The following is a 251,585-nucleotide window of genomic DNA, read 5'->3' as shown; positions in this document are numbered from 1 at the left end:
ATTCAGCCATGTACATCAGCTGTTGCACCTCCAATTGATTTTTTGATTAAAAATGGAGGGAGGGGAGGGAGAAAGAAAAAAAAAAAAAAACCAACAACAAACCCATGATGCTTTGAACTATGAGAAATACACAGTAATACTTAAAAATGATTGTGACTATAGCCAGCCTACTATTACCTTTTCAGGTTAACCATAAGATTTCAGTGTCTGCCATGCAGACCAGGTGGGACAATTGAATTGACCTAGTGGGATTTTAGTCACCTGTTGGTTTTAAAGGCAATGACACAAAACTGTTGACTTCAGTGGTTTATTAAGTAAAGGATATATATAACAGGATAATGACAATAGGAACAAAGACTGTAAGATTTGTTGGGTTTAGTGATATCTTTCAAAACAAATGGGGGAGAAAGTGTTCTTTGTTTTAACAAAGAATAAATATGAATATAAGCAAAGTGCTTTTAAAAATAATTTGATAAGAACATTTCAGTGGATATTAAAAGCTGTTGTGTTTAAGTGCTGGTTTATAAAGTAATTTCTTATACAGGTAGGTATCTTTTGCTAGCTGAATGAAAAAGGATATATGGTTTTGGTTCTTCTTGAGAACATCGTCAATGAGATTGTAGTTTCTCAATGATTTCTATAAGCCTTAATTCTGGTGTTTAGGCCAGAATTCATCTGGCAGTTTAATTACTGGGTCACGTAAGATTTACAGCTGGTTTTGTTTGGGGTTTTTTAATCTTCTTAATACAACAGAAAATTCATATGTCTAGCACCTAAATGGCAAAAAAAAAAAAAAAAAAAAAAAAAAGAAGCTGCTCTTAAGTTTAATTCAGAAGGCTGCATCATTCAACTTTAAAAGGAGAGAATTAAACTTTTCTAACAAAGGACCATCAAATATAATAGCACCTAGAAATGAAGTTGTTTTCAATTGAGTACTTATAAAACTTCAAACATACTTATTTTAGCACCACTACTTAGGAAGCTCATGTTAGATCATTTAATAAAGTGAGAAAAAATTGTATAATTATCCTGAACAGAAAATTAATTTTCTGTGTAAGGAAAAAAAATGCAAAGAATTTTCTTTTATTTAGGGTAATAAAGAGTTAAAGTCCTGTTCACAAAGCAAATCCAGAAAGAACTTTGGTTGTGGAAAAAGCAGTGGGAGTCCCTTTTTCCTTTTAAGCATTTGGGAATAGACAGGGTTGTTGTTTTGTTGTGGTTTTTTGTTGGTGTTTTTTTTTTTAACTTGATGATGGTTGTATACCCACCGATGGAATAGGCACAAACACATAAATATAAACCGAATCAATAACAAACACAAATAAATGAAAGGGTTTTGTGTGTTTCGGTACATCTTGGAGTAATAGTTGTGTTTTCTAAATGGGAAATGTAGGGCTTTCACAGTGGAGAACATGCTGATTACTGTATTGTGAGTGGCTGGCTTTTGATTTTCCTAGATGGATTAATTCTCAGAACACAACAGCTTCCCTGTCCTCCCCCAGTGGAGTCCCAGTCTCCAATAGGCTTGTTTTATATGCTAGGGGATTAATACAGCACAGCAATCAGTCATAAAAAGCAAGCTTTATTGAGTTTGTAAAGGGGCAGAACAGTCAGATCAAGTCTTGTGACCATCTTATTGCTTTCGAGTGCTTTCAAACAATAGTGATCAGGTCTTTTTTTTTTTTTTTTTTTTTAAGGTCTATTTTTTATTAAAAGGGAATAGGGAGTTGTTTTTTTGTCGTAAGTGGATAGATTTTCAAAGAGCTTTCTTGCCAATTGTGAGAAATAGGCTTAAATGTTTGCAAAGCTCTGAATTTTTGCTGCTTCTAATAATTCAGTTTTATTTTGCTTAAAGCACTTCTAAAATACAGTTTTAAATGTAAAATCAAAATATAAAATCCTAGGGAGTTAATGCCATCGCCACAATTTTTATATAGTAGTTGGTTTTATATTTTGAAGTCAGTGTGCTTGCATAGTGAGACTCTGAAAAAAACCTTACCTTTATTTGCAAATGAGAAAGTAGTAAAAAATATGAGGCTGTACCCAAAATGACCTTAGATCTTGCCCAGCCCGATCCGTATCGTGGCTCTATGTTGGCTGAGAGTTTGCTGTTGTCTTACAGTGCTCCAAGTAGAACTTCTTCGTATTAAGTGTAGGGCGGGGGGGGGGGTAGGGGGTGGAATTTGTGTGTTGTGTGGAAGACCGCGTTTTCCCTTGCCTTTTCACTTCCTCCTTGAAATCCCAAGGACTTTCTCATGCAAGATGCACCCGCGGAGGTGCAAGGCGAGGTGCAAGGCGGGGTGGCGGGCCCGGGGCGGGCAGCGTGCCGCGGCGGTGGCGGCGGCGGTGGCGGCGGCGGCCGCGGCACTGTCCAAGGTGCTGACGAGGTGCCCGTGGCCCCGCGGGGGCAGAGCGCTGCGAGCCCGCCGGGCGCCTCCCGCCGAAAGCAATTTCATGGTTTTATTCCCAGTGTTCTCCTTGATTGCCTTTGGAGTTTCTCTGCAGGATGTTGAGGCCACAGCTGGGCAATACCGTGCATGCGTGTCCTGGTTTCAGCTGGGATGGAGTGAACTTTCTTCTTGGTAGCTGGTGCGGTGCTGTGTTTTAGCTCTGATGTAAGAACAATGTTGATAACCACGCTGATGGTTTTAATTGTTGCTGGGTGATTTTTATACTAAATCAAGGACTTTTCGGTTCCTTGGGCCCTGCCAGCAAGAAGGCTGGAGGGGCACAAGGAACTGGGAGGGGACACCGCCAGGACAGGTGACCTGAACTAGCCAAAGGGCTATTCCATACCATATGACATCATGCTGAGTATATAAGCTGGAGGAAGAAGAAGGAAGGGGGGGACATTTGACATTACGACATTTGTCTTCCGAAGTAACCATTACACGTGATGGAGCCCAGCTTTCCTGGAGATAGCCGAACACCAGCCTGCCGGTGGAAAGTAGTGAATGAATTTCCTTGCTTTGTTTTGCTTGTGCATGTGGCTTTTGCTTTCCCTATTAAATTGTTCTTATCTCAACCCTCAAGTTTTACATTCCTTTCCAATTCTCCTCCCCATCCCTCTGGGTGAGGGGGGTGAGCAAGTGGCTGCGTGGTGCTTGGTTGCCAGCCAGCTTTAAACCATGACGGTGCTGTTTTCAAAGTCTGCTTGAAGACAAGTATTCCTTACCTTGTTACATGGGGAAGATAATTAGGTCTTCGTTGTTCATGGGCAGACCTGTTAGCAGTGTCTCTGTTCAGGGTTAAATGATGATTTTCATATTAAGATCCAGCTCTGGTTGTGTGTAGCTTGGCCAAATTGTAACCATTCAAGTGGAATTTTTCTATGCTGCTTTAGGCTTAATTGGTTTCTTTACAGGAGCTTTCTCTCACAGTGATTTCTGACAAAATCCAGTAACTTGAGGATGAGGAACTGCCATTGGTTTTTGTACAGTTTAATAGTATCCTTAAAATGTTGGTTGGTTGTTGTTTTTTTTAATTCACAATATAAATGAGGGTTATGCACATTTCTTTATCATAATCTAGTCCAAATCTGGCCTTGTTGTAAACTCTGGAAGTCCTTAGTTTTTGCATTGTAAGTAGAGACTTGTGAGAGCTGAGCTACTAAATTTGCTTTTGCATTGTCTTTGTTCCAGTCATGAATCCAGGGTCTGTACAGGGTGTTTTCAACAGCTATTGCTCCTCGCTAGTGTGGTGCTGGTAAAAGAAATCAAGAGCTGAGAGATTCTCTGCACTTCCCTGAGAGCTGCATGGTGGTGTCCATCTAATGTGGAGTTAGGAGCTGCTTAGACTGGAGAAGGCAACAATAAATAAAAATGGATCTCAGAGGGTGAAAGAGGGGGTAGTTCAGGTCCAAGAGAGGACTACTGGAAGATGGAGAACATTTTTATCAGTCCATTTATAAAACAAATGAAGTGTGATTATTTTGCATCATTCCTCCTAGGCTCTGACCGTTGCAGAATTTTGCTGCCCAAAAGTTATCCTTTAGGAAGAGCCTCCCCTCTCCAGACTAAGATCAAAGCAATGTCTACTTTCACCCCAGTTTTATTCCCAGGATGATTGGCTCTGTACTGCTTTTAGTTGCTTATCAGAATCAAGGATACTCTACTGTCTGCCTCAGTATATTGTCCAGCCTGACAGCTTACTCTAAAACTAGCATGTAATTGAAAAAATACTGAAGTAGTTAAAATATTTTAATCAAAACCAGAACAAATTGGAGCATTCTGATTTTTCATATCTTGTTATAGGGAAGGAAAAAGCAGCTGGAGGTAAAGACAGATGGAAGTCCAGAGCTAATGCCTCACCAACAGTGATGCAGGGACATCACAAAAGCTCTGTTAATAAGATGCACTGTAATTTCTACTTGGTCTTGCTTAAACTTCAAGTGACATCCGTAACACATTTATACTAAAACTAGAAGTTTCCTATCATTTTTGAGTACAAGCAAACATAAGTTTAAAGACACAAGTGCACAAAAGGGTTTTCTGTTTGAATATTCACTTTGTCATTCCTGTCTGTCCATTTGTGGAGTTGTTATGGAATATCTTTAGTTTTGCTAGGGTGTTTTGTAATAATTCAAGAGTTCTCAGTACCTTCACACTTTTTGACATATGTTCATAGTCAGTATTTGTTACAAGACAAACAGTCCAATCTCTAATTTGTTCTCTGGTGGGGTTGTTCTTAAGATATTTTATTCTCAATGGGTTTTGAAAATGTGATCAAAGTAGGCACAAAACCTATGTTGCCTTAGGAAAATATCTGAAAAATTTATCTGAAGTGTGTGAACTGAACAGGCCTCTTAACAGTGGTCTAAAACGTAAGCATAGCAAATGTTGGTGATGATAACTATTTTACTGTTGACCTCTTTTTCAGAAATACCTGATTACATTGTATTCACAACACCGTAATAAGGAAACAAATATGGATTACATAATCTATCTTAAACACTAAGTCCCAGCTGTGGGTGTAGAGGGAATTTTCAAGTGTTAGCCTGGGAATTTTGGATTTTGAAATTGTGTTTACTGGAAGTTATTTTAATCATAGAATCGTTTAGATTGGAAAAGACCTTTAAGATCATCAAGTCCAGTCGTTAACCCAGCACTGCCCAGTCCACCACTAAACCATGTCCCTAAGTGCCGCTACATGCCTTTTAAATACCTCCAGGGATGGTGACTCAACCATTTTCCCGGGCAGCCTGGTCCAATACCTGACAACCCTTTTGGTGAAGAAGTATTTCCTAATATCCAATCTAAACCTCCTCTGGTGCAACTTGAGGCTGTTTTCTCTTGTCCTGTCACTTGTAACTTGGGAGAAGAGACCATCACCCACATCACTACAACTTTTTTCAGGTAGAGATCATTAAGGTCTTCACTCAGCCTCCTTTTCTCCACATTAAACAACCCCAGTTCCCTCAGCCACTCCTCATAAGGCTTGTTCTCTAGATCCTTCACCAACCTTATTGTCCTGCTTTGGACGTGCTCCAGCACTGCAGTGTCTGTCTTGTAGTGAAGGGCCCAAAACTGAACACAGAACTCCCCAGTACTGAGTACAGGGGGCCAATTGCTTCCTAAAATCTGTCCTTTGTGAGCTGTTTAATGAATGCTTATAAAAGCATTTTCTTGGGTTTTCGTGATAAATGCTTTATGTATTGCTTTTTTAAAATATATTTAAATAATTTTAATGAGAAATCAGTTTAACACTGAGCATTAGCATGTAATGTGTTGTTCGACACATTTCTCACTGAACCAATCATGAAACTCGTTTTTTGTTTCTTTTGTAAGGTAAACTGCTATGAGCAAATTGGGGAAAAAATAGGGAAGTAAGCATTCATGACAAAAGGACGTTTTTGTGGCTTATTACTTATATAATTCACAGCTTGACTAGCTAAATGGTAAGTGATGATCTCTTGCCAGTAATTCCTGAAAATATTTTGTTTACCGGAAATGGCAGGAAGTGATACTGCATTTGGATAGAGCAATGCCTAGGAAGAACAGTGGAAAGAGTGGTAAGAACCTGTCCTGTTCTGTCCGGAGTGCCTGAAGTTGTGGTCTTATGTTACAAGATCAGTGTGTTGCACTGGGCTTCGCAATGTATTTAATTTTTGTGGGGTTTCTTTGGGAAGTGGAGTGGAGAAGAATCCATTAGCTGCTTCAGGTTACCTATTCATTAACTGTGGATGAAGTTGCCTACGTTTGCTACAGAACTTTTTCAGCTGTTAATGCTATATGTAAGAATTAAAGTGGAAGAGGTGTAGAACATGCTGGAAGAATATATAGAACAAACTGACTAAAAATGATTAGACCTAGAAATACAGATCTAAACAGTCTAAGCTGTCTGTGTTTAAAAAAAAAAAAAAAAAAGAAAAATAGTTAAGGCAACCCTTGCAGATCAAAGCCCTTTGGAAGGGCAAAATAGCTTGTTATTTTGGGGGTGATGTTAAAAGAAAAAGAGAAACAAATTGTGACGTAGGATGTAGAGCAGGTGATATTTCTGGTCAGTTCCTTACCACTTTTATTCTGCATCATGCATTTCTTGTCTTCGGCACATCATAGACTATTCCTACTTTTGATTTAAAATGAGGTTCAGTAAGCTGTTTTACACAAACAAAGGAAAAAGAAAAAAAGGCAGGATTGCATGTGCACTAACAAATGGGAAAATGTTGGGCCACCAATATTAATGAAAAGAAGCATACAGCTGTCTTGTATTACCCCATATTTCCCTCCAAATTTCTGGGCCAGCCCTCCTGTTCTGCTTTTTACAGCCCATCATGATAGGTTCTGCCAGAAGGGTTAGTTTGTCAACAAGACTGAGCACTTTGCATCAAAGGCAGCCTTCCAGCCTCGCTCAGAAGACTTAAAAGATTTAAACCCAGCTTCCCTGTGAGATACGTATATTCCCCCTGCCAGTGGTTTCCCTCAATTCAAGATTTGTTTTCTCAAAATGTTTTGAGAAGTCTTGGCTAAAATGTCAACCACTTTATAAGGGAGTAATGGATGAAAATGTCTAGGTCCTTGCCAGGGAAAAAATAATCCTTACTGACCAATACCTGTGAGGAGTCTCGTGCTTAATGTCTTTTCAGCTGGACCAACAGGCTTCAGTACATCACTTTTACCACTCGCTGAGGGCAAAGTGCGTGCATAACACTGTTGGTATAATCCCTTGGTGATTTCTAATAGTGTCATTAAAATTCCAGCACATTCTTTGACATTCTAAACATTTGTGTAACATCCAAGTCTTTGCAGGGTGATTTCACTCTATTTTCCTTGCCTTGTAAACTTATGGTTGCAGGAGTTGTTTATTGCTGCATTTAGACAGACCTTGGCACCTACTTTCAACTGCTTTCTGGGCCACATTAAGTATTATTTAATAAACAGGGGGCTTTAGCCATATACTTTATAAAGTGGTGCACCTCCAATCTTTGGCCCAAGCCCCTGTCTATTTAATGATACCAAGATGTGTCGGAAGGGTGTCCTCATCAATTCTGTGCATTTTTCATTGTCAGTGCTTTATTCTGAACTGCAGCCATCCATTGTGAGCCTGCACTCCATGGGTTAAAGTGTATTTTGATATTAGAACAAGCGTCCATTATGCTTTCCCTCTTTCCCCCCTTCTCCCACCCCCCACAATTTGGAACTTTAAGCTTTCTAGTTAAGCTATTATGGTGGCCATAAACAGGTGCGTGCTTTATAGAGGGTCTCATTCTGTGGTTTCCACTGGTGTCCCTGGCCTTCTGAACTCCCCTTTGCTACCTCCTTCCCCCTCAATAATTTTTTATGAATGATAGCTTTTCAACACCCTGGGAACAGCTTGTTGGGAAAAACACTCTTCGTGGGGTGCAGTCAAATCCTACACATTTCTTCAAGGGACTTTTATGAAAGGAATGGTACTGTGTTGCAGGTATGACGTAGGCACGGACTCCCCCTCCCCACTCTTTCCCCCACCCCCTGCCTCTATGATTCTCTGTGATAAATTTGCTTTTTAATAATGCCAGTAGAGACTCTCACCACAGGTGCTTCTCAATTAAAATCCACTTTGTTTAAAAACTGGAGGCTTGTTTAACCGAGCCCCTGGTGAGAGTTGTCAAATTCCAGGATAGGTGACAAAAATAGATTGGTGGCCTCTGGAGCTGCATTGAAAATACCATATCCTGGGGTACCAGAGGGCAGCGTCGCTCTTAAAACAAATCTGCAAGTTTGAGAAGCCCTGTGTGGGATCCCTAGGACTTGTTTTCAACGTGGGGCTTTTTTTAATCCATCTTTCAGCATTTTTTTTTGTTCCTGCTACCCTTCTGGCGCTCCCCACCCTAAAGTACTTTTCCCTTCTTTCTACTGTTGATTTGGCTATTTAGAAAATACAAAGGTAAAAGGAATTTTGTGTGCATGTGTGTCCCCGAACAGTCCCTTTTTCTTTAGTATTCTAATGATATTTGCAAGAAATGAATTGGTATGGCAAAATGGGTGTGGGGGAAGGCTTTTTATATATTAAAAACAAACAAACAAACAAAAAACCAAAAAAACCCACAACCAAACAAAAAACCTCCCAAGCTTAAAGTGTTGGAATCGTGATTTTTCCTCCCCTTTTTTTCCTTTATTTTCTTTTTAAACAGCAAAGAAAATATCCTTTTGGGTGATCTGATCTTTTCTCTTCCCTTTTAGATGTGTATTTTTAGCATTTTGAACACATGTAATGTCCTCAGATATTGCTTACTAAAGCACTTTGAAAATAACTATAGAGGGTGGATGGGATGACTCAGGGGACTGGTAATTGAATACGGAGCCTTTTCACCTCGAAGTCACTAGTTTGAATCCAGCCCAAGTTGCTAGCGACCCAGTGGTTACCCTCAGATAGCTGTTTAGTGGCCTGTCTGAAGTGAGTTGGTGGTCTCAGTCCAGCTTTTCACAAACAGCTGTCCACATCACAGAAACCACCGTCACAGTTAGTACTAATTAGCAGCCTTGTTGGCAGTATCGGTAGGTGAGGCGAAGGACTGAATTAGCCATCAAGCTGTCTTCTGCTGTTAGAGGTGGTCTGTCCGAAGCAGAGCCAAGGCACCCTGCTCTTGGAGCCTTGCAGCAGCTGGGATTTGACGCTGCCTGGATTGTGTGTGCATGTGGATTTTCTCCCTCTGGGGAGACTGCAACTTTTCCTGCTCCCACAATATCAAGCTGTGAGCCATGTCCCCATTTTGGTTTGGTTTTGCTTTGTCCTCTGCAGTTGATTTCTGGGTTCAGGGGCATCTCTGTACCTGGACTTCCCCACGCACCCATTATCAGTCGGATTAATCCCCTAACATCTCTGCTAAATCTACCACAAATAAGATTCTTCACATTTCAGTCCATTTCTTTCACAACGGCAATTGCACCAGTGGTAGCTTGTCAGTTCCAAAAGTCTCCACAGTATCCCCATGATTTTGCAGTCCTCTTTCTGAAGTGTTTTTATATTTTATCTCTGCAAGAAGTTTTGTTCTTTTCTGAAGCTAAACCAAAATGTACTCATTTTGAAAGTGTGAGGATAAAATAGATAATTCTGACCTTTTTTTTTTTTTTTTCAGCTATAAGGTATTTTAAAAGAACCTTGGCAATAAATATATTGTATTTTGCGAGTTTTGGAGTATAAACCTTGTGTGTATTCTGAATGGTGCATTAATGCGTTCCAGAGCCCACAGAGGATCCCTCTGCTGGTAGTAAGATTTTGGGTCAATGCATATGTTTTTCTGTGGCAATCCATCTGCAAGACCATGACATTTTTTCACATGTAAAAACAGTTGAAGTAAACATGGTTTACACCATTTTAAACTGTAGGCAATTCAAGTACAAAATTAAAAAAAAAAAACAAACAAATGCAAAAGCCAAAATGGAAGGTTACAATAGTGACCTTGTAAGTTTTTGTTCTCTAACCGGAGAAATAACTAGAGCACAAATAGAAACAACATGGATTTTTAAGCTTTTGATTCCTGGTATTGGTAAAAGGGTAAGGAAGAATCTGCATAACAGGAGATTGATATATTGCCTTTTGAGGAGGACGACAAGGTTGCAGCTTTTGGAATCTGTGGTTTAGGTTACGGGTAGCATCATGGTGCACACTTTGAAGTAACTAGTTAGGCTGACTACTATTTCATCATTTCTCGTCATGCACTGATAGTTGATTAGGTCAGACTTTGCTGGGACAGAATGTATTTTGTGTGTCTCTGGAATATGGTTCTTTTTAGCCAGCAGGAGGGTACGAGGAGGCAGGTGGCAGAGCAGTACGCTAACTGGGAACAGCACAACTGGAGGCAAAGGGAAGCCTAGCTCAGGGTTTTCTCTTCTGTTTTAGGCAAGCTCAGGAAATTAGCTCTTTTGAGCTGATTGGAAAGGTCTACAAGGAGAATCCCAGACTGGTTATCTTGAGCAGTCCAGAAAAAAGCGGCAAAAGTGGTTGTTGTTTGCAAGTTGGAACCAGTGAATGAAGCCAAGAAGGTGTTTGGCGTGCCCTGCCTCAGTTGTGGAAACAGATGTATAACCAGTCAGGAGCTGGCAGTGGTAGAACATTCCCTTTTTAAAGCTCAGGCAGGAAGGAGGGCTGCACACAACGCTGCCCTGAAAACGTGTCTTTGAGTCAGTCAAAGTAGAAGTACTGGAAGTCTGGAGGAGATGAAGTCTTCTAAATAACGATGGTTTTATGGGGGAGGTCATGCTCTCCTCTCAGGAAGGAAGGAGATGGAAAGAACTGAAGTGGAAACAGTTAGCAAGGTCAGTGTGCCTTGTTGTCGCAAGAGTGGCAGGAAGGCCCCCAGACAAACCGAAGCCCCAGGAGTGAGGCAGTCGCTGTTTCTTCCTGCTCACGTCCAGCTCTTGTTCCAGCTCTTGTTCAAGGCGTTTCCAAATACGGGTCAGGAGCCGAGCACTGCAACCGCAAGATGACAGTGCAATGCCGTTAAAACCAAGACTCCTTTTTCCTTCTGCTTAAAATAATCTATGTCCAGCCATGAACCAGAGCGCCTACGTAACCTGCCGTGCTCTGAAATAGACTGACAGAAACATATACAAATCCTCCTGAAAAAATAAATGATGAAAAAAGCTTTAGCCGGCAGTTCCAGAGGAAGAATGATTAGCAAGTTGCACTGTTGAGTTAACGTGATTTTAATCGTGCTGCTTGTTGATCTCAAGGGGGAAAATGCCACAATGTGTCTCTTGTGTGAACACGAGGCACACAGAAATCACCCAGCAGAAGGCATTTTTGCATAATGGTACCAGTAAAAACAAAAAAGGAAAAGGGAACATGGAGCAGAATTTCCTGGCTAATACGAGTTAGCCTGAGATCAGTGGAGCTTTACTAATCTACCCCAGCAAAAGGCCTACCTTGTCACGCACACCCTCAAAGCCCCCTTCCCTTTAGCTTGCCAGTGTTACAGCAGCAGTGTGCCATGGAGATGCCTCATGGAAGGAAAAAGCAAACCAACGTGTGATAGTGAGGAAAAGAAGGAAAGAACAATTTTAGTGTATAAGGTTAAGGAAGTGCTGTCAGGGCGGGATCAGCTTTGAGTTTGCCGGTACATGGGCCCACTTCCACTTTGTATGAACTTTTAAATATTTGGTAAACCTTTCAGTGATGTTTTGATTTCAAAAGCTGTATGGTACCCTAAATGTCCATAGCCAACAATGAAACCAATAAATTCAGGGGTCAGTCTTTAAAGTTCTGAGCTTCAAACGCTACCACTAGTGCATTATTCATGGATTTGTTTTTTCCCTTTGATATCTCTCTATGGTGTGATCTATATAGCAGAAAATAACCCACATCTGTCTGTTTACACCACCCTGGAAATTACTGTGGGCAACCAAAAAAAGTCAACCACAAATAACTGCTGGGCTACCAGCAAACATAGTATCTGGAGCGCCTCCACCCACCTGCCATTGGGCAGATTTCTAAGTCTTACTTGAAAATGGGAAAAATCATATTGGAGTGAGGGGGAGAAATAGAGGGAGGTCTGGGGGAAAGGCCTAGTTTGAAAAACTAGTGTGAAATTAGCAAAACTAGTATAGGATATATATTTAAAAAACAAAAAATGGAGTAGGTTACATATGGGCCCTGAGATGAGCATTACATCATGACATGGTGTATCTCATTGAATCAGATCATTTGACTCCTTGTGGGGTTTGGGACTGAACCCTTTCGTGCTAAGAGTGGGCAGGTTCTTCTGAACTGCATCTGGAGAAAAGGTGGATGGAAAGTATCCTGTAAACCATTTTGAAAATTCAGGAAAAATTCTCCAATGGGATGCTGGGATAGGCTTTAAATCTTAGTTTTGTCCTAGCCAGCGGGGGCTGTGAGGTCATTCTTGCTCTAACTCTGGGGTCTCTTTACATTATCGTGGGTCTCCAAGAGTTACACTTGCCATTGGTTTGGAAAGCTCAACACATCCAATGATGGATTCCTAACCAAGGCCTTAATTTGCCCAGATTATTTGTTTTTTAATGCATGTTTCTGAACTAAAGCATTTGGGTAGCCTTCTCAAAATCAATGGAAGGAGTTATATACTTAAAAGTGGGCCTCCACCAAGCTGAATCTCATCCTATGACTCTCTGCCTCCTTGAGAAGTATTGAAAATTTTCTGATCTCTTAAGTTGATCCTGCATCGTGCTACTTGATATGCAACGTTCAGTGAGCTCTTCACTCTGCTTTGACTGTTACTTATCTTGCACTAGTATTCAATCAGATGTTGCACTTATACTTCATACATAAGTAAAAAAAATGTCATAGTGCAGATGGTACAGAGATTTAATTGTCTGTAAATAGTTTTTCAATCAGGTGTTGTGTCTATTTTTGAGCCTTTAATTCTTGGTGAGGTGATGTCTCCCTGATGCAGATCATCTTATGTACTGGAGTACACAGCACTCATATTTACTTGTCCCCTTGGAAGTTTGATACTCTTAACAGCTTTTCTTTCCTGCATCTGGATAACAGTTTTTCCCTTCTAGCTGTGTTCGATTTTCTGAGGAATACTACTTCTTTTTTTTTTTAAGTAGCATGTCATAATCATTTTTTATGAGGCGGCATTAACATCTGCTAGGATCTCATAGCTAGGTGGCAATACTCTCCACATCCTGGACCCCTTAAAAAATATAAATTAAGTTTATTGTAAAAGTTTTTTTTTTAATCTAATGGGTGTTTTTAATCTTTCTCTTAAATCAGAAACTTTAAAACTTTTTTCTTAAATCACTTAACTTCCAATTTATTCATGTAATCTGAAAGTCTAACAAAGTTTCGGATTTGGGGTGCCTTTTTGGCTCTTCCTGACTTTTTCTCTCATTCTGTTTATCCTTACAGCCACAATTCTTCCATTCCGTGCAAATTAGAGGTAGTGCTGGGGTCCCTGGCAAGTTCCCAATACAGGTCTCAGATGACTTAAACCCTTCCCATGGGTACATCGACACATTATTGAGCAATTAAATTCTCTTGTGGCAGTCATCTGTGGAATAAGTAAACTCCCTCTATTAGCCACACAATGATAACATGCACCATAAACGCATGCTTGGCCTCCATTGTGTCAACAAGTAGTTACATTCTCCAAGGAAGAAATGCGAATATAATTCTAAAACTACACTAATAAACAGGTTTGGTTTATTACTTGTTTCTACCTTGAATGGCAAGATTAAATTCAATTTAAAAGATTATCATAAAATGAGAAGGCATACAGGTAAGCATGAAGTTATTATTTATTCATAGTAAATATATTATTAATAATTTGGGGTTGGAAGGTGGAAAGGGAGGCCAAAAGAGGAGAGTGATTTACATTTAGATTTTTTTTTCCACTGACGACATAAAAGCTAGTTGTAAAGATAATTTTCTCATCAATAACTTCTGCAAGACTGTGACGTACATTACCAATCACTCGTGGAGCTGCTTGCACAAGCAGAATATTTATGCAACAAGACGTCAAGTAACACGCTCTTGAAAATCAGGAGATTTCTGATTATGCAGTGTAGTGTACAGTTAGTGTTGTAACTAGTGAGTTTGCTGTTTGGGTTCTTTTTGTCCTTTCCTCCTTTTCAAAAACATGTATGTAAATGTTTTGTAAAACTTTGAAAACTTCCAAGGGCAGAGTGTATCTAAAAAGGTGACCTAACTTTCTGAGTGCCCTTTAATCACATACACTAGCTATCATTAACCAGGTAGCCTGTGCTTGAATGCTTTCTTCAGCCTTCATGTGTCTGTGGGTCATTCAGTGATGTCATTGAGACTTATCACCCTCATGGATATGGTATTTTAATTTGCTACACTGTGAAACTCCTTCCAGTGATGCCTGCCTAATGCAAAGCCTGCCTTCCTATACACATTCAAGATGGGACAAGGTCAGCAAGCAAAAAAAAACAAACAAACAAAAAAAAAAAAACACCAAAAAAAAAAACCAACAGAAAGTGTTTTTACAAGGGAGGGAATTGGGAAGGTTTTAAAGCTTCATACTGTCCTCAGATAAATTTAATGGCCACCAGCTGGGTTGGGACCTCAGAAAGTGAGAAGCCAAACTCTTTCCTGCCTGGCTCACCCTGCAGATGGAGGTGGGCAGCACTGGGTGTCCTGCACGCAAGACCAGTCAGGGGTTGCTTCCCATGGATCTTACATTCTGGCTGGAGACAGAGCACAGATCCCCGTGTGCATTTCAAGGTTTTAAAACATTATTCAGTCTGGATGAATTGACTACCCTTTTCTTTGTCATCAGAGAATATTTATGACCATTGAAGCAAGGCTGAGTTCCTGGAGACGGGATAACGCGTGGCTTTATGCTGCCAGACAGAGAGTTCCTTTTGGTGGTCACACCAATGTTTTTTCATACTCCCACGGACACCGCAACTTTTTTGGATAAGGAAGAAGATGATGGAACACAGATGAGGGAAAGAAATGGCCTCAGAGAACTTGGATACGTGGGGGTATTTTTACCCTTTGGGGTTTTTTCTTCCTGAATTTCAATGAGTGACTTATTGGAAACTTGTTTGGGTTTGAAGTGTTTTGTTCTTGTTCCGCACACACAAAACTGTTTTGGGTTGTTTTGTTTGTCTTTGTTTATAATGCAGCTGAGATAGGGTGACTTGATATTTTTAAAATAGAAAACTGATGCCTTCTGAGGGAATGAGGGGAACAGAGGAGGACTTTACTAGCTGAAAACATGGGTCATGCCAAGGACAACTTGTTGCTGTGAAGGATGTGTTGGAGATGGGGCGGGAGCATTGTGTGGAAGCTGGTTATGGAGGGAAGAGTAGTGCTGCTTCTCCTTGAATGCACAATCCACTGAGTATTCTCCAAATGCTGGATCCCAAGGGTTCCTTCACCATGGTGACTTACCTAGTTTTATTTATTAATGTTTTTTCTCTCTTTTAAGGCAAATTCTAGATCAAACTGTTCCAGCCCACAACATTAGCAACTATCAGGCACCGAATGCCAAACAGATACCTTCTGTTTCATTCACTGCTGTCCTGCTGTCTCCTATCACTCCCTAAAAAAACCCAACCAAACAAAAAAACTTATAAAAATAATCCTGTCTTATTGCTGAGGTAACAAAGTTCATGAGATTACAAATCCAGTTTTTTGAATTTCTAAGCAGGAGAAGCCTCACAGAAAATGTTTAGCATCTTGTCCTTTCTCATTGTAATAATTACGAGAGCCTATGAGGAGCTATGAGTTTAGGGGTGTGCTCTTTTGGAGCCTGCTACACATGGGAGGCTGCCCAGTGCACCCAGGGGTAATAGCAAATTGTCAGAAATAAATTGTCAGATGTGCTGTGGAACAGGAGGATAATATGGTAATGACAGAGCGTCTTCCAGGGGTTACCAATCAAATTAACAGCATGAATCTCCACACGAGACCTGTTTGTTTCCATTTTACGTTTGTCAGGAAGATCACAGTCCTGTTTTCCATGTTGTGTAACTAAATTCATAGGTAGCACAAGTAAGGTATTCTATTTTTTCAAAGTGTTCACCTTTGGGATAACTCCATAGTTTGAAATGAATGTTTCCTGGGCATTTCTATATCTGTAATATAAAGAATATGGTGAATGCTATGATAGTGGAAGGCGTAGCTCAAATATTTGCAAATGATCACTGTAAGGTAAGTCTCTTTGATGATAATCCTCTTTTCCTTATCTGCTGTCGTTACCATTCCACAGCTTCCTCACATTTCTATGAAGGCTGATCAAACTGGAGGCAGGGACCAGAAATTATTTGTAGTATTTAAATAAACTCCATTGTTCCGAGGTTTCTGAGTAACAAAATTGCAATGGTGCTGGTGGGGTTCAAATACAGATTCAGATAGGCTTTGCCAGCTCCTGCTGGTGGACAGGGAGAGAAAGAAGATGGCATTGGTTTTGCCTATCTATTTTCAGCTAATTTTGATTTTGTTGTTCAGAAATAATTGAGATTTCACATAGTTTTAGAAGTTTAGCAAAGGTACACTTTGTGCAGATTCACTTCAAACATCAGCAGGCGCTGAGAAAGCGAAGCAATAATGTTGGACAGGGCAGTATTACAGTCATTCTTTCTACCACTTCCTTTTGACCTGATGTAAACAAATGCATGTTTTTATGTTCTTTCCCTTGGAAAATGGAGAACACTGAAGTCAAATGATCAATATGTGGTTTTTCCATGGTTACTTGGGAAACTTCATCCCAAAAGTCTTTTTTAATCACAAGTTGTCTGGCATCCATTGACAGGATCCAGCTTTTCCTTTTTGGTCCACTGTAAATTATGGAATCTGGATAACAGGAACAAATCTGGATGAACTGGTTTATGGAACAATAAATCCAGGTATGTGTCTTCGTGAAAACTAGGGAATTTTTAAAAGAGGAATCATTGCTGGTTTTAAAATGGTGATTAATTTTAAATTTTCTGTGCACTGTAGACTTCCATACAAATATTTTTCATGTTTGTTTCATTTTTTCTCTGAGTTGTTTTAGCAAATTTGTAGAAGCTGGATTTGATGGCTTCCAAACCACCATGGTTTCTTTTCACCTAGCAAGAACCTGAGGTAGTCCACACGTGAACACAAGGTGCAGCGAGCCAGTTTGTGGTGATTGGTGCCAGGACACAATGGTATGCAATTCCTGGATTGTATTTCTGGTGTGAGCTTTGCAGCTGTAGGCAAATCACATCAGAAAGGCTTTTGAAGACACGCGTCATATTTAATTCCCATTGACACGCAGTAACTTGAAGTGGTTAACAGCTGGTTGTATTTTTCTGAATCCCTCCCATAGAGTCTTACAGTTTCCATGTTCTCAGTTATCCCAAATAAAGGTAAACACTTTGGGATTTTCTTTCCTGGAATTTAAATTCTGCAGAAATGTATTTGTAGAAGTGACATTTACTGCATTGGTCCCTCCCAACAGCAGTGGCAGCTCAGAGCTGGCTGGATGAAGCTGCTGGGCACCAGGGTGAGCGTGGACCTCCCAGACCAGAAAGGGGCTTCTGAACCACAAGTACCTTCAAGACACTAATGAACAGAGACAACTCACGTACTACACTTGGCTCAGCAGCTCTGCTGCCGGATTTGCAGGTTTAGCAAATAGATTGTGAAGCAGATTGTGCTCAAGGGGGTGGGAGGAGGTGGGATGTCTGTGGCGGTGTGCTTCTGGGACTGTGAGGGGAGGGCTGTCAGTGCTGTGTGTCTGGGAACGATGGTGGAAGGAGCTCCTGGACCTCCATCCAGGTTTGAGGTGGGGGTAGGGCTTGTGAGACCGAACATGGGTGTTATTGAAGATAAGAGCTGGTGTTTCCTAATGGTTTCAAGAGCTCAGTTAACAGGTTGTGGTGAGGGCAAGCAATATGTACAGGTACAAAATAATAATACAAGTTGGAAGACACAAATGTCTTGTGGTTCAGACAACGGATAGGAATCAGGAGTTCTCGGATCAGGTTCTGACTTTGCCACAGATTTCCTGTGTTCCTTTCAGCCAGCCGCTTAATCTCTGCATCCACCATCTGTGAAACAGCAAGGCTTGGAACAGTTTGTGTCTCTGAAAGCATGTATCTAATTTAGCTGTTATTATGAAAGTTAAATATTAAGGAACTGTTACATTATTGTAGGATAAATGCCACATGTATTTTCACTGTGAACTTTGTTCTTTCACTCTTTACATTGTTTTTCAGGAAAAACGATGTTTTCACTACATAAAAGTAAGCAGAAAGTCATTATACATGCCATGAGAGCTATACTTGTAGATCTGATGTCTGAGACTAAAAGAAGAGATGCACATTAATTGTCACTGGAAAGATTTCAGAGCTGATGGTTCAGTAAAATGAAGCACAGGTCTGGACATTGAAAGTAAACAAATAACATCAGGTCTGTAGAGATCAGTATGCCAAAGCTGTTCGAAAAGTTGCATAGCTTGTGTCTAAATGTAGACACTCCTCATCCACTTGTCAACAGGCATGCTGCCCTGAATTCTTTGTTCAAATTTCCATTAATATTCTGTGTCAGAGAAGGGAAATAACTTAGATAAGATCAATTTTCAAACATGTTTCTTCAGGAAGGAACTAAAGAGCAATCCTGAAAACTACCTTCTGGAATGTAAAAATTCTGATCTTTGGGGAAATAAAGGATCTGCTGTGTGAGATGAAAAATGTCAATGCATTTGGAGGACAAGTGAGTTTGTTTGCCAAACTTGACTTATTTGCAAACTTCAAGTCTGTCTTTTAATGTGTGTAGTCGGTTTGTGAGGAGGTGCTTCCAGATGTGGGAAGCCTGGATAAATGCCAAAGCAATTTACACAATTCACATTACAAAACACGGAACCTTCCTGTGCTGGCTGGCAATTTGTCTGTGCAGGGGAGATGATGACAGACGCTTTTGAAAAGATCAGTATGGGTTTAATTCTATTTTTCAGTATTCATTAATGCTATGGGAAGTGGTAATTGCCTAGTTGAAGACTGGAGTAGTTTATCTACCCAGCAGAGCTGAAGGGACGTCTGTTGTACAATTACATATACCTAAGCTGGCAGGGAAGAAGGCGAATAGTGGCCATACACGTGCCATTCAAAACCAGCATTTTGACCAAGCCAACTCAATCAGTGTCTCTGTTCCAACCGATAAGAAATTTCACAGCATAAAGGCAGCCTCCAAGGGATGTAACCCAAAAGGCACGTCTCTACTCGCCTCCCTCTCCCAGCCCTAACCTAGCAGTGCAAGCTGGTAATAATGACCCGTAGCCTCTTACAGAATTTCAAATATTTTACCTGTGTTGTGTCTACATTGTCACATGCACTGATGTGTCATCCCTGAAGCATTTGTATTGCCATATTAGGTACCCTGTCTCAACTATCTCTGCTTGCTCTATGGAATTTTTTGCTGTGAAATACTCTTTAGAAAAAGGCATCACCTTTTTTTCTCCACTGAGTGTACACTATGGTCCACAGATTGTTTCAGACTGGTCATGAACAACTCCAGAGCAATGCTTTTGGGAGCTTTTGCTCCAAGATCTATCATGTATGTATCTTTCCAAAAACTCCAGAAAGCATGCCCAGAACCATTGAATCCGGGAGGTATTCAGTTGGAAAATCATTCACCTTTAGTGGAAAAAAATCATCCGTATTCTTTGGATGGCCTTTTGTAATGCAGGGACTGTTACAAACCTCAAAACCAGAAAGCTCCTTCAGCTTCTGAAACGGCTGCAGATTTGCACAGTTGTATTCTGGGATGGTTTGGCACAGCTTTAGCAATGCAGAGCCTTGCTCCAAGGCGTCTTTCTATCCCTGCCTTGCCCTGCTTGTCTGCTGGGATAGATATGTTTGGTGATGTCTTGAACCTACCATGAATTACTTGTGTGCTATGCTGCAGTAGAATCTTCCGCGACCTCTGTTACGTTACTTTTGATAATAGAGGTTATATTTTATATCACTGGCATCAAATCATAGCAGATCTGGCTGCTGCTTGTATCATTCTGTGCATACTTTAATCTCTGGTCTAAAATGCTTGGGATTTTTTCTCTTTGTTTCTGTGAAAACGTCAGGAAGAAAACGCTTCAAAAGGAGGCATAGTTTGAAACTAATTAAATTAAAAACTTCAGATGGAGGTCTGCTGCACCTCAGGTCTCCACTTGCAGTTGTGCAGTCAGAGCCTTTTAGCCACCCAGAGCCCTGTAACAGCAGATAGGGCATGGAGGTCCCCCCATGCAGGAATCCCATTGCCAGGAGCAACTTGCTTGGTGCAGTAACCTTCCAAAGAAGTAGCAAAAGCCACTGCTTGGAAGGGCTGACTAGACTTTATGCAGTAGTAGTGTAATACAGTTTGGGAAAACATGTTGTAACGGACCATGTATGATCTGATAGATCCTTTCTACCTGTTTTCTCTGATGTATATGCTGAACCTAAAGTACCGTATGACACTAAATCCACACTATAAGGCAAAAGGCTTCATTTTACGTTATACCCATTCAAAGATCAAACAAATTCTGTGCCTGATAGTGTCTCTGACAGTGGAAGGCAACAGAATATTTTAATTAAAAAGCTAAATCAAGGCACTAATAATACATGTTATCTCACCAAAACCACAGTCGTCTTCCCTGCAGCTACAGGATTTGCCAAAAAAAATAAAAATCCGTAGAATAATGGATTAAAGATGCTTTCCAGCCTGAAAGCTTTAGACAATACGTTACCAAAATATGATTCTCAACAGGAATATCGTGAGGAGCATCATCATTTAGAAACCTAGCCAGCAGGCATCAGATTAATCTTTTTGTTTTCCTTTTTTTTTTTTTTTTTTTTAAACATTGCAGGCTGGCAGTGCTATTCTCCAGATGTACCATTTGGCACATTAAGCAATTCTTTTCTTAGAAGGGGAACCTATGGTTTTGCCATGTAATGCAAAACACCAATGGAATCACTACATAAGCAAAATGCCAGTAATGGTATAGTGGTCCAGCCACAAACATTGGTATGTTAATTTTGTTTTATTTTTCCCAGTGTGTCATCTGTAGTACTGTATTTTGTATCAGGACTATGGCTGAGCTGTTTAGTATCAGATTTTAAAGTGTTTTCAGTGAGAGACTTAAGCTAGGAAACTAATGGGTTGGATGCTTTTTTTTTTAAAAAAAAAAAAAAAAGGGGGGGGGGGGGAGCTGGGGGGAAGCTGTACTTAATATGGATCTAACTATCATTTCAGCCTGATTTTAGAGACCAGGCCAGATTTTCCTCTCAATTATAGCTGTTTAACCTTTCAGCTGCTTGCATGCACTTTTGATAATGGTATGCAAGTACATTGGAAAGCAACTAGTTTACGCTGAGGCTGTGGCTTTAACTTGCCATTGCTTCCTAAAACTATGCCTTCAAATAAAATTCTGATTTTTTTGTAAGTAAGATGATGAAAATAATTATAGTATATTTAGTTTGTATATGGAAAGCAGTTACTGGCCTCTCAATCCTCTGTGCTGTATTGGTTCTCTAATGGATCATCAGATTGTATAGTCATTGCAAATGCAGCTTACTTTCTGAATGTATTCTACACTAGTGACGTTGTATGGAAAGGAAAAAAGCTGCAAAAAGTTATGTTTTCAGTTCCTTTGTTTTTCTGGCAGCAGTAGAAGTGGGGAGAGGTTACATACTGGTGGGGTTTTGTCTATCAATCCCTCTGTTTTTGCATCCAGAAGCAGAACACAAGTTGTTCCTTTTTTTGTTTAACTTTTCTAGATGAGAATGGAATTTAACCTACATTTTCCTCTGTAGACCATGTGGAGGGCCATCCAAGATGAGGGCTTGTTTGTGCTGAGTGCCGTTCATATGTGTTGCAAGGCAACCCTTGCCTAGGCGTGCTTCAGTCTTGAATGAGTAGGAGAAAAAGTTGACGGAAGGAGGACAAACAAAGGTAGGCACCCAAGGATGGTGATTTGCCCAGGACCACGAAGCAGATCAGCAGGAATATGATCTCTTTTTTTTTTCCTTTTTTCCCCCGTAATACTTAAGATTGCTGGAAGCTGAGAAGGAATATCTCAAGGAGGATTGTTTTATTCTTGCTGTGTTTCTCATACACCTACCCATGCTGCTCGATACCATCAGAGGCAGGATATCGGGTAGGCCAGTTGTTTGATCTAACCTGGCATGCTTTTATATAGTAGTTCCCTAAGATGGGATCTGTTTTCTCACCCACCTTATGTCAAGTAATCACGGAGCAAGTTCCCTTTTCCTATCGCCTTTGCCCTGCTGTAATGCTTCTGATGCCGTTAGTCTTGTTTACATGTCTTGTAAGAGAATTGGGCCGTGCTCTCTCACCAGCCAGCCACAAAACATGGCAGATGACAGGCTGAATTCCAAGAAGTGAGTGCATGCCCTGCACTCCTGTGGCGATCCTGCTTCTTGCCACATTAAACCAGTCCTGGGTGCCTGTGAAGGTTCTGAGTTCCCCAGCTGCTTCAGGTAAGGACCTTTGGGCTGGTCTTTAGGACGCACTCTCCAGATGATCATTTAGAGACTCAGGTTGGTAAGAAATGCTTTTTCACCTTGCGCAAATGGTGACAGCATGACTGTGATTTCTTTGTCTTGCAAGTGAAGGACAGCAAATGAGCAAGGACTCCTCGCTTCCCTCTGCTACTGCACACTGACTCTTTATGTGCAGTGCAGAGAATTTCTTCCCATTGATAGCCTTAGCCTTTGTCCTGTCTGAAGAATTTTGACGAATCTCTGCAGTTCACACAGAACATTTTATTTTCAGTTCCCTATATGAGGGGGGGCAGCACTTCCCATGGGACCGTAGCCACAAACAGCAGGACACCTTACCTTCCCCCAGCCTTGGGGCCAAGGGAGAAAAAGGAGACTGGCTACACAAATAACAAATTCTTCCGTGGCAGGGTTGATCCTTGCACTGGGGGAAAGGTTGTCCCCTTGGGGAGAGAGCTGCAACATTCTGCCCAGCCTGACTCCTGGCTTGGGTTCCCTAGTATGTTTCTGTTTGTTATAACAAATATCCTGTAATTCAAGCTCTCTGTAGGTGGGGTCAGACTCTGCTTTGCAGAGTTTCGGTAGATAGCAGGTATCTTTCTATTTAATATGACAGGTGTTTAGGTTGTAACTGGCTCCTGCCATTCACCGTAAATCTCACCTTTCCTCCTCCCAGGTTAAATATGTCCGTTCTGGCTCTTGCCTGTCCACGCAGCCTGAAAATGACGGCTCCTGACTACCCACACAGAAAAAGCAGTGGGAGATCAACAGTGAAACAGAGCGGGTTTTGTCCAAGTTTCTGCTTAGATTAGGTTGTGTGTCCTTTCCGGTTTGATTAACTACATAATTAATAATGGCCAGGTGTGGCAGGGTAGGCACTTTATTCTGGCTCTTTTTTCCTGTCCCATGAATGCTGGGAAAGAATGCAAGGAAGGCAGTACTTGGTTGTGAGAACGCTTTCCCTCTCCTGTTGGTTCCATTCCTAAAATCTCTCACGTTTTCAACCCTCAGGAAGAGGAACAAGCAAAATTCCATTGTTTCTCTTCAGGCCTGTGAAGGCTAAAGGCCAGAGGATTTCAGAAAGGAAGCTAATCCTCACTCCTGGTCAGCTGCAGGAATGAAAAGGACAATGCTAATGCTGTGCCCTGGTTTTGCTTTTTCTATTTCCTTTTTTTCTTTTCTCTTTGAAGCAAACGACCCAGGGCAAAACAGGGTTGTGAAGGTTTACAACTGCTTTTGGAGTTGAAGTGGAGAGAGTCACCACCGTGTTGCCGTGAGCTCTGCCACACTGATAGAGCATGGGGCAAATGGGATACGTGCTCAAGGTAAATGACTTTCTAAAAAGCTACTAGGTAAATGTTTCAGTTCATATGCAGGCTCTTCACACTCCCATTAATGTTGCAGGAAGTGATCCCCTCCCAAATGTAGAGTGCCTGTGGTGGGGGGATTAAGGTAGGTTGAGATATTACTATGGGTCTGTTTCTTCTTTGAAGCAAATATATTAAATAAAGTTAAAATTTGAATTGGCATGTGAATGTAACTCAAACCACTGGTGCTACTTTACTCACCAGAATGCTATGAGCAAGAGTGTGTTCATGAAAGAAATGTTGATTAGGCAATCAACCTGTGTAAGACTTTTCCCTGTGGCACACCATCTACTCTTCATATTTGCTGTATTTTCATAAGACTTAGGTAACTGAACTTGCATACTCTCCATTCCAAAATCCATTCCATCTTTTAAATACTTTTCAGTCAGAGGTGGCTTTTCATGCCTGGCTGTCATCCAAATTGCATGCTGAAGGCATTTTTGAGGAAACTTGAAGTTTTAGAGTGTTAATAAAGTGCTGTTGCCTGCTAAAATAAAACCAGAGTGGTTCAACATTAGTGCTAAAGAGTATGTAAACAGTAGAGGCTGAAATGTTTTAAAATTACTTTTATTTGTTTGGACATCACCTTGTGCTCAAGGTATGTTGGTTGATATTTCATGAGCTATTTTAGTAAAGACTATTAAAAATTATTCATTGCCATATGCTGAATATGTCAAGCTTCTCTTCTGCTGCTATTTGTATGTTAGAGGATTCTTCTATAGTCATACAAAATCATGTATTATGTTATTTTCCTTCAAAATCTTCCTTGAGCCTGCACTGCAAGAATGCCTAAAAAGAAAGTTTTGTCTACAGCTTGGTAGGTAGTACTACCTGAAGATACTTTCACAAGGCTGTTCTCTTCCTTTGTCCTTCTGCATCTTTTGTCCTTTACCTGTCTGCCTGAATCAAAATCTTCTCTCTTAACCTCTTTATTTGGAAATTCTCTGAGGCAAGAACTAAATTTATTTTCTAGGTGCATGCAGCACCTAGATCTTTGTCCATAATTAATGCTTACTCTATACATCCTACAGCATATGGTACTTCCTAAAAAGAACAAGTCCTTTCCTTAAGAGGAGTTAGGTTAGTCTTTTATAAGGTTAGTCTTTTAGGTTAGTAATTTATTTTCTGTTATAGCTTTGGCACCAAAGCAGTAGTCTCTTTATATGAGGTTTCACCTGGAAGAAGAGACGGCAAGCTGATTGACAGGACAGGGCTTTCCCCTTTACCGCTGCCCCACACTCTCCCACATGCTTTTGTCCAAAAAACCTTGGGGCTCTGGGTACAGTGTGCAAAATGAGGCCGTCGGTGCTTTGTCCTCCTGAGTTCACTGGGATTATGGTAGGCCATTTCATGGAGACTAGTACAGATCAAGAGGAAAATGATTCTGGGGCTGATGCCTGACCCACTCCAGTGGGTACATTTTAATTATCATTGCGTTCATAAACATTTCGGGTTTACATGATTCACTGACAAGTATTGTGCTAGTATGTTGTTGCTTTCCAGGAAACATGAGGAAGAACAACAAGAAGACTGGGAGAAGTGGTTGGACTCAATGTAAAGGGTCTTTTCCGACATTTCTATGCATGAAAACTTTAAAGGCTTTTCATGTATTAGCAAGGAAACTGGATTCCAATAACATCAAGACAACGCTTACCGCTTTGAAAAGATGCCTTGAAGAGCATGTAAAATTAAATTTTACATCAGTTTTAATATTCTTTCATACTACCAGCCTCCACTTTAATATCAAAAACAACTATTGAGTGAGGTTGGATTTGATGTAAAGAATAGCATTATGTCATCAGAAAGGAAGGTGCTGCTTAACCACTAAAATATTTTAAAAATATTTTTCTGAGTGGATTTATTACTAATTATACTATATAAATTTAAGAGTGGAAATTTGGTTTCTCCATCACCGTAACTTGCATGTCTAATATTTTGCAGTGAGCTTTGGAGTGCAGCCGAAGTGCAACTCTCCCTGGAAAATTGTTGTTAATATAATCCCATTTTCTAGTTAAACTTTTCAAATGAAATGTACTTAGCAAGAAAAAAAGGACTACTTTGTTTGGAGTACTCTATAGGCAGAAGATTGCCTGACGACTTCCTTATTGAATGTACCTTATCTTGCTGTGTATCCAGTAACAGAACGAGTTGGAGTGCAGAGTACCTCAAGCTCTGTTTGATTTTCTTCTTTCCCTCCCCCGCCCCCCCCGCCCCCCCCCCCCCCCCATCTCCAGCTACATGGATTAGAGCTATTAAGATGTTGGTCTAAGTCACAAGAGTTTTGGAGACCGGAAAGACTCGATTTCAGTAGTTAAGTTTAAAGTTATCTAAAGGTAAATATCTCTTATCTAGACAGTGTGTAAATTGTGTATTCATCTGATTTCCTTTCCTTACTAGATATCGTTTTCCCTTGGTGAGTGGTTCATTTAGCTTCCTAAGCAGAACTAGACAAACTCCCAAATCACTTCATGCTTTCAGTGAGCTGTGTCACCTTTCTCTTTTTTTATTTTCTTTAATCATTCTTTTCATGCTTCCAGAATGATTGAGTTGCAGTATTGCGAAAGTTTTTACTATCATCTTCTGCACGCTTGTCTCAGACTCATACCTTAAAATCAGTGTGTTTGATATTCATCTACCATCTCTCTAATAATGCATGCATTGGGATTTATGATTTCTAACGTGACTGCAAACATTACTTTTCTAATGATACCTCGTGTTGGATTAAAGGATGCAAACACTGGCATTGTGTTTATGTTATGTACCCTTACCAGTCTGGAGAGCCGTAACCTACTGCTATGAATTCTTATTCAGGCTTCCCAAAGGTAATACCTTGCCCAAATCCTTGATTGAAGGACTATTGTATATTGCTAAATAGTTTGTGTAGAGCCCAAAGCTGACTATATTCCAACTCTAGTCCAAGTTTTCAAAAAGGATGTGTGTGATGGATACTAGTTGTGTGGGCATTTTCACAGTACTGTGTGTGCTTACACATGTGTATTTGTTCTAATAGCAAGTAATTATCAGTAATATCAATAAGTATCAGTAATATATTAGTTAACCCAATGATTTCCAGAGGACATTTCTACTTTGAAAAGTTGTACTGAAAAAATTTCACCTTTCCTCCATACCATTATCACTTCATAACATACCATTATTGCTCCATTACACACCATTATCAGCAAATACCTGATAATATATCCCTATAAGCTTGCTGTTGTGAAAGAAAATAGTATTTACTACTTTTATTGCTGTAAGCATTGCTGAAGTGTGCAGCTGTCTCCGTTTTGGAATATGACTTGGCATTGTTAACTATTTTGTTACTGTGGATGTAAATCCTGCCTTTAATTTACCTCCGTTCTACCTTATTGGAAACACGGAGTTGTCCACATTGAGTTGCAGGCAGAATCTGGCTCCAGGAATCTGTTACTAGTGGTGCTACTAGCTTGACTTCAGTCAGCGTCCAGGCTAACTTTTCTCAGCTTAGCCACCATAAAAGTGCTGTGCTGCTCAATAAATTGGTGAGGAAGGATTGATGCACTGATGTTTCTAGGTTGGCTGTATACTTCATGGTCATACAATTAAAATTGCTTTAAAAAAGAAAATTTTCCCAGCAGCACTAACTGGATCTTCTTGTAGTCTTTACCCATTCTCTACATGTGCAAAGTTTTGGGTTCTGCATTGACTAGGGTAAGGGACATAGAAAGTACCACATGGAGACACTTGTTTCCATCACAATTCTTGACGCCCTTTCAGAACTGTAAAATTGAAAGGCTGTAAAATTAAAATGCCCTTTTGAAATCCCAGGTGAGGGATAGAGGTAGGAGGTGGCGGTTCAGTACTACCCACATACATCTCAAATCATTTAAAAGCAACAGGAATTTTGAAGGTATGTAGGAGCAAAGAATGTAGGCACAGTCTCAAAATCACATGAAGCTATTGCTGCTTTAAAGATCTGTCTTAAAACTCTGACTGTGCTGATGCATTAATTTACCAGCTGATGGATTTTGAAAAGCCTCGTTTCCAATGTCAGTCATATGGGAAAAAATGGGGTCAATGTTCCAGTTCTGTGGCCTTTTGTACTATTTTTTTCTACATGATGTAAGGGATGGTCTCCACTGCTGCGTGGCCTTCCTGAATAGAAATATTGATACATTTCCAGTCAGGCTGAGACAGTGATTCACTTTCTGGTGGCATTTCTGCAGTCTCCCCTGCCAAAGTTGTGCAGCTGCTTTGTATTTCATCTCGGGAGTAGCATTTCCTTGAAACCAGTCATCAGGAATCCAGTGTGTAACTTGGAGGGGGGGAGGGTATCCTCAATTTCATTAAAATCATATCCAGGACTTTAGTGGAGGAAAAGGCTTGAAGAAAGGGAAGAAACCAGTGTGCTGTTAATGAAAACATTAGGTTCCTTGCAGAACACCACTTCCCTTGCAAGGCAAACACCAAAAAAAGGAAGAAGTGATTCTTGGGTTTCTGATTTCTGTGGCCCTTTGAGCGGATTTGCAGCCGTGAGAAAGGTGCCAATATCTTTGTATTGTTTGGCAGGGAAGAGATTACCTTGTAACTCATCTTGTCTGGCTATGGCCTGGCACTGGATCATGACCAGGTCGATGGCAGCCTGACAGTTTTAAAAGAATATGTTGGCATTTTATGAAAAGGGAAGTTATTACACTTGAAAGGAAGTAAAAACAAAAACAGAAAACCTACGCTTGTCAGTTTTATGGCAGAGAGGCAGTAAAAATTCTGGCACGTTACTTCAGCCAATCCCTGCAACAAATTAGTGAACTAAATTGATTACAAAATCAAAGATGAATTTACGTAAGCATTTGTGTTTTAGTTACTCTGCTCCTACAGTGTGTCAGACACTCAAAAGAGTCAACCCTGTGCCCCTTACAGTTAAAATTAGTTTACAGCCTAAATTTAGATGTGTGACAGCAAGAAGGGAGCATGGAAAGAAAAGAAGAGCATGGGAAGGGATGGGACCTCCTGGGTCACTGGCTCCAGTCTTTCCCAGTCTCAGGAAACCACATTGTGTTACCCTCTTTCAGACTGTATTATGGTCTTCTGACATACCATTAGATGATACAAAAGATGGGGGTTTAAATTTACAGATTTGTCCCAGTTCAGTATAGTTTTCATCTGTCTCTGTTAGCTGTGGGATTGGAGCCTCGTAAGACTTATCACAAGTTTCTCCTGGTGTCTGTGTTTTACGATAAGGAGATGTGCCAGGAAGCCAGGGATGGTGGCAGGCAAAGGCAGTAACATTAGCAAGCAGAGCATGAAGAATGAGGAGGATTCAGGGTAGCTCTTCCAGTAGCCAGGAGGAGCATGAGGTCAGAAACTAAGGTTCCCAAACGTTATTTCTCTTTCTGTTCCCAAGCTTCTGTCGGAAGAGTGAAAGCAGTTCGCTGCCCTGAGTATGCCTACCCTGCAGTGCAGCCCAGGGTGAGCCAAGGAGGCTTGGGTGCTGGGAACAGGGTGAACGAGTGCCTGGGGAGCCCCATGCTGCACCAGCTGGGTGGCTTTCCATTCCCACGCTAGCTTGAGTATCCCTGTGTTGTGTGCTACGCTGCCCTTGGAAACCCTTTCTCACACCATCCTTCAAAACCCTTCTGCGAGTATCTTTACCTTCATGCTCGTGTGGGAGCTCAGGGTATGAATAAGGCATACAAAGAAGGGTTCCTTGGTGAGCGCCACGGCCTCAAAAGCGGTTGTGAATTATTTTGCTTTGTCAGTCAGAACTGTAAACTGCAACCGTATGGCTTTAGCTCCGGAGCGGGCTGTGTGGAGTTTCTAGCATTATAGTGTGTTTTTACTCAGGCGACATAGCCAAAGCAAACGATGAAACCAGACTTCTTCTTGTGGTCAGAAAGAAACAAACAATTTGTTTTGATTGAAGGCTCGGTGCTGTGGAGAGGCCTAGCAGCTGCATAGGAAGCGCAATGATATGGGCTGGTGGTTGCAAATGCAAGTTACATCCGTCGCAACCGGAGCTACGGCGCGATGCGTGGCCAGAGTGCTGAGAGAGGGCTGGCGGGCGAGAGAGAGATCTGTCACTTCTGGCAAGAGGGAGGACTTGGCCGCAATGATCTGCTTTTCTTAATGTCGATCAAGATTTTTGAATATTGAATGTAATTGCCTGAGTAGATGCGTATAATCTCCAGCCTGGTGGTTATTTTCTACAAGAGTTATGCCTCCTGCTTTGGGAAGGAGCAGCCCAATGGTGAGTTCATTGGGTCAGTAACACATGGTGTAACCTTCTTGTGGCCAGAGAATCGCTATTGCTTATGGCTCCATCCCTACAGGGCCTGCCTCCTCTGGATGATGGAGCCTTGCACTGTCTGAGGCTGGCAGCTTTTTATCCTTCTGCATGACAGGACTTTCTCTGTGCCTGAAGCTGCAGCTCAAAGCAGTTGTTGCCCCATCACAGTTATTCTGCCCAAACGGCACTGGTGTGTCTCGTTCAGATAAAACTGTGGCAGCTGTAACATACTTTTACATTTAAGAATAATTTTAGTTCAATTTAGAAGATTTACATAAGGCTGAGGTCATAGTGAAGGGGTAAACTTCAGCCTGCATGCATCAATCTGTTGTGTTAGCCCACTGGAGTTTTAGATGAGAGTTAACAGTATCTGGGCATAAAATTTTTATGGACATTTTCACAGATTTTGCAGTTTCCCAGCGTCAGATGTGAAAGCCATTCCTTAAATTGAAAGATGGACTATTCTAAAAGCAGTAGTTGTGACTACTACACCCCCAGAGTAATGCAACAGAAGGACATGGTGCAGTCATTCACAAACTGAATGTTGCTTTTCCCAATGTCAGGAGTCAATTGCATTGCATTTCACAGAAGATAATATGTTTGGGTTTTTCTACAAGGGGCAATAAAAAGCAGTGTTGTGGGGGATGGAGATTCCAGAGAGGTAACACAAAGCTTCTGTGAACCTCAGCGTAGCTTCACTGTTTCCAGCCTGTCCATTTATATTGCCTTCTCTGAACACACAGCCATTGATACTAGTTGTGGCAGTGTGTTGCATTTTTGCTGGTAGACCTGCCCAAAAGAAGAAAAGTGGCTACAAAACATGAAGGGAGGAACAGATTTCAGTTGCTTTCTGCTCTCCTGTAATATGCTATTGGACCCAGGTGGGAACATTTGTCCATCCTCTGTGAACCTTCTTTGCAAAGTTTTGCATGATAGTATAAACTGCAGTGAGTTGGGTGAACTGAGCTAAATACAATGCTGCAGTAGTAGCTGGGCCTCTGACACTGGAATGCACTTTGGCTCATCTTTTAATTCTTTAGTTCTCCTTTTGCTTGTTTATCATTACCTCTTTTGCAATATGAGCTTGAAATCAAAATGCTCTTGCAGTGGATTTCTGTTGTACTTGACAAGGGCATACTGAGCATACAAGTTCCTTAATGGCTAATAGTATAAGTGGAACCTGAAGATGTCAAGTGAATACTTAGTATAAGTGGAACCTGAAGATGTCAAGTGAATACTTCTTATTTATGGCATGTGTGCAGAAGGTAAATCTGTGATTTTAACACCTTCTATTTCAAATTCACTGGGAGTTATCCCCAAAAATAATTATCGGCTCAGGGCAGGTAGATGTGCCCTTCTGTATTGGTAATGTTCTGTGGGAAGGTCACCATTGTTCCTCCCAAATGCACCTTTGAGATTGGACTTTGATGCTTTGATGCTGTAATTACTTTGAATCCTGTCACATTTAGAAATCATCTCTGTTGTCATCTGTTTTGAGGATGGATTTCATCTAAGGCTTTATTCAGGTGATTCAAACTTAATAATTATCTATGGTTTCATTTTGCAGGGTGGACCAAATATGAATACGTTTTCTTTAGCTGCTAAAACCAAAGTCTGTTGTGTTTGATATTGAACTCCATTTAGGAAGCATGTTTTGGGTATGCTTAGATTCCTTAAGGGATTCTAAGCCTAAGGACTCCTCCTAGTATGTAATTCCCAAGCAGGCTTTTCTATGAGATAAGAATGAAGACTCTCTTTTCTGATTACAAGGTTGCAGTCCTCTGCAAGCATAGTGGAAAAACTTTAGGTACTTACATTTTATTGTAGGTTTGGAGTTTTTTTACTGATAAATGTTTTGCCAAGTCAGTGTGTTTGTGAAAGATGTGCTCAGTTATTGAGAGTCCAAATTTTTTCTCAACAGCATTAGATGCTTCTGTTTGGACTTTGGCTTTTATTGTGGGGTTGGTGAGGAGGGAGGGGAGTATCTTGTCCTTAATGTCTCTGACCAGTTTTCACAGATGGGAATTTAATAACACTTCTTAACCACTCACAGGTATCGTTAAGATAAATATTTGAGCAAACAAATAGCCCGGCAATACAGGAGTCACACATATGCTGGAATGCGGTGAGCACTCAAAGCTTCTGTCTGTCAGAATCTCTAGTTTCATGAAGGCATAGCTGAGTAGAAGAATCAGAGCTGACATTTAAAAATGAGATTTGCATGAAGCCGTGTTGAAATTGCTTCCTAGGAATTTCTGCAAAAGGCATTTCTGCAGAGTTTGTTGTTAAGAAGTCATGGTAGGAAATATGCTAATTTTTGCTTTGAAGCATTTAACAAGAACCAAAACACAAATAAATGACATTTAGAGTCTGAATTTACTTGCAAAGCTCTACCATCCACCAAGTATCTGTTGGTGAGTCAGCCAGCTGTTTGTCTGTCCCTGTAAATCTGTGTGATGAAATATGTCCAAGACCAGCAAGAGCCGTGTATCAGGATGAGAATTGTCTGGCATGCCACCTTGCTGCTCCAGAATACCATCAAGATGCTCAAATAAAAATGAGCTGGGACAATGTAACAGCTGGCCAAGACGAGCATGGGAACGAAGTGTGGTGACAGGAGATGCAGAAGTGACTCAGTATGTTGGCATTCCTTTCTTTTCAGGGGAAGGACATGTGAAAGGACTTGTCACCAACAGAAAGACCCTCTCATGTTCTATTGTGGTGAAACCTCCAGCCTCCAAATAATACCACAAGTTGTGTGCTTCCAGATGTAATTGGTGTATGCGCATTCTCACACTGCGGGAATTAGATTCAGTCTTCTCACCCCACAGCCCTGCTTATTTTTTATTTTCAAATGTAAGTTTCTGGTAAGTTGCTTTTCCTTTTGGCATTAAATTGTATGCAGGCTGAGATTCTCCTTTTGTGATTGATTAACTGAAACTCATTGATAAATCTTTAAAATGAGAAGGTCTTCTAATTTCCATAGATTGACTGCACTATGGGATTAAGAGACTCACCTTGCACCTCTAAGTGTCTAAGCTCAAGCTTTTAGTTTAGGGTAAGCAAAGCTAATTCCAGGGAAAAAGTGGAACAAAGGAAGAAAATAATAGTATTTCTAAGGGAAAAAAACTATAATATACAATAGGGGGGTTTATCCATCTGTATTTAACATGAAAGCCTGTGTTGATTAGGGGCTTTGTGAAAAGTTGATTTTCCAGTTCAGCAAAACTTTTAGAAAAAACACTTGTTTCAGGTCAACTGCAGCTAGTTTCCCTCCCTCTTGCTCATTAAAATGAAAAGCAAGTGTTCCCACTTCATTCAGCCTTGAATGACCTGTTTGATCTAAAGCAGAGCTTCTCGCAGAGCTAGGTCCTGGTCACCAGACTCAGAAGGATGCTTAATTTCTGTGGTTCGGATGGCTCTTTAGGTCACACGTAATTAGGCCCCAAACCAAGGAATAGAGTCTCGGTTCCCACCCCTAGATGGATGTCTAACCAATGCCATGTCGGGGAACGTGGAATAAGTTTTCATCAGCCTCTTCTGAGGAGCAGCTTCACTTTATATCAGGTATCTGTTGAGCCACGGAGTGAGATAGGATGTCCATCTGTAGCTGATGGAAAGGGAAGGTCAAGAAAAATCTTTCGCCGATTATATAAAGTAGAACATACAGCAACAGTATTACCTGAATGGGTAGAAAGGGTCACTAGGTTAGATTCACTGTGGAATAACTTTTCCAGGTGGTCATAAATTGATGGTTTAATGACAATGTTAAGGCAGGTTTCTTTTTTCAGTAATACTTTTGGTTAATTTTGTTATGTGTTTCACTTCTCAGTATAGTGATCTTCAATGCCAGTAGGGCAGCTTCAAAAATAGAAGGGAGAAGGGGCAGTGCATCAAGGAGTGTGTCTGACCCTTAGCCTTAAGAATAGTGTCATGGAGTCTCAGAGCTTACAGAGCAGGCCAGACAACATTTTTATGGTCTTTTATGAAAAACTTGCCTTCTGCAAGTTTGGAAAACAGATCTCTGCTCATCTTCATGATGAAGCAGTGGTGCTGAGGTGGTCTTGTCACATCCAGATCCTTTGCTCTGGATGCTTTGGGTGTGATCACATGGGTTTAATATTATGCCTGAGAAGGTATGAGATCATATTCTGATCTCATACCATCTGTTTAACAGATGGATTTGTATGGTAAGGGTAACGGTTAAAAACCTGGCTCCACTTAGGTCAGTGGTATCAAGATTTTACCCATGATTGGAGGGGAGGAGGAAAAAAAAATGTCCAAAGATAGGTTTCCTAAATCGCTGCTGGGAAAGCCTGTAGGCTTCAGAGCCTCACTTATTTACTGTTCTGTCATTTGGCTGATAGTTATTTGTGCTTGGCCCTTGGGCAGCGTATTTGATCTTTATGTCTAAATCTGTATGTTTATTGATGCAGACTGTTAAAATATGTAACTGTTGGAAGATATGGAGGAAATATTATTAACTTAGCTGGTATTGATCAGATTCTTGTTTGTACATATCTGTTCTGTAATGAATCTAGCACAAATATCAATTGCATTTCTTGATAAGTTTAGGTGTTCTATTCACTGGACTAGATCAAATGGTTAGATTGTTTTCTTGTCAGCTGAATTTGCCTGTTTTCTTTTCTCCTCTTTAAACTCCCAGCAACACATAAATCATCCCTGGATTTCTTTAACCCGCAGAATACAATTGTTCTACCCTCACTGAAATGTTAAAAGTAGTTTGTGGACTGGAACGTGGCTGGGTGGGGCACTATTCAGTTTCCAGCCTAAAATCCAGCAATGGCTTCTAAAATACAGTCCTCGATAGATTAAATCCAGCTGTTGCACAGGTGCACTGAGGCTCTGCAGCAAGAAAGTTTTCCCACTTATAAACTTTTGCCTATGTGCGTCATTAAACCAAGATATTTTTGGTTCTCAAATATATACTTTTTGTTTTTTTGATTAGGCAAGGCAAATGGTCTTCATTAAAGCCACAGACAGCAGAATGGTTTCATCTAAATTCATCCCTGCAATTGCAGAAAGACAAACCCAAGTATCATAACACTCTGATTCCTCCCTGTCCTGCTCATTTGACCGTTCTTATCATTGGGAGTGAAGCCTGCAAAATTTCAGTTGTTTGTCTAATTTGACACTTAACATCCAGTCTACACTGACATCGTTTATGTGGAGTTACATTTTACAGGTTTTTTGTCATTGGCTCTGCAAGAGCCATGATATCGCATTAGGAAATGGCCTAGGGAGTTGATTCAGTACAAAAATTGTTTTAAAGAAGTAGGACGGCATATTTATCTGAGTGGTTTTATGTGCAGAGCCAGGCTTCTCTTGCCTCTGAAGTTCAGTAAATGTGTACAATAAACAGAATTGCTTTATAGCCAGGAAATACTGACTACAGTGTATAACTTACACATGTTTACTGCACTTGTGACTGGAGTGCTTTTGTTAACCGTCATCTGTAATATGTGATTTTTCCAACACTGCAGAATGGCATGTCCTCCTCTGTAATGTAGTTGTTGCGAGATACACAGACATATCTTAATGCGCCTTGGAACAGAACATTACTGAATTTATCCTCCAGAAGATTCTGTCTGAAACTAAACTGATTAATCAGCACTGAGGTTGCTCTCTAACCTGTCCCGCATCCTGTGAATTTATCTCCTATCCTTCTGAGCAGTGAAAGAGGGGGCTGCTCGGGAAATCCAGGCAGTCGCAATCCCGTTTCTTCTTACTGACTCTAGCTGGAGGTGTGGCTGATAAACAAGGGGAAGGAAAAGCCAACGAGCTCCCCTACCTTTTCTCTGAAAGATAACTCTTCCAATGTATGTAGCAGCTGTGAAGTGTGCAGCCAGTAGTGGTGGGGGTAATTGGAAGCTTTGCCATAACCTTCCTGGCTTGAAGACAGAGCTTGTCATGTACAATGGCTCTTCCTTGGGTTGCACCTACAGTCTGGAGGCATAAATCTTAGCACTTCCATAATGACAGAGGATGAAGAGAGGTTGCAGCTACCTATTGCCATACCACTACTTACTGCCTTTCTGATTATTGGCTTGCCTTTGAACAGGATAGGAGGAAAAAGCACAAGCCTATGAACAGGGATCCCCTTGAAACTGCGTATTTTCCTTTAGATGCTTTCCTTGCTGCTTCTCTAAGGTTATTTAGAATCATAGAAACTTCAGACAGTTTGGGTTGGAAGGGAGCTTTAAAGGTCATCTAGTCCAACCCTCCTGCAATGACCAGGGACAACTTCCACTAGATCACATCGCTCAGAATTCTGTCCAGCCTGACCCTGAGCGTTTCCCGGGACGGGGGGCATCTACCACCTCTCTGGGAAACCTGTTCTAGTGTTTCGCCACCCTCACTGTAAAAAAATTCTTCCTTACATCTGGTCTAAATCTACCCTCCTTTAGTTTAAAATCATTATCCCTTGTCCTGTCACAACAGGCCCTGCTAAAAAGTTTGTCCCCATCTTTCGTCATAGGCACCCTTTAAGTACTGGCAGGCTGCTATAAAGTCTCCCTGGAGCCTTCCCTCTCCAGGCTGAGCAACCCCAACTCTCTCAGCCTCTCTTCATAGGACAGGTGATCCAGCCCTCTGACCATCTTTGTGGCCCTCCCGGGGACCTAATCCAACAGGTCCATGTCCTTCTTGTGTTGGGGGCCCCAGAGCTGCATGCAGCACTCCAGGTGGGATCTCACCAGAGCAGAGCAGAGGGGGCGAGTCACCTCCCCCAACCTGCTGGCCACGCTTTTGATGCAGCCCAGGATAGCGTTGGCCTTCTGGGCTGCAAGTGCACATTGTCGGTTCATGTCCAGCTGTTTGTTAATTTTGATTGACAGTATCTCATTGTATATATACTATACATACAAGGCACTCCCATAGGACAATCTGTGTTTCAGCTCTCATACTAGCCATAACGATTTCCATGCTGAGTCACACCAAATGTCCTCCTGGCGCAGCATTTTGTCTCCAGCATAGGCTTTAATGGGGGCCAGTTGTAGCGCTGTATTTTCCCACAACACCCTCCCAGGTTCCAGCTGTCGAGGACTTAGGTACTTTCTCAGTCAGAGGTTGTCTGCACTACTGTTTTTAATAGCTGCTGACAGATGTATTGTCCATGGATTTATTTGGAGTCCTTTTCCTTTTTTTTTTTCTTTTTTTTTTTTCCTGTAGTCTAAATCCCAAAACCCCAGATATTGGTGAGGTCCACAATTAAATTACGTGTTCTGTGAGAAAGTACTTCCTCTGTTTCTTAAACTTACTATCTGATCATTGCATTGGATATACATTTGTACTGTATTTGGAAGCAGGCTACTCTAGTAGCAGACTTTAATGGGATCCAAACAGAAGTAAGTTTACCATGCCGATTCAATTACAAGTCTAAGACCTATGTACTACAGATTGTTGAAGATCCTGAACATACTCCAAAACATTTTACAGTCACTGAAATTCATTTACTTCCGAGTTGAAAGTGACAGCATAGCAAGATGTTGGCAATCACAAAGATATATCAAACAAAAAGTGCATATAGGTCTTCATCAAGCTGTCATTGTCTGAATTGGAATTTGGTGCAGAAATTCCATCTGGTAATTTATATTCTTGCAGAAAATATCATTTTGAGGAATTTAATGCTCAAAAATAATCAAGGCTTCTGATTAATTTTCATCCAAAAATAAATGCTTTAAACAATATTATGAACTAGGGAACAGGAGCTTGCTAATGGGGCTGGTCCTCTCCTTGAAAGCATTACAGCGTAAGGCTTGCTTAGGTTCAGGTTCTTACATTGTGCTGACACTTTCTGAGGTGGACATGGAAACAGCAAACATGGAACTTAAACTATGTAGAACCTCTGCTCTTGTAGTGAAGAGGCTTTTCAGAGCCTTTTGTTTTAAGGACATTTTACTTGTTTACCTTGCTCTGCTTTCTTGTGTTCCCAGTTTCAAATAGAATAATATATGATTTTTAACTTTCGCTACATTTACATTGATTTTTATTTCACTGTTTGCATAAATTCATTAATCTTGTTGCTGAGAATGAACTGTTCTACCTTTCCTCAACTGATACATAGTTGGGTATCAGCAAAATTCAGTGTCAGAAACCTTACTGGGAAGTACATCTGTGACTTAATCACAAATAATTTATGGTCATCTGTTGTTCCCTACTAAAATAATCCTAAAATACAAATGGTTATCAGTAGCCATCTAACAATCCAATTTCTCACTCACAACATCAAACTAACTGGTTTTGTAGACTGAAAAAGAATCTGGCCTCTCACAAAAAGCTGAAGTCTCTGGGGAAATCTATGTAGGGCATCCCTTGAAGGTGCTAGGCCTTCAGATTTCTTATGTGAATCAACACTACCAACTCTTGTCTAAATGCCATTTTTCCAAGTACTCTCCAGTCCCCACGTATGTTTTGATTGACTTCTCCAAGTTAATCAAGCCCATGATTTGTTAGATCATTTTCAGAAAAAGTTACATCCTGGTGCCTGACCCTCATGAGTGGTGACAGCAAATCATGATGGATGTGAAAAGCTGGGCTAAACTGTGTTTGGTCCTATTCTGGGTTAAATTATTAAATTATAATAGTGTAATCTGTAAGTGACTCTATTACCTCATACTAATACTTTCCAGTTTGTGAGATGTCCCTATTCCCGGACGGATTCATAGGGTAGCTGTGCTTCAGTTGTCCTCTGACTGTCCCCTCGCCTATGGAAGTCAGGTGTGCTTTTTCTGTGTCCTTTTTCAGTGCAGATACCTTAAGGGTATTTCTTTATTTCTGATTTGTTTGCACCCTTTTATTTTCTAACTCTGGAAAAGTTGTTTTCCCATTGCAACGTACTAACCCACCTGTTCTAGGAACACTGGAGTAAAGATCCTCTGGGGCATTTTTCCTGGAAATGCTTGTAGGCTTTGAAAGGTTTCCCTTTTCTATCAGGTATTTTGTGTCTGTTATAGTATTTTCCTGTGATTTTAGCTTTGAGTAAATCCTTTAAATTTTTTTGCACCATCAAAACCATCACCCCCTTTATAAGGGGCTGGAGAGCTGGATTTTGATCCAGCTCCACAACTGACATTTTGCTGTAGGTTTTAGATATTAATATTGTGAAATTAAATGAGTAGATGAAAACTATTGTAGGAACGTGTTCTTTAGATTTCTGTATTATGCAATAGATTTCACCATATGAGAAAGCTGTCATCAAGGCATCATGTACATTGAACTTGAATTCTTCAGAAATCCATCTATAGAAAAAGCTGTGATAGCATCAGAGAAATAGATACCTTTAAATTTACATTTATGAATGAATGATAAAATCAGTGCCATAGTTCTCGTGTGGGCTGTTTCTTTGTTTTTATCACATTTTACTTGAGCATTGGAGTGGGGGCTTACTTTTTAAGATGATGTGGGTCACTCCATTGTCATCCTCCTCCTTCATTGCTGATATTCTGCTGAGATGCATGTGACATTTCACATGACTCCAGCCTTGCTTAAGGCAGACCACAAACTCAGGAAAACAAATTTTATATTCATTTATGTGGTCCTCCAAAATACAAGCCTTCTATTGCAGTTGTGGTAGAAGGAGGGGGGGGGGGGGGGGACGAGGAAAGAAGAAAAAAGGCGATTGTTCTGGTTTTATTTATTAAAAGCTGAGATTTTGTAACATCACCTGTAGCCAGTGATGAACCAGCAGCACAAATGATTGAATTCAAAGCATTCTGCCTGTAGCTGAAGTGACATCAGCTCTCACAGTGCAAAACTCTGTTCCTTCCCATTTAGTTTTGCCTCAGATTCTTATATGGGAGAAAAAAATCTAGTCTAAAACCATATGTGAACTTTTTTGGAAAGTTGGTGGAAAGTCCTCTTAGTTTCTTGTATTATGGGAAAGCACACTCTTTTGCTGTTGTAATCTGCAGCTTTGGGACACCTGAACAGAGAAACTTGTTCTTAAAATCTGTCTATACACGAGTGTTTCTACTTCATTTTGTGTCTCTATATTTTCAGAGCAGCTGAGAATGCAAGTTTTTGTGTGTATATCTAATCGAAGGAAAAAAGGGCAACAGAAGTGAAAGACCAGGAAGACATTATTTGCATTTTTTTTGTTTTACTTATGTCTTCTTTTTTTTTTTTAATATGGTAAATGTAAAATCTGTACTCTAATCTAAAACTCACCTTTATCTCTGACATGCCTTATTTTCTGTATTTCCCTTGAGGTCAACAGTATCAAACTTTTTAATATGCCTTCGTACAGAAATATTTTTGTACAACAGATCATTTTTGCTGAAGTGTTTGCTCAACCATTGGAACAGGCTGCCCAGGGAGATGGTGGGATCACCATCCCTGGAGGTGTTTAAAAGACACATAGATGCTGCGCTTAGCGGCATGGTTTAGTGATGGACTTGGCAGTCCTGGGTTAATGCTTGGACTTGATGATCACAAAGTTCTTTTCCAACCTAAATGATTCTATGATTTCTCTTAACAGCTATTTTCTGTGGGGATGATGGGAAATTATAATGCTAACCATTTAATTTGAAGTACTGTGTCTGAGATTGGTTCCTCTGTCATCGTTGCTCATTATGAGGTTCTCATCAGATTTTTGTAATAAGATGTGAAGTTGCTTGGTTCAAAAATGTGTGAGTTTGGACAAACAACAAATACATCCCTGTTAAGCTAGCAGTTAGTTTATATTGCTTGTCACTGGACTTCTTTGTGTCAGGTGCTGTTCAAAATTCTCCATGTAGCTGTAGTGTTACGCTTGTTATGGCCTCTGGTATTCCAGTCCAGGCTTTCTTTTAAGCAAAATTTCCAGTTCTGCAGGATTGTATGGTGGTTTCTCAATGTTGACAGAAGTCCACTAGGATGCAAACCGCTGAACTCATTTTCACTGTGACCTAAACCAGAATTTAAACTGAAGTCTCTGGAGGTGAAAAGTTAGACTACTAGCAAGTGATGGGCAAGCCTCTAATAGCTTGGTTCAGATAAGAATCTAAAAGTTTAACTTTTTTGAAACCATTCTGGTCCAGAAATCAGCCTCCTAGTCCTGTGAGAGTAGGCTGCTTTTTCTGATTTATTGCATAACCAGATTGAGACTGAATTTCTGAGACACCATAAATACAGCTTTTTTCATAATGCTTTGGACTAAAACCAGTAAGTGAAGATATGAATTAGAACAAAGCAAAAAAATAACTCATGTTTTGAAATCTTAAGTACTGGATTTGTTTTTCAGAAAAAAATCATGTTTCCTCTTATTCTTAATTTTGTTTTCCATAATAGTTAACCATGATATCAGAAAAAAAGAAAACACAAACAACTCTGGTCCTCACTCCAGTGGTGGTTGGGACAATAAGGACTGGGTTTAAATAGACATTAGAAAAATAAATTAATAGTAAGAATAGTGAATCACTGGGACAGGAGTGCCTGGGAAATCGGTGTAATTTCCATCACTGAAAATGAGAACTAGATAAAGGTTTTGAAGAACTGAAAAATGTAGGGCTGGTCCTGTCCTAGGATGGGAGTGTGCATTAAATGATGTATTCAGATGTCTTCCAGCTTTATGATTCTGTGATCACTTGTCTCATGCAACAAAACTCTCAGGTATATTAATATTCATGTGAAAATAACTCAGTGAAATTTGTCTCTTAAAGATCACTCATGATTTACTTTATTTGGAATAGTTTAGCAGACTTCTCCATCAAAAACATGGCAACCTTTGCTTGCTGGGTCTTCCCTTTGGTCTCCCACAGCACCTTTGCACAAAGCAGTTGGGAGACGTTAACTGACTAGTATTTATATCCTGCAACTACTATGCCGATTTTAACTCCAACATGGTGGTTTATTTCACATGTTAGAATACACAGGGTGCTCCCACTTCCCTTATTCTTGATACTTAGAAGCTGAAATATGTGTGGGAGAGACATGCAGAGGAAGAACTGATGATGTGAGAAGTACAAGATATGACTACTGGAAATGATGGTTCCAGTAGATGAGACCCACTCAGATAATAATGTGAGTCAGCTCTCACTCATGTGCTAACATGGTAAAAGTAAAATTTTCTCTGACCAACTGTTTTTGAATTTTCTACATAAACACCATGATGCATCAGGATATATCTAAAAATAATTTTTCCTCCCCCCAGCGGATATATCCACAAACCCTGAGCAAAACCACTCATGCTTCTCAAACACAACTACTCTGCTATGAAGCTGTGGGTAAGTGAATGGGCTTGGTTAAGACGAGTTTCAATCAAACTTCAGCTAAAGATGAGAAAAAAAAAAATTTATAGAGTGCTGGTTCCAAAAGGGAAGCTAAGAGCTGAATGTGCCACCATGACTCCTTCTCACTACCATTTAAATACAGTTTTGCCAAGCCTCACACTGTTCATCGATGAGATGTATTTCTCTGAGCTCCTCCTTTTTTTGCTGGTTGCTGCAAGTGCTGTACCTCTCTTAGTGCTGCTGTTTGGCTTTCCAAGAACTATTAAAACTGCTCCTCATCTGAGCCTGGTAGTTTCATACAAAGATTCCATTCAGCTGAATCAGCACCTAGCAATAAGGTCACAAGGGATGTTAGTTTTGCAGTGGTCAGCTCTAGTGGGAGCTAGGTGAAAGGAGACTGGTAGATAGTATTTGGAGCTGAGACTGGCAGAGGGAAAATGATGCCATGCTGGAAACCAGGACACAGGTTGGTTTTTACATTAGTGGTTTTGCTTTTTAGTAACCCACTTGTAAACTTGTATTGACCTAATATTGATCTATTATATTGATGTATTGCTGTTTAGTTCCCTGAGATAAAAGACATTCTGACTGTCCACTTCCCGCTGTCATGTTAGAGATGACTTGCAGTGCACATAGATGATGGTGCATCTACTGGGGGCCATATGGCTGGGGTTTTGGGGTTGACTGTGGAGCTGACTATACACAAGAGAAGGAGCAAGGATGGGGGGAGGATGAGACAGGGCAGCTTTGAAGTTTGTCATAGCATGGAAAGCCTGCTTTCTTTGAACCACTGAAGTCAGTGGCAGGCTTTGCACTGACCTCTGTAGGATGGGGACCATCAGGATGGCAAAATGTACGAGCTGGTCTTGAACAACATAACCTCTGCAGAGTTTACAGAGTGGTTTGTTTTAAGCTAGACATAAGCAGTTCAGCTGCCATAGCTTCACTGAAGAAACTGGTGCTGGTCCCTGTGGAGTCACGGTGTTATATGCCAGCTCACAACCTGTCATGTCATGCGAGCGGTACAGCACTGGGCATCTCTCCTCCTGCGGTCTCCCACGCCAAAACCTGGGTAAGAGCCCAGTAGTACTGGGGTTTTGTCAACCCAGGTGATAAAGTTGCCTCTTGCATTCTTCTTATGTCGTGAAAATCTGTATTTCAGAAGTTCATTACCCATTCAAAAATGAGCTATCATGACCTAAATGAGGTAATAGCAGGGATCAACTTGGGATTTTCAGAAGTCTTCTGTGATGACCTAATCCTGCTCACATTTAAGCCACCACGAGGTCTGAACTGAGTTAGTTAGATGCAATATTAAGTGCTTTCAGAAATGCCATCCTAAGTACAGAAGAGTTAGGGATATTGATGTGGTACATTCTTCAAAAGAAATAAAAAAACAACAAAAAACCGCATTTGACATATGACTTCGACTAATCTTGTCATTTTATGCAAACAGGCATTTCACAGATATGTACAGTTTCTACAAAGATAACTTCAACTTAAAACTTGAAAGATTAACAATAATCTTTAACCATTTAAAAAGTATATTTTTGCTGGCTGGGTTTTTCAAAGCAGTTTCTGAATTTTAAATATAAAATAGTAATTGTTGCATGGATTTTATTTTGCCTTAATCCTTGAGTGCATAATCCTGAAATAAATTATGAGCTAAATCCCCTGCGACCAGAAATATTCCTTTAAACTCTAGGGATTCAGCCAGCTATAGTTATATTTATGCCAACTAGCCAGATGTATTTAAAAGAAAGAAAATTATATTCTAAGTAAAATAAATTCAAAACTCTTTACCATAAAGTTTAAAAAATAAAGCTAAAAATCAACATAGACTTTTCCCACAACAGCACAGAATAAATATGAAAAAAATACGTGTCAGATGGGATCAGAACCAATGTTTGTGCATCGCAGGGTATTGCCTCAGCAAGGACCAGTGCAACGGCCTGGACTCACAGAGGAAGTGAATGGGTGCAGGCATTTTATGGTTGATGGAGGCATCTCCTCTCTCGTGCAACACTGAATGCTGTTTTGGTCAAGAAACTGCAATTTTTGCAACTTCCAGTGCTTGGCAGAGTTTCAGGAAGCTCTTGTTTGACCAAAAGCTCTAAATAACAAAGAAAAAAAAAAAAAAAAAAAGGAGCACAGGGCTTGACAAGGTCGATTCTGAGTGCAGTGAAGCTGGTGAGAGTCTCCCCCAATGTGGCTAGGCATGTAAGTACTGGGATCTACACACACAGCTGACTCCTAATAGTGATTTACAAACAGGGATTTAGAACTGTCCTGAAGTTACATCCTCATATACATGGTGGAACCCTAGTTTTCTATCCTTTTTCCTCTGCCATCGTTTCCTTGCATTATCTTTTCAATATGCCTCCGTTCCCCCTGCCCCTGCTGCCTTTTCCCCCTATCTGTTGCCATTTAGCATTACATCAGCAGAAAATCCCCGCTGGAGTGGCTTCCATAAAGCAGCAAGTAGACTCAAAATCAAGGAACAGTTTCAAAGATGGATTTGATGTGTTCCTGTGAATGTATCATAACGATAATGAGGGTTTGGAATACATCTATGCACACCATAGGGGTAACCTCATCATTACCCACCCATGGCAACTCAGATCTCGAGTGATCTCATTCCATATCCTCAGCACAGTTCTGGCATGTTCCCTCTGCATGGAGGGGGGGGGATAGAGAATGACCTCCCTTTGAAATCCTAGATGTATTTACATGAGAACATGCCAAATGCATTAACAAGTGGTGGAGTGAAACCCCGCGTGAGTAAACATGGTCAACCTAAACACGTGTAAATAAATCTAAAATTTCGGAGGATGTCATGCCTGCTTTGATTTACACCACGAACAATAGAAGGAAACGTCAGGCCAACGAGAATCTGTTCTATTCATTTCTTTTTAATTGGTGTTTTGTCACAGCATAGCACACAAAGCTCTTGGGGGACTATTTTGTCTCCTCTTTGCAAAGTAAATTTAGTTCAGGTGACAACCCTGTTTCATTAGGACTAATGCGATATTTCCTTGCACATAGTAACAGCTTCTGGCAGTGGCTGTTTAGGATGTTGAGCTTTCTGTCTGCTTATCTCTCTCCTCATCTGCTGCACTGTTGCTCAGGGAAAAAGAGAAGGCTGCTGCTACTAAGCTGGAAGCAGATATTTGGCTGAGTGCTTCCCTGGTTTTGGATGGGTGTTCCTACTTTTAGCAGCATGCCTAGACTTTGAGAGGTACCTTATGATGAGTGAACAGCTATATGAGGAACTTTCAAACTTTAAATCGTATCCAAGGAACCTCCGGTAATAAGGGCTTCAGCTTATACCCACAAGTGGTCCTGCGGGAAAACTGGTCTTTGGCTTTTATTTCCTGAAAGGAAGGATTGTATGGCAGTGTTGGGGCTTCGGGGTCTGTATAATCAAGGCTCGGCATGATGAATTTGATGTACTGGCATCTGTTCTGTATGCTTTGTAAGACTTCCAATAAAATATGAATAAAAAAGAAATATGCTTCATATGTCTATATAGGACATATGGCAGTTAAAGCTTTTGATATGGCATTTTTGTTGAGTTAAGAGGGATATGTTAGAACACACATAAGTGGCATGGTTCTTCCAAAAACAAAAAAGGCCAGGGAAAATTTAGGAAGGCAATCAGGGTGGGTCCGACCTTTTTTAGGATGTTTTGGGGGACAAGGGGTTGCTTCAAGCTTGAATGCACCTTTGAAGAATCTGAAGCTCCAGGCAGCATCATGTTACTGTATATAACCCTTTAAAGAGGGCAAGGTGTGAAAACAAGCCAATAAATGTGTGAGGGGTGAAGGAAGATTTTTACAGATGAGAGTCAAGGTTGCCAGCTTTTCCCTACCACAAAACCCCAACGTCCCTCTCCAGGAACTCGACCCAGAATATTATTTTTGGATAACTGCCTCTGCAAATCAGTACAGTGCAGATGAGGGCCCTCCCCCACAATCCACTTCCAGCCCCCCTATGAGTGCAGAAATGGCAAAAATAAAGGACGAGGCTGGAGTCTGGGCAATTTTGGCCTGTGATGGATTTTCCAGCGCTATCAATGTGCCCTGTCTTTCCATAATGAAAAATAAAAGCATCATTAGGTAAATCAAGTGTTTCCTATCTTGCTTGTGCTTTCTCTTAGAGCAAAACCGAACGGTAGCTTTTTCTTGCTCATGCTTTTTGTGCAGCTGCTTCCCTGGATGCTTCTTGGGGCTTGCCTGCCGGTGCTGCAGGCCAGCTCTGGTGTGGGGCAGACCCCAGGGAAAGAGCCATGGTGGGAGCTTTGCCAGGAGCCTCCCCTGATGCTCAGAGGTTGCATCTCAGCCCAGACCTCACCCTTGGTCCTGCAGCTGCAGGCACTGGTATGTATGTTACTGCATGATGCACAGAGCCCTGTCTGGAAACAGAGGGAGTTTGGGTGACCCCTCAGAGGAGAAAGCCCTTTGAAATCTTGGGGTTACACCCATAAAGCAAAGGGTTGTTACAGTTTTCTGCACAGGAACTCTCGAGATGTCATTTGTAGGTTTCTGAAGGAGTTAACAGACAGAATTGAAAGAGAGAGCTCTTTCCCCTGGAGGTGGTCCAAGGAAATATTTGTGGAAGATACTTCACAAGCAATGGGTAGCTTATGAATCCCCTGCCTCAAATTTAAGAGACATGAATTGAACAGAAGATGAAATGCTTTGTAACATGATTTGGTTTCAGTCATTCAAGCTGATCATGAGCTACCCACTGTTCAGAACGGCTGCTTGTGAGAGCAGAACAGTACCCTTGAAGAGTACTTATTCAGTGCATGGGCCTGGAAGAAACAGGCTTATCAGCAACCTGCACCTTCCCATTGGAGAGCATCCTGTGGACCCAGAACCATGACATCCCTTCCACATGGTGTGTGTGTTTCTGCTCCTGCTGAATCCTCCAAGCCTGTGAAACATCTGAGTTCATTTTGCTTTTCTTCTGGCCCAGAAGTGTCCTCTCCTGCACCACAGCTAGGATTTAACTCACTGTAACAGCACCAGCCCAAGTTCCACAATTACAAACCTTCTCCTAAGGACAAAGACTAACGGCTGCTCCTACTTCCCAGTCCTCTTCAGTGTACTGGTGGGCTGGAGCCAGAACCCTTTGAGGGAGAGGAACAGAAATTTCATTTCTCGTTCAGAGTAGAAAAAGAAAGAAATCATAACTAATTTCTAATGGTGCAGTACAGCTAAAGGAGGAAATTTTGTGCAGTTTGGACTCTGCTTGGAAAAGGCAGTTGTTTTCTGGGACCCATCTAAGGATCCCTCTTCCTGGGAAACCCATCAGAGCCACCAGCCTGTGTGGACTGCTGTGGTGAAAGGGGTAGTGAGATGAATTATTTTCAAGAGAAAGGGAGACATAAGGTGCTCAGCTGATGCAGAGCAGTACAACTGGTTTGGCAACCTAAGTTATGTCAGCTCTAAGACCTTTTATTGATGGAAGCAGACACTTCCACAAGCAGGTGAAAAACTGTGCGAGGTGAGAGAATCCTGCATGAAAGAGATGGAAAGGGACATAGAAAATGTTTCACAGTATTTCATATTGAGGCAGAAACCACCAACTCATGGTACCTGTTGGGGTAATAGATTCTTAATGCCTGGTCAGAGGCCTCTGGATGTCACAGTGCACATGCACTCACCATCCATTCCTGGGACAACTCTCCTCCCTACAACCATCTTCCAAGAGGCTTTGGTAGCGATGACTCCTGGCTTTGCTGGTGACAGCTCAGTATCACATATATACGATCCCATGAAACCAAAACATACTCTCAAAGAGCTCTTTTACTCCAGGGCTTCCACTTCAGGAAGGATATTAGATTTCAAAGCATATTTACATATTTACTATAACTTCCAAGAGCAGGCTTTTTAAAAGGTTATAGCAACATCTGTGTGCCTTTGATGGGGACAATTCCCCTCATTTACGTTCCCTAGACTGTTGAACTCCTGAATCTTACAGAAATTTTAAGCATTTTAAATTTACTAAGGGTTTTATATTTTTTTGGCGTAAGAGGTTAGAAACCAATTGGCTGCAGAGTATTCATAGATGAAACTAATGGTAGAGCAGTGCATTCTAAAGACCTCAAAGTTATGCTTCTCAATGTGTTTGGTAAAGTTAAAGAAAAAAAAAGAAGTCTGACTATATCTGTGGTTCATACTGCATTGTGTGTGGTACACAACAACACAAAGGACAAAGTTTTCTGGTTACTCCATAGCAATGAAGCGGCAGAAAGATGTGGAAGAAATTCCATAGTCAAGTAGCTTTGTGAGTCCTTTGTGGGATCTTATGTGTTCAGGAATTGTGATTCTAATAATAATATGATTGGATTAAAAATTTGAAATCCAAAGTATGAAACTGGGAGAGTTGAACCTTGGAAACAAACAGAGATTATACTTTCTAGCTATTTTTTGCAGCCATCTAGGTCAGTAATGTGTTTTTCTTTAAAAGTTAAAACCCCTTATTCTTAGTGGCTGTAAAATTTATCATCATCAAATACTATGAAAGATATCAATGCAACTCAATAGAAACAGAGTAATGCCAGGAAACCTTGCTTGTTTCACTGTCAGCTGTGTAGTCCATGTCCATCTGAATGTAGAAAAGCATTTTATAAGAATTTATTGGAGTATGCTAATGTGACAGTATTTCTGTGTGATTTGAAGAGTTACAGTAATATTACCCTCTCAAAAAAATGAATTATTTTGAAGTCTGTTAATGAAAAGTGACTGCATTAGTCTTATCTTCAGCTCAGCTGCTGTCAATTTGTTGTTGGTAGCTTAGCATAAACTTTGGGAAAGCTAGTGTTAATGTTGCTTCCACACTTGCCAATTCATGTGCTCCTTGGAAACTCTGGCTTTCAGCATGATATGGCAGAAGACCAGGATATTATTTTGGGAATTACAGAGGGACAGAGTAAATAAAGCTGGACAAGTTAGGTTCAGCAGTGAAAGGCAAAAAATAGCCTGGGTCAGCTTTTTTGAGGTTTCACCATCCCTTTTCAGTGTTCACATCTGAAGCTCCCCGAGACAACTCATTTTCAGCCAGCCTGCTTAACCCCAGAGACACAGGTATGGCTCACAGCTCCCAACAGACATGGGAGATTTGTGATCCTCCAACCTAAATCCAGTTTCACTGGCACTGAAGGGGGATTGATGCTTAATTTATAGATAAGGACACTATCCAGACTCTTGATCTCTCTTCTGTCCCTTAGGGGTCTGGTCTTCTTAAAGCCATGAAATGGAAAACCCTCAGCTTTTCTTTTACCCCATCACCCCTGCCAGCCCACCCTGGCGCTCAGCTGGCACATACCATGAGGGCACCATATGGACCCACATTCCCAGTGAATCTTAGCTGTCCAGCCTTATATGAGGATTGTTTTAAGTTAGCACAGTATAGACAGCAAGAAAGATGCTAGTCCCTATGTGCTGGCCTTAGCTGGTGGTAAGATTGTATTGGATGGTGCTGAGTGCCGTGCAGCACACAGTCTTGCATCTATGTCTATTTTATCTTTTTCCATATTTTCCTCAAATAGGTATGCAGAAGAACTCAATTGATTCAGACCACTTGGCATCTGTCAAACTGCACACAAGCTTTCCAAGTTGGGCTTGAAGGGTCTTTAGGGTGGGGAAGAGAGACAGGGCTGGAGGGTCCATGAGCTTTGGGAAGGTATCTGATCTTACAGCAAATGCGCAGCTCGTAAGACAGTTGTGCTTTGATGTCGAGGAGCAGCAAGAGCAAGAATTGGAGAAATGTGAATCCTAGTCCTGGTTCTGAAGCTAACTGCAAATGCTCGGAGGATGGATTAGGTCTCTGCTCCTCACTTTGAACAAGAAAACCATGACATAAAAGTATCATTTAGATTCAGGTTTCCTAGACCTGTCCCACCTTTAAAAAATATATGGCTACCAGACCTCACGACTTCTCCTAGTTTGATCTTCAGGGAAGTGAAAAAAGACTTGAATATTTTGTTTATTTGTTTGACAAATTCTTTTAGTGAACATGGACAAATATAGATATCTAAACAATGCAGGAAGTCAAGTTAAATCCTCCTAAATATTAACCTGCTAGAGAAATTGCAAATATGTTGGGTTTATGTTGATATGCATTAAAGCAAAAGCAGAGATAAAAGTGGGGAGGAGAACCATAGTTCTTAGGTTTTAGGTCTACTTCTAAAATATGTTTTCAAGTGGCAGTTCAGAGCAAATGTTTATGTTTAATTAAAGATGTCTTATACATTGGAGTATTATATCTACCACACATAGAGCATCTTCCCAGTTCTAATGGCATAGCTGGATAGTTGTGGAGTTAGAGCATTAGGTATCAGCAGAAGACAAGCCTGCTCTCAGAAGACATGCAGAGGGCTATTAATAACTTGTCTGGGGAGGAGGAGGATGTTCTCCTTTCACTCATGCAAGGCATCTCTTTTTGTCCCTTCCAGTACCTTTGAAAGGAGCACAGGTAATCCTGTGTCTTGCAAAGATCCGAAATATTCAACAACTGAGATTTTCTAGTCTACTTTTTCTTGTAATCACCTTTTTATTCTAAAAAGATCGAAGAGGAGAAGCAATTTTTGTAATATCTGAACAAAGATTGTTTGTTTGGTACAGCTAGAGTTCTTTATCCCACAGCTGCAATTCTTTTAAATAAACAAAACCTTGTGTTTCTGTCCCGTAGAAAGAACCTCTATCATTTTCTGTAGGCTAAAGCATCTCATTTGAATTATGTTGGGGATTAGCCTGGGAAACATTGTGCAAATGACTGAATTTTTTTAATTTTATTTTAACAGATCAAAACGCCTTTTCAGTTTATGAAAGCCTTTTTCCCATAATTGATATTATTCCTTCCTTTGCTTTTAAGTCCTTAGAGGATTACGAATGTCAGTATTAGAATAAAAGGAAGATTGCTTTAGATAATTTTATGTGCAGGGCTTCGTTCCAAAGGAACCAAACTCTGATGGGGATCTTTGAGAACACTGGTAAAGCGACATGATAAAAATAAGGTGGGGGTGAAGAAGACCAAAATGGGGGAGGGGAAGGAAGAAAAATCTACAATTCAGATTCAGCAGAGTTTTCCAATATAGCTGACATTCCGCACTTTGGGGCATTACAATCCATCTGGAATGTTTTGATGCTGTAGCATAACATTGTTTCAAGATTGTTTTCACTTTACACTGGTGATTTTTTTTTCCTGACTTCTCTGAAGCTTTCCAGTAATTGGAGTAACACAATGTTATCCTAGATTAACACAGGACATGACTGCAGGGAACCGAAGGCAAAGAGACTACATCCCTAAGACTGTAATGTTGAATGCCACAGTTGTTTCCTGACTCAGAAATGGAAGGCAAAACTTTGAAGGACAATTATTAGCTTATAAAATCATATTACGTCAGTCCCACGAGAGAAGATGTTATTCCATATCACGGAAAGTTCATGCTTAGCAAACCCCACCTACAGCTAGAACAGGAGCGAGCCATGGCTGTTTTAAAAGTGGTTCTTCTTGACCTCAATTTATGTCCATCTTGATGGCTGCCCTTTAGTACTTCTCAAAGACAGCATCTGAAGAATGTTTCCTCTCATCTCCACTACCTGTGCCTGGCAAAGCAATGTCTGAAAAGACTAACCATACCGAAGCACTGCTGTGTGACAAAGCAGGGTCTGAGGGTGATGAAGAGCATCACATGGCACAGAAATATTTTTTATATGACCAATCCAACTGCAGAGAGGACACAAATACATTTAGCCTTCTCCCAGTGGTAAATCTTCATGCTTCTTCTAAAATGCTGTTATTTCATTATAAGTAGAAAGGGTCATTTCCATGCAACTTCTCTCTCTCTGTGGTGTTGCCAGTGCGAAAAAGACTTATTTAGCAAGTGGAAATGAGTATTATAGTGCCTTGTTCATCAGATACCTAAAATAAAACATAAGAATAAACATGCTTTCCTCTTTTCTGTGATGTAAACGTTTAGTAATTCTTTTGAGATGAAATGCAATATAGTTTGAAATCACACTTCCCATTAAAAAACTACAGTGAAAAAGCTTGTAGGACACCTTTTGCCATTAATGTGAGCATACATATAGGAAATATCCTAAACTTGTACCAGTCAGCCTACAGGATTTTGTTGGCAGGCAGTGATCAAGATTAGTTTTCCTCCAACATTTTACTGCTGGCTAAGAGTAACAAGGGGAGAGGCCAGGATGTGAAGGAAATCTTATCAGCATAATGCAGCTTCCTAACAGCGTACATCCTCCTGAATGTCCTGAATGATAAGGCTACTCCAAAGCATAGATCTTTGGGGATATTTACGTTTCCACTTTTCATGGGGGACTTCTGTCAGGTTATGTCTAGCCCATCCAAGCCAGTCCAAGTCTGAGTGACAACAGTAGCATAAAAAGAGCAAGTTAAGATTCTGTTGGCCTTTGTATAGCCTTTGGCTGCTATTGTGTCTTGCGCACACATCAGTGTTAAGGAGCCCGATGGAGAGGAGCATAGTTTGTCTTGTGGGGACATTGCTGTGCAGATCTTGTCCACTGTCCTGGAGACTTAATGATGGTCAAGGTGCTGCCAGTGTCAAGCAATGTCGACAAGTCAGCCAGCCCCCACGCAGTGCAGCCCCTTTGAGGTGGGAGTGGGTCAGTCACAGCAGTTGTTAGACTTGGTAGAAATGCTCCTTGTTTCCCTGGTAGAAGTTATCCGGTAGGACCATGGGGAGGCCAGGCCTCTGTTTGGAGTCCAGTTACCAACTGAGAGTGTTGAGAGTTCAGCTCGGTTACCATTCTTGGGAAGTTTCTGCCTGACAGCTTAGTTGTCCCGAAGCTGCAATTTCCAATTAAAAGAAGTGGTGCTGTGCAGTGATTGTTTTGAGGGGGAGTAGATCAGAAGTCAGGACGCTCATTAAGAAGTGAAATAGCTGGTTTCCAATCTCAGCTTCATTAGAAATTTTTTTTGTAACCATAAAGGTCATTTTCAAGGTATAGTGGTCAAGACAGCAAAGTTAGCCTAGGAAATTTATCCTTAAATTAACGTAGCCCCAGTAGGAGAATTTGCACAGCAAAGCTTTTATCCATGCATGTTATTCCTACACTACTGTATGGGTAGGTACTGGGCCATATTTTATTTTCCCTTGGGCTGAGGTGCTTTTTCCTGAATATTGGTAGAGAAAATTGTGGCTAAATAATGCCCCTTCACTTATTTAGCCACTTCAGGTGTTGATACCGTTAAATTTGCAGAATGTTGTTGGGTTTAGCAGCTGAAGAAGTGTCAGTCTAAACTCCAGAAAAGCAATGGGATTTACTCTACAGTAAGTGTAATAATCCAGGCTAACTTTAAAAGTTAGTGTCTCACAGAGTTAAGGTTAAATATATGATATATTTTAAAATAGGTCATTATGATGGTAGAACATACATATATTAAATGGAAGTTTGGAATCCCATTCTGAAGTAATATGCTACAGTCCAGAAATACTTAGAAAATTGATGAAGTTATGGAACTGTGATGTGGCACACACCTACTTCTGGTATCATTTAGAGGTCTTGTAAGTATTTCCATTAGACCTAGCTTTGTACCGTGCAGACATCTCTTAACATTTTGATTCTGTGCCATCTGGTTTTACCCAGCTACTTGCTTCCCAATGAGCAAATTGTGTGACTGGTGGAGATTTAAACTGTTCATGACAACTTGAGCAATTGCTGCCAAATGATGTGGAGTTATAATCCAGTGGATAGGCATTCTTGTCAAGATCTTTAAGCCCACAAATGAAAACCTGTAATTCTAATTTGCTATTTAGGAACATGAAAACAAGATCTATGTTTTCCATAAAGCTGTGCCTGCACCTGATATCTCCTGTCAGAAGATGCCTTATACTCCAAGTCTTAGAAAACCAAAGCCAATTACCAAAGTGCTCAAATAAGGGTTTAGGAATGGAAAAGAAGGCACCGCTTTGGGAAATTTCATCTCTGGACAGAAGGAGCCTAGCATAAAACCACCCTGACGATGAAACAGTGCAGTCTTCCCCAGAAGAAGTGAAAGATGGCATGGAAGCTGGCCAGCATGAGATCAAAGCAGTCATAGCAAGGCTGGAGAGAAGTCAGCTGCAGATGAAAAGCAGAGATAAAAAACTGCATATTTTTCTCTGAAGCCCTGTGAGCTTGTATTCATGTGGGTAAGTATCACTGATTTTCTAATGAGTCACTGGAGCAGCTGAAGCAAATGATTAAATCAAGAGTAATTACATGTTGCAACAAAACACTAAAGGAAGTAGGGTGTCCTCAGTCTCCCAATGTCTTCAGACAAAGCCCCTTCCGCAAGGTAAGCACTAACAAGACAAAAGCTACCAGCTCTGGTCCTAGGGTAGTTGGGGGGTATTTGCTGGTTTTACAGGTTTTACAGGGGACATCCTTCTGGCCTTAGGACCTGGTGGTCTCTGCACTGAAGAAGTGACTTGAGTGCATGGTTATGGCCCAACGTTAAACCTTCTTTTATTCCTGTGCTGCCTAGTAGGAGTGGGGAGCAGAAGCCAGGTCAGTAAGAGCAACAGCAAGAAGAATCATTTGGATATGTGTCTCTGATGACTGGCTGTGGAACTGAGGAGCTGTTAAACCCCCCTACAGCCAAATAAGCAATACAAGGGGTGAACTTTTGTCTCACTGGCCTTGTCTATTAACACTTTCACAAGTTTTAATGTGAAGTGTTTCTTCACATTAAAGAAGAAATGTGAAGAAATTAAAGAGTTTAACACTTTCACAAGTTTTCTGGTCATAGAATAAGCTTGGATAGATTGTTACAACCACAAAGTGGATGTTTTCCAAAGCCATCATTGGGCTAAAGTTCTCCAGGAATCGCCCAGGTTGTGGATGCCCTCTAAGGCTCCTACCTTTTCCATGGCTAATGATGACTCAGATGAACTCTGTTCGTCTCTCTTGCATCAGAGAGTTGTTTCCACGCTCACCTGCTTTGCTGGATCAGAGCATAAGTGACTTCCCCTGCAAATCTGTCAGAAGACAGTGCACAAAATTTGGAGTACCTCGCACTCTGCACTTCCCACACCCCACTGGCAAAATTGTTTCCCATTTTGCTGAATCACTTTATGTCATTTACTTCAAAGTAGTTTTGCAGCAGTTACACTGGTCTGCACTTCAGTATATGCCTTTCATTGGTAAGAAGGAATGCAGTTCTAAGTAGCATCGATCACAGTAACTGTAGTTTTATGCTTAATAATTTACAGTTGCTTCATGGCTGCAGCTTAACATGCAAGAAGGACTGGATATAGGGTTCTGGGTGGGAGGTTGTTTTATTTTGTGTGCAGCTTTCAACAAATTAGAAATGCAATTCCTTGGGGACTTCTTCTCTTTTCTTTGAAAGGTGAGGTTCATTTCAGCAACTGGAAAAACTTAGATTCAGTGCCATCATGTAGAGTTTCAGTTGAACAAAATGATGCCGTTGCCTTGTATATAATTATAAAAAGACCACATCAACCTATGCAAGTGTCCTGTAATGTCATGATTACAGTGTTAGACTCATACCAACTGAAAAATACGACTAATTGAATATTAGAATATTCCTTCAACTATATGTTTGGCTGTCCACATAGATACAGGCAGTCTGTTAAAATGCTATGTCAATTTGTACTATGGCAAGCTTGGAAGTTTTCCTGAGAAGGAAAGGGGAGGCTGAAAGTGCAGCCTTTAGCATGTGCTGTGGTATCACCTAATCCTGCGATCTCATCAGAGCCTGCTCGTGGGAGAAGCAATGGGAAAGAGAACCCCAAAGGAACACCCAGGCAGCACAGGAAGGTGCTGCTGGTAATCAGGGCAAGGGCCACTTTTCCAGCCCAAGCCCATGCCTTGCTCTGGCATGAAGTGTCATCTTGTGGCAAGAGGAGGTCTGTTTTGGGTGGTGGGAGAAACAGAGGTGCCGGTTGTCAGGGCACAGCTTCTGTAAGTGTCTTTTTGCAACACCTTGTAGAACTTGAGAGCCATAGAATCATGTAGGTTGGAAAAGACTTTTAAGATCATAGAGTCCAACCATTAACTTCCAAGTCCACCACTAAACCATGTCCCTGAGTGCCATGTCTACATGTTTTTTCAAATACCTCCAGGGATGGTGATTCCAGCACCTCCCTAGGCAGCCTGTTCCAATGTCTGACAACCCTTTCAGTGAAAAAATTTCTCCTAATATCCGATCTAAACCTCCCCTGGTGTAACTTGAGGCTGTTTCCTCTTGTCCTATCACTTGTTACTTGGGAGAAGGGACCGACACCCACCTCAATATAAGCTCCTTTCAGGTAGTTGTAGAGATCAATAAGGTCACCACTCAGGCTCCATTTCTCCATGCTGAGCAACCCCAGTTCTGTCAGCTGCTCCTCATAAAGCTTGTTCTCTAGACTCTTCACCAGCTTCACTGTCCTGCGTTAGACATGCTCCAGCACCTCAGTGTCTTTATTGAAGTGTGGGGCCCAAAACTGAACACAGCATTTGAGGTATAGCCTCCCCAGTGCCCAGTACAGGAGGACGATCACTCCCCTTGACCTGCTGGCCACACTGTTTCAGATACAAGCCAGGATGCTGTTGGCCGCCTTGGCCATCTGGGCACACAGGTGGCTCACGTTCAGCCAGGTGTCAGCCAGTACCCCCAGGTCCTTTTCCCACCAGGCAGCTTTCCAGCCACTTTTCCCCCAGCCTGCAGCACTGCATGGGGTTGTTGCAACCCAAGTGCATGATCCGGCACTTCTCCTTGTTTAACCTCATACAACTGGCCTCAGCCCAGCGGTCCAGCCTGTCCAGACCCCTCTGCAGAGCCTTCCTATGCTCAAGCAGATCAACACTCCCAGCTCAACTTGGTGCCATCTGCAAACTTACTGAGGGTGCACTCAATGCCCTCGTCCAGATCATTGACAAAGATACTAAACAGCACTGAGCCCTGGGGAACGCCACTTGTGACCGGCCACCAGCTGGATGTAACTTCATTCACCACCACAATTTGGGCCCAGCCATCCAGCCAGCTTTTTACTCAGCATAGAGTACGCCTGCCCAAGCCCTGAGCAGCCAGTTTCTCCAGGAGAATGCTGTGGGAAGTGGTATCAAAGGCTTTACTAAGGTCCAGGTAAACAACATCCACAGCCTTTCCCTGATCCACTAACCGGATTACCTTCTAAGAAAAGGAGATCAGGTTAGCCAAGTGGGACCTGCCTTTCATAACCTGCTGACTGGGCCTGATCACCTAGTTGTCCTGCACATGCTGCGTGACGGAACTCAGGATGATCTGCTCCATAACCTTCCCTGGCACTAAGGACAGAATGACAGGCCTGTAGTTCCCTGGATCCTCCATCCAGCCCTTCTTCTAGATGTACATCATTGTACATATTACATTGTACGAGATGCCATTCTTGTAGATGGGCATCATATTTGCTAACTTCCAGTCAACTGGGACCTCCCCAGTTAGACAGGACTGCTGATAAATGATTAAAAGTGGCTTGGTAAGCACTTTCGCCAGCTCCCTTAGTGCCTTTGGGTGGATCTAATCTGGCCCCATAGACTTGAAGCATTTTTTGGAAGAACCTGATTTGTATTGCCAAATTACAGCCCCTGTAATTATATCCTGGCTGCCTCAAGTACTCCTGCAGTTCCAATTGAATGCACGAATAAATAATAAATACATAACGTGTTTTAAAAATGCTAACTGGGCAGAATGGCAAAAGACCTAGGGGTGCGGCCATACGGGTTGAAAAAGCATGCTTTATTTTTTGATAGTTTTGCCTGAAATAGCCTTATATTTTCAGGTCACCTTATGGCCAAGAAAAACATAAATCAAACCAAAGCCCACAGGAAACCAAAACAGCCCTAAGAAAGGCCAGCGAATGAAGGGTGTAGAAAAATCACTGTGAATGATATCATTGACCACTGGCAGTGGGAAACTCTGAGGACTTGTAGCTGTTCATGAAGAGGGGTTGGGGAAATAAAATGTTAAAATATTCTGGATTTTTATTTATTTGTCTTCTGTTTTCTAAGAATCCTGGGAAAAACAGCTTTGTTATGATTGCCACCCATTGCTTTCTGACTTTTAAGGTCCCATGGATGCAATTTATGCCTCTGAGTTGCTATAGATACAGAGGATGAAATCTGTTCCTGGCCTTGGCAAAGTTGCTGGGAGTTTTGCCATTCAGTAAGGGACAGATTTCACCATAGATTTTCAGTGGCACAATCTTAGCTCCTAACACAGACAGAATAAGTCAAAATGCTGCCACTTCAAAAAGAAACACTTTGCAAAGGAAAGGAGCCCCCATTTAACTGTTTGTGGCTGAGAATAGCTTCTGTTACTTTATCAGCATTGTGTATGCTAGCACAGTGTGAAATAAGTGCATGGGATAAGAATTTGCCTGTTTAATTAGAAGCAGCTTTCTCTCAGATGTTGATGTGGACCTAAGTGAGGAAGCATAGAAGCAAATTGAGAGTGCTTCAGGTGGATATTGAGCTGGACTTATTAGATCACAATCATCTTCTGATGATACAAAAGGGCTTTGTGTTCAAGTATTTTTTCTTACATCTGGCCATGATCTTTTGTTAGTGCATCTGAATGCAATGGTTTGTGGACTGGGGTTGTATTGCTCTCATCCGCTATCTTTCAGAGACTTGATTTCATGCGTGTGGTAGACTACATTTTAACACAAAGCTGGTATCACAGATCACCTTTCCTGCTGTTTCTGAGCACAGATTGTGCTTCTGTAGTATCTGTTGCAATGATTTTAATTGAAATCTGATACTGGGGAGGCCAAAAAGATATTGTATATCATCAGTTTATGTTTCCACTGCTCAAAAGTCAAGGAGCAAATGCTATGTGGTCTGCTGAGATTTGCTTCATCACAATCTGGGGAATGTGGAGTGTAGCTGCACTACCCCAGTACTTTCCCAGTGGGAGAGTGGGGGCTGCTGGCTTCTGAGCTCTTTCTGTGCTTCAGTGTGTAGGCAACCTCTGGCCAGTAGTTCACAGTGCAGCCTCTTTGGTGTGTTCCTACTGCTGCTTGGATTTGGTACTGGAGCACACAAGGAACCCAGCTTGCCCACAGTTGCAGATATTTCTACAAAAGCATGTTGCAACATTACTAAAGCTAAAATTGAAACAGAGGCAAAGCGAACCAAGTTCACAAGTTGGTGAACTCGGGACAAATCTACAGCTCTGCAGTCTAACATCCAGTCCACCAAACTTGGTGGATTGGCATGCGGTGCTCCTTTCCCAGCTTCAGCATCTGGCTGACACCGGAATGAGTTGGATAAAGTTCAGTCCAAACAAACAGAAGGTGACTTAGGTAGGTGTTGGTGTGGTTCATCTTATAGAGATGGTGAAGGAACTGTTAAATATCACCGTTTTCTCAGTATCATCATTCCCCAATGAGTCACAAAATGCTTTACAATGTTAAATTATCTGTATTAAAACAGTCTCTCCTATTTAACTGGAGACCACCCAGAACTGATCCTAGATACAGCAGCATCCTCTCCAAGGAGACAGGCTGAAATTATTTGGAGTTCACTGCCCATAAGGCATTTTCTGGGCTGCATACGTGCACAGAGGCAGTGCTCAGGGGACCTGTGTCAGAGCACTCTGTTTCTGGTGTGCTTTGTTTGCATTTGTGTAATGGAACCATTTAAAAAATAAATAACAGTTTAAAAATAAATGAGTGATCTTTGTATTTAACGTTTATCTAGGATAACTGGCATTCATGTCCAAGCTAAAGAACCTTTACTGGCTTTATGAATCTGTTTATTCAAGTATCTGTATTTTGAGGAGGCTTATAATATTTGCATGTGAAGTAGCACACAATTTCTTTTACCAAGAAAGTTTCTTCCCTGTATTATTCTATGCTGAAAAATGATTGTTATGCTTTATAAGAAAGCTTTCAACTAATGTGTCAGAGTCTCAGTAGCACAAGTAGCTCCTGTGTAGTTTTGTTTTGCCTTAGAGTCTTTCATCATAGACTCCAAACTTGGTGTAAGATCAAATCAAGAAGCTGGCTGGTTGAAATAATTATTATTTTGTTCAGCTGTACCTGGAAAAAAAAAAAGTGTATACTGGTGTCACCAGAGGACTTTAGAAAGAGTTTTCTGTGTGGTTTTTAAATGAAAGACAACTGACTTATCAGGAAATGATTCTGTATGTACAGTCTTCACATATGGTCAGAGGCAATGTGGATTATTAGAGGAAGGTTAATAACAAATTGAGATCAGAAAATCTAAGACACACACTTTTATCACCCACTCCTTTTGGATGTCTCTGTGCGGATTGTCCCTTGATTTTATATTAGGCATTTGACAAATTGACCGTATTATCCCAAATGTTCACTTCCTCCATGGAAGTGGCTGCATCCAAGTCCCCTTTTGGACAGTGAGCGTTAAATGTCCTTATGCTGAAACAGTCCTGATGATAACTCGTTTCACCCGTGTAGGAAAGTTAGCTGGTGTCCATGGTGCTAATATGAAATACAACAACACAAGTGATGTAATGTAGTTATCTAAAGCCATTTTGAAAAAATTTGGATCTTTCTTAACCGGCCCTAGTGTAAGTTACACAGGAGTGAGCTTACTGTGGGGATTTGAAAGACAGTCGCAGGGATCAGACACCGAGAGTTCATACCCGTACGAAAGGAACAGAAGAATTACAATGCTCTGCGGAGCTTTGATTAACTGTCTCCAGAGTAAATACAACCTCTGGAAACAAAAGCTTTCTCTCGCACCAGGCCCCAGAATTGGCAACTTTAGCACATTCTCTTTGTTCACCTCCAGGATGGCTGGCAGGTTCAGCCAAAGGAGAGAGACTGTAAATTACAACAAAAAGGGAATTAGAAGATGTTATTTTAATCAGACTACTGAATGACTTCATCGCCGAGCTAGTGCACGGTGCGCACAGTAATCAGACTTCTGTAGACCCAGCGCGGTAGCTTTCACTGGGGGGTTGTGCCGGAGGAGGCTCAGAAAGAAATCTTTCAGCACACCCTTATGGTTGAACGATCAGGGAAGCACTGTATCCCTTCCCTCGAACTTCTGTTGTATCTACTTCAGATCACTCTTTGCATAAGCAAAAAGGCTGAATTCTTTTAGCCGGGACATCAGACAGCAATTTTGCAAAAACGTGATCTACTCATGTAGACCCGAGTGCCCACAGAGAGTCCAGCATCATTCCAAAAGAGGATCAGGGGATCCTTGCTCGGAGCTGCTGTTGAATGATTAACTTCCACCCAAGTTCCCTGCAGTATTTTAAACTCTGCTCTCATTCTTATAAGGAATTGCAAAATATTGGAAAGTTCCTTGTGTTGTGCTATGTTTTATGTTGTCAGAGCTAAAATCTCACTGTTAATTACTGGGTTTAGTTTCCTGCTCTTCCATAGCCCTCCCATGCAGGCAAGCTGAATTTCCTTGCAGTATTTCAAGTGAGACATTTACTGCTGGTGTTAACCAAAGAAAGGATTTTTAAATGCTCCCTTATTTTGAATTATTTTCCCTGTTGATTGTATGCTTTTCACACTCACTTTTCCTAGGCTTTATACATCTCTCAGAAAAAGCAACCTGACTTTCCCACAGTGAGGTTCAAGAGCTGTTCCCCAGAGTCTGTTCCTGAGAGTCGGTATGCATGAAGCAAAACCCAATTGCAGGATTCCATTTTTTCAAGGGAACATACCTGCCATTATTTAAAATAAAAGAATGTTTTCTATTGAACATTGCCATCACATAGGTGACTGAACAAGCAGCAGCAGGGCTAACAGACTGTAACATAATTTGAAACTTAATGAATAAAACTACTAGTTTTGAATCTATTTAACAGCGTAGTTTACAAAAGAACGTTAGTCTTCTGGGTGTTTCTGTGTAGCTCAGTGGAGTGGATGTCATGACTATTCAAACCTTTTACATGGGGAGGAGAAACTGGTGGCACAAGTCAGGAATATTCTTTAGAGCAAGGCTGTTGTGGAGCCCTGTTTTCCAGGTGAAGCTGCACACCACCGTCACCAGAGGAGGTCTGCATTGCCTCACTCCATTTTCTAAAAGCTCTGGCTCAGGTCTGCTCAGGGCAATCTCCAAGTTTGTACCTTCTGTTTTCCAATCCCTTTTCCTAATACCACTGACAATATGCGTGCTAAATTCACCATGTCCAGTACCTCTTTGTGTCAGCAGGCAAGGAGACCTTCACTCCCCAAAATCCAGCTTCTGAGTCAACCTTGTCATACAGCATGCTGCTTTGCAGATTTATTTGTATTTATTCCATTAGGCAAGTGGCTAAATCGTGCTTTTTATTGATTTTTGTTAAGCTAGTTGGCCTTTAATTTCTAATGAAGACTATGATTATTCTGTACTGTTACCTCCAAATATTGTGAATCATCTTTTGCAACAATATAGCAGGTTTCCCCCTTTTTTAATCCTTTCCATGAAATTCCCAGTCAATTAGTCTGTGTTCTGTGAAGTCCTAAGTGCCAGTCAAGAGGCAGAAAAAGGAGAACCGGGCAGGGAGCTTGTATACCAGCAGGGAGTAGGTGACTTCTGAGAAGAGGAAGGGGCAGATGCGTGCTGAGGGACTTCAAGATGTGCTGAGACTGTTGTAAGCCACATAGGTCCTACCTCACTCTAAGCAGAATTAGGGATGGTGAAAAGCAAGCAAGCCTCAAAAGATCACCCTGCAACAACACAGGGATCAGGTGGGGAAACAGTTACTTTTAATCTATTTATTGTTCTGTCTCACTTTGAGGGCTTTTTCGGGGTTTGGCAAGTGGAGGAGATGTACCTAGCATTGAGTTTAAAAGCCTTGTAAGTATTTTTAGGATGCTTAAGATAAGAGCCTGCGCAGACCCATCTCAGTGTCATGCTTCTCTAGTTAATGCCTCAATATCTGGTATCACTTTTGTAGTTTGTCATCACTAGAATTTTTAAACTCTGCCACTGTGTGTGACTGATATTACCAAAGTCATATTAGTGTAAGGTGTAACAACAGTATTGAACCTCAGTTTGCAGTGGGGATCCATCTAGAGAGTAGGTGCTAAAAAACCCCACAACTCAGCCCCCTGTGTACACACACCACCACCCACCCACCCCAACCCCAAGGACAGATTCATTTAACCTGAAAAGCAGTGGTGCCTACTGTTGCATGGGGCACGTGGTACAGCTGAAGACATCTCTTTGTGAAATGCTCATCTATTATAGAGAGTTTCCACACAGCCTGTTTATCCTAAGCCTCCCATAGGCCTGCTTTTGAGAGTCTGAGATTGTTTGTTTCCTTCAGACTGCTTTCCAGGAGTATAAATAAGCCCAGACTGCTGTCAGGAGAGAAGATGTCCTAACCTGGACAACCCCAGCGGAGGGAAAAGGGAGTGCTGCAGAGGCACATGCAAATAGCCTTTGTGATAAACTGCTCTCAGAACATGAATATAGATAGCTACATGGCTGCTAAAGGTTAAAGGTAAAGCAATTTTCTGTGGTGGTTGTGTGGAGTTTTGAATGTCCTTTCCTCATACAGTGCTGCCCCATGGTGGTGTCCACAGAGCTCCTAGTGACTTGTCTTGGGAGCAGCCGTGAGTGCAACACACAACCCTCTGGTGTGCTTGCCTGCAGAAAGCCTTTCCAGTCACACCTGGCAACATAACAAGCCACTTTGTCTCCTCGGGTATGTGGGGTCCCCTTTGTCATGGGGGGACAACGTGGGGCCACACACTCACAGATGTGTGGTGCGCCTGGGCAGCAAATTGGGTCTTGGCAGCAGCACCGGCTTGCTTCTCCAAACACAGCATGAATGTTTCCCCTGCGTGGTCTTTCACGGGTGTCTAGAGAAACTCTTGAAAAGTCCTAATAGTTTTGTTGGACTGTGCTTAATCCACTGACTGATGAAGGCTAGGACGGATTGGCCTCCACCTTGGTTTGTCTTTCAGCGCCTTGGAGCCAGGCCACCCCTTTAGCAGGGCAGGGGTCTGAAGCATTAGGAACTTTTGTTTTACCACTTCATTACTTACCTGAACAGCCGTCTCTTGCAGCATATGGTTTGCTATTGCTGGCATCATATTAGAATAAAAAATACTAAAAGAAAAATAAAAAATGCCCACATAAATAGAAAAGCCAAACCCAAACCAGAATTCAAGGTTGCTCCTTAAATTTGGGACTTTCTGTTACTTATATGAGAGAAATGAGGGACTTAGGTTTGTTCCCTCCCCCTTAGCCCTTCTTCCATTTTCTAATTTCTTCTGGTTACATTCAGTTTCTTTCCCAGTTGCAGTTCTCTCATCTTAAGCCTGCACTAAGTCATGAGCCAGGGGTGCGTGTTGTTCATCACACCATGAGGACCTCGCTAGCCGTACATCTTGATGCAGTTTTGTTATGGCTGATTGCAGAGTTTGCAGATCCTTTTCCCCCTCCCTCGTAGCTGTTTGTGAGGTTTTGAGCCCTTTTCTTCTGTGAGCTTTGCTGCCATGGTTTTCTTTTCAGTGGTTTGGATCCTGAGGCTAACATTAGCGCTAGTGCCATATTGCTTGTTTTCAGCAGCACTGCTGGACTATTTCACTTTTTTCCTTGCTCGGATCTAATCTCACGGTTTGGTTATCTATACTGTTTGAAGTCTGCCTCCAGCAATCCTGGAGAAGCTTTGGGGTCCTGTGGGTACTGGACTGCTACTCATTACCAGCTTCACTGGTGACTTCCTATGTGCTCTTGGAGAAGTTATTTTGGATGCAGTTTTCCAAAGCAGTGTTGAAAGTAAGTGAGACTTCTGCCTCTAAGCTACTTCAGCCTTTCAGAGCGTTGTTCTGTGTCTTTGTCATCTGTTTGTCTTCCCATCTGTCCTCCCAATGGCTTGTTCAGGCTACCAGCTCTTTGGAGCGCTGCTGCTTCTTGCTGCTGTTTCCATGTACGTGCCTTTGGCCTAACGCAGTGGGTTCCTGCTCTCAGCTAATAATGACAGCATCTTGGGGCAAACAAATGCAGGACTGAACTGGAGCTCACTTTGAATGAATCTGAAATCTAGGCTGGAATGGCCTGACTAGGGGATGCTGATATTAAACGTTCTTTTCTGTTAATCAGTTACATATGGTGGCCTGAATAAATAGGTGTATACAGGGCTGGGCACAGCCCTGGTTAACATTCAGCAGCTTGTATCTGCAGGCCTGGGTCACAAACGGTGAGTGTGGAGGACCCAGGGTCCTTTAGTGAGCCCACGAGTGGTGGTTGTATCCCACCCACTGAGGCAGGGCAGCAGCTCCTCGTCAGGGCTCGCAGATGCCTGACATGTGATTGCACCTAATGCCCTGATCCGGCCAGGCAGCAGTCCGAGAGCCAAAGCAATGCTCTGCCACAGCTGCTGCAAGTGGAAGAAGGAGACAGTAAAGACCCATTAGCCACCCTTAATAAGTCTGTCCCCAGCTGTGACAAAAAGAAAGGTGCTGGAGGTGCAGGTGGGACTGTGGGCTAGTGCAGATTCTTTTTTTTTAATCTCATTGTGGTTGAGGAAATAGAACACACTGCTATGTAATATATGACAAAATATATTATTTGGGCTTTTTTAAAAGGTAAATATTGCCAAGGAGTTTATTCTTCCAGCATTTCCACGTACATGTTAAGATATTTGGATCAACCTTTTAAGAAGAGGAATTTAAAGCAGAAAACCCGATACATGAGTTTACCTGAAGGAGTGATGAGTATGCATCAGTTGTGTCAGAGGCTGATCTGAGGTGCACAGGAGATGGTACCGGGTAGTGTGAGTTGTTGCTCTTTTTGCTGTTTCTTTGCAAGTGGGAAATTGGGGTCTTAACTTTATGGCTCTGTTTTGTAAATCTGGTATAGCATTGCTCACTGGAAAATGTTGTAATTGATACAAAACTGTAAGCATTCTGTGCTACAAGCCTCACATTTTTATCACTTGACTATTACACCACCTGTATGTAATCAGCAACTGGACATCAGATGATAAATAGAAAGTTACTTTAAAATGGAAAACTTAGGCAACCTGATTTTCTAGTTTCATTTTAGATGGACAAGAACAGACACCACAATGCATACTAGTCCCTTCTGTGGACATACTCTCTCAAACAATTCTTAGAGACTTTACTCTTAACTAAGGACATGACTGGCTGAATGCGTATCAAACACGTTGTTATTCATGCTAATATTTTCAAATTAGAAGCTATCTGTGGTATATTTTACAGAAACTGCCTCACTGCTAGCCAAAACCTGAAAGCTGCAGTTACTGAAGGTCTGGCAAGACAGAAATCTAATGTTGGTTTGAAGGAGCAATGTGCTGTGAGTGCCTGACTTGCCTTCAGGAGCAGTTGTGACAGACGGAAGGTTTTAAGTGTACTAACATTTTAAGTCAGGCATATGGTTTAGTGCCTGTGTTGCCCATGCTGAATGAATGTAAAACTGTCCCAGAAAGGCTGAGCTGAGGCAGAAGGTCTGCTCAGAGCAGGAAACAACAGGGGCATCTCTGTGTCATCGCGCCTGGGTACCATCTTCATTTGCAGAGGTGCCCAGGGGAGCATGGCACCTGAATCCCATTGCCTTGCCTGCCTAAATGGCAACCAAAAAATGTGAGTGCCAGCCCTGAAGCGCGCACACACACAGTTTTATGATCCTCCCACCACGTCCTTTCCCCAGGACTATAGCTTCTCTGCCGCCAGACTGCATTCAGCACAGCACAACCACATGAAACCCGTCTGGCCGACTGTGAGGTTTCTGGTTACAGAGCCAGCTTTGGAGTGAGCTTGGCCCCTGCTGCAGTTAATTGGAAATATTTGTCCAGCGAACTTGCCTGGTGGATTTTGTATGCTGTTTGATTTCCTCATTCTTGGTGTTTAATCTGTCATATCAGAACTTGTGGCTTAGTACAGTCGGTTGGTACCGTCTAGAGGAGTGGGGTGGATGGCAGGCGAAGCCAGCAGACAGCGCAGCCCCCAGTGAGGCAAGTCCCATGGATCCCCACCCACTGGGAGGCCTGACGGGGACAAGGGGCACCAGGTTTCGGCTGGAGATTTTGAAGGAGGAGGGCTGATGGACGGCTGCCTGCTGATAGTGGGCGCTGGTTGGATCACTGGCATTCAGTACAATGCTTCCTTTGGGTAAAAGTGATAGAAGTAGGATATCTCTGTGCAGGATCATTGGCTGATTACCCCAGTGTAATTGCCAAGCAATCCTAATTGTGTTTGCTCTTTAGTTCAAAATGTTCTTAACCAAGTCATCTGAACTCTTTAAAGTAAAAGTATTTGTTTCATTGCTGCCTCTAAAAAATATGTAAATCTCTTCTTCCTTGCTTTTTAAACTCGTTGAGCAATACCTTGACTTTGTTTTAAAGCCCTTTTGCCAAGCTTTTGTCTTAAGCACCAGTGACAAGACTATGAAAGGAATTAGAAAATTATTATCGGATTAAGACAGAATCTTGCTCATACACAAAAGACATGTTGATTCCTTGTCCTCCAAAGAGAGCAGTATAGGTTCTGCAATTAAATCTGGTGTAGCCAAATACAAAAGGAGCTTATATGTGCAGTAATGTATGTGGTAGGTAGGAAAGTAATGCATGGAACAAGCTTTGATTTAAAAAAAAATCAACACCCACCCCCAAACAGTTTTTAAAGGAATAGCCAACAATCTCTTTTAATTTTCAGTGAACTAAAGAAATATTATTCTTTACATACAATGGTTATTTCTCTCCATGGTAAAGAGCCAAACTGGGTACTCTTGTGGCTTACTGATTTTATAATGTGTTCTTTCTACCTGTCTCTTACTGATTTTATAACATGTTGTTTCTGCCTCTCTCATCAGCAAAGAGATGCTTTGCTGCATGGGTGGAAATTTTTCTAATTCCATAATAATTTCCTATATAGATAAAATTAGATGGGATACGAAATAATTTATTTGATACTTCTTTGAAAGTTGTCCTCCACATCTAATTTTCAGCAAACAGAAATGCCGTCCTCCATATCCTCTTCCTTGTAACCACAGATACATCCACAGTTTTCATAACAATGCTATGCATATGAGAAGGAAACTTTTTTTTTGTGGAAAATTACATACAGCGCTCTGGATTCCTGTTTGTTACAAAATCTGACCAAAAAATAATCACTTTAAAACTCTACTGAGTGGACTTTCAGCTATTTGAAACTCCCAGCTAACTGATGGTCAGTCTTAAACCATGAGCTCAGTCCTTGCAAACCATAAAGTTAGTGTCAACTGGAATCTTGCATCAGTGAGGACTTCAGGATGTGGCCGTGTGCATTACTCTGTTGCTTATTCCAGTTCCTGTTTTCTTCTCCTTTTGAAAACCCCGTTTGAAGTTGCTTCTTAATCTCCTAAGTTGACTTGAAAGTGCATATCGACCCTTTTAAGTATGAGTCACACCAGCCCTCAGTCATCACTATTGTCCAGAAATGTAATGTTTCCCTTCTCATCTTTTCTTACCCCCTTAACCAAGGGCAGCTATGATTCATACTGTAAAAGGGCTTGATTTGCGTTTGATATGAGTCAACAACTAATTCAAGATCAAGAAACAGCATCAAACAGGCCTTACAAAATGGGAAGGAAGCTTTCTTGTTTACTGTGAGTGAATCAAAAGTAGAAGCACAGACATTATACTTGAAAAATCAAAAGGTAGATTACACTATCTTGAAAACTCCTTTGCACAGATACTAGAAAGATTTGAAAAAAATAGTACATGTTAAAATATACTACGTTCCAAGCAAATCAATATGTTGTTTCTTTCTTAAACATCCCTGCTAAGGAAACAGTTCTGCTTTGATTTCTTTACAGAAATCTTTCTGTTAGACTCTTTACAGGTGAGCAAAACAAGATGAAAAAATCTCCCATAAGAAATCCTTTTAGGAATGCACTTAAAGTGTACAAATCTCATCTTTATTTTAGACATAAGTAATTATGTGCTTACCTGCTATTGATGTCTGTAGGCTTTAATCACCTCTTTAAAGTTAAGTACATTTATAAGTTATTTTCCTCCACTGAGGTCTAAATTAACAAAGTCGGACCTAAGGAGGGGTCAAGACAGGCCAAAAAGTTGTAATAAATCCATAGGTCCCTCCCTGCTAATCTAGAAATTTACTTCAGGGATCTTCAACTAATACCATTGATTAATTCTGGATGAGTAATACAGCTGAGCAGGAGCAGACGTTGCAGGATGATTGTACCTCCTAGTCTTGGGACAATTTTCCTTGGAACAAATTAATATACACACTATAAATCTTGCCTGTCTTTTACATGTTTTTTTTTCAAAACCCACTTTGGCGAGAAGATGACCTGTTTCTTTAAATTGTCTTGAAAGCGGGTACCAGAGGAGATGGAAAGGGTAAATTCTGATAACATAGTAAAGGATTTAGTATCTCTGTTTTCCTTCTGCTTATGTCTTAATATTCAGCTTCTCTTGCTTTCCTTTTCCCATCTGCCACCATCATGGTTGTCTAACTTACTGTACGTTCTGTGAGGCTTGCCTTGTGTCTTTAGGTGGTGGCCAGCAAATCACTTGGCTTTTTCAATGTAAGCCAATGACTGCTCAGAGGAAGAGTTTGGGATAAAGGGAGATGGATCCCTACTCAAAGTCAGGCTGCTTACATTAATACCTGTAAACTAAGAAGGCAAAATAAGGTGTTGGACCTCACCAAGGACTTTCATTTGTCCATGAAGGAGGGGAAAAAATGTAAGTGACGATGCAGCAAATTCTGCATAGCTCTCCATCAGGTTCTGAGCTAGTGCTTTGCTTGTAGCTCTCCACGATGTTTTGTTCAGTCACTTAAACCCATCCTGACTGATCACCTCTGTCTTTTCTAGTCTGTTCTGGTTTTGATCTTGGAGCCTCAGGATGTTTGTCTTTCCTCTTTCTTTTGTGCAGGTTTAAGGTGGGCACTATTTGTGCAGACTGTCTTAGTAATTTTCAGAGAAATCAATAAACTTGTTTTACAGGAAACAAGTGATTTTTATAACTGCATTTGCTGTCAAATACCTTGTGTGCGCTATTTTGTGACTACAAAATCATGTGGTATACTGTCACAGTATATCTTCTGCTTCGATTTGTTTCAATTTATTTATAAAAATATACACAAATGCATTAATGCATCATTCTTTTGATTTTCCTTGGTTTTCCAAGGCAGGTAACTTCTATGCAAACAGAGATTTTATTTTATATGTAAGATCACATATTTCATGGGTGCATACCCTAATGGTGGTATTTCTAGAAATTAGGAATAATAATCCATAACCAAAACATGAACAGTTATTCATCTATGTATGTAAGCCTATATACACCAAATGTGGCCTATAGGACTAACCTTGTTTAAAATTACAGTCAGAGTTTCTTTTCTCCCCCCACAGTTTCTGAATATTCCTAGTTTTGACATCTATTGTTGTGGTGTTGGGGTTTTTTTCCCCCCCTATATCTGCATTAATTTTGAGGCGAGTACCATGTGGTTTTAGCCATTTTTCTCCACTTCTGGTGTCCACAGACCTTTAATAGACTCACTTTTGTATTACCTATGTTAAAATTTTACACACCACTGATCTACAATCTTTGAGTAAAGTACCATCTGCAACATAAATTTATCCTCCAAAGCTGTTAAAAGGAGTAGGTTTACATTCGGAAGGCCAGCCAGCCTTAATCACTGGTATTACCTTTTGCAGAGTCTCAGTTTTGCACTATGGTCTCTTGCAGTGACAGACTGCATCCTGTCTGAGACCAAGAAAATTTTCTCAAATCTATTTACATGAACAGCATCAGACTCTGGTGTTTGTACTACCTCTTTTTTATTGAAAGCTCAGACAGAGTGTCTGCTGACAAAAGGTCTTTTCCAGGTTTATATCTTAGCTATAAATCATCCATCTGCAATTGAAAAAATAACCTTCTCAAGGAAGCTGTGTTTGTGAAACCCTTTTCTCCACCATTGCCATAAGCAGTTTGCAGTCTGCTTCTGCAAGTGAGGAACTGGGGGGGTTGTGCATGCATAAGGGACAAAGACTTTTCATTTTCCTGTTCATATTCACTGCCATTCAGCTGAAATTAGGTTTCCTGCAGCATTAACTAGAGTCTCTGGCAATGCCCATCGTTGCAAAAATGTTGTTGCAAGGCCTCACATAGCAGGCTTGACTGACAATTTTCTATCTCAATTACCATCAGAAAATCAAAGGAAGGGCATCTTCTTCATAAATTGTTCTTACGGTAATTGTTATGATTAGTGTCTTTCATACACTATATATTTTTTGCAGATTAAAGTGTTTAGGTCAACAGTTATGGCAGCCAGTTTGGATAGAATTTTTTCAGACAAATTTATCACTCCTGTGTACTTTCCTTCTCTGTAAGTAGGGAAATATTGATAACCATCTATAACCCCCCAAGGCCTAGCAAGGCCCCTAGATGAGTCCTGGTTTTCCTACCTAAGTTAATTATTCACCCCTACATTTACATTGCCGTCTCTACAGTTCCAGGCTTACACCACTGGCTCCATAACCGTGATACTGTTCCATTCTTTATACTTGCAGCAGAATACCATCGGTAAACTTCAGTACCTTCCCATGCTTGGATATCCTTTTGTGAAACAATACAGGTGCAGAGCATAGCCTGACAGTGACAGCAGAGCACTGTGGTCAGGGGGGGTCAGTTAAAATTTCACAGACATGAACTCTCTAAAGAAATGTTCCACGACCTGATTGAAGTACTTTAGGGTGAGATGAGAGGGGGAGGGGCAAAATACATTTATTAAGAAATGCCTTTCCTGGTAGATATGTGGAGTTCTGTACACAGGCATCAGCTTGGCCCCTTAGAAGGTAGGTATAGGTAAAGAGTTTCCCCTTTCTCTTCTGGAGCTAGAGAAGAAAGACTTCTTCTAAAGGTGTATCAGTTACTCTCTGCTAGATTCAGAGCAATAAGTCTAATTTCTTCCTGAAGTTTTTGTCCAAGTACACTTCTAAGTATGTGTTGGCGCACATATAACAAAGAAATTGAGTTCTGTTAAGTTTATTTTGTATTCCACTGATAGCTTTTTTATTCCATCAAAAAGAGCTGAGCATATGTTTCTATCTTTTAATGGCTTCTGTCCTCCTACTGTATTCACGTTCTTAACAACCTACTATCTGGCATTTTTACCTTTTGAGTAAGTACTCCCTTTCCTGAAAACATTTTATAAGAAAACAATTATAAATGTTATTTCTTCAAGATTTTGTTATACTTTCACATGGAGTGAAAGCATATATCCACACAGTATCGATATGGAGTATGCATCTGCATCCACACATAACAGCTTGATTTCACTCTAGTGTCATCAAAAAAAGCATTTATCAATTCTTTTTCCTATAAATAGGTTTTCTTTTCAAAAGCATTTCTGTAACTTCAGCTAACTAGTAGCCTGTACATGCTCTTTGGGTGAGAATAACTTATGCACTGAAGTCTAACCTATAAAAACATGGTATTTCAGTAACAGGTTGTAGCTATATATGAAAACAGTCCCCCAACATTTTCCTCTCTTTTCCTTTTCACAGCATGGGCACGCACATTCTGTTTATTTTTGTCCTGGGGTTTGACTATGTCAAAGCCTTGCTAAAGCCAAGGTATACAACTTGCATTGCCTTCCCCACTGCCTTTGTCTACAGGGATGGTCACCTTGCCGGAGAAGGCAGTGAGGCTAGTCATCATCCCCTGCCCTTGGTAAACCTGTGTTGACTGCTCACAGTCACTTCCTTGCCCTTCTCATGCCTGGAAATGGTTTCTATGAGGATTTGCTCCATAACCTTCCCAGGGACCGAGGTGAGGCTGATTGACCAGGACCCTCCTCCTTGCTGTCTTCTTGCAGAGCTGTGTGGTATTTGTCTTTCTCCAGTGTTCAGGAATTTCCACAACTGTCATGACCTTTTGAAAAGGACGGAGAGCAGCCTCACAATGATGCCAAGCTGCTCCTTTAGCACCCTCAGACCCATCCACTCTGGTCCATGAAGTTCTGTACATCCAGGTGGGTTAAGTGATCCCTAACATCATCTTCCTCTGCTGTGGGTACTGCTTCATGCCCGTGGACTCTACTAGGAGGCTCGGGGACCTGGGAGGTCCAGAGACAAAGCCTACCAGTGAAAACTCAGGCAAAAAGGCATCATGTAACTTAGCCTTTTAGATGTCCTTTGTCACTAGATCCTAATGAGCAACGGGCCCGTGCTGTTCTTAGCCTTCCTTTTGCTGTCAATGTACTTAGAAAAATCCCTTCTTATATTTCACATCCCTTGCTAGTGCCAGGTCCAACTGAGTTTTGGTTTTCCCAGCACCATCCCTGCCAGCTCAAGCAGTGTCTCTTTTACTCCTGTGTAGCTCATCCGTGCTTCCACCTTCTATGGGCTTCCTTTTGGTATCTAAATCAGATCGCTCTTCCTCTTCAGTTTTGGTTCTGTGCACCACAGAACCCCTTTACTTCAAGTTCTAGAGTCTGCCTCCAAATTTATGGTACCAGATAATGCTCATTAGTGATCATCACTCCAGTGAGAATTTTGTGTTGGAATTTACAAGCTATAACGAGTCTTTTCTAGAATAAGCAAACAGTGAAAAGAGGGAATTAGAGGGCTCTCCACAAAGTTAGCTAAATCTAAGGACAGGATAAAATTAAAATGCTCTGTGCCTTTTAGAGGGCTAGTTCTCTTGCAGTATGTGTCTTCTTTTGCTCTAACCCACAAAAACGTTGCCATCTTTCCTGCAGGAGCAATAATCTGGGCTTCTTTTTAATCATGTTCCAGTTACTCTTGTGCTTGATCTGGAAAGGAAAATACATGAGGCCAATACTTGGCAAAATTTTTGTATAGAATTTAAGAATAAATAGATATACCAGTGAGCTAATAATCAGCAAAAATTCATATCCAAAGCTGATTGTGAAAAATATGTATTTGCTTTTTGAAAATGTTTCCAAACTTACATGCATTCCACAAAGAAACTGTTAATTCTGATTTCCCCAGTTTTCTGTGTGAACCACCTTCCTCGCTGAATAGTCCACAGACATTCACTGAAAGTACTGATACTTAAGATGATGTTCTACTCTTTGTCAAAGACCGCTGCTTTAATAGGATTATTTACATTGCATAGATTATATTTTTAATGGTTTGGGGGTATATATTTTCAAAATTATTTTATTCCGGCATTCAAGCTTTTGGGAATTCACCTCATCCCAGTATGCTTTGAACTGCTCAAATATTAGTTGAAGAACAAGAATAAATCATAAACAGGATTGAGTAAAACTTAATTTTGCATTTCTAATGAGTTGTTTACTGATCATCTCACCCATTTGTGCAGTAGAGAATTGGGGAGGCGCTTTACAGCTAAAAGCTGAGTGCCTGTAAACTCATTTTTATTTGTATGGGATAATGCCAACTCTGATACAGATTCAGAGGAATGACAAAGAATGTTTTTTATATATTTGTCTTTTATATGTAGCATAGGTTGTAGACCCAGATGGATTTTAATTAAAATAAATACAAAGGAAAACAGGTTGAAAAAAGTGATCAGCAAAACATGAAAAGTTTTCTGCTTCAGAGCATGATTCAGATTGCTGCTCTGATGGCTACAGAGTCATATTTACGCATTGCCCATGATCTGTTTGGGTTTTGCATTTTCACTTTAAAGAAGTTTACCACAAAGTTTTGATTTATTAAAGTACTCAGAAATTAAATAATAGCTTGAAGAATGTCAGGTTAAATGGCATCTTTCAGTGTTCACAGCTGATTTTCCTGCATTTTGGCACAACGTAACTCTAAGCCAGTGTGTCACAGTACATGAAGTTCCTGTGAAAATCGGTCAGGATATATCCTGTAGGATTGTTATGGAGCATGCAACCACAAAATATGGATCAGAAATGTAAAAATGGACCCAGAAATCTGCAACTGGTTAGGGCTGTGCAAGATGTCCACAATGAAAACAGAAACTGCATGAGATTTGTTTAGTTTGAGGAATTGTTTAGAAATTCAGAATAAAAACTGCGTTTGTCCAAAGGTTTGCTCAAGTTCACTAATTCACCTACTGACTCCAAATTAATTTTCAGATAAACCTGGGTTGATTTATAAACCAGTATCAAAATCATGCTAACTTTGTGGTTTCGTACAGTTTAAACTGGCCATGCTACTAATCCAGGTAGCACTCGGTGGTTTTGGCTGGGTTTTGACTGGCTATTTCAAGTTCATTAGAGCCCAAGCTCAAGGTGGGAAGCCTGGAGCTCCAAGCCTGCCCCATGCCCTCCCCGGGAGCCTTTGGCAGGGCTGCAGGAGCCGCGCAGGGGAGCCGGGTCAGCTTCTGCAAGGGCAGGACTATAACTGAAGGAATCCGTCTTTCTCTCGGGAGTAGAGGCATTTCTCTGTTTAGTTGCAGAAGAAAGCGCGTGTGTGTGTGCCTGTAAAAAGCTGAAAAGCTGATTTGGGGAGTATGCATTCAGGCAGAGGAGTAACTGCTGCAAGTTCAAGAGCTATTTATCCAGTTGTGAGTTGAGAGTGTTTCTACTTGCGTTATTATGTCTACTAGTATTAACCTCTTTCTTCAACTTATGCCAGATTTTATCAGCAATACATGTTTTGAGAGATGAGTAACTATTTTTGGAACAGTGCTTGTGTTTCCGTGACTGTTTCTTCTGCATCTGTCTTTGGTGATTCGGAAGCAAATTCATGCACTTGTCTTCTCTGAAGTATAACCCGCCGTGCTTCTCCTGTTATGTGCATAATTCCACATATTAAATTTATTTCTTGTGCTGTATTTATTTTCAGTCACATGTCTCTGTGTGCATTTAAAAGGAGCCACAAATATTTACGAGGCAATTTTAACACTTGCCACTTACTTTTGTGGGGCTTGGTATTAGAGTAGGTACTTTACTAGCTGTGGCTGTACCAACCTTGGCTGATATTTCCTAATTATTCATATCTAGAAGTGTTATCAGCCATCACAGAGTGTTACCAGCATCATTTTAAGCTCTCTTCACCTTCTTCAGTCTGGGTTTTATTTGAAAAGCAGACATGCAGTCCCCAGCGAGAATTAAAGTAGAAGCATTAGCTTGCAAAATATATGCCAATGACCTAATGATTCTGACATTTCCACAATACAAGCTTTACAAGAAGGCATGCAGACAGCAAAGTCTGTTTTTCTATCTCATATTTTTTTAATGGCTAAATGTTTGGAGGAAACAAAATGGATTTATTCTGCTCAATCCAGGGTATAATATCAGGACTTATCCGGTTCCGGGCCCCAGGGCTTCAGACAACTAACAAAACACATCTTACTTCTGCTCTGCTAGTTCTCTGTTATGCTTTTCACATGCAGGAAGAAAGAGTAAAAGCATAACCCAATTGAATAAAGCAGCATGGCCTGCTATTCTTTGCTTATGAAGCATCACATGATAGACACCAAATTAAGAAGAACCCCCCACCTGTGGTTAAGTATGTATGCAACTGTCAAGCCATTTTATATAATACAGAGGGAATTTCACCATCCCTTTCACTGCCAGAGTGCGGGAATATGTTAAAAATGTTCATGTATTACCAAAGCATGCTTCATTATTTTTTAATAAGCCAGTGATTTTATGTCATTTAAATAAAAACAAAGATCCTGCTCCCTGATCTATTTTGAAATGCTCCAGTCTTTCAAATCTTTTGCTCTGATATATGGAACAAAAGCTAATCTGAGGTTCTCCTTGTAGAGTTTTAGTTGCAATTTGTTTTTTGGCTATTCAGTCGCTGTTTGTATAAGGATGTATTGGGATAGGGCTGTCTGCCATGATATGGAAAAAAAAATCATTTCTTATAAAAATAAGATGCTATTTAAACAAGAGGTTAAAGTGAATCTATCCTCTCCATTGACCTTTTAGACTGCGGTAAGCAAAGAACATACACTGCCAATTTTATGACACAGCCACGTCAAATATATTGTATGTGATATACTTTAGTTGTGATTTCAAAGAAGGTTTTGATGTATGAGTTAGAAGGGAAAACTCAGTTAAATGTGTTCCTGTTACTTTTTGTACAGTAACTTCATGGACCAACCACCTAATGCCTAAAATACGCCATATGCAAGAACTTTCCCTTAACCACAGGGTTTTCTGGTTCATTTGCTTGAAGTACTCCAAATTTTTCCCATTGCTATGAGAAGTCACAAGCAACTCTGATGGGTATGTCAAAGTCTTGGAGGCGTCAGGCTTTTTTTCAGATACTGGGCTGGGAATTTTTTCTTTTGTGTTTTTCCTTCCTCTCCCTTTTTTGCAGCCTTTATCTACTTAGGTGATGAGCCAGTTGCAGTGATTTCTTTTTTACCTACATATGTTGGGGTCCTTGCAGCAAAAGGGCTTAAATTTCAGAGGTGGCCTGTGTACATTAAAACCCTGTAAATCTGAATTGCTTTCTTGTGATACAGTGTTCAGGAAATCAGCAATGAAGGAATCACTTTGAATTCATTAGAAGGATCTGTACCACAGTTGTGGGTTGCTGACTTCTCTGACAGAAATATTTCAAATACCTGGCTAGAGCCCAAGGAAATGCAAGCTTTAAAAGTGGCTCGTCGCTGTGTGTGAAAACCCAGTCCTTGCTAAGTGTAAGAATCATTAGTTGCTTTGGGGGATTTAGCCTGGAATTAACATCACTCCTTTTCTTTTAGATTTTCTTCCCTGCAGTTGCTGTTTCTCTCTGTGCATACAGAGGAAAAGCGTTGCTGGTGCCATTGCTAGTGCACAGCGTCTTTCTTTTATTTTTAACATGGGCTTCTACTAGCCGCAGAGGTGAAAGCTGTGGAAGCCTTCTGCCTTTGAAGAACTACTTAAGATGAAATGGTTCTGAAGTGCATTTAAGGGTGTTTACTTTAGGCACTTTATTTTTTTCTTTATTTTTATTCCTATTGGAATTGTCTAATGTTATTCATTAAACTAACAATTTCTCCCCTGCCTGTTCTTAAGTGTGACTTGTGACCTTGCAATCTGTGTATTTTGTCATCACAATGTGTTACCATGGAACTGATTTTGATGTCATGAATAAGGGCATTGTGAGTTTCCACGTTCCCAAGCATATTTGAGACACAGGTTTGGAAACAAAAATGACTTCACCAGTTAAATATTGTTAGATCCTATAGTATATCAAAGGTAAGAACACTTGTGCCCTATATTCCTTTACATAGAAGAATCTAAGGTTAGGAATTTCAAAGCAGGTATATACAAGAATGACACTACAAATAACATTTCACAAGATTAAATATTTTGTGAGAGCATTGAACTCTAACCCCTTTGTGTTACTGTAGACAAAAATCTTTCATATTATTCATGGAGACTTCTCAGACTATCCAATATGGAGCCTATATAAAGAGGAAGAAACACAGTGTGCATAACAGCACTGGGATGCTGCTGGGGCTTAACTCCTTCAAGACAATAGTGGCCGAAGGGAATTTTCCGCCTGAGATTGCTCACAGGCAGACAGAGGGCAATGTAACATTGCTGGTTTTGAAGCTGGGAGTAATATTTGGGCATTTTTCAGAAGAGAGCCTCACACAATGCACAAAGGAAAAATATACTTTTGTCGGGCAGCAGAGCGCATGTATTGTGTGCCTTAAATTAAAAGGAAAGCAAGTTCCCTCGGTGATCTACCTACCAACTTGAGGTTAAAAGAGTTCAGTTGAATCTCTTGTCACACTGTTCCCCAGGGTGTTTAATTCATCTCAGTTAAAGCGTTGATAAAACTCTGTAATAATGAAAAATTCGTTTGAAAAGCTTCAGGTGAGGTTAAAATCCCGGGTTGCATAAAAAGTGTTAGTGTAACAGTGACCTCAGATACATTTCTGTTTATTTGCTTTGCTTTTTGTTTTTTTCCCCCTCCAAATGAGGTTTACCCATCCTTTGCATTTTACACTCCAGCTCAGTACCATTTTGCTCCTGGCACCAGGCAAATATGTCCTCATTAAGTAAAATTTATGCTAATACCATTCTGATTAGCCAGCAGTCATTGATATTCACTCTCATTAGCTAAATTGGTTCGCTGGAAGACATCCCACTGAGGATTTTTTTTTTTTTTCTGTTTTAAGTGGAATATAAAATGTATGGATTCACAGAGATGACAGATGATGATAATTATACCCTGTGTTTACTTGAGCAAGTTTTTTTTTATCCTAAAGGCTCCCAAAGTACTTTGCAGCATTTACATCTGCAAGGAGAGAGAAGACTTCTTTTTTTTTCCCCTTCTGAAAAAGAGCCTCTGTCAGAAATACAGAAGCCATTCTGGTTTCACTGTTATTAGGACAGATTGCACAAAGGAATCTTCCATTCTGAATTCAGGAGCACTTTTTAATGAGACAGAATGCAGGTCAGTTCATAGGAAATCTAGCTGGGGAATAAACTCAATTCACACAGTAATGGGTCTTCCTATATACAATCTTTCTGGGGTAACCTTGCAACTCTGACTTAACATCTCTGAGAGTTTTGCCTGCAGTAATATTACGAAATTAACCTCAGTGTGAACCTTTCATCAAAATTACAAGGATTGTGTAAGCTCATCCATACCATCTTGGTTGAGAGGGCTGATAATTTCAGCTGAGAATTTTATTATGTTTTCTTGTACTAAAACACACATGATTAATTCAAGCCATGATTTAATATAGTCTGGTATGATGCTGTGAAGAGTTATCATCCATTTTCTCTTATCTGTCTTAAAGGGCTCTTGTTATACAGGGATGACCAAGTAGGAAGCTGTTATTGCCAAGGTGTGATAATCTTGTCATTAACACGGTTAGGGCTAAGAATATGTTCCTTTGTATCATAGTCTCCTTCTCAAATGCAAGATGGAAAGCAGTGGTCTTAATGCCTTACATTCTTATTTACATTAAAAAAACCCTTTCAGTAGATGTCTGTCTGTATGCAGGCGTATCTGTCCTTTAGAAACTCTGCCTCTATATTCTTCTGATAAAGCTCTGTTTACCTTTAAATACTGGTACTGCATACCCTCTCTTTTCTTTAAAGAAGAGAAACAGTTCTCCAGTCCATTCAATTCTTGACCTTGCTAGAAGGTTTATAAACAAGGATGTCTCTTCATACTAATGTTTTACCTTTTGAATCTGTAATCAATACTACTTCATTTAGGCTGCCAGGCAGCAAGCAGATGGCAGCAACCATTGACCATCAGCAATAGCAAGGTGCGAGACCCTGGCCCACAATGACCTTCAGCTGGGCTTGTAATTCCTCAGTTTGTCTTTGAATCCCCATCGTTGAATAGTTCACATCACTCCTGTAAAATAATTGCAGTGTTTGTACATGTGCTCTTCTGTTTCAAATTGTCTCGCTCTTATATTGATCTAATCTTTTCTTCAGTAATCAAAACTAATTTTACATCTAAAAGATGCTTTGGAGGGGAGATCTGTGACCACAAACAGTAACGTGAAACCACCCAGATGCAGATAAATTGCCATTCTCCCTCACTGCACAGAGAAATTGCGTCCTAATGGTATAGCAATTACTTTGTTTCCATGGTGACGTGTGTGTGTGTGAGAGTGCTATAAATAATGTTTGATGTTTATAAACAATTCGGTTTATACTGAATTATACATACTATTTGTATGCTAATATCTGGAATGCACTGCTAGTTATTTCACAGCAATAGAACAGTGAACAGAAAGCTGAAAGTTTTGGGAGCGCTGCAGTGAAACATGTGATTTTACTTTTTTTTCCACTTTTACATCCAAAGGAAAAACTACATGAGCTGAATCTATTTCCTTGTCGTAATGTATATGCTTAACAACTGAAAAAAATACTAGAAATAAAAACTCACTGAATTAACAGGTTTTTTTGCTACCCATCATCATTACTATACTGGGGGTTTGTCCCAGAAGGTAAAAACCATTTAGGTTACAATTTAGCAGCAAACTATTTCTGTGCATCCTCATTTTTAAGCCTGTATACTGAAAAAATATCTTAGTTCAATGTTTTAAAATTACTTTCCCCCCCCCTTATTATTGTGTAATAGCAAAATATTTTCTGTTTTTGTTTAGGCACTGAATTTTCACTAATACTGCAAAACCAACAAAGAGCCATCAGCATTTCCAATCAAGTAATAAATTCAGTTCAGTAGCACCTTGTTTGCTAGTCACATGTGACTGTCAGGGGAAAAAAAATAGGGCTATAACTACTGTTTAATACAGTTGCAAGACTGGGTGCTGTGACAGCAAATTTTGGGAAGAGGCATGTGAATATCCACCGGCAGGTAGAAATGTGCGGACAAGGGCGCAGCTCCGCAGTGAAGGAGCACTGATAGCAACACGTTAGGGAATTCCTCCTCCTTCCTCCTCCATGGCTAGGGAAACACAGTTCACTTCTGCAGCTCCTTGGCCCCTGGCCAGCGTGATTAAAACGCTGCACCCCACCTCGGCGTGCTTTAATTGCTGCCTACACACTTTGCGAGCAGTGTTTGTACTTGTTTAGCTTTGGACCTTTGATAGGCTTAGCAGCCGAGCTGGAAGAGGGAAGCAAACACAAGCGAACAAATTTATGTTAACAGACGGTAAGTGTTCGTACTGCATAACACCTGTGGGCAGACACGTAGACAGCGGTGGGTATGCCCTTTAAACAGCAAGAGAGTGCCATTTGCCCATTGTTTAGGAGTAAATGAAATACATTGCATTAAATTTGTTCCTTGGCAGTCATCCCAGTCAAACTGCCACGCTGGTTAGCTGTGGACGCCCCTGTATTTACATTAAAATAGTTTGGAAAATTTTGCTTTTATTCATGCCCTGAGTATGCAAACATGATCTCTTCAGCGCGAGCTGCAAGCGCGGCAGCGAGGTGTGCTGGGGGCTGGGCTCATGCCTCTCCAGCTCCTCGGTTGCACCGGGGCTGTTTGCGGGCAGCAGGGCAGCAATCCCAGTCTGGTCCCCTGAGTCGATGGGGTCCCCTATGCCTTGGATTTCTTGACACAGCCACTGCCAAAATGACACAAATGGAATATTTGCTTCATCAGCTGGTGGGGGGGATGTTGGTTGGTTTGCCTTATCCACACTTGGAGTGACTCTGCAACCTGTGCTGAAGATGTTTTACAGCACACTCTCATGGCAGGATGGCTGTTTTGCCCTGGTTTGTCACTGGTCTTGAGAAGAAAGACACTTGCTGTCAGCTTTTAGGAAAGCATCAAGAAAACAAGGCTTTCCAAATAATAGCAGCTAAATGCTGTGGGATTCAGTAGGGTGCTGTTAGCATTGCGACAGGGCTGCAGTGTCACTTGAGAAGAGCTCTGCACTTGACCACCAACTGCACCTCACTCCTTTCTCTCTCTTAAATAATTTCTCTGTGGCTCGCCACCACACTGATGCCAGAGTGCTGGTTTTCCAGCAGTTTGCCTGTAGCTCTCAAAATGAAGTCACGGAGCCTTCCTTCTTGCCCTCTTCTCCCTCAGAGGATGCAGAAGCAGTCACCATCCGATGGTGTGGAGAAGTCAAACACTTTTCATGGCTGAATATAACTCTAGCCATAAGTTGCCTATGGCACGGCGGTTGGTATGAGTATTTTTGTGTTTTACAGATGGCTGCCGTGATGTTAAAACAGCTTGCTAAATCTGTGCAGTGCTACACCTGGCATGTGCTCCCTGGATTCCCAGGTCTGATTTGGTCTTCCTGACCTCTGCTACACCCGACCTCGGGACTGAGTTTTGCCAGGGTTTTCTGAATGAAGGAAAAGGGGAAACTATCTAGCTGTTGGGCAATATTTCACAAATGAGATCTCAAGTCTGGCCAGTAAGCTCATATTTAAACACTTGTGTTTATTTTAAAACTGAGATAATATGACAGCCTGGCTTTGTTTCAATATTAGGTTTCTACTACTTAAATGTTGTTTTCTGTAGTGTTTTTTTTCTTTATATTCCCCCTACCTTTTAAAAAAGATACTTTTAACACATTTTGGCTTTATATATTTATCTAAGATGAATTTATCTAAGAAACAGTTTTGTTTGTCTTGGGTGTCTGCATTTGGAAGAATGACATAATATATAGTATATGTCTGAGAAGGCTTAGAGGGAATAAAAAAAGAGTTGTCTTCTTTTGGAACTTAAATATGAAATGCCACCACTGTCACATGGTCAGTTTTTTTTTACCAAAGTAGGAAGAAAGAAAGAATATGGGCTCTATTTGAACAGAAAGGTTCAAAAAGATAGCATCCTCCTTAAGCTAGGAGTAAAATTATTTTCCCATCACATATACACACAAGAAAAGTATCCTGAAAAGTACTCTCTTTCCAGGGGAGCACAGAAGTTTGTAGCTCCTTGGACCCAAGATAGGGTCTGGTTTGGACCAGCCAACTCTTTCTGTATCTTCTTCCCTCTCTTTTTTGAGCTTTTAGCTTAAATTTAATAAAATAGATAATTAAAATGAAACAAAAATTAAGACTTTGAGGAAGCCTACTCTAAAAAGTTTTCTCACTTGTTAGTCTCCCATTTCTATGGCCAACTTGAGCGCTGCATCCCAACTCTTCCTTATTTTGGTCTTGATTAACCTTTCCTTTTTCATCAAAGAAATTTTTTTGCAAAGTTCTCTCACAACTCTGGGGTTTTTTTCCAACCAATGTAAGTGTGTGAACATGTTATAGGACAGACAAAATGTGCACAACTGTGTCAGCCTCGTAACTGTTGCAATTATATACTGAGTAGGCTCTGTGCTAACATTACTGCTCTGCACAGACTCCATCTTTTCAGTAGGTTCAATTTTTGATCTTCATGAGACTGCTTTTATCATATTTTTTTTTCTGGTGTTTCTGTTGTGTGTGTGAGCGACATTATCATTTTGAGACAAATCCTGAAAATCCCTTGTTGAGAGGTCTTTTTTCAATAGCCGAAGTACTGAAGTGTTAGTAAAACATAGGAATTATCCTAAAAACAAAGCTTTTAAACAAAAAGTGTTTCAAAATTTTCAAAGCTGAAATGGAATATTTAGGATGAGGTGTTCAAAAGTCAGTCAGAGGGTTTTAATCACTTTTGAAGCCAGACTTAGACAACCCTCTCATTTAAGTCACAGCATCCTCTAGTCCAGCTTTGCTGGATGTAAAGTCAGAGCTGAATTTGGTGAAAACCATCACCTTTGGCAAGTTTCAGGTCAGGAGCTTGAGCAGGCTCTGATTTGATTTCTTGCCCCTTAAACTGATGCATCTTACCTTGCAGTCATCTGCAGCTGAAGGGTAAGATCAGTTCCCTCCTCTTTCAGCTAGAGAGGACGGGAGCAGGCAAACACTTCACTGCTCTGAAGTGCCAGCAGAAAGTCTTTCGGAACTGTGGCCGACTCCCTCTACAAGTACTTTTTGGATCTGTCTCAGCTTGAGTAGAGACATTTGAACGGGCATCAGATTATGAGGGAGTGTAGCTAACTAAAAAGCTGGAGTGGAAAAAGGAGCTCAAGTGAGCCCATCTAGAGAAAAGGGGCATCTATTGAATGCAAAATGTTTTAAACAGAAACTGAGATAATTTTCTAAAGGGAAAGGAAATGCAGGTCCTTGGAAAAGCATGCGTTTGTCTGTTTTGTTTTTTTTTTAATATTTCTGTTTGTTCTCTTTGCTGGTGGATAGTTAGGGATGGGGAGAAAATTTCAGGAACACCTGAAAACACAAATGGTCAGTGCTGGTGCTTTCACTAAATGTGTTTTAAGTATATATGACTTATACAGAGTCAAAAAACTACAAAAAATGGTTCAAATACTAGTAGAGGACATTGGACTTATCAAATCTTAATTTCCATTTCAGGAAACCATCACCAAAAGCTCATATGACCTCTTACTATCTGCTTGTAAAAATGCATTGAATGAAAACAAGTGCTGCCCCTCGTTTTAAATAGTAATATGTTTTGTAAAATATGCCCTGATCAAAAATCAGTATTTTCCATATTTACATTATCTTTTTATTCTTGGTTACAAATACAGTCAAATCATACAGTAGCACTACCAGGGAGTGTTTATGGCTCATTGCTTCCTGTTTTGGATCTTTGGGACTGAAACTTGGTATTTACAGATAGCTCTAAAATGAGATTATCTCTAGATGAGCTAATGGGAACATTACATGCACTCAGGAGTTGCTGTTTTATGAACCTGAAGACTAGAAAAGATGAGTATGGGGAAAGTCATTGGGAACAAGGAAATTCGGTGTTCTGATGCCTGTGTCCTTGTGCTATTACTTTTTCCTTTTATAAAATCAGTTTGATAATCCCTGATATCTAATAAAATTATTTCTATTTCATGGAAACTTTTCAGCACAGAATATACAGTGTAGTGCAAAGGATTTGGAGATTAAGAGTGCTAGGAGTATAATTAGTTAAAATTAGCGTGGGTGAAAAAAATCCAGGATGTTCAACTTCTGTAAAAAGGCCTTCAATCAGAATAAAAGAATCTTGTTCAGAGGCATATAACAAGAATAAAATGTATTATTAATGCCTAGGAGTGGCTCTGTTTGACTAAGAAAATGCCATTAGAACCAAGTATTTATGACTAAACACACTTGAATAGAAAACATGCAGAGAAAACTCTTGGTAGTTCATTTGTCAAAAGCTGGCTGAACTGTAGCCCTGTAATAATTATGTACTGGAGATCACGGGCAGAGAAGCTGGTGACCGCAAACTGACTTCCTCATTCCTTCTCCTTCCTCCAGGAGTGGTTTGGATTAGGTAGTTCAGCTGAAACTTCCAAAGCACGTATTTCTTTACCATGCTGCTGCAACCCATCTCCAGGTATTTCTTGCTTAGATTCACACTAAATGCTTTTCCCTGCACACACCCCGTTTGCCCATGAAATTAAAAGTTTAATGCTTTGACTTAGTTAAATGCTTCCCAAGTCCCCCTGCACGTGCACGCACGCACAAATGCCCAGGGAGGCAAGCAATCTATGCACTGATACAAAGGACAACTGGGCATTGCTGAACGTAACCCAACAACTCTCTCTCTCTCTGGTTCCTTGTCCTGAATAACAGATATTCTGTATCGCCTAATATTAACAAACAAAAGGCTTTTTCCCACGCCATTATATATTTACATTAGCCTACTGTTCAGGCTTGGCATGTTGGCTTCCTATGAGTATTTGATCCTAGTTGCAGCTCTGTGCCAGAATTGCTGGAACAAAATGCAGTGGGTGGACAAACCTGTCCCGCTGCATTGCTTCTAGCCTTTTAAAAACAGACAGCATTTATCTGACTCATTACTGTAAATGTACTAACAGAGCATACCGGTGATGATTTTCTGACTGAAAGTGCCTGCATCTGTTCGAAAGGTTAACACGGGTGCAGAGTAAGTGCGTATCATGACACATTTGTTGATACCAGCCAGGGGCAAATATTAAGTGGCTTATCTTTTAAAGAGAGAGATAAGGAGGAAGGGTTGTGAGGTGCTTGCCAATAAATGTATATTCATCACAACTGACGCTCCTGTGCACTGCAGTAACCGTGGCAGGTACGGCTGGTAATTGGAGCCCCAGACCGAAAAGCAGCAGGTCTGAGTTGTAGCCCTGACTCTTGGCTTTTGCTGGGGGCTTTGGCAAGTGATTTAGAGCCAAGTGAGGCTGCTTCCCATTCCTGCCTGGATGAAGTGGGGGGAGATTTCACACATCTCCACTTTCTCCAACTGCAAAATGAGAGCTTTCTTTTGCTTTTCTTTGAGACCTCCAAACAAAAAGACCTACAAATGAAAGAAAGAGGTGTTACCAGGTGTTATTATGGTGCTGATGACACGGCACATCTGGAAAGAAATGTAGAAAAGTCGTATCCCTGTATTTCAGTAAGAGGCCACAAAATCCACTCCCCTTAAAAGAGGGAAAATTGAGAAAGGATCTTAGAAAAATTGCTCTGAATATCTGCAGCATGTATTTTTCACATATGCACACACATATATGTATGTATATTTTAATGTATTTGCATATATTGTATGTGTGTGGGCAAATACATATATGTTGTGTGTGCGTTTTAGGCTTTTTATTTGGGATATATGATGCAATTTGAGGAGTGCCTTTTTTCCTTACTCTGGGTATGCTAATTCTTTCAAGTACCGCTATGTATATATTTGTTTGTCTTTAAAAGATAAAATACTTGCCTCCAAAAGATGTTGACACAAGTTACCATATTGTGTGTGATATCTAGCACTACTGAAAATCCATGACTGCTAAATTTCACTGCCTTTTTAACCAGCCTAACCTGTAGCCTGAACTCGGCTTCAATGGGAGGGTGTAATCCATGCAGGTAATTGGGATGCAGCTGCTGCGTGTGGCCTGATGTGCTCAAGAACAGCAGCCTGGATGCAATCCGATGAAATAAGCGGGAGAGCATTGCCATGCACACCCGTTAGGTTAGGCTCCTTCACAACCTGTATCATAGAACTGTTAAACAGTCACCCCTTGGACTGAAGTTCCCTGCACAGCACATATGTTAAAAGGAAGTCAAAATCATAAATGGGCTGCTTTGTAGGAAACTACTTCATCAAATCACTGGATAATAGTCTGGCTTTTACAATTCTCTTTGAAATAATTTCTGCAGGAAAATAGTTCATGCATAAAATCAGGGGTCGGAGATTGGTTGGAAGAGACAAGAACAGGGTGGCAGTAAAAAGGAAAGGCAAAACCAATTTCACTGACATAATAGAGTATCTATTCCACAACACATGAAATAATAAAGCTTGCAGTTTAAAAAAAAAACTAAGGAAAATATAATTAGTGCCCAAGAGCAGCTGAGGCAAATGGTAGAGGGGAAATCAGAGTTCATTCACATGACACAATTTTTGGTGCTTAATTTCAGCTGATAAATTATGCCGCATGTCTCCCTGGGGTTTTTCTCCAGTTGAGGAGGAGAGGGTCTGTCAGAGCTGAACTAACACCTCCCCTGGAGCAAGTTTGCTCTCCCTATTGTAGAGGGAGTCCAGAGAGGCTGTCAGCTCACTTAGCCCAGTCTTTTAGTCTTTTAAGTTGAGTGGTGTGAATAGTCTTCAAAATGCCTTTGGGTTTCCCTTTACCCAAAGATTGAGGGAATGCTCCTTTTCATTCTCAGCCACAGGAATTAAACAATAAGATCAAAATCTTGTAATCTCCTTGGGAATTCCTTTTAGTTGTATGGGATCTAAAATGCTGGTTTTCCCCTAAATTGCTGGGCAAATGAAGGCAGAGGCTAATCATACAGCTGGCTTTCAATGCAAACATTTCCAATGTCTGCTGCAGTGCCATTTGTTAGGAATCACCTATGAAAAAAATATCTGAATCATTTTTAATGCCTATGCACAAGTTGAAATACCATTGAGCTGGTTCATTATTGATTTTATGGTCTGTTTACAGCGAAAACCCAGAATCAAAGTAAACTTTATTGTTCCCGTTGTTCTGGTCTTTCATAGTACCAGTTTATGAAAAGGACCGTCCTATGAAACAGAATTGCCCTAGGGTCTCCAAACAGGTAATATTTAGTGTATTGCTTTCAGTAAAAAGAGCACAAGTAAAGATTTTTAATTTACAGCAGTATTATTCCCTCTGCCTCAGCATTCTGTGGAAAACGTTACAAACAACAAACATGTATTATGTGAAAACTGCTATCTTTATTCTTCACCAAACAAAACTTCTAAATCACATATACCTGTACTGCAGGACTACGCCTGGGAAAAACCCTAGATCTTAATTTAAAAGATGAGATACAAATTTAAAATTTGCAAGTGTGTGTCCTCTGTCAGAAAATGATCCCCTAAAATTTCCTAGTAGCAGGTAAAAAGCACCAAAAGGAAAATACTTGCCAGCCTTTGGGTGTACTTATGCTTCAGTGAAACAGTCTGCATGTGCAGAGATGCAGATGGGGACTTTGGATTCAAGGGGAAAAATGTTTGTGGGTGAAGTCCAGCCTACAACACGGTTTGTTTTGTGTGCAGGAGGTTTCTTACAGTATCAGTATCACAAACTGAAATTGCTTACAACTTCCCCTGCCTTTCCAACTTTGATGTGTTTTTTTCCCCTTAGACGTAGTTTTAGTTGTGTATATCCCACATCTTGTTGTGGCTGTCACTTGGAGAGAAGAATGTTGGGTCTTTACTGTACCACTTACTGTACTGCCTTCGCTGTGGGAACTGTCATTGCAACAAAAGGTCTGAAGGATTGGAAAGGAAACGTGCAGTCATTCTGTCCAGTTATGAAAATTGCTATGAATGCAAATTATCTCTAGCTTTATAGAAAGCATTTTCTGTTGAACACCAATTGTGCCTTCAATAGTGAAAGGCATATCAAGTTATTCACATGGGAAAGCTGGTGTAAAAGAAGGTCTTCATTTGTTACGTTCAGTACCACTTTGGCTTTTAACGTTAAACTAAGAAAGAAATCCATGGAAATATGTTTGAAACTAAGTGACCTACTCACAACATGCTTCAGATTTGTTAAAAGATTTGCGAACTTTTGATGAGTTTCATCTACTTTCCAGATGTCATTGTAGAAACGAATGTAATATTACCGTTTGCTATAAAAACTTCCTGCAACTCTATTAACAAGTTTCCCATGATGTAATTAGAAAAAAGGTGCAGTGGGTTTTTTTTGCATCTGTGGGTAAAATGTTGTGATACTTATGCTGTTATAAACCCAGGACAACTCAGCTCATTTTAATGAAATTATTTTGGACTTAGCTCTTGCGCAATTTGGCTATACCTTTATCTATAGCTGGGTATCTTCCCCAAGGGGCAAACACAAAAAATGTTCTACGTTGTCTTTAGATTTCGTATAGGAAGACACTATTCTCAGTATCAGGGTTGTTGCTACTATTCTGACCAAGATAAATGCTGTAAAACCTTTTAGGTCCAGATTCAGGTAGGGTTTTCAGATGCGTCCATAACTTGCTTGAATCAGCTGGAGCATATGCAAGTGCTGAAGCCAGGGCCTTCAAGACTCTCCTCTGTGCCTCTTATTCCTCTCTGCTAGTCTGTGATGTGAGGTTCATGATCAAGAACCATTTTGGAGCCAAATGACACATTTCTATCACAAAACATTTATCGTCTCCTCATTTGTGCTGACCAAAGTCTCCAGCAGCAGCAAGGCTGGTGCTTGTGCCAGTTTCTCTGTACCACTGGCATAGGTAGATGACTTTGGACTGTGATACCGAACACAGGCATGTTCATTACTTTTTCTCAAAAAACACAAAAACATTGGTGTTGGAATCTGCCCATCATTTCTCACCCAGAGAAGCCTGTACACAAATGACCTTTGCATAAAGCCTTCTTGCCTTCTTTCTTTTTCCTAAATGAGTAACAAACAAAAAGAAAGGGAACTAGAAGGGGGAAAATTTTTTAATGGAAACACATTTCATCTTTTGTTTTCTGCTTGCCATAAAACATTCACATAGTAAACAAATTTATCTTTGCTCTTAAATTCTTTAATAGCATACAGTATTTTGAGTTTTGCCAAGGCTAAGGTATGGTTAAACCACATTGTGTTCCTGGTCACATTCAAACTTCTGTTGTCACAGTCCTTTGACATCAAACTACATTTTTTAAAATAAAAGTTGTGGGTAGCCCACTTCTGTTCATAGACACCTTCATTAAAAGGTTGCCATTTTGGGGGGATGTTTCAGTACATAAGTGGTAATGGTGTTTTCTGACCAAAACTGCTTTTTCTTGGGACATAGTTCAAAGTCCATGCATTCCCATGGTCAGCCCCTGCTTTGTACTGTTCAGTACATTTCTGAATGCTGCAACCCCACATGAGCAAAACTTTTATAGGATGCTCTGAAACGTTATATTCTAGACAGCTAATCCAATCGTAGGACTGCTACTGTGGTATTACAATAGCTGACAGAGCTATTTGAAATAGGGGTATGTAAAAAAAAGAGAGAAAGTGTCACTTTGGTCCACTTTTCAGAGTGGCTGGTGTTATAATATATAACCTTTTTTTCTTTTTTAATGCAGTGTAGTTCACAATAATTTAAAATATTCTATAGACATTTAAACGATATACAATAATATAACTTAATTGGATTCCTCAATTGTACTTAACAAATACTATTCTAATATATTTACAGTATCTAGTACCATAAGACTGTGCATTACTGTGTGTGGGAGCTTTATTTGCTTCCTGTCAAGAATGTAGTGAAGATACAGTATATCACTATTATTCAACAACAATACCCATGAATCAAAGAGACTTCAAATATGGAGTGACTCTAGCATTTTTGAGGGCCCCTGCTGACTTCTTTGAAGGTGCACTCGTTCACACCAAGGCTGGTATTTAGAAACCAACAGCAACAATGGAAAAAATGAGCTCTTCAGTTTTGGATTGCTCTGTGGCAGACTCAAGAAAGGGGTCTGATTTTCAGAGGGTAAGTGCTTGGGATCAGAAAGGCAGGTCCTCATGAGCATTCAAACGAAGGTCCCCAAGTGAGTAGCTACTTTTGATAATACAGGTCCAAAAATTATGGAGGCAATCCTGGCTCGTTCACATATCCAGCATGGGAGTTGGCAGAGTGGTAGCTCTGCCAGCCCCTTGCCCAAAGAGCATCATGTGGTGTGGCAAGTGCTCCCGTATCAGGTGGGGAGGGCTCATGGCTTGCAGCCCTTCAATAAAAGTAATCGAATGAGGCAAAAGCTAGTAATGCAGATATGCAGACATTAGGAAGTTTTTAATCCACGTTTTCAGAAAATCAGGTAGCGACCTTTGCTACAAGCAAACATTTGTCACTCAGTGTGCTGCATTATAAGTGGGCATATCTGGCTCTCGGGGCTAAAAGCACTAGATTTTACAGTAGTAAAATATCCGAGGATTTTTTTAAAATCTCTCATAGGGAAAAGGTGTATGAGTTAGAATTGAGCGCTGGTGTAAAGTCAGCTTCTTTCTTAACATTCATATATTTACCGGGAGGTACATTATTGCCAACCTTAGAATAACAACGATGCAAACTAACCCAAATTTTAGCTTTCTTATGCTTGTGAAGCCACAACAGCTCACAGGTTGCAGCAACCTAGAGCTCAGCTACCATATTTTTATTAACATCTCAGTTCATACTGAGCATAAGTTATTTAAAACTATTGGTAATATTAACTTTCAACCATTAAAAGCAAAATGCAATGCTTGGAAGATCCTGCCAGTGCATTTGACGGCAAAGCAAAACCTTTGATATTTGTCGAAGCATGTCTTTGTATCATAAAACTCCCTACAGGGAGCTGAAAGCAGGTGCTCCATGCCTCAAGCCTGAGTCTAAAGAGTCATTCTTATTCAGGAGGCAAGCAGGAAAAGTCTTTATCAAGCATTTGTAACCACAGTTTCACATGATCTTTTTGCTTAGTTCTGGTAATTGCTTAAGGCCTACAGTAATTGAACTCTAATAGTGGAGTGACAACATATCAGTAGCATTGAAGAACTTAGGGAGAACCAAATACAAAAGTCATAAAGTCAGAATTCCAATAAGTTTACATTTAGTACAGAATTAAGACATAGCTACCCGTTAGTGCTTAGATTTTTTTATACTATTAAAAACATAAATAATTTTTTTTTAATGTTCATTCAAAGAGTTCCAGTGTCACTGGCAGCTGATGTAATTTTGTGAACATTATTTTTTTCCAAACTGATAGTGGAGTATTTCCACCAGAGGTTTTGTCTCCCTACCAGTTGTTTTCTCTCTACCTGCTTTCTTAGAAATTTAGGTTTTTGCAGGAAGACTGCTGTGTTCTAGTCAGTGAAGATTTCGTTTCCTTAAAAAAAAGTCTTTATTTGCACAGGGCTCGGTGGTTTTGTTGTTGCAAAATAGGAGAAAGTGTCTTTTTCTTTTAAGTTTCATGGGACCTGCAATGCAATCAGCTTCTCTGATATGTATAACTTACAACACTAAGAGAACTCTACGACACCCAGATTGTTGTAAAAAAAAAAAAGGGGGGGGGGGGGGGCTCGGGAAGAGAGAGACAGAGGAAGTTTCATGTGGTTGTCAACATCACCTTAATCCTATTGCCCTTGTTTCCAAAGCAGTTACAACAGCCAGCCAGCCAAAATGCACCATCCTTAGAAGTGTAAGTAGTGGGGAGGGAGTGGTTGTTGTGGTGTTGGTTGGTTGTTTGGTTTTTTTTTTTCCCAAAGAAGATTAGATGTGCAAAATGATGCTGTCGTTGTTTGTTGTACTCCACTTTCTTCACTCATGGTGATTTGTTCTGTTCATTTGCACGATGCCGTTATTTGCAGGTGAACACCTCTGTCCGCTCACTACATGTGTTGCACTTCACAAAGCAGCACCAGTGGAATTTGCAATTACACTGCCACACCTTGGTGTACTGGTGTGTGTTGTACCCTCTTCCACAGCACATCATGTCACACCCATCAGCGTTGGGAGAGGTACGGTTGCAGAGTCGTCCCTGGGTACCGACACTCCCCGTGGAAGCATCTTCCTCACAGTAGTTGGGTGACTTTTCGATATACACTAAATCCGTTTCCATGGGTTTCTGGTAACTCTTAATCTGCTTGATCTTCAGGAAGGTTGGCTGTCTTAGTCTACTGGCTCGTACCACCTCCACTTGCACTGCAGCATTGTATTTCTCTTTCAAAATATATCCAATTTCTCTGAATTTAGGAAGCGTTGTCCAGCAGGTCTTAGTTGTACAGGACCCTGAAACTCCATGACACTTGCACTCCAATTTCATCCTCTCTTCAAGAACCTATGTGTACAGACATTTGCATATTGTTACTGCAGGAAAACAGTATTGCAAGCTTGCTAAATCTCAATCTGTTTACTTCATATGAATATTCATTACTGCTGGTTGAATTTTACGAATGCATGCTTATAAATCTTCTCACCTCCCAGCAGAATGCTTATAACACATTTTGTTTTACATGGCATCTAGCTGGAAATGCAGTGTTTTGTCATTTTGTTAAAGAACATTTGCATTCTGTCTCCAAATATTGGAAACTATTTACTTAAATTTCACAAGACATGTCTTTAGAGCCAAAGTAATTCATGGGACTCCACTGACTTAAAAAAAATTATTCAAACCATTTTCTTTTTGAAAATTGAAAAAAAAATATTTTTAGTCTTGTAAGATTCAGAATATTTAATCTTAACTACTCTAAGTAGTGTTCAAAGAATGTTTAAAATTTTTTGACCAGCTTTAATATCACAGAACAATATATACTGTGTGGCTGGTTGGAAAAGCAGCCACATGTTTTCACATAAATTCATGTTTACTGCATAATTAAAAAATTATCCTGTACCAGCAGTGGCAACAGTAGCACACCTATTACCTATTCAAACCACAGAGCATACCATCCCCTTTAAAAGCAGCGCTCCTTACACTATTTAGCCCAACTATCAAGCAAATGTTCAGCAACAAATATATCTGTTGCACCAGGGCAACAATTACAATTGTTAGAGGAAATAAAATGCACTGAAGGGTCCTGTCAGCTGTGAGCCAAAGAGAAAGGGGAGCTTTTATTATTGCTATTGCTGGAGGAGGTTAAGCTAGAGGAGATTAATCCAGCATCAGATGGTCCCTAGAAGGGACCCAAACTGGTGGGTGCTCAGGCTCACGCTCTGCTCCCAGCCTCCCACCTCCACTGGCACATCCCTCCTTCTCCAGTCGTGGGTGTATGCCTGGGGGGAAGGCAAGCAGATGCCATCCCGCTCCGTGTGCATGGCGGAGGAGAAACCAGCCTCACGGAAGCGCCTCTCTGATTTTCTGCCCTTGCGCTACCACTTAAGCCTGACCACAATTACACCCACAGCCATCATTAGCTTATGAAAATCAAGGCCTAAGAACAAAGCAAACTGATCTTTCCCATTCGCCATGGGATGCTAACAAAGAAATATGAGCTACCGAGCTTGTCTTAAAGCATTACTGATGCTGCAGACCATCTCCTGTAGTGGTTTTGTTGCAGATCCCAGAACATGACTGAAATGGGCAAAGGATAAAAGGGCCGAAATCCGAGTACAATGGCATAATGAAGTAGAAGGGAGTAAAAAATGCTTACTGCTTAAGAAACTGGCCTTAAAATAAAAGCTGTAGGGATCTGCTTATCCCTGCAAATAGAGGGCACCCTCCTGAGTTGTTCGAGTTTCACTTAAATTGTATGTTTTGTTTATTTCCAGATTTCTGGGGTTTCAATATTGAAAAGAATATTTGGTTTTGATTCTGCCTTGCCAACACACAGTAGCAAGTACAAGATAGCTGAGCATCCTATTGAAGAATACCTTAGACCTCCTGGAACTACAGGCTTTGCCCAGGTCAAGGTCAAGTTAGCCTAGCAGAGGCAGAAGTGATATCCAGGAAGGGTTAGCGGGAAGAAGTTCCTATAGGTGTGACTACTATAAAAAAGAAAATCAGAAAGGCTACGATGAACTGTTTTTTTGTGGACACTGGAAAGGCCACTGACAAATGGTATCACCTTCCTGTATTCCCTATCGAAAAAAGAGAAAACTTGCCACCGTCTGCTGCAGTGGCAGCATTTCAGTGGTGGTGAGTAGGGGAATGCCTTATGAAATACTCCAGGGTTTTTCAGGGGTCTCCACTGTCTCCACTTCGTGCCTGGGCAGAAGGACATGATTTTTCAAAGACCCCAAGCACAATTGCAACCCTATTCCGCAAATCTGAGTTAGAATAATCTATTGGTGTTTAGATATGCATGTAAATATGTATAAAAGCGCTTACAAGATTTGGTTGATATTGCTGAAATGTGCACGTTTTTTGAAACTAGCCCATTTCTACAGCTTTCTCAGCCACTGGTCAACACGCAGCTGCAGCTACAAGAACTGCAGCAAAATCCATGAAAAAATGATGGGTGGAAGGAACCTTTTCTACACCTTCACCAAAAACCCCGAAGATCTAAGGACTTCCAGGAAAGCATTACCAATGGGATGGATCTGCCACACCTGATCCACTCCGTAAGTAGTAAATCTTGATGAAGAATACATGTTTTTTCATGTTCTGCACGTGTTTCTGTTGTCTGGTGTTTGGTTGAAAAGGCCAAGTCAGTGACTCGCTCAGAGTGGGAGGAGGTGAAGCTTGTGAGGCTCCTTATTCTCAACACCCTGGACACTTCCAAGGAGCTTCTGTCTCTGTCATTGATGTGCTTCCCTGATACAACAGAAAGTGTCATTGTTCCTGAAAGACAAAGATATCACCATTTCTGGTGTCCTAGGTGATATCTTTGTAGATGTATATTTATATATGGATATGTGTATATATAAATGTTTGCCTGTGGGTTTGTGTATTCATTGAGATGCTGCCATTTATACGCAGCACTGTCTGGCGCAGTCTGTCATACAACCTCCATCTTTATCCTAAGTCTTGATTTCTTTTTTTGTTGTCTTTCTGAAGGTCCAGTTTTATGAGTCATTTTGCTGTACAGAAATCTGATTTCACTGCTCTATTTTTTCAATGGTTCCCACTGTTTATTGTGCTGGAAGAACTTGCAAATATAAGCTGCCACGCAAGCTCAAAAACCCAGAAGTTTCAAAAAGTATTAATTCATGATTCTGAAGCCAATCTTACAGGTTTTTTATTTTTTTGGAGGCTTCTCTCATGAATGTGGAATGCTTGGGGTTACAACACTGAGCGCAGGCCCAATCATCAGGTAGTTAAATTCCTGAATGCTATAATTTGTGTGCCCACAGTCAGCTGTGGGTATAAAATTGTGCCCAAAAACTTGGAGGTCAGGGAATACAGGGCCCAAACTAAGCAGATTCTAAGCAACATTTTTTTCCTTCTTTCCACCCAGATGGTGTGGAGTGTTCCTCTTTGCTGACCAGCCAGCGTGCTCCATCTTTCCTGGAGGTATGTCCGTCTGCATGGTGTTTCAAGCAGCTTCCCACTTGCCAGCAAGGTGCCACTGGCAAAAGGTGGCAGGATTTGACCCTGTTCATTCAATGCTGTGGATGAAGAGTGACTAACGTTTTTCTTCCTAAATCTCCCTCCAGCTCGGTTTTCCTCAGCAAAATTCCCATCAGAGCTTTGACCCTGAGCCTTAAAGGTACTTATTTACTCAAATGTAATACACTGTGCCAAGCTAGGTGCCTGATTAAAGATTGAAAATCATTAGCTCGTACAACCCACTCTCTCAGCAGTTTCATTTGTCATATGTCAGTGCCTTGTATCTAATCTTGAATGGTTTACAGCAAGATCTACCTCCCAGAGCAAATTCCCATCGTTGAACTGTGCTGCCTCAGACTAATCATAGGAACATTCCTTAGGTCCCTTTTCCACATACAGACCCACTCCCACCCCAGTATGATCTTGCCAAGTAAAATTTTCTAACTACTGCTACTTTGTTAAATGAATTGTGAAATATAATGTTTAAGCTTTCTTATCCCACATTTTTGTACCTATATAAATCATATGCTGAAAATGCAATTTGAAGGTTGTCCGCTGCCAGTTAAGTAGAAAACGACTCATGAAGAATGAAATAAAACAAAATGATACGCATGAAAAGAAATTATTTTTTTCAAGTTCCATATCTAGACCCAACTGCATAACATCAGATACAGTTTCTGTACATATTAAAAATCCTATCTGAATAAAATATGTAAAAACAATAGTAACATTTTGTGTGTGTTTGTTTTGGCTTGCCTGTTCTGGTTTGTGTTTTCCTTAGTGGAAATGCACATTTTTGGACCAGATGTTGAATGTAACAAAATCCATATTACTTTTTGACTACAGTATCAAAAAGAAATAGAAGACCTTAGGAGTCTTCCCCCATCAAATATGCAAGTTATCAATTTTTGTTCTGGGTAATAACAGTACCAAAAGAGATGTATCCTGGTCGCAAGATGTCAGCACCCCTTTGGATACTTGCAGCTGCAGCCACAGGAGCTGATGGCTTGCTGATGGTGTGTGGGCACTGGCTAACCTTAGTCTCAGTGCAGCCTGGGGTCCACCACTGCTGACAAAACGCTGATCTCATGGACCCATCTGGGAAACAAAGTTGAGTTGGTTTGGGTTTGGTTTTTTAACGTGGATAGCTAGGGGTATAACTAACATTAGTAGGGTGTAATGCTACTTCTCTAATACAAATGTCCTGAAAATATCCTTCATTAATAGCAGATCACAGAGCCCAAAATTGAGCAGTTCATGCCATGTCTCCTCGGGTAGTGCCAAGCCCTGAAGACATGGAGCCAGCAGGAGAGGAATATGGGTGCTTCAGCTGCATATTTTTCTTTTTGCTCCTCTGTGAAGCTGTTCCATCAAGCATCAAAACACTATTTATACTCTGTGGGATGGAAGATGAGGAACTGAATCACTGTGCTTACCCCTTCTCTTGTCACATCCCTATTTTTCCTTTTGTTTAATTTGATGAGAGCAGGGGGCCACTGCTTTGCAGCGGGTCAGTATCCAGCCACAGCGTGAGATGGTTTTTCCCTGACACTGGCCAGAGCTCAGAAGGGCTGGGGACCCTCTGAAGTACCAAGAGGCACCAACTGACCTTCTGCCCTTCACCTGCCTCCTTAGGTAAGGTATGCTCTCCCATAATATCTCCACTGAATGTATTAAAAAAACTGAAAGCCCACTGCTTTCTTTACCCAAGTTCTCTTGGCTAACGGGAAAATAAGCCTGGGATTCTGGGACCTCCTGCCCATCAGATGAAATTCCCTACTTTAATGAGGATGAGCTATAGAGCCTAACCATCTGTGCCTCTTCTCTACCTTCTAGAAGAAGAGAAAAAAGCCACTAAGTTTGAGCAATAAACCGCTGCAATTGGTTAAAACTTCCTGAATTTTATTTTTACAGTGAAGTGTTGCAAAAAGCAAAAATCTTGAGAAGCACCCTTCAAATCATCCTCAAACCAAGTGTGATTGCAGTATTTCACACTCTCTTCTATGAAATTTGCTGTAAAGCTTGAAGGTAAAATTTTAAGTTTCATCTTAAAGGGTTAAAAATATTCCATTGCTGGTTTTGTTCTGTAAGGCTATATAGAGATGTCAGGTTTGAGGAGGTGCAGTAATATTTTACTAGATGGATGATATCTGTCTTGCATACATAGAATGATATGCATGAGCATGTGCATTTCTAGAATAAATCCATTTAGCAAGTCCTAAAATATTTGGCTATTCCCCCCCTCTAATTTTAAAGCAAAATGTTCAAAAGTAGGATAGTACCAGATGTAGCTTCTGGCAGTCAATATTAAGGGTGTGTTTCTGGAAGAAAAAAATAGGCTAGTAAATCCAGCCCGACTGGAAGCAGGAGAACTATCCTCATGAGCTTTTGAGCCAAAGCTTGAATATTCAGGACATATGGATAAGCATTAGTTATCCATCTAACCCACCCAAGCTGTAACACCAAACTTTTTGAAATTGGATTTATATCTGTCTGCAAATCAATTTAAGTGGGAAAGTGAAAATTATGCCATGAAGCACAACTATCGAAAGCTTTTCTTTCATGAGTGTTCTCACAAGGGATGTGCAGTGAAATAGTTTGTCTCTTTTAGAGAAAGAAACTTTCAGCAAATGATGGACTTAGGGCTGTAAAACCTGGAAAGTCGCATTCTTTAAATCACTGAAATTACTTAGGAAACAAAGTCACATTTTAAAGAATATTTTAGGCTTATAAAAACATAAAATTAGTTGGCTTTCACTTTTGAAACTGGGATTCAGCCTGCACTAGGACTTTGAACCGTTTCATCCAGAGTCGTTTTCTGGGCATTGCTTCTAACCTTTATGTCCTGTTAGGTGACAGTGAGGGCAGCCTGCAACGTATTACAACATGCTGTGCATCTTGCAGAAGTGAACTTACTAATTTAAATATTTCATGTGAGGTGAAGTGAGCTAACACTTCCTTACATATTTTGTGCACAAACATAGAAATGTTTTTAAAATCCATAAAAATGTACACACACACACACTCTACATGTGTGTGTGTGTGTGTGTGTATGTATATATATAAAGCATGGTGACCAACAAATCACCTCATTAGCTGTTCTACAGCCAAGGCATGTCAGCAAAAAAACCCTTCCCAGTACCACAGTCCTGTGGCGCCAGGAACTGTGAGAACAAGCCATGGCTTAGATGGAAATGTTGTCCCAAGTAATTTAATAATCTCTTCTGAAGAGAGTCTGAATTATTTTTTTTTTTGTCCCCACACTCTTATTGTTTCAAATGCAAAATAAGATGTTGTCATCTTCCAGGCATTCAAAAAAACCAAGAAGAAAAACCCATAGACATTACAAAGGAATAAATATTGGGATGGTACCAGGCTGAGTTGCTGGCAGTCAGCGTGATGGGTGTGTTTCTGGAAGGGAAAGAAATAGGCCAGCTTTTTCTCCGCATAACCACAGTCATTGTCTATCGTAAGAGCCTAATTGATTGATAAACTGTTAGAAACATTTGTTTTCTTCTTTTTGGTAAAAGCTGTGATCTGCTACCAATTTGTCAGCTTGTTCTTTTAGTTCCCCCCTTAAAAACAAACAAACAGAAAACCCCATTTTTATAATTGAGATTCCCCATGAGAGCGGTCATTGTTTTGAAGCTTTCAACAAAAAGTTAAGATTAATGGTGTGCATTCCCAGATGTTACTCTTTCTAAGTTCATTTATTCCAGAATAAGGATACTTGTTTCTAAAAATACATGGCAGAAAGCTATCTCATAAAACAGCATCAAAGCTTACTTGGTTTTGTTGGTATTTAATTTTTCATTACTCTATCAAATTTTTGCCCACAGATCTCTCTGCAATCATTCAGATTTACAACAAACCATTCTTTCAGTAACATTTGCATTAGACTTACACCAGTCTTCCTTTGGGGGCTTGTTTTCATTTACCACACTTGTACTTTCCACCCTGAATCATAGCGGCCATTTGAAAACTGATGGTGAAGTTAACTGCTTTGCTCTTTTACACAGCACGGCGCTGTTTTGCCACAAAGCATAAATCTTCCATCAGTAGCATCTCATGTCACCAGGAATCCCTAAGCATTTATTTCTTCCAAATGGCACCAATGGCAAGTCCATTATTTTGTCACTGTTGCTATTCATTATAAATTTATTAGAAACTTCACAAACTTGCCATTAGCTGAAACAGTTCTTAGAAATGAAATGCAGAGCCATTAGGGGAGGCAACATGGGGCAATCAGGGGATTCATTCTTTCCACTGTCATCAGAAAGCCCCTGAAAAACCTAAATAAATTTATTCCAGGGAATTACTTTATCAGAGTGTTGTGCTAAGCATCCCAGCCCCAGACTCAGGTTAAAGAGCCCCCGGAACTATTTCCCCCCTTCATCTGTTTGCAAAATTTTTGCAATTATTTATACAGCGTGCTGTTTTTTCCTCAAAGAGAAATTCCTCAGGACTCTATTTTTACCAACAGTGAAATACCAGCAGGCCAGCTTTTGAGAACATCCCTATGAGAGCAAAACATTATAGTCACTGATATAATTACAAAAGCCTCCAGCTTCCAGGCATGTCTGGGACAAGTGCTGGGAGAGACTGAGGGTGGGCAAGACTCCTGCCCCGGCATATGAAAAAATCCATGTGATGGTATAGGAAAGCATCCAAATATTTGCTCTGGGGGAAAAACTGGTGGTCAGAGTCCTGGATAGTGATCCTAGCAGTGATCTTCTGGCCACCTGTTAGAGATCTAGTGACGTTATCAAGTGCTTTCCACTGACTTCAGAGCAAGCTGAAAATAACTGTAGGTAGGGTTGGGAGCTCTCTGCATCCTTTTTTCCTGTTTCTGCCTTAGGAGCCTATGGGATTTAAGGAGAAGACTAAAAGGAAGATAACAGATTTATTGGCTAAATACCATTAATCTTTACCTAACTCAAAAAGCCAGTTTGGTGTGACTAAAAAAGAACTGTGAGCCTTACAATTAGAGTTGTAAATGTTGGGGGGTGAGGGTGAGTGGGTGCGGGATGTTAAATAGTGAAAGTGCTGTAAAATCTCTGTAGGAAACTACAAAAGCATATATATTTCCTTTACTGTCTTGGCATTCCCACTCTAAGGTTGAAAAGATTATTTGAGAAATTCAGAAGCAACAAAGAAGTAAAAAAATAATCTGAGTTGCCTGTGATCTCCTTCTTACCTTTTATTCCTATTCATAAGAAGGGGGAAATAACCTTGCTTTGGTCCCTAATAATAACAGTCATGAACAGAAGCTTGGTTCCAAACTGTTTCCGAATTTTAAGATTAGTCACATGCTGACAGAGTCTTGCTCAGAGAGGTACGAGCTTTTCCCAGTTGTGTTGTGAGATTTTTGGAAGGTGAAATGAGGAAGATGGAGGCTCAGTGTTGTGCTTCTCACAAATGTCCAGACGTAAATGCAGTTGTTTCTGACTTGAGTGTCAGTAAGGACCATGTGGAATGTGTCGGAATGACATCCACACATAAGCAAAATCTCCTGGTTTCAGATTTTGTGTCAAGCTCACAATGCAACCCAGGTTTACCCAGGACCCCCGTAACTGCCAAATTTCAGGTGAGTGTAGGTCAGATTTCAAGTCTGCCTGGATTCTCAGAAGGGACTTGTGATTTCACATTGAAATTGCACAAAATTCTGTGGCTGCTTTTGTAATGGCCCAACCTCAAAACAAAGAAAACAGCCTAGTTTCCAGAATTTTGTCCTAAATTTAGTTTCAGTTACTCTCGAATTCATAATGTCTAAATTATACAAATAGTAGATGATCTCAGATGAACCAAAATCACTAAGTATTATATACTGTACACCTTTGCATATCCATTTCATGGGAATGTATGTCATCACACCAACATTAATTCTAAACATGACCCCAGCAATATTTTATATGAGCACATTCCTTGGGATTTGATGGATTGTACTTAAAAACAAAAACAAAAAGCTACACCAAATCCTTTCAGTCATCCTTAGCTTTTAAAAGCGATACAATACATTAATGATTATAATGAATATATGTGGGTATAAATAACTACTGAAAATGCCAACAACAAAAAAAAGTGGCTAAATTCCAAAATACTGTTTATAAAAAAAATATGTTTGGGAAAATATATTGTCAGTATCTATAGGCCTTTTTGTTACTGTCTCAAAAACATGAAAGTGAGTGTTATCCTTTGTTTTCACAAGAACATTTGCAAAAAAAAATTAAGTTTTAGAAAGGTTAAGAGAAATGCATTTGCATGGATGCTGCTACCCTGGTATGTGTAAAAACACACACTTTGGTTTGTTTATGTCCCCTGCTTATGAAATTCTGATAAAGAGTACAAATGCAATTTGCTTAATAAGAATCAGCAACGTGGCCTAGTGGTTACTGGTTATTGGGTTATACTGGGTGATCTGGGATCAGTGCCTGGCTCAGATACTGAGCTGTCTTCTGTCCTTGGGCAAGGGACCTCACTGTTTTCTATCCATGCATCCGCTTTTGCTCTTTTGTCCCTCTTTCACATCTAGACTCTTTCACATCCCCATGTTCAAAATGGGACATGCATCAGCATCTCTGTGGCGGTGACACAGTGCCCACCACAGAGGATCGCCACTTTAAGCAGGGATGATAATGCACCTAGCAGTAATAAAATGCTCCCTTGCAAGTTTAACAGGTGGCTTCCATCTTCTTTTGCATCTGAACATAATGTATGATGCTGAGGTGAAACGCCCAGGCTAAGAGAAGTGGTGAGACCTGGAGTGGGTCTTGCAAGCTTCTGTTTTACCAAGAGAAGAACAGAACTTCTGTTCTTACACCTCTTAAGGATGCTGTTCTGTCTGGCTTTTCAGTCAGCTCTCTCCTTCACCTCTCAAGACCTCAGTGTCAACCATCATTCAAGTATCGATCCTGTCTCTTCATTTGAGATTATGCCCCATAATTGGTCTTTGCATCACATTGAATCTATACAGTACTTTCATGCCAGTGGATAACTGCTCGTACTTCAGTTTCAGTGCACAGCCAGCTGCAATCCCCAGGAGTTTTTGTTGCATGAACTGAGTGTTAATAAGGAAAATACAGGCAGTAAGGTAATTGTACTGCTTCTGTCACTGCCAATTCTGCCACCTCTGCCCACCGCAGCGGCCAGTGCTCAGTGTAGGACTGAAAGCACACACTATTTTAAAGGAGAAAATTTCAGTCTAACTTTGGGGGCTGGTTGTGGAGGACTGGTATACTGGAGTCTTCTACAACACCGGAGGGCAGAAGCAGCATGTTTTTAACCCTGCGGAAAAACTTGGAAGGGTATAGTAAAATCTCACCTGAGGTAGTTATACACTACGCAGAAAGATTTGTTATACTTTTTCAAGGGCAAGATTTGAGACCTATGAGGACTGTTATTCAATGGACGTATATTGGCATAGCTCTGTGATGTTTATTGTTTCCATTGAAAGCAACGTATTAGTTGTTGTAGACATTAAAATTTCTTCTTCCAAAGTGATTCTTTCGCAGCTGCTTGTAGCCCGCCGCTGAGAAATGGACAGTTGTGCATTTGCTATGAAATATTTCATTAGAGCTGTTGTCAAAGAAGTATTTTGGTTTGGAATGGAATAAATAGCTACAAATGCAATGCAGACACTCAGTCCTGTCCCATCATGGGCCCCAACATCTCTTGCTAGATTTTTGCGAAGGAGATGAAAAGCAAAAATTTATCGTTATGCCAAACAGCTCCACCAAAACCCTCTATGTTACCAGCGGGCCTGAAAAGAAGACAGGAAGCAGAAACGTTTAGGGGAGCAGCTACAATACATGGTCATCTCTGAATAAAAAGAAACACCAACAAAATATAAACATTAGATGCCATCAGGTAACTTGATGAGTGAGTGTGGGATAACAGCAGAGAGGGGTAAATTCTCGGGATGGCCTCCTGCCACCAAGCCAGCCTCCCCCCGTCCTCCAGTGCACACATTTCCCCATCCCTCATCCTTTCTGGAATACCTTTCTTCCAGCCTCATTGTTGTGCAAGTTCATCAGCCTCCGTGCATTCTTTTTGATTTCTCGGGCATCAACAAATCTCCGGGAGAACTCAATGCCGTATCTGATATCCGCAGAGCAGCCTCCCCACTTCCAGCCCTCCTCCTGGTTGTAGTAGCCCTGTTTCTCTCGGTCACAGCCACAATTGCTGAGGTTGCCCTGGCTGCAGGCGGCCGTGACAGCGTGTGCAACCCCGGCAGCAGTAATGGCATAGGTGAACGCAGCTTCCCTGCTTCCTGTGGAGAGAAGCCAAAAGCTGATGGGTTGGCAGAAAGGCAGCACTTACTAAAGAAAGTACACACATTTTCTACAGGAACGGTGTCAGGCAGCAATGTGAGGAGGGCATTAGTACTACGTGTGTATTTCTTATTCCTACAGAATTAGATATGTAATTAAAATGCTTGGCTCAACCAGGGCATATTACCCCAGGTAAGCACCAGCCATATGGTAGTCCCACCTAAACCCATTCACCAGGGGGCAATTTGGCAATGATTCTGGACAGTGGTGAGGTGAGGCAACTTGATTTGTTTTTACACTGTCTAGTCAGGTTTGCAAGCTGAACTTTATCTATTTCAGATGAATAATAAGCGAGTCACTGCCGGCAATGCTTACTGGAAAACGACAGTTACCTCTAACCGTTGGCACTGCATGGAAAAAGAAAAGCATTCAGACAACGTAAAAAATACCAGACCCTTTCAGACATGTGAGAGGACTACAACACAAATGAGGAAGATTACTAATCCACCTTTATAAATGCTCCAGCAGCTTCCGTTAGTGATGCTGAAAGTATTGCAAGAGAGGACTATAGAGACAAGAGCTGGGTAGGTTTTGTTTTATTTCTAGGTAAAGTAGAAGCTACCCCTTTCCCTAGCTGACTTCTCTGCGATATTAATTTTGCTGTAATGACCTTTTTCCACTCCCACTCTGACTCAGACCTCTGCATTACCTTGGCTATTGAGCATACAAGGGGTATGGAAGTGCTGTGGCAGCATTATTTCCTCTCCAAAACAAGTGAGATACTGTTATGGAAGTACAGCCTTGTTCAGAAAAAAGTCTGTTTAGAAAGTTCCTTTTTTTTTTTTCTGTGAAGCCACTGCTTGCCAAGGTTCCTCATTCCCAGTTCCATGTTACAGCTGTTGCTATTGACTATATGAAGAGAGGTAAATAATCCCCTTTCTTTACTGTACCCTGGTTGGCCGAGTTGCCTGTGGGGTGCACATAAGCAAGGAGATACAGGGGCAGAACAAAAGGGATGCTACAGCCCATTCCTGCTCTCACATGAGACCACACTGTCACTGACCTTCAGCAGGGCTGCATCACAGCCCTTGGCTTTTTGCTGTTCTGATCTATAACATTTCCCTACAAGTTCCCTTCTCAGCGCTATCATCGTTTTCCTCTGCATGTTTATCTGGTGATAAACAGGCAATCTTGTAATACTGCAGCCAAAGAATAACTGTAAAGAATTTGCAGAAAGTTGCTGAAATGCTTTAATGACCACACACAGAGCTTTAACATCGTTAACAGATTTGTAAAGGAAAAAAAAAGAATAAATTTTCCAGAGGAGAAAAAAACCAAAAAACCTTAGACGGTATTTTTAATCTTTTATTTTAGGATTCATATGTATCATAACTATTCTTGAATGACCAGTGCACACTATGGGGCTTTTTGTGTTTTATATTTCTTATTTTCACAGATAGCTTCCTGAAAGGTTACACCACTGCCGGATACGAGAAAGATCCTACAAGAAAAAATCATAAACTGGTTTTTGGCACCCTTTACTTGTTTCTCCAAAGCAATAAAAAAGAAACTTAAGGTAAGAGAAAAACAAAAGGGTGCTGTGTTCTTCAGGTACCAAGAAGGTTAAACTGACTTGTGTATTATTTGAGTACATCAAGCAATGGAAGCACTGACTTTGCTTTCAGACACAGGATTGTTTTGTTGGGGTGTACGATGTGTGTAGTCTGGTTCAGTGGTTCCCAAACCGTGGTCTGCAGAACACTGGTGGTCCAGGAGGCCACGGTAAAGGGTTCGCAGCTAATCCACAGAGCCATATTAAACACTGTTTTTAATAGTGTTTTCAATTAAAAGTTTGATGATAACGATGCCTGGTGGTCTGCAAGAAATTCTGAGGGTTGATAGCAATCCAAAAAAGTTTGGGAACCACTGTTTTAGTTCCTAGTGTGTTCTCTAAAAATGCATATCAATATTCATTCCTCTCTTCTTCACCCACCAGCTGAAGTCAAATCCGGGACCCGTGTTTTAAAATGTATCTTGTTGACTTTGTTCTTCTAAAAAAAAATTTATTCTTAACTATAAATTAAATGACTGGAAATACCAGATGTAATAGGAATTACATATATAGATAACTTTTTCTTTTCTTCAGGATGGGGGTAAATAAGAATGCATAATCAGACCCAGGAAAAATTTTTGTTCAGACACCTTTGAAACACATGTAGAAATGCTTATAAACAAGCAGAAACATATTCCTGTCAGGCAATATAGCAGCTGTGACCCACAGTTCAGTAGATTTACTCAGAGATTAACCAGAGAGGTTGCTTATGTTTTATGTTGAAGCTCAATACATGCCAAATGTATCCAGAGTAGAAGGCAAGCCATTTTATCACAGCCACTGTGTCTGTGACCTGTCTGTGAGTTTTCACATGGTGCTTTCCTCAGTCAGTTTTGTAAAACTGAAGAATATCCTGTCTTTACCTTTTTTTCACTCCCCCTCATCCCCGTTATACCCCTGATTACTTATTATCTTCAGGAAAAGAGGAAAACATCTTTTCTTCACCCACATGAGAGCTATAGCAGTGATGGAATTCTCTCAAGTAATGGAGTAATACCAAATGCAAACCATACTGACTCTCCGAAGAGATCACTCTTCTGTTTCAATGCAGCTCTAAAGTAAGAAGGGCTCAGAAATAAATCTGGTTTGAAAATCCTATTCCTTTTGCAAGATCTCCTGCTAAGAAATAAGAATTTTTTAGGTTTAGGTTTCTTTAAGTAGAGGATGTTCCAAAACTTGCCTTGAACTTTAGTGTAAGCATTACTTCAGCAGTTCTTTAAAGTCCTAGGATCAGTAGAGTCCATCAGAAAATGCTGATGGGGGGAGGGAGGGGAACCTCTGTGCTCAAATAATGTGTCTGCTGTACACAAAGCTTTCCATTAGCATGTCATCACTTGGAATCAGTTCTAAGCAAGTCTTTGTTGGGCAGCTAAAAATATTTAAGTAATGATTCCTGTGATACCTGAATGGAGAACAGTAATCTCATTTTATGGAATTTTTTGAGATTTCAAAAATATTTTTGTTCTGCAATGAAACAGAGACAAGTCTTTCCAGAAATGTTCATGACATTAAGAAATAATTATAAATAGCAGTAGATAGGGAATTCAACCCAACTCTGAAGCTAGTTTTTTTTCTTTTTCCAGTGAATATCCTGGTCATCTGGTTATTTGGTGCTGCATATGCTCAGTATCTGTGTCTCAGAAGTAAAAATCTTGTTTGACTTCTTCAAGTTTTCTGTCACATAGATCAGAATAATTCTGTCAAGTTTTTATTTTGGTGGAAAAGACACTGTTTTGGCTTTTATTGTGACCCTTGGATTCATCCATTTCTCTGTTAGAAATGCCTGCTTTGGGGTCAAAGAAGACAGATCTGATTTAATTCCCAAAACAGAATGAATATTTACATGAGTAACATGAACGTTACTCTGTCTGATGTAATAATTGTCTGATCTGATAACTGCCTCATCTAAAAACTCCAACAGGAGATGACTACCAGTACTAACTGAAATGAAGCCTTTTGTCTTTGGTGAAAGCGCTGAAGGTCACTTCTTGCAATCTGCCATGCCATGAGAGAAGACTTGTCTGTGGTCTGCTGGTCTGAGTTACTGCCATTTACTTGAGTTCATTTGCATTCTGACTGAGGGCTGTATTTTAAAAGCACTCCAGTACCCACCAATGCAGGCAGCTGCTGCTCAGCCAGACAGATATTGGATCATTGCTTCTTCACATGAGTGATTTCTGGCAGATAGGGTGAGAGGAGCCTATTTATCCATTGTTGGAGTTGCGGAGCAGCCTATACCCCTAATTTAGATGTCATCTCTGACTAAGTTTTAGACTGGTAACTGAGCAGTCTAAACTTAGTACAGTCTGATGTGGAAATTATTACAAGTTCCATAATTGCTGTAGTTTACTACAGTCAAACATGCATATATTCAGCAGCATATTTTTGGCATGTAACCACAATCAGCTGAGAGTCATATACACTAAATACATTTTTTGGTCATTCAGCTGTGAGTGCAGGATTAAAGATTTAACTGTTTCATAGTTATTAGCAAGGCATCTCTTTTTCTGAGGAGCTAGACGAGAATATTTTGCTATTCCACACATCATTCTGAAATGGCTTATGTCAGCAGCTAGATGAATAAGACTGCCACTGAATGTCAGCTATTAGAACTGTAAATTCACTTGTAATACAAAACTGTAGAATACATGCTATTTAGCCAGTAATTTGCTAAATCTTTCTATCAACAATGATAGAAAAAAAATACTACACGCTACTGTTAAACAAAATAAATTCCTCATGTATTTACACAAGACACCAGATTGATTATATGACACAATACAATATAGGTCAGTGGTAACAAGAAATGAACCATGGCAGAAGTTTGATTTTTCTGCCAAACCTATCCTTTTCAACAAGTCTTCTTTTGCAAGTGAAAGCTGAGGACACATTCAGTCATTTTTAATGGGTAAAAGACAATAGGCACAGCTAGATGAGTAAACTAAAATGCAAACAGCACCCTAAGTAGGGCTGGATGAAGACTTTTGCAGACAAGTTTAGTTCCTTTGTAATTCTGTATTTTATTCAACACACTATTTAGCAATTCTCAAGGAAAATAGTACAGGCTCTTCTGTTTGGGTTCAGTCCAAGGGCAATACAAGCCAGCGAGAGTTTTCTCACTGTCTGGAGCAGATCCTTTCTCTATTTGCATTTTCAGTGTAATTGGTTTTGGGATTCTTGGTTTATAATCTAAAAGCAGGGATTGGTTTAATTCCACTATCCCTCTAATTTACTATATCCACTGCTGCATATCAGCACTATAGACTACTGAAATCAGTTTGTCCAAGCAGAAAAAATCACCACAGAAAAACAGGGCTGGCAGGACCCTCAGAAGGGTTTCTAGTCTGACCCTTAACCCTATCATAGGCTAATAATGTCCTTCACAACAGCTTTTTATTTCTCCTGTTCTTAAATGTCTTCAGTAGTGGAGGTTCCACAGTCATTCCAGTGCCTCAGGATGCCTGCTGGTACATGTTTTACTAATTACTAATATTAACCTGAAACTGTCTTTCTGAACACAAAACCACCGCTGCTTTCTCCACAGATGCTAAGAACAAATTACTCCTTCCTTCTAGCAGCAGGAGCCTAGATGTGTTCCATCATCAGACCTCGCAGAGCATTTCCAAGAGCCCTGCTCTCCTGGCCGGCTGGCCTGGGCCTTGCAGTGTAGTGCCAGAGATGCGACAGCTGAGGTCTTGCCTGCTTGGGGTTAGAGCAGAAGGAGCACTTCACGTCTCACATGCTACATTCCTGTTTACTCATGCCAGCATGGTGTTTTCACAGCAGCAGGACACTTTTGACTCTTACTCAATTTGCAGTAGTCTTCTGTGCAGCTGCTCTCACACCAGATGTTTCACATCTTGCATTTGAGCAGCTGGTTATTCCCACGTACAGATCTTTGTATTTCTTTTTCTGATTTGCCTCTGCTTTATTTTCTTTTTTTCTTCTTTTCTGAACCATTTCTCCATGGTCATTTTCAATTTGACCCAAACTTCCTCCAACTTCCTTGCAGTCCTTCCCAGCCTGACATCCGTGGTCATGTCCAGCATGTAAATCAGTATTAGATCCAGCACAGATCACCAGAAAACCTAGTTATCACATCTTTCCATTTTGGTGACTACCCTCCAAGTTCAATTTCCAGATGGTATGTACCTGCTTGGTGTTTCCTTAGTTTTCTTATGAGAACATCACAGAAAGCAATGTCAAAACCTTCATTTAAGTCCAAGATATATAGTATAAACTGCTTCTTCTCTGCCTCTGAGGCCCTGGGTGGCAAAAGAAGGAAATTAGATTGGTTTAACACCATTTGTTCTTGACAGATACTTGTTGACTGTTACTCATCTCCATGTTCTCAGTTATGAGCTTACAAATGAGGTTTTGTTCCCATATTTTTTCATTTACTGAAGTTAAGCTGATTGGTCCTATAATTCCTTTCTATTTTTCTTTTAGACAAAGGCACTACATTTGTCTTTTCAATTCTTCTTAATTAAGAGTTCTCCACAAGTTTTCAGCGCTAATAGCTGTCAGGACTAACAGCTGTAAAATGGCTTCATTAAATGTTCCAAGGTAAGTGACAGCTAACTGGAAATCATTCAACCTGGACAAATGCTTACTTCTGTCTGGTGCCACGGTGGTATTCCTCTGTCAATTATATTAGTTCTATAACCACTCTGCTCACCATTGACCTTTCTAGCAAAGGCTGATGCAAGAAGCATTTGGCTTTCTTGACATTAACCTTGGTTTACACTCCCCCCAGGGGTCCACTCCACTGAGTAGTAGACCAGATTTTTTTCTTCATCTTCCACTCACTGATGAAGCACCAACTGAATGATTACTGTGTAGCCTGTCATCAAAAAAACAGATATAACTATCCATGCTCGTGAGGTTCCTCTTGTAGCACCAGTGCTCAGAAGTGCTTCTGAATGATGAGCCTGGTGCAGATTAAATATCTGTTACTCTAGTAGGACTTTCAGGTCAAATCTGATGGAGTCTTCTGATGGTCATGTTGGGTGATGTTCTCCTTACAATATTTATTTGTTTCCCATTTCCTCCCTAAAACCCTTATCTTCTACTACAGTCTAATTAAAATAGTCTTGTTTAATTTTGTTTCATCCAGATAGGTCTTTTTAGTCAGACTAGAGCCAGAGCAGGACTTGCACATGATTTCAGCATCTTCTTCCTAGACAGCTCATGTTGTCTAGTTCTGGTTTCATGTGGTTGGGACAGAGAACATTGCAGATTTCAAAGCTGAGAATGTGTAGTGCTATGACATAATGGTTTATTTACAGATTCTTCTCTATTTAGCATTTTTCATCTCTATACTCCCACTGTTTTTATGGTTGGAGGTGCCAAAATTTTGGCCATCAGTTTAGAATCACTCTGTCAACTGGATTGTTTTCTGTTGCTCATGTGGGTTTGTCAAATTTTCTTTTAGAATGGGCTGTATAGGAGCCAGATGTATTTCACACTTGCCGTTTTGCAGCTCCTTGCTGTCACTATTTATATACTTTTGGAAACATGTCTATTAAAAAGAGCTATTTACTATGCCTCTGCTTTTCACATTTTTTCAAGCATTTTTCTAATTTCTTGGTTATTTTCTAAAGGCTTGGTGGTACTTTCCACCATGATTTCTGTAAGGAGGCTTCCAACAAGTTACAGGGGAGGTTTATTTAATTTACCCCCAAAACATATTCAGCTAATTCCTGGCAACTGTAAACAATAGTCAGCATTTCTGTTCCAAAGTGAGCATAATTTTGTTGTGGTTTTGACTGTCTTTTGGCAGCATGTCCCTTAGTGAAGTTTTCTGGGACAGCTCCTGTGAGGTAAGTTAGCTGTGATCTTTGAAAGGGTGTTTAGAAGTGCCCAGAGAAATATGAAATTTTGGGGCTGTAAAACTGTATTTGTTGCAGCAAATATTTCTTACTAACTCAGCCCTAACAAACAATCTGTATCTCATTCTTACAGAAACTGGGGACATTGAGTTTTGATCCAAAAGCACCACTGCTTGTTTTTGTCAAAGCTTAATCAGAACATGGTGTTAAGCACACATTTAAAGAATGCACAAGAGCATGGCCTGAGAAATACGCAGTGCACAAAGCGTGAGGGGGTAGTTCCCAGATACACTGCACCATTGAGAAAAGCCTGTGCAGTGTCACAGCCGGCTGTGTTTTCACAATGCTACTGCTAATACTATCGAAGTACTATGTGGGAAGCAATAGCTGGAGCAGAGAAATTGTCTCCTGCCTGCGTTCTTTTCTGGACCTACTGACGTCCCATTGTGGGACTTAATGATTCCCTGCTGAATGTTTGGTGCTTTTTCTTTTCAATGATAACTAGTGGTTTGATATATCATAATATATGAAAGCTCAGATGGAGACATCTTGCAGCGTACTGGGGTTTTAAAAAGTTCTTTGCAAGCCTTGTCAGAAAGCATGGACTCCTGAAGGCATCTCAAAGAAACTGGGTCCTCAAGTATGCTGACATCCTTAAATTAAACGGGGCTGTGAGGAACCAGATGTTGTTATATACTCTGTTCTATTCTATTCCATGCTAATAATTCAACCACATCAATCTATTCACAGTCACAGTTCTTATCTGTAGGATTTGCCACTGCATTATGGTCTCTTTTATTAAGTGCATTTCACAGGGAGAAATAAAAACGGTATTTAAGAAAAAGGTAAGGGAATCTATAGATATATGGGCACATATTTTTCTTTTTTTTTTTTAGGTTTGCTCTTGATAGTGCTCTTGCTTGAGACCTGTTAAGTATGGTTTAAATATGACCTGTTAAAGGCTTCTGAGATACCTGTGTGGTGCTCAGCAAGGGAAATGTTGTCCACTCTGATTTAAGAAATAGAAAATATGCTTTATGCTTACTACATCATCAAAAGAAAACCCCGACAGAAAAGAAACCACCACTCTGAACCTGTCAGGGAAATGGAGGACAGTACTACCACATTTTTAAAGTAAATTTCTTTTCAAGTCAATTTTCTTGCTCAGTTTAGTAGGGTACAACAGCAGGGCATGTTGTTACCAAACCATTTTAGTCACTGAAATTTTCATGTGCAGGGATTTTATAGGCTTGAGCCTTTAGTGAGTGAATCAGTCCAGAATGGATGTTCTCCTTGGCTGTCAATAGCAGATATTTCCAACCTAAATCATTCTATGATTCTGTGCTTGTATTTGACTTTGCTACAGACCTAATTTCACAAATACTCTGTCATCCCTACTACTACCCTCATAAATATTAAGAAATCATCGCCTTGCAGAATCAGACTTTCTCAGTGGGCTTTCTACTGGTTCATTATTTTAATTAACTCATTTCAATCATTTCAGTAGCCTGACATACGAATATTGTGTTGCAGAACATCTCTTTAAAAATAAATCTGCACTGCCATTTGCATGAAGTCATCTTCTGCTGTATTATCTTGTGTCACTTCTAACCTAGATAACAAACCCCTGAGGGCAGTGATCATGTCTGTATTCTTTTGTAAATCACTGTGCACACCTGTGCTTTGCTGTAGAAACATGTTAAATAATAACACCTTTTAAAGGGTTCACTGAATTATGAGTAGTTGTAAGCACTAAGTTCCTATACCTGTGCATGCCAGAGTGCCTGTGGGTGGGTGTCTGTGTGTGCGAACGTCTGTGTATGTTGCAGATGAAATTTCATCTCTTGCTTCAGAATTTCTTGAGGCAGTTTAGTTAAATCATGAATGTTACCTCAATATATTGTGCAGAACCTATTAGTGGGCCAGTAGCACTTTGCTATAATTATTGAATTATAGATATACTAAGTGAAACCCAGCTGAAATTGGTGTTAGATGCAAATGTTTATGCAAGAGGTAGTCCTTGCCTTAAGAAGCTGCATCTTTTAGCTGAGGAGGACAGCAGAAGAGAGCTACTATTGCCTCTTTTTCACAAGAGCAGAAGGAGGTTAAGGCATTTATCCATACGGCAGAAGAACCTGTAAGAGAACAAGCTGTCCTCTTGTTGGATTCCCCTTGTGCAGAGGAATTTAACTGTAGGCTTCTCAGCTGACAACTGAAACACAAATTCAACCCCATTCTCTGGGAGGATGTCTCAGTGGGATAGGAGAGCTCCAAGAAAGAAGCAGCAGCTCCTGAAGCTGGGACTTCTCTGCTCTCCTGTTCCACATACTGTTCTTGGCATAGTACTGAACTGGTCATCTACTGCCAGAGCCATAAAGGGATTTGGACACAGCAATGCTCAGCATCACCATGCCTGCCAGAGAAGTACACTGCTAACATTCTGTACTCATACCTCCTCACATGCCATACCTGCACAGTATGAGATCCACATCCTTCCTTTACTTTTCACTTGAAAAAAGTAACTAATTTAAGTGTCTTCGTGGAGTTTTGGTGAGGTTGCATTTGCTTCTGTCCCTGTTTGGAGTTGATGATGTTTCTTGACTACTAGTAAGATGTGCAACTTTAAGCAGGATCTTAAAAGCTGGCTTCTTCTATTTGTCAGCATACTTTTTTCTCATACTCACTTCTTATGTTAGCCAACACCATTGTTTGATATATATATGTGTGTGTATTAATCTAGAAACACACACAAAGCAATAGCAGTAGCAAACAAGCCTAGACCAAGATGTTTCGTAGGTATGAGGTACTGTTTTCAAATTAGATGCCAATGTTTACAGTATACAAAATTAATTGAATCTATAGGACAAGAGCTAGGCACCTAAAATTAAATCTGCGAAGGGGTGTTGGCTCTAAAGTTTGTCTTTTAGATGTTCTTCCACCTAGTATTTTGCATGTGGCCTGGATAGGAATCCAGCCTTACCAATCACTGAGAGAGTTAAACACCAAAAAATCAAGACTTCCAGAAGCTATCAAACTGCATGGGGAAGCCCCAAAGCTGGGAGCAGAAAATGCGAAGAAAGAGAGAGAATCTAAAGTTATCCCATCGGAGAGTAAAGCCAGATCTCCCTGCACAGTGAGCTTTTCCAGCTATGTTGGCAGCAGTCATCTAAGTGTAATTACTGAGGGTATATGGTGGTTTTAGCAAAGGAGATCCCACCCTTGAAATATTCCACTATCAATCCATTATCCTGTTTTATATTCTGAATGGAGAAAAAAGATTTCATTACATTAAAAGCCAGAACTTGTCTTTGTTGGTTTCACTGATTAGGATAAAAATATTCTACTGATAACTTCTACTAGTGTATTTTTCTAGGTTTTTTCAGCATATCATTTAACTTGATTCTATCAAGTACAGAATTAGGATGATTTTATATAAAGTACTAATTCTACTTAGTCATGATGTTTTTAAAATAAGGCTTATGAAGAGTAGCAGTATCTTTTTTTAAAGTGAATCACATACACTAAGCATCTACTTGGTCTGGCCAGGATCTGATAAATCTTTATTTAAATTGTTTGTCAGATTTCCAATCTAAATCCAGAGAAATATTATAAAATAGCATAACTATCCATCATTTTGTAGCTTTCACTGCAACAGCAACACAAGAAGAGCATTATGTCAAATGACCATGAAATAATGCCATCTAGAAATACCTTGATCTACATACCCTTTTGTGGCAATAGCAATGAGTATGGAGGAAGTACTGCCCAGCCTCAGAAGTAGTGACAGCCAGGCTGGGGGCCCTGAAAAGCAATTTGTGTAAATAGTGTACCAGAATGTTGCCTTTTTTCTGTAAAATTCTGCACAGGAGTGTAGCAGAGAGGTTCTCGTTGCATTTTCTAGGAATTGCTGTTAGATTGTCTCCTGGAGGATAATTCTGCATATTGTTCATTGAGGTTGTCCTACAAATCTGTTTCTTACATAAATTCCTGGCATGGTTTCTGATGCCTGGCAGGACAACTTAGAGGACCAATTCAAGATGTCAAATTTTGCAAGTAAATCTATAACGTGAGCACTATGGCTGGTGACTCACCACTCATCCTTTAGGTGTGGGGGCTTTAACGTGTTTCTCTGGTGCATTCTTGGCAAGGTAGGGTTTCACAGTTGAGACGCAGTGAGTCTTGATCTGGTAGTTTAGGATGTTACCACTCCCTTGATATCTCCCATGGTAGCAGAAGAACTGTGCCTCGTTGGCTTTAGCTTATAGTCCAGCCCAAACCAGCCCCTCCCTGGTGGTTGCAGCAGAGAGGCTGGGTTTGCAGGTCATCAGTATGAGCCTGTGTTCTGCTCTGCTAATTCTGCTGCAGAGATCACATCTTCTAGGCATAGGACAAACAACTGGGCAGTAACCCTTTAAGTCACTGGCATCCCCTGTCAGAGCTCAGGTTTTGTGGAAAGCAAATTAGAAAGATCTGGTGAAAAGGCTGGGTTTAAAGCTGCTTTCAAATTTGCTTAAATATTTTCCAAATGCTCTTACACTGCTTGTGTGGCTGCATTCACATTTCTGATACATTTGACTTCCCTGACAATCTTTCTGGGAGGAGACCTAGGTTCAAGTAACGATGTCTACGCTTCTTGGTGTTTAAAGGGTTTCGCCTGGTAGTCAAGTTTGTAACCCCAGTGAACAAGACATGGCACAAATCACACATATGAAAGAGATTTAAGAGTAAAGAGCTCAGACGGTTTTGGATAAATACACAAAGTTTAGATTCTGGTCCAAACCTCTCTGGTTTGCAAAATGAGTCTGGAAGCATCACAAGAGCAAAGTCTTTTTTTTTTTTTTTTCAGCTCTGGAGTTTCTGGTCCTGACAGGAGTTGGAAAGCGACAAGATTCACATAAACAAGGAAGAATTATATGAATCTTCTCAGGACTCATGAAAGATACTGAATCAATGTTTAATCTGAACCTGTCCAGATAACCCTACCAGTCATGTTATCTTACCCAGTAGACTAGTGCCTGTTATTTGTTATTTGTCTTGTGTTAAGCTTGTGTTTTGCCAGGTGCTGAGCAAGCTCACCCTAAAATGCTGATCCATACCTGCAAGAACTTGACAAATGAGTAGATGCCGGCCCTGTGAGTTAGCTGTCCCTTCAGCTGAAAAAAATAAACGTTATAAGGATAAAAAGATCAATTTTCTAGCCCACAAGGAGCTTCTTCCATTGTTTTTAAATGCAATAGGCTAGAACCGAAGGATGAGTTTTAAACAAAGATCAGAAGCAAAATCAGTAGGTTTTGTAGGTACTCCAGCTTCAGACCAGGCTTTGTGACCAGGCAAGGAGGGACAAGTCCCTTTCTGCAGTATAAATACAAGAGTATTGAACCAGATAGATTGGTATTAATACCAGTCTTTGAGATGCTGATTACATAAAAGTACTTTTTAAAAAATGCTAGCAAATGTCCCTACTGCAAATCCACCACTAAAACAAGATATGGGTCTCATTAAATAATCTTTTTAGCCCCCCGCTTTGCAGCAGCCTGTTCCCACATCTGAACTTTGAAGCTGACCCCATCTTTGTGATGGGCCAAACCAAAAGCCAGATCTGAACACCACTGAACTCTGGGAAAGTTCAAATCTATCGTTTGTGGTTCAGGTTGAGCTCTAATTAAAACAGACCAGTTAGAAAGGCAAATGTCTTAAAACCAAAACAAAACAAATGTTTCACGTGAAAAGTCTTGGATTAGGCTATATGGTACCAAGTAGTGTTTTTGTCTATCACATGATGTCATGTTCCTCTGGCTATCAACGAACTGACAGCACGCACATGCTGCTGTAGGAGATATTCCATGCAGACACTTTGAACTTAACTTTGAGCAGGACACAGTATTCACAGAAATACTTTGTGCTGTGCAAAAACCCATCAGCAATCTTACTGCCACTAAGATTTGAGGGTAGTCTGCCACCTTTCAAACTTTCCGTGCCCATCCCTAGGAGCACAATAGTCCAAGGTCTTTTAAAAATCAGTGTCTTGCCTTCTTTGAGCGAAGCTTATGCCTCATTATGTCAGCAGTATGTGGAATATTGCCACTAATCCCTGAAAACAAACAAGAAAGCAGTGCTGAAGAAATGTTGGTTGTGTAAGAGGGCAGGGAAATCCCAGTTAACTCTCCTGCTATGGGCTTCTGTTTATACTGTAGTTAATACTACAGTGTCTGTAATAAAGCAACATGGTTGATCAATGGACGAAGGCAAAGCAAACAAAAAGCAAGGGAACTTGGTTTCACATTATTGAACTGCTGAAGTAAAAGAAAACGGGAGACAGCAAGGAGAAAAAGAAAGAGAAGGAGGCAAAAAGCACTCAAGCCCTATCGCTGGTGTCAGGATGTCACTGTGCACCGGTAGCTAGAAAAAGAGGGTGTCAGGAAGATTTACTTGGAGAATCACAGCAGATATACAGTGAGCGTACGGTAAGTAACCAGTAGTCTCTCTGCCTGTGGGCTTTGTTCTCTCTTTTTTATGTTACATGTAAGTACTGAACATGTAAGTATTTTCTCTTCTTGAAATTTGAGTTTAGGCTCTTTGTGGACAACTGCCTGAAGTTTCCAAACTACCTTCTTATGCAAACTAAGGTAATAAACTTACCAGGCCTGTTCTACTGAGGTTTTTCAGCATGGTCTTTTTTCCAGGCCTGGACTTTCTTTCTAGAAGACCAAATCCCTCCATGACATTTCTGTCCTTTGCTTCCTGTTTGGATAAGAAGACTTCAACAGCAACCATTTCTGTTTGAGGAGCCCAGAGTATTTCACAAATGTTTAAGTGAAGGTTAGTCCACGTTATTTAAGCCTTTCCATTCCCGGCTGAAATTAGATACCTTTAGTCTCCAGACAGTGAGGTATGAAGTGACCTGCCCAAGATCACAGGTGTATGGCACAGCTGGGAACAGGGTCCAAGTCTCCATTGCCTTCCTGGTCCGTGCTTTAACCATAAAATGATAATTCTCACACTGAACTAGGAGCCGCAGGGTATGTGAAAAATGTGAAAGGAAGGGAAATTGTATTGAGCATCTTGAGGTGACACCTTCCTCTCAGCTTGGACAAAGAGAATGAAAAGTTATTTTATCCATCCTGAATGAATACTTCTCAGGTCAAAGAATATTCAAATATTTTCACTTTTTGCTCAGAGGAAATTTTCAGTTCAGATGCTTGACCAAGTCATAATTAAAAAAGCAACCTTTCTAATCAATCATTCTCTAGCAATATATTAAATTCTATTTATGGCATCCTTTAAAACATACCAAAACAATAGAAAGCAGTAAAGGACCCACCTTTGCAAAGGAAGGAAAGACTCACAGTATTTTCTTCTGCATCAATTGTTCATGAAAAAAGATTGCAGGAACCTGGACATTACTTTAGAATTTTCTTTAAGGCAAGAAGTAGAGTAGAATGGAAAGAGCGACCTACTTGTGTCCTACACATGATTTACAGCAAATCTAGTTGAAAGAATCGCATGTTCTTGTGACATTGTGAGAAACGCAGCAGAAAATATATGTTTATCAACTTGCACTAATCTTTCTCTGAGTATGGAGTGCCACAAGTGCTTAGGAATGAGAAGAAGTTTGAGAACAAAAGCCACTTCATATTTTAGGAAAGTTCACCACCTTTGCTATGCAGTTAATAAAATACCCCATGTGTTTTCACCTGGGATACCAGCATTGGTAGTTTTCCAAAATACTGACTTAGACATCAGGACTATCCTTCAGAAATGCACTGACCTCAACCTTCTCCCAGCTACCTACCGTTAACAGCCAGAACTAACCCAGCTTAATGAACAGCAATGCACAGATGCTCTGCGGACTTCTAATTTTGGAGTCTGCTCATTGCCGTTCACCATTACCAATTTTTCTTGCTCCTGGCTCATCTCTTTTTCTTTCCTTCTCTCTTTCAATGCGTTTGTAGAACTGCTCCGCTCTTTCCCACATCCTCATGTCCCTGGCCAGGCAGTTAAAAGGCTTCCATCACAGAGATTGAAAACATACTCCATATTAAATGTAACAGAATAGTATGACCAGCAAGTCTATGCTTCAAACACATTTGATTTATATCACAGCTGAGAATAAACAGCAGGGGAAGCAACTTGATGGGTTGCTAGAGGCTGTGGCTGCCCTTTCTTGTGGAACATGTCTCTGTCACTTGCTAAATAGGTGCACCATCTGGTGGTAATTTTGGACTCCCACTTGTTCTTAAATTTCCAAATAGCAGTGGTGGAGTTCTGCCTGTGGTTGCAGCATACTTTATTTTATTTCCTTGCCACTATCTGTCTGAAAGTCATCAGCTAAGTCAACTTTTGCAGGTATTCCTGGTGAATGAGTACCAAAGAATAACTAGGACTTCAAATGAAGATCAAGTTCCTATGTCTGCTGTGTGGGGCAAGTGGGTATGACTTTATGAGAGGACCACATGCTCCCCTGAGAAACGTACATGGAGAGGCAGAAAAATTTCATAGATATTAACAAGCTTGATACATAATTAGGTAGTCTAAGCTCCCAGGATAGTCAACAGGGACAGTCATGCAGTCAAATTAAGATCCAAATCACCCTCTGGAAGTGCTTCTCTCTCTTCTTTGACCATACAAGGAATACAGGCTGATAGGTTTCTATCTTAGACATCTTGTGCAAATGCCTGGAGCAATGTGGTATGAAACTGGGCCAAAGGAAAGAAGTGAGGAAAGGACTCCTCATTTCTCTGCTTTTGTTGTCTGAAGCCTTTAGTTCAGCAACACAGACAGAAACCATAGCTACCTCTTCATGCCATTCCCCTCAGAAGGTGCAAGGTTGCACTGATCATGTCCAACGGGACTTTGCATGGAGACCTCTTCTGAACCAGATGGATGGAGGCTGAATCAGACAGAGAACAAGTTTCCATGTTGTCATGAAGAAATGAGTGAACAGGTAAAAATAAATCATGATCCATGAGTAAACTTTTTTTGTTTGAGCAACTTGAATAGAACTTTCCAGTCTACAGCAATTCAGTTCATGTCTGTTGAGCTTCTATCTAGAGATAGAAATGTCCTCTTCTTGAGTATAGCTTTCTGGCATGAGCAGACTACTTAAAGACTCCTCAGCAATGCAAGTCCACTTTTCGCACTGACACTTAACCAGAGATTGAACCTCTGCAGTGGAGAGAGTATTATAGACAGCAACAGATTACACTTGCAGCTAAAAGGTGTCTCCTAGAGCCACTTCAATCCTAAACCCAAATCTGATCAAAACTGGATAGGTGTGACAGTTTTTACTAGCTGAAGGACCCGTCATCAGCTTGATCTTGCATGTTGGCTTTCACTATGACTACTGTATTCTGTAAGCCACTCAGGCATGCATTTAAAGTGAAACACTTTCAAACCTCTTTAACAGGACTTACAACGGAGAGTTTAAAGTTAGGCATGTACTGGGTTAACAGAGCACAACTAAAGTTGTTGGCCAGTTCGAATCCTGAGAGAACAGTTACCTCAGCACTACCATGCTACATTCATTTTTTCAAGCTTCCAAATGATAGATAATACAGTCCTTTTACTTCCTTGCTTTATTTCTTTCATTTTAATCTGACTCTTATATCAGTAACAGTTATGGATATGCAATATGTCAGTAAGAAATAAACTACAGTCATGGGTAATTTAATCCAATGCTAAAAAGACATGCATGATACTCAAGAAGGAAATTCTGTCAATTAGAAAATAAAGTATTTGTCAGATGTAATATTCTTGAATACACCAGCCACTTCATAACAAAAGGAAATTGTTCGTGACTGAAGGCAAGACAGCAAAGTGCATGGATTGGTGATCTAAGCCTGAATGCTAAAACATTTGTTTGCAAATCAAAATTTATAGATCAACGAATGCTGTGTGTTTTGTAATGTTTGTAAATGCCTCTCTGTGCATTTCAAGTTTTTCAATTTAGAAACAGATGGTTTACCAAACAGAACATAACCCAAAGAACAGAGGAAAGGGAGGGATGCTTGCTACAAATGTAACTCAGAAGTCTAATGTTATGTTTAGCCTGTCCTGCTTGATGTAGAGGTTGTACTAGATGACCAAGCCTATCATCTGTAATTCTAGGGAAGAGATTTTGACAACATAGTTAACCACAGTAGTAAAGCTCAAGGAATCTCCAAAGTCATTAGAACCCCAAGTTATTACAGGATCACATACTGGCAGGTTAGCTGCCATGCCATGCTACCTGTCATCTTAGGTAAAGAGCTTCCCTTGCAGTGGCAAGTTTTGGCAGCACCTGCCTGTTCACAAAATTGCTCTGTACTTAAAAAATCAAATATTGTATAGTTGATTTCCATTTAACTTCCATTTAATTAGGTTTTAGCTGAGTCCTTGCTATGAAATTCACCTCCACTTGGAACTTCTGCCCATACCCAAAAGCCAAGAGCCTTTTTAGTGGCTGTAAAACCCTGGGTCTGGTGAAAGCAGTAGTAAAATTTCTACTGACAGCAATAGGACCAGATTCTGGCCCCTGTCATTTTGGATTAAGCCCAGCACCACTCTATTTAACTTTAAATGTTATTTGCCTTTCTGTTTTAAGAGTACATGACATTGTAAGTCACTGACCAATAGGACTGGGACACTGGAAGTGACTAATTGAGTCAACATGCTATGGATCATTTGTAGCCAGCAATTTTATTACAAAGTGACATGAAAAAAAATTACATTAAAGAACATTAGCATTCCAAGTGAGGCACTTGGAAGTAAGAAAATGTCAGACTTAATGTTGCTGCACAGTTAGCCCTGTTGTGTCCAAATTTTGGTACAGTATTCAATTAAATAATAGCCTAGAATTTGCAAACTACCTTTTCCGCAGGACGTCTGACTCACTCATCCCAAGACAGACTAGAAAAGTAACATGGAAAATTTCATCCTGAGTAGCTAAGCACAAGGTTAAAAACAAGAGAAAAGGAGGATTTTTGTTATGGACAATGTTGAGCAGGACATAGAGTTGCAGGTCATTACAGACTGCCTGTAAGGCCACAATATACATAACAGTACCTTTTTCCACTACAGCTAAGTACATATTTATTACAGAATAATATTACAGAATCAGGGTTGGAAGGCACCTTTAGAGACCATCTAGTCCAACCCCCTGCTAGAGCAGGTTCACCCAGAGCAAGCTGCACAGAGTCATCCCAGAGGGTTTTGAGTGCCTCCACAGGAGACTCCACAGCCTCTCTGGGCAGCCTGTTCCACTGGTCTGTCACCCTCGAAGTAAGGAAGTTTTTCCTCATATTCAGTTGGAACCTCCTGTGTTGCAGTTTGTTCCCCTTGCCCCTTGTCCTGTCACTGGCCACTACCGAAAAGAACCTGGGACCACACTCTTGACACTCAATCTTAATGTATTTCTAGACATTAGTAAAATTCTCCTCTCCATCTTCTCCAGGATAAACATGCCCAGCTCTCCCAGACTTTCCTCATACAGGAGATGCTCCAGTACCCTCATCATCTTCATGGCCCTCCACCGGACCCTCTCCAGTCATTCCCTGTCTCCCTTGAACCAGGGAGCCCAAAACTAGACAAAGCACTCCAGATGGGGCCTCACCAGGGCAGAATCCCTCCACCTGCCGGCCACCCTTCTCCTAATGCACCCCAGGATCCCATTGGCCTTCTTGGCCACATGGGCACACTGCTGGCTCGTGGGCAACTTGCTGCCCACCAGGACTCCCAGGTCCTTCTCTGCAGAACTGTTTTCCAGCAGGTCAGGCCCCAGCCTGTACTGGTGCATGGGGTTGTTCCTCTCGAGGTGCAGGACCCTACACTTGCCTTTGTTGAACTTCATTAGGTTCCTCTCCATCCAACTCTCAGGCCTGTCCAGGTCTGGCTGAATGGCAGCCCAGCCTTCTGGTGTACCAGCCACTCCTCCCAGTTTGGTGTCGTCAGCAAACTTGCTGAGGGTACGCTCTGTCCCTTCATTCAGGTCATTGATGAATAAGTTGAACAAGACTGGGCCCCATACTGACCCCTGGGAACACTTTAGGCCTCCAGCTCGACTCCATGCCATCGATCCCAACCCTCTGAGCTCTGCTGTTCAGCCAGTTCTCAATCCACCTCACTGTCCACTCATCTAACCCGTATTTCCTGAGCTTACCTATGAGGAAGTTATGGGAGACACGAGGTCAAAGTAGACAACATCTACCTACCTCCCTTCATCTACCCAGCCAGTCATCCATCACAGAAGGCTGTTGGGTTGAGCAGGCATGATTCCCCCTTGCTGAATCCATGCTGACTACTCCTAGGATGATCACAGAATATAAAAAAACCTACCTCACTCCCTTCCCCCAAAAAATGTTTCTTTTCCATACTGACACTTAAATGGAGCTATTCCATTTAATAAAAACCAGGTACATTTGGTTTTGAACCATTGAAACAAAGCCTTACACTGCATCCCCACATCAGTCCACTGTTTTCTGGGAGACCTGAGGTTTAAGGTCGCAAGAAGGCAATGTGTCATGCTATGTGATGTCTGTTACCAAGCTATGCCGTATGCTGTGGAACCCTATAGCTTAGAATACATACAGAAGCATGTGAGAGCAGAGCTCATGAGATACAGAGACTTGAGTCTCTGCAGTGACAGTTCCCTTCATCAATTTACATTAATGCACTTAACTAATTTAAACTACAAACCAAAATGGAGTTAGTTATTCACAGTCAGGTATATCAGTGTATCTTAGTTTGAAAACATCTGCAGAAAAACCTCAATTCCAAGAAAATCGTTATTTTTATAAGTGAAATGAAACAGAAGTTTAAAAAGTTAGCACTTCCCTCAGGATGGAAATTCCAGATTTCATTGAGGTCAACATCTACCATTTCTCATCCAGCTGCAAGCCACACAGAGTTCATGAAGTAATTGTGTTAACATATTAGTGCTATGTTTAGAATAAGGATGTCTGCCTTCTAAAGCAAGCCTGCTGCCAAAGAGGTAAATATTTAAATGGCAACAATAACATTTTACTTGAAGATAACTTGTACTTCAAACTTGTGACCCTTGAGTGAAAAGAAAACACGATTGAGCTACATTTGAACTAGACGGTAGTACCTTACAAAAGGACTAGGGAATAGACAATACAAATTGGGAAATATAGATCTATTTGGGAAATATAAATCTATTCATGGCTGGAAAGTATCATATGCTACAGATTATATATGCTAGACATTTCTTTTGTAGGGAGACGAAGAAAAAGAGATAGAGATAATAAAATTAATGCAGAAAAATGGCATTTTTTTCTAGTAAAGTCAAAAAAAATTTATTACTGTCAAGTCATAATTTACAAATGGTACTGTCCATTCATGTTTATCTTTTCAGCTATGATTTACATTGTGTTTTGAAAACATTACTAAAGTTTCACTGGATCATTATGAGGTTCTGGCATCTAAAATTTTTAAAGCACAGAAAAATTATCACCCACAAATTTTCAAATTGATTCACTAACTGGGAATCCTCCGTCCTCTCAAAATAGGATGTTTCTTTAATACAATAGTACTTCCTTAGAATAGAAAGATATATTTAGTTTTCTAAAAACCTCCAAGTGACAGAAACCTACTAAAATGAAGTCTGAACCTACCACTCTCATAATAGGCTGTCTCCCCAGTTAAAATAATATAAATTCTTAGCACAGTAGCTGTTTCATAACTTTTTTACCAATCCTTCCCAACCTCAGCTACCACCAGCTGGGAGGTTTATTTTCTTATTCTGGTTTGGGTTACTGTCTTGCTTTGCTGCTTGTGATAGCAAAAAGCTTATCCACCCTTCTACAGTCAGAAAGTATGAACTGAATCAACTTCATTTCCTCCAAAGATGATAATGCAAAGTAAAATAGACCTCTTACTTTAGTTTGTAACTGCTAGATTTTTTTCACAGCTTTTTTTCCACTGTTTTGCTTTCCATCAAGATTAATTGCACTGAAAAAAACTGTCCTTGTAAGGCATCTTACATGCCTTATAGCTTACCTTACTGCCTGTAGGGTAACTAGGTGCACAGGTCTTTAGGTGGAATAGCCCAGCTTTGCTCCAACATGGCCTTACTACCTTTGTAAGGCAAGTTGTGAGATAGTCACTGACATAACTTAAATCTTTCTGCAATAATATATATCTAATAAGCTAGAACAAATATACAGGATATCCTTAAGCTTAAGGATATTTTTATTTCTCCTTCCAGCAACAACATGTCAGTTGTGAAAAGAAATGCGCTGTTTGAGACATTTTAAGAGACGGCTTTGCAATGAATGTTTGCAGTGTGATAAATCTTTCCTGCAAAATGAGCACGCTGAGGCCATCCTGAAATTCTGGAGTCTTTTTTCTCTTTACCAGCTGCCTCTGCCTGCCTGCCTGTAAGTTAGCCAGCCGGTATGGGTTGTGGTTCACTATGTGTGTCTTCTTGGGTTTTTTTAATTCAGCCTAGTAATGAGCAAACGTTCTCTCTAAATAACCAGGATTTATACATCTTATTATACACCACTGTGCTTCTGTTAAAAGCTATCCTTAGATAAGCTACAGCTCATTAAATTTGCCATGGTATTTATATCATCTACTAGTTTAACTAAATCACACTTGCAAATGCAATGGCTCTGTACAACATTTTGTGGAATGGACATCAGCAGACACTCCGAAGTAGCCATGTGAATAAGAAAGATGCAGTTTCTATTGGTCCTATGTGGACTTCTGTAAGTTGCATACATTCCTAGAACAGATTTCAGCTGATTGAATACATCCTATGCACCTCTTTCCTGGCATCCCAGGCATGCTGCTGCACTAGGAGATGAAAGCTGATGCCATCCCCTGAGAAGTCACTTCTCACACTGCAATGTTTTTTACTATAGCCTAGCACCAACACAAATATCCAGTTCAAATTACTAGAAACAAGTTTCTTTCTGATCAGTTGCTTGGATCCTTATTGTTGTCTGGGACCATGTTATATGACAAAACAAAAACCCAGAAATTTTTCCACATTAGGTCCAAAAGCCACCGTGCAATTGAGGTTCACAATAACTGACAAATGCCTAAACCAATCATAGCACCTACTGCTATGACAAAGATAATTACTGCCTTTCCACCAGTGAAGTGTGTACCCTGCTCTGTATCATATTTAAAATAATCTAATTCCAACTCATTTTCCCCCTCCAAATTGTTTCCAGCTGTACTGTTCCTTTCTTTCCCCCATATTGTTTTTATTGGATATAACGCAAGTCTGTAAAGATAGATTTTCCCATAATAAATACACAGATGTTAGAATAACAAACATACAGTCAACCTGATATATGAATATTACTAAGCATTAATAAATATATAACTAACAACATAAATCGATTAAAAAACTGGAAAATGAGAACATAAAGTAATAGAGAAAGAAATGACAGGAGGAAAGAAAGGCAAAAAGTGAGAGAAATGTACTTACTTTAGGCAAACTATCTGGATTCATTTATGGTTCCCTTTACTGATTTTTTGATAGCACTACAGCACAAGTATGGTTGTAAAGCATTCCTAAGAATGTCGCCTATCTTCATGTATTGGAAGTTTTCTGCTCATACTGAAAGTCAAGCTTTCCAAGTTGGCCAACTCATACCATACTAGACACTACTGTGCTAGATTAATGTATCTGCTTGGACACAAATTTCCATTTTTGGAGAATAATGAGTCTCTCTACTCCTCCCATTTTTGGTAGGAAGTTTTTATGAACATTTGGCATCTCGGTTAAACCACCATCATAGCCCAGAATAAAAATGACTGAATTCATATGCGAGTCTGAATCCAAATTTAATTAAGCCTATATATGGCCTGAACCAAAAATAATTTACTGACTGACACCCCCTCAGCATGTATGATAAGATGCCAACCATTTCTCCATGACACCATCACTTACATATCTTTCATGCCCAATTCCCATATTCTTTCAGGACTGCAGCTAAAACACTGGGATCCAATGTGGACTTAGTTACCTGTTTCCAGTACAAACATAGAAAGAATCATTTTTTTAATGAGGATCTTTCCTTCAGAAGATGTTCCCTCCCTTTCTTAGTCTTTCTTCTGTTTGGAATTATGCTGTCTTCTTAGAAGTTTTTGTGTGCATGTGTATGAGTGCATGCTTGTATATAACTCTGACATTCAACTTTATTTTCTGATTGTGTTTCTCAAAATAACTTGTAAAGTCTTCTTCACCTGTGAGTTAACAAAATCCATGCACAGATTTGTCTTTAGAACTGTAGTTTTCTCTCCCATCCCTCCCCCTTTCTGCCTGGAGAGTGGACCAGAAGCTCAGCAAATGCGTGGTAACAGTGAGCTTCTTAAGATGATGTTTTTCTCCTAAACATCCCATGGCAAGCAGGGTTTTAACCTCACTTCAGATGCATCCTTTCAACATGCCAGAAAACCACAGAACAATACAAAAGGTCAGAGATTTTTTAAAAACTTCAGAACTCCCTTGTTTTTTGCCTATTCATTGATTCTTCCCTGTCAGTGGCCCAGATCAATGATTTGCCAAATCATTGTAACAACAACACAACCAAATGAATACTAAATCATGATCATTTTCCACATCATGAGTCTGAGAAAGGAGACATCTACAGATTGCTTTTGATATCTGGACAGCTATATTTTTCAAAACACCTTATTTTTGCCCTGAATTTAACACTTGCAAGAGCAGTCTGTTTATAAGCACTTCAATTTGGAGAACTCCAGCAGAAATGGTCAATGCACAAATAATTAGCCAGAATCATCCACTGTCAAAGAACAACAGTGGATTTCACTTTCATTATTGATTCTGACTCCATACTCAGAGGCTGCACTATTTACTTTGTTGTGTGGAGTTATTTGCTTCTGAACATTATTAGTGATCTGTAACTTTTAAAGGTACCTACATAACAGAATGTTCCAACCATCATTTAGAGGACAAGAGACCAGTCCCTCATGCTGGGGCTCTTTTGCATCAATAACCTGATAGGACCACAGGCTTTACTTTTCCAGATCACTGTCCTTGCCCTCAGAAAGTTAGGTCAATTCTCTTTAAACAATGGTTATCAATAACAATATCATTAACCAATTAATTTTTGGATCCATCTGTTAAAGAGGTAATCTTTGAAGAGGCAATATGTTGATGAAGCTTGCAACAAGAGGAATGAGTGGAGAGTGCAAAAGATGACTTTATGTGAGAAGGTGGCATGAAAACCAGGGATGAGTGCAGGAAGCTGACAAATATAAGTATGTGCAGAGACAGGATGAGTGAAGTGAGTGCAGTAGTGATTTTTCTTTGGGGATGGCATGACTATGGAAAAGTTCCCAGATATAAATATACCAAAAAAAGCTATGCACAATGCTTGGCTAATTCATCCCATGCTACATCCTTTGTTCATGCTATTAATTTGGAACTCTCCATCACTTTTTATCTCTGGCTGCTATAAATCTTTCACACCAACATGAACGCCCCATGCCTAACATAATTTCTACAGTTGTTACACTGTCCTCTAAGCTATTTCAGTTGTTTTTAATACAGACTCCCACGTATTATATAGGTGGTACAGCCCTCATTCACTGAAGAAACTCTTTGAAAAAACGGCTCAGCACCAATCCACCTTAGCTAACTTACTGGGGATTCCCTTGGCACAGTAGGATCCCCAGAAGCCACATGAGTGGACATTTGCTCCTGTGCCATGCCTTCTGGCTGCTGCTTGGTTGTGGCTGGAAGACATGCATAGTTGGAACATAATGGCACCCAAGAGATGTTGTTGTCAACAGGTGCACAGATGTTGGAGAAACCCCATGTTGGGTGAGTCTGGGGATTTGTTATGAGTTTTGATGGGGAGTGTTGCATCAGGGTACGAATTACCATAAACATAAATCTGCACCTGTCAGTGTTAGTGGTAGAGTCTTGGCCCAGAGGCTAAAGAGTGGGTCCTTTCTTTCCCATACAGAGAAAAAGCAACTAATTTCATGCTATCACAGCTTACTCACCCTCTCCACGCTGTTACCTGAATAACTTGCCTTGATTGTTCATCTCCCTAAGCAGTTCTGGGAAGAAGCTAGATGAGCTTTCCTTTGGGGTGAAGTGAAAAACATGCCTATCTTTTTTAGTCTTAATTCTTTCTTCAGTCTCTTCAGGCAGAACCAAATGTCTGGTTCGGTGTTGCCATGTGTGTCAGATACAGACGTGTTTTGTTACACATAAGAATATTTATGCTTACAAGTATTTTGTACTTTTAAGTAGGGTTTCTTTAAGCTTCGTCCTTTTTTACTTTTTTTACATTTCCCCCCCTACATATTACTAGTGTAATAACACCACTTACTAAACCCTCTCCTTTTCCTAGATACTGACCACATCATCTCTGGGTGCTACTCCACTAATAAAACAAATAAAGACATGTGGATCATGGGATCCTTTATAGACCTGCATGGAACTCATCTGGCTTAGCTGGCAGGGTCATGTAAACCTTCTCCATCCGTTACAGTTTGTGTGGTTTCACACCCAACAAATGTCAAAGCAGAACTCAGCTGCAACTGCCAAGTTTTGTCTGTGTTTGGGTTAAGCCATAAAAGAACCCACCAAATTCCACATCAGTCATTTCAGAGTTGCAAGAAACCACCCAGGTTCGGTGAAGAGGTCAGGAATCTGGGAAACATTTTGGCAAATATGGCTTGACCAGTGGCTCAAGAAAACCTTGGGTTTTTCAGACTTTGCAGTCTGACTAACCTAATAGCTGGTCTATCTTGATGCCAAACAATTTTTGTTCCCTGTAGCTTTTATTTTGTATAAAAACGTTCAGAATGAAAGCAGAGGCATGACTTGTAGTCCTCTTTAGGCATTTTGGCTGTGCTCACTTGCAAGGTTTCTGAGGATGAAAGGAGTCTCTCTGGTGAAAAGGATTATTACTCATGAGTACAAGGATGGAGCTGATGATGTGCCACAAGATTCTCGCCTTAAAGAGGAGAGCAGAACTGGTGAAAACCTTTTCACCGGGAAGCTTAGTGATGACACTAATTTTGGTACAACCTTCCAGAGCGTGCCTCTTCAAGGACAGATGTTAAGAGGGCTTGACTAAGGGTCAGAGCATGCCTGCAAGCTTTGGCAGATCAACACAATACTGCATGAAGAAGTACATCAGTGGTATGTTTGGCAGTTCTGTATTTTCTGGCAGCAACATAATTTTGGACATCAACTTAAGATAAATAAGCATAAGCCTGACCAAGGAGGACCAGACCTGTGTGTCTAATAGTCAAGACATGTGGCTAGATGTTTTTCTAGTTCATTTAAAGTTGAAGGTAAAAGTCAAATGTCAGGTTATTGCCTGTATATGGTGTCTTGAGAATATTTAATGCCTTCCACTTACACTCTTTTAGACACAAAGCTAGGCAAGAAGTATTACCTAAAAAGAATTAGCCAATAGGACAAATGTGGGAAGAGACACTGATGAGCAAATGTCTCACCACCAGGTTTTCAGCATCAAAACAAAATTCTACCAAGCTTTTTTTGGAAGTTCGAAAGGTCAGACTTCTTTTGCCATTGATTTGGCTTACTGGGTCTTTTTATTATTAGTTTTAGACCTCTCCACTTCTGTGATTTGGTGTGGAGTAACGCTCACAGAATATGACAGATTCTCTGTGGGTGTAGCTGAGCTCAGTTCCCCTGATGCCAATGGATTTATTCAATTACAACACTTTATAGCTGGGCCACTGTGCCCTTTAAAAATGCCCAAACCTCAGCCAGACTCTCAGACTTGCATGTCCTTTGAAAAAATATTCAGTTCCACCATTGACTTAAGCGTACCTCAGCTTTTGGCATTCACTTCACAAGGTTGCTGGGGAAAAAAAATGAAAGCCTTGATCTCCAGTAACAACCAAAGCACCATGGAAGTAATTTCTTCTTTGCAGGTGGGGTGAAATGTTATGCCTTTTTTTCACACAACTTTAACGAGATCTTATGTATGACCATGTTCAGTTGTGTTGGAGGCACAAGACTTACCCAAACCATTGAATTCAAAAAAGAGGTGTTACCCAAGGAAGAATCAAGCACTAGAAGAACAGGATACAACCCCACTGAGAAGACAGATGTTATCACTCTGAGCACCCTGTGAGAGCCACATACTAAACAATGTTATCCCAACACTGAGCAGCAGACAGTATGGGGGGTGGTAAGTGGGCAGCCCTTTGGGGAGAGAGGAAAGGTCAGGGATAGGCTTAGGATACTCAGCTAGGCAATGACGAAAATTATGATCTCAGTGCTGGAAAAAAATTGCATAATCTCCCCTATGAAATAATGTCAAACATAGGGTAAATGGAAAGTGATCAATTTAACCTCTGCCAGCTAACAGCTTGTCAGGCCAAGGTCCTGTATTATTTTCTTTGAATAGGTTTCCTGCCTCAAATCACTTGCAGTATTTTCTTTGCAGTATGATAGCAACACTAAAAAGGATGTGTACCGCTGCTTTATATCAGAAGGCCAGCGTTGTATGCACTGTACTTCCATCAGTTAATTGGGACTGTCCCATTACCTAAGCTGTTGGGAAGTCTGCAGAGGGATTTTTTAGAGCTGATTTTACTTCCCTTTTGACTGGCCGTAACATTCACCACAGTTATTATGGCAACCTCTAACAGGACAACAGTTGGAAATATTTTTTCACAGGGTGTGATGATGCACAGGGTGCAGGCATCTGGGTCATTGCTGGGTATGAAGTTGCACAGATATGAATGACTTCATCTACAGATCACTAGAGATTTCATGTCTCTTGCCAGTTACTTTTCAATGAGTGGAAACACACAGACCACAGTTGTTCTTGGAGCATCACTGTTGAGCCCCAGTAGGCAAATACCAGAGGGTCATAAACCTTTGCAGGATGAGAATGAGAAAGCTAAAAGAACACCAGCCCCAATGCATCACTTCAGCACTGTATTAGAGATACCCTTACCTACTCGAAGCTCTTGTCCAAAGACTGTTTTCTCTCCCAACGCAGAGCAGTTCCACCTTCCGTACCGAAACTGGTACTGGCACTCATTGATTCCCATTTGTGCCCCTTCCCCGATCACAATGATGGCATCAGGGCGGCTCTGGCAGATTGCTCGCTGCCGAGGGGCCAGGCCTGGGATTTTATTGCAGATGATATTAGCTCCTAAAGCCACCACAGAAGACAAAGCTCTGAAGAAAAAAAAAAAAAAAAAAAAAAAAAAAAAAAGCAGAAAGACAGGTTACAACCAAATTGAGGCCATTAATTGCTTTTGCCATGTGCTGCCATGCGGCAGGCAAGGCGCTGGGCAAAGGGGAGTGGTAGGAGTTTGGATTCCTATAATTATGCCAACTTATCCCAGCCTCTCTGATCTGTCAAGAGAGTCTGGAAATCTTGCAGTAAATCCTGATCTGATTTGTGCCAGAAACAGCAAAGAAACGGAATTTTGGCACTTTTGGTTCCAGTCCTACACAGAGCCATCAGCTGATGAGATGTGGGAAGCAAGACATATTTAAAAGCCAAAAACAGTGATAATTGATTGTCCACAAATTGCTGAAACTCATGTCTGCTTTGAACGGCCTTACATAGATTCAGGCTCGGTGTTTTAGTTACTGCAGCCAGTTCATCCATCCTTCATTTGAAAGTGTTAGGCACAATTTAGAGAATGACGACGCTACCAACCGTCTTGCCCATTGTTACACTCAGGGTATTAAGTGATTAATGAAAGTTCACCAGCATGACTGTGCTTTTAGATCTGGCAAATATCACAGAGCCCATAAGAGTAATCCTTAGTATGTGCCATCCAGACTAGAAATATTCTCATTCTTCAAGTATATTTTCAGAATTCATTATGAAGTTTGCATATAACTTGCACCTGCCATATGTTTTCACTTTAGTACATTTATTTTTCATTTTTCCGCTCACTTTTCAACATCTTTAGAAGCTACATTTTAGTGGTAATATTTTGAAAAAATAAGACAGCAGGGGTACACGTTCAGTGATGCCTCAGATCACATCTGCCAAGTACCAGCCAGGCCCATGCTGGGATGCTTCAACTGACTCTGGACAAGTCAGCAGGAGCAAAGAGACCAGTGTAGCTGCATTAGCAAAACAGGCCTTGCTCAGCATGTTGTGATGGACCCTGAGACAGCTACACAACCAGTCTGGCAAAGCACCTGCCATGCTGCCCAGCAGGCTTTCCTGCTCCTCAGCTGGCAAACCAGGGCACCAAGAGCACTGCTGCTTCTTGGCACCTGCAAGGATGCCTCTCCACAAACCCTCTCCCTTCTTTAGCTTGTCCCAGCTGGTATTGTATCACGTGGGTAATTTCATTTTCCCATCAAATTCTGTTGTTGACTGCCTCTGTAAGGTAAAGGTGATTATCCAGATCATGCTGCAGCACCTCGGGCTTGAGTGGAGTTCCACAGTAACAGGTCACAATATATAAACAGGTTAGTAGCAGGATACAAACTAACTTCCCCATTACCTTCCTCTCCATCGTGAACACTGACAAGCCTTTCTTCTGAGTATTAAAAATTTCCCACTGGAAATGTTGCTTTTGGAAAATACTGACTAAACAAAATTGAAGAATTTTATAGGAATTTATCTTCATCAAAAAGGTAACTGCGAAATTACATAAATGTTACATTTCAACTTCATTTCAGAGTGTTTCATTTTGCCATTTCAATAAACTACAGTAAAGCCAGAGCAAAAAGGGTGAAATGGAGAACTCCACCCTGGCCAAAATGAAATACCACTTTTACTGTGAAATGGAAATTCCATGATGATTCACTCTGCCTTCAATAGGTATTTGTGCATCTTTACCGAAGTTAACAATCCATGAGATATTCACTGTGTTTTTTCATTTATGGCTTGGGAGGGGTTTATAGATACAGAGACAAGGTATTGCAAACACAGAGCATGCATGCCATGTGGTATGACCTATTACACAAAAATAAGAACAAAATGCAGTTGCAGCTTCCACCACTCACAGTCTTTGAAGCAGGAGCACTCAGATCTGTGGCTTTAATTCATGTTCCTCTGGGTACTGAGCAACAAAGCTGAAGCATCAATTAGACCCAGTGAGTCCTCAAGACTCATGCAGGTTTTGAGCTAACGTTTTGTTTCTGGCCCATCTCTATTTAAACAACTGAATCAAATATTTAAATTACAACATCTTTAAATGATGACTTTCCAAGAGATATGATAATCTTATAAAAAAAAAACTATGAGTCTGATGTAGAGATCAGTTTCTCTGACCTTTACAATGGTACTTAATATATTAACTTATGGCTTCAAAAGTTGATGAAAATCACAGGGGCAAGTATCAATATCTGGCTTTTTAAAAATCAAGCACTTCCTGAAACAGACAAATGAAGGTGTTGTTTTCTTTCATACCTGACCTCTCTGACTTCAGCAACTTTCCACATCAAGTAGGATGTACATTCTGAAAATGTTGCAGTAAAATGCAAAGAAAAGCATTTTTCCTTTATAGCTGATATGTCGTGTCCAGGAACTCTTTGATGACCATAAAATGCCAGGACCCTTTCTCAAATCATGTTAGGATCCACATCTGGCCCTTCCATGGTTTTCAAGTTATGACAAGGGAAAGGTATCTTGTATAGAGTAAGTAACCTGAAGATGCCGCAGGGACTGGGGACCCTGCCATTACAGTTTAGTCGGTGGTTCTTCTCCCTGAGGGAGGCTGAAGGGAACCCAGGTCAGCCACTCACTCTCTACCGGGATGCACAGGCAGTGATTCAGCTGAGGAAAAGGTGGATTTCTACAGCTGTTCTTCAGAGCAGAGCAACAGCCAGGGCTCCCTGTCACCAACACCTCCCTGGCTCAGCATATGCAGCAGTTCTCTGGGTGCCTCTCAGGCTCTGCCCCATCCTTACCCCATCCCCTCCACCTGGCTTGGCATGGTTCTCTGGGACAGAGCAGGTGCCCAGGCATCCTGCAAGACCTCCCCATCTGGTAACCCATCTTTCTTGCAACAGCAGCTGCTACAGACACTGACCTTTTTACCCTTCTAGGAAAACCTAATCCTGCAGGTATCTGGGGTTGGGCCCTAAGAACAGACCTGCACATTCAAAATTTAACTTCATACTCAACACACACGCACAAGACATGCAGTTCTGGTCCCTTGGCTGCCTGATGGTCATTGACTTACTGAGGCCACACAAGCAACTTACTAATAAAAATTGTATATAAAAATTATTTGTATATGATATAAATATTTTTTTAAAATAAAAAACTGATAAAAGCTATAAGATAGCTTTCTGGCATAATTTTTTTAGAAGTGCTGAGTGCCCACAGTTTTCACTATTTTCTCAAGTTGAGCAGCAAAAACTTATGACGTTCAAACCAAGGAAAGCAAGAAAGAGTTGGCCACAGTATCTACCCCATGTGTAATTTCCAGTTTAGTTGCTTCCTCCATACATATTGCTACTGTCACATAATTAGGTTAAAGAGTGTATTTTTTGGTCCCCCATTGTTTTCGGAGTGGGCTTTGGTCAAAGTATTTTAATATAGCGGGTCAATTTATCCATCCAGAAAATAAGTATGACCATATCTGCCTTAAAAGGTGTTGTGAAGATATCATAATTATTATGTTTGTAAAGTGCTTTAAGATATTCCTCGTGAAAATAATTAAACTGCAAATATTGGGTGTGGAGTGGGTCTTAGTTTTGTTATTATTACTTGCAGGGACTTCCCCTTTTCTGGCCTGAACTTACCAGCATATTCCCTCAGATTTGTTTAGCCTACTTTTGAATTGTTACTATAATTTTACTGCCAAAAGAAATGCTGAATCATGAAACTGAGGTTTTGGAAAACTTTATTTATATTAAAGAAATGCACCCAACAGCATTTCAAGCTTCCTCTCTGTTATTTCTTGTGGCATGCCTCAGTTCGTGCATCTGTCACACACTCAGGGGGGTTGTGCCATGCTCCTTCCCCTTGGCAGGTTGAAGGCTGCATTATTTTTTTTACTAGATGGAGAATGTTTCACTTTATAACTGTCAAAAGGCAGATGCCCATGCCATATTTTGGCATCTCTTCCCATCTAATCTTTCCCTGTGGTGCAACTTCCTTGATTCTTATCACAAGGAAATCCTGAGTGCAGCATTTTTGTGAAGATTTCTGGTACAGTTTACAGTAATTGTAACCATCCGGCACTGCGACAGCCCATGCACACTTCAGAATTTGATGCTGCATCGTCCACATGGGTTATCCAATTAAAGGTCATCCACGTGGGTTATCCAACTGAAGAGCATTAATGGAATAATGTCACATGTATTAAGCAATTAACAGTAGAGACTGGCATATAAAGAGTTTTTACCTTTCTTCATCACTTAGTCATTAATCCAAGGGAAAGTTCAGCACTGAGATTGAGCAATAGTTATAAACAGTTACATCCAAATTAAAAAAAAACACTGATCTGGGCTTGGATAGGACTTTACAGTTCAAACTTCCAACAAACTAAACCTGAGGAGCAATGTTTTGGAAGGCCTGGCTGCTGCATCAGAATCCTGAAACATCCATTTTTTAATTCTTTGAAAAAATTACTATGACTGCAGTCATAGCAAGCAAAAGTTCATGGCAGTGGGAGACAAATTTCACCCTATTTTCAGAATTAATGCTTGTTTAATTATGCAAAGATAGATGACTACTGTCACAAAAAAATGAAAATTGTCCCCAAAAATGTATTTCTTGTTATGGTTCTGTCTTTTTTCTGGGACTGAACAACTACAGCTTTCCTTTTCACAAAGTTATGTGGAAAAATTGAAAGATCACAACGATGAAAATTACCATCTATTCCAAGCAATTCATAAAGGTAAAGGTCTTTGAACTACACTTCAGAAATTAAACGTGAAGGCCTAAAATCATGTGAGTTTTAAGAACATAAAATGTAATGCAGTGTTGCTTATCAAAAAAGTGTAGTCTTCATATATGATTTACTTTCTTGAGTCTCTATTTTACATTTGCAAATATAGGCATTTGCTTAACTTAAGCACATTAGTAATTTCATTGATTTCAAATGTTGTTACGTTTTTGCAATTTCAGATGAATTTCACACATAGGAAGGTCGTGACGAACTGTAGCCTATAGAGGGTCTCAGAGTGTTTGCACAAGTGGAAAATACATAAATATAAAGTAAATCCTTATAACGAACAGTTGTACAACCACATGCACTACATGAGGACAATTTTTTCTTTTTTTTCTGGTTTAGAAGAATCCAAACTTTGACAAAATTATGAAGTAGAACTGTCTACGTATAGATAAACAGCAGTAACTAACCAGTTTTCAGTTGTCCCCAGGCTCCTGTACAGGCACAGGTGTGTACTGAGATTTCTCCAAGGTGCTTAAAATTCAGTTCCAACAAATATAGAACAAAAGAAGACGTAAAATAGAGAAACCAAACCAAGAACACATTTCATACAGATGAAGCACTTAACCAAGTTAGTTTTAACCTTCTGATTAAAAAATAATAATGTCCGAAAAATTCCTCTTAGCAATCCTTGCTCCCTGGGCAAATCACATATTATTGCAGGCCAGAAGGAGCTTCAGAAGCTACACCTTCTCCTCCAACACCCTCGCTTGTATTCCTGGCTGCACAGCAGCACAGAGCACATTTCCCCCTGACCCGCTGCGCCAGCCTTACTACCAGCCCTTCGAACAGGCACCTGCAGGGTCACTGTCATCTCACCCCTAACCTCGCTACTCGATATTCACCTGAAGCTGCTGTTGGGGGGGGGGGGGTCATTTTCCTCAACGAATGAAGGGATTTAGCCACACAAACCCCATTAACAGCAGATGAGCTGCATGGCTTAAACCTTGGCACACTGTGCTGAAAACTTACCCCACCATAGCTGATAAAAATTTCCAATAATGGATTCTTTGTTAGAAGGAACCACCAAGATACTTTGTGGTGACACTGTGACACATCTGAAACAGTACACCACTACCGAATGGTTTACTTAATTAAGAATTCCTAAGTAAATATTTTGAGCGTGTATCAGTTGCAGAAATTGGCAGGAGCATCCCAGGCTCTGAATGCCATCTGCATATGTTTAGGCTTTCAATTGTGTTTTCCACCACTGACTTTGGGGAATCCTTGTTCAACACACGTGTTATTGAAATGGAAATCCAGTAGGGCCACATGGTGCTGTCCTGCAGCGCACCCTTCTCTGCCAGAGCTCCGAGCAGAGCCTTCGGACCCGCGGGCTGTAGGCAGCAACGTGTTCAGTCCCATCAAATGAAGGGCAGAGGTTTCTTTGAGGAGCTCACCCAGAAAAAGAGCCTGCTAGGTTATAGAGTACAATTGCTTGCACGGTCAAGAATGAAAGTGGTGGGCTAAGTTGAGGTTTGATTCACACAAGGGCAGTGTGCGCCTCGGGCTAAATGCCTGCCTTAGAGAAGAGTGGGAACAAGGACCCCATCCCTATATGCAGTAGTGACGCGGAGAGCATCAGCAAAACTTTGGATTTGTGTCCTCCCCTACCTGCCAGCTGGGAGGCACAGGGTGGCTGCTACGGAGCCAGCAGCAAATGATTAGGCTTCAGGAGGAAGGAGTGGGACATTGCCTAGCAGAGAGATGCCCGCAGGTCACGGCGCCGGTGCAGCGGCGGCCTGCGTGCTGCCCCTAGGACCCCATGCTCACAGGCTGCACTGCAGCAGCAAGCATGGGCTTGCACCCACATCAGGCACCCTGACAAAGGGTGGCCTCAGGGCCCACGTGTTTTCCACTCCTCAGAGATGACACCTTTATGCAGTCCCTGCTGATGTGGCATTTACCTGCTGGTTTTCTGGAGAAAAGCTTACACGAAGCACCAGAAGCAGCAGTGCAGGTGTGAACATTATGAGCCAGAATGGAGATGGTAAAAGCCCTGTTACCCAACAGAGCACCTCCCACTACAAAAAGGGTTTGTAGCTCTTAGTTATTGTGGAAAACCATAGGAATACCAGTGGTCCTGAGCCTGAAATGGAGGATAGCTAGGGAGTGGCTATCACTTTGGTTTCCTAACAGAAGACAGCTTGAAGCTCCAACCAAGAGCCCAGGAGCTATTCCTCATCTAAATAGCATTATACCATGGTAAGAAGACTGGGAGTGGTTAGGAACAAAATTTGGCCATCCTACTCACCAGCTGTCACAGATTCCATCAGTGCTTGGTACTGGCCTTTCACTAATTCTTACTGTTCATGCCAAAGCAAGAGAAAGCAAAAGCATCTATGGCTCAGGAACATTTCTGGGATGGTGCCACCTGAGGATTATGCCAAAAATGACAATCCAGTCTGATTTTAAGTTCACCTATTTCTTACTTGGTTTATGGCTGGTCCACCGCAGTAATTTTTGTTAATCAGTCAGGGAGGCAACACAAGGTAAGTAACAGTAGGATATCCTGAAGACCTGTTACATCTCTAGTTTACCTGTACACAATTTTTTTACACCAAGGGAAGACTCATGGAAAACAGAAATGCCTCACATGCCCTGTTGTATAGACCACACTGTCAAATTGGACATTTACATTGGACATTTACTGTCTTACAGGAAGCATTCTGAATTTTCATGGCAAACTACTATATAAGAAGGGGTTTTTTTCTTGTCTCCAATCACATTATTCTAGGGGCATCTTGCTATAGGGTGGAAAGCATTCACATCTTGTATATATAAAAATTAATAAAAGTAAAATAGGATGTTAAAATATCTGAGGTGTTGAAAAAATCGATTCCAAAGCAATTTGGGTTTCAAGAAGCGTTCAGTCTGCTAAACCAGAGTAAACTGATAGGCCTGTGTTGGAAGCTGCAGGAAGGCAACAGCTCTCCCGGTGTGCATGGGGTTATTTGTGAAAAGCTGGCATATTTCTGCTTTGGTCTTGCCAGCAATGAGGGTGGTGACACCATAGCATAATTGAACTTATCTGAGTAAGTCTAATGAAAAATGGTGTTGATATAAACTTATTTGATTTCTTTTAAAAACTCAGGACTTTGTCAGATTTAGAAGTGAAACTGAAACACTTCTGTTCCATATATTTTTTTTCTTACGGTTATATAAACACAGTTAACAGGACCTACCATTTCAGTTCTGCAAGCATCCACACACGGGTGTTATGCCCAGCAAAGTAGCAAGAAACCTCCAGCACCAGTAGCAAAAATGTCCATCGTGAATGCCAAGATCCTGCTGAGTCCTTGCAGTTGGTATTGATGTCTAGCACTGTTATTTGCCTTCCACCCCATTTCTGTTTTCCTTTAGCACTAGAAAAAGTCATGCTGATACCTAACAGAAAGTTACAGAGTTGTTTGCTGAATAGTGATCCACCGCAGTGGAACGCAAAATTACCTTGCAGAATAACTGTGGTGGGATATTGCAGTTCCCTGGTGGGGCAATACAACTTTGAAATACCAAAATGACTGGAGGAGGTAAGCCACAGATTTTCTGTGTCTACACAAAAATAATTCAATATCATGGAGAAGAAAAAATTTCACACTTCACATGTAAAATCCATGCTTTTGTTACGTTTTTCATATATCAAATAAGGATGAATAAACTCTTTCCATTGTGCATCACATATGCATAGATATGGGCATTTTCCAAACTTTATCAATTCCAAGCCTTAATTAAGCATACCTGGAGAGCATATTTTGGCTTTGTCCAAAGTTTAGCAGTCTGCTCTCTCTTGTGGAAAGGTTAAAAGTGGAAAAGAAAAATGAAGTTAATAGCAGGTGTGCATCGTGAGTTTGAAATCTTATAGATGTTCTGCTGGTGGAATCTATTTTAAGATATATGCTTTGTTATATTTTCCATTTAAGTATATGAAATATCTTAAATTTGGGGCTTTGCATGCACAGGATTTCCATGGATATGATACAAAAAATTGAAAGGGGAAAACATGTCATAGTGGGTCTAGAGGAAAGGAAGATAGCTGCTTCCCAAAAGGAGATCATCTGGCTTTACTAGTAGCTCTGGCAGTTCAGGTAGGAATGCATTTTAGCCAAAATGTGAGCAATGAGAATAAATTCTGAAAATCTACTAACGAGCCATTATGTTGGAAAATTTAGTCTTTTGTGTTAATATTAACAGCCACTACAGTGAAGTCTTAAACATGAGGATGAACGCATGTATGCGGCTTTAAGCTACACCTGAAAAGCTGTACAAAGCAATCTCAGAGGTCCTTTCAAGTGAGGAAGGTAGAGAGGCCATATTGACCCCACAGACGATGTGCAGTTTGGACTAAATGACCACTGGAGGTTGCTATTTGTGCACAGATATATGACCACAAATCATCAAGCTTTCTGACTGGTCTTGAATTAGCAGCAGAAGAGAAAAAATTAAATTCACTTTGTCAGTGACATTGAATTTTTATATACTGAATACACCAATGTATTGTGAGTCATGATTTGTTTCTTCCTTTCCTTATCACTATTTTCATGGTGGCAAATCTTTGCTAAGGCCATGAGATATTGGGATATGAAATTAAATAACATCCGCCAACAAAATTAAAACCAAAAACCCATAGGCTTGTTGCTGCCAGGTTTACTTACTGGCCTGTTTCTACATCTGGAGTGGGCGCACTGCTCAAACCAGTGGCAGCTCTCGTTGTCCCCATCTGTTCTAATCCTCCCACTTAAGACAAGATCAATGTCTGCCAACACAGGGGATGGAGACCACAAGGTCTTCCCTTGATTTTTCTCTGTAATTGATGAAGCTTTAGGATGACACACTGCCAGGGTAAGGGCAGCCTCTCCTGCACAGGTGTGCAGGAGGTAAGGAAGTGAGTGTGAGGACGGGGCACATCCTTGGCAGAGCCCAAGTGTACCATGCAGATCATTGGTTCTTTTGGTTGCAGAGCCTTGAGCCCCAGACTTCTTCCATATCAATGGCCCACTTTCACCTTTCCCTCAAATTACAGTCGTTGGTGTGCACTCATTTTTAATGAGCACACTTGCATTGTTTCTAATATGTGGGAAAACTGGGAAACACGAAGTCCCAGAAGCAGAAACGGTTGACTTCTCCAGGTCTGGCATGAATGCAGGTATTCTTTCCTTTTTCAGCCCAACAAATTACATCATGGTTTCTCCCAGGTGATTTGCTTTTGGAATCAAGGTATTTTGTCTCTTCTAATATTTTTCTATTGATTTAGAGAACTCACACCCATTCTGCATGTGCTACCAGTAAGCAATATGCCATGTCACATCAGTCAGTGGCAGGCTGGCATGACCAGAAAGAGTGTCCACAGAAAATTACACAGGCACAAGCTAATGGACGCAGCAGGGAAGCATCTGATCAATTTTAGGTGACGTGGCAGGTACAGCCTCCCTCCTGTCCTTGGTATTGGAGATGCAGAGCAGTTGGACAGTCAACCCACATCTCAGACCAGGGTACTTCTGCACCATCAACCCACTGTGAGTTCAGCCTCACACAAACATACCCAGACCAGCTTTAGGTGACCTGCCAGAAGTTGCAGTGTAACCACCATAAATGTGAGATCAGGGGCTGGTTGCCTGGGTACTTGTCCTACTCCTGGGACAGGTTTGGCAACCAGGAGGTTGTGCTGTTAGATGGGTAGCTTTAAATGAGTTCAATAGACTGGCTGCAACTGGAGCATGCTCCTCAAACAGAAGTGCCCTGAAAGTCCCCTTCAGCCTGAACAGCTCAAGCAAGATCTTGCAAAGCCTTGATTTAAAGAGGGAAAATGCTGTTAGGACCAGCATATTAAATACAAGACATATATGACAGATTTCAATATTCTAGATGCATATTTGACACCCGTTCTGCCTTCCTGGTCATGTAGCCCTATTTGCTTCAGTGGAAGATTTCCTACTAAGCTGCCAGTCACCCTAGGTAAATGTATCAGAATATGTCCCTGCAAGAAGACTTCATAGTAAACATCAAATCCCATCATCAAAATGAATCAAAGATCAAAGAGGTAGAAGCTTTGCCCTGAGGCAGGTAGCTAAGAAATACAAAGTGCAGAAATGCTGCATTTAATAGTTTTTATATACTTTTAATAAATATTTGTCTAAAAGCAAAAGAAAGAAAAAGCAGCATGTTTTTGAGCAAATAGCAAACTGAGGTGCGCTTGTAAAAATATTTTTTTAATAGCCTGTTAGTGTATTAACTAATCTTGCCTTTTCTCTTCAGAATCTGTTTGGTGACCTTTATTTCCCAGTAAGAAAATTATTTGCAGCCTTTCTGCACCATCATAACCAACTGTAAGCAAAACTGCTTGCCACTTTTATGGAGCAGGCCTGCATTCCTTGCACCCAGCAGAACTCCCACTGCAGAAAGAAATTCTGATCCATTGGATAGATAATTTATGCTTAACTCCCTTACATGAACTATCCCATTGAAGTTGTGAGGCAGTTTCTCTACATGAGGATATTCGTGTCAGTAAGAGAAGGAAAGAGGATTTGGTAGTACACTGAGATTCATCAGACCTTCAAATCTGTTCCCAGAAGTTGGACGTTATTATAAAATGGCTGCAGTCTGAGAAAGCCTTGAGAGTAAAGAAGAGGGAACCCTCCAGAAACAGTAGAATATAAAAAAATATATGTATTTCCTATGCAGTTTTCCAAACATTCAAAGCGCTATTGTATTCAGCATGTGGGCTTCCTGCAAACAGAAACACAGTGTTTTATAACCTGAACTGTCAACACTGGCGCAAAACAATGTAACACCCAACAGGGCTATCCATGAATTTCTAAGGTTTCTTTCAGCCACTTATTTCAAAATTTTAATTTTGAGTGATATAAGAGCCATGGTAAACCACACAGTAACTTTTCTAGTTCCCTGGCTTGTTGAGTTTATTCCAGGTGTTCACAAGGATTAGCAAAAGCCATTTTGAGTAGTTTTTCCAGAGGGCGTTTCTAAATTTGGTAGGCAGCCATAAAAATCGTGCATCTGTGTTATTATCCCAGTGCCCCGTGCTGGGTGTGTCCCTGGCTTTTTGAAAATTGCTATAAGCTTGTGAAAGCAGCTGGATTAAATACTTCTAAAATCTCTCAAAAGATCACACATACACTGACAATCATACAGATGCAAGCGTCTACCTGCATTTTTGTTATGTTGACCCCAATTTAGCTCCTTCTTGCCTTCAAACTGAAGATGCTGTTGGCTATGGGCATCTTGCATACCTGTTTTCCTCCAGTTCGCTTTCTAAACCTAATTTTGAAGAAGTCTCTTTATGGCCACGTAATCCAAAGAGTCAACATATTTGAAGGGGTGATAATAAAAGTTTGGGATTCACAGCTGAGTCAGCAGAGGCAGTACTAAAACAGCTACATAAAAATGAGTTGTATGAAATCTATAGAGTATATGGGCAGATGGTGTGGCGCATACAGTGTCAGTCAGTGAGCACCCAGGGCAGGTTAAGGATGGCTGAACAGCTACACCTGAGCCACACTTTTGTCTTCATCTGTCTGCCAGCCTCACACTCAAAGATAAACCTTCCTTCACTGATAACAAATACTTACTCTGTTTTTTTCCCCAATGCTGTCATTCTTTGGCCACTGATTTTTTTTTTAACCTTTTTACTCTTAAGAGCAGTAGAAATTGATAAAGTGTAACCTTTCTGTCAGAATTACATTTAACCATTCTAAAGAAGAAAAACTTAAGCTAACAACAGCATCGTAGACTATAATTAAGTCTTGAAACTACCAAATTTTCCTAAAAACCTAGAACTTCAATATCATTAAACCCTAAGGCATCTACCCTCTACTCAGAAAGTGAGGTTAGTTAGAAAGGATTGTGATTACAGCCAAGGATAGTCCTGGACATGCTCCACGGTGTGAAATCTGCAACCTATATCCTTCAATTCTCCCGGTGGTTACCCAGATGATATGACCCGCCTCTGCATATGGTATTAAGGCAACCCTGGCAAAACAAAGCACATGCCTGTCTTGAAGTATACCAGCAGAATGTGTGCATCAAAGGATCTATAAGTACATGCCAAAGCACTCTGTTGGACTGGCATCTGTATGCACAACAGTGTGCAGAACTGGCGGCTGTATGCTTACATTGAAAGGCTCCCATTAGGGTGTTACAAGACCACAAATGCTGGAGTCTGAATGAGTTGCATTCCCCAGAGAGAGTTTTATGAGAAAGAAACGTGGTAAACAATTCTGCCTGCATGGTGATGGGAAGGCACAGTATTAACAGAAGGGAGTGAATAAGACGGAAAATAACCCTGAGGAGACAGTAGTCCTTCCACCTTCCTAAGGCAGGATCAGGTACATCTTCCTCACTCCTGACAGATACTTTGCACTATTTATAAAAACACCCTAACTTAATTTTCCCTAAATTTCTGCAATTAAAGCTCAGTGTTTCTTTTCTAATGCCCAATGGAAAGAGAATATTTTATCCCCAGAAGCCTTGCACTGTCTTCTTTTTTTTTTTCATAGATCTGCAAAGCAAAGAAGTCTTCATTCAACTTTTAGTCTCAGGCATGAGATCTTTGATCATTTCTATCACTCTTATCAATGTTCCTTCCCACTGGTCCATGTTTTTCTGCACAGCAAGATAAATATCATTACTAGCACTGAAGGAAATACACTCCCCTCTCCTCCTCACAGAGATGCAATAATAAGACAACTGTCTTTGCTACCCCACACGTTTAGTGCCATTCTGGATGCTGCCTGCCACCCACTGGTCCTGGGCTGCCCTTAGCTCTAATGTGGGCAACATCTCAGTACAGCTATGATCAGTGGGTATCTTCCACTCTTACCTTTCCTTAATCACCATCCTTATGTCCCAAACCAAACCCCAAAGTGTCCCTCCTTCCTTCATATCACAGTCTGAAAAAGCACGTAGCAGAAAAGACAGGTGTGCTGCTCCTCTGAGGCTTGGTCCGGTGCACAGCTGTCCTATATAAGGGGAATGACCGGTTCCACTGACCTAATTAAGGACCAGAGACCTCAGGCTGCCTGCAACACTGGGGGTCCCTGACTACCCATGTTAGATTAACCACTGCAATAGCTGTAGGTGAGAGGGAAGGAGTTGGTTGGAGAAATCACTGTAATCATATTAAGAGGCAAATTTAATATATTGAGTGTATCAAAATAAACACTCAACACTGAGGTCTTCTTTTGTAGCCTTCAGAGTGGTATAGGAGGAAGATGAAGCAAAACACTACCAAATCTAAAAATAGGTACATGTGGAGGGAGGAGAACTGAGGTAAAGTAATCTTTAGTCCTCATTTCACAGTGAATTTCTGTTGTTTCTGACTTCTTCAGTTCCTGTATGGACCCAGTGCTAAAGCTATCTTGCAGCTGTGTCAAATGGGTCCTGCAAAAATGGTCTGACCTTGGAACTTGTGCCTCATCCCCTCATTAGTGGAACAGCAACACTTGTGCAATCAGTGTCCAGTCAACAGTCCTTTGATGTGCATATAAGGGGAGTTGTAGCATCTGACTTTGAAAACATGGGACAGATGGAAGGGAAGTATGGTAAAAAGTGTAGAAACACAAATTTGTATAGATTATGCTTGATATTTACATTAAAAGTTTTAGTGTCTGGGACATGGTAAACTCTGGCAAGTAAAAGTATTCTCACTAAATACCTAGAATACAAAAAAGTCATGATTTAAAAAGATCTATTCTAAGAGTCTTGAAAGCATTGCATATGTTGGCCCCCACCGGTACACAGTCTGAATAAATCTAAACCAAGTTTTGGTGCAGTATCGAGTGGAATTTCAGCAGAGGAAATGAGTTTCCCGGTAAACCACAGCCAAAGTAGGCTTGAGCTGCTTTGCTTTCATTGCACTTCTGAGAACTGGAACAACTGCTCAGGAGAATTACTGTAATCAGAGATCTGTGAACTGGCCAAGAGAAGTGAGGTGGCATCACTTCCAGCCTTACTGGGTCATTCTCTTACCTCTCAAAACAAAGCCAAAGAAGTTTTTGTTGTAATGTGTTGGTGAAAAAGTGTCTTTCAGTTGCAGGCTGAAATGCAGTTTCTATTTGTTTGGTTTCTAGGCCAGCCTGCATGCTCAAGGGACCCTAGGAGTTAAGATTGACTCTAAACTGTTAGATGCTTCTGAATTTGCTATAATTAATGGATTTTCTATAGACTATGGTATAAAACTTTGTATGCAATACACTTTAAGTAAACAGCTCTAGAATTATGCCAATGTCTTGGGGGTTTTTCAGCTTCTGAGTATTTCATCACTAGTAAAAATCAAAGTGCCTGATTCTACTGGATTACCATTGCATTATTCTGTCACAGTGAATCCTTAAACTCCGGTTTCTCTAGCTCACACACAAATTACTTGTGCCATATCTTCAAGCATTCCTAGCTTAGCCTATAGGATACAGGATGAAAGTTTACTGTCATGGCAAAACAAACACTTAGTATGGGGAAGGCATCACTGTAATATAAAATTGGAAGCTGAAAGCCCAAAGTAACTTTGGGAGCTGGGTTGTGGTTTCTTTGGATCTTTAATCCCCAGAATGGCTCAATTTTTTTGTCCAAATTGTTCACCCAGGTCTAATGACCATTGAACAGTGTAGCAGGCACTACACATGAGATAGGATTAGAAGGTCATGGGATCAGTCCATAAGTAAGACCACTCACCCCTGTCACAAATCTACTCAGTTGACAGACAATTCTTTGTGATGAGTTGGCCACCCATTTGAAGGGTCAACAGAAATCTCACTTATTTTGAAAATTTGACCATGAGACACAAGCTGCCTTTCTGTGTGGGGAAGGCCACCCCACAGATGCCCAGAAAAAAAAAATCACAGTTCATGCTGTTCAAAATCTGTCCTCCCAAGGCTCTTCCTGTGGTGGCTAGTGTTTTCCAAGCTGAGTGCTTTTACTCTGACTTTTGATGTGCTCTAAAAAACACTTGCATAATGTTGTTAAAATCTTTATTTTAAAGGAAGAACTAGTTGCAGTGAATAAACACCATATGTATTTGTTCAATAACATTAATAAAAAGCACATTTTGAATGCTTTCACAAAAAAAGGTATTATAAAATAATACCTTAATGCTATGTCTTAAAGTATACTTTAGACATCTCAAACATCTTGTTTGTTATGCTTCAAAACTTTCTGTCACCAGAAAGAGATAAAAAAAAAATCCACAACATTCTTTCTGCCTTACAGAAGTACAAGAGTAAGAAAATCACCCCTTTGGGGTTTTTTGTTTAGTGTTTGGAAAACTATAGCTTCATGAAGGATCCGATAACTAACCCATATGGTGCAGATCCTGATAATACAATCCAAACATCACAAACCAACTCCCAAAAGGCAACAAAAATCAGCGTCTTTGTTGTAGAATATAACAATGCAATCTCATACCAACCCAAAATCCAGTTCCTCTGGAGATACCAGATGCCTAGTTCACAATGGTGATAGATGATGACGCATGTCCTGCAGTTTGACGTTGGCTACTAGAGATGAAACAGAGGGCTTGATCTCTTGTGGTATTAAAAAAACCTCTGGCATTTTTTGGAATCAGAGAACTGATGGAAGATCAGATAATTATACTTGCCTGTGTAAAATTCCTGTAAGTATGAACTATATATTGTATTCTTTTCTTTCTGTTTAAACAGTTTTTCTGCATTTGTCTGTACAATGACCATTCTAGCTTTTTTCTGGTAAAGCTGGGGGCAAGAAACCTGCTGATTACTTGAGCAAATTTGATAGTTTCCTGCTAAATGGTTGATATTTTCCAGTTCAGAACTGAATGATTCTGCCTAGGAATTCAGACATGGTTTGATATTGAACTCTATGGCCCAGTGAATGTAAAATTGCACCCACATGTCAGAAGCCTGCAACTGTTTTGGTACTCCAGAAGGGACAGAAATATCATATATTCATGACTTAGTTGTACACAGCACATACAAAGCGTAGATGGATGGGTCTTTAACTCAGAAAGAAAAGGTGTACAATTTTGTGTGTTTGTTAGGATGCTCTCTGGCTGGAGAAGTGAAGTGATGCCAGGATGGATTTTGGCCATAACCTACCACAGAGGAATTGTGGGTGGCAAAAGAGACAGACTTATGAAATGGGCTTACTACTTTTGAATTTAAATCATGTACTTTGAGGATCTAGAAATGGTAATGAATTAATCCACAATGCATGGAAGAGGATGATCATTGTTGTTTTGCTAATTGAGGAAAATGTGATTCACAGAACTGGAGACTTCAAACAGGAAGCTTGATGTTATAAAGATTTTTATTCCATAGATCCTTTTTTAACCATAAATATCATGATCACTTCTCTAGCCAGTTTGGTTATTTAGCTCAAAACCACCATTGTTCTATTTCAGTGAAAGACATAAACATTGACAGTTTCTTGGTGAAGGTGTTATTCTCAGTTCTGCCAAATGTTCAGCACAGCATATCCTCCACCTCTTCACAATATCACTGCATAAAACCCTAACAGCGCGGAAAGTTCATCAGGAATGATAAATGTTTCCCATGACAAAAGACCTGTCACTCAGAAGGAAAATGTAATCCCAAAAGAGAAATAAAATAACTTGTGGTATAAGATCCTAACACATTGCAGCCCACTTAAGTCACTTCTACTGACTGAAGTCTACAGCAAGATCTGACTGAAATGTTAATAACTTCCAGGAATAAAATAGGAAAGACCAGAGAAAACTGGAAAGCTTGGGAGAAAGAGACCTCACAGACCATACCCGCTGTCCTCCATTGCTAGAGTGTCACCTATGTCCGTAATGTGGTCACAATTGTGACAGCAACATAAGAAGACCTATGCAAAAGACTGAGCAATGTGAAGGAGGCAGAAGGGAATACAGTCTGGTCTAAAGAAGCTGTGTCTGTGCTTCATAGGGTTGTTAGTCCACGCCAAGCACCACCCTGTGCTACTGGTGGTACCCAAGCTAAACAGGACACCAACAGCTGCACTGTGCAAACCTGGTGATAGTGATCCCAGAGAAGATGTGCACTATGGCAGAGATGATTGAGCTGCTTGACCTTAGATGATTTGATGTGACAAATACAGGAACTGCTAAGGAAATTAGACTCTACATAGCCTGGATTAAAAAAAAAATAGAAAAAGCTGATAATTCAATAGTGGGGGGTTTTCCAAATCATGGCTTTTTTTCCAGTTATAGAAGAGATTCACATCTAGCTCTTCCAAGATATAGTTTGTGTATTTTAAAATGTAAGAATAAGAGGAGAAAAAATGTTCTGGCACATTTTGGGGGGTAGGTTTCTAGAAACTGATGTGCTCCCTTATTTCCCTTTCCACACTCAATGACTGCAGTATTCAGTGCTGAACTGGAAAAATCTCTGAGGGTGAGGAGGTAGTTCTATTTCTGTAACTATTAAGTCCTTGAATTCTGTGTAGAAACTTTCAATGAGGCAATGGCAGATAATGGCAGTTGTGTTGTTCTGGGCTGCTGAAAATTATCCCAAGGCTGGGCAAACTCACATCATTCAAAACTACTAATTTCATCATGATCTGAATCAATGATGTGAAACTAAGAAGCTGTATTGTATTTGCCTACAGCAAGTTGTCTCCTTGGTCACTGATTCTTTGTGACATCCTTGTATCTTCATGGGTTTAAAATTCTGCACAAAATACCACAGATTCCACCAATATCACCTGTGCTTCACTTAATTCTGTCAGCTCACACAGAAGCTAATATTTTCAAATCATTGTTACTTCAAGCTAGAGGGAACGGAATTAAATATCCCTTACTGCAAAGCATGGTAAACTATTGGGTAGCTTTTACTTTTTTTTTTACTTTTTTTTTTTTTTTTTTTTTTGTCTTATTGACAGACTGTCTTCCTGGTGGCTGAGATCCTTGGGTTTGATTGCAAGCTGTTGACTTGCAAGCTTACAGCTGGCCTGGCCTGTGTTAAGTCATAAGGAAAGTTGTGTAGAAAGCAGCCAAATTGTAACCTGACACTGGAATAGATGACTAAAAAGAAAACATGAAGCAGTAGATCCCTGCGAAGATCTTGTGAGTTACTGCAGCCAGGAATCGAAGCCAGACTTCTGCAATTTCTGTACAGCAACTTTATCAAGGAATTAAGTGTTGCTGCAGCAACTCTATACTTATCCTTGCTACAATGAGTTCGTTTCCATTATTTTTTCTTAATTAGCATCAGCTGTCAGTGGGATCCAACACATTCTGAACCTTCCTCTGAGCATGGGGAGACACTGTGCAGGCCAACCAAATAATTTTCAAACCTGCCCTGTGTGAAATAATGAAAAGCCTAGTGTCTTAAAACATGGGAGATTGAAAATTCCTAGCAATAGCAATAGATGAGAAGTGGTACTGTTAGAAGTGTGAATACTGAGGAACAGAAATATGCAAAAAACTGCTTGCTTTGAATTTGAATGTGGCAATTAATCCAGAACATCTTCTGCTTCACAAAGCTTTTAATGAACTTTAATGAAAAAGCTGGAGAATATCTTAAATGGCTCCCTACCATCTTAACTCGGTGAAATTTTTCACACGCCGTATGTTTGCCAAGCAAATCTTCCTCAGCTCCTCAGTGCTTATTGAAGCCTGCAGAATTATCCATTCCCTTTTGGGGTTAGATGCCTCCAACTACTATAGCACAACGTAAAAGGGATCAAAACCCCACACAGGAGTTTGTAGAAAACTGTTAGCTATGATTTTGTATAGATGGACATCTTCAGATAGGATCAAAAGCAAGCAGTTTTGATCTTGCTGGACACTAGGTTAAGTTTTTCTAGGTTTAGTTGGCTGCCTCAATATCCTCCACATTTTAGAGGCTTACAGCTTCTAAATGGCATGGGACACCTCGCTGACATATATTTAGTGTGGTATTTTACCATGTTTAGCTTCCTATTGTCTTTCTGAATGAGAAACCTTAGCACTAGAATGTTGGGGAGGTGATAGGCCAGATCATCCCATGTGTTTAGAATTTGAGATGGAGATCTGAGAAATTGTCCTCTGGAGTCACAGACTCATCGAAAATCAGGCAACCTGACTCCAGACTCATGTGGCTCTGTTCATATGTAGGGTATCAGTTCAATTCCTGTGTTCACAGCCTGCGTCGTGTGAGGGATGCATCAGATAGGTGCAGGATATCAGGAGTCTCCTGGTCCTGAAGAGCAGCCTACACTTGCTCTCCTTGCTTACCTGTTCTTCCAGGAGGTCCATAGACAACAGGCAGAGAACCACTTCTCCAGTGGCCTGGATACTGGATCAAAATAACAAGATCTGGTCCTAGTCTTGGGTCTAATTCGCTGTGTATCTTTGGCCAAGCTGCTTCATAGCCTTGGACTTCTTTCCTGCTTCCTTGCATTCATCTGTTTTACCTTCCTAGACAGTATGTGGGGCCAGGACAGTGACTTGCCCGTTCTTGTAATCTCTTCCAAGGCACAGACTCAGTGCTACACATTAATTTAGTTGACAAATTAATCAGAAGGCACATACCAACTGATTCTCACATAGGTACTGTCATTTTTAGTGCTTCCCTCTGCCACCCAGATTATCCTTTTCAGACTCTTTTAAATGATCCTGATCATTTTCGCTGCTACTTCTGTTATTCATTTGCATGGAAGAAAGATGTTGGGTTGGGATTCTGTTTTGTCTTTCTAGCTGCCCATAGTTTTTTTTTTCCTAGCTAGGCTGATGTTGTTGCCAAAGTAGTAATTCTAAAACAAACCACAAACCATCCTATTCACTTTTGCCAAACATACATCAGTTTTTTCCAGCTCCAAAGAAGGTACATGAGTGTAGGTATAACAAATCTTAAATGTCTCCTTCAGGTGGCTCAGCAGTACCATCTTAAGGACCATTTTCAAATTCAGCTATGTTAAACAGACTAACTAACTACAGTGTTAGTTACATGCCTAAAATGTTAATGTTGGTTTGTATATCAATTACCTCCCACTAAAAACAAGGAGGACACACTGAATATATTATATTTCAAATTCTTACCATAAATACAGCCCAAGTAAAAATAAAGCAAAAGTTTTGTGAATTCATAAATTCTATTTAGACTCCCCAGTTGGCAATAACACACCTCTTCCCTGCTTCACTGTCCTTTCCTTCCTTGCTTGCTGCACATTCCCCTTGGTCTGGAGAAGCTGAGCTCCCAACAAACTGAAGGTCCTGCACTCTGCCTTGGCTGGTGCAACCACGGGACACCCAAACCTGTGCTGCCTCCCACTCTTACATCGTGGAGGAGCCAAGTGGCTGCATGCTGTCATCTAAAACTTTGTAACATCACCCAAGTCCTCTTTTGACCCCTAAAGAGGTCATGAATTTCTTATCTGAGAAAACCTGAAGTAAAGCACATGCCAGAAAGGATCCAGAGTTTATCTGAGCACTTCCCAAGGTGAACAGCCCACCAGTCCCGTTAGTGGTTTGCTGTAGCGACTCCTGCTGTAATGTTTGCTGCCATAAAAATCTGAATGATTCTGTTTTCAGCTCCCAGTCATTGACTCAGACACTAACGCTTGCCACAGCAAAGCAAACAACAGACAAAAAGAAAACTGAAACCTCTGCAGTGCGAGGTTTCTGACAGCAGCATCCTAAAATATCATTGCTTTCTCTTTCTTCACTAACCAATCTCATGGCTTTTCCTCAGGGTAGTTAAATGGTGAGAGAGTAAATTTAACCCATTGCTGCTTGTGACTTAGTTTCTTCCCAGCTGCCCACTCTCTTTGGGTGTTAAAGTCCAGACGATACTACATTGCTCACTCTACAAGTTTAGCCACAACCTAGTGACCTCTCAGAGGGAGAGTCTCACCTCTCCAGGCCTGTCTCTTGGCCTTGGAGCTAACACTGGATATAGGGGAGTTAGTTACTGCTAGTTACAGACGTGGCTTCATGGGACCCATGGGGGAGCTGCTGCCAAGCCACAACATCCCTTTACTGCTCAACCACCCAGCAGCCATGGTGTGATGATGTCTTCCAACTAATGCTGCTCTGACAGAATTTGGGCTGATTACCATGCAGATGGGAGATCTCCGTTCCGTGAGCTTTAGTCAGCCTCAGGCCACCATTCTTCTGTTCAGATGTGTTCTATTATATCCTGCTTCTACTACCACCCTTCCTCATTTACCCTGGCCTAACACAGCCAAGCTGGTTTGCAGGATGCACCTTTTAAAAGTTGGTTTTTTTCTTAAAAAAAAAAAAAAAAAAGTAAAACCAGAAACTTCCAGGGTTGATTTTTTCTTTCAAGCAGTAGTTAACTCCACCCTTGTTACAGATACCTACACACACACATGCACATATACACACATACCTATGCTCACACACAACCCAACCTTGCTTTCCTTCTCTAGCAAAGTGTAATCAGTTGTAGAAATTACAGCGTGCTCTAACATCTTTATCTAAAAATACGCTTAGTTTTAATAAGACCTAGAGTTTAAGAGTGAGGATGGATTTAACCAAAAGCTTGTAAGCGAGGGTATAGTCTTCAGCAAACTGCCCTGTGAAATTACCACTGAGCGGTTTTCTTTCAGCTATGTGGCAAAGTTTTAATTTGCCTTGTGAACGCTTCTGTTTCTTTGGCAAGACACAATGTAGTTCTTTTTTTTTGCCCTGCAAAGGCATCCAAATATGTCTCTTCATTTACTGAATTGTTGACACAAAGGAGTCCAGTGTAACAGGCCAAGTCAATGTATCTCTTCATTGTGAGTAAGGCTAGCAGGATTAACCTTCCAAAATGAAAGGGGTGCAATAAGCCAAATACCAAAGTCATTAGAGTAATATGAGGGATGAATTTGGGCAATGCCTCTAAAATCCCAAACCATTAAATTCTAGGATTTAACAGGCTTCAATTAAGTTGTTAATTTAAAAGTGAGTGATCTAGTATATTGTGATATGTCATATAGGAAGCCTCAGAAAATCAAGTATGGAAAGAATTGTTCCCTAAAATTTAAAAAAAAAAAAATAAAAAAAAAAAGATAGACTATTTACATCAGGGTTTCATGTCCTTCCATTTAAACCACTGTAAGCATACATAATATTAACTGATAGAAAGTAACTCTGCACTAACAGTTTAAGGTCATGAGGTCAAGCACTTGTAAGTTAGGAAATGCCAGAATGAGGACTGACAGTGAAGCTGCAATTCATCTCCTTCTGTGTGTGCATAGTTCAAAAGCAACACAATGTTTTTTTTCCACAGGACCCTGTCCTCCACTTAGGGCACAGGATGGATGCGCTCCCTTGACAAGGGACTGCTCTGTCTTGCTTTCTCTTTGTTCATCGTGCAAGCCCCAGGCTTTAGTAGCGCTTCAGACTTCATTTTATTGATGAATTCTGAGCTTGACCTTGGCTTTTGTATAGTGCTGATCAACACAATCTGTGAGAGAATGACAGAAACATCATTTCATAACACCTCTTTGAGGAGAGGAGACATGATTCCTCCCACATTAGAAATTTAGCAAGATGTAGCTATGAAGTATTCACCAATCCAAGGAGCTCAGCTTGACAATGCTTAGGACACCAACCTTCAAAATATTTTTTTTGTTTGAAACACTGATCCTTCTGACTGCTGCTGCAGCTGGGATTGCTCCCCACTTCAGCAAGTCACATCCTGGGAACACTAATCAAGCCATCAAATACAGGGAACAGGTACTACTAGCTTTAAAAAAATAAAGAAAAAGAAAGTTTAAATGGCTCAGCTGGCAATACACAGGCAGTCAGGCCAGGGGAAAGACCAGGATGTAGTTCCCAATTGCAACATTCAAATGCCTGGACCCACAGGAGCCTCCCGCTCTCCCGGACAGCCTGTGCTCAATCACAGCCCCTGGAGGAAAGCCTACTGACCCAAAGTCACTCCAAGTGCCCCGGAGTGTGCACTCCTGAGGCAGGGATCCTGTGGAAAAATGTGACTGTGAATTAAAGATCAGATACTAATGCACACTTAGGTAGGAGCCACACTCAGGATCTATTGGCAGTTCTCAGGAAAAAAAGAAATAACTTCTCAACTGAAATTGAGAAGTTCTTAACTCTTGAGAATTCTTAACCCAAACTTCAAATGCCAGATTTGTACACAGCTCTGACACCAATTGCAAATTCCTGTTCAAGAGCTCTTGAGATTATGAGAGAAATGGTCACGAAGGTCAGGGCAGTGTCCCTTTCTGTAGGGTCCTTCTAGGAGATTTCTAAACTGTCTTGTCTGAAATTACTAGAGGCAGTCACAGAACAGGAAAAGTCTCAACACCAAATTAAATGCATAATGACCCCTCCTATAATTTCATATAAAAATTCTCCCTCCCTGCCTTGGCTTGTATGTATAGTCCTAATTTATATCAGCTGTGGCCCTGTTTCTCATCCTTATAACCATTCTGAATAATGCTCTACTCAACCTGTAGATGGAATCACCTGAGAAGGTTGAGAGTCCAGCATAGACGATAATATTTAAAATTCACTACAATCTGTCTTTCAGAAAAGGGAGGGGGGGTGGGGGGGTGGAAATCACTTCTGCATGTTGGGATTGCCCAAAGTTTAGGCTTTATTTTATAACGTTCTAAAAGGATCAGAGAAAGCTCTGTATTGTCCTAGGTGTTGTACTTACCTTCAAAGATGTACTTTTATGGGTTTTTTTCACGATATCTCTTTTGTTATTAAAATTAAAAAGCTATGTAAGAAAATTGTTATAATGCTTATCATTTCCTTCACCCTTCAGTACATTTTCTGAAGGAAGAAGAGAAATGAATCATTGAGAGGTTATTGCACTCCACAGGGCAGGTCCTTGTGAGAGAGAATGTTGTGAAGAAAAAAGGAATAAACAGTGGTCTCCACATCAGCAGGGCTCCCCAAAAGAAACTTTCAGAGTTAAAAATATTTCTGCATAGACTGTAAGCCTCACATTCAGCACCATCTGAAAACCCAGGCAAGCAAGACACATCAAGCCTAAATGAAGTAACAGTTTAAAAAAAAAATCTTGCTTTATGGGCAAAACTTACGGAGTTATGGAAAGAAAAGCCACTAGAATAAGAAGGGGTTTTCTTGCATTCTTCATGCATCCTAGCACCCTTTTAATAAGAGTTTACTGGGAAAAGCAACACAGCATCTTTCTGGAAAAGCTAAACATCTGATCTTGTTGCCCATGCCACATAATTGCTGCTAATCCATATTCCATTATGTCATACTCCGCAATACCTCTTCCCTTGCATGCACAATCCTGTTATCTCTTTTTCCTCCACTCACATCTTCCTCTCTGGTCCTTCAAACCACAGGGAACAGTTTTCATTTACTACTTTCTGAGAGTTCGTTGTTGCTAAAACCTCTCTGGTATTTATGATAAATATTACTATCTATAAGATTCAAACGACTTACACAGCAGCCCTCTGCTCTTTCACGGTATTTGTGTTCCACCCACACTCTCTACCTTCCCAGATCTGAATTCTCTCTCTGTCCCTCCTTGTGACTCACTCTCGCTGCTGGAAGTCCCAAGCACACTCTGGTAGCTCTAGAGATTGTGCCACCTCTCCCCAAACTGCTGCTGAACCTCTTTCTTGAATTAGAAAAGAGCTCTGCTGTGCCTTCTCCTCACCTGCACAGCGACCATGGCAAAGGCTAAGAAGTTGTTTTGCTTCAGGAACAGCAGTGGGTTGGTATAAACAGGTCTTCACTATCCCACCTTCAAAGAGATGTTGCTACCTATCAGTGCCATCACCCTACTCAGTCCAACAGCCTAAAGGAGGATGCCACTGCTGCAGCACCTCTGGACTATTTTAACTTAGCGAGGGAGTTACAGCCCAAATTCATCAATCCAAACATCCATGCAGCACAAAGACTGTCAGTGCACATTTTCCCTTACACTGCCTGGGATCCACATGTATCATGTGATCATGGAAACAGCGCAGTTTGGTCCTCAGCCCTTTTAGCATCTCACTTGCTCCTTTCTAAGTCTCCTGCATCTCAGCATTCAGGCAGCCAGGCTAGGCCTAATCCATTTTAAAGGGAATTAAACAAAGATGTTTGGTAGTCTTCTTCACTTCTTTTCTGTGCCATACACAGTGCTGCCAGAGGTGCCCGGGTTAGGTAACTGGATGCCCCAGGTTCCCTCTACCATCAAGGAAATAGCCAGCCACCTCCCAGGATGATTCAGAATGGAGGTGGATTGAATTACCACATGGACCTGCCTGTTTCTCCATTAACTATAGGAGGCACCCAGGGAGACCAGACTCCTAACTTGAGAGCCTCTCCTCATTGCCTAAATTTGGTTGTATGAATCCACCTCTGCATGTTGCTGCAGATAAACATTCAAATGGATTGCAACACACCACTGCCTTTCATGGCTCCTTTTGTTCTTTCCTTTGTTTACCTCTTATCATGGAGCAATTGTGGTTTCTGCATATTGACTTTTTCAAAGGAAAAATCCTACACACAAATGTATATCCCAGATGACTTTGAAAAAAACTCTGGATATTAACGCCAGGGCCAATTTTCTGCCACTCCACAGCACGTGATCTATGAGGAGCCACCCTGGTATGCCTTGGCTTTACCAGGACCTACCAAATATGAGTAGAAGCTGCGATATCTGCCATCCTTCTGGGCCATGTTAATGCTTGATGTGCATTATCAGCCACTTCTGGGCTCGATCCAAAGCCTATAGAAAACAGCGGGAGTCTTTTCACTAGATTAATTGGACTGGGAAGTCAGTTCTCATATCAAAAAGAGTACTTTGCATGTTCGTTGGTAATGACAAACAGTTGAGTTTCAGATGTTTCATGAGAAAGGGGTCTGAGCTGCAAGTGGATTGAGGTGCCAGTTCTCCAAAGATCAGGGTACATTTGGGTCCGCTGTTAAGTTTCCAGTATCTATACTGTTTAACGCTGCTGGTGGTGCACTAATCTTCATTTGTTAGGCTGGGGATGACTTGTCATAACACATGAGTGGTTTAACAAGTGAAGATAAGAGCCTTTTCTAACACTAAGCTCTTCTGTATCTGCTTCATACAGCATTCTGCATTTGAATAACAGGGCTGTCTCAGTAATCTCTGACTTGCACTACCATTTATGGCTTAGCTTTTAACTTTTATGCAATTAGCAGAAGTGGTAGCATTTATTTGCTTTCAAAGGAGACTATTCCCTCTTTCTCCCTCCCACTGCAACCTCCACACCCTCCCCTTCAATCAGCTGTGTCTCAAACTGGGAGGGAACTGGAGTAATTTGACGCATCCTATTAAAGCAAATGATTGTATCAAACAAAGATGGCTTGAGCAAAAGTCCGTCAAGAGACTCTAGAGTCTACAAGAGTCTCTAGGGACTCCAGAGAAATTACTGTCCTCACTGGCAATATGTATATAGGAAACCAGGGTCAGTATCAGCACTCATTATTGTCGCCTTAGCGTTCCTGTCCTGTGCAAGACTTTGCCTGTTCCTAAGGTTTTCCGTTTCCTTCCCTGCTAGACCAGGGGATGGGTGGTAGGTGATGAACTCCACTGGTGCTAGTGATTGGCCCTGCTAGAAGTTACTTGGTACGGGCAACTGTAGAGCAAAGCTCCAGCTTAAAAATAAATAAACAGCAAATGTTGGAATGGCAATGAACAGGAAAAGACAATGCTGTGGGAGGAGTGACCAAAACTGAAGGGTTATGCCGTGTCTCTGTGCCTGGGGTGGTGAGGCAGCTTAGGTGCAGCTCTGTGAGAAGAGGCACCAAGAAGGGAGGCAGTGCTATATGCATAGCCAGGGACTGTGTGCATCTGCAGCTGAATGTACAGACAATAGCAGACATGTGTGAGTGAAAGAATGTTCTCCAGGCTTTCAGGGAAGGTGATTACCCTCAGTAAGCTTTTAACAGTGTTAGGGCTGACGGCAGAGACAGATAACTAAAAGGAAGTCTGTCCAGCACCCAGATTTTTCCAAAGAACTGGAAGCCAGATTTCCAGCACAGGAGCAGTCTGATTTCCTAAAGAGCTCATATCTCCTTTAGGCATCTACGTGATGTTACACATTTAGCATGTTCCATATGCAGATTCGTCCCTTTCAATTTTGGTGATTGCAGTCAGATTTCCCAAAGAGGTTTGAGCTCCTGCATTAAAGACAGCTCTTAAAAAGCAATGCAAACTGTCCAAGCAAAGATCTGAGAGCAAAGGGATAAACTAAACAACCCTGGTCAGGAAAAAAATGTAACTGAAAACAGTCTGGTGAAGCAACCACCCACCCGAGGGAGCATGCTGTGACTGAAGCACACACGTCACCGGTGGCTGCTGACGACACGCAGCCTGTCTGTGTTTGCCCCACGGAGCACACCAGGCATGGGCTGTAGACATGCTCTTAAGAGCGTGTGGAAAGTTTTTAACACACATATGTTCCCACTGACTTCGAACCAGAGCCAGTGGGATACTCCCAGGCTTAACTGCTTTGGTGAAATTAGGCCACAAAACGTCAGCCTCTTGCTGAACTGGGCTAGGCAAGGAACCCGATACAACACATTGCTTTGTTCAGCACATGCACTGATATCGCTTACGTTGTGGTGGTATCAGCTGGTAAGCTGTGGCAATGCCTCCTATGTTACTTATCCTGCACCTCTCATACTCTCAGTCCATTAACCCAGCCTTGCTGGAGCCACTTCTGAAGCTCCAAACCTAAAGCAGCGGTTACAAACCACTAGCATATAAATAAACATATTTCCCCTCAGAATTGGTATTTCCTACATCAGAGATGCAACAGTCAGCCTTGGATGACTGACAGGCTTCACCACTGAGGAGCTAGGAATGGTCTTCTGTGTATTTCTAGGCCCTATACATTCATACTTACTGAATCTGAGGCAACACACTATCCACTCTTATGTAGACAGTGGCCTCAGGTTGCCTAAAAAGCATTCCTGTTATGACATGTTCTCATTCACCCTATGGCCTGTAGATTAGGAGGCTTTTCACACTTTAAAAAATGCAATTGCATTTTCTCCTGATTGCAAATATCTACACTAGATAACAAAATATCCCATCCAGTATTGGGACCAAAGCCAAAGGACACATTGCTGAACCTCAGTTTCTGTATCTACACCAGCTGCTAAGTCATTAGGGCAGTGTCAGCTGAAGGGATTTTGCACAACTGAACACTTTCACACCTGGACACTTTCACAGCTCCACAATGCTGCTGCTGTATTATAGACAAGTCCTTGAACTTTCAGTATTAAAAACACCTGGCTCTAAAGGAAGATGGGCATGACCAGTAGTAAAAATAACATGTTTCATAACTCCCTCAGGTATTTCTAGGGTAAATCTTTTTTTCTGTACAGGGCATCACACAAGAACATAGGAGGCAGGCACTGCCGGGCATCACTCTGTGCACCATCTAGCTGCGATCACATCCCAGCATACAGGAGCACCCACAGAGTCTGCTTGTGCCGTGGGGCTCCAGGAAAGCCATCCCTGGAACACATGATGACAGAGGCAACAAGGCTTTGCTGGCAGTTTACATACATGCAGCAACACGTTGCATATATATTGGCAGGCTCTCGCACAGACAGTAATTGGGACCAACTACATTGACATGTCCTCCCTCACTATTTGGAAGCTGCAGGGACCATTCTGATCCTGAGTATTTTCTTAACTAGTGCCTTAGCCCTCCAACATATAAATTACTGTAACCTTGCTGCTCCCCTCAGTCTGCAAGGAGTCTGAAACTATAGCTCTGAGAGAAATGTGAGCTGCGCAGCTCATGCTACAAATTTGCTTTTCCTGAAATCTGCCAAAAATGGCAATTAGTGTGCTTAACCGTTTCACTCCTAATAATGTAACCAAAAGCTTTTAGGCAGTGTGCTCATGGATGACTTTGTTGAGGTAACAGCTAAAAGGGATGCAGTGTGGAGAGGGTTCCTCAGAGCCAGTGGTGCTGGTGGAACTTAAGGAAGGAATTCAAGCTCTGCACTTTTGCATAACAGCCTTGCTTTACCTCCTGTCTAGAAGGTGTCCCAAGGGTTCAAGCCACCTAAAATGTTTCCTGTGGAAGCTTGCCAAGCTCCAGAAGTACCAGCTCCCGGATTCTTGTGTCCAAATCTCTACTTCTTCTCCAACAACCTCCTGAATTAAGGAGGCATGGGGAAAGGATTAATGTTGCATAATTAAAATCTGGAACAACACAAAATGCCGTGTAATTTATATTATAATATATAAATGCACAAAATAAGTCTTTTAACTGCACAAGAGGTCATGCCCAACCAGATGTCTCATGTGACTTCAGAGGTACAATTTAACTGCAATGTTACTGTGACACATGTTGCTGGTGCAGGTACAGGCCAGATGAGCACAGCTTCATTTATTTTCTCTCATAAAATTCAAACTTGTTTACAAAGCCACAGCTGTAGTGAGATTAGAGATTTTGATGAACAGTGTGTGTTAGACCTTGGAGCTAATCCAGCTATAGAGGTGGTGCAATACAGAGGAGGAGAGCAAGCAGACATAAAAATGCTAATGAGAATGCACGTAGGATCTTAAAAGAAGAGGTGTAGACGAGTATCATTCTGATATTAGTTTTACCCCTGTGCTCTGCAGGTTAGTTGGCAGCAAAGTCCAACATTTTTCTATCCAGTCTGAACCATGCCAGCATAATGCCAGACAATTTTTGAGAATTCCCTGCTCCTCAGTAGTTAAATTTTGTTCTTTGCAATTTTCAGATTTCTGACAGAACTGCTGGTGACAGTTGTAATAATATTCTGTAAAATGTTGTGGTGGTGATTCTTTGAATGCCTTTGTGGTTTGCTGTCCAGAGTTATAATAACCTATGTTTGCCCAGATATGTGTTCTCAACTTGGAAGCACTGGAGCTAGCATTTACTCTTCTGCCTGGGTGATTGCACGTGTATGCCAGCATGTGTTGCTGAACATGTGAGCGAGACTCTCTCCGGTGTCTTCCCAGTGCTTCCCAGTCCCTGGGAAGCATATTTTTGTGTTCACATCCCAGGGAAAGTGAGCAATGAGGTTTATTCCAATGAGCAGAATCCACTGATGGGGATCATAGGTGATTTCTGAGCCTCCTTTCAGCTTCATGTGTTTCTCTATTAGTTATCTCCTTAATCATTTTATTTTAGAAACAATAATGGAGGGAATAGAGGACAGGGAGAAAAAGAAAAATACAGCTCCATGATTGTATGACAAGAGTGAAACCAGCACAGCCACAATGACATTAGTTTCAGTAAGACAGTTTACTTCAGATGACAGTCTTGCTCTGTTCGTCTCAAGGAGTTGAATTTGGGCTCCTCAGAAGGATGAGATACTATGACCAGCTTATGTTAACATTTGCCTGGTCTTAGGTCTGCACATATATGTCCTTAGTGAAAACTGCTGAGTGAAACTTTGAGAATCAGGATTGTGGGACATAGGTTACATAGGTTGAAATCATAAACGTGTGTATGAGGCAACAATTTCAACTAAAACTGCATGCAACTTTGGAAAGAGAACTCTAAACAAAGCTAAAAAGAAGATCCCCAAACCACTCATAGTCAGTCATAAAGGACCCTCTCCTGAGTCCTATATCTCGTAAACCCTCTATATATATTTGTGCTGATGAAGAAAACAACATAAAAGAAGAGAGAGATGTGAAATATGCATGGTACTGGATTTAGTTTTATATAAACAAAAATATATCCCAAAAATACTTTACAAAGTAATAAGCCAGACCCTGGTAGCGCGTGGATGCTATAAAAGCCAAGGTCTCTAGTCTGTGCCAAGCAATAGCTCCTATATATATTTTTACAACTGGATCCCAGTCAGCTGAAATATTGAAAAGAGTTAGCTAGTTAGCTCTAGAGATCGGAAGAAAAGAGGTGAATTTAATTTGAGAAGAAAATCTTTCATGGTTTGGCTGCACACAAACAATGCTATACCCCCTGAAAGCTTGGCTTTTGAAACAAATTCATGCTCTAGAGGAAGGAAAAGCTGAGCATCCCCTCGGTAGTGCCTGGCCCAGTTCAGCCTTGCGCACCAGTATTACACAGTGTTTGCTGTGACTGAAAAATTGTAATATTATGTGTTGCCATTACGCTCTCCAGTTGTGGACTCTCAGGCCAAAGAGTACATTTACCCCAATACTCACAAATTAAATGCTGCAAAGAGCCTTTAATCCACGTCCTTTCTAACCATTAGTATCACAGCATTTCTGAATCTCTAAACCTAAAAGTGCACCCACGTAAGGCTTTAGGTTTCATTGATGGTAGCATATTGGGATGCTAAACAGTAAAACTGTCCTTAGGAGTTCAAGAGCCTCATCAGAGATCCCAAAATCCTGCAACTAAGCTTAGAGCTAAGCACAATTTATGTGGAGCAGCCATGCAGAAAATCTTCTTCCAAAGCCAAATTCTCTTATTGATGTAAACTGCGCTTTGTCTCTTACCTCTTTTACATTCCCTCTCCTGCACCTCTCCCCCTGCCCTCTCCTCAAAAGGGGGATCATCCTCTTCTAGCTGAAATTAGCCAGCTATGAGTTGTGCTCTGTCCTTTGTTGTCTCTCTTCCTGACCAGCGATGGTCAGTCACATCCTTTCTGAGGACAAATGAGCCTCAGCAGCACAGCGGGTGTCTCCGGGCTGGGGTCAGTTTCCTGAGCTGCTCCGCTCACACTTTCTGATCATGCTTCCTAACACCACGCTTGCCTCCTGGTTCCAGGCTATGCTCCTCTCCAGACTCTGGTCCTCACACTGAATTGCAAAAAAGCTGCTCTCAGGTGATTAAATTTCTGACCAACAGACGAGGTCATGACTAGGACCAAGAAAACAGGCTGAACGATGATTCAGCTAAATGCTGAACCTCCCAAGAACTGCCTCCCTCTCTGGCAATCATCCTAAAGCCTGTTTCATTCTCCAGCTCCAACTTTTCTCTTTTCCATGCTCCCCTAACTTCTCACTTTCTCCTTTCTAGCTGCTGGGCTCCTTCCCCTTTTCTCTTCCCAGTCCTCTCACTGTCCTTCCCACTGGGTTTTCCACCCCACACTTCTCTCCATTCCCTTCTCCCTGGAGCACACGCAGGCCCTGCCCTGACTGCCCCTCCCTGGCTGCCTATCACTCCCCATCACCTTTCATCTCAAAAATCCTGAGGTGGTAAGTTTGGTCCTCAAACACAGCCAGCAGGCTGAAAGGGAAAATCTGACTTACTGATATAAACTCATATGTCCCAAGCTGAGATTTCACTGTCACTCTGACACTGTACATTTTCAGCTCATTTTTCATGGCTTTGCTAGTGAAAAAGCAAAATTGACAGCTATCACCCAAATTTAAAGCTTGATTTAGAAAAGAGTTAAACATGTGTTGGAGTCCTTTTATTACTTGTGGAACATACAAGGGTGCTAGGGACTGTATATGTCCTGTGTTTTCCATGTTTGGGACACAGTTGGCTTAAATACATGCATGTAACTACAAGCTTTTTTAAGCCAGTATGCCTACATTTCTTCTCCATGTGTTTTCTTGAATTTAAACCTCAGCTGCTATTGAAAGGGAAGCTTCTATTCTGGAAAGAGAAACTATACATAAAAGAGCAAATTATTCCAAATAAACAGGGAAACTTTTTTAAAAGAGAGAGAGAGCGCTTTGTAGTGAGGCATTTATTTTTTTAAGAATTCAAGAATTATGACTTCTATACATATCTATATGACTGTATATCATCTGTCAAACACAATTTTCCCCTACTCTTTCCATCTTCTTCTATTTCTCTTAACAGAAACAATTTTTCACAGTGGAAGGATACACTGAATAAAATAATCTATTGTTTATTATTTTAAACAAAATAAAAGGAAATCCAAAATATGTGTTTCACAGTCTAATACCAATAAACCACTGTGAGATGTCTACTGGTAAGATGCTCCTGACACTTTTGTGTGATACAAAGCAGATTCTACCAGAGCCTAATAATACCACCCACTTAATACCAACACTTTTTCCTCTATCTGTTGCTTCTGAACTTCCATAGCTGTAATGGATCTGCTCAGAACTTTCTATCATCTTAACAGTCACTTCTTTAATATCACAGCATGCTTCACTTCCACATGTAATAGAGAAGCAGCTAGGTGACTCACTGTTCTGAGAAGCTAATGCAAGCAAAGTAGTGCCTTTGTGCTAGCGTAAATGTAAATTACCCCCAAGAAAAAAAAAAACGCAGCCACCTCTTGGGATTTGCTTCAGCTCAGTGGAGAGCTGGTGGCAATATTGCACAGCTTTGTATTATCCAAGAAAGGCTGGAAAGACATCCCTTCAGCATGCTGGCAACATGCTTCTCATCCCAGGTGTCCTCTGAGACTGGGTCTCTTCTGGGCCAGAGACACAGCCATAAGAAGCCGTATTATTCATTGCCAACTAAACTAAGAATTTCAGCTGGCCTTAGCTTCCCTCTCAGGTGTGCTGAAGAGGACTGCTAATGGTTTGGGAGCTAAGCTGAGATTCAGAAAAGCTCCACTCCACTTCCCTGCCCTGCTAGGCTGTGTCATTTGAGCCAAATAATTCAGCCCCTACCTCCTGCAGTTCTGCAGCATCTGTGAAATATCTCCTGACAACATGGGGTGCTAGTGGGCATACACAAAAGTTTGTAGCAGCTTCAGCAGGGACCACTGACAACATAATTAGCTGCTGGAAGAGCTACCAGCAAAGCTGATTGATGCCACAGATCTGACACAGATCTAGGTATCTCCAAAAGAACAAGAGCAAAAGAAGCAATGTGATCTTCTCTTTAATGGCAGTTTCCCTGCTGAGGGACTGTGTGATAAGTTTGAATGTGTAAGGCAGTTGTAGATCCAAATATAAGACCAGCTGAGGTGCCAGAGTGTGTAACCGCTGTCTCTGAGAGCTCATTTTGGATCATGCCACATGGATCTGCCACCTGCCATCTTCCAAAATCTTTCCCAGCACCTGAACCCTCTACAATCAAGTAATGAAAATTATGTACCTTAAAGGGCCAATATGCACACTAAAAATCTGAAGATCAGAGTAGAATCTAGGACAATAAATAATGTTTTCCTTCTTTAAAAAAATTATTCCGGGAAACTGTATGGCTCAGGGGATTGGTATTGGGATACGGAGCCTTTCATTGCTGATCCAAACATGACCCAAGTCAGTAGTGACCAAAAAAATGGTTACCGTTTGGCAGATGCTTTGTGGCCTAGAGTATATAAAATGAGTTGATGGTCTTAATCCAGTTCCCAGTGGATGACTATCCACATCACAGAAACCACTACCACAATTGGCACCCTTATTGGCAGCCCTAGCAGGTTGGCCAAGGATTAAATAAGTACAGAGACTGAGCCACCCGCTTATGCCTAGCTGGAGGTTGCCCCTCTAGGTCATGGATGAGACACAAGGATGGGGTGGAGTGGAGAAGCTCACACACCCTCTGCTTGTGCTGTGCTGGTTTTGTGGGTAAGGAGAGGAATCCATTTTCCAGGGCTGTGATTCAGGCACCCTTCATAAGCAGTACATTCATGTACATGCATTTAAGCATGAATTTAAAAAGGAGTCAGAAACTGAGAGAATTTCGGAGCTTGCTCTCAAAGAATAAGGCACCATTTCTGAGGAATTCATCAAAGTCACAGTAGTTATACCAGGGCTGCATTTAACAAAATGCATACAAGCAACCTGTAAAGCGGCTCTAGTTTGAGAAACATTCCTTTTGCTGTGCTATGTTGTCAGTCATCGCTTTAATTATCTCACAAGATATCTTAGAGTGAACATAATCCGTGCCAGCTATTGTCAGAAAGCTCAAGCTGATTTCTAATTAGGTATACAATGGCAACAATCATGTAAGCAAAGATCTGATGCACCTCCAAAAACATATCTGTGCAATACGAAGAAAAGCAGGACTTTTGCTAGTACTGAAAGTGTTTTTCATTTTTGGAGAGGTAAAATACACCAGCCCCTCTTTCCAATAAACAGCACTATCCTAACAGAGTACAACATGAGAGCTAAATCCTGCAGTTATTCAGGCAACATTTGGATGGAGCCAAAATTTAAACTTAACGTTTAAATTAGACAGCACCTAGGCTGGCTGAGCAAAGGGCAAATAGCACAAGTTCTGCATGTGCTTTCCTGTGTGAAGGCGCAGAGAGATCTTCCCCTGCTTGCAGCCCAAGCAGGCGATGCTGGAAGAGGTACCACAGCATGCAGGCAGGAAAGGCTTCCGCAAAGTCACACCAAGGCCTTGGCAACACTTGAAGTCACTTCTGTGCTGTTTCATTTTATACCTCTTACAGCATTGCAGCAGACATGGCAAGCAATGACAGCTCTGCCCAAGTAAAGATGTGGGGAATTAATTCTGCAAACAGCTGGATTAATAAGCCCCTTTCTTATTCACCTCTGTGATAGCCAGAGTGCCTCATAGTCTGTTGGACCTTATTACACCAAGTCTTTGACAAGAAGGTAGTATCTGAGTTTGTGAGTATCTGACTGGTATTTTTCACTACCAGACTGATTTAACACCTAGCTTCCATACCTATAGTAAGACCAGCCTGTGAAAGCAGGGCATTTTCAACCTGCCTAAATGGCAGAAGAAACTGTCATTTGATCTTTGCTGCAGTACGGCCCACACGTGTTTTAGTTTTGAAAGCACTTCTTGCAAAATGGAAATCCCAGGAAGCAAAAGTGTCAAACTCTTACAACAAGGTTCCTTGTCTGTGACACATCAGAAATGGAGTGTCTTGTCCAAGGGAGCCGTTTCCATTTGGTTTTATTTGCACCTGAATTAATGCTCAGATCATTGTGAAGGGTCTTTGTGAAGGGAAGGTCCAGGTTCGGAAATAAGCAGAGTGCAAAGTGATAGGAAGTAGGATTTCTTCCCTATCAGCTGCAGAAGCACCACTCAGCACAGTGCATTGCCTGACCCTGGACATCCACATGCTCCTGCCATGCCAACACATGTTAGATGTGAAGAGCACCCTAACAGAAGTACTTGACCTAAACCGAACAAATTTCCTAATTGCAGTAAGACAACACTTGAGGGTGTGGTTACCACAGAAAATCACACCCATGGACAGATTAGGAGCACCTGGCTGCACCTCATGCCTCCTAATGTCCCAGGGGCATGATTATCTCATCAGGTGCCACCTGCCAAGTCTTGTTGCGGAGGAGCTGGCTTTGGCACGCTGTGCAGCTGGGGTGGGGAGAGGAGAGGAGCACACAGGGGCAGGCACACATGCTTGTCTCGAGTTCATTCCTTAAAAGTGAGTATTTACAGCAAGAGGATGCCTTGGTTCTGCTCAGAAACATGTCTGCATTTGGGGTTGCAAAGGAGCAAGCCGCTGCTGTTTCTAGATTCTGTCTGGCACCCCCACACGCTCAGTCCTGCTTGCATGGTGTGCTACTGGCTAAAGGATGCCCCTGAACTTGCCAGTCTCCAGCCACAGCTTTTCCAACCACTCAGCGCAGTCTACAAGAGACCCAAACAGGTGGATATGCCTGGAAAATTGCTTGGCTGGCAATTTGCAAAATCATTTGCCCGTTTTCTCTCAGAAATGCTTTGACCATGAAAACAGCATACCAACTTCCAAATAGATAGCATGTGTCCAGGTGAAGTTATGCTGTGCACATTGCCTCTGCGTGCAAGTCCTTCTCGCCTCTCCTATTCTCTTTCATCCCCAGTTCAAGGTGTGAAACCTAATCTCCGCATGGCAATTAGTGGATCATGGCCCAGCAAGAGAAGACAGACCAACCTCTGCCTCTGCCAGGGCTGTTGAGCTCCTCTGGAACAATGAAGATCACAAAACACAAGACAAAGCTCTGAGCCCAGAGGTAAGTTACTCTCGGTCGAAAGGATCTGTCTAGGGAACAAACTTTCAGAGATTAGACTAATCCTGAGTCTGATGACCTTTAGGTCATAGTGCAAGAACTTCCTCTTTGATACATCTTTTACAACATAACCAGAGTGACATTAACAACAATAAACTGACCCCATCCCTCCCCTCAGAAGCACCTACCCTAGGCAGAGCTCCCCAGAGACAGAGAAGGGAGAAGAACAAAAGACTCCAGGAAGTCTGCTAGGGATGTGCCAATCTAATTATTATGTGCAGTGCTCAGATACTGTGATGAGAGGTGCCAATAAATGAAAACAACCAAAAACTGTAAAACTAGGTGATGTACCCTTTAGGCCATGGGAGTGGAGAAAAAGGAATTTACCATGAATCAGATGAAGCCATATTTATTTGCACTCCCACCCTCAGCCCTTTTGTAACATCATAGTCCACTGGATTTGAGGCTACCCTGACAGATTTAGCAGTAGTCCACAGCAGTAGGGAATAGATTTAAGCCCTGTCCTTTGCTCCTTGCTCACTGTGCTACCCAGCAGTGCTGTTCTCCATCCAGCAAAATCTTCCTCTCCTTTAAGGCTCAGCACAACAGGTCTGATTCAGAAATGTTCCCCTTCCTCTTCATTCCCCTTGAATTTCTCACTCTGAGTCATTGGACTACAATATAACTTTAATGTGGAAAGTTTTGTGGGTACGTTTTGTTTTCTTTTAACTTCAGAAAAGAAAAGGTACAACCAGAGGGGGAAAAAAAAGTGTCTCATGGTTGAGAGGACTCTTTTAACCAAGGAGTCACATGGCTCCCTGGCAAGCAGCCAAAGGAGTCATGAGAGATGCTGCCATTCCCCTCAGCACTCCCTTAACCATGTCCTGCCTGCTACCCAGCCTGCCACCAGCCACCTCGCACCCTGAGGCCAGCGGCTGTCCTTGGCCAAGCCTTGCTTCGCTGTGCCTATGGTGGCTGCCTGGCTCCCACGGAAGGAGGAAGCACTGTCAGAAGTGATGCTCATAACTTTGGTAAGCAGCATTTTCCCTCTGCCCTCTCCCCGAGACTGCACTGGACGTGGGGGTGAAGTAGGTGATAGCAATGCCATGTTTCAGATGAGATGTAATCATGCTGTCTTTGCTGCTTGTGGTTGGAAAAGAGTCACTGAAAGTAATGATGTGGCACTTACGCCGTGTTTTCCATTTTCAAAGTGCTGTGGCAGCTTTCTCTCTCCTGCCCCTCCCCTACTTCCAAGCCATGCCAGCATTGTTATTGCCCTATTAAAGCTGTGGGAAACTGAGGCAGGCAGAAGTCAGGATACTGCTATTCAGCATCCCAGGCGTTGGTCCAGTCTCAGACTTTGTCTTCACTGCAGAGTGAAAGCCACCATGGAAAAGCATCATCTTTAGAGGGGCTATCCTACTGCCCTCGCCAGGGTCCAGATTAATTAGAGATGCACTTGGGTTTTTTCAGATGCTTTCTTGCCTTGCTGCCAGGGATGTCAGGACTGGCGCTGGTCCTACATGTCCATACAGCTCTGCTGGGCGCTACATAGCAGCTGCTGCATTCCACCCAAGTGGTAAGTGAAATGATCCTTGCCCAATTCACCTGAATACTGGAGGATTAGTTCACTTATGATCCCTGAATGAAAGAAACTATTATTAAATAGTAGTCACATTTCATAATTATGTCTCACTTCAGTCAGATTAGGAGAGTGGATATGATATCCAGTCCCAGTACTTCAGCACTTGAACAATTCCAAATAAAACACACCTCAAATTGTTTTCCAGGCCCTACTTGCAGGAAGATAGTGGTTTATATCTTTATGGGCTTACACTTACTTCCAGCTCTGAAAGCTGGGCTGCCCCACAATGCGTAATGAGCAAATGCTGCAGTGCTTTTGAAGTGCTTCTCCCCTCAAAAAATAAATAAGGTTTTGTTTCTATGTCAGCTCTTACTTTCACCAGAGGCCATAATGATTCTTTCAGTAGCCCATAGAACTGATTTTGGGTTTTGTCTGACATGGCCTCCTATTAATATTTCTTTTGCTGTATGTTCTCGGAAACTATGGCCACATTCCCTTTAAATTGCATAATATGGCAGCCTGGGCCAAGGCTGTACTCAAACGGATACTGGAAGAACAAGGCTTGTGCTGACTTTTTGTTCTCCTGTCACTGGCACCAGTGTCACTCCACTGAGAGCAGCAGCATCGCTCCCGCTTTATTAACTTGCTGAGCTGTGGACGTAACCCCAACGGAGAGAAGCCTTAGGCCCTCAGGGATGAAAAGACAAGATATAAGAGCTTCCCAAAATGCTACACAGATCTACAGTGATGGCTGTCCAGAAGAAAATATTTTTGAATGCCTGCCTTGGGCATTCCAGGTATGTGCTGGTAGAAGATGCAACTCATCATCATTATCTTTGCACCACAAATCTGCCGGGAAAGTCCCTAGAGTTCAATCCATTTTGAAAGTGATGCCACTGATTTGCAAAAGGGTGGCTCTACTTCAAATTAAAAAATTGGGATATGCAGTAGGGCGGCCAGTGGACTTGGTGCCACTTCACAGAGAAAAATTATTCTGCAACATGTTAAACATCTGAGGCTAGCTTTTGCCCTCATTTGCACACTTGCAATACCACTGGATGTCCTGTTTTTTCTTATTACTCAGGAACTCTGGGTGAAATTTGACCTTGAACAAAGAGCTGGAACAAAGACTATTTCACCATGATGATTAAGTGGGATTTTTGCATAAACGTGAATTTTATCCTTTGTGGGTTCCTGCCACGAGGGAAATACGATCCGCAAGCATAGGCTGAAAAGAAAATAAATCTTCAAAACTGTAACTATGACATGGGTACAAACCATATGCATTATTAAAACTATTTCTAGAAAAAGATACAATAACTTTCTAATTTAACCTGTCTTTAGATTTTCTAAAGAAGATATGATTTTCTGTAAAATAATTATATGTGATAATCGTTTTGCTATCAGGTCCTAGTGGAAGAAAGATTTTTTTTTTTATGATGAAAGCAATTATTTGGCCTTAAATATCTTAACTTTAGAAAAGATGCCTATACTCTCTTAGAACTGAATGAGGCATCTAACTTTCAGCTCCATGACACTGTCAAGAAAACTGCCTTTTAGAAGGAAGTCTGAGGGAAAAGTGTGGAAAAGACAACTCAGTGGTTTATCTAAGGGTTTGTCTTAGCAACATTTAGGCAGTAACAGAAGAGAGAAGTCACAGAAATATATTGCATATGGGCAGAAAAATTCACTGAGAAAACACTTCTAAGTCTCTGTATCTTCAAGTTTGCTCTAGTTGAAGTATTTGCAACACTCCTTATGCATGTGCTGTGGCAAAAGCAAACACATAGGAGTTGTCTTGACAAGAAGTAGCCAGCAAGTCCTATGCAACTCTCCACAGTGGGGGGAAACTGTATCCTTTTACCTTTGGGGGAGGATTGAAGGGAAAGTAAAAGAGGAGAGGATGCTAAGAACCTTTAAAGGACTGAAAGGCATTCTCCAGGAACCTGCCTTCCTTGGCTTTTCTTCCAGGGCGCTCCTGTGTCTGATCTCCTGGTCTGTCTTAGCCTCCCAAGTAATTCTGGGCTTCTAAATCCAAAGCTTTTGGTGACAAGTTGGTTCAGCTTATTGCCAGGGTATTCACATGTGCATGGCACAGTCTCAGAACCCAGAAGTCGTGGAGATTCTGCTTTCATGTGTAGATATTTTGGTCATGGTTCTCATGACTGGTCCTCATACAACTCTTCTATGTAGAGTGCTGCTGTAATGCTATAGAAGTTATATACCTGGGGCAGGTTGGGGTAATGCTGTACAGGAAGGCAGTGAAGCATCAAGGAGGAAAGACCAAAAACAATGAGAAGAATCAAGCAGGCAGGTGAACCTGGAGTTGCAAAAAGCCATCTGACAGGTAGCTAGCAGGTAGAGGTGTTATGCCATCATGCATGAAAGACACCAATGAGAGTCCATTGAGGGTAAAATGACATGCAAAGGTTACAGGCTGAAGAAATCAGGCTTGCAACATTAACCAGTTCTGTAACGCATGGTGTCAGCACATCTGCAGATCTCCTTTGGTCTGTAGCTGGTCCCAGCTTTCTGATGCTTGTGGTAACTTGGGAGGAGTAGAGGGTTAAACTGTATTTTGGAGGTTAGGAATCTCTCTGACAGCATTTTGGTCCAAATTACACAGTCCCATGCACTAAGAAAACACCTGGCACCATTCTACCTTTAGCATGCCACATTGCCAGGTACACGTGGTGCATTTTTTCCATTGCATAAAATGTGTTTATCAGTCTTAACTGTATAATTGCAGCTTGCTTTGTTTAGCTCTTTAACACCTCCTTTGAAAGATTGTCTTCTGAGGGATTAGCCTTGTTCTTTGTTTAATATGCAAGCATATCTGCATTTAATCTTACCTACTCATCTGAATATTTCATGTTGCTTTATACCCACTTGTTACATTATGTTAGTAATGCAACACATGTAATAATTCCATACTGTCATCCTACAAATTCTAGATGCTTCCATCTTTCCTTATAATTACTGAAGTCATTACTTTTTTTCCATTTGAAAGCATGCTGGACATCTAATTGCCAGAACCTGTTTGCCACAAAGGATTAAGAGAGTTGCCTACATCCAAATGCATTTGGATTCAAGCATATTCAGAACTTGAATGCTTGGCCTAGCTCATGGCAGGGAGCAGGGTGGCCAGTCACAGATACACCAAAGCTCTGTGGTTTCAGACAGGGAATTTTAGTCTGGGTCTCTCCAAGAAATGGTGTACTCTATCTTCTAGAGCTACCAAGAAGTCATATCACAATCACTCTCCCATCTTTGTGTGGCTGCTTCAGTATAGGAAAATAGCCTGTATCAGGCAGGTAAGCCAAGCTCACAGTGATTTTGGCAGCCCAGCATGAAAATGTTCTTTATCTTCCTTGTTTCTGCTGAGCAAAAGCATTAGCTTTAGGTGATCCTGAGAACAATCAATACCTTTTGGAGGTTCATCTGTTCTGTTTCTAAGCCAACACATCACTGGGGCACAGTAAAGTTGAAGTTCCGTTCCAAATCCTCTTATAGACTACTATTATTACAATACCATGTAAAAGGAGTAGCTAAGGATCTCCACAGAGCTCGCCTCGGGCATGGGACAGTACACAAATAGAAGCTGAGAGAGCAAACCCACCCTAAAGGGTACAGAGTCTCAGTTGTAAGATGAACAAGGTGCAAAAGCAGGGAAATGATGGATTTACATCACAGTCCAGTGACTGAGCCAGAGACAATCCTGTTCCCACAGCAAACAGTTCTATCACAGAGGTCAATACAGCCTCGATCTAATGGGGATGGGAAGAGTGGACCAACCAGTGTAGCTCTGACTGTATCAGCTAATGTGGGAGCATCAGTCACTCTGGTTGATATGAACAGCAAAGCTGTGCCTGCCCTTCCCTTGAAGGCTCTGCACTGCAGAGCAGGTTGGCTGTGTTCTGCTTCTGCAGCTCCCTCCTGCACTACACACGTCAGGAGACAAACTCTGGGGACTGTCACCAGCAGTCCTAATCTTTAGGGATTTAGGCATGAGTACTCCCCTGTAGGCATATGAAAAATACGTGTTTCTTCTAACCCGCTCCCCTTGAGTGTGGGGAAGCCCTGTTGTAAAGGTTGTGAAATTGTAAGGACATGAGAGCATCTGCAGAACAGGTGCAAAACGTGCAGAGGATTTTTCTCCCTCTGTATTTCCTAACCAGTCAGTAATATCTGCTCACTAATATAAATTATTTGCTGTATTATGGTGTTAGAATACACAGACGCTTTGAAGATTTATGCTGCTATTACTACATACACACACTCTCTCATGAGTTACTCCAAATCGCTTTATAGCCAATAACTGAATTAACTCTGTCTATATGCCAGCAGATAATCCCCAAAATAAGCTTCTTAAGAACCAACTCTTGTGCTGCTGGTGAATGCATAAGTGCTGGTGAATGCCTAAAGAAGATGAACAGTGAAAGGAGTACACAAATGGAAAGTTAGAGTAGCACCATCTTCCTTAGAAGAAGCTAAATATGTATATGTGTACAGACACATGCATACTGAAAGACGCACTGCAAGAAACAGTGCCAGACAGTGTTATATATAATCCTGGGGTTTAGACATTTATATTAATTACATCAATATTATTAAATGTCAGGTTTATATTTTAAATATAAATATAAATAATTAAATAAATATAAATTAAACAAAATATGTCCAGAGCATTAAAATGCATAGATCATCCTACTACCAGCTGTTCTAGCTGCAGTCAATTTTCTTTTTCAGCAAGTCAGACACTAATTGCTTCTGGTTGTAAAAATGTTTACAGTGTCTCAGCGGGCCAAAGGTTAGTAGGCAATTGCACCGAAGAAGATTACTTTGTCAGATAGCATACCTACAATATAGAAATCAGCTTTTTAAAGGAGTTGGTTCTTTAAACTAATTTTGGATACAGTCTACTCCAACTTAACTTTCCTCCCAGCTAGTGCACACAGAACACTGAGGCCCCGGTGCCTTTTTCATTCCTAAAATGACATTTCATTTTATCATTGTCTTTTTCACTCTGAAAACCCACTTTCATCACGATGGGATTTTTGCTTTACAGCTTTCCTAGCGGGATAACGGAGCTGAGCCGTGCCCCCCCGCCCCGCCCCGCCTCACACGCAGTGAGAGATGGAGCACAGACACCCTGCGCTCGGTTCGCTCGTCCGCTAAGTATTGCGCCGGGTAGTTTCATCTCTGTCCCTGAAGGACCAGCAACTCCGAAGCCGAGGAGTTGCTCCCGTAGCCCAAAGATGATAGAGATCTCGGGCAAAATTAACATAACTATTGACAGTCCATGGGAGCTCACTAAAGAGCAGCTTGGGAAGCATCCTCCCCTCCAGAGAGCGAGGGTAGCAGAAACAGACACCAGAAGATAATGCTCGAACAGGCTCTACTATGCTTTAATCTTCAAAAGCTACCATTAGTAAGCCAGAGAAGTATATTTACCCACAAGATAAACACCACAAGTTCGCTAGGCTACTATCCATTAGGCACTGAAATAACTCCTCTCTTTTAACTTTCCAACGGGAGCGAGGCGAAGCATCGCAGCGTGCCCGGCTGTCCCCGCCGCTGCTCCCGCGCCCGGGGGGCCACGGCAGGGGGGCGGCAGGGGCAGGACACGGCCGAGATGGGCGAGCCCGGCCGGAGGCTGGGCCGGGGGCTGGGCCGGGGGCTGGGGCCGCGGGTGGCACGGAGGCAGAGCGGGGAGAGGGCCGGCCAGCCTCTGCCCGCCGGCCCCGGGTGCGCTGCTGTCTCCCGGGGAGGCAACCGGCTCCGTCCCTCTGGAGTGATGGATGGAGGGAGGTGCGCGTTGCCTGGGGGCTCCGCTTTGTTGGGTTTCACCTCTGATCCCTTTCCCTTCTGCTCTGCTGGGCTGCAATAGCCAACCCGGCTCCGGCTCCGCGGGTCCAGCTCCGAGTGACCTGCCGCTGAGGGGATGAACCGGGGATGGCACAGGGAAAGGCGAGGGAGCATTATTTACCCGCAACAACTTCTCATTGTCGCGGAGCAGCGCTCAAAAGATCCCCAAGCAGTTCGCTCTAAATAAAGCAGGCATTGCTTCCCTTGTATTTCCCCTCAGCAGTCGCCTTAGTATTATTATTATACTTCTATAGCTTTTGCTTTCGGACCTTATAATTATGTCACACAGCAAGGGAAACCACTAGCATCCCAGCATCTGGTGTGCGGTTTAAAACTTTTGTTTTAAGATTTGAACTATTTATAGAAGGAAAACTTTGTAGGATAGTAATTTCCTACGGTTTTGAGAAAAATATGGCTACGCTTATATTATAAGGGTGTATTTATTTATTTATTACGACTTCTTCCTCCTGCTTAAAAAAAAAAGATAGCCCTGCAATTTTTTTTACAAGCTATTGGTCACCTACCAGCAGACATATCCCGCCCGTGAATAGAAACGGGCGGCTCTGGCTGAATTAAACCTAACGTGCTTCCATAAATCAAGCGCCTTTAAAAATCGGTAGGCAAGGCATGTGCATTTCATTAAGAATTAAGAATGTAGAAATAGGCGTTTAGTTTCTTTTTATGGGTGTGTTTATTCCTACTTTTCTTCCATAGTGGTGGATTATATTTATCCGTAGCCCACAGAAAATACGCACACGCACACACGGAGGAACACACGCACACGTGCTTGTCTATGTGCATGTGTTCCTGTGCATGCATAGAGAAAGGGAAAAAAGAAAAGATTCGTATATATAGATGCACATCCAGTTCAGGGGCAGGAGCTCAAATTTTGCACCCGCTGGGGTGCAAAAAACTCTGAGCTCGGTGCGGGGGTGGGAGAGAAGGGAAATCCGCCCGGACCCGGCAGCCGAGGTGAATGTGAGGCCGGGAACACCGAGGCGGGTTTTCCACATCACCGACCCCAGCTCGCCCGAGCCGAGGGGAGCCCCTCCGCCGGGCCCCCGGGCCGGACCCGGACCCCCGCTGCGCTCCCCGGAGTCTCCCCGGGACCGATCCCCGAGCGCCGGCGCGGCGGGGCACGCCGGGCTCCGGCGTGGGGAGATGCTCGAGGGAGGGAGAAGGGTCCCTGCATTAAGCCGGCTCCACCGTCCGGGGGACCGGCCGCCCCCAGCGCCCTCCTCGCCCCACGGCTGCCCCACAGCCTGGTCAGGTCTCGCCCGGAGCGCAGAAGCCCTTGACAGTTCCCCGGCAGCCCCTCCGGGCTCCGGCTGGCGGCCTCGGCCGAGCCCGGCTCCCCTCGGCACCATGGCTGGCCGGCGCGGGGACCCCGGCCCGCCACCCCCGCCACCCTAGCGCGGCGCCCGGCGGGGACAGAGACCTGCCGGGGGACCTGCAGGAGCACGACGGCGGACACTCTCTCCGCAGCCCGCACGGACTAGCCCAGCCGCTACTTATCCACCGCAACGTTAGATACAGATATAGATATTAAAAAAAAGAGACCGAAACTCCTTGCAGTCCCACCCACCGACTCTCATTTCCCCCACCCCTACCTCCACCCCCTTCCTCACAAGGAAAAGGTCCTGGAGCCAGCTCTAACCGCGGGACTGGAGATCCCTCCGGAGCAAAGGCAGCCGGCTAGCAAGCGCCTCCGCGGCCGGGGGCTCTTCCCCGGGCTGCGGGGCTGAGGCGCTCGCCGCCGGCTGCAGCACCCCCGAGCTCCTCGGGATCTCCGCGCAGAAACACGCTTCCCCCGGCGAGCGCGAAGCGATGCCCATCTCCGGTCTGGCGGGAGGAGGAGTCGGGGTCGGAGTCCCCAGGGGAGACGCCGGCCGCTCAGTGCCCCGTTGCCCCGCCGCCCTCCAAGGTGCGCCGCCCCCGCTGCGGGCACGCCGGGCCCCGGCCTCGCCGGCGGGGCAACCCCGGGAGTTACCTGGCGGTGTGCACCTTCCCCCGGCAAAGTCCGACCGGCGGCGCCGGCACCGCCACCGGCACAGCACCTCCGCCGCCGCCGCCACCACCGCCACCACCATCCTCACCACCACGCACTGCATGGAGCTGCCGCCCGTGCTGGCTTCTCCCGGCTCCCTCTGCTTTGCGCATTGCCCCTAGGTAGCTGCTAGCGGGGTCATTTCAAACAGTATTTTGAGAAGAGAAAAAAAAAAAATCTGGATCACTTACAGGTAACTCCCACTGGTAAGGATGAGGAAAATCTGAGGGTAATACACTGAGAGTAACACACTGCGAGATGAAAAAAGGATCATGGCTGAATCCCGTTTACACTCTTGGAGTTCGCTTCCTTGGTTATTCCTTTCTGGCCCCCCCTGGTCGTAATTCCCCACCCTTTTTGGTGTCAGCTGTGGCTTGAATCTGAGTTGGAATCCAGTCCCTTGGGCTTGGGGGGGCTTTGTCTGTTTGTTTGTTTGTTTGTTTGTATTGTTGTGTCTAGTATTCCCCTGGTGCTAATGCTGCTCCCTGTGCAGAGTATATGCTGCTGCTGCTGCTCTCGCTGCTGCTGCTGCCTCTGGGCTCCTGCCTGTCATGTCTCAGTGGTTGGAAGTTGTTACAGTGGGTTCTCGTGTTGGAATGAGGATGGTTTAAGGGATTTGGATGGCAGAAAGTGCCTCTCTCTCTCTCTCTCTCCCTCTCTCTGTAACTCTCCTGAGACTCGGGGCTGCCATTGGGCAGTCAGTCATTGCAATCCGCCTACTTTTTTTCTTTCCCTCTCCCTCTCCCTCTCTCTCTTTCTCTCTCTCGTGGTTTTTTGTTGGTTTTTTTTTTTCTTTCTTTCTTTTTAAAGGGGAGGATGACAATGGAGAGACACTGATCTAGCCCGGGATGCAATGAATCCGTGCGCCCTGGCGGAGCCCTCTCCGCACGCCTGGCTCCGCGGGGCGTTGTGACAGCCCCCCCTCCGCTCGGCGAGCCGTGGCACCCTCTCAGCTCGCCGGGAGAGATCCTGAAGGAGCTGGCAGCTCCCAGCTCCGCTCTCGGTTAATTGCTTTATTATGGGCGGTTGTCCCAGTTCCCCTGAAGGGTTCCACCGGCCCTCTAGCCTCGCAGGGGTTTGGCTGTCGTTGTCCCCGGTGTTGAAAATTAAGCTCCGGTTTCAGGGGAACCTATCCAAAAAAAAAAAAAAAAAAAAAAGCGTATCTGTTGTAGTAGCCCGCCTGAGTGAGAAATAAAGACATGTACACGCGTAGCTTCCTGGCGAGATTGAATTTCGCGTGAGGGAAGGGGAGGGAGAGGACTGGTGTGAAGCAGCCGGGGTAGGGGGCGAGCGGAGGGCGCCCTGGCCCCGCACCTCTCGCCTCTCCGGCAGGAAGAGCTGTCGTCTCCTCTCTTCACTCTCCCTCTCTCCTTCCTGAGAAGATGCCAGCCCGAAGAGGCGTTTCCCGGCAGGTTAGTTGCCTCTCCCTGCCTTTTCTCCTCCGGCCCCTCGGAGGCGCGCCCCGGGGGAAGGGATGCTCGACCCGTCCCGCTCCGGCGGGCGGGAGCCCTTCGCCTCGCGTAGCCCCAACTGTGCAGGAGACGGTCGCTCTTCCTCTTTGCCTCGTGCGCTTTTGTCCTTTTTTTTTTTTTTTTTTTTTTTTTTCGGAGGGAGAAAAAAAGAAGTTTTAGTGGTGGGAGAGATGGTGGAAAGACGTGGGCTGCGGATGCCGGGGCTAGGGTTTGAAAATGAACCCCGAAAGCGAAACGTGCACCGCAGATAATTTAACACAAATGCAGCCGAAATGAGCAAAAACCAGGCTCCGAAGGCTCCTCGGTCCGTAGGATTTCTAAATGTTCGTCTCAGGTTAATCGACTAATGACTCAAGGAGTTTTCTTGGCCAAGAGCTCTACCAAAAACCCTGGGAACACCTCCTCCAGCTAACCAGTCCCAGTACATGGGTGCTGCTGCCTCCGTGACACAACGAAATATTCCTTCAGACAGAATAGGAATTGCAGATCTGGTGTAAAAACGTTGTCTGCCACCCAATATGCGATAAAAATCTTTTCGGGATTTGGTTTCATTTAACCACTTTCATCTACAGGTTCAGTACAGACGCTGGGACAGTCAACGTCCTTTTGAGAAACGCTGATCTCGGTTAACAAGACACAGAAGCTTCAGCCTTTCAACGATTATTTACATCCCAGAATCGTCTTATTTATAATTATGTAAGATTCTAAAACCGTCGTATTTATACTTCTTCAAGTGTGCGTGTGCGTATGTATACATATATATAGACACATAGATGTGTATCTCCTGTAATGCCCGTTCTTCCTCTCAGGCATGCAGGCTGTGGTTGGGGCAGCTGTGCTGAACGTGAACTGGGAGAACGGGTAGCCACTTTTGATGTTTTATTTCTAGCATTTGTTCGGCTTCGGATATATTTTTAAATGTGCATCTGCTTTTAAAGATGTGCCTGGGGGAAAGAAATAATAATAATAATAAAGTCATTTGTAAAAATGCAATGTGAATGCTGGTGCTGGAAACCTTCGAACTGGTGCGGGCAGAATTTGACCCAGCCCAGCTGAAACGAAGACGGTTTAGCAATCTCCAGAATTTTCGGGTCGAAGCTGGTTTTATCCACAGCTTAGCTGTGTAGGGGAAGGCAACTTGTATAAAAGAAACCAAATCGTGCCGTTTCTTTTCGGAAAGTTAAATTTTATTCTAAAACCACGGGCCGGTTATTACGTCGGAAAATTAATAGTGATGATGATGATGATAAGAATAACCTGCTAAATTCCATCCAAATGGTTTCTATATGTATGTCAGCCGGGGGTACCGAGAAGCGCACTTGTTTTGTTGATTGAAGCCGAGTATATTCCCTTCAATAAAATGGTGTGGCACTGGAGGCGAGGGTACTGTTGGTAACACCTAATACGGACATTTCAACATCTGTCGTTCCTTCTTCCACAAACACGTGTATTTTGGACAAAACAGAGGCACAACGGCACTGAAATGGTTGCTGACACCATAGTCGGGCAGATGAACCAGAGCAAGCATGAATGAAGTATTTCCTTTTTCTTTTTCTTTTTTTTTCCTCTTTCTTTCTTTCCTTCTTCTAACTGTCTGCTGCGGTTTCCTTCTTACCCCAAACCTGGAGAGTGTCCGGTGCAAGAGCCCGTCGGAAGCCGGTAAGAGCTCGGAAGGTAACGCCCGGTAGGCAGCACACCGGACTCCTTTCTGGTCGGAACCGAGTATTTCTTGTATCTCACCGAGCTGCAAGTCTCGTCCCAAGGGAGAGAAAGGGGGGCAATGATGAGTCTCTTAAAATGAGCGGATGTCCGGCTGGCGGGGAGGGCGAGGAGAGGCGGCGGCAGCGGCACAACGAAGGATGCCCGTGGAGGGGCCGGGGAGCGCAGCGTCCCGCCGAGGGGACCGTGCCGGGCAGCCCCGGTGCCGTAGCCGCACTGTCCGGGGGTCAGAGCGTAAATCCTGCCGGTCTCCTCCCGGGGCCCCCGCGGCCTCGCCGGGGCTCCCGACGCTGCCACGTGGTGCCCGCCGTCGAGGCTGCGCCCCAGCCGCTGCCTGCCGCGGGGCCGGGGGGGCGGGCCGGGCTGGGCCGGGCGCCGGGGCTCCCCGCGGCCGGACAGCCCCGGGGATGGACGAGGGGAGCGGGATTTCGTTGGCGTGTGCTGTAAACGCCACAAGGACAAGGCGAACCTCGCCGTAGGGGCGGAGAGCGGGGCTGGCTGGCCCGTTCCCTGCCGCCGCGTCCCTGGGAGTCGCGAGAGGGAATGGCGTGCTCCGGCCTCGCCAGGGTGGGCCGGGGGGTCCGGCGCCCACAGCCTTGTGTGCCCCTGGCTCCGCTCGGCTTTGCCACACGGGGCCGGGGGAAACATCCCCGCCGCCCCCCGAAGGGGTGCCGGCGCCTTCCGTTGCTCCCTTGGGCAGCGCCGGCTCTCACCACCTGCATCCCACCAACCGCACCCTGACCTCCGCCCCGCGGGGGAAGGGGGTCCTCCCGCTCCCCGTAGCGCTGCCCGGCTGTCCCCCTTCATTCCCTCCAGAGAAGACAGAGAAGAAAAGGGTGGGGTTTGCCCCAAGAGCCCTCATCCGAGCACTGCCCTCGGCTCCGTCTTTTCCAAGGTCACATCACTCATCCCCAGCGCATCCGCTGTCACTTGCATCTGTGGTACAGCTGTGGTTTTTAACTTCCGACGTATTTATTAATTAAACTGGAGCCGAGTGCTCTGCAATCTTCGCAGGAAATATTTCTGTTTTAATCCCGCTGCTAGCCGAGGTCAATATTTGGTGTGATCTATTTTCGCGAGAGGATACAGAGAGTAAGCAGGTTGCAGACGGGTTACGCTTCGCTGCCTGAATGAAAACGTCATCGACAGAAATATCAAGGGATGCTTCACCTCACGCCTCTCTCTCTCCAGCAAACTCGAGGATAGGGAATAGAAATGGGAACAACGGGAATTCCCTGAGAGGAAGGACTACCTGAGCGGGATCTTGCTCTCTCCTCCTAACTGGACATAGCGGCTTCTTTACGTGTCACCCCATGGGACACCCCTCGCCCCGTTCAACAGCCGGGTGAATACTTAATGTATTGCGTTATTTTCTCGCCCCTCTGTCTCATGTTTGCCACTGCAAGTGGAGCTTTTAGCACGTTTTATTAAGACGTGAACACGTGCTCCGCAGCAAAGGGGAGAGAAAAAAAAGTCTGCCAAGTCTAACCTCTTTGCTACAGCTGACACAATGGCTCTCTCCTTCAGGCTGCAAAATAAACCTAATGCACTGGAAGACAAACTACGTTTTATCTGACTTCATCTCCTCCACCCCCCACCCTCCGCCTTTTCTATGCAAAAAGCTCACTGGAAAAGGTATCATTACACTCAGAGGATATGGTTTCAACAAAATGGTAGTTCCAGTGGCTGATGAAAGAGGAAATAATTGCATCCCACATGCCTAACCTAGAAGTAGCCCTGGATCTCAGAGCAAATTTATCTCCTATTGTTCAGAGAAAGTGAAGTATCCTCATCACCTTACAGGCACGGTGATGGATCTGATAGGGTTTCTGTAAGGGCTTTTACTGTTCCTGCTGTCCACTCAGTTTTACTTCCAGGCTCAGTCCAACAGCATTCTTGTGATTTTTGCTCTGAATCCCCTTCTAAAATAGCCACAATCAATTTCGAAAAGAGATCTGCTTTCCAGGCTGCAACATGTGCCCAATCTTCCGTTCCCTTTAAAAATAAAACCGCAGTGAAAGAGAACAGCAATATCATTACCCTTACTTTACAAAGATTTTTTTTGAGCTCGCCTGCCTCTCTGCGAGGGATGCGTTGTACCAAGTCCTCCAGCTACTGAAGCAGATGGGGTGCCCCCGTCATCGCTTCATTTATGGATACACAGCCTCACCAAACTCACTTCTCATCCAAACCCCTGCCAGACTGAGCCGGGAGGACGACAGAGCCCATCGCTGTCGACCACAGCTACGACAAAGGGCGGCGCAGGTATTTAGCCCCGCAGAGGTTAGGGCACCGAAACACCCTCCTGCCTCCAGCAGGCAGGATTTGGGGTGACCCCCGGGCATGGGTGTCTGCCAGGGCAGGGGTGGGCGCGGGCTTCTCACCGGGGGCGGGGCAGGGCAGGGGGCAGTGTGGGGGCGTCTCCCGCGCCCCCTCCGCGCCCGCGCATCCTCCGCGGGTCTCCGGCGGGGCAGCGCCGCACTCCGCCGGCCCCTGTGGCGGCACCTGCGGCTGTGGGGGCGGGCCGAGAGCCGCGCCGAAAATAAATGAGTAAGTAAACACACAGAGGGGTGCAATCCGGCTGGTGCCCGCCGAGCGATTTGCTGGGGACCCTCCGGGAGGCAGCCCCTGGCTTTCGGCGGCGCCCTGCAAAGGAGGCAGCCCTGCCCTTGCTGCCCGCAGCTGGGGGAGCTCCCGGGGCGGGTCACCGACCCTGCTTGGGCAGCGCCGCTTCCCTTCTCACCCCCGAGGAGCACGATTTAATTTCACCACCACCCCGGTGTAACATTAATCCTCCGTTCTGGCGTGCTCCCCGTGGCAGATTCCCTACCTTCCCCCGCCAGCCCCCTCCTCTCCGCCACTGCCCGGGCTGCTGGCAGCGGGGCCGGGGCTCTCCCCGCCGCGCACCGTGTCCGGAGCAGAGCCCGCGGCGGCGGCGGGGCAGGCGGGCTGCCACCCCCAGCAGGTCCCGGCGGCCTGGCGGGCAGGGCCAGGCAGCTCCCCGCTTGTGGCTGCGCCGCTGCCCTCCCGCTCCGGGCCGGGCCGGGCCGCTGCTCCGTGCTGCCGGCCGGCCTGCCCGTCCCTCCGAGGAACTGCCCCCGCAATCCCGCCTTTGGGGGCTGCCCTTTGGCTCCCCCTCTCTTCCCCCTATTGATTTCCAAGATGGGAAGCGAGCGTTTTTGGATTGCAACTCACCTTATGCATTCTTGATCATTAAAAAAAAAAAATCCCGCAGCTATGCAAAGAGAGGATCTTTAAAGAGTTTGTAGCTCGACAGGTAAGGACTCGGCTGGGGCTCAGGAATGTGGAAATTCAACTCAAGTCAGCCTACTGCGACGAGCAATATTAATAAGGGCATACAGGTACGGGGGGGGAGAGGCAGAGGGAGAAACTTGGCAACTAAAATAACAGAGCGATCTCCATCGCGGTGATCAAATACCGAGGAGCAAACAGCGGGCTGCCCGGGAGCCCCCGCTGCCAGCCGGCCCGCGGGCCCCAGCCGCTCCCTCCGGCGGAGCCCGCTCGGCTCGCCGGCCCTTCAGCGCGGAGGCAGCCGGACCAGTTGTCAAGTTAATTTCAACACGTCCGTGTGATGGATAGAAACGCAAATTGTGTCTAGGCCTGCATAAAACAAATCCCTGAGTGCAGGTTCAGAGCAGGGATTCCCCTCCTCCCGCCCCTTTCGCCTTTTAATACTTCAGCTCTGCTCTATTGTCCCAGCAGCAGCAGCTCTCTGTCAGGCTGGTTTGTTTTTTGGTTTTTTTTGCTTTTTGGTTGGTGTTTTTTGTTGTGGGTTTTTTTGGTTGTTTTTTTTTTTTTTTTTTCCGCTGAGGGTTCTGTACGCCAGAGATAATATTTAAGTTCGCTTAAACAGTACAAAATAAAAGGATCCGTCACCACCCGCGACCGACTCCCTCCAGGCTCAGCGCTGCCGGAGCGCCTCGTCGCTGGGCAGCCCCGCAGCCGGGCATCGCCCGCCGCGCTGCCCCGGGACCTGGAAGAAACACGGGGGTGCTTCGGGGGACTGCCACCGCTGGGACACCCAAGGGAGCGGGGTGGGGAGAGAGAGAGAAATCGTCACCTTTTTTTTTTCCTCCTTCTTCTTCTTGGGTTGGTTGTTTGTTTTTTTTTTCCTTTGCGACATTTTGTTCGCAACTCTGTAATAGCGTGACCCAAAAGCCAAGGAGATTTGTCGTGCACAAGGACTTACCCTAATTTGACATAGATGACTCCAAAGCATAGAAACACGTAGAAAATCCACTTCCGAAAGTTTCTGTGCATGATCTAGAGAATGGACTGAGCCATAAAAAATTGCACAAAAAGTCGAACTGATCTTGTCGATTAAATCCCAGTCAAGAGCATTGCTGAAGCTACCCAGGAGCAAAGCCGGCCGAACTGTAAAAAATCCACACCGTGCAGACAAGCAGCTCTTCCCAGAGCCATAGTGACCGAAACCGGCTCCAATATTAAAACTAGAGAGGGAGCAAAAAATAGAAAGAGCTGCTCAAAACGGTAAAACAAAAGCCCAAGACAGACAGTCTGAGGGAAAAAATGAGCAAGCACTGATCTTGATCAACTGCCTCATAGAGCCCTGAAGTTCAATGTGTTTTTACTTGTTCTGACTTCCCCAGGTAGCACTACGTATCTTGCAATCTATGGCTCCAGGTAGGAGGATCTCTCTCTCTCCCCCTCTTCCTCTCCCTCTCTCTCTCTCTCTCTCCTGCTCTTCCCCCCACCCCGATGTGTCAGGATCTAATACATATCTTATCTGTCTGTGTGCATGTGCATGTGTGAGTTATGCGTGTGTTTGTGTTTCAGAAGGCATGTCCTTAAGCCGGAGTGTTGGGAAAAACACAAGAAACGTATCCAGTAAGGGAAATAAAGGACTCGTCCTCTGAAACCGAAGCATTTTTTCATTTCCTCTAGTATGGTAACGCGGCTGGAATTGCAATGTACGGACTTCGCAAAAGAGATTGTTAAAACTTTTTTTTTCTTTTTTTCTTTTTGCTTTCTAATCAAAAAGAGGCAGGCGTTAACCCCCGTTTGCTTACAGCTCCGTAGGCTAAAAGGCGATGTGTCTGTGTGTGTCAAGGCTATTTCTCTTTGGCCATCCGAACCTGCTGTACACAAGCGCCTGTCACTGGATTTGAATTCATTTCCACTCCACAGTAAGAAAACATTCTTCCTCCTTTAAGAAACACATATACTTGGCTTTTAACACGAGTTTAGGATACTCAGTTTGCTGCTCCTAGGGAGATTAACTGGCAAGACAAAACCTCACTTCATGTTCAGACACTAACAGTCATGCAAGGCTTCCTTTTCTTTCTGTCTGTCTTTCTTTCGTCTGTCTTTTCTTTCTTCCTCACTGATCTCTGAGCTGCTCAGTTTATTCCTGTGTTCTGTGGAATTATCTATTCCAGTCTACTACACAATGTGTGCCTGTCTGAAGGCATATATCTACATGCATATGCACGCTTAAATAACACTCAAATACACGTTTGTGGGCTGTGGTAAATTATATAGATATGGATAAACCCATGCACCTATGCCCACTTCTATACATACATTTATATACATGTAGTAACAGTAAGCACAGATAGCTCCAGGCGTCTCTCAAAGAGAATCGGCTAAACACACACCAGTGAAGGCTGAAAGGAAAGCAGGCAGTGACAAGCAAGCAAAAGAGGCTGAACACAGAACTTCATCGTAAAGTATCTATCCTGACGGAGAGCACAAAGGATTTTTGAAAGCCCAGCCAGGCTGCCGTGGTTGGAGAGATGCAGTGTGAAATCGCAGGTCATTTTTAGATGATTCCCACAGGCAGCGCTGCCCGCACCTTGCCATCACCCACCCTGCTCTCGGAAACGGGGTGCCCTGGGGGCTCTGCGCGGGGATCCCAAGCCGGTCCCTGGGAAGGGCCAGCGGGAGCCAAGCGGGACAGAGCAGGGCCCTGCTGTGGGGAGGCTCACGCCGGGCCCCCCGTGCTGCCCACCCCACCGCCGCCCTCCGCTATCTCACCCTGCTGATCGGTTTCGCTCTGCCTTTCCCCCCGCATTCCTCACGTTTTATTCTTTAATAACCAATGCTCCGGCTCTTGCAGGCACCCAGCCCTCCAGACCGCTTCTGCTACATTTTCCCTGATATTTAACTATGAACAATTTGTCCTTTTAAAATGCTGAGTCTTCCTTTCACACTCTTTCCCTTGTATTTAAATGCCCTTTATTCTTTCCCGCCCCCCCCCTCCCCGATCTAATAGTTTTGGGGTTTTTTCCCCATCCCCACTGTTTTATTAGGGATTCTTAGACAGGCCATGTTTCCCTTTTGCAAAATCATTTCTCCAAGAGCCTCAAAACTTTACGCGGAGCTGCCTTCAAAACTCTTCGACCGACATCCAGAGGGCATTCAAGATGCAGCACCCCCCCACATCCCCACCCCTGCCGCCCTTGCCCCCTATTTTTCCGGTCTTTGAAGCCTGTGGAAGGCGAAGTCCCCCCCGAGAGCCCGCGGGTCGCGGAGCGGACGCTGCCCGCGGCGGGGCGGAGGCGGGCGGCGCGAAGGCCTTCCCTCCGGCGCGGCGGGCGGCGGCAGGGCCGAGGCGGCGGCAGCGGGCAGCCGCGAGGAGCCTCTGCCCCAGGCCCCGCAAACGCCGGCGCGGCGCCCTTGCCGCGGAGAGCGGGGCCGGCTCTGCCCCGGCGCCGGGCGCGGCCGCGTCCCGCAGGGTAACACCGCCACCCAGGGGCGGCAGGCGGCGGCGCTGCCGGGGCGGGCCGGGCCGGGGCGAGGAGGGCCCGGGCGGCTGGGCGAGAGCTGCGGGGGCTGGTGGCGGCGGAGGGTGCAGCGGGGGCTCCCCGTTCCTGCTGTGATGGGCTCATCCCGAGCCCCGGGCTCTGCCCTGCACCCCGGGCCCTGCAGGCCGACTCCCGCCGCGGCCGCTGGCTCCAGGAGCGCAAATCCCGGGTGCATCCCGTGGGGGCCCGCTTGGCTCTGCAGTGCCCCCCACCCGGGAGCAAACCCCAGCGTGGGTCTGGCAGCCGGCGGGGGGGCGCCGTCTGCGTACAGAGACTAGACCCTGGCCAGCCAGGGAAGTTAATGAAGGGGCTCAGCAACACAACTCTTAGTTGTTAGGATTCTTCTCTAAAGATCACTTAATACGCGTTCATTTGCCTTTTTTCTCGCAAGACCCATGGAAGCAGGACTGATTGCCGCCGTCTCTTCCATAACCCTGTGCTCCACCAGCCTAGTGCGTCCTCCTTGCTTCTTTGAGCTAGTGAGTATTCCTCATCTTCCCATGCAAAGCCAAGAAGTTGTTTTTAACAACAGAAACTAAACTAGATTGTGTCTAAACTAGCTTGGAGATGCCATGGTTTAAAGGGCAAAATCTTTTTGTACTTTTGACCCTTACTCCACTGTTATCTTCAGCTAATTGATTTGAAGATGCTGGGCTGGGGAAAAAAAAAGATAGATTTTCTTTCCTTCGAATATTAATTTAACTATTGCTGAAAGCTTAGGCTGAGGGTAAGATGATTTCATGAAGCTTAATTCTGTGATTTAAGAAAAAAACAACTGTAGAATATTAAAATAGCTAATTCTCACATTAGCATTCAGAAATTCACATACTTAATTTTATAGGCAAAATGTGTGAAGCTCGTTGAACTAATTTAAATAAATATCACCTTCGTAATGCTAAAAGACTTCCTGAAAATAAGGTAATATTCATAAATACAGAACCATTGGCAGATGTGAGCTGAAACCATTTGCTGAATGCTGTTCTAGTGCACGATCATAATTCATTACTCATCCAAAATAATTGTCGTGGCAGGTGATACAGTTGATTGAAAATTCAGTAAGTAATTTTTCCACCCATTGATCTTCTGCTGACAAAGCTTAACATTCACTCCCCTAAACCCACAGAAGGACAGGTCATCTATACCACACTGCTGCCTGGTGCCCATACTTCCCCACAGCCTTTTGATAAAATGGCTCCTGTGGTTAAATATTTCAAAAGCCTTTTGGACTTCTTCAGCTTTCAGAATCCATCACAAATGCATTTACCCCCACTCCAACTGAAGAGGCGTTTCCTGCACCGAAGGTGGAGAACCCAAGTGATCTTCAGGTTTGCCTGACAGCTTAGTCAACAGGAGGTTACTACTGGGTGTGCCGTTACTTGGGTGTCAGTCTCTTAAAAAAAGGAGATAACAGGAATGAGATTCACTGGCCAAGGCATCGGTCTTATTTTATTCCAGACTGCACGGCACCCATACTGTGCCACAAGGGACACTGTGCTGTTAGTCTGATCTGGGCTACTATGGCTAGTAGGGCCTTACAGACAGGGGGCTCTGTCCCAGCAGAAGGAGGAATCCTCACAGCATGAGGAGAGAATGACCACTGTAAAGGTCTGTAAATGGAAGTATGAGCAGTGTAGCACAGGAAAGGAATTTTAAACTGTCAGTCACAGCTCACATAGTCTTCCCTAGGGCAAGCACAGTGTTCAAAGTCAGAATGAATCCCGTGAAATTTCTGGGGAATGCAGACAACAGGGATAGTTTCTCCGCGACAGGCTGCTTTACGTGCCTTTCTCTTCTTTCTGTACTGCTCAGATCAATCACAGGTGACTAGTGTGCTTGTTACAGGTCCCAAAGACAACTACAGGGAAAATCCAGCTGCATTTATCCCAGCCAGCCACTGTCTGGCACTGTTGCTCCATGCAATTGTAGATGAAGGCCCCCATCTAACCCTAAGAAAAAAAGTGAAAATGTTCCTCAGGGAAAATATACAGAGTATATGTGGTTGAAAAAGAGAGAGAGGAAAAGAACTAAAAGAAGAAAAATGAAAATAAGAATACAAAGAAGGGTATCTTATAGCTGACCATGATCTTACACATGATTTATACATGTTCTTACAAATGTATATGTTAAGTATATGCATTTACTACTAGTTTTTAGTATTTTGTATATGTATGTTACCAGACCTTTGCACATTAAGTTTTTTCTTAAATTAGTCTCTCTCATTTACACAACTGCTTCCTAGGTCTAAGATGCCCATTCTTTCTGAGGGACTACCAAACCCACTCTCTGTCTCTAGGGCTTTTTTTAAGACTTGGAATGTCCTTCAGTGAGTTTCTGATGCCCAGTCCTGTTCTCAGTCATCTGGCATTTGAACTTTGATTCAGGAGAAGGATATGAAACTCATCTGGTGAGTGATTATGCTCTTGGGACATACATTTGGCAAGGTGTCCAGCACAGCACCAATTAATGGCAATAAAATCTTTGCACCAAGGTCAAGGTTTGAATCTGGTCTGACATAGAAACTAAATGCCATTGCTACACTTAATTGGTCTCTCACTTGGTATTACACAAAACAATATTTGTCCACAGCTTTGATTACCAGTGGCTTTCATCTCTGTGCCTTCCCTGTTTTCCATTCCCTGTTTCTCCTCCTTTTTTCCTTCCCCCTTTTTTATATGTCACTGCCTGGAATATGTTCTGCTTCTCAGGGTAACTGTCTTCCTGTAATTCCTAAGCCTGCTAACATGTCATCATTTTAGCAGACACCAAATTAGATTAATAAGTAACAGAGGTGTGTATGCTCACTTGCTTCATATGTTTCACATTTCCAAGTTAATCCTCATTTGAAAACTGTTGTTTACTTTTTGTTTTGACAAAGCTGAGGGGCATTGGGCAAGCCACAGAAATGTATAATTGGATACATTATATGTGTCTGGGGGTACCAGCATGATGTGGAACTAACAGACTTTCTCACTAACTCCTCCCTTGCTAAATGGATCTTTATTGGCTTTGTTGCACTGGACTTCTCATCGTTTTAAATTCTTTCTTCTGTTCTGCATGAACTGGCTTCTTACTTCTTGGCTAGGTTAGTCTGAAAGATTTTCTGCAGAAGAAGGTTCAGCAGTTAAAGTGGAACATGGTTTAGCAATATCACATAGTTGCAAAAAAAGTTACATGCTCTGAATAAACTGGTACGTTGTATGTGAACTAATCCTTTCACTCTTTGCAGCACTGGGAAGGCTACACTGATGAATGAACTGTGTCTTCTGAGCAGCATACTTCAAGGATATAGATCAACTGGAGGTGACCCAGAGGTGGAAAACAGGAAGATGTGTAGAAGACATGATCCATGAAGAAAAGTTGAATCAGCTGCGTTTGTTTATTTTGCAGAAATATTGACTAAGCAGAGAGAGGATAATAGTCTTCAGATGTGCAAAAATGGCAAGGTAAGGACTTGTACACAGATGCATGGGATGAATGGATTTGAGCAGCATTTAGAGAAAATTAGTTTAGGAATTAGGGAAAATTTTCCCAAGATTTAAGATTAGGTGAAGTAGACATCTACAGAAATTTAGTTGTACAGGATCCTACCACAGGCTACAGGCATCAAGGTCCCTCTTAGACATGACTACGATTCTGTGACTCTGCTTTCAACCACTGTGCTATGAAAATTCTATGCTTCATAAAGCATGGTGAGATACAGAATAGACCTTCTCAACTTACTCTGAAGGAGTTTCAGAAAGCATGTAACTTGACCAAAGGATATTGTGGTTTGTATCCAGGAGCTCAGAGGAACACCCAAAGCAGTTGTCTCTAGGGCGTATTTCATGAAGTGACCCATTTCATCTTAATCTTGCAGTAGCAAGTGCTCTCACAGGTCCTCACATAGAAAATGTCTAATAAAAGGAGCCTTCGCACATTCCTGATCAAGTTCAGTAATACAGAGACTTAAGGTTTGAGACTTTAGGTTTTGAAACTCTGTGAACATCTTTCATTCCATGCTTCAAGTAACAATAGTGAGACAACCTCATGGAACCCAAGTCTGCTGTTTGCCTAAGGTAGCCCAAATGAATGCAAACTAAATATTGAGTTCATCAAGGTTTATACTGGAATAAAGATAAAATTAATTTAGTCTAGTAATTTCATCTGTAATCAGCACAAACTTTCACTGTTGTTTCTGTGTTATGTAGAGAGGAATCCCTTCTCTTCCCTTTTTCTAGGAGCCATTGCAAGTCTCTAGGTTGACAACTATATATGATGAAAAAAGGAAAAACAGGAATCAGAAGTAAATTTTGTTGTGATTGACACGCTTATTCCTGTTTTCTAATCATATTCTCAGACATATCTAGGGGGGCACACATCTCTTTTGTTATCTGTGTTTTCAAATGATGACTACTAAAAGTACCACGGTGGTTTTAGATTATGCTTAGCCTTTAAAATCATCTTTTCAAAAGCTGACTGAATAGTGTTATGTGATACATTAAATTATTCTGCCTGTCTATTGTGTGCTGGAATTTTTATAATATTAAAGGGAAGCTACATACTGTCTATAAGAGTCTATAAGCAGTCTATAAGAGAGTCTTTTTTCCTAACTGACATTCTTCTATTGTAACCTTACTCCATCTGCTGCAAAATTGTTTTTGGCTTCTATGAATTGCAAACCAGTAAGCACTGATAATCAGCCTGAGAAGACTAAAGCTGTACATGTTCTGTGTATTTTGTCCCAGTGAAATTGCATGATTGTAGATTTCAAATATGACTTAGAAATTACTGTTTGCATCACAGGAACAAACCTTGAAAGCTCGCTAAGGTAAAGAGCATCTTTACCTTGGTTCAGATGCAGTTAGACACACGGAGCGTTTGTCATTAGGGCAGCATCCCAGTGTAGGTAAGGCCAGAGGGTGGGCCCACAGTGCCAAATTATGGGATGAGGTTATAGACAGGGAGCATGGCACTCTTCTACCAATGCTAAGGGGAGATTGCTTCCTTGCAGAAATAAGAAAGAAACACTCTTACCCTTTAAATACCAAACAGAAAAACCTGACCAGGCCCTACTATAGCCTTTCTGCCACTGCAGCTGTCCCCTCATTCAATGTTAGCTTCCTCCCTACTATGTGTAGCTACATTGTGAATCTAGAGTTGCAGGTCCTTTTGATTCCTTCTTGAGGTAACCCTCTGAGAGGGTACTTTTCATTGTAAAAAGCTGAGGTACCTTGGTAAGAATCTCCATACGTATACAATAGGAATGCTCATTAAAAAAGAAGTGGAAAAGAACATACAGGGGAAAAAATCGTTAGTGATAAATAAAATAGTTCATATAATGGTTCTCTCCTCCGATTGAGTCAGATGTCAACATTTGGAGATCTAAGGTCTAGCAAGGTTTCCTCTCACCCTGCTTGCTTCACCTCCATCCATCCATGCCCCCGCCTCGTTAGACAGTGACAGAGAATTTACTCATTTCTAATTTGAGCAGTTTGGAGATTAATCACTTCCCATTGGTTTGACCACAGCATGGATGAGCTTACCTCTTTTTTCATTTATCAGTATATTACTGGTGATACAGCTTAATCATGTGAATTTTCTTTAGCAGTTCATCTTACTGCTTTCAAAGGTATTACTCATCTCTCAGATAAATCATTAAATGTGTTTCTGGCATTAGAAGAAACACATGCTTCTGTGGGATTGCCATGAGACCAGTAAATCATCACTGCATTTAAACATTACAAAAATTTTGAAATTTCACTAACTGCAAATAATCCTGTGAAAAAAACTGCTTTTTTTCCTTTCTGATTTCTGAACTACATTTCCCAGAAATCTTAGGACTAGAGTCAAAGTACACATCCGTCTCTTGCTACAGCAGCTCTAGCTATCTGGTGCAGTCTACTGCTAGGGAAACATCCTAAAAGGCAAACAGTAAGTGCAGAAAACCATATAATAGCATCTTTTTTTCCTCTTATATCAAGGAAACAGTCAACAGATTTCAATAACCAGTAAGAAACTTTATAACAGGCATATGTTTAGGTCATATTCTGTATCTTGTAATTGAGCTTTTAAACATTCATTTTTTCCTGAGAATAACTCATTAAAGGATCTCATAACCGTCTCTGCATAAAAATACAGGACTTAACAGGCTTTATTCATATTGAAATTATTAATTTGTTTTATTGTATACTGTTTGCTATTTTGAGATAAATCTCTATGTATGTGTGCCCTCCTGTTTGGAATAAAAGTATCATCTCTCAATTTTATGTATGTTGTTTTTAAATTATATACAACTGACAGTACATCACTGCCAGATTTCCAAGGTAATCACATGCCTTCCAATGCTTGATGTTTTTAAATAACAGATGAGAACCTCTGAATTTTTTTTTTCCATACATGTGAGATGCCAAGAAAAACTAAATGTAATTTTTTCCCCTCCTCCCAGAAAATATGGCCTTCTAAGAAAACACATCTAGAATTGCTATTTTAAAAATTATCCTGATTATTAAAGTAAATCTAATAATGGGAGTGGGGGGAGAGTCCAAGCATTAGTTTTGAAAGCACAGGATTGATGATACTAATGTGCCAACCCAAACATGATGACGCTGGCTTCTTTAGTTTCCTGTCTCTTCCGCCCAGCTGTTATGAAGGACCATCTACTGCTCTCAGGATGGACTGCATTTCATTTAAAGCTACAGTAATGATAGCTCTGAGATATATGTCCATTCATTAGCCTACTTCTTAAGAGTTTGATCTATTTCTAGTGTTTAAAATCTGAAAAACCTGCCTCATTAAAGAGGTTTTCAGGTGAAGACGATGCCTAACCAATAGTTTCACAAGGTTGTGTCCAATTAAGTTTACCCTTCCTCTGTTTTCTAAAACATTTGTTTCTTTTACACTGGTATTTTAATCTTTGCCTCTGTGTATCAGGTTTTGACTAACCTAGCTATGTTGCCACACTGCAATTGGATGATATAATTGCATTGGATATATTAACTGAGTTATACAGAAATGACCAGACTTTGGAAATAATATAGAAACGTTTGCCACTCTTCCCTTTACAGTTTTCAATGATTCATCAGATAATGTTGTTTGTGTCATGTCCTCCCCCAGGTCACTGAATTAAAATGGTTACTTATCTACAAATCTTTCCTACATTTTCTTTCTATTACAGTAAGTCTCTCTTTCATCAGGATTATCAGCAAAAGCTGCAGGATATTTTTTCTGGCTGCAGTTCAGCTTCATGTGGGGGTACTCACATGCACCCTGCAGTATTTTGTGTAGTTATAAGCAATTTATGAGATGTTTAAAAGTGCATACTTTACTTTTCAGATTTAACTCTTTGCTTGAATCCAGTGTCTGATTAATCTCAGTACAAGATTCTGTAGAGACCAAGGCCTAAATCTTAAGTGGTGTTGACTGCCCCTACTCTATCATCACATTCATTGGAGCTGAAGGGTCTCAGCATTATTTTTTTTGGATGCAGCCCTAACATACCTTACATACATTATAAAATCTATTTAAAAAATTATTTTCAAACCAAGCACAGGCTTACTGAGCAAAGGTCCAAAAGGGCAGAAGCTTCCCTGTTAGGCCTTTCTGGCATGACACCTGCACTCCTGCAGTGGGGGCTGGACTAGATGACCTTTAAAGGTCCCTTCAAATCCAAACCATTCTATGATTCTACAATTATCTGAAATCATCATGTGGCTGCCATAGCCCCCATGTCTCCCCGCTATACAGTGTGCTCCCTGAAAGCTGCAAAGCATGTGGACAGGTTACCTAAGGAAGCATGCAAAAGAGATTCTGTAAGACACCGGGCTGGCAGGTGCTGGGCTACTGTGATACCTACCATCCATGATGGCAAAACAAGTAAAGCAAGGAGAAGCAATCAGTTATTTAGTGATGTTAGCAAACAAAGTCTCAGTGACCTTGCTTTAGCACAGAGTCTTTAATACTCTGTGGCTTCTAGAATCAATTTATCTTTCTGCTTTTATAAAAGGAGGGGGGTAAATAAGTATAGGTGCCACTGTGCTTGTACCTGTGCACTTTCCAGCCACTCTTCCCCAAGCCTGTAGCGCTCGTGGGGTTGTTGTAACCCAAGTGTAGGACCCAGCACTTCTCCGTGTTGAACCTCATACAGCTGGCCTTGACTCATTGCTCCAGCCTGCCCAGACCCCTCTGCAGAGCCTTCCTATGCTCAAGCAGATCAACACTTCCATCCAACTTGGTGTCATCTGCAGACTTACTGAGGGTGCACTCAATGCCCTCGTCCAGATCATTGAAAAAGATATTAAACAGGATTGGCCCCAATACTGAGCCCTGGGGAACACCACTTGTGACCAGTTGCTAGCTGGATGTAACTCTATTTACTACCACTCTATATATGAAAATGCATGTAAGCCAATGATAATTCTTCCGGTTTTACTGGCTGGCTGTTGTCTGGTCTGGGTAGAGAACAAATGTAGTCCAGAATCTAGGAATCCTAACTACTGGATTTTCTCTTGTTTCTCTGTTAACCTGACATCCTCTTTCTCCTCCTCAAGCTGGCACCACAACACAGAATTGCTGGTTAGCAAGCTTAAATGATTAGTCCCCAACATCCTTCCAAATCCACAGTAGAGCCCTGAAATCTAGTACCACTCTGTGGGATGTTCCTCACCACTTCACATTGTGTTTGTAGGGTCTCTGAATGCAGGGGAGTTTTATGCAGAGTAAATTGTTCCCTCTAAAGCGATGGAAAGCTTTATTCACAGAATCATTATGGGCTTGTTTGTGTGCATGCCAGAGCAAATACAGTCTTTTGCCTTTTGCTCTTTGCTTGGTATAACAGGGATCTTTCAAACTACAGTTGATTGTTACGCTATTGTCTACTAAGTCTCCATGAGCTGCAAACTGACAACATATTTACTGCTTTTATCAAACACAGTCTCTTGGTTAAATGTCTCCTTATCATATTTTTTCAATCCCTATTTTCTTCTTTTAGAAAGTTGTAACTTGATTTGAGTCTAAAGGCAATGTTCCACTTTGTCCACAGACAATATCTCTCACAATCAATGGGGCATAAAGGTAAGGAGGGGAAACCCCTCTTTTGGCTGACAGCTGTAGGTGTCCATTTACTTTTGGCAATTAAAACAAAACAAACATGATTTTTTCTAGAAGATTCTTTTCAACTTTCCTATTGTTGTATGGGTACTTTTCCTTTGTAATATCGAAACCAAATCTTACTTGTCATTCCTTACAACTGTATTGCGTCAGCTCTTGTAAAGATTGCCTTATTAATAAATCTTACTTTTTGGTGTCATAATACAGAGCAATCTTTTTGCTATATGTAGCACAAATATATGCTTTGGAAGAATTTGATATAGGACAGTAAATATTTAAATGGCTTTAAGGGTGGCTATTACACGTACATGCTGACAAAAAAAAAAAGACAAAGAGAACAGAAGTTGTAAGGTAGTAATACTCAGAGAAACTGGGAAAGAACAGTGATATAAGAGAAAAATGGTGTGCAGAAGAGTCAGCAGACAGTGAAAAGAGGTGAAAACTGGATAGGAGTGAAGGAAAGAAGGATTCTGGGACCAAATGAAAGAGAAGCACTTCGTTAAAATGAACCATTGTATCAAAATATACAGGATTTGTTTGTAACTCAAGAACGGTATTTTGAAAATAAAAATGAAAGCTGCGTTCAGGAATGTAATCCTACAGCAAATGTAGTTTTTCTGGAATCCACAAGACCCTGTTTCTGCCAATGATTTTCATAGCTATAGCTCCTGTTTTTTAAATTAGAATCTGTTACTTATCCTTCAGACTGGTGTGGCTTTTCTGATGGTCTTCCTTGTAGATACTGACAGACTAACTTGGTTCCAGTTATTTTCAGTGTAAGACATCCTGCTGATAATGTAATAAAAAAATACAACCCTTACCCGTAGAAATCAAACAACTGGCAAGTGAGTGCCTTCTGCCTTTTAATTCTTTGTCACAGGTTACTTCAGCTAGTCACTGTTCATGTAGTTTGTCATGACATTAAGGAAGTTTGAGTACACTGAATTTGACACACCTAGTACTAGTTTTCACTGAATCACTGACTGACTGACTGACTTTGTGTGAATCATTTCCATCACTGTGCCTCCTGCCTTGGTGAGGAGATGGGCACATTCATGCTAGTTCCTTCTCTACTTGCTTTGCTATCAACTCACAAATAGTGCTACGAAAGACAGCAGTGGTATCATTAGTGAGGCAAAACCTAAACAGATGGCAGTAGATTTGGCTGATACAAAAGAAGCAGTAACAAAGCCAAAGAATATAAATATACCACTGTCTTTGGACGTCTTTGAGCCAGTTTTGCTGAATGGGAAGTGCCAAAACTGTGAGCTAGACCTCTGTATTCATGGCTTGCAAAAGGCAACAGGGATATTCTGATGTTATTACTGACAAGATTTGATTTTGTCAAAAAAAAAAATTGCTAAAAAAAACCCACTTTCCTACATAAAGGGCAGGGTATTGGCCACTCTTGCACAATTCATAATGAAGGCACTTCTTCAGAAGTCATCCATAGATGCGAGTGACTGCAACAGCTGTTGCTGTGGGTATTCTCACCTTCCTTTCTTTATCCGAGACCTTCCTTTCTTTATCTGATTACTGATATGGATTAAACAGGGGAAAATTATGTTTTCCTCACAGGGACAGAAACGTAAGGAGATTAGGCTTATATTGTTGAAGACACCGTATGTATCTTGTGAGATATACTGATACTCCCTGAATCACTCTGGGCTTTTTCAGGGAATTTTGTGGAAGTAAAAGGCTTCTGCTTTCAGTGGCCATTTCTACTCCCTTCATAAACATGGATACTAAAATAATGATTTACCTGTCTTTCCTAAAAGCACTAAAGTTTCCAGAGACACTGGAACAGGCTTCCTAGAGAGGTGACCAATGCCCCAGGCCTGTCAGTGTTTGAGAGGCATTTGGACAATGCCCTTAATAACATGCTTTAACATTCGGTCAGCTCTGAAGTGGTCAGGCAGTTGGACTAGATGGTTGTTGTAGGTGCCTTCTAACTGAACTATTCTATTCTATTCTATTCTATTCTATTCTAGTCTAGTCTAGTCTAGTCTAGTCTAGTCTATTCTAGTCTATTCTATTCTAGTCTATTCTAATTTTCTTTGCCATGCCATGCCATTTCTCAGTATGCAAACAGTCTGTATGAAAAAATACTTTCTTTTTCCAGTTATTTAGAGAAAATGGAAGAGTAGATTGAATCATACTCAATCCAGCCAAGATAACAGCAATACTGGTATACAGCTATACTTCAGAGGAAACAATTCAGGATAATAAAGGCATACCACTGATGCAGAAAAAACTTTCACTCTTCTGCCAAAAGACTCTCTGTGTGTTGCACTAAGCACAAAATATTAAAAAACCATATATATCCTAAACAAGTTTCCTTGGACCTTAAGGTACACAGAGAGCCCCTCATTTCACTCAGGGCTCAAGTCCAAACCACTGCATTAAAATTAAAACCATTATTCAGAGGTAAGAACATAAGAATGGATACAAAATGTCAAAACACACTCCGGTTTGTGCACCATCCTGGGTTTTGGTGTTGTTTTTTTCTTTGATTCATTGGATAAAAACTTTACACACACAAGAGGATTGTAATGGTGTAAGACAAATCTCCAGCTGTGTAAACCTCAAGTACTTATTTAAAGGAGCTCACTTGTATTTCTTTTGATAGGTCTACAACTTTCGATTTCTCTTCCTCCAGTTGTTAGTGTTTTACCACTCTCTGTGTTCTGCATCTGGGTTTACAAGATGCTACTGACCACATAAACCAAATTTAATATCCTTTATTTGGATTCCTACCAAACCACAAGACCATATATCCTATTATTATTTTTGCTAAATTTTTTTGTCTCTCATTTTTTCTTTTATGTAATTCTCAATCTTACAAGAACAAGCCCAACCCTTTCTGTGGTGCTGCACTAATGTAACTGAAATTCAGATCTACCCCTTAGAAATTTAAACTCAGTTTCTTCTGTTGATACCAATAATACTTTTTCCATAGACTTCCTCATTCTCCCACTATTGTTTTATGTTACAGCAGAATATTATTCTAATTAAATCATTTTTCAACCAATTTAATACAGCCCAAAAGTGGATTAGCCAGCAAGCGCTGGTAGACTGCACATCCATCAGTTGACAGCTACAAAATCCCTGGATAATTAAATCCAGTGAGAGATCCAGAAAGGGAAGGAACAATTCATTTGTTTCCTAGTCCTCCATCTGTTGCTGTTCATGCCATACAATTGAAGATCAGCTCCTTGGCCTTTCTTCTTCCAGCCACCCAAAGCTGGAAGTGGCTTCTGCCCCTGGGGCAGGAGAAACAATGCTTTGAGAAACTGAATGCAACATAAGGGAGAAAAGGAGATGTCTGATCCCACCATCCCCTCTTGTCTCTGGCCAGGAAGTTTCTTCAGAAGTCACACCAATACTACAGTACCTACAAAGGGATTTGCACCATGATGTCTGTGTTGATGTAACTACAGCAACCCTATGGCTTGCAAGTCCTGAGTGTGGGCATTCTGTAAACCATCTGTAAACTTTCCTAACAGCAGGACAATGTATGATACCTTACTGTTCTAGTGAAGTAAATAGAATGTCATAATTCCATTACTAAGTGCTGATGGGTTTCTCCTTTGTGTGCTTTTTTATGATGGGTTTTTTTTCCTTCTTCACATTTCATCATGTTTTGACAAAATAAGAGGGTGAATCAGATTTCTTTGTGAGCTTAATTTCTCTTTCTCTCTCCCCTCCTTTCCTATCTGAAGTAAATGTCACCAGAAGATGCAAGCGTGCAGGTTCTCCAGTCATGATTTCTTTTAATCATGTTCCTTTCCTAAGCAGTTTTTCTTAGATTGCAGCAGTTATCTTCAGAATAAAGAATGAGCTTGAACTTTTATGTTCAGTTCATAACAGGATGTCTTCCTTCAAGCTGGCTGAAAAACACTATGCTAATACTAATGCTAATACTGATTAGTATCAACATTACTATTTTTGCTCTTTGAGAATGCTATTTACTATTTGTAAATAGGAAATTTATTTTTCATACAAAATTTTTCGATAGCATTTTCTATATAATTAATGGCATTATGATGTTCTTCAAACTGAATGTGACTGGTTATAAAATGTGTGGACTTTTTCCCTGCTGTACTGGTATCCCCCATGCTGTCTTTTCCTACTAACACTGTCAGAACTGCCACACTGTAAAAGCTGCTTAATCACCACTCTTGTCGGTGAGTTTAAAAAATATAACTTCAATGAAAGTAAGAGGGCCATTTCTCCTTTTGGACATCTGCCAGTAGATTAATTGGTGGGCAAAAGGTGGTGAGGGCCTGGGTTTTCTTTTTCCTGCCTAAAGAAGTGGCTGTTGAGGGAGGCTTGAGGAAGCTACTTCAGTAGGGAAAAGCTGAAAGGGTTTGTTAGTTGCTGTGTGTGCAGGAGACAGATGCTATAGTGCATTTTTGTCAGTCTGAAATAAAACAGCTTTTTTAATGGTGTGGACGCCTCCCTGCTGCCCAGAGGGTGCCATGAACAATTGGAGTGGAATGGGAATTCCGGGGAGGGAGAAAGATGAAAGAGTCATGAGGCCTCCAAAGGACTCAGGCTGCCCATTCCACAGACCTCTAACTCTTGTCCTAACATTTTAAAATAATCCTCTGGCATTTAAAATAAACCTAATTTTCTTCTCCTTGGACCATGAATATTGTAATATTTCTCCTTAACTCTTTGGATCCGGCTCTTCTGACAGAGGCATACAACAACTCCCTTTCTCCAACTCCAAAAAGGCATTTTGTAGGGTATGTCTTTATTTCTTTACCTGACCAAAGGGACTCATGATTAAAAAGTATCCAAAACAGGACAATCCACAAATCTTGGCTTTCTAACTCACCGCATCTTAAAGCCAAAAGCACTGAAGTGATGAACAGCTTGCAAGCGACCCTTGAAACAGGCGCCACACACACCCACCCCCCACTGCCTCACACAAGATGGCCACACTGACGGCCCCGGGTGGGATGGCGGCAGCCTGGCAGGGCTCCACCGCTCCCTGCCCCGAGCCTCACTGTTTTTGGGGGCTTAAGCTCAACTCCACATTAAAATATATCAGTCTGAAGGGTCAGGAGAAGGTCTGTCAAAACAAATTATAGTTCTACTGGAATAAGTCATACTAAAGACACAATGACACATGTGTATCTGGAGACTATACGAGTATAACCATCAGCTTTAAATAAGGGGTTGCTAATTGAAGTATCTAAGTGTCATTACAGCTGCAAAAAATTTTTGAGACGTAAACGGTGCTCACAGTTGGTGTTATTTCGTGGTACTTCTGACAGCATCATTTATTAAATGATACAGTGCAGCATTTATGTACAGAAGTTGAGCTTCTCTATGTCACAGTCTGCCACCACTTAGATTTGTGTGCTTTGGCACCCAAGCCAAGATACTCAACGCCATTTTGGTGTCCAAGCACTAGTGAAGTAAGAGGGAATGGGGCAACTAAATAAAGTGCCATGACGCTGTGTAATGAATGCAGCACCTTCCTGGAGGAGGCAGACCCCTGAAGGCACCAGGCAGCATCCTCGACAGAGACTAGCTCAGCTTTACAAAATGGCAGAATTAAGGGTCTTCCTCCCACCTCTCGATCCAAGCTCACTCTTCCCAACCTGAGACAGCCTCCAACACCCTCAGTCCTTCACGGCACACACTGCGGCACCTCTATTTGTACCCAGCTGCCAAAGGAAGGGGAGGATGAGCGCCCGATCCAGGTGGAGGACATCTCTCTCACAGGACAGCCCACTGACTGCAGCGCTGCTGCCATGGATTGTGTTCCTCGGTTCACGTAATATTCATCCATAGCCCTTTTTTTACTCCCATGAAATCCCAAACCATTATTGTACCTTAAATTAGTATTTCAGTGCACGAACACTGAGTCAGCAACACTGTATATAGTATCAGCTAATCTTTGCTTTTTAGCAGTAAACTCAGAATAAGACCTTGATTACCTGCATAATTAATCCCTATTCACAGGAATTTGCATGCCTGAATAATTAAAGAATTAGGGCCTAAAAATGAAAAGCAAGCAAAGCCTGCATTTTTGTACTTGAAAAGCTTTAGCAGTCGTCATGATAGTTCGCACCACACAAATAATTCAGACTGAGCTTCCTTGCCTTTTTTTTTCTTGCAGAAATCCTCTTAGTGTTTCCTAATTAAATGAAAATATTTTATAAGCCATCATTTTGTGACATCACAAGAATATTTTACACTCTGGATTAGACAAGCTGGATTTACATTTTCAGTGTTTGTGATCTGATACTCAGAGCCATTTAATGGAACTATAAACCACCATAAAGTGGTGACAAGTCATGTACTTTTTAAAAGATTACAAAACCCTATGTTGTGCTCATCAGCTGAGTTTAACTCAACTTTTGCTTTTCACCTTAGTGCTTTTACCTTAAAACATTCAGGCTGTAAATAAAAATTTGACAAAATCCTGACAAAAATTATACCAACAGCAGGTTGGGGGGGGGGGGAGTGTATATATTGTAGGATGCCAAGTCAGCTTTCAAAGGCGATTTTTTTCCCTCACAAAACCATTAAATTTTCTATTTTCAGCCGTAACCACCTCGCTCCGCCTGCCCGGTGCCCTGAGGGGTGCCCCGCCCCGCAGCTCCCGGGACAGGGTCTCGCCAGGGCGGGAGGGGACCCCGGCGGGGCGGGCCGGGTGCTGCCCAGCCGGCAGCAGAGGGCGCCCTGCACTCGCCGCAGGCTCGCCCGGCCTGTCAGTCAGCGCGCGGAGAACCTTCTGGAAGGGGTTGTTTACGTCTTCCGCCCGGCGGCCCGTTACCGTCCGTGAGAGGCTGAGCCACGGTGGGGGCGGGCGCCGGCGTGTCCCTTGCTGACCGGACGCTTGGGTCCCCCGGGGCACCCTATCGCGCGGCACCGGGCTGGGCGCGGCACCCTGTCCGCAGCAGGTTCTCACCGAGCGTCGGCTGCGGGGAGCCGGGGCGACGTGGCGCCGGCCCGGGGGGGCACCCACGCGTGTCCAGCCGTTACCCGGGCATCGCCCCCCCGCCCGCCAGGCGCTGCCGCCGCTGCGTGTTCCAGTGACCGCGGCGGGCTGCGCAGGCGGGGCGGACACAGGCCTGGGGGGGCACTGCAGTTTCCCGGTTAAGCATGCACGGGCCGGGGAGAAAGCTCGCTCGCTCCCTACCCCCTTGGCACGAAGCTGGAGTCGCTTCGGTGCCAGCCCGGCCCCCGGTCCGCCCTCGGAGGCGGAAAAGCTGCGCCGCGCCGCTCCTCTCGGCCGGCACCCCGCTCCGGGGCAGCCCGCCCCGCCTGCCGCCATGCAGCTGCGGAGCGCTGGCGCGGCCGCTCGGCTCTGCGCGGCCCCGGTGGCAGCCAGCCCGGCTTCCCGCCTTCCTACATTTTCTCTCTCCGCCCTTTGCCGCGCTGGGCTCTCCTCGCTGCCCCCGGCCCCCCCCGCGCTGTGCGTGCCGCTGCAGCGGCAGCCCGGCGGCAGATGTCCCCATCCGCCCCCCCGGCCGCACGCACGCACTGACAGGACGCGGCCGCTCCGAGCCCGCCTTTTTCCTGAGGGGAGCCTGCGGGCTGCCCCGCCCGGGGGGCCGAGGAAGGGCGACGGGGCGTGCAGGGTGCGGCCAGCGGGACCCCGGGCCTGCCAGGCTGAGGCTGGCTGCCCCTCCGCCGTGGGAGGGGGGAGGACCCGACGGCAGCGTGCAGACATCTTTATTTTCGGTCCTACCCCCTCCGCCGGGCTGAGTGACAGCCTTATTTTCATGGAGGGCCCTGCCTGGAAATACAGACTAGAGGAGGTTGCGATTCTCCTCCCTTATTATTATTATTTAACTTTTCGGCTCTCTGAAACTGCAGCGCTGTCGCTGAACGGGCGCGGTGCGGCGAGGTGCAGGACGCTGCCTGCCTGTCGCTGTGCGGGAGCCCAGCGGCGGTGTCCCCAGCCGAAGGGCTCTCGCACCCGCTTCCCCCCGTCTCCCACCGCCAAGCCTTTGCGGTAACGCGGCGGGCAGGACCGTCCCCCCTCCCCCGGGCGGGGCCGGGCCGCGCTCCGCAGCCGGGCGAGGGAGCGCAGGGGGCAACGCGGAAAGCACCTTGGCCCGTGAGCAGTCACTCGGCTTCTTCGCAGTCCCCAAATTAATGCTCCTGTTAGTATTTGATGTAATCCTGTCCTCCGCTGTCCTTAATGCGCAGGAACAGGGTCTTTCGTGGTGACTGTTTAAAATGGCGAGGATGTCTACGTGCTGCTTGCATGGAGTGACCGTCTGATCCTGCTTGTAGTCTCCTTTCGTTTTGTACTGCCTTATTTCTAAGAAAAAATACCAGAATGCGAACTTCCAGAGTGCCCCTGTCTGCCCTTTGCCTTTCAAGTAATTGCACGCATAATATTCGGGGCCCCCGAAGTGTATTTAAAGGACAAGGTTGCTGAAATCATACTAATTTTTTAAAAGTAATCACACCGATTATTTAAAAATATATGCATTGCTCCCAGGTCACAGTTTATTGCTACACCTCCTAAACTCTTCGGTTTTTACTGTTGGTGAAGAGGAAGGTCAGTCCCGGGATTTAAAACTTTCCCCGAGTTGGATTGTGCATTTTAATTCTGGCAGCCAGCCCCGCGGTCGTTAGTCATGAGCAGAGGTAATAACCGGGGAATGAACCATCATAAAATAATCCGGAGGTATTATGCAGAGAATGGTACGGTCGTATTTTATCACTGTGGTTTATCACACTGCTTAGATTCACCGAGGGATCGTTCTGTTTAATCCATTTTACTAAGCGCTGTATAAACCAGACATAAAGACAATGCCTGGCTAGAAAAACCGCTTCTGTTACTGACTTTGCATTACCTCGGGTCTAATTTGCTCCCGATATATTTAAAGATGCAGGGTTTTTTTAAAATAAAATAAACCTCAATCAGAATATCTCAATCTTGGGTATGCCCAGGGCACTGCACTGTTTTAGGAGGTTGTACAAGGCCTAGTGCAGACAGACGAGATTGCTGCTTCGTGCAGAAAAGATAAGAGACATCGCAGGGGAAAAAAAAAAAAAGTTAATTCCTTGCGTGGTGGGATCGTCGCGGAGGAAGATCCGAGCAACAGTTCAGTCATTAGGCACATGCAGTGCTGTGTCACTGACCGCCTGCCCTAAGCTTTTAGTTTGGGTTTGGGTTTTTTGGTGTTTTATTGGTTTGGTTGTGCGTGGGGTTTGGGGCGTTTTTGCTTTTCTGAGATCTCAACCATGCTTTGAGTTTAGGTCTGCGCTAATTTTTTTAACTATTTCTGTTCCTAATTTAACGATCAGGGAACAAAGCGTGCGGGCCCGATCCTGCAGCCTTGCCTAGCCCCGTACCGGCAGGGAGTCCCTGCTGGTGTCCGTGTCACCCCGTGCGTGCTGTGGGTTCCTCGCTTCCATCCGTGGGCTTGCTCTGTGCCACTGCATCTGAAGCCTGCCAGCTAGGCGCGGGGCTGAGTTTCAGACACATCACCGTGAAGTTTTAGGGGACTAAGGGAGGTTTTTTATACCCCCGCCTCGGAGCACAAATGTGATGGGTTGCAAAGGTCAGACGCGGATAAAAAGAAACCGCGGATGTCGGGAAGCATCACTCGGTTCTCGTGCCTCGGCAGTTTTGCTACAAGGTTATTAGCTGGTGGCCCTTGTTCCCTAAATATCCCCTCCGCGGGTCGGTGCCGGTGCTACGAGACCGTACAGGGAGTGTAACACTGCCGAGATTCTTATTAGGACGGCGGTAGAAACGGACTGGCTGTGTTTCCAGAGGGAATGAACGCGTTTGCGGATTGAGCTCGAAAATGCAGCTGTCACAGTGCTAACATCCCCTAAAATATTTTTTCGTTTCTGATCGCGTACATACAGCACCACCCACCCCCCCCCCTTTTTTTTTTTTGCTTTAACTTTCGCACAGTTTCTGCAGTGCTCACATCTGTTTATGTCATCTTTGGAGAGTGGTACAGTGAGTTGGGGATTGAAATGAAGTCGCAGAGCTTATTGTTTGTTAATGTAGGTGCTTAAAGATAGGCTATTTAATAGTTAGGCCTTTATTGAAAGGTGGCCTGCTTTTCCTAAGGCTTCAGTACCCAACACCTTCCAGGGACATCAGCTGGAACAGTGAGTGCTGAGCCAGTGGAAAAATACTTTCAATTGTATTAAAAATGGAACCAGGAGGCTAAGGGTCGTGTTCATCTTGCGATACATGGGACTAACTCTGTGTTCTCCTATTTGACAGCCCTCTCGCTTTCATCTTATGCCCGCGGTAAGTGGAAAGTGACTGGAAATTGCAATGAAGTTTCAAATAAATAATAACTTTCATGCAGCATTGGTGATTAAATAACATGGGTCATTAAAACAGTTAATGGATCGTTAATAAAATAATTTATTTGAAACGGGAATGAAAGCAGAATATTGCGGGGTACTTGATAATCCCGTTTAAGCCCCTTTCACTCCGCCTTGGAAGGAATATTTGCAAAGCCCCTGGCTTGCTGCCGCTGCCTGGGAAGACTGGCTTTACTGAGAGCCAGGGAGCGCTCCGGCGGGAGCCCGCTAACCCATCTGTCAGCTGGTCTTGCGATCCGCAGGTCCTGCTCCGGCTCTCCGCAAACCGAGGCGACCACTGCTGACGGCGGGCAGCTGCCACGCGTGTCCCCACGGCCGCGCCGGGCAGGGACGGTGGCGGGGCGGGCGGGGAGGGACCCGGTCGGTGCCGCCCGGGCAGCGGCAGGGCAGCGCTCCTCTCCGATCCCACCGCGCTTCCCTGCGAAGGCACGGCCTCTCCGAGCCCTGCCGCCGAGGCACCCGCCCGGGAGAGCTGCATCATCCGTGTTCAGCGTCCGTCTCCTCTCGCAAGGCTGAGGGAAAATAAACATGGGGACACCCAGCAGTAATTCTCGTCGGGCCTCGTTCTGTTCCCACGGAAGTCAATAGAAGTTTTGTCTTTCACTTCATTAAAACAGTATATTCAGGCCCTCCTCTTCGCCTCCATGTTTGTTTGGTTTGGTGGGTTTTTTTCCTTTTTTCTTTTCTTCTGGATATTCCTATTAATGGTAATAGACATGGACACGAAGTCGGTAATTAAAAACCCCAGAACAACAAAAGCCTGAAGTGAAAAAAAAAACCAAACACCACCACAACATACAAGCAAAAATACTAAAGTCTTATTTTGTGAAGTCTCTGTTGCAAAAATAATTAATTAAAAATCAGTTATTTCTAGCCAGGGAAAAAGAATAGCTACCGTAGCCCTTTTACGTAAAATGCTTTAGTTCTTAAACTGTTAAGGTCATATTTAAAATGTTCCGTATGTCTGTAACAGCGTGTTACTCAGAGATCTTAAACAACTACGGTTGCAGCCAGTATTTTAACTACAAAAATAACCATTAGGCGATCGGGGTTTTTAGAAACGTATCGTGTGTTGCCTTCCAAGCACGGGGACATTGGGGGTGGCTGTGTGTGCGTGCGTGTGTGTGTGTCCCGCCTTATTTTTTTTGCCGCCAGCTATCGAACTTCAACATCAACAAGCTTTCCTGGAAGGTACTGACAGCTTTCGGGCATGGTCTGTTACTTTCCAGTCATTTCCAGGTAAATTCCGATGTGGTCTCTTAATTAGTTCCCGTATTTATATGTTTATGATTTAAAACTAATCGCGGCAAAGCAGCCCTTGATAGTTGGACGTTGATAATCTATACTGTTGATTGGCTTCCCAAGAAGGAGCCGTCGTCTGTATTCACGCACACCACACACACCCCCACCCCCATCCATTTTACTACCGCTTTCAAATAATTCCGCATCCCTCCAGCAGAAAAGGCGGGCGGTGGGATGGGGGGGTTTATTCTAAAATGTTATTTAACGCGAAATAACGACGCGTTTCAGCATCCACAAAGTACTGATATCCAGTGCCTGTCCTTAATCCATCACCCCGAATAACGTTGTCTCCAGGGCAGGCGTTTGCTCTCCCGGCTCTTCCTGTGTCCTATTAATAGGACAAATCCGCCTGCACACGACCCTTCCTACAAATATTCGGCGACATCGCTGGCTGCAGAATGGGTTCTTTAAGTAAAAAAAAAAACAACAACCAACAACAAAAAACCGCCAACAAACCAACCACCGTCTTTTCCCTTTTAAAGCCCTTCGGTGGGGAACTCGGGGTGGAAAAGTCGCATGTGTGTACATCTGCAAGCGGGTGAGGCTCCGCACCTTGACAGCAGAAATCTCCTGGCTTTTATCAAATAAATCGTGTTTAGTTTTGGGCTTTTGTTGTTGTTGGATTTTTTTTCCGTCAAGGAAATATGTTTTGGTTGGTGTGCAAAAAGCAGAGCGGCCGTCAGGGACTAGCCTGCTTATTTCCCCAAACTTTCTCAAGCGTTTTCAGGGCGGGAGGTGAAAGCGCTTTATTTTAAAAGCCTCCTTTTTTAAAAAACAACAACAACAACAACAAACTGACCAAACAAAAACCACTCCACCCCCCTTTTTTTTTTCTTAAAGCCTCCTTAAACAAAAACAATAAAACACACCTCCCTTTTTTCCTTTTTAAAGGTAGATTTGTCCTTAGCTGAGGGAGAAACCCAGCGCCTACTGCCCCTGTGAAAAGGATGCCCACAGCAAGAAATGTGGGCAAAGGCGAGCTAAAAAAACCCCGTTAACATCATCGCTGTAACCAGGTACCGACGAGGACCATCGCCCACCCCGGCAGAGCATCTCCGTGGGCTGCAGGTCCGCCCCCCGCCCCCCCCCCCCCCCAAAAAAAAAAAAAGCAGTACCTGCATTTTGTCAATTCTCCTGAAGGGGTTGGAGGATGCATTTGCTGGAAGATGGGCCATTTTGGGAGTTATTAGGAATGAAGGAGAAACAGCTGGTAAAGATGAACTGGGAAGCTGTTTCCACACACCCCCGCCTCCCCCTTTTTTAAGGGATAAAACCAGAGCGCATTGCCCAGCATGTACCTAAAGGAACCTCGTGGTTTGCACTCCCGTTTTGATCTGTCGGCCCCTTTTCGTTTGTAGGTAGGCTTTTGTGTGTGCTTGTGCGTTTTGTTTCTCAAAAGTAGCTACATATTACTTGCTGTTACTTATTGTAAAGATGTTAAAAAATCTGAATTCGCAGCCTGCTAACAGAGAGCTCTCCTGGCAACTAAAATAAGGGTGTCGACCGGAGTTATGTAGCATCCTTCGTTTTTAAGGGAGAGGGGCTTGAAATCAGGAATGCTTTTTTTTTTTTTTTTTTTTTTGAGGCTCTTCCCTTTTAGTATTAAAGTAATGTAGGAAGAAGACATTTCTTCTCCGTGCTCGTTTAGGCTAGCCCTCCCTTGGAAACTCCAGACCGGAGGGAAACAGGCGTGCATGCTTTTTCTCTCTCTTTTTAAAAAGATGTTTGTCACGCTGCAACCATTATTCCGAGGAGCCTGCGATGTTTTCATTCACCGCCCGGTTTTCAAGGCTCCTTTCTTCATATCGCAGCCGGCTGAATTTGAGACTCCGGAGCCGAAATTAGGAAGAAAAAAAAATATCGAGACAAAAAAAAGCAACCTTTCCTCCCCATCACCCCCAAACTAAGCTGCCCTCCGATCAAGGCTTCCCTTGTCCCGCCTCATCGCTTGGGGAAATTACCCCTCGTCCCGTCGGCACGTTTAAGAGTCATTTTAATCTGTCTGAACTTTGTAACAAAGCTGGTTTCCGAAGGAAATTTCCACTGCTGCTGCGGCCTCGCACCAGAGGGCGCCGGGAGCCTTCCCAGGCTGCTGCCGCTTCCGAGCGCTGATGGAAATTAACTCCTTGGGCTCTCTCCCGAAAGGCTTTTTTAACTTTTTCCTTTAAAATTATACAGCCTTATTCTAACTTTTTTTTTTTCCCTGTAGAATGCGGGTGTGTGGTGGTGGTGGTGTTGTTGTTGGGGTGTGTGGGTGGGTTTTGTGTTTTTTTTTCCGCCGCCCTTGTATTGCCCTTTCCCAGCGCTGCAAGGGCTTCACCCTCCCGCAACAGCCCCCCGAAGTCTCAGGAGATTTACAGCTTCTCTCCGTCTCTTCTAACTTCGTTCTAATTAAGCCACTGGAGCACGTTTGCGTGACATTACCGTGTTTTCCCTTATAATTGTCTGGGATAAAAGTTTGTCTGGCTGTGTTTAAGCTTAAAGGGTCACTTTGGGTTCTTCAAACAGAACAACACTGAAGCAGGGCACCAGAGGAAAAGAAGCGAATAAAACGCTCAAAAAACCATTTCAGTCGAACACCTGTAGCATTTAGCTCTGTGACTGAGGGGTGCGGAGCCAGCCCCCCGTGTCAATGCTGCACGGCCGAAGCCTTTTTTACCTGAGACCTCAGGAAATTCAGGGTTAGCTTTCCCATGGCAACTCTAACACGAGCTTGTTGCGGGGACGTCATATTTGTGCCTGATGTGCTTCTGTGCCTTAATGATTATCTGGTGCTGTTGCTACATCCTTACTTTTCGGAAAGATGGGGTAGCATATGCACCACCACACACATACTCAGGATTGCATTGTGTCCGGCACTGAGTACCTGCACACTTCTAGACCGGTGGGAGGGAAGCACCATGCTAGAGGAGTTTGCCACAGCTCAGAGTAGTACAAGAAAAAAGTAACCTCAACCCAAACAGCAAATACTTCAGGAAATTATAAAGACTTTACCACTAACAGGAGGTTATAAACCCTGAACTTCAGCAAGAACATTTCTTGTGTTTATCTGAATATGTAAATATTGTTGCTTACCCACTGAGACACAGTTTTCATGGTAATGTACATTGATTATTCACTGGAAAAAAAATAATCAGGAAGGCAACCTGGAAGGTTTTTTTCAGTGTAATGTGTTTTACTCATACATGGGGGGTGTGTGTGTGTATACATATATATATACATATAAGTACTGAACAGAAATCGTAACAAAGAGCAGATGGGAAAAACTTTATTCTGACTTTATTTATTAATTATAGCAGTCTGTTTCCAAACATCATTCTCCAGATTCTGATGAGCAGTTGGCTTCTCGAGTATTCATTCCCACTTGAACATTTAGGAAGCAATTTAGCTGCTTATCCTATACACCTCCCCTTTACTCACTGAAACGTGCTCAGATGAAAACTTCAAGGCAAGTATTTCAGAAACTGCTTGCTGCTGCTTACATATTTAAAGGAAAAGATGCAGGCCTGAATGTTGATATTGGGTGACTCCCATCCTAATATGATGCATACTACCACATTAAAAAATGCTCAGGCCTTTTTTTTAATATAACTTTTAAGAAGCACATAAACATGTTTGCTTCATGACCACTATATTTGTGCTACATCTAGCAACCCAGCTAGATCAAGAACCCACCACTGTGGGATCTGGACATATGTACAGTAGGTAGTTTCCAGTGAAGCTTAACAAAAAGGAAGAGAAACATATTTGTTGTTGTTATTACTATTATTATTATTAGTACTACTATTCCCATCTGAAATTTGGGGGGAAATTAATTTCATACTAGCCAATGCTTAAGTTTCTACAAAATCTTTGATCAAACCAGCAACTAAAAAAAATATAAAATATCGCCTTTGTCCCAGCTCAGTGGCTTCATTGCAAGTTTAGTTTTCCTCTAGTTTTCTAATACAGCTAACTGAGAAACATCATTATTTTTCATTCCTGTGTTTTTTTTTTTTTTGTTTGTTTGTTTGGGTTTTTTTCCATTTCAGTTTTTAGATGTGCGAATCGAAAACTAGCTGTTTGAGATAAATGTCTGTGGTCAGATAAATCCAGGGGATGCAGTTAAAAAGATGGATGGGTAAGCACTTTGGCTGATATTTTAAGGGATGTCAAACAAGCTTTTTGGAAAATACCCCATTAAGAAATGCAGTGGAGATTCTTCAGCGATACTTCAGAGAAAACCTTCTGCTGTTACATTAATATTTAGAGCACTGTAGCAGAGGAATATCTAAAAGACAGGAGAGGGGAAAAAAAACTGAACCAAAAAACAGAAGAAGGAAGAATAAACTAAATATTAGGATGTGTCATTTCCATGTTTCCTGTAAACTTTTTTCAAGAAGCTAGATAAGCTTTTGCTATTCACATAACACTTAAGGCTCAACAGAGATTCAAAATGCATGACCTAAAACATTATTTAAAAAACTAAGCATAAAACATAAAAACCAATAAAACCCCCCACTTTAATAATGGAGGCTGGTGGAAAAGCTCAGTTGAGAAATGGTGTTTGTCCTTGTGTTATTTAAATTGAGACATGGATTTTAAAAATTTATGGGACTGTTTCTTCATTTGTTTAATTTGACATCTGTCAATCATAAAAAAGGAAATGGATAAAAAGCTGCTGAATGTGTTCAAATCTCTTTAAAGGATCAGATTTTATAACTTTTTCATGTTGAGTTTTATCTTTGAGATGTGTGCATAAGGTGAGAATTTTTGTCTCAGTGCAAATAAGACAGTGTGGTGGATTTTGTGAGAAAGGATCCTAAAAGGTAGCAGCATAATAAACTTGAAAATACATGGTGTTTCTCTGTGCCCAACATGCTGTGCATGGTGGAACTCTAACATTCAGAACCCACTTACTGTTAGCTGTGCAGTGGTCTCAATGGACATTAATGTCTGGCCATGATAGTGGCTGATGCTTGATACCTTGCCTGATTTTTATTTTTATTTTTTTAAAGGGGTAAGGGGGCCTTTGGAGACATTCCTTGACTCTTAGAATAAAATACAGGGGGGAAAATTGCGTTAAAATACAATTTGGCCCTTATGCCATTTTCACTGAAGCTGATGGTAAAAACTCTCTTTGACTTTACTGGGAACAGGACTGAGCCATTTTAAATGCTATGTTGTAATAGAAACCTTTTAAGTTTTAAATATTTCCATACAGTGGAGCAAAGAAGTCTCAAACGTCATTAGAAAGACTGCTTCTTGTTAGGCTGTTACAATGTGCTATTTCTGTTCAAATAACGTTTACTAATATGAGAGACAAATACATTTATACACTTTGGAAGTCTGACACTACAGTTGGGTGTTCACAGCTTTTATACATTATGGCATTTATGAAAATAATTTTAACTCTTCAGTTGCATATAACAAAGCACAGATGTTTCCCAGCAGCATTTCCTCATCAGGCCTTTCAGCTTAGCCTTACTGGAGTGTAGCAGAGTTTGGGTAGAGTTAAGCTCAAATCAAAATATTCCAGGAGTACAGAGGCACTACGTGGTGAGGCAAGGGTAGGAAGAGGGAGGAGGGACATGGATGGGGGAAAAAATCTTCTCTAGCTGTGCCAAGTCTTCCACCTGTGAGACCTTGAGGAATTGTAAGTTCTTATCTTTGGATCTTCTCCCCTGCTTGGCAGTGGCTTTTAAAAGGTTTAAGTGAGAGAGCAGTAGCAGAAAAAGCCCTCAGAATATCACACCCTGGGAAGTTCATGGAGGTTTCCTTCCCCAGATGTAATGGGGGCTCCAGGGTTCAAAACCAAATCTCTGCTCCTGGGTTGCTGTGATGTCCTGCCCAGCACCCAGTTGTCTTGCCCAGGGACACACTGCAGAAAACACAATATCCATAAATTACTTGTTTGTTTGTTTTCCCCTGGAGTTAGCTTGGCTGGGTAAGCACAACTGAACAGCATTCATGTAGTCATTCAGGTCTTCACAGTGATCTTCTAAGTGTGTGCGTGCATGTAAGTATTGTCCGAGTGATGATTTACCTGATCTTTTGCCCAATACCACTACAAGTCTCTCTTTTCTTTCTTTTTGTGTTTGTGTTTGTCCAGCTGTGGTCTCTTGTCAGACACTTAATTGTAAGCTCTTCAGGAGACGAAGTGTCTTTATAATTGGTGTCTTTACAGCATCTTGTGTAGTGGCCCAGGTTTACAAATGTTGTTGATAAGCTGCCCTCATCTGAAGAAAGACAGACTGATCTTTTAAATCCCTATTTCCAAGTAGATGATGATTAATGAAGAGGAAAAAACTAAACAAAGAGGAGGAAAAGCGAGAGGGGGCAAGATACATCTTGGTGAGAAAGGAGACTTTTGTTGTTCTCTGCATTTTCATTGTCTCAGGAAATACCTGCTGCTCCTTCTACGACCTAAAAATGTTTAAAGGTGTACTGCAAGGGAAATCAAAGCCAAAAATGTCAAGGTATAGAACCATATGAAGGAACCATATCTTTCTGTGAGAGAGTTTAAACTGTGGCCTTTTCAGAGAAAAAAAATACTATCAACAAAACCATGATGAAAGAGAAAACAGGAAAAAAAAAAAAGGTAATAGTAGTTGAGTAATCTTTCCTTGTGCTTTGGGCTTGATCTTGAAGAACATCTTAACCAGGTATCTCTTAGGACCATAGTGGTACAGTATAGATCAGTTCCACATGTTGTGGGTCAAAAGTGGTCCCAACTGTTAGAGGATAATGATCAGCAGAAGCTCAAACTCCTTAAAGTCAATAGCACCTTGCTTCCTCCAGTCAGAGGAGTGAAAATGCTCTATAATTGCATCCTGAAACTGTTTACTGATATCTACCTTTAATCACTGAAAGCAGTTCAGTCTCTTTTTGGGACAGGAGTGAGCTTAAACATTCACAGCTAGTGATTACAGCCAATTGTGCCTTCCATTCTTTCAGGACCTGAACTGCTGCTGATTCATGGATGTGCATGAAGGTATAAAAACTGAGCTTCAAATCAAAAAACTGGGAAAACACAGACACAGATGTAATGAATACCAAAACAGCTTGTAGGATTATAGATCTTCACATAAATGCAAGCATAAAAATGACCAGATTTTTACCAACAGAGCTTATTAGGCATATTCTAATTGCACTAGAAACAAATATTTTATTTATTGTTCAAATTAGGGCAACATAGTTCCTTTTTATTCTAATCTTTCCCTTGAAACAAAAAGGGATTCTCTCTGTGGATATTAGATTGAGTGGGAAGAAACCTCAGTGCCATTTTCAGGTGGGGAAGCAATGCAGGGCTGGGCCTGTACATGTGCACTGGCACCAGCAGACTTCATGGCTCTTTTGTTGTTGCTTTTGTTTAGTACCTCACCTAACCATGTTTGTACCCACAATGGGAATTCCTAAGCACTCTGAAGTAACACAAGTCAATAGGAGAATCAATACAGAAAACTTTGTGTTGTTTTTCACCTAATATACATCTGAAGCTAAAGCTTCCTCTTTTCATTACTGCACTGGGGCACATTCCACTCCTTTACCTTAATGTCAGCCTTATATTCCATTTTATTGTTTGTTTATGGCAACTTTATTTTAGATTGAATTTACAAGCGCCAATACCACCATTTAACAATGCTCCTCTGTCTACATTTGTGCTATTTTCCAGTGCACTCCAGTGGAGCAAACAGTAAAATATATGGTAAAACAGCTTCCTGTTTTGATGAAAAATTGCTAGCAGTTATTAACTTAACCAACAAGGCAATAAAAATGAAGTGCCCTGTTCATGAGTGATGCATATCCCGCATTAAGACTAGATTTCCTAGAAGTTATACACTGAAGTGTTTTCCAACAGGTCTTTACTGTATAACATTCACAAAATTTTGTATTCAACAACATTGTTTCCTTGGGTCTTTTGAAATGCAACAAGAGGACCACAGCTGAGAGAGAATCAATAATACACATGACTAAAAAGTTGTGTTTCATCAGTGGGAAAGCTTAGGGAAAATGCTAAAAGAGTTGTACATTATATTTTTCTCTGACTAGACTTTACTTGATTGATCAAACCGTAAGGCCATTATTTTTTATGTTCTTGAGGAAGGAATATTTTTGCTATTTGTAAGTGAGTATTTGTTCAGTTTTGCTATAGTAATAACTACCTATCCAATCAATATAGATTTTAAAATCTCTTTTAATCTCTTGAACAAATACGTTTACAAGAAAAAGTCCAGTTTGTTTAGAATCATGGAATGGTTTAAGTTGGAAGGACTTTGGAGGTCATCAGGTCCAGTCTCCTATTCAAAGCAGACCTAACCTACTCAGCTGTATTGTTTTGGTTTTTTTTCTTTGTGTTTCAATACCAGTATATTATGGCAATAGATCTCACTAAAGAGCTTGTTCCAAACCAATTTCCATTTACTAGATTTCCCTTTTTATCCTCTCTGCTATGGATGTACCCTGTAGTTACCTTTGGAATCAACAGTCCCTGTTCTTCAAGTTCATAATTTATTCTGCTCTTGCTTCTTGCATTGACAATGGAAAAGAATAGAGACTAACCTGAAGATCTAGGGTAAAATACAGTTCGGAATATGTTGCTTTCTCCTGTGTCAGGGGGTTTATAAAGTATAACCATACCTTCAAAACAAGGTTATTGCTTTGAAGCTAAAGGTAGTTAAACCATTCTTCCATCTTTAGGCCCAGAAGAAAATGACTGAGTTTTCCAGACATTTTCAGAGACAATGAGCTGCTGATTTATGATTCTTCTCAAGTTATAGGAGAGCTGAACAAAATGTAAAACTAAAGGCCTAGCTTTGCTCTCAGTTGTTCTGGTATAATTCCAGCTCAGCTTCTTTGGTGTTGAGGAATTTATTCCAGTTTTACACTGCTGTGACCAAACCAGAATTTATTGTATAGTCTGCATCAAAGAATTGGACCATTTTCTTCTATTTTCAGAAGACAAGCTTTCTCTTAGTTGGTCTGTAGCCTCCCTCTCTCAGCCTTTTCTTATTTTATAATTTAAAAAAATGTATATTTTTAAAACAACAATGACAAACTCCCTACCTGTAAAACTGTGTTACAGACAGTCTTGCAAACTCTTGTTTTTTAAAGAGAAGTCCCCTGCAGACCATGAAAATGTCCTGTTTAAATATGATGAATACTGCTCTTAAGCAGTCCTGGAGTCCTTTTATTTATTTATTTATTTATTTTTAAACTTGTTTTGTCATTGATTTAGTGACTGCTTTTCTTTGTGTTAGCTGTACAGATACATATAGGCAAAACAGCAAGACTTGCTTTGAAATACTCAGAACCAACTTTTGCAGAAGAGCCCTTTAAACTTGGGAAGGATTCTGTGGAAGATTCGGTCATGTTTAGAAACCATCCAAAGTAGCTATGACAACTTAATGTTCCAGGGCCAGATCTTGTGCACATACCAAATCTCTGACACTATCCAAGATCCTTATCCAATGTGAAGAGGAAACTGTAAAATTAGAAATGCCTAAAACAACCCCTAGAGAGTATTGCTGATTCTTGAGAAGATCTATTTTTTTTTACATCTTAGAGACAGCTTTTTCTTAAAAGGTCTAAACCAGGAAAACTGTAAAAGAAAAGAAACAGTGACATGAATAAAATTTCCACAAACCCTGGAAAAACAGGTTCCCAACTAGGTCCCTTTCCTTTTTACTTACTGGGATTTCTTTAACCTTCTTTGGTCAGTTAAATGGACTTGGACTGTTTTAGAAGCCTCTGAAATATACCAATATAATTTTATTGGTCTTATATTTTAAATGGGAGTGGTATCTAATCTCGGTTTCATCTCCCTCTAACCTGGATCATCTGGGATTAATTCTAAATTCAGACGAGGAAGGAGCACTCAGAGAGCTGATCTTAGCACAGGTGAGTGCTCAGAGTCTGACTGATCACCATGTACCTGGTCCAGGTGGTTCAGATGCTGACCATGAGTTTTTTGGATATTATTTGATATATGGAAGTGAAGTGTTTCAACTGATAAAAATCTATGCAATGAATATGTTGGCTACAGCACCTGCAACCTGTGCTTCGTGGTAAAAGTATTAATTCTCCTAGTTATTGATTATTAATAGTGTTTCTGCTTCCCATTCCTGAATATGCATAGCAATGAGATTTTTGCATCCTGTCTGCATCTGATTTCTTTCTCTGGATGTAGCAAGGTTCTGCAGGACAGGTTTTTCTAAAGGAAGAGAGAGCTGGAAAATGCATTACTAAAGGTACTGATTTAAAAAACCAGGCAAATAAAAAATGTTTTTGTCTCAGCAGCCAAGGTTTTAAACATTGGTTCAGGTAGAACCAAACCCAAATGTTTTAATAATGGCATAGTAAGATAACTGTCTTCTACAAAATATTTCTGGCCATTTTCAATGAAAGTAAAGAGAGTGATACATCTGTATAAATAGGATTAGATGGTAATTTTCATTATTTCTCCTTTGCCCTCTCCTTTTACTAGCAGCCCAGTGAGTAATTACCTGGTGAACTAAAAGACAAAATGGTCAAATCTTGTCTAGTAAATTTGGAACAGAAACTGCAAAATAGATATCCTAACCCAGAGGCCTTAACCTTTTCCCTGTGGGGTCATGCTCTTGAATGCTCTTGATCTACTGAATTAATACAGTTAAAGGATTTTCTTCACTGGAAAAAAATGTTCAGATTTGTTTGCCAGATTTGACATGAGTTAGGGACTGCTTTGATTTGTGAAAACTGTATTTTCAGTGAATAAGTTATCCAGGAAAAACTGTCCATCATTATAACAGTTATCTGCAAGTCAGCGTTAACTTGGCAACCTTAATGTTTGGAAGCAGATGTTAACTCTATATAACACTGAGTTGTTATTAATGTACTATATTGCAGATTATATGAAGGTATCAAGTTTTCAAGTGTTTTTTGAAGTCAAAAAATGCAAAAGATAGGCTTTTTATGGGAGTGTGGCTTTAGCTATGTTCTATATACCTTGTAGATTTAATGATTTTTCACTTAAAGTAACAATCATTAGGTTAATGCACATATTTAGTAATCAAAGACATGTAATATACTGCCTGAATACAAAGGGTCTCATTTTGTTTCAAGACCTTTTTAATTTTCCTGATTTATAAAATGACCAGTGTTAATATTGCATCGGCACTGTTTTTCTTTGTTTGACACATGACTTCAGATGTCTGACTGGTCCTGGTTCAAGGTATCTGTCACACAAGTTACAGAATTTCTCTCAGAGAAGATTACTTTGTTTTTAAATCAGGTGAATCAGAAACTATATTGTAAAAGGCTACAAGGCACTTAAAGGTAGTGGAGGGTATACTTAGTGATAGCAGCTCAAAACAAGGATGGCTAAAGTGGTATGAGCCTGACATGTATATAGGGATGACATATGACTTATTCTTTTTGTCCTTTTTGTTGACTAATCTTTTTGTCTGACTCTCTGGAGTGAGGTATGCTGGATATACTGTGGCTTTTAACCTGCATGTAACTATAAGGAAGAACAAACTGTCATTTTTAACACAAGGCACGTGAAGAAAAGCCCATTCACATAATTTCCTACTCAAAGCTATTTATCAAACTGTGTAAGTTCTCCAGCTTACATTATTTTTTCTGAAGAGCTTCATACAAAAAGTTTTTTTTTTTCCTGGCAAAGCTAATGAGGTCCCATAGCAAAAAGATACTAAATATCAACAAGTAAACAGATAATCTGACATTAATGTTCAATGTGTTGATTCATTTCTAAATGCGTATTAATTTTGTGTAACTTCCCTATCCCTGTAGTAGCATTGAAAGCAGGACATCTGTAAGCTCAGTAATTAAACAAATTAACTAAACCCCTTTTTTAAAAAAGACTGCATGGCAGTGGTCCTACAGATTCTAAAAAAAGCAAGTGTTTTTTCTCTGCTTTCCAAAGCTGAAGCTGATTCTGCTCTAATGTGCGTCACGACCCTGTGTCTCTCATGTACCAGCAGTAATAAGAAGCTTCACCAATTGCCTTGCTAGTGCAGCAATCAAATGCTGCTACCACAGAAAAACTAGTAAAGCAGTTCTGACATTCCTGTGATCCATCAGCATCACCGGTCTTCCTACCTCCTTTTTTGGAGGACACAAATTAAATTTTTTTTGTAGTTGGAGTTGAGGGACAAGACAGCTTATTGATACATTTAGAGGTAACAGAGTTTTTTAGATCAGAGATGTTGGAGGTGTTCCTTTTAGGACCAGGCCTACATTAGAAACCTTTACTTACACCATGATGTTATCCTGGGTCTGAAACAAACCCCATAAATCCCACGTGCCGTGTGGAGCTCGGCCAGCAAAGTGTCTGGTGTGAACACAGCTGTGCTGCTAGGAGAAAGCTGCTGCCAGATTAACCTGTTGGCTTCAGAGCTTAGCATAACTACAATGGCACAAACTCCCCTTCAGGTGGCAAACCTTGCACCCACACTACAGAGCACTGCTGTGGTGGCTGCTCTGCTGTAACACTCACGGTGGCTGTAGCTGCAGATGGATCCTAGTCTGAATCTAGGAGAATCTCAAATACTGAAGGCCAGTAGTTGAGATATACCTTGTGTGAGAACAAAGAGGAGATAGATACTGATAACGGGATGCTGAGAACACAGCAAGAGTCATCGGCAGGGCTGGTAGTATGTGTCCCATTGGACTGCAAGAACCCCTTTGAAAACTTCCCACTCCATAAATATTTTTTTTTCCTCCTGAAGTTACATTTCTTGTGTGTGCCAGTTTCCACAGGCTGCAGGAACATCTGCTGATGTGACTAGGTTTTCTTTGCCTCAGAAACACCAAGCATTTACATCCTTGCATTGGCAGCTTTCCTGTGGTAAGGAGTCTGTCCTGGGAGGATTGCTCCATGTAGTAGAAAGGAGCTGGGTCTTCAGCCAGATCCCAGTGGGACTGTAAATGGCTCTGGTGCTTAGCAGATACTACAGGGAGTAAGAATTCTGCTTGCTTCACTGTCACAGCAAAAGGCCTGCACAAAACCATAACCCAGCAGTATATCAGGTTCAAAGTATTTCTTCTGTCATCACATGCATCTGCCTTAGGTTATCAGAAAACTACAGAGAATTACACCAGTGAGGAAATATTTGAAGGTCAGCCCAGGATCAGTCTGGGTTACAGGTGATGACTGTGCTTTTGCTAAGCTTTCTGTCTCTGATACCTGTTGATGTAGGAATGGTCGATTTCCTGGGGCTGCCAGCTCCCAGAACCCGTTAGTGAACATGACATTTGGTTACTTTTTCTTCCTGGCATGAATGTGAGGAAGGCTCAGATCAGCTGCAGCAGCGGCAGACAGAGAAACATGGCTATGATGTTCTTTGACCAAGATCAGTTGTCCAAAGCACTTCAACATAGAAAAGAGGTCACTGAACAACAGGAGTGAGTGGAGTGAAGAAGCTGAAGAGGGACTGATTGTTCACTGTTTTCTCCAGTGTGAGAAGTGGGGGGCATCAAATAGAGCTTACATTACTCAATACATAGAAAATATCTCTGGTTCCTGAGTGGAGGCATTTAGAGGCTGGATGAGTATTCAGGGCAAGTATCAGGCACTGATGTTAGACTCTAGGCTATTGCAGGGCAGCTGTTTCTAATGTTTTTTTCCTCATTAGGAAAGAGAAAACTAAATACCCTCCTCTGCTTCATGAAGAGGCTGACAGTGAGCTCCTGTGAAGACAAGGAGGTGAGGCTGCAGGTAAAGAGAGTATCAAGAATGAGAAAAGAGGAGGAATGCTGCCAGAAATTCAGTAACTTCTGGAGGAAACAGAAGAGTGGCTGCAGCCTAGCACATGCAGTGTCCACATACAACCATTTTCCCTGGTACTGGGAAGTGCTGTGGGTCTGGAAACCTTGTGAGTGTGCCCATGTGTACTGCTCCACGAAGTTTCAAACTTCTGTCCCTAGTGAACCAAGGTGCTTGTAGCTTGGAGTACAAGCCAGCCAGCCAGGGCTCCTCACCACCATACGTGATGGTACGAGGGGCAGCCCCTTTATGGTCTAGTTGCTGGGAAAGGGAGTGAGCGGAATATGAGCCTGTACCACTGCCTTGGGGGCACAGTGTTGGGCGTACAGCATGGCATCACGGGGGCTTACAGTAGTGTTGGGTGGGAAGTGGCCAGGGTGGCTCACGAGGCAGAGGAGCTCTTCAGGGCCTGTGCTGGGCTACTCTTGCACAGGAGTCACCTGAGACAGGAGATTGTGGGATTCAAAGCATCCCTCATCTCCTAGAGTAAGCTGTGGAAGGTGCAGTTGCTGCTTATGCAGCGTGGGATGCACTCAGCCCCACCAAACACAGTCCCACCAGCCCACAGACCACTGGTGTCAGGGATTCACTGAGGGCAATGACAGTGGTGGCAGAGCTCTCAGCAGCCTGCACTGCTGGGGCAGCTCCAGCCTTTGGCCTGTCCTCGGGAGGGTCTCGACCACAGGCTCAGTGGCAGCCCGCTCGGGTGTTACAGAGAGGACCTCTCTTCCTGCCAGCGAGGCACGCACTGGGCTGTGATCTGTGTTTGTCACAGTTGCCTCTGAGATGAAGGCCTGCACTTCCTTGTGGATGTGCCCAGGGAGGTGCATAGCAGGTCTGGACACAAAGGGCAGTCAGCAGGGGAAGGGGACCAGGGGAGGTGGTCTCCCACAGTGAGCAGCCCTCTGATAGAAAAGAGGTCACTGAACAACAGGAGTGAGTGGAGTGTCTTTGGCCAGGAAAAGTGCTAAATGGTTGTTTTGATGAAAGTATTAAAGTATTAAAAGTATTTTTGTTTGAATATTAGGAACTAGTTATTGATAGTTATTGTATGAATTTGATAATGTAGACATTTAACATAAATGTTAAAGTGTAATATTTTGACATTATTGAAATGAAATTATTAATGAGTCAAACCCAGTAATTTTGACAAACGGTATGCTGTGGAAAGTTTTCATTTTCCTATTCCAATTGAAGATTTTAAAAAAGATAATCCAAGTATCAGAATTTCTAAATGAATTTTCTGAAAAATCGTTTGCTTCCAAACAATACTCAAGTCATAAGATACAGCAATCAAAGTATATCAGTGGTTCTTTTATTGGGAACAACCTGTTTGTTCTTAACATGCCAGCAACTATGCCTGCAGTCAGACTAACTTTTGTAAATGGGCAGAGACCATGGTGTAAGGTCTGCTGCTTTCCCACCATGGAGGAAATGATCTAGCACCAGCCTAGAGACGATGGTAGCACTCCTAGAATCTCAGAGCTGGAAGAATGAACCACAAGAGAACATGGAACAGTTTATTTCCAAACTAGAAAAGCCTTTGCCCCTGAGTATTTTTAACCCACATATTTCAGAACATGTCAGACAATTGATTAGCAATCTGTTGCTGAAGTGATGTATTTATCTGATGCATGGTTTCACTTAGCAGCTACAACACGTACAGCAAAGAGCTGAAAAAAATGAACTGGAACTCTATGCAACATCTTTTATTCAAAACAGATGTATTATTTGGTATATGTTTAACATTCTCCACATAATCCCAACTTGATCCTTAACCATCATGCATTAGAGTGTTGCTTTGAAAGAAGATGAAAATGGGCTGCTAAAATGCTGCCTATATAATCTGAATTATTTTCAGTCCTGTTGTTAAAGCTTAGAGATAAAATTCTCGTTTGAACCAAAGTTGAAGGCATTGTGTTTGATATATTGGTATAATTCCTGCAATATAAATACTCATAAATTAAGTTAGTGGTATGGTATGATTTCCTGTAATCTGTTTCCAGAATCAATATTTTATTGAATGAACTTCTTATTTTAACTTCTCACTTACTGACCCAGTGGCATGGCTGTAATGTGTGCTTGATCACTCACTCTCTTTTATTTTTGTTAAAATCAAACTTGACTATGCAGCAGTGTAGACAGGGCATGTTTTTGGAAGCATTGCACTTACTATTGTGTGGAGAGATTGAAAATAGCACTGTTGTGCCCTAATGCAGAGACTCCCATCTAAACATCCTGTAGTAATTTAGAAAATGGCTATGTAACATTACCCCCATTTTGTGGGCAGGAAAACTGAAGCCATGATTATTTCCTTTTTAAAGGATGCTTAACTTTAAGCACCTAGTATTACATTCACTTTTCTAAACGCGGGTTTTATTTTTAAAAATCCTTTATACATAGCAATTATAATTTAGTTCATTACCCAAGATTTATTGCAAGCTTCTGCCAATGAGTGTGTAACCTCATACACACCAAAAGATTGTTTATTCTGAGCAAGCAAAATTATCTCACCTATTGCAGCCTGCTGGGAATGTGTTAACAGCTAAAACCAGCAGTAGATGAAGATGCTCTGTAGTAGACCTGGTGGCTGGGGTGGTCCATTGACATGTGATAGCTCAGCCTTCTCCTCTGGTTTTTGGCCCTCATGACTGCATGAACAAGCCAAATTTCAAGTAGCATGATTGCCATGTGCTGCTCTGGGTTTAGCCTCTTTCAGTTTATGTCGCAGTAGCATAAATTATTTACTATTAGCAGCAGTATTAGTAGGATTAAACCTTTTGCTGTATATGCTTCCCAGCAGGAGGTACTTGATCTCCTTCTGATGCAGAGGCAGTGACAAAGATAGATGGGCAATTCCAAATTGTTTCCTTAGTTGACTTTTGACAAAGTTATGACTGCAGAGAAGCAGATTTGTGTGTTTTCTTCCCCTCATGTTACTTGTACGTAATTATAAAATTCCCACATAACTCTGTGTAAGTCAACTGTCCCCTATAGTTAGAAGTTACCTAGTGCAAACAGCCTCCTAGACTAGAGGGGCTGGCAGTCAGACACCCCCCTACTTGGTAAAACCCAAGAAGAGTGAGATCAATTGTCTGGTGAAGAATACAGAAAGGTGGGAACGTGACATCCATTTAGGGAACATTTTAGACATCCCGGTTGGCTAAAATAAAACACAATAAAAAATGAAAGCCCTACAACGAACACTTGAAAACAGCAACCAAAAATACTCAGTGTTGTTGGTCCTGATGGTCTTAGACTTAATGATTTTCTGCATTGCCTCTGAAAGAAACCATGTTCTCTAAGCCGAACTGTAGCTTTCATCAGTTAACCATTCTCAATTATAAAGGAAAGTTTGGTATATGAAATCTAACATCTGAAAAAAGATAGCAAAGAAGATCCCAAAGCTATCTTTTTTTTTTTTTTAATAATCTCAAAGTTGCTAATACAAATTTTCCTTCTAGAAAAACCAGTGATTTTTGTAAGCACTTAGGACTGGAAATACTGAAATACTTGTTTAATAATAACAATAATAAATATAATAAAGCAAATATTTAATAAAAATGTATATAGCATATTTATCCAAAATCATGATACCTTCTTCAACAACATCAGCTTTTTAATAATGCATAGCTTCTGTGCTAAATCCTTTTCAGGAACACAAATATTACTAGTAATCACCAACAGTCCACACACAGCTTCGGGTACTCCAAGTCTCCCTGGAGCTTTGGGTTGTTACAGCAAAACCTGTTGCTACATTTTTAAGCTGGAGAGTCAATGATTTAATGATATCCCTCTATTTTTTCTTTACCCTTACTTGTTCTGTGACTATGCTTTATAGGCTACACCACATTTAAATGTACAGTGATCACACTGTGGGTTTTGAGGGTAGGGAGGGGGAATGCAGGGGAAGCACTAACAGAAAAATTGCTCTTTCTGTGGTAGCTAGAACAACTGTATTAGTTGAAACCACTTTTTTTATCAGCGTTTAAAAATTATTTTTCGATGTGGTAAAAACCATTGTATAGATGGAATTCAAGCATATTTTTATAAAGGAAGAACTGCTTTGTTTTATAGTTAGGTGTTCTGTACTTAAAATGCCTCTACAGATGAAATTTCCACTTTCTTTGTCCTCAGACATTTAATTCCAGATGGACAGAGAATGAGCAAGAAGGTTTAAGTTGTGGACAGATGCGGTCCCAATACTTCTACTTGTACATCTTGGTCTGTAAGTTTATACGTAGGTGATGTCACCAAAAAACTCTGAGACATCACAGATATACTGCCAATTCATTTGTAGTCCTGTTACTGAGAATTCACCTGAAGCCAGTGAATACTGACTTTATATGAGCATTATATGAATCTGGCATTTAGCCTCATTTTGCTCCATTGAATTGTCCAGCACATTGCTCTTGATGTCTCCAAAGAATTTAAGTCCATGAAGGCTGGTATCATTTACCAATGGAGTTTAAAATGGAATTTGCAAGATCTGATGTTCCTGAGGGCAGCTGTGTAGTGCTGTAGCATGAAGGAAACAGATCTCCAAAAGATGCCACCATGAGGAAAGAGCAAGGCCAGTCCTGGAAAATGCATTGGCACAACAAAAAGTGCAGTAGTCTGGAGAAACAATGAATTGGAGCAGAATAATGTTATATCAGCTCTGTATGCTTTTAATAAATAGTTGGAAAGTCTTCCACAAGGAATTTCCGTTCACTTTTATCTCCTTCAGGGGTAGAAGTTGTTAATTTGGTCCCACAAAGAGATGAACTTCCTGAGCAGGCACATGTTAGAAGTGTTAAATTGGCATAGGAAGTTACTTTTTTTGGTAAAACATTTCAGATTTATGTTCTCACTTCAAACAATTAAAAGCATAGGGCCCAATCCAGAGCCTGCTGAAGTCACTGATAGCTGCACGCTGACTTTCATGAGCTTTAGAGCATGCTCTTTTTTTGTGCTCTTTTTTAAAAAATTGTTATTAATTGCCATTTATACAACAGTTTTAAAAATCCAGAGAACTCAAAGCACACAAAGAATTTGCACACCCTATACAGGCATGACAATGCAATACAACAGTTCAGGATGGAAAGAGAAGGATACTGCATCCAACAAAACCAGCCTCTAACTTCTCTGCTACTCCCTGGCTGAGCATAAAGACAGTTTCCCAGCTCTTCATTGACTGGATGGAACCAACAGCTTGCTGCCTGGGTTTGTGTTTCTCCTGGTAAACCACTATTCATCTAGTCTCCAATCTACAGAATAAAGGAACTGGATAATCAATGACACTCTCATCTGTCCATATTTAAACATTTATGGGATAGATGTTGACAGATGATCTCACCATCTAAACTCCCTTTGTAGTTGATGGAAGGACAAAGACAGTTCTGCCTCATATTTATACTCCTTTTCAAATAAGCAAATGTATATACATATATACAAATTTAAAAACTCACAAAGGTTATTTGAAATGGTATCATGACAAAACTTAAGGAACAGAATTAGGTGCTCTTTCCTAGGCTTGTTTTTTTGCCTGTGCTTTGCCAATGCAAAGTCAAGTCAGTGTGCTTTCAGCAGCTGGAAGTATGGATCTATTGGAACTCCAGCAAAAATATGTACAGCAGATATAAATGCAAATAAAATTCAGGGTAGGTGACATCTTTCTTGGATGTGTATTACTGGATATTCTATTTACAACTTATACTAAGGGTGTGAGAACATCTACAGATAACTGAGTTGAAGCTTTATTTTGGTTATGTTAATAAAGTGTTCACCATCCTGCTTTTCTTCTGGGCTTTTGCATTACTGGGCCAAAAGCTGTAACATCATTAATGCAGAAAGATTCTTTTTTGTCCTATGTCCAGTTGATCAGCTTTTCCCTTGTGCTTCACCCTGCAGCCTCCCTCTGAAAGAGAGCTGTAACCTGGGAGTCACAGACCACAACAGAGTGCTTAGTTTTCTAAGAATAGCTGAAATCACTGCTATGTTTGTGCAAAACCATTTATCTTAGTACAAAATCAGTATCTTGCCTGGCCCCGAAAGCTTTTCTGACAAGGCTTAAACTCAAAAGAAGTCTCAGTCCTCCCTCAACACATGCGATTTTGCCCATCATGAAGGCTGCAAAAACAGCTGTCCTGGCACACCTGGGATCACAAGGAGACTGGTTAAAAACCTGGAAGACAGACACTTCCCAGTCTGAGCTTTCTGTCATGGAAGCAGGCACCATAATCCAAACCTGACTGATCTGTTGCAAAAAAACCCCAAACTGAAGGAAAATGTCTTTGTAGTCAGTTGCTGTTTCCGGGCTGTTCATGAACTGACAGAGCCCTCTCATGTTTTATTAACGTAATCAGTGAATCATCATTGTAAGCTGACAAGACAGGCAGATAGATTTGGAGGAGTTCTTGAATGCAGACAAAGTAAGTGTTATGTACTTAGGAGATCTGCGTTTGACTGATAACAGCCTAGTCAAATTTGTAGGCCTACGGCATATCTACACTGGAGTGAAGTGCCATGACATTTTTTTATTGTGATCCTGATTGCTTTGGTAGGGTGAGCTAGCAGAGAAAATGAATAGTGGGAAGAAAACCAAGCACAACTGGCCTGTTCCTGCAGGATGCAGTGCCTCTGTGGGTACAGCTGGGTTGTGCTGCTGCCCATGATGGTCCTCTCCTGGGCAGGGGTGGCATGGGGATCTCTGCACCCCACAATTACACTGCACAGCTCCTGGTGGCACACCAAGTTATGACTGAAAGCTAGAAATTCTCTCCTCTTCCTCATGTCTTGATACAGAAAATACTTTGCCAGGTCCTGTCAAAAAAGAAGTTTCATTGGTGTGATTAAAAACTACTCATTTAACACAAAAGCCTCCTATTACAGCAAAGCGTCTGCTTTGTCCACAGAAAACTGACCTTGTTTTCATTTAAGCCATATCCCTTTACTGATGTTTTCATATTTGTGCTACATTTAGATAAAGTTTACTGACAAAATGTGTCTTTCCTCTTGTGTGTTTATGTGTTTCATGGTTCAGCACATCTGTGGAACTGTTTAGCTATCAACAAAACTAATGCAATACAAAACCTCTGATCTCATTGTGGCTTTCTCTCACCAGCTTGGTTATTATGCTGCAATTATGCCTAAAGGAATATTCAGCTCCAGGCTGTTCCCCGCTCTTCTGCCTCCTGGGGAGAAGCACTTATCTGCTGAAGATACTTGGGACTTCAGTGTATGGCTGCATCCCATTCAGCTGCAGGAACCAGTGGCTATGTGAACATGAATGCATCTAGAGGTAGGCAACCTGCTAAGCCCTGCATTAGACACATCCACTTGGAATTTTATCTTAGCAGGGATGCAGAATCCCCCTTGCTAGAGCTTGCGGGGCATTTTGTGGGGATGGATGACTGTCATTGATCCTTAACAGGAGTTGGGTGTCTGTTGTGCCTCTGGAAAATCACCTCGATCTGACTGGAGAAAGTCACTTTATCTTATCAGCCAGTTCTTTCACCATATTTCACACTTTCTAGCATTGTGGGAATGTCATGTTCATAGATGAGGGATAAATTTAACTCTCTGAACGAGCCTGGGTGTCATCAGTTTAGTGATACTGTTCAGGTGAGGAAAGAAACGCTACATGATGGTGCTTATTCATGCTTGTAATAAAACAGTATCACACCAGCTGCTGTACAAGCTTACTTTGAAAATTACCTGCCAAGTAGCTTTCATCTTCATAAATGCACACAGAAGTGATTTGGTTGTATTAGCATGAACCTTTAAAAAAAAAAAGTTATATGTTATGCAACTGATTCTTAGCTCTTAAATCCTCACAGGTGAAAGAGGCACACACTGATCAGGACAGAGTCACATATGAACCAGTTGAATTGGGAAAAAAACCTTTGCAGTGGCTCTGTGTGTAACAGTTGATCAAATATGTCCAGGAGCATCCTAGGCTCAGGAGCCAGTTGACCTGGAACAGCCCACATTTATGTTAGTAAACTCCTGGTCCCTGAAACAGGGCATTTGCATGCAGATTGCCTAGTGGGAACAGTCCCTGGGATGATTCATGTGCCACACTGTGGCCAGGAATTATGTGGAAGAGTTTTATTTGGCTCAGGCCAAGCAGTGCCAGTGAACATGCTAATGGCATGGTCAGTCCTGTCCCAGGGCACATGCAGCTCAGGCACTGAATTTATCAGTCTGTAGGTAGCTACTGATCGCTACGGTTCCTTGGTTCTTAAGCATGCCAAAACCATGGTCTTACTTATAGGCTTTACTTCTTATATTCCTTCACTGCTGGTGGCCCGCTCCAGAGCTCTGAGGTATATTTTACTTATACATCATTGTGTATTTTAAATTCTGTGATAGTTAAAGTACAGCTTTGTGAGAAGGTATGAAGTTCTTCTTGATAGTAAGCATGCTGAATTGTCTGTCATTTTTTTTTTTTTTAAAAAAAAAGAGCAGAGAAAAGACTGTATCAAACAGGTAAATCATACCTGACTGATCTCCTTGACTTCCAAGACAAAATCACTGGATTTGGGGAGGAGAGCACTGGGTGTCACTTTGGTAAGGCCTTTCAACATTGTCCTCTGTAATGTCGTTGTACCCAGGTTAGGACTTTATGGTCTTCGTGGATGGACAAATAGATGCAGAAAACCCCAAAAGTTTGGATGGTCAGGCTCAGAGGGTAGTGATTAATGGGTCATACTCTAGCAGGAGGTCACTGACAAGGGGAACACCACAGGGGCCTCTCCCAGGACCAGTCCTGTTCAGCAGTGACCTGGATGAGGCGATGGAGTGCATGTTTATTAAATTTGCAGATGACGCCAAATTGTAGGAAGCAACTGATACACCTGAGGGCAGGGCTGCCATTCAGAGGGCCCTGGGCAGGCTGGAGGAATGCTACAAAATTTGACAGGAATAAATGCAACGTCCCGTGCTTGGGAGAAAAGACCTCTGCAGTGATAGAGGCTGGGGAGCAGCTTTGCAGAAATGGCCCTGGTGGTCTGGGCAGGCAGCAAGCTGAGCATGAGCCAGCCCTGGGCCCTGGCAATGATGATGGCTAATGGCATCCTTGGCTGTGTTAGCAGGACCACAGCCAGCAGGCTGAGGGAAGCTACTATCCTCCTTTATCCAGCATTTGTTAGACTGCACTTAAAGTACTGTTTTACCCACTCCTCCTGATACAAGAGAGGCATCGATAAACTGAAGCAAGTTCAGTGGAGGACCACCAGGATGGCCTGGGGCTAGAGCACTTGTCTGGTGAGGAAAGCCTGAGGGAACTAGACTTGTTCAGCCTGGAGAAGAGAAGGCTTCAGGGGGAGTTGAGTGCCTTCCACTACCCACAGGGAAGATATCAAGAAGATGGAGCCAGGCTGTTCACAGTAGTGCATGATAGGAAGATGAAAGACAAAGGATGTAAGTTGAAACAAGAGGTGTTCATGCTGGATATACCCCCCACACTTTCTCACCAAGAGGTGAGTGAAGCAATGGAAGAGGCTGAACATAGCCTCCATGCTTGCAGGCTTTCAAGACCCAGCTGGGTGAAGCCCTGAGCAACCTGGTCTGACCTCATAGTTGTCCCTGCATTGAGCAGGAGGTTGGACTGAGGTCCCTTCCAACCTGAATCATCCTGTGAAACAGAGCCAGATCCTCTGTGATTCACTGAGGCTCCCCCTGAAAGGTGAGCCTGCTCGGCTCAAGACGGTATCAGTGAGGTGATGGCTTTTTTACAGTATCATGCTTACACAATGGCTATAAATGGAAAGAAAATATGTGCAGATTTAAAATGTTAAAACCACAAGTGTAATAAATATCTCCATTTAATGTCAGTGAGTTAGTGCTGAAAAGGTAAAGCAGAACATCAGATGCTCTTTTTTTTCCCCAAAGCCCAACTAACTTCACAGACAGAGAATGCCTAGAAGCATTTTATGAGTAACCGATTTCAGCAACAGGATTTGTGGCTTGCATATCATTGTGCTAACACTACTGCAGCTACTCTTTCAACAGTTTGGCTTACACGTATGTATTTCACCCAGCAATTAAAATACATACTTCGAGTAATGTGGTAATTCAACATGCAAAATTCCCTGGGTGGGCTGCAAATCCCTAATTATATGTTTTTGCAAGTCATAGAAGTTTTGCATAATTGTTCTTACTCTCCTTTCCACCTTACAATGTTTCAATACAGATTATTTTTTAGAAAGCTGGGAGCCAGGTGGTGTTTCCAGGGAAAAAGAATAACTAAAAATACTTTTATGCAGTACATTCAGTGACAGTGTCGTACACTGTACTACATGAGATTACTGATCTAATGTAATTTGACATTTTACAAGAACATGAAGCATCAGCCCAAAACTGTCATAAGATATGGAAGCGCTTACACCAGACCTAGAAAGCACTGTAGAGCAATAACGTGCCAATTAGATGTGTCCGTTTGTGTTACTTGCAGTCAATGGAAGACAGCATTTTCATCCTTCCTTCCAGATTAACCATCTGTACTAGTTATGAACGAGACACCGAAACTGTGAATTACTCAGCCTGTTTATCAAGAACATCAAGGACAAAATTCTTCCCCTGACCTGGCATGAAACATTACTTTTGAACTTAGTGGGAACTTCTGTGCTATTCAGTGTAATTAGGGTTTCCCACCAGTCTGGTATCTTCTGAAAATTTTTGCCACTATTCCCATTTTGAGACTGTAGTACTGATGAAAGGCAGCAATGATCCTCTGGAGTGGCCACCTCGTTATTAAGAAGTAGCCTAAATGTAAAAGATAAACCCTGGTAACAAGTTTCAATCACCAACAGCATGGGCTGAATCTGAAAGATGAGCCTGAAGTTAAAATATCATCCATCTCATAAGCCAGCTGGCTGCCTTTCCTATTTATTTAAACACAGCTTTTTACAGGCTATTATTTTTTTGGTTTTCCCATTCAATATGGACAGACTTGCTTCCTTTTCCCAGCTCCAACCCCCCAGTTTCCTGGAGGGATGTGGTCTGACCCAGATGTGCTGGGTCGCTGGAGGTTGCGGGGCTGAGGGAGGTGAATTCTGCAGCCTTTGATCACAGATCTCTCCTACAAAAATTAATCCCTGACAGGTTGCTGGTGACTCTTGCTACTGTGACTCTCTGTTTCTGGTACGGCAATGTGGTCAAGTATAAACTGATAGGCCACTGGGGCCTAACCTATCATTCAATTTTCTTGCTTTTGGGGATTACCGGAAATTTAAATCTACTTAAGTCATACTATGGAATGATGCAATATAGAGGTAAGCTGACTGATCTGATAGCTGACTGGCCACATCTTGTTAGTAAATAAAAAAAAGTATCAGTATTTGATGTATCTTTTGAGGCCTTTTCACATTGTTTCCATTAGACGTCATATTTCTTGTATCTATTAGCTTATCACTAGGAAAAAAATGGATTTATCTTCATTGATGTCAATCTAACTTAATCATAGGAAAGTTAGAATGCTAGATCAGGCATACACTTGGATTTCTGTGTCAAAAACCCTGAAATACTTAATCCTTCTCCACTTTCCACAGGGCTGCCCTTTCAAAAACAGATATAACTCATGTAGCCATCCGATCCTTGTTCCCTTTTAAAATGCCCATCTGTATAACTATACCAAGTCACTTCACTTTGGTTTTCTAACTGAAGTCAGCAGCAAAATTTCCATTGCTTTTAACAGCAAAGGAACAGCTAGTACCGGTGCTAGTTAAACCATGTAGAATTTTTTCAGATGGTTTTAGTGGAAGCTGGAATAAGCCCCTGTTCTCCATCTGAAGTTCTGACCCATTTAGTTTGACCTTTTACCAAAGATGTTTTCCTGCAGCTGATGTCCAGTTTACATTGGTTAAGATGTTCCGGACCTTGATTGCTGATTACACCAAGTAATCCTGCCTGTCATGAGAAGGCAAAGGAAATGTTGGTGCCCCGGTTTTCAGTCCTTCTTCTCGCTATTAAATATTTTTTTAATCAAAGAATTTTTGACCCAAAGGCTGCTGAAATCAGTGGAAAGGCATCCACTGAAAGGGTTTTAAAAGGCCTATCATTTTGAAGGCAATTAACTCGCATACAGCCATTCCTTCGTGACGGTTATTTGCAGCTGGGGCTAATAATAGTCTTTAATGTTCTTTCTGATAAATCTCTTGTAATATGTTTAATATGTCCAGTGTTAACTTACATTTCAAGCACTAAATATGTTTATCTCCACTGGGAGTTATCAGATGTAAACACATAAAACCACTGTGACTATTTAACCCCTGCAAACTAGGAACATTCTGTAGGATCAAAATCTCTGGATAGAGTGATTTCCTTTTTTAGCATTCTTTGATGAAAAGAATTTATACTGGACTTTGAAAATTATCTTTATCAGATTCTCTGATAGATACTGTCATTCTGGTTCTTTGCTTTTGCTTTTTTTTTTTTTTTTTTTTTGAGCATCTCTACATATCGTATTATCTGCAAAAACTGCATATCAATGGAGGTGAGTTTAGTATATATTCTACATCTTATACAATGCAAATTTTGCTTACAAATAAATTTCTGAATAAAGTTTTACATTTTTCAAGGTCACTTCCTATATTCCTCTTGTAAATCTGTTTCTGACATGAGCAAAATCCCACTGACAGCTGAGGGACAGGCCTGTACACTCGCAGCTATGCCTTGCTCCATGTGTAGTAGAAGAGGAGGTGGATATGTCACTAGAATCTTTTTTCCTCCTCCTCCTCTCTGTAACCAGTCACGTTTTGCAAAACTGGTGTCAGCTGCAAAATCAGAATTGGTTTTCTGTCCAAAAGTCACTGAAGTTTTGAACTGATGGAGAGGTTTAATTTGGGCCCTCTCCCAAGCAGAAACACATTTTCAAAGTTGAACTTAAAGTCTCTTTTTGAAAGCTGCATTAGTATTAGCAAATACCCTTTACTGTCGCTGTGGGATACAGCACTTTAAATCAGATATTTCACGATGGAATTTTCCTCCCCTTCCTCAGAGGCTGTGAACTGTTCAATCTAAGTCAAGCAGAGCACTGGCAATACTTGCAGTCCCCTTTGGCAGGAGAACAGCAAATGACTCTCGGCTGGGATTCTGTCCCAAAACAACTATCCCTATTGGAAACCTTAGCTAAAACAAGGAGCACCACATCTGTAATCTATACGTTCCTCCTGCAGGCCTCCTAAAATAAGGATAGATAAATATAGAAACCTGTCAGGGCCAGCATGTGGGGACAAAACTTTTATTTGAAGGGTGGAGAACAGACAGATGGTCGTTGTCACTGGGCTTGAGGTAATTCCCAGCCCTGCTCCCAACCTGCTGTGCAAACTGAAGTGGCATTTGCACCTGGATGGCTTTTCCAAGTTACCCTGGGAGGGTTACCAGAGTGGAGAAGGCATGACACTAGTGTTGGGGTGAGTGAGGAAAGGCATGTGTGTGTCAGATGTTGTCGCCTACTTCAGTGCATTAGCACATCCCATGTGAGCTTTTGAGGAGCTCACAACACTAAGACTAGGGGTTTAGGCACTGGAGGCTGGTTTTCTGGAGGCCAGAGTCCTGCTTCTGCCACATCCCTGGTTTGTGATTGTATGAAGGCTGCTTCACCATTTGGTGTCTGTTTCTCTCCTCCTTTCACTGGCTCATTAGGTGGTGCAGGGGTGCACATGCAACATGCTGCAAGAAGTCTCAGCCTCAGTAGTCCCATAAAATCTCCAACATTAATTTGCAGAAAATTATCTGCTTGGATGAACTTGGGCAGTATGTGCTGCTCATGATGATAAAAGTGCTCAGGCAGCGCTGTTGCATGTATCTTGGTTACTGATAGAGAATGAAATACGGGAAAGCCGACAAATAATACTTGCTTGAAAAGCCAAGCAGCCCAGTCCCTATTCAGGCATACATGCACTGGTGTTATAGAGCTAACAGAAGGTAAGATCCTTATCTGTCTTTTCATTACTGTCCTCAACTGTCAACTGCCTCAACCCCCAGGCAACATGACTGTAATACCAGTGTCTGTATTAGAAAGTATCAGGAAACCCAGATGGCCTCTCTGCTCTGGAGTATGTATGTATGGAGTTTGGGTTATGGTCGTAGCCTGCATTGTGGCTTTTACAATAGGAAAAATCACTTTAAGGGACTCCCAAAGAACCCACCGACTATGAATCATGCATGCACAACTTGTCCATTTCATCCAGACAAGTCATAGAAAAAAATTGGCATTAATCTATGTATTACAGTGAATAATTGTAAAATGAGGATAAGTAATGTTTTCTGTGGGGTGAATGCAGATATAATTCATTGGGAGCCCTTTGAAACTTTAGAGGGAAGGCACTGCAGAAGTACAACACGTTACCATCTGAAAAATCAGGAGCTGAACAGACAAAAATTTGAGACAATAGAACTTCTGTGTGTAAAGTATTGCACTGCAATCTGCTGGACTGATGCTTGGCACTTGCAGAGATAATCACTGGATCTGAGGCAGGATTAAGTGTTGAATTAATACACATGATAGGTCACTGTCCTTTAGTCTTTCCTTCTGGGAGGAAGTAAATAAATGTGTCAGTTTAATCTAACACATTAACATTCTGCTTAATCCTACAATTTACTTACTAGGGGATTTGTATAATCTACCCGATAAATAAGGACAGTAATTATTCCTGCTGCAGAGGGCTGTGAGAAATATTTGCAATGAAGCTCGAAGCTGGGTTTAAAAACTGTTTTGGTTTTGTTAGAAACACAAAACTCTGGCCAGGTTTCCTGAGAAATTCCACAGGGCCCAATGGAGGTGGAAGCTCATTTTCTGTATGTGTATGTTTGCTTAGCCAAAGTGTAGATCCAGGGTTGCATATGGTCCTGAATACTAGAGATGAAGAAGCTCTAGGAATATCGTTGCAGGAACACACTGGAAGAACAGTCTTGTGCTTCATGGAGGTCCAGCCACTGCGTGATCCCACCAAGAAGTCTCATGGTGGAGAAAAGCAACATCGCCCCATCCATCTCCTATTTGCTAACAGGCCTTATTGCCTTCTCACACATCCCTGGATGCCCATCTGTTGTATCAAAGCTATTTCTTTAACTTCCCTTTCAGAAGAGGAACTCAAACGTGACTTGAATGGTCAGAAATATAACCTAGACAATTAGCAGGACTACAAGGGGAAGTCCTACAGGACTTCAGTGAGGCCCTTGAACAGAAAGCCCTTTACCTCTCACAGCAGCGGGTGAAGCCATTCCTTCCCTGAAGATAAAAATACTTCTCAGAGTTTAACATGATACCATCTGAAGGCTCAGGATGTCACGAGCAGCCTTTGCTTTCCCCTGAACTCCTGTTCTTCTGGATTATATAGGAAAAGTAAACTCCTCGCTCTTCTCTGAACACAGGATAGGACAGGAGTTGACCAGCACCTGCCTCATTGCAAACACAGCCAAGATAAGCAATTGAAAATAAACTAGTTGTACCTCCTGGAGAAGTTTTCTTGCTATTTCTCATTGCTAAATGTGTGTTTGTAAGTATGAGAGAGACAGAGAGGTCAGGTTTTATACGTATGACCATTGTAGTCACTCTTTGTTGCTCTGATTTCATTGATGTAGACTACCTAAACACACACTTACAAAGCTTTATTTAGGAACTCAAAGGGACGTTTGGAGAATTCCCATTATTAATGTTGTTGCAAGTGTCTACATTGAATACATGTATGTGGAGGACTCCTGGCTGCCCACACTCACATCCATCTGTTCAGATGGCAGGGTGCCCACACAGAGATTAACTGGACTTTCGTCCCAAGATACAGGTATTTTGCAATAGGGGGGTCACTTAGGCCACACTTTAAACAATACTAACACCATCTCTTCAGCAGGACAGCCTTCCTAGTGGGTAATTAATTGAGCTTCCAGCAGTGTCTGTCAGCTGTTTGCAAGAAGCTTGTTTGCTTGACTAAGCAGCCATGATGATGATGATGCTAAGCACTCCTATCAGGTCTGAAGGGTGGCAGACTTGGTTGTATTTAGGATGATTACGTATGAATCAGGCTTTTGAGAGCTTACATCCTATATCTATGTATGCAGCAGGCAATATGGAAATTAGCTCCCAGTGTCTTTACAGAGACAGAAAACCGAGCCTAGCGTTACTCTAGAGAATCAAATGGAGGAAATCTCAATACAGAACAGAATCAAAAAGGTTTAAAGTTATAAATTCATTCACAGTAAGGAAATCATTGCATCCATTTTCACAACCCAGTGCAGCACGGGAATCTTTTTAGGGACTGGCAGTACGTGAGGGGTTGTTTCAGTGGGTTGTCCTGTAACACTGTATAGCATGGCAACACTGTGCCTTGCAGGTGGGATCTTCTAACCTTCCCCAGCTAACAGTGCTTTCAAATGCCTCTAGGTAACGTGGTAGACTCCCATACACAGTCTTCTACATTAGGAATAGAGGTATCAACTCCTTTAATAATAACCCCTCAAAATAGATGCTATTTTTACTATTATTTAAAGAATTTGGTAGCTTATTTAGCATTTACAGCACCTTCCAGACACTTTCTAATTACTCATTCATACCATCAAAACAACCGCAAAACCAGACCCTGGTGTGCTTTATGAAACCCAGAAGAGAGATAGCTCTCTGCAGATGTGTGGGAAGCTGCCTGCGATACTGCCGTAATACACCCACTGCTCACCTCTCTTCTGAAGCAAAATCAACGTTATGAGTTACTTGAGCTAAACCATTTAGAAGCTCTTTTACGTCTGTTATCAACAGCCATGTCTACCAAGTGAGCCAAGCAGAGGGCTAGGACCCAAGTCTCCTAAACAAAAGGACAGCCCTGAGGCAAGGAGCTCACACAAGGAGCTTATTGCTTCTACCTTACCTCGTGCCATGTCAGAGCACCTGCCTTGGCTGTGTCTGGACCCTAAGGGCACTAACGGGCCTTAACTGCCCTGAACAGCCACACCTGGGGCCTCCACCTGTGCAAACGTCACCTATCACTCCAGGAGCCCCATTTAAGCTCATCTTGGAGGCTTTAATACTCCTCTAAGCTATTTTGTACATGTGCTGGTACTCTGGTTCCTGCTGCTGCAATTTCCTGACTGGTCTTCCTGGATGGATCCCGAAGCTGTGCTGCAGGTAGCTTTGTGTCTAGTCCTGTCTCTGGTCCTTTTTCCTGACTGGAAAACTTTTTATGAGTAGCCCTGTTTCTAGGCTCATTTCATGTTGTTTCTGACTGTGCTCTCTGGATGGAGCCCAGGCCAGGTCACCATCTCACCTGGTCTGGGACCATCAGTGGATCAGGACACTGCCACTGGCCCAGTCCCGCTCACAACCTGAGGGGTGAGGGCATTGCATGGCCTTCACTGGGGCACCATCAGCAGTAGCTTGTCCCTCTGGGGGTCTTGCTGTGGCTGAATGCTTAGAACACACCTAGGTTTCCATGAGTTCTGAAGGTGAGCAGGCCCTGGTTTGGAGGTGCTCTGTGTTTGGGGCAGTGGGGAATTCTTTTGTTTCTTGTAGGGAAAAAGAGAAGCGTGTTTCTTGTTAATGGTGTCAACAGACAATCACAGTTTGTGGAAAGGCACAACAAAAAAAAGGGGCATCATTCAGCATCCTCTCTGATTTATGGATTGTTTTTTGAATGAACTCTTCAACAATAGGATTTGTTCCCATAACACCCATTAAATGCAGATGGCTGATTTATTTCCCTGATGTTCCCATCAGGATGCAGTTCCAAACTGTGTGTGGCAGGGGGATTACCGTACTTGCTGGGTGGTTGAAGTCACTTGCACTTTAGCCTCTTGCTGCCACCTGAGGCATATGATAATCACCCAACAATGCACCGCCTGTCATCTTGTATTGCTTAGCCATGTGTCCTACTTAAATGCAGCCTTGTCAAAAGTCGCTTTGAATTATTAGCAGAAAGGCCACCCGGGAGACAGAGATCCTGCAAGCAAGGAGTACAGAGCAAGGTATTAATTGGGTATAACAGTGCTATCAACATGCCTGAACAGTTCATGTGCAATATATGTGATGGTGTAGTAGGCTAAAGCTTGTCAGGGCTACGTGTCATGTTAGCTCTAGCCAAGTGAAGGGGTGGGTGGGTGATGGGAGCTATTTTGCCTTTCCCTGGCCAAACTGTGAAGCTGGAGCTGTAAATCCATCAGTCCTGTGGCTTGCTGCCATAGACACTTGAAGAAAAGGTGAAAATGACTGCTTTTAATCATCTTCAACATCTATCTTAGTTACAGTTCAAGTGGGACAGCTATCAGCAATCACTCCCTTGATCTACTCGATGGATAGAGAATGACCAGGCATCACTTAAATTTAAATGCATGTGTAAACTTATGGTGGGGGAAAGGGCTGAATGAGTTTCTTGTCAGAGGTCCCCAGTACAGCGTGCATTTGTCCTGTCAGGGCTGTCTGCCTTGATAGCTGAGCTGCAGGCAGGCTGCTGTGGCAGTATGAAGGCATCTATAAAGGAGCACAGAGATGCATGTTCTGGTAAGATGTTCTTGTAGGTTGTCTCTATTGATGTGGTGGTATTAAGTCCAAACAGCAAGAGCTCAGAGAGGTGCAAGGGGATGTGATGAAGGAGAGGCTGTTTCACAGGGGAAAAAATGGAATTATGAAACCAGATACAATGACTACCAAAAAACAACCTAACTTAAAGAAAAACAGCTGTAATAGCAATTCCCCGAGGCTCCTGACAAAAAGGAAGTCCATGTGGGAAGTTCCATAATGCTCTGGGCCAGGGAAATTGCAAGAAAATAGTAATTAATACTTAGCAATGGGCAGTTATTGTGTCAGGCTCTGGAGTTAATGCAGATGGGGATTTCTGCACCTGTACAGGCATGTTACAAAGGCAGTGATAGCTGAAGTTTCACTATGCTCATCAATTTGGTGACGGAGAAGCAAGATAAAATCAGTTGTGAAATGTTAGTTTGGTGATATAAACCAGAGGTTTCACCACAGAAGAAAAGTTGCTTTATACTTTGTCACTACTGCTGAAGAAAGAAATTAGCAAGTATATTTTGCTGTTCTTCATTGTGGTGATTACAGACCTTTTTTAACCCGTTGCTTTTGACAGACTCTCTAAATGGGTTGCCACAATGCAGAAACAGTACTAATGTGTATAAACTTTCATTAAAGCTTAGGTGAGGCCGCTGTACTGTGAATGATGAACAAGTTATCTTGGGTCCCTCTGCGCAGAGCACCAAGGGTAGGGTTGTTGATGGTGTTAATGAGTTATGTTAGGTGTTAATGAGGATGAGACTGTGTCTTGTCTTCAAAGGAATGTGAAGGAGGGGGTGTGTTGTTTGGATTTGAGATGTGGGTATTACTCCCTTTGCACTTTCCTCAGTCCACACCATGTCCTCGTTCTGTGGCAGAAATACACTTTGCACAACCTCTAAAAAGTATCAGAAAAACAGGTTAGGTGCCATTAGAATGAAATTCTTGGGGATATTTGGCCATAATAATCAAGACTACAATTACTTACATAACTGGAGCTTCATTTACTGATAGTTCATATTTTCTTTGGTGCTGAATTTCTCCAGGGGACCTCATTATTTTTGAGAGGGTCTCCTAAGAGGTGTAACTTTGGGCTTGGAGTAAAGGGAGGGGAGAAAAAAACCCAACCAAACCCACAGAAAGCAAACCCCAAAATACCCCAAAAACTCTTCTCCCATATATGTTTCTATCTAGAACAACAGGACCCTGAACCAGTAGGTGTTTTGGTTAATACCATGTAACAATTAGTTGTCTATGATTGTGTGAAAATACACACTCTGAGCTGAAGGAGGTACTGGAATACCTCCTTTATTCAGGTACTTTTGTTGGTTTTGTCAACAATACCTACTTGAGTGCAAATGGTAACTAACAGGCTGCATTGAGTGTGCTGTTCTATTTTTTTTTTTTTATATACTTAGGCTGCTCACTGTACACTGCCACACTTGTATGTTGTGATTTGGGGCTGAGGGGGGCAGAAGGTATGTGTTTAATACTTAAATTGGATCCTTAATACCCAGCAACTGAAGTGTTTCACTTAGTGCTACTGTGCTAGTATCTAAGGTGGAATCCTTATGTGAAGACTTAAGGTACTGTTGCACTGGGGGTGGGAGACCTAGTGGGTTTGACATACACAGACCACTAAAAAGCCAGTACAGAAGGATTTCTTCTAATGTTTTAGATGCTTTGAATTGCAAGATATAAGAAAGAGTATGCACTAAAGAGGTATGTGACCAAAACCCCTAAAGACTTGACTTGGATGATGTGACAGTCTGTTTAAGGCATTTCTAAGTCATGCACTTATGTGTATTTTTTGGTTAAGTTTTCATTTTGAAAGTAAGCTATGTATTTAGAAAGGGAACAAACTGCATCTATTATTATTTCTGGGAACAATGTATAGAATATAAACAAGAAGGGAAAGGATTTTTCTTTCAGACATTCTCTCAACTTGCTCAATGTGACCCATGAAAAATTAACCAGCCTGGAATCTGGTAACAGTACAATGTAGCTGGTTTCCTTAACTCCCTCATCAATTTGGTAACATCATAGTTAATTGACATGAGACTGTTGTTCTGGCCTAGGGAAAACCTTAGTAATGCTTTTTTTTTATAATAAGGACAGATCCATAACTGTCGTTGTGGTTTGTCTATCAGCTGAGATGCCAAACTTGCCTGAGGCAACTACTTTATGTGCATTAAACAAAGAAGCTTTTGAGGCACGCTTGTAAGCCTGAGACCTCCCTCACTTGCCTGACCAAGTAAACAATGTCATATGTGCACTTTGCCCCCCTAACAAAGGAGGGGAATATCCCATTGCTGTGTTACAACCTATTTAGCTCTTTCCTGTGGGATGTAAGGCTGCACAACGCTTCCTCTTATGAAGGTCTCTTGTACCTCAGTCAGGGAGGACTCTTTCTCACTTGCCCTGTGCAGTAACCTTAGATACCTCTTCCTGATGGATCTCCAGCACCAACATGCTTGACCTCCATGCACTTGGATTTGCTGTGGATTGAATTTATTTCATCAAAACTAAAACTTTCAGATTATCTTCTTAAAGTGTAGACTTTTTCAAAGCCTTCTAAAGAAAGTGCCTTTTGTTCTGTTTTTTTTTGCACAGGATGCTGCAGAATAGGATCCTAGTTTAGGATTTTGCTGCTGTTTTATTTCACTATAAATACCCAAGCCCCTCAGGAGAAGAGGGCAGGTAAAGGCAAGATAGTTGTGCTTACTGTACTTTGAGATGTGTGACTTGTTTGGTTCAAATCCCATAGTCTGAAAACAGCTTTCTATGCAGAGGCATGGCTAAATTGCAGTAGAAAAAAAATGCATAACAGTAGATCTTTATGTGAAAAGGCAGCATTTCAATTTGAACTGACCAAAATCCTTTCCATTGGGGTCAAATTTCTGAGTGCATGTATTCTGCCTCTCTCCTGCAACTTTATTGTAGTGTCTAAACATTTCTAGATAAAATCTTTTTTTCACTGCAGTGTGTTGTTTAGGTAAGGGTGCAGGCTTACCTGTGCAGTTCCTCTCCATGCAGTCTCTTCCTGATTATGGAAAATCAGCAAACAATAAATACTTAAAATCTCTAAAACCAAAAATCACTGCCAGGTTAGGGCCTGAATTTGTTTAAAATGTGATCAGAAGTCATCTAAACAACTCTAGTTCACAGTAAAAGAAAAATCTGTCTCACTGTCTCAATCTCTTCAGGAAACATTTTTGATTCAGAGATAGCATCACTGAATTTCTTATAGAATAAACTCCATGCCCCTCTCTCAGTGAAAGTTATTCAAAGTAGCCTTTCATTTAGTGCTATATATTTAGCATCTGATTTTTCTTTCCTTATTCTCCTTAGTTCACTGTTAGTAGGTAGCTATTGACAATTCTGTATCCACGTAGTATTGGAGCTTTGTTAAAGTTTTAATTAAATAGTTGAAAAGTGACATACTGAAGTATAATGTATGACAGCTGTATTTGTAAAGAAGTTGTGAATTACCTTACTACAGCAGAATGTATTTCACCTGAAAAGCCACCTGCAATGTGGTTACCCATATAACAGCTGCTGAAGTTCTCTGTGGTTATAGCTCCTTCAGTTTGCAATCTCTAACATACGAAGGGAGATGCGGTTGCTGTAGGAAGGCAGCTACTGCTTCAGGTCCTTTCAAGGTATGTTGTAATACTCAGGTGATGGGTTTTGTTTGGCTGCACCCATAGAGAAATCAAATTCTTTCAGGCTTGGGAGGCCCATGTCAACTTGAAGGCCAATGCAATGTAATACACAACTAGTAGCATAGAAGGAAACCTAGATCTACGTTCCCCAACAAGCGTTAATGAGTAACTAGGCAAGAAATTGCCTTCAAAAACCCTTCCAGAATGGAAGTGTCATGGTAAAAGAGTACTGTAAATAATTGGTATTTTTTTGGGGGGTGGGTGGTTTTTATGGTGTCTTTTTTTATCCCCCCCCCCCGCTATAGGCTAGCAGTTCAGTATACAGACATAATTATTTTTCTCAGTTCAGGAATGGTACAGCAGCTAGAATGTGGTACTAGAGAATGTTACCTCTGAGGTAAAGGAGTAATGCTGGGTGGGAAGGCTCATCTCTTCAGTTTCTGTGGGCAGCACCTGCAGTTAGACTGGTTTAGCATTAGTGTAAATCCATAGGATTTAATGTTTAAGCAGTATTAGGTGGCCAACATAGCTACACTGATCAGTCATAGACACACTTAATTAGTTTGGATCAAAGCAGACTACTTTCTTAAGACATTCCACCTCCATATCCAAAGTATATTAGATCTGCTGAACTAGGTTGCCACCTGGCACGCCCTACTGTGCATGGGATGGAAAGCTAAGGTCAGCCTTTGTTATTTTATCCAAAAGTTCATTTGGTTGCAAAGCATCACAGAATAAAGGCTTGCTGATGTGCTCTAATTCAGCTGAAAGGTTTTGAGTTCAGGGCACAAGTGGTTGGGTAGTTACTGGGTAATCTGACTGCAATGGTCCCTTATGGCCTGTATGTCTGGTCAATCTGGGTCCATCAGCTTTGCCTGACAGTGAGCCACAGGACAGGCGAGTTGGATGTGAATACTTCATCTCGTTTCCGTCAAATTAGTCAGGGAACAGAACACAGAGGTTATGCTGTTCTTTGCTTTTGAGCAAGCTTAGGGCTGACTGCAGGAGGACAGAGAATACCTGACCTGGTGTAGTGCTACCCAGGGTACTGTGAACAGGCAACTGATCTGGCAACTAATGCTAAGTTGATGTGTCAACATTTTGGGAACAAATTTGAACTGGCAAAGCATGTGTAGCAGATAAATGCATTATGTCATGTAGGCTGTGACATGGGTTTTTATCTGAGAAAAGGACCCCCAAGCCAGAATTGTGTTATTGTCAGATCCTGGTCCAAGGGCTGTGAGTAGATAATGGACCATGCCTTTATTGTGTAACTCTCACCTGGAAAATTCCTGTGGATTCTCATTTGCCAGGCTTATCCTGGTCACCAGTGTTCACGTACCAGCACAAATTCCTTGTATAGAAAGCCAAACCTGTAACTTATTCTTGAGCTATTTACTGTGTTTCAGGAAGCGCAAGTTCCACCATACTTGAGCCTTGGTGGCTCACAACTGAGCTTTACACTGGAGTGGGTACAGATATCTGAGTGTCCCCCAGAGTGTGCACAAATCTATATATCTGTCTTTTCTGGTGGATTCAGCTGGCAAGAGCAGAAATGGAAAACTGCCTTTTGTCTTCAAAGAAGGTAGATTCACAGGGGATTTTGACTAAGTTTTTTTTTTTTTCTCTAGGATCTTCTGAGCTTTGCTAGTGGATCAACTATATTGGTTAATAATTCACTTCTCAATATTTGGCTAGAAGCTATGGTAATTTGTTTGATATCCTATGTGAGAATTGCCAGTCTTACTTTTTTCCATTGTTTCCAGGAGGTAGGTTTCCAATCAATAAAGTATGAACTAGTAAGTTTACAAATCAAAATTTGTTCTGTGTTGTGCTATTGTGTAAGTCTTTTCCCATGTAAACTGTTGACCCAAGACCCAATCAGAAAAATGAAGCAAAAATCCCTCCCCGACCTCTCCAGTATGACAGTAGAAACATCATTTCATGGAATTCACAGATCTTAATCATCCTGGTGCTGGAAAGTGTGCTAACAGAAAACAAAGATTTTTTTTAAATAATAAAATTATCCCCTGCCACCTCTAGCTTCCAGTACTGCATGTGCAGCACACATAAGCAGTCCTCAAGGAGACAGGAAGGTTTTTCTATGGACAAGAATTCAGAATTTCAAGGACTTGGAATCATGTGTTTTTCAGATATGCTCAGCAACTCTTGTGACACTTCAAATTGTGCCTTCCTTTTTATTTATTTTTTTTTCTAAATGATGCTTGAAACTTAATTTGGTGTCAATGGCTGCAGGTATACTAGAATTTATTTTTCCAGATTTTCAGAAAATAAGTATCCATTTTTCTGTTAAGAAACCTTCTGGATCAGAGTCCTTTCAACTCCAGAGTATAAGTGTTGTTAAGATAACTCTTTCTCATCAGGATATTCTAAAATAAGAAGTAAAAAAGAACATTTCTGCTGTTCAGGAGACTAATGACTGAGCTTTAAAAATCAAAGATAGAAGTTGGCACCAACAATTCATAACATTTTGGGATTATTCCCTGAATACATTTATATTCTAATAAATTTATTTAGTTTTTCTTTTCCTTCAAGCTTTGTCCTCTTTTTTTGCTTATTGTTGGAGAAAAGCCACTAAAAGTTAAAGGAGAAAGAGTGTTTCAAGTAGTAAAACCAGCCCTGAACAGAACCTCTATGACTTCTTCTGTGCCAAAAAGTCCATTACAGCTCTGGAGCTGATGGTGAAATAACTCTTTATGTTGCACTATTCTTTTGCAGCTATTAAAATTCTTCTTCATTTTGAGAGCTTAACACCTGATCCGCCTTCTGGGAGCTTCCAAGATGGTTTGGCAGAGGCACACATGCTCAAGCATAGGCAAGGAGATATACTGAACTGACTGGAGAGCCATATATTGCTCCATAATTGCAGATGGATCAATGTGAAATTCGAAGTCTCATGAAATACCTCGTTTTCTGTCTTTCTCCCTTGTATAAATTACTTGTGAAACAACTCAAGGTTTGTGGGAACTTCTGCTTTGTTAGTACAGCTGGATGGATCCTCACATGAAAGAAGGGTTTTCTTTTGGAGGGGGGGAAAGGAGGAAAGGACTGAAGGAGGTTCAAAGATAATTAAGACCAATATTTTTCAACTTGGATATGTAAATTTGGATTCCCATGTTGTTTTAAATCAGATTTGGTGAATACCTGCTGAATTTATCTGAAGTTGTTGTCATTTAATATATGGCTATGCTTTGCTTTTGATGTAAAAACCTTGGCCTATATTCTAGCCTTTTTCTATGAGGTGTCAGCATTGAAAATATGAACTCCAACTACTTGATTGTTCTAGGATTGAAACAAGCTCTAGGGCTCCTCAGAAACAGTGCTGTATTAATGATAGACGACTTGCCATGTGTCAGGTGCACTGCTGACAGCTGCAGCAAACATGTTCTTCCTACCTCCTTTACGGTGCTGGTCAATGCAGAGTAGCGACAAATCACTGCCTTGCCTCTGCAGGGCACTGTACTAGCCCCTCTGCAAACTGCCTGTGAGGCCGAGGAGAGGTGGGCAAGACAAGCAGGAGCCACGTAACTTGCTACCCTGCCACCACCACCACCAGGAACTGCAGTCTGGTATTGCTTCCAGGACTTGAACAATGTGATGTTGGAGGATTGTCCAGGTTTAGATCGGATATTAGGAAACATTTCTTCACTGAAAGGGTGGTCAAACATTGGAACAGGCTGCCCACAGGGAGCTGGCAGGATCACGATCCCTGGAGGTGTTTAAAATATGCGTAGATGCAGTGCTTAGGGATATGGTTTAGTGGTGGATTTGGCAGTCCGGGGTTAATGGTTGAACTTGAAGATCTCAAAGGTCTTTTCCAGCCTAAATGATTCTATGATTCTATTGTTATTACAGAATTAGACTATATTAAGAATTAGGTCATTCTAGCCCTTTTTGCAGCAGAAAAAATAGGAAGAAAACACCAGTACCAGTACTCGGTTATTCCAGCACATGAAGAACAGATGCATTTGCCAAGAAATCATTGAAACTTCAGAGTTGGCTTTGGTAAATAGTGTGAATGTGACAAAGATAATTGCAGAAGGATTAAATTTAACATTAACAACAGTTTGACACGTAGCTGCACATTTGGGAGGGGAGAAATCAAAGTGCACTCTGAGCTGTGTTTTCTGGCATCAGAGAAAGGGAGCGAAATGCAGAGTGCTGTATCATCTGTGGAGTGTAGGG

The 251,585-nt window shown here is 41.9% G+C and overlaps 1 protein-coding gene and 1 long non-coding RNA gene across 2 annotated transcripts; one reads left to right on the top strand and one right to left on the bottom strand.

The window, feature by feature from the left end:
* Nucleotides 1-8,522: 8,522 nt before the first annotated feature.
* LOC114015888 (uncharacterized) lies at nucleotides 8,523-52,212 on the top strand. The gene is made up of 6 exons (XR_008732536.1): nucleotides 8,523-17,066; nucleotides 20,744-20,901; nucleotides 21,690-21,828; nucleotides 21,927-22,033; nucleotides 23,588-23,722; nucleotides 32,689-52,212. It is a non-coding gene; the product is annotated as an uncharacterized LOC114015888 (long non-coding RNA).
* A 36,364-nt stretch (nucleotides 52,213-88,576) lies between these two features.
* On the bottom strand, nucleotides 88,577-188,275 carry WNT7B (Wnt family member 7B). Its single transcript, XM_005439257.3, has 4 exons — nucleotides 188,191-188,275; nucleotides 133,634-133,860; nucleotides 104,982-105,253; nucleotides 88,577-93,837 (listed from the first exon to the last, which is right to left on the bottom strand). The coding sequence occupies exons 1-4, from the start codon at nucleotides 188,259-188,261 to the stop codon at nucleotides 93,358-93,360; spliced, it is 1,050 nt and encodes a 349-aa protein (XP_005439314.1). The 5' UTR covers nucleotides 188,262-188,275; the 3' UTR covers nucleotides 88,577-93,357.
* Nucleotides 188,276-251,585: the final 63,310 nt, after the last annotated feature.

Source organism: Falco cherrug, chromosome 5 (genome assembly GCF_023634085.1).
Source record: "Falco cherrug isolate bFalChe1 chromosome 5, bFalChe1.pri, whole genome shotgun sequence".
NCBI lineage: Eukaryota > Metazoa > Chordata > Aves > Falconiformes > Falconidae > Falco > Falco cherrug.
The sequence above is the reverse complement of the archived record's forward strand: the minus strand, read 5'-3'. Positions and strand labels throughout refer to the sequence as shown.

Bases quoted from the DNA above. Each gene is read 5' to 3' on its own strand.
- WNT7B (XM_005439257.3), bottom strand. From the start codon at position 188,261: ATGCACAGAAACTTTCGGAAGTGGATTTTCTACGTGTTTCTATGCTTT. The intron at 133,861-188,190 runs GTAAGTCCTTGT...TTTTTTCTTCAG, and splicing joins GTCATCTATGTCAAATTAGG to AGCTTTGTCTTCTGTGGTGG. The intron at 105,254-133,633 runs GTAAGGGTATCT...TTCTCTCCACAG, and splicing joins TGGACAAGAGCTTCGAGTAG to GAAGCAGGGAAGCTGCGTTC.